The 288,358-nt window shown below is 35.9% G+C and overlaps 1 long non-coding RNA gene across 1 annotated transcript; it reads left to right on the top strand.

Moving 5' to 3' along the window:
- Positions 1–138,271: 138,271 nt before the first annotated feature.
- LOC145664446 (uncharacterized) lies at positions 138,272–260,605 on the top strand. Its single transcript, XR_014127436.1, has 2 exons — positions 138,272–138,928; positions 259,561–260,605. It is a non-coding gene; the product is annotated as an uncharacterized LOC145664446 (long non-coding RNA).
- The last annotated feature ends 27,753 nt before the right edge of the window (positions 260,606–288,358 follow it).

The following is a 288,358-nucleotide window of genomic DNA, read 5'->3' as shown; positions in this document are numbered from 1 at the left end:
ATGACCACTTCTACATTATACAGGATGATCAGGAATTCAGGACCATTATTACTATTGTCATTGACATTTAAAATTGGATTATTTTATTGAAATACATATCTTTAGTGCATATATTTTAGAAACTTTTACACCTTACAGGGTGACCAAGAAATCACGATGTTCGAATCAGAACTTTCCAATATAAATTATCTTTATATAACCGTATTAATTACAACTTTTTTAGTATTCCTAAGTCTTATTATTCTATACATATTACATCGTCGTCTTCGCTCGTTACTAAACAAATCTAGAACGAACCTCATAGAAATTTCAGCTCCTATTCCATTGGAAACATTTAATACCAATAATACAACTAAGGAGCAACAGCTAACACAGACTCCAACCCCATTTACTATAAGTGAATTAGTTTATATTTATTGACGCCAAGCCAAAAACAGCCCTATCTCGAGGGAAATGAAGTATCATGTACCATGTACGGATCCTGCCTGTATATAGGGACCACCTGTTTAGTGCTCTATATTCCGCTACCACATTACTGCTCCGAAAAGTGATTTTCATTTATTTCAGTGCCACAAGTGTTTAGTGCTCAGTGATTTCTTTTGTGTGTGTGTGTGATTCCTCAGTGTTGCCAACTATCACATAAACAAAAATAACCCTTCGGCTTATTTTTAAACAAGCCAGGGGGGTGTAATATCCCATGTGAAATTGTTTGTAAACAAATACAAGCCTCAAGTGTTTATAAACACCACCACGTGTTTCATTAAGAGGAACTTCCACCAGGAGGACCTGCAATCACCTGCAGACGACGTTTAGTCCCTCCCACGGAGCAGAAGACAAAATCGAAGCAGAAGCGCCACCGCCACCTAAGGGACGCTATAAATTGGGCGGAAGAATCCAGCTCAGTACCAGTTTTCTGGTGACCCTCCTACTGTCTGCTTCGGGACTTTAGGAGTAACCTATCCCATGGCCTCTAGTCTGCTACGGGACTACGCCTATCCTTTCTCCTGGCTTTGCCTGCTTCGGGGCTCTGTCTGGGAATCCAAACCTCAGCCACTTTGCCTGCTTCGGGGCTCTGTTGGCCATCTAACCTACCCACTGCTTGCTTCGGAGCTTTGGGAACCTAATTCCACTCCACTTTGCCTGCTTCGGGGCTCTGTTGGAGATCCTGTCTGCGACCTTACGGTCAAAGACTACCTTTTACTTACACTTTAAAATAGAGAACAAATTGTATAGTATTTTGTACAAATACTCTTATATAGTGGATTTTTATAATAAAACTGGTAGTGGGAGTCGATTCCGGACACTCTTTTTATTAACTGCTCTACCTCTTCCTTATATGAAACGAAATTACACAAAGTTTTACAATATACTTGGCTCAGTTTCGCACTCTAACAGTCATTTGTTTTTATGTTATCACTTGGGACACAAATCTGTCATGTTCTAGGTACGCCCTTTAGATACATATTGTTTCACATACCCTAACAACACAATATGTGCTAGGCATTCGCCATTTAGGTGTTCTAAATTCATCTCCCACATTTGATGCATTTATTGCTTCTTTTTCTAAACGATTGTGTACTAGAAGCAATAAAGGCATCAACTTTGTTAGATGGCAACTGTCGCCGATCATTTGAAAGTGAATATGGAAGAAACATGAAATAAAGTAAATACACACTCATCAATTTGTTATAAAATTACATGGCGAGCAGATTTTATCTGATCCCAAACGGTTATAGTCGAGTATATGGGGTTAAAGAAGCACTCTGATTAGCCGAATGCAAAATACCTCAAAATTTATCCCTCTACAAGCGACGTTCCCTTCATCGCCTCTGGGGCCAAGTCTGAAGAGCACGCTTCTGGTAATCCAAAGGTTGGTTGTTCGCGCCCATCCTAGGGTAGCTCTACATTTTTTCACTTGTTTAAAGTGTTGTTTAGACTCACCTTAATGTAAACACATTACGCATATAGGCGATTTAACATATTTTGGGGGAGTAATTTTGTGGTTCATTGACGCTTACGGTATGGGGAACATTCCTAGAACATACTAGGCACGTTCCCCAGGTACATGTCAGGCATGTGCCTAGGGGCGGACATAGACTGTGACTATCACTTGCCATCCATATTATTTCTTTCTCATAAGTATATAAGGCATATACTGGACACATTCCCATGTACCTGAGGGAACATGATATTCATATGCCTGCTATATAATTGTACTGTAGGATTGGTGGAGGTAGAAGGGGTGAATACATAAAAATGATCGAAAATGACCAATATTAGTGTCGAATTCATAGTTTTCTGGGTGGCTGAGATGAACAGTGACATTTTCGTTGAGGTTTAAATCCAAATTCAGCCCACATTAGTTACTCCTAAAAGGGGAAAGTGACATGTAAAAGTAATGGAAAATGACTGGTACTAGTGTTGAATTCAGAGCTTTTGGGGTACCTAAGTTCATTGGTGACAGTTTTTTTCCCTTTATACCTAAAATGAAACGTATTTTCCCCGTGCGAAGAACGGGTATTCAGTTAGTCTTTAATAATAACCAACGGAAATTTTACATGTTAAATTGTTCAATATATTTGTCGCTGCTCAAATTTACGCACTTGTGCGGTATATATGTGTGTATATGTATATAAGATCATCTCTCTTTTTGAGTTGTTCGAAAAATACAATTACAAATAATAAAGATGGATTTTTATTATAAATCAGAAAACTAAAAATAAAATCGAAGACTTTGGGACAAAAACAGATTAAGTCCAAAAAATGAAAATGTAAAGGAGGTAGCTTCACAACGGTTTCCACTCATCTGATTTTCTTCAAACTTGGCACATATATAGTAGACCGAAAACAAATCGACACGTATTTTTTTCTTTCTTTCGGAAAATAGGTTAAGAGGGAAAAGGCCCAATTTTCAAGAATGGACCCTTGATTAAAAGTGCCAATTTAAAGAAACGAAACTCTGCCGATGCAAAGATGAGTTCAAAGTAGGAAATACGGGTTTTGGCGTTTCTGCGAGAAAAGGGTTGCAGGGGCTATGGCCCCCTTCGAAATGACAAAGGACCCCGCAGAATCCTTATGGAAATTGGATTTCGGTGGAATTGCTTAAAACGATGTTATGTTGTAGATATGGTGTTCTTGAGAAAAAGTCTCAATGAGCACAACCACAAATCACTGACCGTTTGGCCACTAGAGGGCCACTTTTTTTAAAAAAAAAAAAAGACAGCCGAAGATAATATTGTGAATCTTTGTAAAAATTACTAAAACTGTTATATGTTGTAGATATTGTGATCCTGATAAAAAGTCTTAATGAGGATAATCACAGATTGTTTGCCCACTACAGGGCCACTTTTTTGAAATCAACCGAAGATAGTGATATTCTGGATTTCAATGAAAATGACCGAAACTGTAATATGTTATAGATGTTCTGATCCTGAGAAAAAGTATCAACAGGCACGACCACCAATCATTGACCGTTTGGCCACTACAGGGCCAACTTTATTCTGGATTTCTGTGGAATTGTTTAAAATCGTTATATGTTGTAGATATTCTGATCCTGAGAAAACGTCTGAAGAATCACAACCACACATCACTGAGAGTTTGGCCACTCTTTTAAACCGAACAAGAGGTAACGTTTTTTTCGACTTCGGTGAAATTGCTTGAAACTGTGATATGTTGTAGATGATGTGATCCTGAGAAAAAATCTCAATGGACACAACCACCAATCAGTGACCATTTGGCAACTACGGGACCACGTTTTTTAAAACAGCAGAAGGTAAGGATACTCCGGAATTTTGGTAAAATTGTATGAAAGCCTGAAAAGTCCGATCCCACAACCGGAAAAATAGATGAGAAGAGTAGCGGCCAACATCATTTAAGTACAGACAACATTCAGATGTTAATCTTGCAGGGCAAAGGAAAACCTTGGAAAGCCCTAGACAACTTTTCTCATGGTCACGACATCTACAACATATCACAGTTTCATTCATTTACACCGAATTCAAAAATATCGTTATACCCGGCTGTTTTAAAACACCTGGACCTGAAGTGACCAAACATTCATACTTCGATGGTTCTGTCTATTAATACTTTTTCTCATGATGAGAAGATCTTCAACATATCTTAGTTTTACTCAATCTTACCGAAATCCAGAACATTGTTCTATAAGGCTGTTATCAAGAAAGTAGCCCTGTAGTGACCAAACGATTAGTGATTTGTGGTTATGTCCATTGAGTCTTTTTCTCAGGATGACAATATCTACAACATATCACGGTTTCAGTCATTTTCATCGAAATCCAGAGCATCACTATCTTCTGTTACTTTCATAAAAGTTGCCTCCTAGTGGCCAAACGGTCAGTGATAGGTGGTTATTCACATTAAGACTTTTTCTCAGGATCACAATATCTACAACGGTTTTAGTCATTTTTACCAACATCCAGAATGTCGTTATCTTCGGCTGTTTTAAAAACATTGGCCCTGTAGTGGCCAAACGGTCAGTGATTTGTGGTTGTGTCTGTTGAGACTTTTCCTCAGGAACAGAACATCTACATCATATCACAGTTTCAGTCATTTTCATCGAAATTCAGAATATCGCTATGTTCGGCTGCTTTCAAAAAAGTGGCCCTGTAGTGGCAAAACGGTCAGTGATTGGTGGCTATCCCCATTAAGACTTTTTCTCATCATCACAATATCTACAACATATAACAGTTTTAGTCATTTTTACCGGAATCCAGAACATCGTTATCTTCGGCTGTTTTCAAAAAAGTGGCCCTGTAGTGGGCAAACGATCAGTGATTGGTGGTTACGTCCATTGAGTCTTTTTCTCAGGATGACAATATCTACTACAACATATCAAGGTTTCAGTCATTTTCACCGAAATCCAGAACATCACTATCTTCGACTGCTTTCAAAAAAGTGACCCTGTAGTGGCCAAACGATCAGTGATTGGTGGTTATCCCCATTAAGACTTTTCCTTCCATCACAATATCTACAACATATAAGAGTTTTAGTCATTTTTACCGGAATCCAGAATATCATTATCTTCGCCTGTTTTCAAAAAAGTGGCCCTGTAGTGGCCAAACGGTCAGTGATTTGTGGTTGTGCTCATTGAGACTTTTTCTCAGGAACACCATATCTACAACATAACATCGTTTTAAGCAATTCCACCGAAATCCAATTTCCATAAGGATTGTGCGGGGTCCTTTGTCATTTCGAAAGGGGCCATAACCCCTGCACCCCTTTTCTCGCAGAAACGCCAAAACCGGTATTTCCTACTTTGAATTTATCTTTACATCGGCAGAGTTTCGTTTCTTTAATGTGGCCCTTTCAATCAAGAGGGTCCATTTTTTAAAATGGGATCTTTGCCCCCTTTACTTTTTTTTCGAAAGAAACAAAAAAAAAAAAATACGTGTCGATTTATTTTCGGTCTACTATATATGTGCCAAGTTTGAAGAAAAGCAGATGAGTGGAAACCGTTGTGAAGCTACCTCCTTTACATTTTCACTTTTTGGACCTAACCTGATTTTGCCCCAAAGTCTTCAATTTGCTTTAAGAATTTTTCTTGCTAGCGAAATACGTTGTATACATACATGCTGGAGACACGTTACAACAAATAAGATTAGTATCAGGCAAAGAAATAGTTTTTAAATTATATTTTCTGGGTTTTGCCAATATTTCCGAACAAGAGATTTTTTTCTAATGGATTCAAAATTTCCGGAAATTTTACACAACACAAGGACAATACACATCTCTATAAAATATATATTTGATTTTAACATACTGGTATTAACTAATATGATTCTGGCCCTGTTATTTAACACTTCCCTGCCATAAAACGGTAACTTTATAATATTACTTAAGATAATTTAAATGCGTTTATATTAATTAATCTAACTAGGATTATATTTTAGTATCTTTTGTAGCCATAACTCCATTCTATCACGGTGCTAACTTTAAAGGAGTGGTACAAATATATTTGTTGCCACAAAATTTCCCTATTCTAATACAAGAAACAAGTAATCAATTATCCTAACTGTAAACTAGTTTTCATTTAAAAAGCATAATGTAGTAAAATATTCGAAAATTTCAATTTTCCCTAATTCTTCCGTTTTTTTTCCAAGCTCGGGAAAAAACGGTAAAATCTGTTTTTTTTTTACCCAAAATTTCCGTTTTTTTTCAGGCCTTAGATAATCATTATTACTTCTGGGCCAAAACTCTAGACCAACTCATTTCAGACATATTTTTGACCAGCGCAGAAGTAACCAACTAATTATACAAAGTTACACGGCGCAAAGTATTCCCATAACTACAATGTTAAAGTGAGATCGCATAGGCTTTTATGACATTTAAAATCATAAAAACTTACATCTAACTAAAACTAAAACTACAACTAAATTATTCTACGCATTTACAAATATAATCATATCCATAATCTTCACATCTACTACATCTTCCAAAGCTACAGAAGTCACTTGTACATTCTTTTTTAGTTTGCGTTGCAATTGATTTACATGTTGTGCAATAATATCGAAAGTAGTCTAATTTTATTATGTTTTGCTTAGGCATTTATTATATAAATGAATTGCATATATTTTATTTCATTTCTATCTTATAATGACCCCATGGTAGGGTATTGATCCCATCCTTTAAAACACATCTCTTATCATCCACACAACTTAAAGCTAACTTATTTACTTCTATACTGTACAAATCGTGCTTATAACTTCTAATCAAATTCATCTTCTTATAATATTCTCTTTGGCTAATCAAACAGTCCTTATATTCGTTAAATGTAAGTTCTTTATACACGACACTCTTCTTAACACCTTTAGCTTTCTTACAACACTTTTCTTTATCGAACTTACCTTTAAAGTCTTTATCTGTTAAATCTATTTGAGATGCTTTTATACTGTACATCTTACTTCTTAAACCCACAAACTCTTCTATGATTGTACCTTTAATTTCATCCATCTTACCAAGTATTTTCTTATTGATTTGTGGTATCTTATATTTGTTATCTTTAGGGTAATCACTCGTGTCGAAGTAATCAATATAATTTTTCATGTCCTCGTACACATCTTCTGTTTGGATATGGTATATATAACTATCGGTATCTGTATAACATACTTCTATTTTGTCTTGATATTTTGGTTTCATCACATTATAATGGAAATCATACATTAAATATTTTGACAAATCTAGAATTGACATACCAACATAAATCGGTTTGTTAAATTGCACTTTAATCTTGTTCATGTGAACTGCTACTAAATTTTCCGTAAAATCTGTAGTACTCTTATAATTCGGTTTTGCTACAAGTTTTTCTTATTTTTTCTCATCACTTACAAGTTTAATATTAACTCTCTTTCTAATATTTTCCATAGTCTTCCCAAATACTGATCATCATTTATTGCTTTCGTTCTCATTTGTGTGTTTAAATCAATATATTTATTTAACCAATCTGATTGTTCGAACTCTATTACTCGATGTATCTTGTTAAGTTTTAATTCAAGTGAAAGACATTGTTTTAGGTTTCGATAGTGAATTACATATTTTTCTCTGTCATATAGGGTTGTCAATAGCTTCGATTGTTTTGAACCAGGCGGACATATATTTTGAGGAGCTAATGGGTAGTCTTTGTGATAGTCATGTAATTCTTTAGGATATTCAAGATCAACTTCTAATAAATAACGAGTATCAGAATTATCAGTTATACTTGTAAAATCTATTTCTCTTATCTCATCTTCGCTTAACCATCTAAATCCCTTATACGGTAAATATTGACTCATTGCCCACCCATACAAGTTATTGGCATCTAGATACATTAAGTAAGAATCTTCTTTATTTTTATCGTAATCTTCCATATACTTATTGTTTGCTTTTACATATCTTTTTGAACATTGACTAATCCCACCTCTTATACCTTTCTCTACCATTAATACCATATCATAATCCCACAACAATTCTAATTTTATATTTACCATCTTTAACATTGCATCCCAAGCTAAACCTGGTGCCGTCATATACCAAGCAGGATCAAGATCATAAGCTTTAAGACATGTTTCTCTAAAGTTCTCAAACACATCTGCTAACAATAATACATCTGTTTTCAAATATAAATCATGGTATTGTCCGAGATTCTTAATGTCAAATGTTTCCCATACTTTCTTTGCATGTTCATAATCTTCATCACTTATATGTGTGTTCATAAGTTTGTTGAAGAATGCTTCCTTTAGCGGTAATTTTCTTTCTCTAAACCTATCCCAATTGTTAACATAATCATATGGGTAAACACCTTTCCTTATTACAAGTTGAAACTGTTCTTGATTAGGATAAAAGTGTTGGGTATGTATCATTTGCTCAGGTTTCAAGTTCGATGATAATTTGTCTAAACTAGAAGCCATAAATCTAAATGAATCTACAAATTTCAATTTAATAGTTCCAACCTTTTTACTGAATATGTATCTTTCTTCATTATTGGGTATTAGATCTATTTCTTCTTTATTACATCCAAGCTCTTTTATAAACAAGTGTGAGTCATATCCTGTCAAGTTATGTATGATCACTGGTACAAACTTTGGTACTTTGACTTTTAAATTGCAGTTATTACATAGAGGTGCTACAAATTTTCCTGTTATATGATCATGATGCTTAACTTTATAATTTTCTTTAGTATATTCTTGCTTACAGTAATAACAACATTTAGATTCATTGAACTCTTTTCTCTGACTTTTTGTTAACGGTAATTCGTTATTTTGTTTGTATATTTTCGATATGTGTTTAGCTTCTTTTGTTAACAGTCTTATAAATTTATTAGCAGCGTTCTCACCTCTATACAAAACAGGATTAGTTTTACTTCCATTGCTCTTTACTACATAATAACAAAATCCAGATGGTTTATGTTGTTATTTTTTCGTATATGGCTCGTTATCCGGATAACATTCTTCACAACCCATAACTTTATGTAAGAAACATTCAAAATCAGCATAAATCACAAATGGCATTTTCATTGTGTATTGATAGTTTTTAAATTCAACACATTTACCTTCTTCAGGCATTATTATTTTTACTGGTTCATTTAACGAACAATCTTGCTCATGTTTATTTAAAGCGTCTTGTGAGTAAAAGTATAACAAACATCTATCACATAAATATTTTCGAGCTCTCTTTTTAGTTAACTGTGTACATACTAGTCTGCTTAAATCCTTAATCCAACAATAGTGTGTTTTAACTTGATCTTCATTTTGTTCTTTTATATATAATAAATTGACATGATTTTCTTGCTTGTTTTGTGTGTGATGTACTATATAGATTGAATAGTCTTTATCGTATGCATTAACATTTATAGAAATATCAAGTAATTTTTCAGCTTTTGGAATATCGCTTAGTTTTACAGGAAAATGAATATTTTTTAATTTAGATTGTAAGTTTAACAAAAGTTCATTATTTTTTGGTACTCGTTCAGGATGTGGATTTGTAGGATATAAGACTCTGTATAATGAATATAAGAAACATTTTTCATCTTCATTCTTTACATTAATTACTGCCTTTTTGTTTTGAATTTGTTTAGGTAATTGTATGTATGTTGATCCTCTATATGGTGTATATTTGACGATTGCTAGTTGTAAAAAGTTAATGTTTATAAGAGCCCAGCCAGAACCTCTAGCTTGGAACTCATCCATTCTTGTTCTTAATCTTTGTTTCATCTTAGTTATTTCTTCTTTTAAATTACTTGATTGATATATTTCTTGGTTTTCAGTGTTAAAATAGAAGTTTTGAGTTTCTTCACCTTTCTTATATGTACAGCTTATATAAAGATTAGCTTTTAATGAACTATGTTTACTTAAGCTAATTTGTAATCTGTTTAATATAGCTTTAGATGTTGCAGTAATATATTGTTCAAGTGGATCTTGTGGTTTGTAATCTGTTGTAAATTTCCATGTTTCTAATCTTGATTTCATTGTCGTTTCTTTGAGTTTTACATCAATTGGTACTGATTCAACTTTGATTTTTGGTTCTTCAATTATTTCTTGTTTAAATGGGAATATATCTCTGTCTTCTGCTTTGTTCATCATCATATTGTTTAAGAAGGTTTATTAGTTCTGCTTTTCTTAATCGGTAATATCTTTTGATTCCCTTTTCTTTACATTGTCGCCTTAACTCTATCACAGTAAATCTATTATAATTACACATCTTATTTACTATATAGAAAATCTTACTATTACTCAATTTTTATCTTCGCCGGATTATTTCTGTTCATTTTTGTACTATTTTTAGTTCCATATATCCTAATACAACACTTAACATTGTATACTCCTGCCATTGTCTACATATTACGCGTTGTATTAGAACACGACTTTGATGAGAATAACCCATCAAAGTTACATATACATATATTAAAATTAAATCATTTTTGTAAACTTACTCATCATCATCATAATCATCACTACCATATTTATATTCATCATCACTACTCAAATCAGATGTTTTTTGTTGCATTATTAATAATTCTTTTTCCTTTAACAGTATTTGTTTCTCTAATAGTGCTGCTAGGAGTTTAAGATCATGATGAATTAGTTTAAGTCTATCATGTAATAATTTAAATTCTTTCTCCATATTTATTATAGAAAACCAACAAAAATGAGATAAATTTAAAAAATCTAGGAATAAAAACGAACAGGTGAATATGACTAGTGCTAAGGAAATATTATCTTACAAACCTATATTTGATTGTGTATGTAAACATTTAGATATTGGAGGTTATAATGATGAAGACAAAATAAATTTTAGCATCTCCATAGGTATGTTAGATCATTTGTTCAAGAAAGCCAATAAAGAAAAGAACTCATTTCTTATACAAAACATTCTCTATACAAACGTTATGAACTTGTCTGATGAGATATTAGATTCACTGACTGATGAACAATGGTTATCTATAGGTTATGATGATTATGAGGAGGAATATAACTATGATCACATTACAGAAGACTTCATACGTAAATATCTGCAGAAAGTTAATTTGAGTGAAATATGTTCATGGAAAAAGTTATCGGGAGAGTTTATAAGAGAATTAGCTGATAAAGTTGATTGGGAGATTATTTCGGAAAGCCAAGACTTATCAGAAGACTTTATAAGAGAATTTGCAGGTAGAGTTCATTGGAGAGAAGTATCGTATAATCAAAACCTATCTGAAGAATTTATTAATGAGTTTATAGACAAAGTTGATTTTGATGCTATATCTTATGGAAGCAAACTCTCTGAAGCCTTTATACGAGAACATGCAGATAAAGTTTCTTGGTGGCGCTTATCTGGAACTCATCAATTATCAGAAATTCTTATGAGAGATTACGCTGACAAAGTAGATTGGGAAATGATTTCAATGTCTCAAAATTTAACAGAAGGATTTATTGCAGAGTTCAAAGACAGAGTTCATTGGCATAACATTTCAATTTATCAAAACCTCTCTGTAGAGTTTATATATTTATTTAGACATTATGTAGATTGGAGAGTTATAATAAGAAAATACCGTAATAATTCTGATTTAGGTAGTATATTGAATTTAGCATTCGATGGTCCAACAGATGGTTTGTTTAATGTTTAACTAATTACCTTTTATGACTATTATATCATAAAAGTTGTAGCCTTAATTATTATATCATAAAAGTCGTAACCTTAATTATCAAATAATAACCTATCATACAAGCAATCTATACCGTTAATCAATTCTTCTTCTGATAGGGGTGTCCAAAACTCATTACCCTTACCTTTACGAATATCTAGTTCTTGCTGCATTAGGTTGAATAACTTAATACTGTTAGGATCTCTAAACTTTTCGTATATTATTACATGATTCGGATATTTTTCTTCTGCTTCATTTAGAGGCTTATCTAGGCTTCTCTTCTGACATCTGATAGCATAATAAGGGAAAGGATCATTAGGTTTGTTCTTCTTATATATGATTAGACAATTATCTTTTGAAACATCATCTGTATATGGTGCTGCAATTTCTTTTAAGCCCTCGGTTTGAATCTTTAATCTCTCCATTGTTTGTTCTATTTCTTCTACTTTTCTTTGCAACTCTTCTTGGTCTTCTTGAATTTGTTTAAAATTAGAAACGAAATAGTCTTCGATAATATCATAGCATTTGTCATAGAAGTCTTGTGATACCCATAAAGCAATAGCGAGAAATATCTTTTTATATATATATGTTCCTGAGATTAGATTGTTAATTTCGTTACCAGCTAGTTTTACTGTGTAAGATGAGTTTCTGAAGTTCCTAGAATCCCTGGAACTTTGAAGTTTGTTGTAGTAATCTAATAACTCTTTTGATTTTTATTTTCTAACCAGTTATCAAACCTCTTACCACCACTCTGACACAACTTAGTAGCATTGAAATATCCTGTACTCTTATCTATAATCAATTTGAAATCACCAAAAATATCATACCAATAATTATCTTTAATCTGTACATAGCAAATATCATTTAAACTAAGAGAACTATCCATAGTACTCATATTTATTATATAGAAAATCTTTATTTTTTAAACTTTATTTTGTTCATTATCCTTATCTCATTCAAACTAGTCTTTTATGATTATTATTCCATAAAAGACAACATTTATATTTACACTACAACATTACTTTTATCTATCCAGCTATTATGTGAATCATCAAATCCTAACCATTTAACGTATACTTTATCACCTTTCTTTCTTAACACCTTTTCCACCAAGTATTCATCCTTATGTTTCGTCTTTAATAGTTCTGGTTCGTAAAATCTGCCTTGTACATCCTCTTCTTCTAAATCTTTAATTCTATATGTTGGCGGATTAGATGGAATAACTTCGCAATTAACAAATACTTCTGTTGACCAATTAGGTGTTTATCCTTTTTCAAATAACCCTTTCGATTTACTTATATGAACATGATCACCTAACTTGTATTTGGGTTTAACACGCTTATATTCTTTCCTATACACTTTCTCCAATATTGCTCGCTCATTCTTCTTATTAACTTCTATAGGCTTTAAACCAATTGTTCTATGTACTCTATTATTATACTCACTAACCAATGTTGGTAATATCTCTATCCATTTATAATTTCCTTGTGTTGAACCTTTTCCACATGTTTTGTTTAAGTGTTCTATTAAATCTCTCAACAACAGAAGCTTTCTTACCACTATAGGTTGAATAATGATTAATCTTATTTTCCTCCATCAACTTCTTAAATTCTTTATTGTAAAACTCTTTACCTTGATCAGTTTGTAAGTTACTAGGTTTTCTCATTCTTAATATGGATTCGAATGCTTCTGTAACATTTTTACCACTCTTATCTTTAACAGGAACAGCAAACGCATATTTCGAAAACACATCTATAATCGTTAGCAGATACTTATAGCCTTTATTTAATTTGGAAACACCTTTTAATACTCCACTATCCATTTCTACAAGATCAGCTTGCCAAAGATCATCAATACCTTTTATAACCACATTTAATCTGTCAAAGTTTTTTCTAGATGGTTTGTGAATTTCTTCTATAATGTCTTCTCTAACACCTTTACCATCATATAGTCAATCATTCTTTTTAACGAATTGAGTTTTAGTAACACCACATACAGAACAAATACCTTTCTTTAGATATCTTCCATTCTTTGTTTGTTCAATTCTAATGGTATCTTTCTCCGTATCTGTCAATTTCTTACACTTAACACAATACATCATCATTATTTATTGTATAGAAAATCAACAAAAAAATTAAAATTTATCACTACCTAATACTATACTTTTAACATTATCATCATCATCGCTTGATTCGTTTTCACCTTCATCTTCTATTTCTATATACATAATAAGCAATAATAATTTACCTACTTTCAATTCAGAATCTTTGGCTGGTCTAATTGTTAACTGATCATTTATATTAAAGTGTAATGGAAAACTTTCAACTAAAGCGTCATTTAAAAATAGATCTATAAGATGTTTATTAAGCCTTGATTCTATATCCATTAACCTACCTCTATAAAGAAATTTGTAGGCAGCAGCTAAATTATAAACAAAAAAGGCTGGTTTTCCAAGATCATCTTCTGCCAATCGACATGGTAATTCAACAATTTCTTTTCTTGTAAGTAAATTAAACTCTTCTTTCACTGATTCAAGCTGTTCTAATGTTACAACATCTTGTTTATCAATAGCATTAGATACATTAACCAATCTTTTATTCTTAAAATCAACCCAGGATGTAAAAACTTCTCTAGATTCTTCTCTTATACTTTTAATGTTACCAAAAATATCCATATTTATTATATAGCAAACGTCCTTAGAAAAGTTCTCTTTCTATGTATTATCTGCCAGGAAAGTAAATGTACACCTATTTTTCGAGTCTGGCATTCCTGCGCTCCATCCGTGGAGAGTATGAGAATTAAATCAATCAAATGTTTACTGAGGGGCAAAAAGAAAAGTTTAATCTGAATAAGACATTGCAGAGGAGCACAAGCTGTGAATACGAATAGTGCATAGTGTAAATAAAGGACGACACCGAAAGAGAAAGCCAGAAACAGCTGTTAAACTTAGAAAAAAGAGTAAAAATTGTCGAAGTGGGAACATAAAACTGAAATACAACAAATACGCCGACAACTAAACGTTCACCACGCCATGATCTTGGTGTAGTGGTTAAGGTGCTGGCTTACAAATGGAAAGAACGCGAGTTCGAATCCCCGTCAAGGGCATTTTAAAAAAAATTTGTTAATAATACATACAGCTCATGAGAGATGGTAAAAGAGGTCGTATTTAGTCTTTCGTAGCAATTATTATTGGTAATGTTTAGTACTGATAATATTTTTTGTCTTTGCGTATTGCTTTTATTCTCTTCTTAATTTTGAAAGAGAAGAATATCCGAACAAATGCCACCGAAATTTCTCATATTTTGAATGTAAACGCCATTTGCAACTAGTAAAGAATAAAAATTGAACGTTCCGATGTAGCTGCAAAAAGTAAAAAGAAAAACATGGAAGTGGAGTGTTCGAATCCATACTCATGGTTATTAAAAATACAATTTCTACATGCTTTACACCTCCCGACCACGTTTCTACGTTAGCAATTAAGAGGTTTGTGTTTAGGTTAGGCTGGTCAATACGTATTGCAAAGGGGCCCGGTTTAGCTCTGATGCACCACAGGTGCGAGCAGGGAGCAAAACACTTATTCTCTCTCCCTCTGTGTGTCTATTTATCTATCTATCTGTATATATATATATATATATATATATATATATATATATATATATATATATATATATATATAACGCTATTTGTGAATGCCATAACCACCCTAATTTTCAGCGGATTGAGACGAAACTTGGCACAAACATTAATTGTTGAAATATCTTGATGAGTTCGTTAACCAGAATAATCAGATGAAAATGGTCAAAATGGCGGCCCTTCAAACTCTTAAAAACTTCCAAGGGAACCAAATTTCGCCCATAAATAGGTATTCAGAAAGTTTGAATAACTTTTCCTCTTTTACTGAGATATTTGTGTGCAGGGACTTATTGAAATATTGGACCCGATTAATCGCATAAAGAAGGTTCACGCCCTTTCGCTACGGTCAGGCTTTTTTTTGCAGGAGGGAGCTATTTTCGTATCGGAACAAAATGATTGTTAGTGATGATATGAAATTACACATTGAAAGTGAAGTAACTTGTGAAACGTGTTATTTGAAAGAATAATATAATAAATGTGCTTTCCCCTAACACAGAGAACTGTAAATCATATATTTCGAGTTCGGGACCGTGAATGGCGAGGAGTGTTATTTGATTTGCTTTTTAGTAACACACTGCATTGCAAATAAAGGTAGGCAACATTAGTGGTAAGTAAAATATTATTATTATTATTATTATTATTATTAATAATAATAATAATAATAATAATAAGTGTTGTTTGTGGCAAGGCAATATCTTCCTCAATTCTTCTTCAAACGTAATAATTGTAACGCCATATCTCCCTTACAAACAAAATATGAGGAATTTATATCGAGCGAACGGGAAATTGTAGAGTGATGGGAGCAACGTTGGGCAGTATGCACTCATAGTAATCAGAAAAATAAGCGATTTCAATGCAAAATGAAAGAATAGTCATTGTCATGAGTAGTCATAAAGCCACGGCAAAGCCCTCTTTAGGCAAAATGTCGATAACTTATATCGAGAGAACAGGAGGTGATAGTGAGATGGGACCGACGTTGGACACTGTGGACCCATAAGGCGCATCGAAAAAAAATTAGTGGGGGTGTTGGCGCCAGCCAGCTTTACTTATTTCCACATAATAATGTAAAATTATATTGTCGAAATACACACACGAGTTAGCTAGTAATATTTGACATCATTATTATTATTATTATTATTATTATTATTATTATTATTATTATTATTATCGGCAGCGTCTTTTCATTAGGTGTGCATGTTTGACATGAAGCCAAAAAGAAGATCCATCATTCGTTTGAAAGAATAAGAATAGTTAGTTACTTTAACTGTGAACGACAGCGAAAAATACGAAAAGAGTGATTAGCTGTAGCGAAAAGAAACAATACTTTTTCTCAAATGGATAAAAAACCAAGACGAGATAGATTCGAACTCGCATGGACGGCGTGAAAAGTCAGTGCTTTGTCCACTTTTTTTAACTGACTCACCGAACATGTTTCAGTAACTTACTTATTGCTAATTTTACTTGCTTCACTCGTTCAACTTGCTTTTTCTAATAACTTATAACAACAGAGACACGATCACAGAAACATAAGGAACAGTTAAAAATCATAGATGCTCTCCCGCCGGGAATTGAACCCGGGACACCAGACACCAAAGTCGCACGTGCTAGCCACTAGACCAGAGGGGAGGGCACTGTTCACTCTCTGTGTCGTTAGGGATTAGGACCACTGTATTGCCAGCTATCACTTCTGTGGGTTGTATACTATGATCACATGTTTCTTCTTTGCTGGAAGAGTTAAACCTTCATCCTATGTAATACATGAGGTATTTAGACCTACATGCTCTTCAAATAATGTAATAAAAGGGTAATGCTGGGAATAAGAAAAAGAACATTCGTTGGACAAAACGGAAACTATTGGCATCAGAAATATTTATCTACGAGACATGCGCAGTAGTATATTTCAGAATAGTTACTGTTTAGTTCAGTAAACGAAGAAAGGGGTGTAAAAAAGCAAATATGTCGCGTCAACGAGATCGACCAGAGTTGACAGAGGCCGAAGCAGATGTGTAGTAATACAACAACTTGGTTAAATTGATAATTGGTTCTTTATTCTGTAGTAGATCGTATCACAACTTTACGGGAGAGCAGAGAAAGACTTACTAACGCTGTCATATAGTAAGCTTTAGTAACACGATCATATAGACACAAATGGATGTAACTGTGAGTACTACAACTTGGATTTAACGAAAGCCGTTTAGATATTCAGTGGTTTGCAGGGTTGTATAAGACACAATACAATTCTTCATACCTCAGCTTCCAGTAACTAGATACATGCATTTTCTGGTTAGATACTGAAACTGCTATCGGATTTTAATACATGACGTATTGCAGGATACAAAATGCTTTGCATTACTTGTTTGTTTGTAGACAGCTACTAGCTTAGTGTTCTGAAAGGTTGTGTATAAACTAGGGATAGCCAATTCCGGAATTATTACTTTCCGGACTCCCGAAGGTAAAACGGGACAAATTCCGGAATTCGGAAAATTCCCATTTTGGAATAATTCCGGAATTCGGAAAAATCCGGAATTTAGAAATTTCTGATTTCGTTAACATTCCGGAATTCAGAGCAATTCAGGAGTTTGCATTAACATTCCGGAGTTTTTTCAATTCCGGAATTTTCTAAATTCCGGATTCTTCCCGAGTTCCGGAATTTTTCTGAATTAGGGAGTTTAACTGAATTCCATAATTTTCCGAAATCCGGAAAGTGAAAGTTCCGCTTCCAAACAATGAATTTATTTGGTTAATATGAATCGTGGCGGAAATAAGTCTTTGAGCAGGTAATGGCGACTGCTTTGAAAGAAATGGGGTGTATGAGAATTCAATCTGTCATATTTGTAGTTTCGTGTGGAGAAAAAACAAACTTGTGAACCAGCGGTTTAAGAAAAACTCAATTTATTAATGTAAACTTTGCCGACATCATAAAAGAAATATGAAAGACATTTTGAATCGAAGAAATATAACATACAAGTTTGCAAGCGGAGACAAAGAAACCTAACGTAACCAGACTAAAGACGAATCGTTTACCGCGTAGCGATCAAGGTCAAGCTGTTTTCGAGGGCAAGTTTCGAGTTGAGTCGAGTGTGATAATGGCTCGCTCGCGCGTTCAGTTCGTTTTAACTCGTTTTGAAATAATGGCCTGATTAGACTGGAAAGCGAAAGCCATGAGAAATGTAAGCAGAAATGTGGAATACTTTTAGTGTTGCTCACGACAGGGGTGCGTCTCGTCTCATAATTTTAGTGCATCTCGTGGTGCAATTTTAGTGTATCTCGTCTCGTCTAGATAACGAGAAGACAAGAGTTTTTTTTTACGAGACAGCCTCAAATGTCGTAATCACCAATATAAGTATATACTGTAGTTCTTAAAATCAAGGCTGAGAACTGCACTGTCGAATTCTTGAGCCCAAGCAGAAGACCAACTCGGGTAGTGATATCAACCGGCTCGGCTCGTATCAACTGAGCGAACAGCTCGAGTCGGCTCGGTTGGGATGAGCCGATGACCCGAGCCGGCTCAGTTAGAACGAGCGATCGTCTCAGCTCAATTGAGCCGATGGCTCGAGCTTTCTCGGTTGGGATGGGTACCCATACTCGGCTCATGTGAACCGGTTCAAGCCAGCTAAGTTATAACTACTCCATCGGCACGTTTCGATTCAGCTGAACTAAGCCGATGGCTCAAATCGGCTTGGTTGGGTGAGCTGTTGGCTCGGCTCACTTCTCGGTTCGGTTCGATAGTGAATGAGCTGTAAGCTGAGCCGCTCGAGCCGTTGAGAAGCCTAAACTAGGTCCCAGCTGTTTTGAACATGTTTGGCTGAAGCCTATAACTTTTAGTGTTGCCACGAGACGAGACATATCTCGTGTCTTGTCTCGTCTCGAGACGAGACAGAACCCTTTTGCACGAGACGGGACAGACTACTTGTCTCGTCTCGTGTCGTGTCTCGAAAATGAAAACGTTGGCTGGAATGGCCAAGATTGAAATTGCCAGTGGTCATATAGATTGCAAAAGGAAAATCCCCTTTGTGAGAAAACATGTTGAAAAGCCTTCATAGAAAAGTGTCCTCTGTCTATTAAATGAAACAATCGTGATATATGAGCCTCCAAGAATATCATCCTTAATGTCTTTTCCCCAATTCCTCTTGCTGTAAACTGAGGAATTCTCATTTTTTTCATTTCTGGCTGGAATGATGCCAAACAAAATCAAAGACAGGGAAGATTTTTACAAGGTCAAGAAACCGAACTACCACCACCATCTATTTAATTTGAAAACTGGGTAAGGTCTACATTCATTACAGGCTGTAGTTGAAAGTTCTGGCTGAGATGGCGGAAGAGAACAGAACAGACTACACTTGTCTTTATTCTCTGGTGGCGGTATTATTTTTGCTATATGAACCGAAAACGGCAATTGAAGTACGTCATTTTGCAACTAAAATTTTGTCTTCTCTCTCTCTCTCTCTCTCTTACACACACACACACATACACATAAAACCACTTTTACCATTTTACCAATCGTTCGCTTATTATACAGCAGTCATGTTGTAAAATTCACCTCTTCGTTTGGAATCCGGGCGAAGGACAAAGAAAGCAAAAATATTGTAGTCAGGTTCACTGTGTCATGATATATAACTTCCCGGGAACTTTGTGGAGAGTCTGAAAAGTGTACATTTCTTGAAAGCTTATAGTATAAGCAATAAGAAAAACAATGTTTCCATTTCCTACGAGTCCTACGTGGACGCCATCTTGGATTTTACAAAATGGCTGACGTAAAAACAATTTTTGTTAATATCTTAGCTTCTAAACAACATAAAAATATAATTTTGACAGATAAACATGCATTTTCCAGGCTAGGGCCAGTGTGGAGATTAACATTTGTAAATCCGATCTAAAACATGTAATTCTTAGTTGTATCAGACAAACTAAAAACGACCGTTCAATCAATCTTGTTTATTTTAATAAGCGTTTTGTAGATTTTAAATTATATTATATTATTGTTATGACAACAATCATATATTGAAGTTGTTTTTATGATTTTAGGGCCTGAACATGAGTGAAGAATCACAAACTGCTGAAGTAATTTGTCAAGGTCAATTATCAGATCTTTTAACAGCTTCTTTTAAAGATTCCCCCAGCGTTGACTGTCCTTACTTGATAAAGCTTCTCATCTTCATCGTTCTGACAAAAGAAACATTTTTCCTTATTCAGTGGGCATGTATGTGACCTGGTGAATGGTGAAGAAGAGTCAGATGTTGATGAACCTGTTTCGTCCGTTTCAAATCTTCCTCTTTTGAATTCCCTTTTCTTGGGCACGTGTCTACCACTTGCTAATGCATGTGCATAACGGTCTCGGGAACGTTGGATTTGGTCGTTGCACGGCACACCCCGAGAACAGAACACTTTGTCATAAGCCAGAATATATCAGGTTCCTACCAACAATCACAATTTGGATGGATTGTTGCTACTGCTATGTCCAGATTGAAGCAAGAGAAAGCATCCAGCATTATTCCCGGGTGGGCAGGATACAACTCAATGTTGTCCGAAAGCAAGCAGCTTACCCACGTCGGAGCCCTACCACTGCTACCAGAGCTGGCACACGAGTGGTCAATGCTGCTGACTGTGATCATGCAAGCGAGTGAACTGAGGAAGTTAACTATTGGTGAAAATCATCCTACTGTCATTTCATTTGACATGGCTCTGTATGAGAAGGTGGTCCAACTGCTAGATGCCAGACCTGACCTGAAACGCACAGTTGTCCCGCGACAGGGAGAGCTACATGCAGTTATGGCTACCCTACGTGCTCTGGGCACCTCTATAGAGAGCTCAGGTATTGATGATGCGTGGATAGAAGCTGATGTGTATGGGTCTGCAACAACAAGGCAAATCTTGAAATGTACCCATTACAAGCGTGCTCTTCGTGCCCATACGTGTACATATATTGCTCTGTATGAAATGTTGCTGGATGAATTCTTCATTGATAATCCGAAGCTAAAGCAGGTGTGTTTGATGGCAACAGAGAGAGTTGAATCTGCCTGTTCTGAGAGGGACAAGAACACAAAAAGTGAGTCCATGAAACAAGCAAACAACACACTACTTGAGGCCATCTTCACTAGTGATTTAAGCACACAGTTCCATACATGGGTGAAAGAGAGATCCAAAAATGCAATGTTTAAGTCAATGATGAACTACCTACAGCGAGTGAAAACAATTCTTATGTTTGTCGCTGCAACTCGGAATGCAGATCTTGAGCTTCATCTTCAAGCTGGAGAGCAGCTCAGCAAGCTCTTCTTTGCATTTGACCGGATCAAATACAAACGACTCTGGCCAAGATACATCACGGACATGCATGACCTTAGAAGCAATCACCCTCAAACATGGGCAGAACAGAAAGCAAGTAACATTTCAGTGACGAAAAATGATATCCCCTTTGTATCCATCGGGGCGGACCATGCATGCGAGCATCTGAACAAGCTCATGAAAATTCATTCTGAAATTGTCGGCATCTCGAACAATGCCAATGCTTGACAGACATTCTTCATGGTTACACCTGAACTCTCACGTGTTGTCAATGAGTTTACTCGTTAGTTTGATGTAGACAGTGATAAAACCAGAGAGCATCATGAGCTTGGGCCAAGTACAGTCAAGAAGCATCATCATGTTATAGGCAAGATAAAGGAAGCAGTTTTGAAACACGGAAACCCATTTGTTGCTGTAGGTGACAAGTTGTACAATATTATCACTCATACCTTCATCCCTGATGTGTATGTAAAAATGATCGTGAATGCAAATGAGAATGGCCAAAAGCTGTACGAAAAATACGTGTCGGAGCGAATCAATGGGGATGTTAGTCTATGAGCACCAGTAAAGAAGGAGAACAACAAGATGTTTGTGTCGGCAAATAAGAAAACCAAAGTACAACTCCGAGACAAGACTGTGGATCTACAGGAGACCAAGAACTTATATGGCAGAATGATGGTCTTGGCAAGGTCCACCAGAGACATTAATCAGAAAGAGGCCATTGGGAACTACGAATTCACTGTGACACCAAGAGCTCTTTTTGCTCCAGATGGTACAATTTGCAGCAAATAACCTGCAACATGAGGATGTAAGTCTATTATGAAACTACGCCTAACAGCACAGGGAATGAGCATAACGTCTAAGTGGAACGAATCGCGCCAGGATAAACCTCGGCCTCCTCCCGTGCACACTTATTTTGGAGCAAAAGACTTCGTCATTTCACAATAAACTTATATGCTCATGTTGCAGGTTTTTTGCCGCGGATTGTACAATCTTGCCATGCCTTGACAAGTCGAAACTGATCAGTCTCCTCAATAATTTGGCAATAGCAGAAACATTAAAGAAAGATGTGCACCCAGAGGATTGGATGGACACAACATCAAATGCTCCAAGTCGTAGGATCGCCCTGGTAGACGGGATGGTTCTTCTTCAGAAGATGGCAAAAAATCCAGCAACGATGGCGACGGTCAAAGATATCGGTGCTTCCTTCAATAGCAGGTTTATGTTTCTCGTGGGAAATTATGATGAAGTCATCCTTGTGTTTGATACACACAGAGAAGATTCTCTCAAAGGTGCTACTAGGGATAGAAGAAGGCAAGGAAAAGCACCAATTCAGTATCAGATCAGAGATGACACAAACATTAAACACATCCCAGTGAACAGGTTTCTTTCACATGACAAGACAAAGACAGACCTGACCAACTATCTTGCTGCTAAGATTCTAGAGTACAATCGTTTCTCACAAAAACTCATCATTACTTCTTCTTCGGGGCGCACCAGGAGCAACAAAGATTTAGTTTTCGACGACAACAATCATGAAGAAGCAGACACACTGTTAATCTACCAAGCTGTCCTGGCAACACAACGAAACTCGCCGGATGCAAAGATGGTTTTCTTTTCCCCAGATACTGATGTCCTGGTGTTAGTTATAGCTACCTATGACCTCATGCTGAAGAATACGTCGATTTCAATGGTCTCTGGAGTAATCGACATAGAGAAAATAAGGAGAGCCCTAGAGCCGGAAAGAGCAAAGGCTTTGCCAGCTTTCCATGCATTCACTGGAGCCGACAACATTGGACGGTTTTCTCGTATAGGTAAAGCAACCTGGCTGCAAGCTTTCATAAAAGCAAACCCAGATGTGATCAGTTCACTGCAGATGCTTTCAACAGAAGCAGAAGTGTCCGATACCATGTTGTCAAGTCTTGCTAGCTTCGTCTGTGTAGCTTATTGCCCCAAAGGCATCTATATCGACAATATCATCGAACTGCGATGGCATCTATTTTGCAAGCATATGGCAGAAAGTGACAAGCTACCTCCCACACTAGGAGCTCTCAAACAGCATGTCCTCAGAGTCCACATTCAAGCCAGGTGTGGGGACAGGCTAACATCGCTATGCAAGATCATCAGCTGGATCCCACGAAGAATGGCTATCACAAAGATTTGGATGGCCAGCTGAAACCAACCATGACAGATATTCTTCCAGCTCCAAAGGCAATAATTGAGATGATTAATTGTCAATGCAAAAAAGACTGTTCTTCTGCAAGGTGTCCTTGCAGAGCAAATAAGCCTACGTTATCATGCACCGATCTTTGCCAGTGCGGCAGTGAGTGTACAAATGATGAGGATACACAAACACAGTATGAAACTGATGATGACAATGACGACGATGAATTGTAAAGACTCTGTAGTTGCTATAAAATTAAAAATATTAAACCCTATGTTGTTGGTGTCAGGAAATTTGTATAAAAAGCCATTTGATATAAATCAACATAGTTTGTCGCTTAATCTAGATCATTTATTTCGATACCATTGGATTCCCTAGTCCGGAAAATGCATGTTTATCTGTCAAAATTATATTTTTATGTTGTTTAGAAGCTCAGATATTAACAAAAATTGTTTTTACGTCAGCCATTTTGTAAAATCCAAGATGGCGTCCACGTAGGAGTCGTAAAAAATGGAAACATTGTTTTTCTTGTTGGTTATACTATAAGCTTTCAGAAAATGTGCACTTTTCATACTCTCCAACAATTTCCGGCGAAATTACATAGTGAACCTGACTATTGTCGACGAACTCTTCAAATTGTTTGCTTTTAGCAAATTTATGGTACTAACAATACCACTGGAGTTGAAGAGGTTTTACAGGGGACCTTCCTTTTGTTACACGGAAATGTTTGATCTGACCAGAGTGCGAAATTGCCCTCTGCTTTCATGTTGAGAGGAGGGGAATACTTCCCTTTCCTAGTGAATAATATTCATTAGAACCTGAATTATCTTCAAAAATGGTTTCTTTCAGGCGCATAAAATCTTTCGAACTTGATAAATGTAAAGAACATTTGGTATAATATTCATGGAACTCCGTTGAAAGCAGAAAATATCATGAGAATGATCAGCAAATATCATGAGAATGATCAAAATTCGAACATTGAAGAACATAATTAACAGAAAAGAAATAGGATACCCAAACCATATTTTTAAACCTGCTATAAAATGTATATCCTATATTTTTATTAATTCCTTACTCCCATGAAAGTATCCTGGGGAGGATATTCTCTCCAATTTTTTCAGACTGAAATCCTTTTATTCCGTACAATTCCCCCCCCCCCTGACACAATACGAAAAAACAGATGCTGTTAAAATCAATACAGATGACCCTTCCGGGACTAACTCGGGGCCTTCAAGACGATGGTCTATCGTGGCAGACCGCTCGGCTTGGTATGAAGATGTACGTTGTATGATTGCGAATAGATCACGACAATATAAGAAACTTTAATCCAAAATGGCCACCCAAAAATCAACTTTTTTTTTAGACCACTAGCTAATCTGGGTGTACTGTCATGAGTTCGTTACATAAACGGGGCAACCACCACATAGTATCACACACCTCGCGGTTATGGGAACAGATTTGAACCATGGAGGTGAAGACTGGCCGCAAGCATTCTTTCGTCCGATGTGTCGTTCAGCTCCCATTACTATGACACTTTAAGTAGAGCTTACTGTGCAGTAACATAAAATTTCAATCAAATACTTTCCATTACTCAATAAAATTATTTGGTTCCGAGCTTTTTTTGTAAAATAATAGTAATAATAATAATAATAGTAATAATAATAATAATAATAATAATAATAATAATAATAATAATAATAATAATAATAATAATAATAATAATAATAATAATAATAATAATAATTGCAACAAATATAACATGCTAAAATGGAAAGTAATTTTTGATTGGTATGGGTTAACACTGTGAAACCTAAAGGCTGGAATATATGAAATCAAAGTGTACACACATATCTATCTCTCTATTTATCTATATATCTTTCCATCTCTCTCTCTCTCTCTCTCTCTCTCTCTCTCTCTCATATATACAGACACTATAAAGCAAGTGGGTTGATAGTATACGGTAGTGTCGGGGATGGTGACACCTTTACATAGAACTTTGCTTGTCGTGTAAACATTATTTGACATTAGTGGCTTCATCTTCGACGTACCTATGAGCAATTTACTGTATATTCGTGTATTAAAACTCGTGAAACAAATTTGAATGTTTCAGAATGCAAAAAAAAAAAAAAAAAAAAGCCAGGGTCGAGAAGCCTCAGACAACTAACAGCAGAGATATATTATCTTGTAAACTATTTGTCCTTGCATTGTCAGCTTATTTGAATTTATTTTTAAGACCGTTAGGCAACTTTGGCCGAATGGATGATGATGGGGAAATTAGTGGAATGAAGAAAGTAGTAGGATAATAGACAACTTCGAGAAAACACACACATTCGAAAAATGAAATGAAATTAAATGAAATCTTTGAGTTTTCCGTCCCACGGTTAGGCTAAAGGAGACAGTGATGATGAGTAATGAATGAAATGGTGGAATGAAGAAAGTGGGAGGAAACGGGAAAACCCCGAGAAAACCCACGCATTCGGTGTTTGTCCACCACAAAGTTCATTTCGCGGGGCTAAGATCGAACCTGAGACCCCAAGTACCAGAGGTCAACGCTCTACCACTGAGCCACCGCGATCTCCACACACATTCAATGTTTGTCCACCGCAAAGCTCACATGGCACTAACCGAGATCGAACCGACTACCACATACACCAGAGATGAAGGCTTCAGAGTGTAGCTACTGTGACATTTCTTGTCTTGTGTGTTCTGGGTAATACTTGTAACTTCGTTGTATCTTGATTAGCATGGTGCAACCGGCTACATTTTACTTTCGTTCCCATGGTATGCTGCTATATTTATTTCGAGACAAGACGAGACAAAACGAGACAAACGAGACGGGACAGAGCCTCTCGAGACGAGACACGAGACGGGACGAGCTCATTTTTTCGAGACGAGACACGAGACGAGACATGCTATGCACGAGACGAGACAGCCTGAAGTCTCGTCTCGTCCTGTCTCGTGGACACTAATAACTTTTAACAATTTTTGGCTCGAGCCCGAATACTTGCCCCTTCGGAGCTCAAACCCATGTCCTTCCCTCCTGAAGACTTCTCGACGACCGAGATCGAAAGTCAATTGGCTTTTACTATTCAGATACAAACCGTATATCTTTTAAAGATTATACACGGTGTTGATATAATAATAATAATAATAATAATAATAATAATAATAATAATAATAATAATAATAATAATAATAATAATAATAACAAAAGTTTTACATTTGCCATTGAAATTTGGCAAAACTTACTTAAAAGTAGAGATTTCGGGGAAAGGGTTCCGTACCTTGAAGACACACCTCTGCAACTACCAACATTTTAAACTACAACGTTCCGTTGAAGATTCATGTAGAAAGTATTCTACTAAATGTTTTAAGGAAAATAACTGTAATAAATATAACTGAATATCACGCAACAGTAAGGCATATAATAAACTAATTTTTAGGATATGCAGAAGTAAATATAAAAGCTTTGCTACAAAATACCTACATAGAGCATAATTCAATGAGCTCTGAAATATAATGTAACGAAATAGCCTATGAGATTCAGTCTACAGAGCAATTGTTACTTAAAGAATGGACATACACTATTTCGAGAATCGACACAAGACGGGAAATGTTTACCATTTTTCGTCTCGATTCTCATCTCCAAAAGAGACAAAAATTTTGAGTTAGCCTTGACCCGTTTCGAATGTAAAATGTTAATTCTCATGTTATTTTGTTTGTTTTAGAAACGAGATGAGAAACTCTTCTTCTCGTGAGCAACATTAAACCAAAACGAAATATTCTTTCCAAATGCCACGTTTCTGCTTGTAATGGTATGATCTGAGCGATAATTAGCTCCTAGCTTTTAATCTTCTACGAGATAATAATAGTTATTATTAGTTTATTATTATTACTATTATTATTCCTGAAGATTTGATAGTTCAAGTATTGAAACATCCGAGTATTCTAATATCTGAATATAATAAAACGTATGTTATCGCCGATCAATCGCCATCAAAAATCCTAAAATAAATAAATAAATAAATAAAAAGTGCATTTGCTCAAGAACCTTGGCCACGGAATTGCGATCGCTACGCGTTAAAAGACTCATTTTTAGTCTGGTTAAGTTAGGTTTCTTTGTCTCCGCTTGCAAACTTGTATGTTATATTTCTTCGATTCATAATGTCTTTCGTATTTCTTTTATGAAGTCGGAAAAGTTTACATTAATAACTTGAATTGTTCTTAAACCGCTGGTTCACAAGTTTGTTTTTTCTCCACGCGAAACTACAAATATGACAGACTGAATTTTCATACACCGCATTTCTTTCAAAGCAGTCGCCATTACCTGCTCAAAGACTTATTTCCGCCACGATTCATATTAACCAAAATAAATTCATTGTTTGGAAGCGGAACTTTCACTTTCCGGATTTCGGAAAATTATGGAATTCAGTTAAACTCCCTAATTCAGAAAAATTCCGGAACTCGGGAAGAATCCGGAATTTAGAAAATTCCGGAATTGAAAAAAACTCCGGAATGTTAATGCAAACTCCTGAATTGCTCTGAATTCCGGAATGTTAACGAAATCAGAAATGTCTAAATTCCGGATTTTTCCGAATTCCGGAATTATTCCAAAATGGGAATTTTCCGAATTCCGGAATTTGTCCCGTTTTACCTTCGGGAGTCCGGAAAGTAATAATTCCGGAATTGGCTATCCCTAGTTTATACACAACCTTTCAGAACACTAAGCTAGTAGCTGTCTACAAACAAACAAGTAATGCAAAGCATTTTGTATCCTGCAATACGTCATGTATTAAAATCCGACAGCAGTTTCAGTATCTAACCAGAAAATGCATGTATCTAGTTACTGGAAGCTGAGGTATGAAGAATTGTATTGTGTCTTATACAACCCTGCAAACCACTGAATATCTAAACGGCTTTCGTTAAATCCAAGTTGTAGTACTCACAGTTACATCCATTTGTTTCTATATGATCGTGTTACTAAAGCTTACTATATGACAGCGTTAGTAAGTCTTTCTCTGCTTTCCCGTAAAGTTGTGATACGATCCACTACAGAATAAAGAACCAATTATCAATTTAACCAAGTTGTTGTATTACTACACATCTGCTTCGGCCTCTGTCAACTTTGGTCGATCTCGTTGACGCGACATATTTGCTTTTTTATACCCCTTTCTTCGTTTACTGAACTAAACAGTAACTATTCTGAAATATACTACTGCGCATGCCTCGTAGATAAATATTTCTGATGCCAATAGTTTCCGTTTTGTCCAACGAATGTTCTTTTTCTTATTCCCAGCATGACCCTTTTATTACATTATATGAAGAGCATGTAGGTCTAAATACTTCATGTATTACATAGAATGTAGGTTTAACTCTTCCAGCAAAGAAGAAACATGTGATCATAGTATACAACCCACAGAAGTGATAGCTGGCAATACAGTGGTCCTAATCCCTAACGACACAGAGAGTGAACAGTGCCAACACCACCTAGATTTGAGAAGGCCAGAGTGCTGGATTCGGAGAAGCCTGTGACGTCAGCACAAGTCGTCCGGTCCAGAAATCTCAAACTTCACTGTCACCCTTGCTGTCATCCCTCTGTTGTGGGAGGTGTTGGTATAGTTATTTATTGCGCGTTTCCCCAAAGGAAATTCCTTTTCCCTCGGACTTGCCAGAGTTTCTTTAGCTGTTAATGAGTGTGTTGTGATTTTTGTTACGTGCATTTGTTTTCCTTATGTGCGTATATGCGTGTTGTTATGTGTTGAAATATTCTATATATTAATTGTGGATATGGTATTCTGTTAAAATTTTACTGTTGTGTTGTGAGGAATGTAATTTGCTAATTAAATATGCCTCATCGATGGCTAATTAAATGTACCTCTCTGAAATGAAAACTACGACAACGGGCCAAAGGTTCACGTTTTTAAGTTTCCAGAAGAAGAAAGCCACAAAACAAAGTGGATAAACGCGATTAAAAGAGAAGGTTTTATGCCTTCAAAGTACTCCAGGGTAAGTAACAGCATATTCTCCGTTTATAGTAGGCCCTACTAAATATTATTAAGACTATTATGTCGCAGTGGCGTCGCCAGAAGTTGAGCATTGGGGACTGGAGAAAGCCTAGGAATATAGGCGCTGTCCATTTAGTTATATGCAATTAATCTTTCCGTTTCTTCTTCTTCTTCTATTATTATTATTATCTGAACATTGTATATATTAAACATTTTCTCTTCTGTCTATTTTAGTTGAAGTTCCCTTCACGTTATGCTGATCTGAGGATAATGTTAAAATTTGCAAGAAAAAACTACAAATTTAGCATACTAATTAAAATCGTACAAGCTGTTAATCAAATTAGAATAGATAAACTTACTTTGACATATTTTACCCATACAAATTAATACTTTTCAGATGACTAAAAGCAAATCGAAAGACTTTTCATTTCGTATGCATAGTTTAATACTTTGGTAAATATCGCTATTAAGTCAGTTTGTTAGAGCTTGTGGCCTTTAAAAGTGTCTGGCGACGCCCTTATTGTTTTGTAATAATACTTAAACCCATCATCTCTGAAGGAACAATAGTTTTGTTTATTTTTCCCCTTTTTACAATATTCACTCTTAAGAAATTGAACTTCGCTTTACAACTATTTGCAGCCTCATTTTAGACCATATTTCATTTTCCTGATCTAAATGGTAATATTAACCTAAAGCATATTTATTTTATATTTCTCACATTAATCTATGAGAAACAGTTAGCTTTGAATATTTGTAAGAACCAAGGTGCTCAAAGAGGCATTGTTTGATTGCGAACTCAAAAATAAGTGATAGTTGAAATATAGTCCTGCATATACAGTAATCTAAATTATTTGAAATTATTTAATATCTATAATAATTTGCATTAATTGCTCCCAAATCCCCATATTTTATATCTTTGAGTGCCAGGAAAGGTGAGATAATTCCTCAATTATTACCACTAAAATAGGAAAACAAAAGAGAGAATTAACATTAATAGTGTTTCCTTGTTGCTTCGTCCAAATCTACTTGATGGTTTATATTCTGTCATTAAAATAATAATAATAATAATAATAATAATAATAATAATAGGGCCCGGTGGCTCAGTGGTAGAGCGTTCACTTCGGTGCTTGGGGTCCCTGGTTCGATCCCAGTTTGCGCCGTATAGACTTTGTGGTGGACAAACATCGCTCGTGGGTTTTCTCGGGGTTCTCCCGTTTCCTCCCACTTTCTTCATTCCACGATTTCATTCATTCCTCATCTTCTCCGCCTCCTTTATCCTAGCCGGCATAACCGTGGGACGTAAAACTTAAAGATTTCATTTCACTTAATAATAATAATAATAATAATAATAATAATAATAATAATAATAATAATAATAATAGCTAGTAGTTGCAAGTAATTTCCTTTTACGTACATTCATGTCCAAAATGATTGTTGCATATCTATAACTGTCTTCTTGTAAGAATATAATTTGATAATGATTTTGCAAGGTGCTTTTAATATTGATACTATGTTTATAATCGGGAAATGTATATTTGTGGTAAATTTCAAAGGAAAAGAATTATAAATATAAAAATTAGAATGAATAAAACATAATGTTGCTAAATGGACAAGAAACTTTTACTTTCGTTTTTTTGTTCTTATTTACTGCCCTTTTGACATGAAATTTAACACATACATGTCTCTGTCGATTATACACATACTAACATTATGAGAAATATCGAGTGAATTTGTTATCAAATTATATTCCTACAGCAACATATTTATAGACATGCGACAATACTTTTGGACATGAGTGTACATACAATAAATATGTAATGTCCACTTACAAGTAGGACATTACATCGTGTCATCGCACAGACCATTGGCCTTCTCTCTGAGTGGTATTGACTAACCACACATTACACAATTAGAATCCATTTATCTGACTGCAGCTCTTATTTGGAAATTAAATCATTATACCTAAATATGATTGGACGAAATGTATTGTAATCATAACGTTAAACATCAAATTATGATATTCAAACATTATAGGGCTTTAAATTTATGAAAAACCTACCAAATTTAGGTTTACCTGGTGCAATAATAACATTCCATATATTTCTTGATATTTATTAAATCGGAATTGATATTAATGGAACTGAAATGAAAAGTAAGCGAGAAATTCCAATTACATAAGACTGATCAAATATATCCAATACTATTTTGATCAATAATAATTGAGCCCTCTTCAATGTGAAATTTCTAGGGTTCTTACCAGGAATATATAGGTCCACCAACTACGTTTCATGCGACAGATCTAGGTTTGGAGCAAACAATTGATGCTTAGTAGATAATTTTCATTTTACTATTAAACTGGCGTTATGTATATTCTAGTTTAGTTTCATGTTTTATTATTATTTTAAAAAATAAAAGATCCACATGCGGATATTCCCATTTTAATGAAATTTGTTGCTGTTTATAATAAGTAATAGTGATTCTCTTCGATAGCATTTTTTCACTTGTTTAGGTTTTTTCAAATAACTTGAAACTAGGAATGGAAGAAAGTTTTAGAGAGATCAAAAACATATAAGAAATAATATTATAATAAGAGAATACAGTCTTGATTTTGGTTTATAAAAAAGTGTTATTAAATTTTCCTATGATCTCAGAAAATGAAGATATTTTTAATCTCGAAAATATTGACTATGTGTTTATTAATGCATGTATTTAAAATTGTATAAGTAAACACTTGAGCAATATTGAATTTTGTTAAAAGTGTAGAATGTGTTAACAACAGACCCTTTCTCCAAAGTGTATGTCGTCTCTTACCGTGATTGGTATTCATAATATTAATTAACAATGTTGAAAATTGCCGTGACTATTAGTGCACAAAATGAACTAGTGCTAGTACAGAATTGTAAAATATTTTATGCTTTTGCATGAAAATTGAAAAGAAAAAGAATGGTTTGAAGCATCTGCTTGATACAAAATTGCAAACCATTCCTCAATAAAACAGTTACAAAATTTAATTTACCTTATTAGGGGTCGTAATGCTTTAATTTCTTCCTTAATTTCAAGTAGCATGTATTTGTTGTGATGTATCTTAAGAAAATAGATGTTTTGATCTTTCTCTTTAATTTTGTAAATCATCCATTTTTACTATATTTGATTATGAATATTGTGATTAAGTCATGAATGTTATTCGAGTAACGTGAAGTCATGATACTTTCGCTTGCACTAACGATACTTTTATGCTTATAACAGAACGATAAACTTTTTTTTTTGGGGGGGGGATGTACAGTAATATTGACTAGAAAACAATAGTAACTTATTTGTCGCAATCTGGGAAAAGTTCTTTACTTCCTCTAATTTATTTCCTTTTAAGTCACAATGTTACTGATGCACCTTCTTATTTGGCATATAGGTAGTTTAAGAAAGAACACGTAAAAGGGCACAAATAGAGCACGAGTGCTACGCAATACTAAATTGTAATTTCCCATTTCTGAAAGCTAAGAAGTTCGTAGCACTCGGGAACTCCTCTACTCAGCTGGTAAGACCACTTGTGTGACGTCACTGTAGCAGCCATCTGGCCTTCTCAAATCTAGGTGGTGTTGACAGTGCCCTTCCCCCTGGTCTAGTGGCTAGCACGTGCGACTTTGGTGTCTGGTGTCCCGGGTTCGATTCCCGGCGGGAGAGCATCTATGATTTTTAACTGTTCCTTATGTTTCTGTGATCGTGTCTCTGTTGTTATAAGTTATTAGAAAAAGCAAGTTGAACGAGTGAAGCAAGTAAAATTAGCAATAAGTAAGTTACTGAAACACGTTCGGTGAGTCAGTTAAGGAAAAAGTGGACAAAGCACTGACTTTTCACGCCGTCCATGCGAGTTCGAATCTATCTCGGCTTGGTTTTTTTATCCATTTGAGAAAAAGTATTGTTTCTTTTCGCTACAGCTAATCACTCTTTTCGTATTTTTCGCTGTCGTTCACAGTTAAAGTAACTGACTATTCTTATTCTTTCTACGAATGATGGATCTTCTTTTTGGCTTCATGTCAAACATGCACACCTAATGAAAAGACGCTGTCGATAATAATAATAATAATAATAATAATAATAATAATAATAATAATAATAATAATAATAATAATGACAAATATTACTAGCTAACTCATGTGTGTATTTCGACAATATAATTTTATATTATTATGTGGAAATAAGTAAGGCTGGCTGGCGCCCCCCCAGTAATTTTTTTCGATGCGCCTTATGGGTCCAAAGTGTCCAACGCTGCCGTGTCGTGACAAAATGCTGTAACTTTGGCGGAGCAGTTTTGCGAAAAAGAGCCGTAAAGTTTTCATCTGACAATGTGATCTGTATCGTGTAGAACCAGTGTATCTTGACTTTGGAAACACGTGGTTACATGGAATGTTACGAAAATGCATGTTGTGTGATTAAATTTGTGAAAATTGATTGGTTGACCATTATTGCCCAGTTACACTTGTTCTACACGATACAGATCACATTTTCGGATGAAAACTTTACGGCTCATTTTCGAAAAACTGCTCTGCCAAAGTTACAGCGTTTTGTGATGACACGGCAGAACGTTGGTCCCATCTCACTATCACCTCCTGTTCTCTCGATATAAGTTATCGACATTTTGCTTAAAGAGGGCTCTGCCGTGGCTCCATGAGTACCCATGACAATGACTCTTCGTTCATTTTGCATTGAAATCGCTTATTTTTTGATTGCTATGAGTGCATACTGTCCAACGTTGCTCCCATCACTCTACAATTTCCCGTTCTCTCGATATAAATTGCTAATATTTTGTTTGTAAGGGAGATATGGCGTTACAATTATTACGTTTGAAGAAGAATTGAGGAAGATAAAGCCTTGCCACAAACAACACTTATTATTATTATTATTATTATTATTATTATTATTATTATTATTTTTATTATTATTATTATTATTATTATTATTTTTATTATTATTATTATTAATAATAATATTTTACTTACCACTAATGTTGCCTACCTTTATTTGCAATGCAATGTGTTACTAAAAAGCAAATCAAATAACACTCCTCGCCATCCACGCTCCCGAACTCGAAATATATGATTTACAGTTCTCTGTGTTAGGGGAAAGCACATTTATTATATTATTCTTTCAAATAACACGTTTCACAAGTTACTTCACTTTCAATGTGTAATTTCATATCACCACTAACAATCATCTTGTTCCGATACGAAAATAAATTCCTCCTGCAAAAAAAAAAGCCTGACCGTAGCGAAAGGGCGTGAACCTTCTTTATGCGATTAATCGGGTCCAATATTTCAATAAGTCCCTGCACACAAATATCTCAGTAAAAGAGGAAAAGTTATTCAAACTTTCTGAATACCTATTTATGGGCGAAATTTGGTTCCCTTGGAAGTTTTTAAGAGTTTGAAGGGCCGCCATTTTGAACATTTTCATCTGATTATTCTGGTTAACGAACTCATCAAGATATTTCAACAATTAATGTTTGTGCCAAGTTTCGTCTTAATCCGCTAAAAATTAGGGTAGTTATGGCATTTACAAATAGAGTTATATATATATATATATATATATATATATATATATATATATATATATATATACAGATAGATAAATAGACACACAGAGGGAGAAAGAATAAGTGTTTTGCTCCCTGCTCGCACCGGTGGTGCGTCAGAGCAAAACCGGGCCCCTTTGCAAAACGTATTGACCAGCGTAACCTAAACACAAACCTCTTAATTGCTAACGTAGAAACGTGGTTGGGAGGTGTAAAGCATGCAAAAATTGTATTCTTAATAACCATGAGTATGGATTCGAACACTCCACTTCCATGTTTTTCTTTTTACTTTTTGCAGCTACATCGGAACGTTCAATTTTTATTCTTTACTAATTGCAAATGGCGTTTACATTCAAAATATGAGGAATTTTGGTGGCATTTGTTCGGATATTCTTCTCTTTCAAAATTAAGAAGAGAATAAAAGCAATACGCAAAGACAAAAAATATTATCAGTACTAAACATTACCAATAATAATTGCTACGAAAGACTAAATACGACCCCTTTTACCATCTCTCATGAGCTGTATGTATTATTAACAAATTCTTTTATAAACGTCCTTGACGGGGATTCGAACTCGCGTTCTTTCCATTTGTAAGCCAGCACCTTAACCACTACACCAAGATCATGGCGTGGTGAACGTTTAGTTGTCGGCGTATTTGTTGTATTTCAGTTTTATGTTCCCACTTCGACAATTTTTACTCTTTTTTCTAAGTTTAACAGCTGTTTCTGGCTTTCTCTTTCGGTGTCGTCCTTTATTTACACTATGCACTATTCGTATTCACAGCTTGTGCTCCTCTGCAATGTCTTATTCAGATTAAACTTTTCTTTTTCCCCCTCAGTAAACATTTGATTGATTTAATTCTCATACTCTCCACGGATGGAGCGCAGGAATGCCAGACTCGAAAAATAGGTGTACATTTACTTTCCTGACAGATAATACATTACAACAAACAATAATTGACCTTTTTCCATAGCTGAATTTTTATTTGGTTTAATTGTAATTATATCATTCTTGTTAAAGTTAAAAGGTATATTTTCGATCAAAGTATCACCTAAATATATCTCTAGAAAGTATTTATCCAAACTTAATTTTATGTGCATTATTTTTCCATTATAGAGAAATTTGTAACCATTAGAAAGATTGAATATTCTAAAGATTGGTTCTTTAACATTCTTAGTTCTCAATCGATATAATAGAGGTATAGTTTCTTTCTGCATAATCATTTTAGTAGTATCCATCCTAACCTTTTGAAAATCTTCTTTCTTTATGTATGTGTCTTGTAACGTTTCTAATGCATCTTCAAATCGTTTTCTATCGTTCTCTAATTGAGCTTCTATTGACCTAAGTTGACTTACTCTAAGAACATCATTTAAATTCTCCAACAATTTTAATATTTCTTCACTAATATCAACATTATCTTTTCTATCTTTAACATTACAAAATATATCCATACTCATTTATTATAAAGAAAATGTCCATCCTAATTTTTCAAAACATTTCTTTAACATCTCTATTTGTTTAGGTGAATGTTTAAAATCAATATCAACATGAACATCATGCTTTTTCAACAGATAGTACAAAACACATTTTAAGTTAATAAACAATACTCTTTTCGGATACAATTCTTTAAAGGTTTCGTATAAGTTTTCGAACTCATTTATAAGTGTTTCCTCCATATGTCGTAAGTTTAATGGTTTTTGATCGGTAAGGTGATAGTGTATTAAATAAACATCATCATAATATTTTGTGTATTTGTTTTTCTTTAGTACTTCTAAAACATCTTTTGTTGATATTAAATGTTTTGGTATATCTCTAAATTCATCATTTAGCACCTTGAACAAATCGTTTTGCAGTATCATACCATGGTTTTTTTACGCAAGCAGCTCTCATTCCTTCATTAGTACTGTAAACAAAACCATTCTCTACAGAACAATAATCACAAATGTAGCTACTCCTACCTTTTGTTAATGACTTACTACCACAATTACTGCATTTTAATGGTCCGGTGTTATAATTTGATAACATATCCTTTAAGGTAATTATTGGATATAACTTTACCAACTCTTCTTCCGTGTACAAAAATTTAGGTATTAACATTTTCCATAACTGAACAACTGTATATGCGTTGTATTTATCTTTTAAGTCTATTTTACTAACATCCCGAAAATACCAATTAAATTTATATTTAACTAGTGCATCTAGTTCATCCTCATGCTTCTCAAAATAATCTAAAAATCTATTGTGTATAGCTTCCATATTTATCTTAAAACAAAACTTTTATGGATATAAACCATAAAAGTACTTAAACTTAATAATATTTAATCATTTTTAATCATATACATAACACCACTAAAAGAATACCCTTGATTTAGAAGATTTAAAACCTTAACACAAAGATGACCACATATAACTGAATTAAAGTCTTGTATTCGCTCGTCATTGTAAAATAAGTTTTTGGTACCAAGATATTGTACAAGTTGTTTAGGAGGAACACCACTATAAGAATCGAACACGTACTTTATGTTGTTATCTTTCCAATAGCATATCCAATGAGTACCAATGTTTGCTGATTTATCGAGGTTAACTACACCGCACTCATTTACATAGGGTTTTTGTGGAAGTTCATCACTCATAAATACACCTCTAAATCGTTTTATCTTTAATTCTTTAACCAACCTCTCTATATCGAAGTTGGTCAATGGTTTTATTTTTTTGACTTCTTTGGTTTACCTGCTCCTTGTTTTTCTTCCATAGCCATATTGTGCCTTTTTTGTTCTTCAAGTTCTTGTTTATTCTTCTTAGCATCAAGTACAGTTTTAGTAATCGCTGCTGCACCACCTGCTAATGAGCCAACTGCTCCTAAAGCTGCTAAAATGGCTGGAATTGTAAAGATAAAACCACCCATATGCTCTTTCTTAATCTTTTTCATTTGTGCAGTAGTTAGAGTTAACTCCATTCCTTTACCTTCTTTAATTTTCTTAGATTTATCACTAAGTTGTTTTTTTGTTAATATATGATCGATATTTAAATCCTTTAGTTCGTTATAAGGAACACTAAACATACAACCTTTAATAGAACACATCTTCCTATTTATTTAAGAGAAAATCTTAGTTTGTAAAATTACAGTTGTTTGAGCACCACCAAAATCAATTAAGGAATCATTTTCATCTGTTATCCTTATCTCAAAATTATCAACCTTGTCTTTAGATATAGGGGAAAATAATGGATAAGGAGGCTCATAAATAATACTATGTTTAAACTCAGCATCTGTTTTAAATGATGCTATAATTCCTGTTTCTCTATGTGTGTATTCTGTATCTTTAACAAACATACCATCTGTTATATTACAGTGAACATTTATAGTATCAAACGGATGAAACTTTGGCAACTTACTTCCAATATGTGTTTTGTTTTTTTCTAAAACTTCAAGAACATTAAACCCGAGGACAGTACCTATACCCCCAATTGTAACATCATTACTATCAGTTTCTATTTTATCTCTATTTCTTAAATGATCTTCTGATAATGTTATGTTGATGGATTGAGATTTTAAATACTCATTAAGTGATTTTAAATTATATTGCCCTTCTGGTATAAAAACTTGTCTATCACTATATGAGAAACTGTTTTTTTCTTTTGTTATGTTTGGAGTTAGATATGTACTGTAAAACCCAACTAGTCCTATACTCAAATAGTTGTTACTGTTGTCTAATTCGTAATGGAGTTTCTTCTTTAAAACAGAAGTATCACTCGTTAACTTAAATGCCTTAGCCATTTATTATATAATAAATGAATGAGTTTGATTTACCTAGAGATATTCCAAGAGAGAAAGTAATCAAGTTAATAGAAGATGTCATTCAAAAGTTAGAATACAGTTTAAAGAAGAAAAAGAGAAAACTACGAATTGTTAAATATGCATATTACACTTTGATCACGTTATCAGTTATACTTTCTGCAACAACTGGATTTATTAATATTTTTATACCTGTAACAATTTACTCAATATTAACAACGTCTCTTGCAACTGGAAGTGCTGTAATAACAGGTTTATCTTCTAAGTTAAACATAAGCAAAAGAAAAGATGAATATAAAACCATTGTTACTTGTATTAACTCATTTAAAGAACAGCTAGAGATGATAATAACATTGAATGGTGAAATGGATAACGAATATATAAAAGATACGTTGCTTAAGATCAGAGAACAACTTAAAGATATAAGATCATAAAAGAGTCGATTTTCTCTATAATAAATGAGTAAGAAAACTATTAATTGGGATGTAAAAGAGATGATAAAAGAAACAACAGTTAAGAAAAGAAATGGAGACCTTATATCTGATGATATTCGATGTCTTATAGTGGGTCCATCTGGGTGTGGTAAAACTTTTTTGTTATTTAATTTTTTATTACAGCCAGGTTGGTTAAACTATAATTACTTCTATATATATTCTAAAAGCATGAATCAGCCAAAGTATGAGCAATTAAAAGATCGATTTGAAAAAGCAGAACTAAAGTTTAAGAAGCAAATAGCATCGTTCTTAAGCGGTAATGATTCTATTGTATCTATTGATGAATGTGAAAAATACTCTATAGTTGTGTTTGATGATTACATTTTAGAGAATCAAGATACTGTTAGAAATTACTTTACAAGAGGTAGACATAGACATTTAGACTGTTTTTATCTTGCACAAACATATTCAAAAGTACCTAAACAGCTTATAAGAGATAACGTTAACTTCCTATGCATATTCAGACAAGATGATACTAATCTTAAACATGGGTATAATGAGTTTGTTGGAGGAGATATGTCTTATGATAAATTTAAAGAGATATGTTCAAAATGTTGGCAAGATGATTATGGTTTTATAGTAATTGATATGACAAGGAAGGTAAACAATGGTAAGTATAGGAACAAGATAAAACATTTCTTAAACGTTTGACTTTTTTCACGTTTATTGGTGTTCTTTGACGTTTATTGACGTTTGTTCGTTTTCTATATAATAAATGGATGAGAAAGATATTAATAAGAATATCAAGTTAAAGGAGTTCTTGATAAAGGGCTTCAAATCTTGGAAGAAAGAAAGAGCAGGTATATACGATAAATTTAAGACGCAAGAACAACCTGTAATTGATGCTATTCAAAACTTGGGAAGTGAGATCAAAGAAGTAGCAGAACAAAATAAAAATCTAATAACTGAACTTGTTCCAGTTGTACATAAGTCGGCTTCAATAGATCCTAGTCTACTAGAAACACCTAAAAAGATAACTTATGATAGTTCTCGAAGTAGTAGTGATACGCCTATAACGGGAGAAATAAAACAAATGAGAAAACAAATTAAAGACAAAGTTGAAGGAGTAGAACCTTTAACAACAGCACAGTCATTTGGTAAGATTGCAACGAAATATTATAGTAAAAGAAATGATAGTGTATTTGGAATAAGAACTGTAGAAGAAGATGGAAAAATAATAAATAAGATAGGAAATTCTGAAGTTAAAGTGAGTGGTGATGATTTGATAATTAATGGTAAAACTTATAAAGGAACAGAAGGTCTATGGGAACTATTAACAATGTATACTAATAAAACCATTGAAGATTATGATGATGAAGATTTTGAACAGTACAAGGAAATAATAATAGAATCACATGCTGCCTTCCAAAAATATAATCGAGATAAAAAGGAACCATCTAATAGAGGTTCTAAGTACATTAATATTATCAAGCCTATTTGGGATAATTATATTAAACCATCTTTACCTCCAACTCCTAAAACGACTGGTGAAGGAATTAAACAATATACAGATACCTAAAGAATATATATGGATGGATGATGTGAGAAATTTAATTGATCGGTTAATAGTTATAGATGGAGAAGAAAAGGCTGGTAATAACTTTTATAATGAGAAAGTAGGTATAGTGAGTATGATTAATAATAAGCTTTCACAATTTATTCCTAATGATCCAAAAGATATAGGTTATTTGATTAAGATCTTAAATACATTACCACCACGATTCTGGAATGATGAGAAGCTTGGAAAAGGATTAGTAAATGATTTGATTAATAAACTCCCATTTGAATTACATATTCCAGGATTTTCGTACTGTGGGCCGGGAACTAAGCTACAAGAAAGATTAGAAAGAGGTGATAAAGGTATTAACACATTAGATGAGGCTTGTAAAGAACACGATATATACTACAGAGACAATAAAGATACAGAGTCAAGACATATTGCAGATAAGGAACTAGAAACTAAAGCATGGAAAAGAGCATTTAGTAGTGATGCGTCAATTGGTGAACGATTAACTGCTTTTGGAGTTGGTACTGCTATGAATGCTAAGGTTAAGTTAGGATGGGGATTATAAGTTTTTAATTGTTATTATGCATGATTCTTTTATGGGTATATCCCATAAAAGCGTTGTTTCAAGATTTTCTTTATAATAAATGGATAGTGTTGAGAGTTACGAGTTACAGAGCTTTAAAGCTAACACAAGAACATTTAATAATTTGAATGAAGCTAACAAAGATATTGACTTTGATTTCGATGTGGGGGATGGGTTCATACATCCACACAAAGCAGATTGTCATATGACTTTTGAAGTTGTTGGTGCATCAGTTGGAGGAACATTTGGTGCAAATGATACTATAAAACTTGTAGATAACTTCTTACCATTCTTCTTTTCTGAAATTGAGGTTAGAAACATGGAGTTGTTATAGATAAGATTGAACTACCTGGAATAACATCTACAGCTATTGGAACATTAAAGATTTCCAAACCAGAAGTTGAATATTTAAAACAAGCAGGATTTGAAACAGATGATAAACTTGGTCTAAGAAAGGACTTTAGTGTTTTGTACCCATTAAGATTAATTCCAGGCTTTTTAAGTGATTATAAAAAGGTTATGTGGAAAGGTGGATTGAGAATAACATTTACAAAAGATAACAACAATAACGATGTCTTGTACAAATGGACTGGATCAGGAGCAGGTGCAGCAACTCCTCATGATGGAAAAATAACAATAAAAAGTATGGAGATAAGAATGCCTATTGTTGAATACGAATCTAATTATGAAAACAAGTTAAAGTTGAATATTCTTAAAGAACCTAAAATCATGTTTTCATTCCATACTTATCAATGTGTTCAGAAGACTGTTGTAGGTTCTTTCTTGGAGTTTGATGTTACTACTCAATTTAATTCTAGACAATTTGATATGCCTGATTTCGTAGTTGTAATGTTCCAAACTGATAGAAGTGGCACACAAACAGCAGATGCAAGTAAGTTTGATCATTGTAAGGTAAAGAATATCTATCTTAAGAATGGGAGGAATGAGGTATTTCCAAAAGAATCAAGAAACTTAGATATTGCTAACAGGGATTATTTTAAAATGTATGAAGATTATACTGCATTTAAGAGAATAACATGTGGCAATACCGAAATGTACTATGACCCTAAAGAGTTTATAGATAATAGACCAGTGTATGTGATTAATTGTAGTAAGAGGAAGAATGTATCGGTAAATGAGAGAACAAACATAAAGATTGTAGTAGACTTTGCAGAAGCTGTGGTTGCTAATACTATATGTTATGCGATTTTAATTGGACAAAAGAACTTCACATATGACCCTAAGAATGAGAAAGTAGTAGAAGAGTTTTAGATAGTTAAATGTATGTTTGTATTGTTTTATGGAAGTTTTTCCATAAACGAAATTGATAAAAAATGATTAAATATTTTTGGTGAAGATAAAAATTGAAGAGTGTTCATTGATTTTCTATATAATAAATACGATGTCGAGTCATATTGAGCTTTTAAATAAACTTGGACGTCTTGAGCAAAAACAAGTTATTGGATTAAGAGAATTAGAATTACATACAGAATATAAGATTGTGAAAATGGAAAAGATTAAAACTAAGTTTGGAAAGAGCATTTTAGTTGAGTGTGAGGAGTTTAAGGTCTTTCTTCCACCTAGATTTACAAAACACTTAACAGATAAAATGATTGATGAGATCGTTAAAGATGGAATAAAAATCAAATACGCTGGTCTAAAAGATAATTATCCAACTGTTGAGTTGTGTATGTAAATTTTATGTAAATTTTCTGTATGTAAATGAGAATCGGTTTTATGAATTTCTCATAAAGCGAACATTTTCCTTATAATAAATAAACTATGGCTACTTATTTGAATAAAAAATGACGTTAAAGCATTGAGATTCCTTCGCATAGATGAGTTAGAAAAAGGTAAAGCGTACGAGATAACATTCTGGAAATTGATTCAAACACAGCGTTATGGTCAAAGAATTTTAGTACATTTAGATTAGAAATATAAGACGTTATTACCACAAAGATATAATGACGAAACTGAGCAAGTATTGAAAGATTTGAAGAAGTATAAGCTGTTTGTTAAGTATGAAGGTTTGAAAGATTTAGATAATGGTTATAAAATATCAGTTTTACTTTAGAAATGAATCCAAAAAATAACAAGAATAAAACTTGTAATTTTAAGTATGTTTTAAGTGTATAAGTGTTTTTATGGTTTCATTATCAATATCCGAACTTGTAATTTTAAGTATGTTTTAAGTGTGTAAGTGTTTTTATAGTATTAAGACTATAAGACAGACTTTTGGATATACAGAACATAATGTCATTTAAATTTTAAAGATACATGTATAAATAAGGGATTTATTTGAGTTTTTTATAATTATATCCTTAGTTTTATGCACCCTGCAAGACATTCGATAGATAGTAAATTTATTTCTCTATTGATTACCGTTTGAATTTTTAAAATCGGTTAATATTTGACGGTTATAACAAATTCGAAATTTCGGGAATTTTTTACGGGTTTATTTTTGAGTTTTCGGGAAAATGTTATTCTCTAAAAAAGTCATAGAATTAAATGTGAATTATGGTGGTATTTTTATTTTTTCGATTTAATGAAATTTTGTAGAGATATTGAAAAAGGGATAAATATCCTGTAGGTTATGCAACCATTTATGCATTTTATAAAATTGGCTATGTTATTAGTATTCATTTGCCATTTGAATTTTTGAAATCGGTTAATTAGGAACTGAGCTATTGAATTTTAACTTTATTTGGGGGTGAGGTTGCAGTGTTGCCAACTCACTTTTAACAATTATCATATTTATTAGTAATGGGGTGAATTCATCCCTATATGTTTTAAAGCGATATCTTGAAAAATTAAAATCCTGGAACGTTCCAAAAAAAATATTGAGTTCGAAACACTGACACTTTTTTCTTTTTTTGTCTTGCAACTTAGGATTTAGTTCTGATATTCTGGTATCGCTGAGTGTTGATGGGAAGGAGAGAGAAAGAAACTCGAGAGATTTCGTCACGAATTCAATGACGTCATGTATTGCGTTGTCTCCCTGGAGGAGACTACGTCATTGGTATATAGCGCCCTCTTACTATTGCTACCTAGAAGCTGTGTTGATGGAAGAGAGTTGCTAATGTATATATGTATGTTGGCGTGAACAGAAGGAAAGAGAATCGGATTGGACGGTCCTGTGCTGGTACTGGAATCGTTCAAATGAATCAGTGACAGATCACCTATTCCAGTAAATGCTATTTTATTATACATTCCTTCTCATCAACTTTTTAAAGTTAATTTTTAACGGATTTTAATGATTCAAGTGTCAAATGAAAGCTTAGAAACTGGAGATTAAGATGCAGTAAATATATTTTGTGTAGGATTCCATTGTAATATTTTAGATGTAAGTTTTTCTGATTTTAAATGTCATAAAAGCCTATGCAATCTCACTTTAACATGTAGTTATGGGAATACTTTGCGCCGTGTAACTTTGTATAATTAGTTGGTTACTTCTGCGCTGGTCAAAAATATGTCTGAAATGAGTTGGTCTAGAGTTTTGGCCCAGAAGTAACCATGATTATCTACTGGCCTTTACAACAGTAGTCGCCTGCTTTACCAATACTCCACAAATTCCTCGTAGAGCTCTGAAAATAAAAAAAATTACATAAGATAAACATAGACCTTTCTATTTCTACACGTGCTAATACAATTTAAAGAATGTGAAATTAATGTCTGCCATTTTCTTTGGAAATTATAAGTTAAGGTAAGGAAGAATTTTAATGTAAATCGGGACCATTGTTAAAAACGATGAAGTAACCACAACTTGAAGAACGTTTCGTGATATTTTCCTGAGGAGGATCTATATAACTTGTTTTTGACTTAAAGAAGGAAATTTCAAGTAAGTCATTGTGACACTCGCATAAAGAACGTCTCCATACACAAGCATTAGTATCTTGTGCAGGGCTGGATTAAACCATCTGGAGACTCGGGGCAAAAGTATATATATATATATATATATATATATATATATATATATATATATATATATATATATATATATATAACCCCTGCTGACCACCTAATGCATTTCTGTGAAAGTGCAGTAGGAAAGCTAAGGGGATATGTTTCATATTTTTCGTCATATTTTATTTCATGATGATGATTGTATCTTCATGATTCCTTTTTAGATAACCAGTTGCAGGGGTGTAGCCACGGGGGGCCTATCGGGGCCAGGCCCCCCAAATGATTTCCTGGCCCCTGCAAATGACGAGGTTTTAGAACATCATCATAAGATATCTCGCTTCAATCGTTTAAAAATGACCAAGTTTACATATGATTAATAATTCACGGTAAAATAGTATGGAAAAATAAAATTTTACCATATCGATCGAAAAATAGTATGGTATCTCTTCCTTATAGCGATCAGAAAATAGCATGGCATGCTTTTTTTGTGACAGCAGATTACACAATTTACTGCGATTTATATTTGACAGTTTGAAGACAAACAAGGTACTATAAATACTACCATAAAACAATGCTACTAGACTAATTTCTAAGTACATTATATTTTTTATATGCTGTAACTAGTGTTTTTTTTTTAAAAAACATTTTTATCATATGGAAATTTTCGTAAAAAACAACGTTCTTATTTAGTTTTTCAGTTTGGATTTCTTTCGCTTTTTTCTACTTGGTGAAAAACAGGAAGTAAGATATAGCTGTTTTTAAAATAATTATTTTTTAAAGTCACGAATAATTAATAAATATTTTTGTCAGAAAATCTTTAAAAAATTAAGTTCAATTTCAAAGAAAATCAATTTTATGTAGATAGGTTATTTGTACAAGGGCTGAAACTGAAATAGTTATGCACAAGGTATAACGTTTGGTCCGGGGCAGTAGTACTTGGTAAACCCTTGAAATGACAAGCATATTTCATAACGAATAAGCTTGCGGTATTTTATGATGACAGGGTGAGGCTATGAGGCTCATATATATTTTCATTTACTACGCACGCGGATACCTATAGGTAAATGTTTCTGTTTTATTATGATTGTGCGTATGTACTTGTTAATAACTCTATTCCTGATTACCACTGTTATAAATAGTGTTTACTCGTTTCTTTGATTAAACTTCACTTTTAATGGTAAATGATAAAAGTTAGCAATAAGCGTCACATAAAATAATGTATAATGTTTTGATAGTATACATGTTTTTGGTATATATAATTTAGAAGAACCTAAGGTTACTCACTAACAGAGAACGGTTCACTTATTTTGACAACATACACGCGAGCTGTTTGCAGACATTTATCTGACTGTTGGATATATCGAATGTTTGTTGTTGCATTGTAGACTATTTTTTGGATCACACACATGACAACTTCTATGCTTCTCTACCTCCACTTGATTGTCACATATCTGGGCACTCGTCTAAATTATTGTAGAGTTCCATAGCCAATTTTGTATCATGTATGCTATCAATTCATCTGTTTTATCAATGCTTCTCCTACTGAAATCAAAAACAGACATCTTTCGGTGGTAGTTACATTCCAGTTTGGGTGGCTGTTAGTCCAAATCACGTATGCTGCCACTCCATAGGCATCCAGAAGATTCATAAAATAAGCAAAATTATATCTATACATTTTCCTCCTGCATGCATAGTTGTGAACCATCTAATCGAAGGAATCAACCAGCCTTTTTGTATCGTTGTAATATACAGGGTGTGTGAAAACAACACCGACAACATTCGGGAGATGATTCCTTCGAATGTTGTGAAACATGCAGAAATGTTGTGACAAAATTTTGTATAGGTGAAATATAACATCGAAAATGTACTTTACCTTTCAGGGATAGACAGTTACAATGTATATACTACTAACTTTTTAAAACACACAAACTATGAGATCAAAATAACACATTAATATAAGAACATGATCTCTAGTTGTTCTTCACATTTGTATTTTAGAGTGCATTTACTTTACACGAAATAATACAATCCTCACTCTTCTACACCTTCCATTATATATATGATTTATACCTTCCCATAATGAGTCTTACAGTATATCACAAGATGCTTCTATTCATTTTTTGGTGTTAGTTTGTGACATTTGTAGCCTGAAAATGAACTGTTAAGATCAATAGATATTACTGGACAATATTTTAGAAAGGAGTAAGTTTAGTATCTATATTTTCTGGTAAATTGAAATTTAACCCTTGAAGGTATTTCCCATAGTTTCAATTGTTTTGTAGTCGGAGTTTCTTGCAATAACATCCGTCAATTTCTTTTCCATAGAGCGCCCGATTTTACTGGGAACTGACTGGAGTTCGTGCCGAACTTCATCTATTAAACATTCACTGAGCAGCATTCCTCGCGTCTTTTGTTTCTGAACTGATGTGGACATGATATTACAACGCCTTTATCATTATCGGATCTCTCTTAACGTCTTAGCAACTGTAAGCTGCAACAACTTCGCATGCACCTTATCATGGATATGCTCCGTAACCCTATCATAACACAATCAAGTATAAATATCAATAGCTCCATATTTACAAGGTTAATAATAACCGACATTACCCTACATAACAACCAGCAAATTCTACCTAGAATAACTGTTGCGGACATTCTTTGATCCATCCTATACTTTTATTTTGATAGGTGCAACACAGCCAATATTAAACATCAACAAGAAAAGCAAAGAATAGCAAGCAAAATCAGTTCCTTTTCTTTTCCAATTCTCGCAATGCATGTGCTTAATTCTTGGCACTTTCAGCCTCTAACCGTACAACATTCTTCTCTCTCTCTTTTTTTTCTTTTTTCTTTCTTTTTTTTTTTTTTTTTAGTATCTAGATACCTGGTATATATTACACAGGCGAATAACGTTCACGCTGCCGTCGTTCTCGCGTAGAATGTCTTAATACCGGTTCTATGTTTCCTTCCTGAGATCCATTTTCTAACTTGTTACTTGGACTGTTTCTGTCGTTGAGAATAATCCGCCAATTATCAGCAGTGTGTCGCTCGTCCGCTAAGGGATTCCTAATTGTCTTTGGTACATTATCAGAAGCTTCCAGTTGGCAATCCATAAATCTTAATTGATGTCTATGAACTCTTCTAATTCTGTTCTGTACTGTTACCTCATACATACATCTTCCCAAACAACGATTAATCGTACCCCGTAAAATTTTAGGAAAGTGGTGTGGTAGATTTAATACCCAGACAGCTTGACCTTCTTGAAATTTGTTATCACAATATTCTGGTAATGAATGTTCGACCGAGTCTCTGTGACAGGATTTGTTACTGATATTATACTTATGTCTTGGCTTGAATGCAAACATTTGACCAGCTAGTGAATTCTTCAATTTGTTTGATCTCGTAAATCGTAAACCATACAATATTTCATCGATCAATTGATTAAGTTGTCGGTTAGTGCATGCCCAGGAACCCTTGGGTTGAGTTCAAACCATTTGCTGGATAGTTGAAGATGGTACTATTAGACAATAAATTATCACACGCTATACTAGGGCGTCCCTGGATAGATGTTTTGTTTTTAGCATGAAGACAAATATTTCAAGGTAATGAATTGTTGGAATGTCGAATTATTAATAGTGTTGAAAAAAATATAAGCGAAGTTTTGAAACAAAAATATTCTAAAGTATTTTCCGATGAAGTTAACAAGTCTATAACAGGATATGTTCCGTAACCCTATCATAACACAATCAAATATAAATATCAATAGCTCCATATTTACAAGGTTAATAATAACCCACATTACCCTACAAAACAGCCAGAAAATTCTAGCTAGAATAATTGTTGCGGACATTATTTGATTCATTCCTATACTTTTATTTTGATAGGTGCAAGACAGCCAATATTAAACATCAACAAGAAAAGCAAAGAATAGCAAACAAAATCAGTTCCTTTTCTTCTTTCAATTCTCGCAATGCATGTGCTTAATTCTTGGCACTTTCAGCCTCTAACCGTACATAAGCGACTTTGCTTTTGTGATCGGTCACTAACAATATTGGTCTTCCATAAACCATATATTCTTTCATTCTCCCATGCAAAACGGAGACATTCTCCCATTCTGTTGCATAGACATGTGAATGTATTAAAAATAGAAACTAAAACTGTGTTTATTCCATGCTATAAACATACATATGAAAAACTTCTAGAGTATGCGAAATATGCTCTTAAGCACTAATAAATGCTCTAACCTTTGAAATATGCATTTACGTGCATTATAAAAGTTCAAATTCGAGCTTTATTATTGTTTTTAGAAAGCCCTACCAAGTTTAACAGAAATGCATATATGCAAACAAAATACGCATTTGCATAAAAATCCGAAGTCCTGTCATTATGAATAAAGATGTGTGAGGCTTTCTGTGTTGCATAAAATATGGTCACAATTCCTTAGGTGAGAAAAAAATATACTGAACAGTAAACTAGTGAGAAATAACTGCACTGAATTTTAAATAACCTGCACATAAAAAAAATACATTCACTGCAATAAGTTCACCTGCCAGTGCTACCATCTAGTGACCACTAAACATTGTAATAATGAAAAACTTAAAAGAAAAGTACTGACCCTTTATTTTAGCTTCAGAGGCTTATGAATGAGGCATATCACAAATGAATATACAGAAGACGCTGTCAGAGTTCATAAAATATTAAAAATCTTCAACTTTCATTAAAGCAGATTCTTAATAAAAATGGTAGTCCTCAGGCTGAAAGACTAACCATGTCATTTCCAAGGTTAAACATAATAAAAACTATCTGAAATATAATTTATGGAGAAAAAGCAAAATAAATAAGTAAATAAATATAATAATAATAATAATAATAATAATAATAATAATAATAATAATAATAATAATAATAATAATAAAAATAAAAGAAGAAGAAGAAGAAGCTAAAAAAGGAAAGGAAACAAAATTTTTCCAGATTTTTCAGACCTCAAAAATACTAGCGGCAACACAATGTTTTTGGCTTTGTACACACAGCAAAAAAAAAAAAAAAAAAAAAAAAAAAAAGCGACAGCTAACGCCGTGCAGATAGGTCACCCAATACCTTCTATGATCTTATCCCATAATCGTGTCTGGTAAAGAGACCCCCTTTCTCTCCTCCTCTGTTCTCTCCCACACTAAAATTAACTAAAAACATGAACGCAATTCTAATTTCAAACTACACATGTATTAGTATCATTAAAATGAAATAACAAAACCGAGACGAAACAAGATTCATAAGTTGATTTAGGGAGAAACTGAAACACACACACTGAAAAATTGAAACCAATGAATGTCTATTACATAGAGGTTCAGAAATGAGGCAATTGAAACCAATGAATGTCTATTACATAGAGGTTCAGAAATGAGGCAAAGAGAGAGAGAGAAGGCGAGAGAAGAAGAAAAGGAAAAGGGAGAACAGATAAAAATGTGGAATTTTAAACTTAGTAAGAAAAGAACCTAACATTATAAAGTTCCGTTACCAGAAATCCAACAGTAATACAGGTACAATGTTTGTTTTTATATATTTTTTCAGGACTGTTCGAATATATAGAGGATGCTTGAAACATTCATTAAGTCAATTTCATAAAGGATAGCATATTCAATTTCCAGTAGAACTGTAGATCTCACAGACACATCTAAGATAATGTCAAAAGTTTAACACACATGCTTTGTTTCCGCGTGATTCGGTTGTAAATTCGGTAGTGTTCATTGGACGTACTGATGCAAACTACATTCTAATAAACCCAGAAGGTAGCGTAGGTAATATCTTCCATTCCAGATTACTAATACAAAGTGAACAAAAGAAAAAGAAAAAAACGAAAAAGAAACGAAAGAAAGATAAAATTGAATGAGTGCTATTTTACTGCTAAATTTTTATCAGAAATATCGTATATTAAAAGTCCAAACCGTATCATAATGAAAAGTTCCAAATGTTCAAATGGAAAATTGGATGTTCCTTATAGATATAGCAGACCTTGCATGTTACAAATTTCAACGTGAATAAATCACATTGAATTATAAGATGGAAACACATTTGTGTCGAACTAGTATAAATAAAATTTTGTTTCTAAATAACCAAAGAGGTTGCCATTTTCTAGTCTTTTCCGAAGATTTATCTGTTTCGAACATCCAGCATCACTTTCATCTCTTGAGAATATAACGTTGTAATTTGCACAGATAGAATGAACACGCCAGAGCTCAAACAGATCATAGTGTCAGTCGGATGATGTTGGTTAGCTTATGGACCACCACTGGGTCCAGGATTCAAACTTGTAGTGACCCGGTAATTCGACTGAGACTCAGTAACCCAGATGATAAAAAATATATTTTGCTTATTCCGTTGCGTTTAAACAGTATTGTGCAGTCGCCTCTTGTCGGTCTGAGAGCTCAGATAATGCGCTTATAGATAGCGTAATAGAGGGTGTCAGAACCGACAAGTTGCGCCTAGGATTTTGTATACATTGAATTTGACTGAACGTAAGGTACGGGATCTGACCTGGGTTCCATGCAAATAAAATCAACATATACACACAAAAAAAAGAGAGACAGATTTTGATGTTAGAGGGGATAAGAGGGGTGAGAAAGGAGCAACTTTAAGGACAGGTTAACCTACTTTGTAGATCTGGATGTTGCCTTCTTGATGATTCTTCCAGTGGGCTGACGTCCGTCTACTTCTCTATCTGGCTGGCTGGCCGTTCAAGCAGTCGAAAGTTAAGGGTCAGCGAGACCCGGACAGGAAAACCAACTTTACGAAGACCGCAAGTTCAATCAAAGTCGAAACTTCTTTTTAGAAAACAATTCATCGTGGTCAACAGCTATGTAACGTTAGCTGAAACAAAAGTGCTCTTTAAGACAGAGCAAGGCTAAATTTGTCGTAAGCTTAAAAATGAAGCTCGCGTTCTACATCTTAACTCGATCGTTTTGTTTAGCGTCCCTTCCGGGTTCATATCCTCGGTCATTAACTATGTTTTCCGTCTTGATGAAAAAGTGCGTGCTCGTAGATTAACCAAGGTAAGGTAATGGTAGAAATGCGGACGGGGAAGCAATCTGTTGTTTTTATTAATTAAGAAATTACAAGTGTAAGAAAGAAATAACAGACAGCAGGAAGACTTCCTAGTAGGAAAGGCAAATGAACTTAGAAAAAAAATAATCGAAAAGTGATTTAACATTAAATGAATGATTATGCTTTTCATGGTAATGAATTTTAAAATGAAATGTCCCATAGTTCAAAGTAAAATATTTTGTTATGTGTCTAAATACACATATCTTCAGATCTCCCCTGAAATCCAAGTCCCGAATGAAAACATTTCGGAGATAAACAAAAAAAATCACTTTTTAGTTTTCCTATTTAAAAAAAAAACATTAGCATCTTTGTAGTTCCATTCAGTCTTCATAATAAAGACACAGCAGCAAATATAGTCTGGAAAGAATCATGTGGTGAGAAATGATGAGTACAGCATAAATTTTCACAAGACTAACACAGTTGACAGCATAACAGTCAATGCCAAATGACGTAAACACAGCAACGTCGATGTTGTAAACACAGCATCACTAAGCACAAAATGTAGGTTTGGAAATCACAGGTACAATGTCCTTACGCATCACATAACTGGAAAGTTCATTCAGTACAAGTAGATCATAGGAGTAGGGTAGACAGGTATATAATAGTAACATCACAAAAATTGGGGGATACAGTCAATGACTGCCTAAAACACGTGAGATATGAGAGTAGGGAAAATAATTGGATAAAATAATGGAATGAATAAAAATCGACGAGAAATCAGGGGGAAAATGCAAAAGTAATAACTAAACCGTAATCCATACGTATATATCTATATATAGTAAATAAAAACTTCCAATAAAATTTTAACTCTATAATCAAAATAATCATTACGCGGTAGAAGAAAAATTAATCTAACTACCCATAGAAAGAACAGATAAAACAACACAAAAGAATGTTGATTTCAGGTTTTAGAAAAACGAATTGTGGAGAATTTAGTTCCACAATGATCGACGTATTGGCAGCATTGGCGTGCCGTGACTTTTCTCACAGGGGACTAGGTTCGAAGAGAATGTGTGCTGTAGAGTGGAGGTCCTGAGTAGTATTGTTGACACCAAATAACACAATTTATATGTTTCTGTAAACCCTTCTTCAACCAAGCCTCTTTCTTTCAAGAAGTGGATAATTTCAGTCACAGTTTTATTTGAAAAATGTAAGAGTCTGTAAACCTATATTAATTCACTCCGCAAATTGTTAAAATTAAAAACAAAAACTCCCGTGAATTGATTTAAGGGTCAAAAACAAGCAATCAGAAAATCGAGGTTTCAAGCACTGAAAATTCTTTAACAGCTCAAGAAATTGTAACTCACTGAGATCTTGAAATCACAGTATCAATAATGTCATTGAAGAGACACACGTATTTAATTTCTGAATCTGTTGAGTCATCTACTTTACGTCTTTTATTATTAATAGAAGGTTCCCGTTGTCATCCAATTCTACTTTTCTATAAGTCTTCAAAATCGTTTCTTGCATTTCTAAGTTGAGATAGCATCTTTTGTACTTTTTGGATGCAATATTTCACATCCAAGGTTTTACTTTAAAGAATGTTGAATAGTATATCCGTGCGCGAAAAGAAAAAAATGACTGAAAACTTTTAGTAAAAATGCAAAATTGAAATCCTTCAATGATAACACACATTTTTTCTTTTTTGTAGTCATGAAAGCTTCGGTGCCGCAATTATTTGAATCTTCTACAATGTTCTCAGAACACGGTAAGAGTTCTATTTGATTTTCATTTACTGCATTCACAATTTTGGAATTGTAATTCCATCTTATAGTGGCAACCGTTGGAAATCGCTTAGTTACTTCTGATTCAGCAAGCGCGTTACAGCGTTTCGATGAATATGAAAAGAAATTTGGAATGCCACTTATTCTAAAAAATATTTTACATTCCTTGATGTGATTAACAGACTGTGGAACAACGAGATTGAGTCTGTAATGATAGCAGTGTATGGTGAGTGCACTCAAACACCTTTTCACAAAAGATCGTAAACCGTTCAAATGTCCAGAAAATGTGGCAGCTCCATCCATAGCCTAGTGCTACAAGCTTTTGCTTACAATTAAAATGAGAGACAATTTGGAAAGCATGCTCACTTAAAGCAGTCCCAGTGCAATCACTAGTAACATCTGCAAAACAAATAAATCTTTCATGAATTGCCGTCTTTCACGTATCGATTGAATGTTGAGAGATCTTTGCAATGTCCGTAGTTTTGTCCAACATTATTGCTGTAAGAAGTGTATTGTTTATTTCTGACTTAATTTTATCCAGAATTACTCACCAACACATTTAATAATATAATTCTGAATTCTGTTTGATGTTTCTTTAAACACTCCCATGCTGTGAATATGACAAGTCAACATGGGCGCCCGAACGAGAGGGCAGGGTGGGGCCCGGATCTTCCTCTGGCTCACGAAAATGTATACGTAATATAGCAAACCACATATATTAAATACCAGAAATACCAGACGCAACATAGCAACCATGGAGATGGGCCCCTCCCTAGAAAATTTTCTTCAGGCGCCCCTGCAAGTCCGTTTAATGTCGTACTTAGAAAGTAACTGGATTACTTCAATATAATTTCCCTAATTGATAGAATCTTCCTGTTTGTCATGACTTCTAAATGATAGCTCTTGTTTAGCCATAAAACAAGAGGAATAAATCAATCGGATCATTAGTTCTCGGTTTGAATCAACTTCTGCATTGCTTGCTCAATTGAAAATCAATTCTGGTTTCCCGAAAGTTTTCAATTTAGTTATTGTAGACAGGTGTGAATAACATTTTTCTTGGAGCAACTTGGGTTTGTGAAAATTGCTCGTGTCACAAAAGCCATCATTATTCCACACGTCCTTTTCTATGTGGAACAGAATACAAGGCCAGCAATACAGTTTGTTTCTTGTCTTACATGCAATTAACTATTTCGAAGAAGCAAAATAATCCGTTTTGATATTATGTATATAATCTTTCATTTTTGTCTAAATGGAAATGCTTGGAGTTGTTCTACCACTGGTTATTATTTGTTGCTTTTCTTGAAAATTAAGGAATCCAAATGATACCATGAATAATTGGTCCAGAATACAACACTGAAACGGCCGATCCCCACCCCTACTGTTTCCTGTACCAATTGAAGTAATATCACTGCTTGTGCCATCGCTTTGCTGCAAGGGACTCGGTTTCTCAAACGAGTCCCCTTCCATACTTTATTCTTTGAGTCATTTTCAAAATATATTGACAATCTAAAAAGTTCACACTTCACTAGATCTCTTAAAGTGTCAAGATTAATACTGTAAATTTAATAGCGTTAAAACAATTAACTGTAAAAAGCAAACGAGTATTAAATTCGCTTACGACAGAACGCCCGTGCTTAGAGCTTAGCCAACATAATATGAGGACTAGCTGGCTGGACCCTGTTCCCTTCCCCGAGAAAAGCCGATCAAAACCCGAACGTTTCCGATCTCCACTTTGTCGCACCCAGCACATGAGCGCTGACTAAAGTTGTGTCAGAACAATTGAAATAGTGTTATTTTACGAAAATAGAGAAATACAAACAATGTTTTCGTTTTCTTTGGTATATATTTATCACAAAATACTTTAATTAAAATGCCAGGGGACTAGCCTAGTCCCCTAGTCCCCTTGACGGCACGCCGCTGATTGGCAGAGTTATAGCCCTCTGCACTGGCTATTAAAACCTTAAAGAAATCAACATGACATACTATCACCAAACATATTCCTACATCCCTAACTAAATATGCGATAAAAGAGAAAAAAATCCTCTTTCTTCTTGTATGAAAGTAAAAGTACGTATACCCACAGGCAAATGTGGAATCAAGCCAATTCTTCAAATATACAGAAATATATATCATATAAGCACAAATCTTCGTCATACTTAAATTACAAGTCATGTTCATGATGAAATATGCAAATTTACTATATACACTGCAGGCAATGAAAAATTGATCATTCAAAAAGATCACTAAAATCACATAACAGGTTATAACAGTGTATATTCCTTTCAAAAGAATACATTGACTGAGTGTGTTCCCAATAACTAATAACAAATCGTAGGATTAATTCAAAAATCCAGGGAAAAAACTTCATTCTTCTTTACATCCACATTTGGGTCATAAAATGCATCTTGAAAAATGCAAAAAAAAAGCGTAGGAATTACTATCATACTTCTTCATTACTATCATAACATAGATAGCATACAAATATCAATTCACAGTTGCGTCTATCTCCATTGTTTTCTTCTGCTAAGCATGGCGTATCATTAAGATATTGATTTGGCGCCTACATATCAATTTATTCAGTTCATAAGCTATTGATAAGATGACCAAGAAAAACAACGTGTTCTACTAAGTTAACCAACAGTTCTAAGTAACTGAAGAAACAATGATGTCTATATGAGTACTCCTTTTTCGGTCTATCGGTGTCATGCTCCGTTTTAACTTTGGAACATGTACACGCCCATGAAGTGCGTCTGTACGTGACAGAGAGGGAGGAGAAGTGAAAGATGCAACAACAGGATAGGGAAACGTCAAGAAAGAGATGGAGAGGAACGAATATAAATATGAAACATACTTATCATTACAGTGTATGATGAAGAACACACACACTATTTATTCGAATTCTCGCGAGTGATGCTTTGTAAGTTTCCAACAGAAGATAAATCTCTGTTTGCAGCCATTATTTTATGCGAGGTAGTTATACTACCTGGCGAGGAATCGAACCGAGATTTTCCGCTTGGAAGTCTGGTACTTAACCACTACACCACCGATTGCTTTATCCAAACTTCGTCCAAGAAGTGCTATTTCTTTCTGAGAACGATAAGACGAAAACTGTTTACTGCAGATCAATGAAGTATTTCGAATGTCCTGGTAAATCCCTTGCCCTGTCCTGGTAAATCGTCTCTATCATGATAAAGGTGTTTGCTTCCACATTTTTAGTATTGCATGTCTATTATGGAAAATCGATTCATCACTATCACTTTGTAAAAAATTGCAACTTTGGCGTCAACAGGATTCGAACCTATGCCGGACAGCTGTATTTGTCGTAACTCCATTACGTTACCGCTACACTATGAGTTTTATTATTTCCGTACAGAAATTACAAGCTGAGCACACAACCACAGGAGCCAAACATGATTAAGTACAAAAGGAGGCTGTAGCCTGTTTACTATATTACATCATAACACATATACTATTCATCACAAAAGAAAAAAAATAAATAATAATAATAATAATAATAATAATAATAATAATAATAATAATAATAATAATAATAATAATAATAATAAAAGAAAAAAGGGGAAAATTGTACTAAAGGAGACGGAAGCCTGTTTACTCCCAGACAGCAATTTAAACTTGCTGCAAGTTGCCACAAACTTGCTGTTGCAAGGTAAATTAGCTTGCCGCAAGCTATACTATACAAAATGAAATGAAATGAAATCTTTAAGTTTTACGTCCCACGGTTATGCCGATTAGGCTAAAGGAGACGGTGATGATGAGAAATGAGTGAAATGGTGGAATGAAGAAAGTGGGAGGAAACGGGAGAACCCCGAGAAAACCCACGAGCACGGTGTTTGTCCACCACAAAGTTCACTTGGCGGGGGCTGGGATCGAGCCCGGAACCCCAAGCACCAGAGGTGAACGCTCTACCACTGAGCCACCGCGCCCCCCGCTATACTATACAAGCCAATTAGCTTGCTTTAAGCTTGTGGCAAGCTAGTTAGTTACATCTGGGCAAGGCTTGGGGCAAGCTTGTCTTCACAAGTTAAACACAAGTCAAATTATCTCAAACACAAGCCAATTTAAGCGTATTCTCATCAATGGCAAGCTTTATTAAGCTTATTGCAAGCGAAACACAATCCAAAGAAGTTATATGGAATCTTGCACTAAGCGAATTTAGATAAAACAGTATGAAATCAGTATAATTTAACCGTCTGACTAAATCTATGCTACAATATATTGTCCCCTCACCTCCCCAATTATTGGAGCACATGCACAACCATGAAAACACACAAGTCTCCGATCCGGTTCTGCAAAACATCAAAATAAGCATAAGTGTTACAGCTTAGTTGTGACAGGCAACACGCCGTTGCTTCTTACAAATATCTAACATGTTGTTATATTAGTGGCGAGTACTTGAAATTTCTACCTTTTTATATAAAAACGCAGAAAAATGTTTATACTTTAAACAGAGCGTTTAGATAAAGTTTATAGTAAACTGTAAGTTAAACTTGAAGTTTATATTAAAATATCTGCAACAGTTCTGTATTCTTTCGCGAAATAAGTAGGCTCAAATCTGCTGCCATCTATGTTCACATTTATGCTTTATACGTAAATACTACAATTCGTTATGCCTCATAGTTACCGAAATATGAGGAAATAAAGAGCGATATTATAGGTACGTGGGACTAGAGTACTAGAGTACTAGACGGAACAATTAAAAAAAAATAATTAAGTTTGTCCTTTATTCAAGCTGAATGCTAACAAGACACTAACAACGCAAACACTACCTTATCGCCGAAAGTAAGGAGGTCAGCGTCACGTGGATTTTGAGAACAACTGAAAATCGAACGCGCGCTGGCTTTTTACTTCAATCTAAAGAAAAGCGTCTCGCAAGCGAAGCGTGGGTTGCCCGCACTACGGCTTGCGCTAAGCAGAAATAAGCTTTTGTGTATAAGCCAAAGCGAAATAAAATCAAATAAAAGCGGCAGGCAAGCTTGCGGCAAGCAAACATGCTGTCTGGGCTGTATTACATAATAATACTTGTACTAAACATTACAATAAAATATCTTATGATATTAAAAAAAAAAACTATTCCGAAATAGAGGGATGTGCGTTATTGCAAAACCTCTTCCAAAAACCGGCTAAAAAGTTGCCGGTCCCAGTCTGGGGTGTACAACTTTCGACGTGTACGTTTCAAAAATTCAAAATACGTGCGTGCATCTAACAAGGTTGTGAAGCGCTGAAAATATAAGAGAGTGCTGGCAACAAGAAACAGCACCGCTCGATGTTTAGTGGGGGGATAAAAATGAAAATCTGGGAATAACATAAATTGCACCGTGAAATATGAAGGCGGGCGACGGGTAATGCGGCCCAACACCTCCTGCATGGTGTGCCAAATCAATGGCGAGCCAACACATTGTGTATATCGATGGGCTAATGTGTCCTCTTGCTGGCAGTGCTCACACAAAGCATCTGGGGCTCGTTGAATCTCATAAAGACGCGCCCGTGTCGGGAAAAGTTGATGTACTACCTGAAACCACAAAACCTGCATGTACTCAGGTATGACAGGGTTTGAGATATTAGACCACATCTGCGGCCAATCTTCGTGTGGATACTTTTGAGGTACGCATAAAGTAGTGTGAGAGAAAGAGTGCGCGTTGAGTGTCCTATATAACGAGCGCGCATTGTGTTGTTGAGGGTGGAGAACCATCCCGGAATAATTCCAATATCGGATAAACGTTTTGATATAGCCCGGGCACTGATCAACGAATTGAATATAAGGAGGGTTTTGCGGTTGACTATAATCCTTCCAGAAACAACTTACCCAATGGTTAGTGATAGAACTGTGTGATGAGAGCGCTGCATAAGTGTCAGCCATAAACAACGTTTGACATTTGATACGAATATTGACTAAGCCCAGCCCACCAGCGGAACGAGGCAGATAAAGGGCTTGACGGGGAATGCGAAAATAAAAACCTCGCCAAATATGCCATAGGAATAAGGATTCAAATCGTTTGGCATAAATTTCTGGGAACGGAAACTCACGCGCTCTGTACCACAGTTTAGACACAACAAAAATATTGATAAAATGAATACGGTGAAGTAAATTAAGCCTACGGAAGCGCTGTGAATAGAACAACTGACGAATTTGCGTTAAAAGGGGAGCCCATACTTCATCATAGTTGGGAGTTGGGTTAGACGTGAAGCGGATGCCTAAAATAGTGAGTGAGGTGACATGCGGTAAGGCAGGAAAAACTGAAGGGTCCTCTGGGAGCTGAAAACCGTTAAAGGACAACACCTGGGTTTTGTTATCGTTATACTGCAAACCCGAGCATCGGGAAAAACGGGTCAGGACAGGAAACACGCCCTGTAGTGAGACAGGATCAACTCCTGTTATGGTCAAATCGTCAGCATACCCAAAAATGTTTTGACTGCGGAACAGGGATGGTCCATTCGAAGACAACATGGCCAAACGATGGAGAAGTGGGTCTAAAACCATAGCAAAAAGAACGGTGCTAAGACAGCACCCTTGGCGTAGTCCGCGTCGTAAAGGGATGGTTGGGGATAGATGTCCATTTATTTGTAAGCGGAACTGAGCTTTAGCATATAGATTATGAATCACCCGGCGAAAAACAGTGGGAAAACCCCAAGATTCAAGCGTCTGATGGAGAAACTGATGGTCTACTGAATCATAAGCTTTGGCTAAATCCACTGCGAGTGCGCCAGCAGGAACATGACGAAGGTGATAATACGCAAATAGGTCCCGCAGGGAGCGGAGCGTGTATTGGATGTTATGCGAGTCATGCAGCGCAGCTTGAAACGGGCTAATGTATTTCCGAATAATGGGACGAAGTCTGGCAGCGAGAACTTTTGTAAATAATTTAAGATCCACTGGTAATAAGGACAGCGGCCTATAATCGGTCACGACTCGCGCGTTGGAGGACTTTGGTAGGAGAACCACAATAGCTACGTTGTGAAAAAAGGGCTCCCCAGATAACCATGCGTTAAACAGGGAAACCAGTGTACGGCTAAGAAAGGACCAGTAACGCTTATAAAAAGCAAATCTCAGACCGTCAATCCCAGGGGAGCTACGGCCTTTGGTTCCCCGTAGAACAGAAAAAATTTCATCCGCAGTGATAGGACGTGTTAAGGCATGAGAATCAGTCTCTGTGAACTTGTGAGGCAGAGCAGACAAGAATTCTGGGGCGGTAGAGAGGTCCGGAGTCTGCACACTTGTAAAAGCTGTATAATGCCTTGTGAATTCTTGAAGTATTTGTAGCGAGTCAGAAACTACTATTCCACCTGCCGTTGTGAGGGAGTCAATGTACGTAGCTTTCCGCTTCCGAAACAGAAGATCAATTTGGTAGATGGAAGCAGTTTCTTCTGGGAAGTAATGATAAAAATCCTCGGAGAAATAGGCTTGTATTGATGCATGTGAATCTAGTTGACGCAACCTACTCTTAAGTTCCTGAATTTGGATCCTGTTGGCCAAGGTTGGGGGGGATGTCCACAACTCGCTGAGAGCACGATGGAAAAATTCTGAAAGCGTACGGTCCTGTTGTTGTGCCAATTTACCGCGCCATTGGAAAAAACTGCGAATTTTAGGTTTACCGTATACTTGCCACCATGTATCAACATTGGGGAAATGTCGTTGCATCTTACACCAATACTCAAAGCGCGTCGTAAATTCATCTATCACGTCCTCACGAGACAAAAGGGTATTGTTAATCTTCCAATACGATGGACCGCGTCCAGCGGGAAGAGAAAAAGGAAGCTTAAAAGCTACTTCAACCGCAGCATGATTTGACAAAGGGGACAAGAGGGTTAAAACGTGAAGCACTGCCTTGCATAAAGGATCTGTGACATATACCCTATCTAGGCGGCTCTGAGTTGACAAACAGCGAAATGTCATCACATGCGGTGAGTTAGAAACAAAAAGAGCATCATGTAGCTTCATGGCACGCACAAGCTCAACTAGTGCTGGGCAGGGAGGTGAGGGGGTGAGGGAGTCCCTGGGATCTATCACCGCATTAAAGTCGCCCAACATTATACATTGATCGACACCAGGAGGAACCATAGATGGTATAGTCGTTGCAAAAAACTCATCCCTCTCTTTAATTTTAAGAAATCCAGAATAAGCATACAATAGGATAATGCATATTCCTGAGATATAACATCTAATTGCTCTACCATCAGGTGATAGCATGACAAGATTATAAACCAAACCTTTTCTTACAAGTATCGCGACTCCTGCGGTGTTATGACAGTTAATTATAGCGTTATAATCAGGGAGAAAATCGAAAGAATGAAAAGTCAATTCAGTGAGACAACATACATCAGGACGGCGACGCTCGATAAACTGCTTTAACGACGTTAGATTCGGTGCAGAGTTAACCCTATTTATATTAAGAGTTAAAAGAGTGAAAGCATTTAACATGGGCATGCTCTGAGGCACTATGAAAACACACACATTACAGTACTTACTTGAAAAATCCGTAGAAATATTGGTAGATAAGACCACAGCAAAACTATTATTCTGGCACACTTGATAACAACAAACGAGGAAAAATAGAGAAAACAAAAAACACGCATAACATGCGAATATGTATCGACACAAAAACACAGCTGTTATCGTATCGTGACAAGAAGGCAAACAAACAACACTCACTATAACTCAGAATCAGACGTGGAACGAAATTGTGGGGGAGGTTCTCGGGAACTTGGCTGTTTGGCTCGTGGTGGAACACACTGGGAAACAGGTTGTTCATTCTTTTTATTTGCTGACCTTGAAACTCGGCGGCGTTTTTGTTGAGAGAGAGAATCAGACTCCTCGGAATTAGCACTCTGGGAAAAAGTAGGAAGAATAAAAGCTTCATTACCACTTGTCATAGACTCTGCTGAAATTGTTGTAATATTCTGATTTGTAAATTGCACTGACATCTTCGAAACTTCCAGTGGCGGATCGGTAGGTTGCTGCGGGGGCGCAGGGAGTGTGGGCTCCACCATCTCGGGCTGCAATGATTTGTATGACGTAGAATCATCTGATCGGCGAGGTAGCTCAGGGAAGTCATCAACATCAAGGATAGGTTTATCCTGCGCGGGGCCGGGCGGGAGGTCTGAGGGGGCCCCCGACACGCGGTCCACAAAATCTGAGGAAGAAGCAGGACGCAGCACTTTCCCTATTTCCGTCATCTGAACTGATACAGCGTTAGGTTTCACACCCTGTGCAACTGGTTTTTTCTTGACTGGGCAGCAGGATACGGTGTGGGAAAAACTCTGGCAAAAAAACAGGTAATGGGTTGTCCCTCATACAAGACACTCACTTTGTAGCCCTGTACGATGACACGGGAAGGGATGTGTTTCGTCAGTTCCATGTGTATGATTCTAACTCCACTGTCAATTCCAGTGGGAAATGGGGCAGTCCAATATTGCGTTTCCACTCGACGCACGGTACCATAGGCCCGAAAATGGTCCTCTAACACTGTGAGGGGCACTTCTAGTGGAAAATCATAAACACGAACCATTTTCACTGGGTCTTCTGCTGGGATGATGCGCACTAGGCTTGTGTTGCCGTCAGAATGCTTAAATGGCACTGTGTCCGGAACTGTCAATTAAAATTGATCATAAGCCGCAATAGATTTAAATTTGATATAAATACTATAAGACTCTTCGTGGAGCTGTAATGCACAAATTTTCTCAAAAATACCTGGAAAATTATCAGTCAACCATTGGTAGACAAGGCTCGAATGGGGTCGAGAACTCCGGTATCGCTTATCAAAAATAAGCTTGTATTGCAATTCCTTCTTATAAGGCATCGCACTAGAATATGAACACAACTTAAACGAACTTCACTGTAGGAAAATAACACCAATCATCCGAAATAGGCCTCAATTATCGTCGATGAACAGTTCACAACAGGTGTGGATAAAGCAAATAGCCACTTCCGGTTCTGCTGCGATCTGCACTGCTCGAAGGCTCGAGGTGTACTATCATGCCACCTGAAACTAGAATCTAAATATTACTTACTTTAACCTTGATCATTCTAACGATCAAGCGTTTTCCTGTAAAGTTATTTTCACCTAAGTGCACAACGAAATTCATTTATTCAACGACCTAGAGAGAAATTAGTGCCCACTAATAAAGGAAACCACATTCAATTCAGGAAAAAATACAGAAATAAAAGCATATTATGCGGTAATTTCGCCCTGCAAGTTCAGAAGTACGCGAATAATAATAATAATAATAATAATAATAATAATAATAATAATAATAATAATAATAATAATAATAATAATAATAACCTATATTATAAAATTGAAAGTGACTGTGACTTATAGTCTCTTGAACCACCGACCGATCTCGATCAAATATTTAACATTGATCATGTTCGGACCTGTGAGTATTTTTATCTATTCGTTTTGATGGTGTTACTTAAGGAGGGAGAGGAATGAAAAATATAAAAAATAAAGAAGACTTAATAAGTCTTGAATCAAACGATCAATCTGGATGAAATTTTCAACATAGATTACGTTTGTGCATGGAATGCTTTTAATCGTTTCTCTTTGATGGTGCAATGTGGGGAAGGGGAAGGACGGGGAGATATACAAAAATCAATGTAAATAAAAATAAAAGTGACTATGTTAATGAGTTAATAAGTCTTGAACCACCGGACAGATCTGATTCAAATTTTCAACATGGATGAAATTCGAGCCTGGAGTGGTTTTCATCATATCACTTTGACGGTACAATTTAGGGGAGTGGAGGCAGGGGCGGATTAAAGGAGGGGGCGAGGGGCGATCGCCTCCCCCAAGAGCCCTCTAAAATATTAAAATTATACACACTGCCGCTTGTAGCTTACCGCCACAAGAACGAAAGTTTGGGATCGTTCTTGCATTATTTCAAAAGAGGGTTAATTCTTTAAATTCTATTTAAAAATAGTCTCTATCCGGCATGACGCGTTTACGCTAACGATAACTCGAGTCATAATATCAGATAAATCTCAGGAAGAAGGACGATGTTACTTGAGGCTAGAACATCTGGAAAACTATCCATGGCTGGTTCTTTTCCATAAGGGGAGGGATCTTTTTTTGTAAATATTGCTCACTTTTTGCAACGGGTTTTTTGGGGCTATTGAAGAAACATGCCCCTCCAAACTCTTGGAACTAAACCTTTGAAGAAATTCGCTAATTTCTACGGTATTTTAGAAACTCACAACAAGGCACAATATCACATTAACGCTCTTGAGGTCGGAAAAGCGTTTCTGAGAAACTACTGAGAACCAGTGAAATCAGTCGAGAATCAAATCAACTCGTCAAGACAAGTCATCCAAAATCGCGACAAACTGAAATTAATGTTGCGGAATGTGATATTGCTTGAAAGGCAAGACATTGTTTTTCAAGGCCACAGGGAAGATGCTTGTGCGGATAATTGGACCTCAGGTGGTGACGGTGCAGAAACTAAGTTCAACGAGGGCAATTTTCGAGAATTGCTCAAATTTAGAATGGTTTGTAGTGACGATCTCTTAAAGAATCACTGGAAGAAAGCATCGAAAAGGACCATTTTTGCCAATAAAACCACACAAAATGCCCTCATTGAGGGTTGTGGATGAGAAATCACGCCTGTAAAATTGTCAATCGAGTGCGAGAGGATCAGTTTTATTCTATTATGTCTGATGAGACTACGGTCGTTTCGCACACATCTCAGCTGTCTTTGATTCTAAGGTACGAACACATGGGTGAAATAAGAGAAGACTGCTTCGGTTTCATTGATCCTCCATCAGCAGAGCTGAAAGGTGAGGACATTGGTTCGAGCTCGGAATCCGAAGACGCCTGAACTCTCACTGACTGGAGGAAAATGGGAGAAATTGTTCTATCTTTGCTACGAGATTTCTCACTCGACCCGAAAAACTGCGCTGGTATTGGTACAGATGGTTGCGCCGTCACGACCTCTCAAAGTCGCCGGGCAGTGCAGGAGAACCAGAAGGAGGCTTGAAACACACTGCACTGTTCATATTGTAGTCACAGCCTCAACTTGTCCATCTTCAGGTCGTTGTCAGTACAGTGCATGAGGAACTGTCTGGGAACAACGAAAGAGATCATTGCGTTTTTCACCGCATCTCAAAACGTAATATTGTCCTTAAGCTTACGGTTAGTGTCCATTTGGAGACATTGTGTGAAACGAGATGGGTTGAACGGAACGACGCGGTATTACAATTTCACGTGAAATTTCAATAAATAAGTGAGGTTCTACAGTGTGTTCCAAGTGGTCCGAGTTAGATACAGCAGCCAAAGCATGGGCACTTTCTTCTGCCTCCACGACAGCGAGTTTATCGTAACTATTACACGTCTTCAGGGTGTTCTATCGATAACCCTCCCTTCAATCGACTTTTGCAGAAGACAAAGTTAGACATGAATGCAATGTCAGATGTCATTCAGGACACTATTGCAGCATTAAACAAGAAGCGTTCAAACAGCAAAGAATTCAAGGCAGCTTTCGAAGCAATATCCAGAATGGCTGCTATTGTCGACGTGCAGATTCAAACCCCTCATCTCACCCAAAGACAAACACATCGTACGAACTTCAGGGCAGATGACACGACATCTTACTACTGAAGAACTGTCTACATTCCGTTGATAGAGTCCGTTGTAGAAGACCTCGAAACTCGTCTTGCGCAGGAAGTTTTCAATGTATACGGACTCAACATTTTATTGCCAACACGCGCAACTGACTAAACTCTGAGCAACAACTTTCGCGTTCTAGCAGAAAGATTTTACAAAACTATCGGAACTCAAGACAAAATACTGTTTTGCCTCTTTAGTTCTGAATTTGCAATCTGCACTTCTAAATGGAAGAGAATTAAAGAAGAAGGTGAAACTCTATCACGGACTGCGTTGGAGGCCTTGCCCACCAGCAACGAAGATCTTCACGTGACTATTCGAAAACAGCTGCGCATACTTATAACCCTGTGGTACGGATTCCACGTAAATCAGTAGGTCTCATATAGCTTCGCTGCTGAAAGGGACGTTTAACTCAACATCAACTCAACTTGTAACCCTGCATTCGAGCGTGGCCAGTGCAGAACGATTTAATCCACATTGCACCGATTGAAAACGTGGTTGCGGTCTCGTTTTGGCGAAATCGGCTGAAGGGACTAGCACTTTTAAATGTCGTAGGGACATTGTTGTAGATCGCGACAATATTATATCGACAGATACGCCTCGGGTGGTATTCGCCGAAAAGCGTGTTTTGAGTGTAACTTCTAAGTTCTTTTGTCCCTTTGTTTAATTCATTTTACTAAAATACAGAAACATTATGAGCGTTCTAAAAAATGTTTAACCTGATATTTTTTCTAGCGAAAAATTTAGTAAACCATAGCCACGACCAGGCCTGTAGACAGGAAATCTTTTCGGGGGAGGGGGCATTGTGGTGAAAATTCCGAAACAATTATATATTTTACCCTCTTTTCCTGAATCCGTTTTACTTTTCTTTTTAAGGGGGGGGGGGAATTTCGGGGAACATATCCCACTCCACAACAAAGAGCCCCCCAAGACGTTTGGTTTAATCCGCCAATGAGTGGAGGGTAGGGGAAAGATATATAAAAATAAATAAAACTTAATAACTCTTGAACCACGCGACCTACCTCGATCAAATGTTTAACATAGATGAGGTTCGGGCCTGATATGGTTTTTATTATTTCACTTTGACGCTAGAACTTAGAGAAGGAAAAAAGAAATGAAATCTTTGAGTTTTACGTCCCACGGTTAAACTTAGAGAAGGAGAATGGGCAAGGGACATATGTCAACATAAATAAAATTTAATAAATCTTGAACCACCGTACCAATCTCGATAAAATTTTCAACCTAGATGAAGTTTGAACCCGAGTTGGTTTTCCTCATATCATTTTGATGGTGTAACTAAAGGAAGGGGGAAGGATAGCAACACTTAAAAGAGAACGAAAAATGACCGATATTAGTATTGAATCTATAATTTTTGGAGTCGCTGAGATGAACAGTGACACATCTGATGCCGTTTAAATCCAAATTCAGCCCGCAACATAGGAGAGGGGGAGACAAAAATGATTTAAAAAACCAATATCATTGTGGAATTCATAGTTTTGCGGGTAGTTGAGATGAACAGTGACACTGAAGATGCCGTGCTCCGCAACATGGGAAGGGGAGGGGATATATAAAACTCATCGAAAATGACCGATATCAAAGAGCGCTTTACTAATAGTAAAAAGTGACTGAATTACGGAGCATATTATTATTTTTTCTCAATTTAGCCCAGAAGAGTGGCCAATTGTTGCTAATAATAATAATAATAATAATAATAATTATTATTATTATTATTATTATTATTATTATTATTATTATTATTATTAGTCGCGTACTTTTGGACTTCCAGGGCGAAATTAGTTCATAGAATGTTTTTATTTCTGTAATTTTTCCTGGATTGTATGTTCTTTGCTTTATTAGTGGGCACTAATTTCTCTCTAGGTCGTCGAATAAATGAATTTCATTGTGCACTTAGATGCAAATAAGCTTACAGGAAGAAGCTTGATCGTTCCAAAGATCAAGGATAAAGTAAGTAATATTTGGTTTTTAGTTTCAGGCGGCATGATAGTGTAGCGGTAACGTAATGGAGTTACGATTAATAAAGCTGTCTAGCATAGGTTCAAGTCCTGTTCACGCCAAAGTTGCATTTTTTACAAAGTGATAGTGATGAATCGATTTCTCATATTCGACATGCAATGCTTAAGAATGTGGAAGCAAACACCTTTATCATGATAGAGACGATTGACGAATGTTGGTTAGGAAAGGGCAAGGGATTTACCAGGACATTCGAAATACTTCATTGATCTGCAGTAAACAGTTTTCGTCTTATCGTTCTCAGAAAGAAATATTACAGCATTTGTTGGACGAAGTTTGGGCAAAGCAATCGGTGGTGTAGTGGTTAAGTACCAGACTTCCAAGCGGAAAATCTCGGTTCGATTCCTCGCCAGGTAGTATAACTACCTCGCATAAAATAATGGCTGCAAACAGAGATTTATCTTCTGTTGGAAACTTACAAAGCATCACTCGCGAGAATTCGAATAAATAGTGTGTGTGTTCTTCATCATACACTGTAATGATAAGTATGTTTCATATTTATATTCGTTCCTCTCCATCTCTTTCTTGACGTTTCCCTATCCTGTCGTTGCATCTTTCACTTCTCCTCCCTCTCTCTCACGTACACACCCACTTCATATGCCTGTGCGTGTTCCAAAGTTAAAATGGAGCATGAGACCGATAGACTTGGTCTGGAAAATGTAATTAACTGGCAACTTCAGCGTCGAGTTTTTCGTGCTCTGGGCATAACATCTCCAGTCCTGGTCATCTCTGAAAGTACTGTTTAAAAGAAACGGAATAAGCAAAATATCTTTTTTATCACCTGGGTAACTGAGTCTCAGTTGAATTACCGGGTCACTACGAGTTTGAATCCTGGACCCAGTGGTGGTCCATAAGCTAACCAACATCATCCGACCAACTTTTCATTATGATACGGTTTGGACTTTTAATATACGATATTTCTGATAAAAATTTAGCAGTAAAATAGCACTCATTCAGTTTTATCTTTCTTTCTTTTCTTTTTCTTTTGTTCACTTTGTATTAGTAATCTGGAATGGAAGATATTACCTACGCTACCTTCTGGGTTTATTAGAATGTAGTTTGCATCAGTACGTCCAATGAACACTACCGAATTTACAACCGAATCACGCGGAAACAAAGCATGTGTGTTAAACTTTTGACATTATCTTAGATGTGTCTGTGAGATCTACAGTTCTACTGGAAATTGAATATGCTATCCTTTATGAAATTGACTTAATGAATGTTTCAAGCATCCTCTATATATTCGAACAGTCCTGAAGAAATATATAAAAACAAATGTTGTTTCTATATCACTGTTGGACTTCTGGTAACGGAACTTTAGGTTCCGTTACCGTTACCGTTCCGTTCTGGTAACGGAACTTAGGTTCTTTTCTTACTAAGTTTAAAATTCCACATTTTTATCTGTTCGCCCTTTTCTTCTTCTTCTTCTCTCACCCTCTCTCTCTCTCTCTCTCTCTCCTTCCCCATTTCTGAACCTCTATGTAATGGACATCCATTGGTTTCAATTTTTCATTGTGTGTGTTTCAGTTTCTCCCTAAATCAACTTATGAATCTTGTTTCGTCTCGCTTTGTTATTTCATTTTATCGATACTAATACATGTGTAGTTTGAAATTAGAATTGCGTTCATGTTTTTAGCTAATTTTAGTATGGGAGAGGAGAAAGGAGGAGAGAAAGGGGGGTCTCTTTGCCAGACACGATTATGGGATAAGAAGGTGTATATTCGGTAGCCTATCTGCACGGCGTTAGCTGTCGCAATTTTTTTTGATGCGAAGTGTACATTGTAGCTCCTCCGTAAAAAATGACGGGCCCCTCCAACCTAAACCTGCTGGCTACACCCCTGACCAGGTGAGATTTTGATCTTGGTGGAGACCCCTGTTTACCTGAAGGCCCGGAGTTATGGTTCCTTTAAGCCCCCTCTTAATCCAGTCCTGATCTTGTGTATGGTCTTACATGAAACGATTTTAATTAGTTAATAGCTTGGATGGAAAGTGAAGTGACAAGTTGGGTAAGTGATTAGTGCATTGAACTTCTATTCGGGTGAATCTAGCTTCAAATGCTCACCAGGGTCAAACTTTTTCAAATGAAATTGAATATTTCAATTTCAATGCATATTCAGTATGATATGCAAGATCTTCTCTCCAGAGAGAAAAAAGTTTTATAATGAAGAGAATTCGTGAAGGTCTGTCAATGAAGGCAATGATGTACAATCTTATTTCCTGTAGTTGTTCTAGATTTGATATTTTCATCTCTTTTCAATCATTTTCTGATTCATGCGTGGTCAGCGTTTTTATTTCTTTGAACATACAGTATATAATGAAACACATTATAAACACAATAATATTGAGATTAATAAATGGTGTTCATTGGACAACACGCTCCGAATCATAGAGATTCATCTCAGAAGGGAAAACTGTTTCGTGCGTCATCCACTAACAATTTTACTTCCATAAAGACCTGACTCAGCGCTATCAACTGCTGTCCTTGTGAGGAAATCTTTCCTGCAAGTTGGGTTGCATCCGTCCATTTGCACACAAAAGTTAATAAGACATTAATTATGTAAGGGAAACATATAATGAATATAATAAGAGGTTATATTATAGTAAGAAACGTTAAACCTTTTCAATTGCCTTTCTCAAGCCATGCAAAAAAAAAAAAAAAAAAAAGCCTGCAGACTACCCATAAAATACACTTCTGGATGGTACAGCCATACGGAGGTTTACGGCTAAAGTGCTCCACCAGTTGAGTCCGAAGCATTTGCCGGGAAGTATTGCAACCGAATTAACTTTAAAAGAAGGCGGGTGGCATAAACGCCAGGCACAAAATTTCCCATAAACTTGGGCGAAATTCCCACTATCGTCTACAACATCATTTCTCCAAATGAAATGAATCTACTTCTTATGGCAAACATATTACTTGATATTTGTTCTATTTGTGGAGATAAATTGAAACAAAAAATTGAAGACCAATCCTGTTGCGGTTGGAATGAACACTCTTTCTGTCGTTTTATCTGAAATGACTTTGCAGAACCTGAATAAATATTCTGTCACTTCAGGAGGGTAAGAAGAGCGGATACCCCCCTCCATCAGTGTGAAAACACATACATTTAATCAAATGCTTAGTGAGAGTGAGCCCATTGGTATAGCACTTTTATGATTTCAATCTTTGCTCCCAAGCCATCTTATGTCATAGCTGATGACCTTGGAAAACGAGAGATGCAAATATGATGAAAGAGAGATACAGTCACATGCGCAAATTTAGAATTTGAGACAAAATGATCGGATAGCATCCATCTTTTGTCGAAAATTTTGATTTGGTAAGTAGACATGTAAAAGCTCACCCAAACCTGAGAGCATCCCACTACCAATTGTTGAATTCAAGTGAAGAACTCAGTTGAGAGCATCAGATGATTACGGAGAGGGAGAAACATCTTCCGATATGGGAAACAAATAATGAAAAAAAGCTTCGACTCCTCTGAACAGGACTCGAACCATGAATCTTATGATTACTAAGCAACGACTCTACTCACTCACCCACGGAGCCACACTGAACGCTAGGCAGTCATACGTCAGACACAGAACGTTTGTTACTTACAAAACGTTTTTGTAAGGGGGAAAGCTAAGGAAGTTCCCCGTCTCTAGTTTTTCTTTCCCTGGCACTAACTTAATTACTGTTGTCCTAGCCTCGGAAGAATATATTTCACCCCTCCATAACTTTCCTAACAATTTTCATACATTTATATATAGCAGCACAAAACATTTATCCATGGCTGTTCTGCACAATTATACATATACAAAACAATTACTTCCAATTCTATTAATTCCAGTACCAAGTAAACAGAAATACTGCATATGAAATTCTATATTTTGGCAATAGTCTTGCAGAAAATATAGAAACAAATCAATTTTTCTATTGGGAACAGGGGGACCATACACGCAAGTTGCGCCCATGATATTTGTTTTGCGGAGGAGGGGACAGAAATTTACATTGAAAATGGCAAAATCGCACGTTTAATTATAACATAATTTTATTTTTAAGAATGCCAAATGCGTAGGAGAACGAATGTACTCTCTTTGGCTTGAAAGAATAAAAACAAAACCAAACTACTTTTTTTAAAGATTAATATTGATTGCACACCTCATGCACAGTTCCAATATGCAAAATCAACTATTATCTTAAGCAGAAATTGCTAAAAACGAGAGAAAAACATCCAAGTAGAAACCTGTGCTGAAGCGATTCTATTATCAATATTATAATACAAGCTCTTGCAAGTTGCGTCTGTGGTCAAGCGGGTTTAGTACTGCTATTGACATTTCTGAAACGAAGGGCGACGGTTCGACCCTCCGTGCGGAAAATTAAAGTTTTTCTTCCTTTTATTTAAATATATGAAAACTTTTTTATAAATATAAATTTCTACTGTGAAGTGGTTGGAAACACATTATCCGACAAACTGTCACTTTTCAAATACCTGTCCCATTTACTAGCTCGCCATGTACATAATTCATATACGAAAACGCTAAAAATGAGAAATGTGAACACAGTTGAATATATAAAACCACACGTCCAAAATGAAAATTATTAATAAATATATTTCGGGGGGCTTTGCTAACTTCATTCTTGGAAATGTGAAAATTCTACAAGATATTTCATTCACTTTACAATATTTTATTTGAATAAGCATAAATTTTGGGGGGATCAAGCCGGGAAGTCCCCTAAAATACACCTATATATATATATATATATATATATATATATATATATATATATATATATATATATGCATGTTTTTTTGCATTACAAAACCTTAGGGTACCTCATAATCTGGATTCTTATAAAGCAATTTGAACAATTATTTAGAAAATATATACTACTTGAAATCGGATTAAATCGCAATGCCAGTAATCTGTAACATCTTACATTTTTATTTATTTACATTGAATGAGTACTTGTTTTATACTGTATAGCATGAATATTAGCTGCTAGATAAGAAACAATTATCTATAATTGAATTTAAGTAGGAAATGGATATAGTTATTATAAGAAGAAGCTTGTGAAAATGAAGTGTATAATAATGGTTGTATCTGAAATAGATGTTGCATAATGGTATAGTTGGTTACCCCGCCAGCTTTGGAATACTGGGCTCTTCAAACTGTCCATCCTTAGGGATGCGCAGAGTCGAGTCGAGACAGAATTTTCCTGGCAAAATTGAAGTCGAGACACAGCTCTTCCAATAGAAAAATATACATTTTTCGAGTCGAGACATCACTTTTACAGCATATTGTCGAGACGAGACGACCTCAAATCTTGTCTCGCGCATCCCTATCCATCCTACCTACATAAAATCCATTTTGGATACGAATATTCAATTTCTTTTAACGATAATTGTAATCTGCGATACAGATTGAAGTAAGATATTGGCTTGAACTGCTTTATTACCCACTTAACCTTCGTATACTGCAATTATATCCAAGTTTCGCATAAACATTTATTATTATTAGAATGTAAACACTGAAGAATATATATTAACACACAATGAGGAAGAACTCAATGCTCGTATTAATTAACAAATTGGTTGCATGTTTATTTAAAATTAACTCTTTTGAAATCTAAATAATCATTATTAGAAAGAAAGAAAGAGAACCGTTTTGTTAATTTGGACATATTATAAGAGATTGAGGAATGTGTATGTAATCGAACAGAATATATGAAACTAAATGAAATGGCATGTGGAACTGAATTTGAAAGAGGATAGGATGTGCAAATGAAAAATTAAAGAAACCAATGGTTAACAGCAGTAGTCACTACTTACAGCAGATGAGTGAAATCTCGCCCCCCCAAAAGTTCAACAATTCTGAAACATAAGGGCGTCACATTTTATTCGTTTCCTGACAAAATTGAAAAATGGATTTTGCATATTGTTCGTCTATACCCCTTCAATATAGTTAGATAACAAACCAAGTACGATCGACTGACTAGACGTCACGTGAGTGAAATTTATGTAGGAAGTTTCGATACAGCGTTCACCGAAGTGACGCAGACGTGGTGTTGAAGCTTCTGGTAGGTCCTATTTCGTAATGGATTTTAGGTCAGTAAGATTTCTTTATACGTATCAGAAAGCTCTTTAACTCCATACTAAAGGCGTGTCGTATGATTGATTGAAACCGTCAGGTATTCGGACAACCATGAGCCCAATTCGTTTTGCTTCACTGGTCACACGTTTAACTTGAAATAAATTCTTACTTTTCCACGGAAACACAAACTGTTTGAATGCTCATTTTGTTATGGGTGAAATGTATAATTCTGCAAGTAATAAAAATGTTCATGTCCTTGTCCGAAATTTGATCCCTCGTCCTTTGGCTCAGCAGTTCGACACGTAAACAACTAGACTAATTGTCGTTGTGTAACAGCTTGGAGGAAAATCGGTTTCAACTGCACGAAGGAAATTGAGGGCATTGGTTATAGCTGGATGGAGGCAAATACCATGTGCTCCCAAGTTCGTAATGCACTTGCTCTTTTTGGAAGATGAAGACAGCCTTAGGAAAATCACGTGTGTTGATTGCAAGCATCTGGAAGATTTTGTCGTAGATTTGGCAGCTCCAAATCAATACATTCAGTGAGTGAACTAGGAGTGCAATGATACCGGTACTCTATTTTACTTTGATTGGTGTTGTTTTTATAAAGATGGAGAACGAAAATATTTTACCGTTCGAACATTTGAAAGAATACTTTTTCTTAAGAGCTGAGGATGATGGTAGACAAAATTTAAAAGTAAACAGTCTGAACTGCCCCGGCGGAAAATATTTATCAACAACTAGGATGCCATAATTAACGATTTATAGTAAGGGGTTAATATGAATAAACTGTTCTGATGAGCAGAACTTTCTACTTTATTACTAGAAAATAGTTTGCTGATGGTAGGTAATATTGGGGTTCTTTCAGATCAGTTTGCTTATCCTAGAGTCCTGTTGATTATAGAGTTTGAAACTAGCTTTAAAAAGCTGTATCGATTTTAGAGTTACTGCCAAGTTTTGATTCTTTCCCAGTTCATGTGTTCTCATTTTATTAGTTGTAGTTTAATGTTTCTCTATATTCTGTATTTTTAATCTTACATAACAACATTGTTATTATTATATAATTAGTCTAGCAGAATAATAATAAGCAACATTTTTTCTAACGCATAGGGATGAGCACGAGTCAAGCTAAAACTCTACTCGACTCGAATTCAAATTGAGTTTCGAGTCAAGTCAAAGGTAATAACCTCGAGTCGAGTTCCGAGCCGATTGAGTTTTTCGCGTCGAGTTGGATAAATGGTTCGTTCGTTTTAACTCGTCTTGAAATCATGGCCTGATTACACTGGAAAATGAAAGCCATTAGAAATGTAAGCTAAACAGTAATATGGAATACTTTTAGTGTTGCTCACGAAAGGGGTCACTGCTCGCATCTCGTCTCATCTCGATAGCGAGACCACAAGAGATTTTTTATAACAAGCTCAGCTCGGCTCGGCACAACTGAGAGGATGCCTCGAGCCGGCTCACTTGGGGTGAACCATCGGCTCCAGCTGGCTTGGTAGGGATGAGCCATCTGCTCGGTTCGTCTCAACTGAGCCGACGGCTCTAGCCGAGTCGTTGGGTGAGCTGTTGGCTCGGTTCACTTCTCGGTTCGGGTCGATAGTGAATGAGCTGTGAGCCGAGCTGCTCGAGTTGTTGACAATTCTAAATCCGGACCGAGCAGTTTTTAAGATATTTCGCCAGTGCCCTATAACTTTTAACAGTGTTTGGCTCGAGCCCGAATACTCAACCTAGACCCTCAACCCAAATTCAGAAGCTAGTGAACAATGTCTTTCACTCCTAGATTTCACGACTACCGAGGTTCTCATTCAACTAGTTTTTTAGTATTCAAATACAAACCGCCTATCTTTCACGTTTACATACAGAGTTGTTACAATTAATAATAATAATAATAATAATAATAATAATAATAATAATAATAATAATAATAATAATAATAATAATAATAATAATAATAATAATAATAAAAGTTGTAGTAGTAGTAGTGTCATTCATAATAATTATACTATCTATGTAATATCAAATTTCACAATAGTAAATTCCAACGTTAAGCGGGTTTCCATATCCAGGCTTCTAACTATGAAAACATTTACGATCACTACCCCAATCATTTCACAGATTCAACCTGTTGCATATAAGTTATTAGGACGTAAAATTGAATATAGTTTATACGAAAAAGACCTTTATGCATTGCAAGACCTGTAACGCCCAAATATTCACCACAAACTTATAGTGGTATCAACATAAACAAAAAAAAAAAAAAAAAAAAGTGTGGAGCAGGAAACTACTTTACACAAAAGTCTAAGGAAACTCAATGAAGACGTACGAACTGGTCGAGCTGTTTTGGTCAATAGTCTATCAATCATAAGTTTATGTGTTCAAATCTTGTAGGAAGTATTCGTTTTGTTTCTTTCCTTCAAAGTGTGTTCCTTATTTTCATCAGAGGACTGAAAACATTTCTTTGAATAAATCTTTGGCAATTACTTTTCTCTCAAATTCGATTAGAAGGGAACATTATATGAATTGCAAATTTAAAATCCAAAACTGAAAACAAAATATTAAGTATGTTCAATATTTCATTATTATCTTTTGATTTGTAATGAAAAACTAGTTATAAGCATTGATGATTTCAGAAGATTCTCTCCGTGTAATGGTCAATATATGAATGAGAGGAAATTCATAGAACATTATTAGTCCACTTTGAGCATGATCGAAGATATATGGCCACGAATTTATGTCGACAGGGTCTCAAATTCTCCCACAGGTTTCAAAGGTTTCCTTAACAAATACCTAGGTAGAATATTACATTTATTTCTCGTTCTACGTTTTGAAATGACAAAATCATAATTTTAAATATAATTATAATACGATAAGCATAAAGGTTTATAGAACTAATGAAGTAAATAGTATTGTGTAAGTTATCGGTTTCTAATCGGATTAAAACTAGAATATTCGTTTGCATCGCATTTTAAAGAAAATCCTCTGTGTATATATAATTCTTACTGGAAATCATGTTTAAGTCCAATTACCTAATCACTATATTTAATAATATATTTTTATTATAATATTTTTAGTATTCAATGTCGTATACACTTCATTCCCCAAAGCAAAACCTCACAAATGTATAGTGGGCTAGTGAATATTATCAAATAAATTATCATTTAGTTTACGTAAATACTGCATCACCTGATTTGAAACTTCGTACTGTAACTACTACTACTACTACTACTACTACTACTACTACTACTAATAATAATAATAATAATAATAATAATAATAATAATAGCCACATCTTATAAGAATTTCAGGCTTACTCAAGAAATGAATTCAACGTGGTCTCTATTCGAAGTTCTATTTATTCGAATCCGATAGAAATACAAAGAGAAACTTCGAGAACAGGTAAAAGAAAAATGTTACTTTTGTGGGACTGGAACTAACCTTTAAGAGTTCCTTTCTAGTTACAAATGCCTTAGACACTTTGTTTCTTGTCTTTAAGTTAACTGATTCACTGAACGTATCTGAGTAAATTGTCTTCTCGGTTACACACGTTTTACAATCATTTCTTTTAAGCTTGAATGTCAGGAACACGAATAGGTCAATTAAAATTCCGCCACCGGGAATCGGACTGGGGACCCCGTACACCAAGCGCACACGTGCTAGCCACTAGATCAGCGATAAGAACGGATGAAATATGTTTTGAAGTGTCTGAAATTTATGCCTATTTCGCCCTGATGTAATATGTCTATTGATGAAATGATGAGGTATATACAGTTTGGGGTTGATATAGTTTTTGCTGCAGAACGTAAAAAAAAATTAATAAGGTGTAGAAAACTTGAGAAAGGCTTCTGAAGAATATGGAATGAAAATAAATGTTAGAAAGACAAAATCCATGGCGATTGAAACGAAGCGATCGGTGTCAAATATAGAATTATGAGCGGGAGAAAAGGACAAATGACTAGTTTTCGATATCTGAGTAGTATTATTAGTGATGATATGATATGCGAACGTGAAATAAAAGCAAGGATAGAAATTGCGAAAGAAACCTTTAAACTAACTAACTCTATGGCCTATGGAACCCGGAGGTTCAATGCCGCGTTCACAAAAGCTCTCCACTGACTTCTATCCTTAGCTAACTGCATCCAGCTTCTACTTTGTATTCTAATCTTTGCGAGATCCATCTTAACATTGTCCTGCCATCTGCGCCTAGGTCTTCCCTATGGTCGTTTTCCGATTGGTCTTCCAGTCAAGACTTTGAAAGCGTTTCTACTTTCTTCCATTCTAGCTACATGACCCGCCCACCTAAGCCTCCTAGACTTGACGACCCTAACACTGTTGGGTAAACTGTATAAATTATGTAATTCCTCGTTATGAAGTTTCCGCCATTCCCCATTCCCGTTCCTCTTTAGCCTTTAGATGAAGAACATACTATTTTGTGGGACCTTGAATAGAGTTGAAAATAGACACATAAAATGCTTCGTGTACTGTATTTTACTGTATTTATAAGGCAGAATCATGGACATTATGCAAAAATGATGAGAAACAATTGATGGCTTTCGAAATATGTGCGTGGAGAAGAATGGAGAGAAATAGCTGGGTCGAGAGGAAAACAAACGAAAAGGTGTTAGTAATGGAAGGAGAAAAATATTATTAAGAAGAGGAAGAAAAATTGGTTGGGATATTGGTTAAGAAGGAACTGTATCATGAGGGATGTGCTAGAGGGTATGGTGGCAGGAAAAAGAGGGAGGGAATTAATTAGACTAATTAGGCTATTGGCGATATCAAAACAGAAAAATCGTGTGTGAAGATGTAAAGGTTAATAGAAGATCGTGGAGCATGGCAGTTTCTCAGCCGCGGTAAGTGACCCGCTGGTAATGGTGGAATACTTCTGATATAATGATGCTGATTATGCACAGTAGAAACAGAAAAATCCACTTTACTGTCATTGCTAATACGAATCAGAATGCAAATTTCTACAGGCTGTCAAAATGCCTTGCTCTAAAGGCTGTAGAGAACTATCTGTTACTATGAGAGGGGAAATCATAGGTCGAGTAACTATGGGACAAACTGCCATTCACATAGCTAGGGGTATGGGCTGTGACAAGAAAACAGTGAAGAAATTGATGTAGTGATATGAAGAAGGTGGTGAATATTTCACATCTTGGCCAAGAAGTGGGAGAGCAATAATAATAATAATAATAATAATAATAATAATAATAATAATAATAATAATAATAATAATAATGTCAGGTATTTATATGTATTTAAAGCAAGTCTTTAGCATACCCTCGTAGTACAGTATTATTTTTTAAACAGTCATTATAAAATTGTCAAGCTAAATTTTAAAGAGTCATTACAAGTGGTACTTTATTTATTTATTTCACAATCCATTTCTGCCAGTAGCTTTCGCCCCCTTACTCCCTCTTCATGCTTAACCAGGAGGAAGCTGCGCGTCCTCAGGTTGGGAACCACTGCTTCCGTTTGACAGCATGTAGAAATTTGCATTGTGATTCGTATTAGTAATGACAGTAAGGTGGATTTTTCTGTTTCTACTGTCCATCATCGGCATCATTACATCAGAAGTATTCCGCCATTACCAGCGGGTCACTTACCGCGACTGAGAAATTGCCATACTCCGCGATCTTCTATTAACCTTTCCATCTTCACATACGATTTTTCTGTTTTGACATCGCCAATAGCCTAATTAGTCAAATTAATCCCCTCCCTCTCTTTCCTGCCACCATACCCTCTAGCACATCCCTCATGATACAGTTCCTTCTTAACCAATATCCCAACCAATTTTTCTTCCTCTTCGTAATAATATTTTTCTCCTTCCATTTCTAACGGCCTCTCATTCGTTTTCCTCTCGACCCAGCTATTTCTCTCCTTTCTTCTCGACGCACATATTTCGAAATGCTTCAATTGTTTCTCATCATTTTTGCATAATGTTCATGATTCTGCCTATATATACAGTAAAATACAGTACACGAAGCATTTTATGTGTCTATTTTCAACTCTATTCAAGGTCCCACAAAATAATATTTTCCTCATCCTAAAAGCTTATTTCGCCATTTCTATCCATGCTTTTATTTCACGTTCGCGTATCATATAATCACTAATAATACTACTCAAATATCGAAAACTAGTCATTTGTTCTTTTCTTCCGCTCCTACTTCTATATTTGACACCGATCGTTTCGTTTCAATCACCATGGATTTTGTCTTTCTAACATTTATTTTCATCCCATATTCTTCAGAAGCCTTTCTCAAGTTTTCTACATCTTATTAATTTTCTTTTTAGATTCTGCAACAACAACTATATCAACCCCAAACCGTATACACCTCATCATTTCATCTCCTACCGAAATGCCATCTTCATTAGGTAGACTCGTTTTCGCTATCTCTTCTATATACCTATTAAATAATGTCGGCGAAATACATAATCTCTGTTGAACTCACCTTCCAATTACACTGTCCGTCTACTGTGCATGCACGAGCGAATTTCCATGAAAGATCATGAATAATTCTGATAATTTATATAGTATTTACCGACGAATACGTAATAGAACCTATTTAAATAACATATATCGTTCCTCAAAGTAACGAATACGGTAAACATAAAAACATCAGTAGACATTACATCAGGGCGAAATAGGCATAAATTTCAGACACTTCAAAACATATTTCATCCGTTCTTATCGCTGATCTAGTGGCTAGCACGTGTGCGCTTGGTGTACGGGGTCCCCAGTCCGATTCCCGGTGGCGGAATTTTAATTGACCTAAATGTTTTTACATTCGTGTTCCTGCCGTTCAAGCTTAAAAGAAATGATTGTAAAACGTGTATAACCGAGAAGACAATTTACTCAGATACGTTCAGTGAATCAGTTAACTTAAAGACAAGAAACAAAGTGTCTAAGGCATTTGTAACTAGAAAGGAACTCTTAAAGGTTAGTTCCAGTCCCACAAAAGTAACATTTTTCTTTTACCTGTTCTCGAAGTTTCTCTTTGTATTTCTATCGGATTCGAATAAATAGAACTTCGAATAGAGACCACGTTGAATTCATTTCTTGAGTAAGCCTGAAATTCTTATAAGATGTGGCTATTATTATTATTATTATTATTATTATTATTATTATTATTATTATTATTATTATTATTATTATTAGTTAAAGTACGAAGTTTCAAATCAGGCGATCCAGTATGTACGTAAACTAAATGATAATTTATTTGATAATATTCACTAGCCCACTATACATTTGTGAGGTTTTGCTTTGGGGAATGAAGTGTATACGACACTGAATACTAAAAATATTATAATAAAAATATATTATTAAATATATTGATTAAGTAATTGGACTTAAACATGCTTTCCAGTAAGAATTATATATACACAGAGGATTTTCTTTAAAACGCGATGCAAACGAATATTCTAGTTTTAATCCGATTAGAAACCGATAACTTACACAATACTATTTACTTCATTAGTTCTATAAAACTTTATGCTTATCGTACTATAATTATATTTAAAATTATGATTTTGTCATTTCAAAACGTAGAACGAGAAATAAATGTAATATTCTACCTAGGTATTTGTTAAGGAAACCTTTGAAACCTGTGGGAGAATTTGAGACCCTGTCGACATAAATTCGTGGCCATATATCTTCGATCATGCTCAAAGTGGACTAATAATGTTCTATGAATTTCCTCTCATTCATATATTGGCCATTACACGGGGAGAATCTTCTGAAATCATCAATGCTTATAACTAGTTTTTCATTACAAATCAAAAGATAATAATGAAATATTGAACATACTTAATATTTTGTTTTCAGTTTTGGATTTTAAATTTGCAATTCATATAACGTTCCCTTCTAATCGAATTTGAGAGAAAAGTAGTTGCCAAAGATTTATTCAAAGAAATGTTTTCAGTCCTCTGATGAAAATAAGGAACACACTTTGAAGGAAAGAAACAAAACGAATACTTCCTACAAGATTTGAACACATAAACTTATGATTGATAGACTATTGACCAAAACAGCTCGACCAGTTCGTACGTCTTCATTGAGTTTCCTTAGACTTTTGTGTAAAGTAGTTTCCTGCTCCACACTTTTTTTTTGTTTATGTAGATACCACTATAAGTTTGTGGTGAATATTTGGGCGTTACAGGTCTTGCAATGCATAAAGGTCTTTTTCGTATAAACTATATTCAATTCTACGTCCTAATAACTTATATGCAACAGGTTGAATCTGTGAAATGATTGGGATAGTGATCGTAAATGTTTTCATAGTTAGAAGCCTGGATATGGAAACCCGCTTAACGTTGGAATTTACTATTGTGAAATTTGATATTACATAGATAGTATAATTATTATGAATGACACTACTACTACTACAACTTTTATTATTATTATTATTATTATTATTATTATTATTATTATTATTATTATTATTATTATTAATTGTAACAACTCTGTATGTAAACGTGAAAGATAGGCGGTTTGTATTTGAATACTAAAAAACTAGTTGAATGAGAACCTCGGTAGTCGTGAAATCTAGGAGTGAAAGACATTGTTCACTAGCTTCTGAATTTGGGTTGAGGGTCTAGGTTGAGTATTCGGGCTCGAGCCAAACACTGTTAAAAGTTATAAGGCACTGGTGAAATATCTTCAAAACTGCTCGGTCCGGATTTAGAATTGTCAACGACTCGAGCAGCTCGGCTCACAGCTCATTCACGATCAACCCGAACCGAGAAGTGAACCGAGCCAACAGCTCACCCAACGACTCGGCTAAAGCCCTCGGCTCAGTTGAGACGAACCGAGCAGATGACTCATCCCTACCAAGCCAGCTGGAGCCGATGGTTCACCCCAAGTGAGCCGGCTCGAGCCATCCTCTCAGTTGAGCCGAGCCGAGCTGAGCTTGTTATAAAAAATCTCTTGTGGTCTCGCTATCGAGATGAGACGAGTTGCGAGCAGTGTCCCCTCTCGTGAGCAACACTAAAAGTATTCCATATTACTGTTTAGCTTACATTTCTAATGGCTTTCGTTTTCCAGTGTAATCAGGCCATAATTTCAAGACGAGTTAAAACGAACGAACCATTTATCCAACTCGACGCGAAAAACTCAATCGGCTCGGAACTCGACTCGAGGTTATTACCTTTGACTTGACTCGAAACTCAATTTGAATTCGAGTCGAGTAGAGTTTTAGCTTGACTCGTGCTCATCCCTATGCATTAGAAAAAAATGTTGCTTATTATTATTCTGCTAAACTAATTATATAATAATAACAATGTTGTTATGTAAGATTAAATATACAGAATATAGAGAAACATTACACTACAACTAATAAAATGAGAACACATGAACTGGGAAGGAATCAAAACTTGGCAGTAACTCTAAAATCGATACAGCTTTTTAAAGCTAGTTTCAAACTCTATAATCAACAGGACTCTAGGATAAGCAAACTGATCTGAAAGAACCCCAATATTACCTACCATCAGCAAACTATTTTCTAGTAATAAAGTAGAAAGTTCTGCTCATCAGAACAGTTTATTCATATTAACCCCTTACTATAAATCGTTAATTATGGCATCCTAGTTGTTGATAAATATTTTCCGCCGGGGCAGTTCAGACTGTTTACTTTTAAATTTTGTCCACCTGTAAAAGTGATGTCTCGACTCGAAAAATGTATATTTTTCTATTGGAAGAGCTGTGTCTCGACTTCAATTTTGCCAGGAAAATTCTGTCTCGACTCGACTCTGCGCATCTTTAAGGATGGACAGTTTGAAGAGCCCAGTATTCCAAAGCTGGCGGGGTAACCAACTATACAATTTTTAACAAACGATTCACCAAAGGTAATCGTTAACCCTGGTTCGGCTAATAATATAAGTAAATTTTTAGTGGTAGTATAATTATTCACACCTTAAAATATCTTTCGTGATTACATTTACTAGTATTCTCACCTTTTATACTGAAATTACAAAACGATGATACGTATTAAACAATTTTATTCGTTGATTCTCTTTGAACGAATATGCCCATAGACTGTCTTGCAATCGTACATGTTTGTTAGGTAACTATCAACAACTACATAGCAACGAATTATATAATAATGTAATGTTTCTTACATATATTAAAAACATTCTTCTTTTGTTATTTTTAAATTAACATTATATCTGGTATAGTGCTTATGTAGAAGCACTTTCTGCCCAAAAATACAAGTAATTATCAATTTATACAAATTATCTCGTTGTATAAAATGTCGCCCGACGATGGGACTGAATATAAAAGTTACAAGGAAGCTTGGCTTTTATATTTAAGAACCACTGGTCCGTTTATAAGAACAATATTCCATAATTACGTCTTTTACATTTTGATCGACTCTCGCATATAGATAACATTATTTATTTTCACTCATATAAATATATTTATAATAAATCTTTCATTTCTTTATCATTTATCCTTTATTACATTAATATATATATTTTATTATTATTAAAACGTCGTCGCTTATTTATATAACTAACGAAGGGTACGAATTCAAAATAGTAAGAAGCAATTACATTTTCAAACATGAGTCACCATGATCAAGGGCGCATTATATAGTAATTACTTAAAATGATATTTTACAGTATGTATTGTATTCATTAGGCGTCAGAATATAGAAGAATCTTATTCACGTAACATATAAGATGGTACATGAAGACAGTTGTCGGATAATTAGGTTAATATAATAAACCTTATACTTAACATAATCTTTGACAATAAAGTTTCCACACAAATTAACATAATGTAAACAATTTTTGTGTTTAATCAATCATGAAGTAAATTATAATCCTTCACATTAATAAGAAAGAGTTAAAATCATTGGAAAATTATCGTTGGTTAATGAAAATCAAAGAAAATTAAATTGAATAAAAATCAAAAATTAAACGCAACCTACATTCGAGTGAACAAAAGGAAGAAAATAAATCTATTTTTACACAAACAGAAGACACCCTTTTATTTTGTTTCTTAGTCTCCTTCATTCATTAACTGCTATTTCCGAATAATTATTTACAGATACGTCATGTAAAAGGTCGTTTTCATCATTAACATGAACATGTAATTTGGAAGATAAATGTTCATAAGAGTCAATAGTTGACGTGAGTTTGACATTATCGCATAAATTTGAAGATAGATGTTTATGAGAATCTATAGCTGATATGGGTTCAACCCCTACCACATCAGCTGCAATTAGTTTAAATTCCTGCTCGTGTATGGTTCTAATAAAGTACATTGTACAGCACAATCATGATTATGCCCCGTATTACTGTTCTGTACAGGAATTGCATCAATATCTGGATTTTGATGCGAAGCGCCATCTCTTGACCTCCAATTACGTCTATCCACGTGGTTTGCTGTATTCCTGGAATTTCGCCATGTATTTCGTCTATTTTTAAACCTATTTTGAGTATATGGTCTTACATAAGGATTGCCACGACTAATTAGGTTAGGCGGATTCCCTACATAGCTTTGCCTATTTTGCTCGTTCTGGTTGCTTGAATTTACTCGATTTATGTTGTGCTCCGTATCGTTCACACTACGGATATTTAGATTCCGAACAGGTACAAAATGATCTGAATTATTTTTACTTTTACCTACTCCTGCTTGTTGATTCAGAGTATGGTATTGAGTTTCATAACATTGAACAAGCATTAATAAGTGGTTGAAACTCATACACTGTGTAGAAAACAGGATCTGTTGTAACTTGAACGGTAACAAATTTCGAATTGATGCTATGATTCTAGATTCTGATTGCAATGGATTTACGACTTTTAATTCATTGTATGTATTTACAACAAACTCGACAACGGATTTGTGCAAACGAGGATTGAAATGTTGGTTTCTAATTGTGGCATCTCTATTTGCAAGCAAAAAGTCATTTTCATAATTTGCGATTAGCGCTGCTTTAAACTCCTCATACGTACTAACGTGATCTCGTACTGCTTTAAACCATAAAGAACATGGTGGGAGTAATAAATGAGGGATTAATTTCATATATTGTGATCTATCTATACACATTATATTGCACTCGTCCTGAAATTTTTCTAGGAAAGAAGTAGCATTCTCATTACACTTACCACTGAACTTACTCATGGCACGTATTTCACTCATCTTTACGCTTAACTTTACCTTCCTTTTATCATTCCGTGTTCTTCTTGAGTGACAATTCCTCCCTATGGCGTGATGTGTAGTTACACCGTCTCTTTTCCGCCCATCTGAACTCCTCGGATGATTTTCTTCCAAAATAATGTCCTCATCAGATACGGGTGAAGGCGAGGTCATCTCTGGCGAACAAGGGAATTCCACAAGATCATTAATCGTGTTGTTGGGGTACGTGTTGTCCTTGATCTGTAGTGTCCTAATTTCCTCTTGTAAGATAGCTATCAACTGCGTGTTCGCACGTATCTGATTGGAGTTATCCGTGACCTGGATCTTTTGTTGACGTACAGAAGATTCTATTACTTCTAAATCCCTTTTTACACCACTGACTTCTTGGATTAGATGGCTGTGACTATCTTGACAATCCTCAGATATTCTTTTTAACTTTTCGTCAAACTGCGAGGTGATGTCATTCATCGCCTGAATAATAAATTGTTTCGTCTCATCTGACTTCTGCTCCATCGTCTGCTTTATTTCTTCCATATCTTCTTTTCGGCTTTGTTCTTGCCGTTGTAAGAGTAGTAAGATTCGGTCTTCTAGTGACATTCCTGGTGTTGCACTTTGTTCACCGTTATCACTATCACTGATTTCTTTCTCCATTGTTTCCCCGTTCATATTTCTTGAGATTATTCTACCACTTCTCAGTCTTGTCAAGTTCGTAGTCATTAACTTTTTTGCAGAAGTAAATTCACCCTTACTTTGCTTCGGGAATTGAATTTACAAGTTCCCGGGTGAGGTAAACCAAAATTTTTAACAAACGATTCACCAAAGGTAATCGTTAACCCTGGTTCGGCTAATAATATAAGTAAATTTTTAGTGGTAGTATAATTATTCACACCTTAAAATATCTTTCGTGATTACATTTACTAGTATTCTCACCTTTTATACTGAAATTACAAAACGATGATACGTATTAAACAATTTTATTCGTTGATTCTCTTTGAACGAATATGCCCATAGACTGTCTTGCAATCGTACATGTTTGTTAGGTAACTATCAACAACTACATAGCAACGAATTATATAATAATGTAATGTTTCTTACATATATTAAAAACATTCTTCTTTTGTTATTTTTAAATTAACATTATATCTGGTATAGTGCTTATGTAGAAGCACTTTCTGCCCAAAAATACAAGTAATTATCAATTTATACAAATTATCTCGTTGTACATTATGCAACATCTATTTCAGATACAACCATTATTATACACTTCATTTTCACAAGCTTCTTCTTATAATAACTATATCCATTTCCTACTTAAATTCAATTATAGATAATTGTTTCTTATCTAGCTGCTAATATTCACGCTATACAGTATAAAACAAGTGCACATTCAATGTAAATAAATAAAAATGTAAAATATTACAGATTACTGGCATTGCGATTTAATCCGATTTTAAGCAGTACATATTTTCTAAATAATTGTTCAAATGATTTATGAGAATCCAGATTATGAGGTACCCTAAGGTTTTGTAATGCAAAAAACATGCATATATATATATATATATATATATATATATATATATATATATATATATATATATATATATATATAGGTGTATTTTAGGGGACTTCCCGGCTTGATCCCCCCAAATTTTATGCTTATTCAAATAAAATATTGTAAAGTGAATGAAATATCTTGTAGAATTTTCACATTTCCAAGAATGAAGTTAGCAAAGCCCCCCGAAATATATATATTAATAATTTTCATTTTGGACGTGTGGTTTTATATATTCAACTGTGTTCACATTTCTCATTTTTAGCGTTTTCGTATATGAATTATGTACATGGCGAGCTAGTAAATGGGACAGGTATTTGAAAAGTGACAGTTTGTCGGATAATGTGTTTCCAACCACTTCACAGTAGAAATTTATATTTATAAAAAATTTTCATATATTTAAATAAAAGGAAGAAAAACTTTAATTTTTCGCGCGGAGGGTCGAACCGTCACCCTTCGTCGTTATAAATATATATATATATATATATATATATATATATATATATATATATATATATATATATATATATATATATATATATGTGTGTGTGTGTGTGTATTTTAGGAGACTTCCCGGCTTGATCCTCCCAAATTTTATGTTTATTCAAATAAAATATTGTAAAGTGAATGAAATATCTTGTAGAATTTTCACATTTCCAAGAATGAAGTTAGCAAAGTCCCCCGAAATATATATATTAATAATTTTTATTTTGGACGTGTGGTTTTATATATTCAACTGTGTTCACATTTCTCATTTTTAGCGTTTTTGTATATGAATTATGTACATGGCGAGGTAGTAAATGGGACAGTTCTCATATATTTAAATAACAGGAAGAAAAACTTTAATTTTCCTTACGGAGGGTCGAACCGTCGACCTTCGTTTCAGAAATGTCAATAGTAGTACTAAACCCGCTTGACCACAGACGCAACTTGCAAGAGCTTGTATTATAATATTGATAATAGAATCGCTCCAGCACAGGTTTCTACTTGGATGTTTAAATATCCATTTTCTCTCGTTTTCAGCAATTTCTGCTTAAGATAATAGTTGATTTTGCATATTGGAACTGTGCATGAGGTGTGCAATCAATATTAATCTTTAAAAAAAGTAGTTTGATTTTGTTTTTATTCTTTTTAATTTTATTCTTTCAAGCCAAAGAGAATACATTCGTTCTCCTTCGCATTTGGCATTCTTAAAAATAAAATTGTTATAATTAAACGTGCGATTTTGCCATTACCAATGTAAATTTCTGTCCCCTGCTCCGCAAAACAAATATCATGGGCGCAACTTGCGTGTATGGTCCCCCTGTTCCAAATAGAAAAATTGATTTTTTTTCTATATTTTCTGCAAGACTATTGCCAAAATATAGAATTTCATATGCAGTATGTCTGTTTACTTGGTACTGGAATTAATAGAATTGGAAGTAATTGTTTTGTATATGTATAATTGTGCAGAACAACCATGGATAAATGTTTTGTACTGCTATATATAAGTGTATGAAAATTGTTAGGAAAGTTTATGGAGGGATGGAAAATATTCTTCCCAGGCTGGGACAACAGTAATTAAGTTAGTGCCAGGGAAAGAAAAACTAGAGACGGGGAATTTCCTTAGCTTTCCCCCTTACAAAAACGTTTTGTAAGTAACAAACGTTCTGTGTGTGACGTATGACTGCCTAGCGTTCAGTGTGGCTCCGTGGGTGAGTGAGTAGAGTCGTTGCTTAGTAATCATAAGATTCATGGTTCAAGTCCTGCTCAGAGCAGTCCAAGGTTTTTTTTCATTATTTGTTTCCCATATTGGAAGATGTTTCTCCCTCTCCGTAATCATCTGATGCTCTCAACTGAGTTCTTCACTTGAATTCAACAATTGGTAGTGAGATGCTCTCAGGTTTGGGTGAGCTTTTACATGTCTACTTACCAAATCAAAATTTTCGACAAAAGATGGATGCTATCCGATCATTTTGTCTCAAATTCTAAATTTGCGCATGTGACTGTATCTCTCTTTCATCATATTTGCATCTCTCGTTTTCCAAGGTCATCAGCTATGACATAAGATGGCTTGGGAGCAAAGATTGAAATCATAAAAGTGCTATACCAATGGGCTCACTCTCACTAAGCATTTGATTAAATGTATGTGTTTTCACAGTGATGGAGGGGGGGTATCCGCTCTTCTTACCCTCCTGAAGTGACAGAATATTTATTCAGGTTCTGCAAAGTCATTTCAGATAAAACGACAGAAAGAGTATTCATTCTAACCGCAACAGGATTGGACTTCAATTTTTTGTTTCAATTTATCTCCACAAATAGAACAAATATCAAGTAATATGTTTGCCATAAGAAGTAGATTCATTTCATTTGGAGAAATGATGCTGTAGACGATAGTGGGAATTTCGCCCAAGTGTACGGGAATTTTTAGTGCCTGGCGTTTATGCCACCCGCCTTCTTTTAAAGTTAATTCGGTTGCAATACTTCCCGGCAAATGCTTCGGACTCAACTGGTGGAGCACTTTAGCCGTAAACCTCCATATGGCTGTACCATCCAGAAGTGTCCCACGCTGTACATACCGTGAAGGAATTTATTTATATGTAGTGAACATGCGAATAAAATGGAGTGAATTATACGTTTATTTTAACAAATCATCTTTGAGTATCAAGAAATTCACATTTCTTGTGTGAAGCTGTAGACATCAAGTACGATTTCAGTACAAACTGTTATTCTAGAAATAGAAACGAAGATGTCACAGTAACACACTTTCCCCAGATTAAAATTAAAAACCTATATGAGTAAACCAGGATGCTTATTCATATATAAGCCCAGAATTAGAAAGTTTACTCGTCCAGTCTTATCCATTTCACACGAGTGAATAGTGTGTCAACGCCGTCGCTCTGCGCGAGGACCCATAGGACCCGGCGCCAGTCTTCAGGGATGTAACTTCAAGAATCAGAGGTCCAGGTAGCTGATCCGGCCAGTCCGAGTGTCCAGAACCGTCTATACTCAGGACGACCTACAGGAAGGACTCCAAGGTTTCAGTCCAGATCCGCTGAAGGTAGACGCCAAAGGACAGCCGCCAGCCGAGTTCGAACCCAGGACTACAAGGTTCCAAGCCGAGCAGCGAGATCAGCGAGTCTGCAAGGCAACGCCAGTGAGGAAAGAAGAAGAGGATCCAATTTCCCCGGCGGGTTTGAACCAAGGACCTCGTCAACCGAAGACAAGTGTTAGTGCGTCGTATAAACGTTCCAAAGAGCAATAACAGATTCACAACCAGTAGCCAGTTCCTTGGACAGCATCAGGCAGTGATATACGTGAGTAGACAAAACCATATTTGAATTGTTTTCTCAAAGAGGTTCATTTGAGGAAAAAGGAAGTCATCACTCTATGACTACACATAGCCTTGCATTGGCATGTTTTAACTTTCCCGTCTCGATCTAGCCTTCAGCTAACGAGACACCCGGTCATAAACCGAGACCCTTCAGGTCAATGCGTAGACCGGTGTAAACAGAAATTTAAATTCTTCCCCTTTGTTTAAGGAACTCCGGATCTTTCCGTTCAATCATCCATTTTACCATCATCATCAGCTATTTTATAATAAAATATAAAAACCAACCATTTAATCTTTTATTAACGTGACAGGCATCCCACTGATGCATAATTAACTTATCATAACGGCTTTCAAAGCATCTAAGTACCGTTATATGGCTCCCCGCATTAATTAATAATAGAGTATTTTGGCTTCTTTTTCCTCAGATTAACACGTAATCCTGATTGTATGCTTCAGTAATCTTGTATTTTACTGTGCTACTGTACTTTTGGGAACTCCTTTTTTTTCTCAACCTTTTTTTTTTGAGTGTGTTGCATAGTTTTTTATTAGAGAGAATTATTAGAGAGAGAAATCTTAGAGATGTCAAGACATAGGCAGACATCCCCACATCCCCCACAAACAACGGCGGTTGTTCTGCCGTCATCGCCCCTTCCCACCTTTTCAGCGTTAGAAACTGAAGATCCCCAAGATTTCATCGATTCATTTAATAGTCTTTCCGAATTGCACAATTGGGATCATCAAAAACTTCTAAGCGTTTTGCAGTAATCTCTCCACGGTCCTAGTAAGTTTTGGTTTTTGGCTCATAAAGAGACCTTTCGCAATAAAACGTGGGATGAAATAAAAACAGATTTTTTGAATGAGTTTGGTGCAACTCGCAATACAATTTCACGTTTCCGTGCCTTCAGGTCACGTATGCAGAAACCAGGAGAACCGTTAACTCTCTTTCTATACGAAAAGAAATATTTAGCAGATCTTTTGAATAGAAATATGCCAGATAAAGAGTTTATTTTAGAAGCTGTTTCTTCTATGTTACCGAGATACACACAGCAGTTCGCGCAGTTGCCTATTAATACATTTGAAAAGCTTATTTCAGAAGCTCGCCTGCGGCAAGCAGCCGACGAATTAGGTGCAAATCAGAAACTGGGACAGGTTTCTTTCCCCTCCCCCCCTGCTGTTTCAACTCAAGACACCAGTGAAACCCTGAAAGAAATAGTTTCTCAAATCCAGCAATTGCAACTACAGTTCAACAAACATATTGAGTCGCAGGAACGGGTTCACTTTGCTTCTAGTACAGCAGACAAGCTCGATAGGAAGTATGAAACTTCCACTACGCATCGAAGCCGTTCTACATCCCCTCAAGCTACAAGAACTTTTCGTAAGCAATCACATTCCCCTATTCCGCGCGCTGTGTCCTCTTGCTGCGATTGTCGTTGCAAGAACAATACTCCTTTTTCTAAGCAGCAAAGTGGGAATTCCAACAGCTCTCAGAAAAAGAAAAACGAGAAACGAAAAAAGAAAGGGAAATTTAACAAAAACAATCAATCTTTCCAGCACGCCATGGCGGTGCAAGCACCTTTCTGGCCTCCACACCCCTGTTTTTTGCCAAATTTCCCAGGTGTCAATACATTTGGTGCAAATTCCCTCCCAGCGCTTCCTTCACAAACTTCTTCAGTTCAGATCACTGATCCAAAAAACTTGTGAAGGGGGGTCTTGGACCCCCTCCCCCACCACCATCAACTATAATGCACTCTGCCCAGAGTCCACCCGCTCCTCCGGCCTCCGTAACAGTTGCTCAGGCAGGTGAGTCGCTCACTTCTCCTCCAGCCAGCGTGCATTTTCCCTCCCCTCTTTTCCATCCACACCCTCCTGTTCATTCTCCAGTGAAAACAACCCTCCCTTCTCGTGACTCTGTTTCCAGCACACAGCACATTCCTGCTTATGTGCCCAATGCTTCCGTTGACACTCCCGTTAGCGAGACGTCTAATAATAATAACAATAACAGTAAAGAACAAATTATCTTACCATTAGTACACAGAGGCGACCTAATGTTTATTCAGGGAGATTTAGCAGGTAAACAAACAATGTTTCTCCTCGATTCAGGCGCTGAGTCGAATATTTTGAGTTACTACAATTTGCCTCCTGGCGCGAAACCTTTTGAGATGCATACTACCTTGTTTGGCATTGCTAATACTCCGATTCAGATTTCTCAAGCGTGTGTCATCCCGATAAAACTTAATAATAGATCTTTTTCAGTTTTGTTTCGGTTAATTCCTATTAGAGATTTTCCGGTTATACTTTCGAATACGTTTCTAAAACAACAATCCGCGAGTATAAATTATGAACGTAATACAATTACGTTGCAGCATCACGGGTTCCGGCCCACTTACCAAAACAGTTCGGTTGCCATGGAAACGAAAGTAACTAATTTGCTTTCTTTTCACGTTACGAATAATTGTGATTTTGTTTTAAGTACTCAACGTACAGTTCTAATTCCACCCCGAACTGCCATGTTAGTTCCTTTGTTTTTACCACTGAACATCACTGCAGAGGATTTGTACATTCACTCTCCAATTGAACGAAATTTGCATAAATGTGTGATTGTGTGTACTGTAGCGAAAACCACGCAGCTTTTTGTACCAGTGGTGAATGCGTCACCAGTGGCTCGTTATTTTTTGAAAAACACGCCCATAGCGCTAGCAAAAGTTTTTGATAAACAAAATGACAAGCGTGTTCAGGTGAATACAATTAAGAAATTGTACACCCCCACCCCAGAACAGGTTCGAAAAGCTACGCGTGAGAGATGGAACAAAATAGCGCATTTAGTGGATCCATCCAAGTTTAACATTGACAGTACCCTACCACTGAACCAACAGGAACAGTTACGTGAGTTGCTAACACGTTATGCAAATGTGTTTAAATGGCACCCAGATGACTTTACATCCATTGCTGCATTTGAGGCGAGTCTAAATCTCAATTCTCGCGAACCATTCCAAACACCTCAATTTTCAATCCCTCACAGGCTTAGGCCCAAGGCTAAAGAACAGATTCTCAAACTCTTACGCCAAGGGGTTATTGAGAAGTCGAACTCTGACGTTCGAAACAACGTTCTGATTGTCCCGAAGCCTAACTCGCAGGATACGAGACTGGTCCTTGATCTTCGCCGCCTTAACCTTCAATGCGATTTAATATCGGACGCAATAACCTCAGTTTCGGACACAATAGAGAAATTAGCAGATGCTAAGCTGTTTGTATCCTTGGATCTCTATCAGTCTTTTTTCCAGTTGAAATTAGCTGAAAAAGATAGGAAATTCACTGCATTTTCGGTGCCGTCTTTAGATCTTGACCATTCACAGTATCAGCTAACCGCTGTACCAATGGGTCACAAAAATTCTGCCATTAATCTACAGCGTGTGATACGTCAAATCTTTGAAGACGTTTGCCCCAAAGTTTTAGCATCCTATATTGATGACCTCTACTTAGGTTCGTCAAATTTCGAACAATTGTTGCAAAATCTTGAAAAAGTGCTACAAGCAGCTCAGCAATATTCAGTTCTTTTTAACCTCGAGAAATCAGTTTTTGGTGCACAAGAAATTAAGTGCCTCGGTTTTAAAATTAAGGATGGTGGCATTCACCCCGATGAGAAAAAGATTGAGGCAATTTTGAACATTCCAAAACCTAAAACAGTCAAACAATTACGTAGTTGGTTGTCTTCAGTCAACTACTTTCGAAACCATTTTCAAGATATGGCCACAAAACTAGCACCATTATATGAGGCTTTGCGTGGAAAACCAAAGTCCTTAGTTTGGAATGAGGCCCGTGAAGCAAGCTTCAATTGGATGAGAAAGGAACTTACTTCCCCTCCTCTCTTACAGATCTATTCAGTGGAAAACACTGAACACGCAGTCGCCGTCGACGGATCCCTGCACGGCGTCGGTGCGTGTCTTTTACAGAGAAAGATAGGAGAAACCGAATATCATCCTGTGATGTATGCATCCAGTCGACACCCTGAGCGAAAAACTCAACCGCCCGTGTATGAACTCGAATATTTTGGCGTTTATTTTTCTTTGAAAAAATTCTATCGCTATTTAGTGGGTAAAAAGTTCACAATTTTCACAGACTCCACAGCTATAACAGCACTAAAATCTTCAAATTACCTCCCCCCCAAACTACAACGTTGGAGAGCGTATGTCCTCAGTTTTGAATTTGATGTTCAACATGTCAAAGGAATTCTAAATACAATACCTGATCAATTGTCGCGTCACCCCCTCCCCCTCACAAGAGAGACAGAACGAGAAGCGAATGAAGAACCTCACGCATTTCAGTTGCTAGCATTAGACAGAAATGTTGATATTGCTGCCCTACAGCGAGAAGACCCGTATTTTTCTGTTATTTGGCAAGTGTTGTCAACAGACGACAGGGACCACCCACAATACAAGAATTATACCAATAATTTTGTGTTATCTAAAGGCATCCTGTACAAAAAAGTCACTGCAATTCCTGAAAACCGGTTGTTGTTATGCATTCCAGCTAAGTTACGAGATGCAGTTTTTGATGAAATTCACGTGCATTCTCTGACACACCCAGGTTTTTGTAAAATGTACAATATCTTGAAGGTTAAATATTTTATACCACAAATGAAAAAATGGCTTTACCATCGGTTAAAGCGGTGCACTGAGTGTGCGATCTTTAAACGACCTCAACCAACTACTGTTGACGCCGTACAAAGACACCCGAATTACGGTCTCTTTGAGGCATGGTCAGTGGATCTATGTGGTAAATTAATACCTTCTGAACCTGAAGGATATCAGTACTATTACGTTGCAGTGGAGCACAGCACAAGTTTTTGTGTCGTTCACCCAATAGTCACCCCAACATCAGATGCTTTCATTTCTTTCCTTATGGAAGAAATAATCATTCCGTACTCATGCCCTAAAGTTTTATTCACCGATAGACAATCTAGCCACACGTCTACGAAAGCAAAGCAGTTTCTAGACGCATTAGGAGTGCAGGCTCGATACACCTTACCAGCAAATCATCAGACATTAGGGTTTTCTGAGAGTCACGTGAAAACTACACAAGACGCGCTCCGTTTCCTGACGAAAGAAGACCATAAGAAATGGCCCACATTTCTTAAAATGGCTGTCGCCAGTGTGAACAAAACTCCGCTTACATCCGTTGCTGTCTCTCCTTTCCAACTCTTGTACGGTGCTCAACCTGTGTTCGCGGTTGATAGGGTACTCCAAGCCCCCGTGAATAACGAGGCTCTACAGGACAGACTCACAACGCTAACCGACCTCCGGGATTATGTCCTCTACAAGAAAGAGAAAGTGTTTCAGCGTCTTCGTGACAAGAAACACGCTAAACAAACTCCGACTGAGTTTGTCCCACAATCCCAGGTGATGGTTCGCAGATTGTACACAAAAAAGAACGAAGCAGGACCTTTAAGAGCTTTATTCCAAGGACCGTATCAAGTTTTGGCTAAACTGGATGAAAACTCGTATTTATTGTCAATTGAAGGCAAACCGACTCCAGTTGCTAAAAATCGGTTAAAGCTCTATCTTCCTGAAGACCGTTCTGACCCCCATTTTGAAACAAAATACAGGCAGTATTTGCACTAAACAAGGCTCGAACTCCATCACAAAACCATAGCTTAGTCAATAGCGTCCAACGTGCGTTTCTTGCTAATTCCTGCTATGGGTTTTTCTCTGGATTTTCTCCTTTGTCATTTACAAATCCTTGCTTGCAAATCGCTCTGTTGTGTTTCAAACCCCTTCTCCTCCCTACCTTCTTAATTCAGTATTAATTTCCTCCTCTCTTTTCATTCCACCATATGTACACGAGAGTTTAATATTGAATTGACTAGGTAAACCTTTTGAGTAGTTGTAAAGCTATCAGCGCATCATTTCAGACCTGGAAAAATCACGAAACAATCAACACAACTTCGCTCATCAAAAAAAAAAAAAAAAAAAAGTTGAGGTACTTACATGTGGTACTCCGTTTACACACCTTCCGCATCTGTCCCTCCTTTTTTTTTCTTTCGTCCCATTGAAAAGTTGTCAGTCTCACAACACACTTGTAACTTAACAACACGTTGTAATGACAAATGATTGCATTTTGTGTAATAACACTTGCTTTCCACGAAAATGAATCACTACTTCACACGCGTTACCTTTTTTTTCGCACGGTAGGAACCACGCTTACTAATTGCAAGTGACTTCCAATGCAAATTACGTGTTTCTCACTCAAACTTTCACTACGAGGTTTGCCAGTGTTTGTGATTACCCAGCATTGTCTTGTGACACTTTTCCACGTCGCCCCACTCAATATGCAATCGTATCACCATTAAAATTTTTTTTGTATCATTACTCGAAATTATATCCTTTTTTTTCTTTTGACACGGATGTTTTGAAATTCTACATGCAGGTTTTTTTTTTCAACTTTGTTTTACCAACAACCTGCAACCCCGTATTCCCTGTTCGTATGCTTGTGACGTATGAGATTCACCAGGAAGTCAAAGTGCACTGACCTCCCTTGGTATGCCAATACGTCAGGATCATTACGAAAATAGAGAACAACACGGTTTTCCGAAGCTGTGGCTGGCCACCACATTACTTCCAGAAAATTGTGCTTTTCTTCTCTCTCTCCCCTCTCTGTAGTGTCACTTCTCAAGAGTAGAACCAAAAAAAAAAAAAAAAAAGAATTCAAGGTAGCTCCTTATCCTGCAGACATCTTCCTTTTGTCTTTTCAGGAGTCATGTTCAATATGCAGTTGTCAGATGTCATAATGGTTACGCTGCTATGTATCGTCGCCGCTGGACTGTTAGCTCTGTTCATCTTTTGTTTTTACTTTTTTACGAAAAACCGCAACTGTTGTTCGCACTTTTACAGACGTAACATCACGTCACAATACAGGGCTACACCACAACACACAAATGACGCTGAACTCGATCATTTGTCTGATACTTTACAACCACTCGAAAGCGATTCAATCAACACCCCACACCCCGAAATTTTACAAACACCAATCTCCAACACATCCCCTCCCATGACCCCTACCCCCCCGGAACTCCCACAGGAGTATCCCGTTGGAGCTTTGGGATACGCTTCCTTCACGTAGGAAAACGATTTTACAAACATTTTATCCTTTTTTTTTGGTTTTGGGTATATTGTATTTCGTTTACGTGTTAGCTCTTTCCCCCACTCCATACCTAACTTAGTAGTAATAGATTACTCTCTCTAAGGTTTACTGGAGTTCACTCAAGACAGTTCCACTATGTGATCCATAGCTATATAATCAGGATTTGACCCTCGAGAGCTCGAATATGGTTTTTCTTGCTCACACCGATTTTGCATGGAACATCTTATAGTGAAGAATTGTGTTTTTTTTCTTTTCAAGTGATGTTTCCCCAGACGAATACAGGACTTTCGTCAGTGCTCATCACCTCCCCTGTGGACATGTGTTCAACATGCAGTGTTTTTTTTCTTCATTTTTTGTGTTTTTTCCCCAAACAAGGCTTCCTGTCACCGGCGATGAGAGGCAAGGACATTGAAGTTGCCAGTCCAGGACTTTCCCTTGATTGTGGACGTTCAGTGCAAAACTTGTGTAAACACTGATTTTTTTAAAATGTTTTTTTTGGTGATGGAATATACATTTTCTTTTTTTTTCACCATATCGCAAGAACCAGCGAGAACTATTTTGCATTTTTTGCAATAAGTCACAAAAAGGCATTCATTTTTTTCTTTTCTTTTTTTTCAATTTTAATTTTTGTATACCTCTATGTATATATCATTCATCCTTCATGTCTTTTTTTTTACATGAAAGATCATACCCTTTCACCTTCCTTTTTTTCTCAAGCCTCATGCTACGTTGAATATGAAATCCATGATTTTGTAAGGTTTTGTTTACTCACCGTTACCTTTAACGTTGACTTCTGCCGTCCAAACAGCGCATGCGTTCCCCGACAAAGTATACAGTCAACTCGGTTCATACAGGTGTTTAACCAGGTCTTCTTGCCTCAGACCCAAATGGGCGAATTATACAAGCCTTAGCGCATACTTCGATGTCGCCCGTATCATATCTTGGTCGGAGGAATGTAGTGAACATGCGAATAAAATGGAGTGAATTATACGTTTATTTTAACAAATCATCTTTGAGTATCAAGAAATTCACATTTCTTGTGTGAAGCTGTAGACATCAAGTACGATTTCAGTACAAACTGTTATTCTAGAAATAGAAACGAAGATGTCACAGTAACACACTTTCCCCAGATTAAAATTAAAAACCTATATGAGTAAACCAGGATGCTTATTCATATATAAGCCCAGAATTAGAAAGTTTACTCGTCCAGTCTTATCCATTTCACACGAGTGAATAGTGTGTCAACGCCGTCGCTCTGCGCGAGGACCCATAGGACCCGGCGCCAGTCTTCAGGGATGTAACTTCAAGAATCAGAGGTCCAGGTAGCTGATCCGGCCAGTCCGAGTGTCCAGAACCGTCTATACTCAGGACGACCTACAGGAAGGACTCCAAGGTTTCAGTCCAGATCCGCTGAAGGTAGACGCCAAAGGACAGCCGCCAGCCGAGTTCGAACCCAGGACTACAAGGTTCCAAGCCGAGCAGCGAGATCAGCGAGTCTGCGAGGCAACGCCAGTGAGGAAAGAAGAAGAGGATCCAATTTCCCCGGCGGGTTTGAACCAAGGACCTCGTCAACCGAAGACAAGTGTTAGTGCGTCGTATAAACGTTCCAAAGAGCAATAACAGATTCACAACCAGTAGCCAGTTCCTTGGACAGCATCAGGCAGTGATATACGTGAGTAGACAAAACCATATTTGAATTGTTTTCTCAAAGAGGTTCATTTGAGGAAAAAGGAAGTCATCACTCTATGACTACACATAGCCTTGCATTGGCATGTTTTAACTTTCCCGTCTCGATCTAGCCTTCAGCTAACGAGACACCCGGTCATAAACCGAGACCCTTCAGGTCAATGCGTAGACCGGTGTAAACAGAAATTTAAATTCTTCCCCTTTGTTTAAGGAACTCCGGATCTTTCCGTTCAATCATCCATTTTACCATCATCATCAGCTATTTTATAATAAAATATAAAAACCAACCATTTAATCTTTTATTAACGTGACAGGCATCCCACTGATGCATAATTAACTTATCATAACGGCTTTCAAAGCATCTAAGTACCGTTATATATATGACATAATATATGTTTTCAAATGATATTGAAACTGGAAGTGGTAGTAGATTTCTAAAACTTCCAGCCTTACTAGAGATATTATTGCCTTTAAGTTATAATATGAGTAGCTACTGTAGTTTGCAAAGGATCTTCGTTTGCGCTTATATTCACCGTCGTTTTGCGCCAACACCTTACAGGTTCAACCCTGCACAGGCCCATAAATTTCGTCCAGCCATGCAGGAGACTATTTATACAATTATTGTACAGTTGCTTCATGTTTTTTACGTTAACATTTTTAAGGCATGTCAGTTTGTAGCCATATTATTGATCTGTACATAGGGTTGCCATATTTCAAAAATGAAGATCCGGGACGGTACTAAAGTACGAGAATTTTTGAAATGCTTAAAATGAAAAGAAGTGTTATATACTAATTTACTTTCTTCCATTAGATAGAATTGTTCAAGTATTACGTAATCACATTTTTAGTCATTTTAGTATACCTTCTCCTCCCTAGTTAAGCAAACGCAAGCAGATGATTTAACCCCCCCACTGGTAACCAAATTTCTTTTTCAAAATTTCTCAGGTTCTGTAATGTTTCAGAGTCCGTTACCCCCCACCTCATAAGCTTCTATTTAAAAAAAAAAAATACTCCAGTATTTTCCCATTGTTGTCTGTTCAGTTTCATTAATTAAAACTTTTTCTTCTTGAATCTCCAGCGGAAAGTTACCAATAATATAATTCAGGGATTATTGATTAGCATATATCATAATGAAGATGCAGATTGAAACAGAGTACTAAAGATAACAATAAAACTAAGCAGTAAAACCTTTAGTCCCTGGTTCAATGAAACGAATGCTTCGTTCAATGACAAAGTAGTTCAATCCATGTTTTAACTTAATTAAATCCATGTTTTATATATTCATTTTTTTCAACTTTTGAATTGCCATACTCAGAAGTCGAAGAGAATTATTATATACTTAATCCTGTGAACAAAGCAAACCATAATTTCCATTCCTTTCTTCTTCGCTAAAATCCAGGACATTTAAGTGTCCCGAGAAATATTTTCGGGACGCTGATCTCGATTCCGGGACGAATGGCACCCCTATCTGTACAATTATTTGGACATGCACCAAGATAATAACACTCTAGAATGAATTAAGGGGTGCTGGTGTAGTTTTGGCGCCCCCATTTGGGAAGATTTACAGGCAAAATTGAATACATTACATGAAAAGACATATTTGTAAGGAACAAATTTCTGCAGGCGACAGAATTAAATACAAAGTAATACAGCTGTACTTTAGGTTTATAGGCAGGGTTAATAGTGTAAATTCATTACTAGTGCTTTGTGAAGGATAAAATAAGTGAGTACATATGAAAGGTGATTCTGTTAGATGCTATTTCACACCGGAGGTGTATTTCTGCATAGTGTACGGAAGTTGTATTTTATGTTTACAAGTGGAGCGTTACTAGTATGAAACCATGACAAGTGCATTGAAACTAGTATCATTGCCAAAACCTACTTTTTTTCACTATCCTCGCTTATGAGTATATCCACCATCGCTGACGCGCGGGCCCTGCTCTGACTCGGTTAGATAGCATTCGTGCTTTTTAGTTCCCACCTAGCACAGGTTGGCTTATGTTTTTGCACTAGTTTGTATGCCATACATTCAGATGCCGTATTCATACGTAAATCGTAAAAGAATTATAATTTTTCAGCAATTACTTTTGGTGGCGGCCTCTAATTTTATCTATGCTAAGTGAGATATTTTCATGTCGCCCACCGTAAATCTTTTAGGGAACAATAAGAAGGAAATTAGTGAAAGATTCATGTTTTTTCTACAATTATTTCGAATGGTGCGCCAAAAGTAAACCTGCACGGATTAAGATATTAACCCGGGAACGGTCGAGTGTTGATTTGTGACGCGAGCGGTCGACAGGTGAGCGCGGCGCTCACTTAAAATATAATACTTTTTATAACTGTTTATGACTCTATGTGAAATTTATTTTGAACACATTCCTATATGGTGACATTTTGTGATATATTATTATTATTATTATTATTATTATTATTATTATTATTATTATTATTATTATTATTATTATTATTAAAATAAAATAGCAAATAAAATTATAATGCGTTTATATAAAACCATTTCTTATTATAAGTTATATCTATTTTTATTATCAAAGATTTTTTGTGAAATCAATTTCCGTTATCCCATAAACAATACAAATAGTTGATTATCATTGTCGAATAAAATTACATTTTTATTACCATTATCACATAAGGATTACCGGTACATTTTCGAAAAAAAAAAACTTAATTAGAGCGTTTTCTGTATATCCTCTTCATATGTTCATAATATTCATATTTTGAGTTGAAAATTCCTAACGAAATTAAAGATATAAATATCTTAGTGTAAACACACTACTTATGTCTCTTGATACATACAGCAGGTATTTCAATAAAACACTGTTCTGCTCCACATCTCATCACTGTCCTGATATCACCCATTACACTTCCAGCAGATGCCGACAGTTTGTTTCCCACAGACTGGCACTTCACAGATGGAACATCATACAGTTCTTTATTCTGTTTTTTTTTCGTAAGCCATAGCTAAACCTTATCCTTTCTGTTTCCCATGATCTCGGAAAAATCACTCACGCCGTCGGTCGACAGGTGAGCGTGGCGCTCACAGATTACGCATAGCCACATTTATAAGGCCACTGTTACTTCAACCGAAGAGAATGAAAAGGTTACACTTGACTCTTATACACAAGACACATCAAGAGACAGCTAGACGCCGCCTCAAGTCTGTGATCCCACTAGGGTGGCTTTAAAACAAAAACATAAAACAGGGTGAGTGCTGCGCTCAGCTGTAGACCGTTCCCGGGCTAAGAAAGGAAAATGAAATTAAAGATCATAAAGTAGTCGACAGCTCATAAAGCTGCACGCCATGCTACTTAAAAAGTACTGATTAAACAAAAATGATACTTTCATGTTATTCTTGAAACTGTAAATAAATAAATAAATACAATTTGAAAATTTGATATCAGTTTCCTACACTTAGGAATACAAATTACATCTTATTCTTCCACAAAAGTACGCCACAATAAATGTTTTCGGTTTTCATAATGCATGAGCTTGCAATTTATGGCAATTAGATTTTAGACACAAATTAACGTTATCTAAATAACAATTATATTCATTTATTTTTCTAAATTTTAAAATATTTCAACTGCACCAACAATCATTCCATCACTTTAAATTTTGAAATGCCAAATATTCTATTATTACCCCTTTCGGGATCCTGTGGTACAATTTGTACCATACGGGTGTTTCATGGTATCCTCGTCGCCAAAAGTGCCTTTACATCGCCGTGACGGGTATGTGACAGCGCAGTACTCTAAAGAAGGGATGGTTGCATAAGAATTTGTGATTAATTTTGAAGAGTTTTTATTTTGATTAGGAAAATAAAGTAGGTATAGGGAGTAAAGGCACAGATTTGAAGCATCAGTGCACTGTCATCTCTGAAAAGATTCGTATTATTGCCTTATATGTTAAGTTAAACACCACAACATCTGTCACTGATAGCGTAGATCATCTTACTTTTTAAAATTGCCTCTGTAGCCTATTTGTCCATACATTAATCTCCAGACATGATGTATAGAGAGGAGAAAGAAAGAGATACAACATCTGTAAGATTTATGTAATTCACTAAGGGACTATAGGAAACGACTAAGCTAATTACTGCTACTAGCGCTTTTTAATCTTCAGGGATTTACTACATGTTCGCAAAACATTATTCTAAGTCCTAAATCTGTGCGTGAATTATTTCATTCGCCTCACTGTAATTATTTTAGAATGGAAACTGATTACGCTGAACGTGAAAATGTTTCTCGTAAAGCAAGGGCCGTAATAAATGTAAATAAGGTTCTCATTATTATATAAAACACATAAGTATTTATTCCGTGTATAGAACAATATAATACAGTAACTAAGCAACATCATAATCACTAACGCCCGCAGGATTTTTTTCAACGGGTGGAGGGGAAGTCCGATATAGAATGTTTCGTTTTATTCCCTATATATATTAACAGTCATAACATTTATCATTGATAGCGTATATCGTCTTTCGCTACTGTAGCCTATTAGTCAGAACATTCATCTTCAGACATGATGTCGAGAGAATAGAAAGAAATAGATATGAACAGTGGTGTAACTAATTTTACTGCGCCCTGGATCGATCGATCATCGATTTACTCATACTCCCCCAGGCCCTCTGCCACAGGTATTTCAGCTGCAGCGTTATATATATGGTTCCATGTCAGAAGGGCCAAACAAAAGGGCAAAGACAGAAAGACCCGAGTCAAAAGGGCCCCGCGTCAAATGGGCCCGCGTCGAGATGGCCCCCTCGCTACAAAAGGGCCCGAGTCAAAAGGTCTCCGCAACAAAAGGGCCCGAGTCAAAAGGCCCCGAATCAAAACGACCCTCATAAAAAAGCCCGAGTCAAAAGGGACTCCGCTACAAAAGAGCCAGAGTCAAACGACCCTGCGTCAAAAGGGACCGAGTCAAAAGTGGCCGAATCAAAACGCCCCTCATAAAAAGAGCCATAGTCAAAAGGAGCCCACGAAAAAAGGATCCGAGTCAAAGACCCTGCGTCAAATGAGCCCGGGTCAAAAGGGGCTCTGCCACAAAAGGGTCCGTGTGAAAACGACCCCACATCAAAAGAGCCCGGGTCAACAGGTCTCCACAACATAAGTCCCGAGTCAAAAGGGCCCGAATCAAAACGCCCGTCATAAAAAGGAGCAGAGTCAAAAAGGGCCCCGCTACGAAAGGGCCCGAGTCAAACGGCCGTAAGTCAAAAGGTCGCGGATTAAAAAGGCCCTAGTCAAAAGGGGCCAAATCAAAATGCACCTCATAAAAAGAGCCCGAGTCAAAAGGGTTCCACGACAAAGTTACCTGAGTCAAAAGACCCTGCGTCAAACGGACCCGGGTCAAATAAAGCCGGAGTCAAACGGCCCCGCGTCTAAAGGGCCCGGGTCGAAAGGTCTCCTCAACAAAAGGGCCCGAGCCAAAAGGCCCGAATCAAAACGCCCCTCATCAAAAGGGCCATAGTCAAAAGAGTCTCACGACAAAAGACCCGAGTCAAAAGGACCTGCATTAAACGCGCCTGCATCGAAATGGGCCCCGCTACAAAAGGGCCCGAGTGAAATCGGCCCCACATCAAAAGGGACCTGTTCAAAAGGTCTCCACAACAAAAGGGCCCGAATCATAATGCCCCTCATAAAAAGGAGCCGAGTCCAAAGGGGTCCCCCTACTAAAGTGCCCGAGTCAAACGGCCGTGCGTCAAAAGGGTGCTGGTTTAAAGGGCTGGAGTCAAAAGGGGCCGACTCAAAACGCCCCTCATAAAAAGAACCCAAGTCAAAAGTGTTCCACGACAAAGGGACCCGAGTCAAAAGGCCCTGCGTCAAATGGACCCGGGTCAAATAAAGCCGGAGTCAAACGGGCCCGGGTCGAAATATTTCCTCAACAAACGGGCTCGAGACCGAAGGCCCGAATCAAAACGCCCCTCATCAAAAGGGCCCGGGTCGGAATGTCTCCGCAACAAAAGGGCCTGAGAATCGTTTGTTAACACAACGCAAAAATTTGAGATTTAGATAGCGATAATAAACATAACAATTATAATGATGTCTACAGAATTTTTGTGTATACTGGTACGGAATGACAACCAACGTCAGTAACAGAGGCAACTCTTGAGGGAAGTGACATTGGTAAAAATTAACATTTTACGAACGCAATCCACAAGAAGTTAACTGCACAAATGTATGATGGAATTTCATTTACGGTGGAAAACATTAACGGTCTCAAAACAAAAAATCAAACAAAACTAGTGATGAGCGCAAGAGTCTTGGTCTTGCAGTTTTTGCAAGAGTCTTGCATGCAAGACCAAGACCAGGAATCCCGATGCAAGACCAAGACCAAGACCAAGGGGTACAAGACCAAGACCAAGACCACACCTGCAAGACCAAGACCAAGACTCTTGCGCACAAAGAGTCTTGCACAAGTACCGTTTCGGTGGTAGAGCAGTCACATGTGGTTATACGGGTCCCTGGTTGGATTCTAGCATGCGCCATGGAAACTTTTTAGTGGGCAAACCCCGTGTGCGTGGGTTTTCTCGGTAGAGACCTGCATGGGCCGGGCCTTGCCCGAGACCCGAAGCCCGGGCCTGCCCGCGGGCCGGGCTTGGGCGGGCCGATTCTATTATTTCTTTGGGTCGAGCCGGACTTGGCGGTCCGACACTGATTTCTTTTCAGGTCGGGCCGGGCTGGGGCCGATTAATTGCAATTCTTTAACCCTCGAGAAGTCGCGCTGAAAAAGTAACGCGAGTAGTCGAGCGCGGTCAAATGGACCGAACGAACATAATGTGTTGCAAAAATCGTTTTAAACAGTTTTCTTGTACTAGAAATGTAATTTTGTTCTGTTCTCACTTCGTCGTCGCTTATTTCATCCCCTCTTGCTCTGACTACATTCGGGGAATCGCTGGTCATTTCTGGGTTTAAGATCTTCAGATTCGCTCGCAGACTTCTCACTTGACCTTTCGTGTTCACTCATATATATATAAATATTTGTTATGATCTTCCTCAGACAAAGCTTCCACGAGATCATGTCGGCTGAATATCCAAATAGTCAATCCCTAACATTTCCCTCCGTTGTTTTAAGCTGTTCAGTTCTAATTTTCTCTTTTCTCATACTTGGTATCAGTTTGTTAACTCTGTCGACCTCTCTTCCGTCCATTAAAATAATATTTATGTTTATAAAGCTTAAAACATCTCCAAAGCAAAGGTCACGTGCAGAGCGAAACACTGAAAAAAAACATTACACGGTTAGTCGCGCGCGGTGGAAAGCACCGCAGAATCACTAAACAATCACTAGTACTTAAACTAAACAACGGATAACGGAGTGATTGAGCAGGAATGTTTGGGAAGGTGAGGGGCAAGATTAGCTAGACGGAGAAGTCTGTCGGACAAACAGAATGGACACACGATCGAAAATAATTTCCCTGTGGTGCTTTTGACCGCGGCGCGACTACTCGAGGGTTAATAATTATTGACATTCGTTAAACGATAATTAGAATAAAGGCAAACGTTGAAGTGTGCCCGTGAAAAATGTTATAAAATGAAACTTCGAAAATTTATCGGGCCCGGGCCGGGCTTGGGCCAAGAATTTTAAAAAACTTATAGGGCCGGGCCGGGCTCGGGCCGAAAATCTCCAAAACGTTTCGGGTCTGGGCTGGGCCGCGCCTACGTACATTCGGGCTGGATTGGGCTCGGGCCGAAAACTTCGGCTCGTGCAGGTCTCTATTTCTCGGTGTTTTGATGTTCCCTCCTACTTTCTTCAATCCACTATTTCATTCATTTCTCATGAATATCGTCTCCCTTACCCCGATGCATAATCGTGGGACGTTAAACTAGATATTTCGTTTCGTTTTAAAACATATTAGTGGTGTTTTTCTTCCAAAACTAAAGTGAAATGTAGTATTGAACATTGGTGATACCGTACACCATAGGTGTCGACTACATGGGTATGGCCTTGGCTCCCATACTCAAGCATCCGTTGGGAATTTTTAATGTGTGCTCATAAAATTAATATCGAAATAACATTTTCATGGCATTGAAAAAACTTAATACATGTAACCGCAAGTTTGATTTCATGGCCGGATGCTTATACGTTGAATAATTGTTTATCAATATAACTTTTTGCATCCTTAGGTATACGACACATCGAGGGTTGAGCGATATAACATTATCCTACAACAATAAATCTATGTCATAAAATTGAAAGTGACTATTTTTGTGACTCCTAATCTCTTGAACCACCCAACCGATCTCGATCAAATTTTCAACACAGATGGAGTTTGAGCCTGGGAGTGTTTTCATCATTTCACTTTGACGGTAAGCTTAGGAGAGGGGAGAAGGGGGAGTTATATAATAATAAATAAAACTTAACAACTTCAACCAAACGAGTAATCTCGATCAAATTTTTAACATAGATGAGGTTCAAGCCTGGAATGTTATATGTCAGTTCACTTTGATGGTAGAACCTAGGGGGAGAAGAGCCACTTAATAACTTAATAACTCTTGAACCACCTGACCGAACTCGATCTTATTTTAAGATAGATGAGGATCGGGCCTGAGATGGTTTCTGTCATATCACTTTGATCTTGAAGTTTAGGGGAGAGGGAGAGGAAAGATATTTAAAAATGATGGAAAATGACCGACATTGAAATGGAATCTATAGTTTTGGGGACCGCTAAGGTAAACAATGATACTTCCGGTGCTGTTTAAATCAAAATTCAGCCCCGTAGCTTGGCGGAGGGGAGGGGAGATATATAAAAATGATCGAAAATGGCGAATATTAGAGTCGAATCCATAGTTTTCGAGGTCGCTGAGTTGAATACTGAGACTTCCTATACCATTTACCACCAAATTCAGCCTCGTAATTTGGGGAAGAGGGAGATGCATAATAATGATTAAAAATGACCAAATATTAGTGCCGAATCCATAGTTTCGTGGTCTCTGACACGAACAGTGACACTTGTGATGCCGTTTAAATCCAAATTCAGCCCGGCAACTTGAGGAGGAGGAAGAGAGGGAAACATAAAAATAATCGAAGATGACCGATATTAGAGAGCGCTTTACTAATAGTAAAAAAGTGATTGACTAACGATATATATTATTATTATTATTTTAGTTTAACCCAACAAAGTAGATACTTGATGCTAGTAATCCATATTCACAAGTGAGACTTCAAATAACTTGGAGTTTGATGCCCTTATTTTGTATTTCTAATACAGGTCAACAGTATTTATATAAATTGAGTCTACACAAAAGACATAGACAGTTGAGTCGTTTTCAGTTTTCCCTCAAATTATTCTAAAATATTAAGAGGTTTGATTATAATAATTATTATTTTAATTTTCTTTCCCTTTTTTTTTTTGTCAATATTGCTAAACATATCATCATCATAATAGCTATTCTGCTATTATTGGCAGGTTATTTGCTTCAACAGACAAGGTTTGACGTTCGGTGGTCCTTAGCTGGTCTCTTCGTCTTGACGTGGCAATTTTATGTTTCAATACCTTCCTTCAACTAGTCTGCTTCGCTCCCTCCCGCATTTTCCTTCCACAATACTCTCTAGCACGTCCCTTGTAATACAGTTCCTCGTCAGCCAATATCCTAAACATTTCCCTTTCCCCCTCTTAACAATATCTAAAATTCTTCTTTTTTTTTCCTACTGCTAATATTTCTAACACCTCATTCGTTTTCGTTCAACACGGCTAATTCTCTCCTTTTTTCTCCATGCCCATGTTTCGAAAGTCTGCAATTTTTTCATCGCTTTTGCGTAATGTGAATGTCTCTGCCCCATAGAGTACATATTGGAATCAGTAAAACAAAAATTCAATATTTAATTGGAAGTTTGTTTAATACAAGAATTAGCTAATCGTGGTTGGAAAGAAAAATCTGACGCCTTTAGAGTGTAAAAATAATTTTGCAATTCATGGTATTTCAATAATCTGTGCCGTCTGATTTTCTTTCATGCGAAACAGGGGTAGCCTCCTCAGTTTGGGAACCAGTGGAATGTTGGATCTGTTAAAAAAAAATATATATATATAAACAGATTACGAAACCCTGTGATTTAGGCATATCTTATAAGTAGTGAAGCATGGGCACCCATTAAAAAAAATAAAGGTCATAACCTGTGTTGTACGCTATCATACTTACACGACGTTAAATTATATTACATTTAGAAACATACATTGCATTTCCGTTACTACTGGTGCTTTGTAGAGTTTATTATCCCTTATATCCATAGTAAAATTTACCTATGAAAAGCTTGAGATTTCTTAAATGCAAGACTTGCAAGACTCTTGCATGCAAGACCAAGACCAAGGGTTCCAGTGCAAGACCAAGACCAAGACTCGATGTGCAAGACCAAGACCAAGCTCGATGTGCAAGACCAAGACCAAGACCTTGCGTTGAGTTGAGTTTATTTTAGTTTAGCGTCCCTTTCAGCAGCGAGGCTATATGAGACGTGGACCTACTGATTAACGTGGAATCCGAACCACATGAGCTCCCGCCGAGAATCGAACCCGGGTCTCCCACGCCAAAGGCGCCTACGCTAACCGCTTGGCCACGGAGGAGCTCAGACCAAGACCTTGCATTTGCTCATCACTAAATAAAACACATCGATCACTTTTTGTTCATTGTTATGCATATTGTGATTTATTATTATTATTATTATTATTATTATTATTATTATTATTATTATTATTATTATTATATTACTTTTATTATTATTACCATTTTTATTAATAATAATATGCAAGGTCAGTGGTAGCCCATGCCTTCAAACCAGTATACGCCACTGTTTGAAACTAAGAACTCTACATTAACATTCTGTAGGTCGTCTCTCGATCATTTTATGTTCGAAGGTGTGCAAGGGTGTCTTACCCCTTCCCCCAAAGCATGAAAAGCAAACACAGCCAGGGGCATCAGAGAGAGAGAGACACACACAGAACACATAGCTCGCTGTGTAGCTGCAAGAGACCTATGGGTAACTATAGTTGCCCTCTTGTTACAAGGTGTTGAGTCCAGTAGTAGGTATCAAGGTCAGTTCCTGCAGTTGAACACGAAGTTGACTGTTAGAAAACAGAAGCATATAACTAGTCTCTTCTGTTTACTTTTCATGAATATTTTTCACCTTCATGTGTACAGGTCACGTCTGGCGTACATTTAAAAGGCATGCTGTGTCAAGTATATATTCCCAAAAAGATATGAGTACTCAAAAGGCAAAAACCTGTAGCTACTTTAGTTTTCCTTTTTCTATGAGCCACTGGAAGCGTTGTTTCAACATCCTTCTTGTAGCTTGCTTAGCATTCGGCTTTTTAGTTGAGCTTTCGGCTATGAATACTAGGGATGGCCACATTTTTTCGAAAAATACTTTTTCGAAAAATGAATTTTTCAAAAACGAAATTTTTTTCGAAAATACGAAATTTTTTTCGAGAAACGAAAAACGATTTTTTTCGAAAAAACGAAAACGAAATTTTTCCGAAAACCGTAAAACGAAAACTACCGAGAAAAGGAAAACGGATGATTTTTGTAAAACAAACTGAGTTTATTTCATTTGTTAGTACTTCCAAACTATAGTATACTATGCATACGTATAGGAAGTCTTATAGAAGGGCTATGTTCATCTGTCTGCCTATCCATCCGTTCGTCTGTCAGCTGGTATCAGAGCAAGAGCGGCAAGAAATAGCGAGAAGCATACATGTAGGTTTGCAACACGAATAGATTCATCTAATGCATTTGACTTTTATTTAATAATCCAGAAGTGGTAGAGATCTATCGCTTTCTGCTACATTGTTGATCAACACAGAACACAAACGGTAACATAGAAAGACGCGATTTTCCAGAACCAATTCAGTGTCCCAAGAATATATTCAATGTTCGCCCTTATTACACTTGCAGCTTAAGCTATGCATAAGTGTCGAAAGTCTTGAGAATGGCTTTGTCCGTCTGTCTGTCGAGAGGTGTCAGAGCAAAACAGTAACAAATATTGAGAAGTCGTTTCTTGCGGTCGATTTAGAGCCCCTAAAATAGGTTCGATCTAAATTAACCTTCCATTTAAAACCGTAAGTGGTTCTAATACCATTTTTGGTTTCAATTTGTATCGCTATAGAACGAAAATCGTAATAGATAGCGAGAAGCGATTTGTTGCAAACAATTTAGCGTCTTAGACAACATACAACTATCCACAACATTTAATCAAAACCAGAAATTGTTTATATTTACTAGTATTTCCGGTTTTAATACTGAATTACGAGATATCGAGATGTAGATTTTGGCAATCGATTCAACTACCTAGAAATAGCTGTATCTTTTCCATTAATCCTCTATTCAGATCGGAAGTTGTTTAAAATAATCATTTTCGGTTTAACATTGATCGATATAGAACAAAAATAGTAATAGATAGCCACAACTGTTAAAAAAAAAAAAAAAAAAAAACAAATCTATACAGCGTCTCAAGAGTATATAAGCTATATATCATCTCAACGCACAATACTATCGAAATTGAAAGTGGCTGAATTTACTAGTATATTCAATAGGGATTCAATACGGATTTTTATAAAGCAAAAGATTGAAGAAATAGTGATGCGATTTTTTGCGATCGACTAAGCGTTCTAAGAATAGGCTCTACCTTCTCCCTTGATCTCTATTCACACCAGAAGTGGTTCAAATTAACGATTACAAGTTTCAACATTAATCGCCACAGAACAAAATTGGTAATATATAGCGACAAGTAGTTCATCTACAATCGATTCAGGTTCTCAAGAGGAAATACAATTACAATCCACAACACTCCACAAAGGCAGAAATGGTTGAAGGTTATTACTATTTTTGATTTTATAGGTAATACTAATTTCCATAGAGCAAAATCGGTCAGAGATATCGAGATGCATTTTCTATAAAAAATTAATCCAGCATCCCAAGAATAGATTCCACCTTCTTCGTTAACACTTTATTTGAACCGAAAGTGTTCAAATTAACCATTTTCGGTGTTGCGCTTGTCGCGATAAAACAAAATTGTAATAGATAGCGACAAGCAATTTTCTGGAATCAATTCAGGGTTTTAAGAGAAGATATCTTCATAACCTGCACCACTCTTCTGAAACGGAAATGCTTGATATTTACTACTACTTTCGGTTCCAATACTTATATGCATAGAACAATAACTATAAAAGATATCGAGAAGTTTTCTGAAATCGATTCAGCGTCCTAAAAATAGATTCCGTCTCCTCCCTTAACCCTCTATTCAAGCCGGAAGTGGTTCAAATTAGCCATTCCTGCTTGTTCAAATTAGCCATTCCTGCTTTCAATCTTTATCGCCATAGAACAAAAACGATAAGTGATAGCTAATAATGGCTTTTTGATATGGATTCAGCATCCGAGGAACAGATTCTATCTTTGATTTTATTAATCTATTCCAACCAAGAGTTTTAGTTGTGCTACTTGTTGTACTGAAGTTTTGAATATTCAATTCGCATGGATTGCAAGTCTGCCTCAGTTTTACACTGTGAAACGAAACTCATTTGTTTCTCTACAAAAACAGGAAAAATGTATCACAATCAGGGGGGATCCAGGGGTTGATCGCCCCCCCCCCCCAGAAAAGAACACTCCTATTTTATATATAAATAAAACCCATCCCAGAGTTGGAGCTCGTAAAAATAGCTCTAAGTAGCAGTAGCCTATTACAACCCCCACCCAGAAGTCCGTCCTGGATTCGCCCCTGATCACAACTCCCGGTTTCAGTATTGATCACCATAGAGCAAGCGAGAAGCATGAATTCAGTACCTTCGCAATAGACTATGTCCAAGTTTTATCCTGTGGTAGAAATTTACTACCACTTCTAATTTCAATAGTAATCACCATAGAGCAAAACTAATAAGAGATAATGAGATATGTTTATATATATAAATCCAGGATTCGAAGATTGTCATATCGATCACTATCCCTCTATGTAAACCGGAAATAGTGAGAAACTACCATTTCCGATTTCATAGTAAAGAAAAGGCGATAAACGGAAGCAGTTTTTGATATGGATTCTGTGCCACAATGGTAGTTTCCATCTCTAAGTTTAATGCAACCGAAAGTGATAAATACTTACTATATCTCTGGTTACAATCTTTCTTTCTCATAGAACGAGAGAAGTACTAGGAAGCGACAAACGTTTATTTTCAATATATAATTTTATAATTCCAAGAAAAGATTTCAAGCCCTGCAACTGGTCTAGTGGCTAGCGCGTATTCCTTTGATGCACAGGGTCCCGAGTGGGAAAACATTGAACGTGTTATGGTGGTTCGGATTCCACTTTATAATGTAGGTCCACGTCTTGTATAGTCTTGCTCGATTCTGAAAAGGGACGCTGAACTTCAACAAACAATCAAATAAAAAATATTTCATCTTACTGTTAGTAGTATTCTTCTACTGAAGTTAGTAGCAGTAAAAGCTAATACGAAAACGAAGACCCACCTATTTAAAATTTGAATTCTCGTTTGATGAGATTATTATAGTCAGATACTTGGTTCTTTGTCTTACCGTATATAAAACATCTTTAGAACAAATAAACCATTCAATAGTATTTTGTTAGTATTAAATTGCCTATTTTTGAAAGCAATCAAATTGTTTTTGATACTGACTTAATTAGTTATAGAAAATAAGAGAAATGAATGGGGGATCTTAGTGAGAAGTCTTTAGTATCAGTACATATAATCACTTCATGTTTCATATTTTGTTAAAATCAATTGTTAAAAGTCAGTTTATTACAGAGTTGCCTGATACTATCACGATCAGTTTATACAGCATCCTTCTATTTGGTAATTTGTTAGTCTTTTTTTACATTATAAAATATAATGTCGGGCTAATTGCTATATCACCGGACTAATTTTAGGAAATTTACCGGGTCAATTGGAGAATTTATTTAAGTTTATGAGGAAGAGTGATTGAAAGTCAGGTAAGGGGAATAGTAAAACCTCAGATAGTGATTGTATTTGATGGTTGTTTTTGGTGTTGTAAGCGGCACTGTATGTGGAGACGGATGGACTATTTCGCGGAGAGGTACACTTGTTTTACTATACGGATCCATAGATTGTAAAATCTATAGATAAATTTGAGCAAATCTTTAATTTGCCCATTTCATGTCGAGAACAGAAACCAACAAACCCCTGTGGTGCTTCTAATCCGTTCCTACTACTATCACTACCCCTACTTCTACTCCTCCTCCTACTACTACTGCTACTCATACTTATACTATGGATCCGTATAGTAAAACTGCGCACCTAATAACATAATCTAACGTAACTTAATGTAATCCAACCAAATATAACCGAATGCAGTATATTTTGCTCCATTTTTTCGATTTTCAAATTGATCCGGCGATTCAGCAGTAATGCCATATTGTCGATAACACATTAATAATCACTAGTAAATAATTATTTTTTAATATTCTGTAAAATATAAATTTTACACTGTTTACCTTTGTGAATTATTATTTCTAATTTATATCCCTCAAGAACCGAGAACCAAGGGTCTGTGGATCACAATATTTCATGCTGAGCTCGCACGCGTACTAGACTTGTTAAAGTCTATGACCATATCAACTTTGGCCAATATCGGATGAGATTAACGCGTTTTCATGAAATTTATTCATTTAACTAAGTTCAAGTCCAAATTTTCTGAACAGTATTTTGAGAAAAAAATACTGCTACAGGCTAGTCAGAGCATCAATGCAACTCTGTACTGTCAGCAGTTGAGCCGTGTTCAAAAAAAAAAAAAAAAAAAAAAAAAAAACTCAAGACTCTGGAGCCAGCACTTCTGAATCGCAAAGGGGTCCTCCTCTTACAGGACAAAGCTAAGCCCCACGTGGCTAGGATAATCCGGGACACCATTCTACACTTTGGATGGGAAACACTATTGCATCCGCCATACTCCCCGGACATTGCACCGTCCGATTACCACTTGTTCCATTCCTTGGACAATCAGCTTAGAGGACACCAGTTGAAATCCCTAGTAGAGGTGCAAAATGCACTTGATACCTTTTTCGATTCACGGCCCACCAAGTTCTACCGCGATGGAATACATGGCCTTCCAAAACGTTGGCAGAAGGAGACTATTTTTGATCTTCCAGGTATGTCTTAGGTTAAATATCGATGTTTGAAGGTGTTGGGTGAAAAAGCGACAGATCTTTCTTGGTTACCTTTATAGTTACTAAGCTCGTCAAGATCTACCACCTTACCAAGTTTGGTAAAAATTGGATGAGTTCCATCTTTCGCGCTTTAATGAAATTTCTTGATTTCACTGATTCCAAACCTAACATTGATAGCTAATAACTCAGGAACAAAAAGTCTGCACATCATAATATTTTATATGAGCTTCCATGCATACCAAGCTTGTCAATATTTACGATCCTACCAACTTTCGTCAAGATCATTTGAGTTTAATCAAATGCGACTTAGTGAAATTTCTTGATATCACTAACTTAAAACACAAATTTGATTAGCAATAACTCTGGAACCAAAGTCCCAAACACCATAATATTTAACATGTGTACTAAATACATTGCAGTCCATAACCATACTAATTTTGGTCGTGATTGGATGAGTTTCGTCAATAGTAGCACTACACACTATCCTTTCATTAGATCGAGCTCCTCCGTGGCTTAGCTGTTAGCGTACGCGCCTTTGGCGTGTTAGACCCGCGTTCGATTCCCGGCGGGAGCTCATGTGGTTCGGATTCCACGTTAATCAATGAAATGAAATGAAATGAAATCTTTGAGTTTTACGTCCCACGGTTATGCCGGTGAGGCTAAAGGAGACGGTGATGATGAGAGATGAATGAAAATGGTGGAATGAAGAAAGTGGGAGGAAACGGGAGAACCCCGAGAAAACCCACGTCCAGCACAAAGTTCACTTGGCGGGGGCTGGGATCGAACCCGGGACCTCAAGCACCAGAGGTGAACGTCCACGTTAATCAGTAGGTCCACGTCTCATATAGCCTCGCTGCTGAACGGGACGTTAAACTCAAAATCAATTCAACCTTTCATTAGATCCAAATCCAAGGAGCACTGTAGCTCAGTGTTAGAACGCTTACCTCTTGTGCACTTGATCCCAGACCAAGTAAGTTCGTGGCAGACAACATCGTGTCCGTGTATTTTCCCGGGGTACTCCCATTTCCTCCCACATTATCATTCCACGAATTCCGAAAACTTTTCGAGAAACGAAAAATCATCAAAAAAGGTAAAACGAATTTTTCGAAAAAAGATCTTTTCGAAAAAACGAAAAACGATTTTTTTCGAAAAACGAAAAATCTTTCGAAAAAACGGTAAACATTTTTTTTTCGAAAAATGAAAGACGAAAAAATTTCCGAAAAACGAAAAACATTTTTTTTCGAAAAACGAACGAAAAAACGAGAAATGAAATTTCCGAAAATCGAAAAACAGATTTTTTAAAAAGGTCATCCCTAATGAATACCACCGCGACAAGTCGTGGTTCTTATGATAGTGGCGTATTTTCGTCCGGAGAAATTATGGAAATAATAAATAATGTAGACTCCGATGCTTTTGAAACGGACGATGAATGTAGTTTTTACGAAGATTCTAGCATCAATTTATGTGGCACACATACCTCTTTTCATATAACATCGCTGTTGAACGGGACGTTAAACTCTAAATCAAAACTCAACACATACCTCTTTCTATTTAAATATATTGTGTGGTATACAATATTCGGAATTCAAGATGGCTGCCATGATGTGCACTAAATCATTTAACGCAGTTTATACACCAATGCCAAATTGTAACATTTGCTTTTACTCCGTCTATGTGTCTCTTTGTTACAGCCCTGTCATAATACTTTCTCTATTTGATACATATGTAAAACAGATGAAGTGTCTCAAACAGATGAAGTGTCAAAAATGAATTCACATTCTCATTTGTGGGAATATTCAAGTCTAAGTTGAAGTGTAAAATCATAACCTTTTACATTTAAAACAATATTGTGTGATATGCAATATGGCGGAATTCAAGATGCCTTCCATGGTGACCACACTCCAAATCAATGCAATTGACATGTCGTTATTATTGTTCTGTCCCAATACTTTTCAGTAACCCTGTATACAGATCCACATGTCTTCTCACAGCAAAATTAAACTAATGTTTTCCACAGAATATTTTTCATACTAATATGTATTTTTATACTTTGATCCAGGAGTAGAAATGGAATTCTAGAAGTAAGGGAAAAGTCAGCAATAGATAAAGTTTGATTGAGCTATGTCACGAGAATACAAACTCAGAAAGACGGTAGTTAGGGGCGGACTGGCCAGGGCCCTTAGGTCGCAATCGCGGCCTAGGCCCTCTAAGAAAACAATGATGAAAGAATAAAGAAAGAAAGAGAAAGAAAAGCTAAAACAAAAGAGAGCTAAATAATTCGGTAGCTCAGTGTTATTATGCTACCAACACACACTCCTCTTCCACCCTTCCATCAATCAGTAAGTTATCTTTTTTAATAGGGTCCTTTCGTTATTATATTTGTGGCTAGGTCCATCTTTCACTATGGTCTTTTATTATCAGAAACTGTGATTTAGTTTGTACCTGGGGCCTTGGGCCCTTCTTTCAATATATTGGACAGTTGGGCCCTACTTTCATTACATTGAGAAGTTGGGGCCTTGGGCCCTTTATTCATTATATTGGGCAGTTGGGGCCCTTCTTTCATTTCACTGAGCAGTTGCGGTCCTAGGCATGTTTTTTCATCATGTTGAGCGGTTGGGACCTGGGACCTTTCTTCATAATGTAGGGTTGCATCCCTTTTAAGGTTGAAGACTGGTGCCTGGTTTGTAGCTGGGTTCATATTTAACCACAGGCTGATTGGATCTTTATGGATGTTAATACACCTTGTAGGTCTATATTTGATAATTCAAAAATGGGAAAACAACGCATTTTTAAAAATTTATTTTCTATCAAAAAGTTTACAAAATAACAGGAGAAAACAGTGGAAGACGCCAAGAAAGCGGGCATTTCAACATAATGGTTGATTCTATCCAAGATGTTTCAGGGCTTAATCAGCTGGCTATAGTAATTCTCTGCGTTATAAACGGTCAAGTATTTGAGCGGCTGTTAGTAGTTGTCGTAAACAGCTTGGGCGTCTCTGGCGGGGGGACGATGGGGACGCGTCCCTCCAATATTTTGAAGTACAAAATATTCAATATTTTGTTCTAATTTAATTTATTTACTAACGGCAGAATAACATATAAATGATAATAATTATATTTATTTGTCATATAATATTCAGGCTGTATAACAGAGTTCTTGATATGCCTCACGTGGTCCGTGAAGGTAAGCAGAAATGTAACAAATGGAATTAAAGATAATAAACAGGTTGGGCTAGATAGTAGCATTTAAATAACTTTCTTTGATGTCCTCCCCCAAATTGTATATGCCAGAGACGCCAGTGGTAAACAATGACACTACAAGACAAGTAACTTATAATGAAATCAAAAGAGTACTTTGTGACAAAAATGTTTTGATGCTTGTGATGATATTGTAAGTTGCTTTTTTGATGGAGCTGCTAACTTCAGTGGATGCTATTAAAGAGTTAAAGCATTACTGGAGAAGGATAATCCTGAAATCATTTACACCCAATGCATGGCTTATGCTCTTAATTTCGTTATGACAAATTCGACTGAGTAGATACCTGAAGCTGCAAATTTATTTGAAACCAGTGCCATGTTCTGTCTGAATACTACAAAAGAAAGGATGTTTGTAAGAAAATGATTGATGCAAGCCACGAGGGACATGACAGACTACGAAAAGTTCAACAAGTTGGTACAACACGATGATGGAGCAGAAACAAGGCACTGAATGCAGTAGTGGACACTAATGAGTTTCGCTACGAAACATGAAACCAAGACGAGGATGACTGTCTATCATCAAGATTTCTTTCATTTTTATTGTTCCTCAGTGATGATGTACAGAACAGGGGTTTTAATGCGAAATGAAAATTTTAAGCTAAACTTTGCTGAATAAATGGACAGAATTTAACACTGTAATGAGGACTTCTATGTTTCAGGACTTATTTACGGAAACGGAGCCTGTTTCAAAATACCTGCAGTCTCACGGATTGGACTATCTTACTACCTGGAGATTTCTAGACAATTTGCAGCAGCAGCTTCAGAAGAAAATAGAGGCAAAAGATGTCTGTTTAATGCTTTACGAAAACACAAAAATATTTTGTGTGAAAATAAATCAACAGCTTGCGCAATCTGGTGTAGAGATAGCAATGGAAAAAACTTTTTGCACAGAAGAATCTTAAAGAAGAAGAAAATGCCAGGAGAGCAGATGAACTGGAAAAGAACTTAAATATAAGTGAAAATGATTTATTCAGAATAAAAAAAAACTGCAACGAAAATTCTGAATACAGCTGTTACATGTGTCAGTGATAGATTTCAGCAGCCGAAAGAACTCCAAATACTGGAACCTAAGGACTTTTCAGAAATCAAGAAGAATGGTGTATCTGTAAGAGCTTTCAGAGTTCTTCCGAAAAAAAAAAACTAAATATAAAACAGAAGAAAATATACAAAGAGCTCCAGCAGTTCTCTGTCGTGTATTTCACTGTCACAAAACGTTCTCGTTTTTGATGATCCTGAAGAGAATGATGCCCCTGAATCCGTAGAAGATGATGATGATTATGCATCTGAGCATGCTATGGAAGATGGAACATCTTTGGATGGGATTCACGGTAAGAGTGATAATGATGCTGCAAACACCTTGTATAAAAATTGTTTGTCATGTGCAGGGAAAATTTTGCACCAATTTCCGTCAGTCTAGTTGCTTTAATAATTTATACATTGTATACAAACATGCGTTGTCTCTACCATGCACACAAGTGACATGTGGAAGGTGCTTCTCAAAGTTAAAGTTAGAGTAAACAAATCTCAGAGCTAGTTTGTGTGAAGACATTTGGACACATTTATGCTAATGAATATGGAAAGAGACATGTTAAATTTAGTGTCTGTGAACGAAGTTATTCAGAAACTCCGCGATTCATGAGCTGAACTGCAAAGAATCTTAACTTTTTAAAATTATTAGTTGTTTCGTGGTTCAGCAGTGTTTATCATTTTCAGTAAAACTGTCGTATTCATTCCACAGTCAAAAGTTATTATTAGTTGTTTAGTGTTACAATTTTTAGTAAGCTGCCCTGTTCATTCCATAGTAAAAGTTATTCGCTATTATTTTTTTAGTGTTTCAGCTACTATACAGAGTGTCTCAAAAGTCCCGTGACATACGGTAACTCTCTTATTATCAGAGTTACAACAAAATATAGGCGGGAAAACGGTCTCCAAATATGATGTTTTCAATCTAAAGTGAAAGAATTTTTCAAATCGGACAAGCCGTTTGGGCTGTACACTCTATATGCGCCCAATGTTACATGAAAATGCAACGTTACCATTTACCCGGACCCACAACATAAATGAATGAAGTTACTGTCTATTAAAAACATTATATTTGTAGGCGGTTTCCCCTCTTACATTTTGTTGTAACTCTGATAACAACAGAGTTATCCATGTCAGGGGACTTTTTAGACACCCCGTGTGGCAATGCAATAATAATTATAAAATATTCTCTTGAAAGTTTGTTTCTGGAAATTCTGTGCTTGCTGTGACATCAAATTTTCAACGACCAATGATAAATTATAGCTTGCAAAAACTATCAAGTAACAACGAATTTACAACTGCACAACGCGATGGCTCATCGCAGATGTTCATTGTACGCAGTGGCGCAACCAGGATTTTATTTCGGGAGGGGCCAAGAATATCCAGTACAGTAGTCTGCAAACGACGTGCTGCACCATTTGATGTGGACAAAGTTGAAATTTTGAATTCTTCTCATTACAAGCAATTTAGTTATCCTTATTATTAACATGCTAAAAAACCTTAAAATGAAAATTCCAATTCACAAATTCCCTATTATTAACGGTTACAAGCTTTAAAATTTGCGCTATAATAAATATTTTGAACATCTTTATTTTTGCATAAAATGACGCACTCTTTACTAACATTTATTACTCTAAGAAATTAATGTAGGGGTTTTCACTGGGTATTTCTCCTTTCGTACAGTGCTTTGACTTAATTCAATATTCATTTATGCTTTGATCTATTTTGAAATTTCACCAAAATTTGTCTGCAACGCAGCTGTATAAGATAGATCAGGTTTGCTTCGGAGAGGGCATGGGCCCCCGAGTTCATAGCTCGTTGCGCCACTGATTGTACGTTATTTTAGAAATTGGTGTTATAGTCTGAGCTCCCTCCATAGTAACCGCGGCCTAGGCCCTAATACACCCAGTCCGCCTATGACGGGAGTGCAAGCAAACTTTCATGGAGAACGACTTAAGCGATAGCGATTGTTCCAAAAGAATCAACAAGCAAACAAAACTAATATTATCATTCAAATTTCCTATTTGTTATTAATAACCACAGATATATTTCCTTCATTTGCATAAACACTTCAACTTACTAAGGGGACACAATCCTCTTTTGCATGATTGATCTACACACTTGCTTTGATCTCAAGCTTTTTACACGTGGAACCGTATTTACCGGGCCCTTTGGACGCGGGGTCTTTCTGACTTGTGCCTTTTTGACGCAGGGCCCTTTTTACTCGCACCCAGTTGACGCCTGGCCGTTTTGGCCCGTGCCCTATTGTAATGGTGCTCCTTTTGATCAGGGCCCGTTTGACGAAGTTTCTTGTTGACTCTGGCCCTTTTGTCGCAGAACCCTTTGGACCCGAACCCTTTTGCCGCAGCGTCCTTATAACACGGTTCCTTTTGTTGCAGATCCTTTTTGACCCGGGCCCTTTTAACGCAGAGCCATTTTGTCGCGAAGACCTTTTTACCTAGGCCCTTTCGACGCGGGGCTGTTTTGACTCGGGCATTTTGTAGCGGGCCCCCTTTTGACTCGGATCCGTTTGACGCAGGGCCCTTTTGACTCGGATCCTTTTGTCGTGGTACTCTTCTGACCCAGGCCCTTTTCATGAGGAGCGTTTTGATTCGGCCCCTTTTGACTCGGGTCCTTTTGTTGCGTAGACCTTTTGACCCAGGCCCTTTTGATAGGGGGCCATTTGACTCGGGTCTTTTTGTAGCGGGGCTTTTTTCACTCGGGCCCGTTCGATGCAGAGCCCTTGCGACTCGAGCCCCTTTGTACTGGGAACCTTTGACTCGGGCACTATTGATGAGGGGTGTTTTGATTCGGGCCCGTTTGACGCGGGGCATTCTGACTCGGGTCATTTTGTCGTGGGACCCTTTTGACAGGGGCTCTTTAAATGAAGGGCGTTTTGATTCGGGTCTTTTTGACTCAAACCCTTTTATTGCGGAGAGGTTTTGACCCGGGCAATTTTGACTAGGGCCATTTTGACTCGGGTCCTCTTGTAGCGCGGCACCTTTTGACACGGGTTCATTTCAGGCAGGTCTCTTTTGACTCGGGCTCTTTTGTCGTGGGACCGTTTTGACGCGGCCCTTTGGATTCTTGCCCTTTTGACTCCTACCCTTTTCTTGCGGAGAAGTTTGACCCAAGCCCTTTTTTCGCGGGTCCGTTTTGACTCGTGCCCTTTGTAGAGGGGCCACTTTTGACTTCTGCTCTTGGTAGAGACCTTTTGACCCGGGCCCATTTGACGTGGGAAAGTTTTGACTCGGGCTCTTTTGTAGCAGGACTCTTTTGATCCTGGCCATTTTCATGAGGGGCGTTTCGTTTCGGCCCTTTTTGACTCGGGCCCTTTTGTTGCGGAGACCTTTTGAACCGGGCCCGTTTGACGCAGGTCGCTTGGGACTCAAGCTTTTTTGTCGTGGGACCCTTTTGACTCGGGTCCTTTTAATGAAAGGCGTTTTGACTCGTGCCCATTTTTGCGGAGACCTTTTGAACCGGGCCCTTTTGACGCCGAGCCGTTTGACTCGGGCCATTTTGCAGCGATGCCCCTTTTTGACCCGGGGCTTTTTGACTCGGGTTATTTTGTCGTGGGTCTCTTTTGACCCGGGCTCTTTTTATTAGGGCCGTTTTGATTCGGCCCCTTTTGACTCGGGCTCTTTTGTTGCGGAGGCCTTTTAGCCCGGGCCGTTTGACTCGGGTTCTTTTGTAGCAGGGCTCTTTTTCAGCCGGGCTCGTTTGAGGCAAGTCCCTTTTTACTCGGGCCCTTTCGTCATGGACCCTTTTGATGAGGGTCGTTTTGATTCGGGCAATTTTGACTCCTGCCCTTTTGTTGCGGAAACCTTTTGACTCGAGCACTTTTGTTGCGGGGTCATTGTGGTCTGGCTCTTTTGTAACATGGTCCATTTTGACTCGGGCCCTTTTGACTTGGGCCCTTTTGTTGCGGAGACGTTTCGACCTGGGTCCTTTTCACATGGGCCATTTTGACTCGGGCTCCTTTGTAGCGGGGCCTCTTTCAACCCGGGTCCGTTTGAAGCAGGGCCGTTTTGACTCGGGTCCTTTTGTTGAGGGCCATATTGACTCTGGCCTTTCGGTCTTTCCCCTTTTGTCAGGCCCTTTTGACATGGAACCGTATATATAACGCAGCAGCTGAAATACCTGGGGCAGGGGGCCTGGGGGAGTATGAGTAAATCGAAGGTAGATCGATCCAGGGCGCAGTAAAATTAATCACATCACTGTTCATATCAATTTATTTTTTCTTTCGACATATCTGGAGATCAGTGTTCTGCCTAATAGCCTACAGCGGCGAAAGACGATATACGTTATTAGTGTTATGACTGTTAATTTAATATATATAGGGAATAAAACGAAAAACTCTATATCGGTCTCCCCCCCCCGTTAGAAAAAATCCTGCGGGCGTTAGTGATTATGATGTTGCTTAGTTACTGTATTATATTATTCTATACACGGAATAAATACTTATGTGTTATATATAATAATAAGAACCTGATCTACATTTATTACGGCCCTTGCTTTACGACAACGAAACATATTCATGTTCAGTGTAATCAGTTTCCATTCACAAATAATTACAGTGAGGCGAATGAAATAATTCAAGCCCGAACATGTCGTAGTAAATTCCTGAAGAGTGAAAAGCGCTAGTAGCAGTTGTTAGCAGTTTTTAACTTAACATATAAGACAATAATTTGAAAAACTGAGAATACAAATTTTTTCAGAGATGACAGTGCACTGATGCTTTAAATCTATGCCCTTACTCCCTATATCTACGTTATTTCCCTAGTCAAAATAAAAACTCTTCAAAATTAATCAAAATTTCTTATGCAACCATCCCTTCCTTAGAGTACTGCGGTGTCACATACCCGTCACGGCGATGTAAAGGCACTTTTGGCGACGAGGATACATTGCGCTATAACTCTCCTATTTGAGCTTTTTTGTCCGTTTTTTTCAAGTCCGGAGACATTGTAGAACACGTTACGTATGGTTTCACACCTTCCTGCGTCCAGACATAGGAGGTGATGACGTCATAATTTTAAAATATATATTTTCTCTTATGAAGCCTATGTTCATTATTTTTTGGCGGGCTTATTTTTGCATGTAGAAGATTGAAATTTTGCACAAATATTCAGTCCACCGAGTAGTAGTTACCAGATTTTTTTAGATTTCTGCGTTAAAACAGGGGGGTCCAGAGGGGCAAAATGGCGAAAAAGGGGATATTTTTACCCAAAAATCCCTTTTTCCGGGATTTTCCTGCCTTAGATACATGATAAAGACACGTGAGTCATACCGTCTGAAAGGCAGTTCTATTCTGAAGAGAATGATGGGCAAAGCATGACTTTAGGGTAATTAGGGATGTCTCAGGGAATTTTTACAAAATATCCTTCTGTATACGGGAATATGGTACATTGTCGGTATATATATATTTTTGGTGGGCTTACTTTTGCACCTAGAAGATTGAAATTGTGCATAAACATTCAGCCCACCTAGTAGTATTTATCAGATTTTTTGAGATCTCTACGTTAAAACAGAGGGGGTTCAGAGGGGCTAAAAGTTGAAAAAAGGGATATTTAGACCAAAAACTACCTTTTTTCGGGATTTTCCCGCCTTAGATACATGATGGAGACATGTAAATGGTACCGCTTGAAAGGCAGTTCTATTCTGAAGAGAATGATTGGCGGATTATAGTCCTAGGGTAAATAGAGATGTCTCAGGAAATTTTTTACCTGAGATCATGGTGTTTTGCGGTAATGTGGGGTATTGTGGCGATTCTTGATAAAATTTCTCCCGCCCTTAGTATTCAAGATAGAAACTTGAAATTTGGCACACACATTTAGTCTACCAAGTACTATTTATCAGATTCTTTTTAGATCTCTACGTTCACACAGGGCCGTTCCAAAGGGGCCCAAAGTGTGAAAAACATTTCCCTCCGAAAGTTTCCCTTTCACATCATTTTTCCCTCTCCTGATACACGGTATGAGCATGCAAGTGGTACCATTTGAAAGCCAGCTCCATTTTGAAGAGAATGACGTATGAACCATGATCCTAGGATAAATAGTGACGATGCAGTAGCTGCTGAACTGAAAGTCTAAAAAATACCCCAAAAACGCTGGATGCCGAAAGGTTTACATAAAGTATGTTTAAATTATCTTTCGAAAGTATTATTTTTTTCTTTGCTGGCTGAGAATAAAATAATTTATGTACCGTACTTTGTTTGCCAAAGACAGTTATGAATAAAGAAAGATGGGTAGTTGTATGGATTGTACTCGCATAGAATATAGTGTAACAGCATCGTAAATTGCAGTTGGCTTAATAGGGCCGCGGTGGCTCAGTGGTAGAGCGTTCACCTCTGGTGCTTGGGGTCCCGGGTTCGATCCCAGTCCCCGCCAAGTGAACTTTGTGGTGGACAAACACCGTGTGTTCTCGGGGTTGTCCCGTTTGCTCCCACTTTCTTCATTCCACCATTTCATTCATTACTCATCATCACCGTCTCTTTTAGAAAAATCAACACCTGAAGCGTGACAGAGTAACCTCAGCAAACTGTGATAAACTGCATTTAGTGGATTTTCAACGTAAGATGCATCGAGTGAAGTAATGCTTGTGGGAATAATTTCTATGATTCTGAACTGTTTTATGAATTGTAAATATTAATTACAAACTTTAACAAATTACACCGTTAATTTCAGAAAAAAAAAAAAAAATAGGCGAGCGTGCTAAGTCATGTTTCCTTAACACTTATTCTATAAATTTCAGATATCATTTTTATCTGGTTCAAATCCCACTGTGTTTTACGTTTTATTTTTTACTCTTGCGATCTAATTGTATAATTAATGCATTCATTTTCAATAATTATATTATGTAATTATGCCTATTTAGAAGAAATATTAAAAATTTATGTATAGGACTATATTTTGAGATCTCACTGAGACTGTGGTGAGACATTATAAAAAACATCTAAGCAACGAAGCAGAATTTATTAATTGAATCTAGCAAGTCTTTTGATCTGAGTCATTCTCTATTTTAAAACAATTTATTATTTGGGGTTCATTAAAAAATAAAATTACACTCATTTAGCTAGAATACGTATTACTATAGAAATTATTTGGCTTAACTTGGTAAATATTTCATCTATTAGCAAGTGAATTGTTTTATTTTGTACCGACGCTAATAGATGGTGCTAGTATCAACGCCTATAGTCTTAACTGCCATCTGGAAAGAATCGATGTAACTATTTGATGGTAGGTTAACTGTATGCTCCTTTATCTGCAATGCGATGTTGCCACATAGTGCAAATCGCGTGTTCAGACGACCATCCGAAAGGTATAATATTATATATTTTTTTGCTTTATTTTGACATGCAGAATAGTGGTCTGTGGTCCGTGGGCGCCATTTTTAGAACACCTGATATATATTGTAGAGATATATGGTTTTGGGTCATATTATTTTGGTGATAGCAAATCACAGTTATTAAAAGTTGTATTAAAATACTGAATTATAGTAATGAAATGTTGTTATGTTGTATAAACACGTGCTTGTGTTTATTTGTTTACGTATGTCAATAATTTGTAAATGTGTTAAATGTAATTGTTGTGTTATGGCTAGACGCTAAGTCGTCAGTTTACATGTTTATTATGATTTGCAATGTTATGTTTGAAAATAATGAAATGTCATCAATGTGAAACTCTGTACGTAACAGTGACACACTTTGACTGTGGCATAACCGTCAGACTTGCAGAAAATTATTGATCTGGGAATTTGGTCACGATGTAATTCGGGTGAAACCAATGTTTTACCAATAGCTGAGATAAACAAAAGATCAACGAAGGGAATTCGAGAATGACTGGAAAGGAGAATAAAAACCTCTGGTCAGAGAGGATTAGGATCAGAAGTGGAGGATCGTTAGAGAGAACCACTTTAGAGCTCATCGCAGTTGAGTAGTCAGCTGCAAGTCCAATTCAGCGGAATAGATCTAGGAAGATCTATTATTTCCCATTTCAACCAGTAACTTGGAGTATGGTTGGGTTATAGTCGGACTCTACAGTTCGCCGACTATCTGCAGTAAGAGAGGTCATGTATCATAGAAACATCAACATCCAGTCCAGGCAGTCATCAATCAGCAAGGTATGTGTATCTCAGCTATATACGAATTATTCGTGACGGAATTCTTTGATGCTATCGATATGTGATCTGACGTGTTATACTCACTCAACATTAACATACATTCACACTTGATATTTTGAATAATACAGTTATTTAAATGAAAGCTCAATTTGTGTGGTTTTCTCTGCTCCCACTTCGAACCTACTCATTTCAGATGGTGAGTAGTAGCGATCTCCAAGCGTCAATAATAACGTCATCCCCATGCAATTTACGCACGACGTGAGGAGGTTGTTAATATATATATATATATATATATATATATATATATATATATATATATATATATATATATATATATATATATATATATATATATATATATATATATATATACACCGTGTATATATATGAGTAAAACCATTTTTGGAATTTAAGGTTAGCTTTTATTAGCTTCTCAGAAACCCACCCCATTCCTAAATCTGTCTGTGTCCGGTTCTTAGAAATTATGATAAGCTGCCCCGGGGAACTTTGAATATACGGAGGATGAAAGTAGTACTGCGAAGTACTGGTAACTTACGGTGAGCACGATCAAAATATGCCCCAGGGAAATATCCCTCCTGGACCAGTCCCTGAAAGCACCACTGATTTCATTACATTTATTTTACTGAAAGGTGAAATGTGGGGTGTTGCGCCTAAATCACCACTACGTGTGGTTGCGGCTACATGTGAACTAGTGGTCACTGAGAGATAGAAAACACGACAGAAGATAACACATTTTATTTAAAAATAAGATTTTGCTACAATATTTTAGCAACACTGTACATGATCCATACGGTTAAGATGTCGGACAGTATATCATACGAAAATAACAAATTACCCTATTTGTACGTTCAAGACCGTATGTCTGGCAATACTGATACAACAAATGGTCTTCAAATAATAAACAAGAGCTAGAAATCAAGAAGAAATGAAACTTTCTGTATGTGTGTGTCCAAAAAGCAATCTCTTTCTGCACGCTTTCCTTTGACTAGTTTTGCTGCAGGAAGGATCATATTAGAGTTGAGTAGAGTTGAGTTTAACGTCCCTTTCATCAGCGAGGCTATATAAGACGGGATCTACTGATTAACGTGGAATCCGAACCACATGAACCCATGCCGGGAATCGAACCGGGGTCTCCCACGCCAGAGGCGCGTACGCTAACCGCTTAGCCATGAAAGAGTTCAGGGATCACATTGGAGAAGCGTATAAGAACTTGGATTTATTCAATTCATCGGAACCAAAGGATTCGATCTAGAGGAAGGATCGAATCCATGTTTAGGGATCGAATTGGAAAACCAAGACACTCGGAATCATACAAAGGAACTAAATGATTCGATCCGAAGGAACGAATCTTTCATTGGAATGGATTGAAAGGAATCAATTTCGGAAAAAGAAAAAAACGAAATAAAACCTGCAGGCTTTACGTCCCACGTTTATGCCCGCTAGGCTAAAGGAGACGGGGTGATGAGAAATAAATGAAATGAAGAAAGTGGGAGGAAACGGGAGAGCCCCAAGAAAACCCACACACACGGATGTAAAAACATATGTACATTTTTACAGTCAAGCAAATTAGAGGCTTATGCATTACATCTGTACGGGGATGGCAAATATATCACTTTTAAAAAAATCTGATTTTTGCTCCGGTAGTTGGTCACACTGAGATCTATATGCTAGAGAATGTTGATAATAGCTTAATTAAAAATTTACTGTTTAGTAGTACACACATGCAGGTATATCGTTTAAGTACTGAACTGAAAGTTCGATTATTTTAAATTTAACTCAAAACGTCGTAAGTTGCTCTCCAGTGAAATTGTATTATATTTGCCATCCTCGTACAGGAATATCTTCCCTCTCCCTCCCTTAGGACATGCATTTTATTCAAAATGAATTATGAAAACCCAGTTCAAGGTAAGTATTTACTATGCTCAAAAAATACTTTTAAAAGATTCAGCCGTTTTTTTCCTTATGATGTAACAGACAACGTCAATTTCGTCTTTCATGGATTTTTCCTGAAAAATCAAGACCACTATGTATACGAGGATGGAAAAAAAAAACAGTATATATATTTTTACTGAAGAGCAAATATAATCTTTTAAATTAAATTCAGGGATGTAATGGAGGGTATACGCGGGTATACGGCGTATATCCACCTCTAATTTTTGGAAACTATCGTATAGTCACCTAAAATTTCGGAAGTACGTGGGTATATGCTTCATTCGATCAATAGTATACTCAATTCATTGGAACAAACATCAACTGCTTTTCATGTACTTTATTAAAAAAAAAAAAAAAAAAAAAACCCTCACTACAGCTGGTCGTCAGGCTGTTGCCGCGAATGATGTCTAAATTATTTTAAAATATTTGCGTTTTCGGGGTGTGGGAATCAAATTTTCTGAGAATCTCTTCTATAATGGAAAACAGCACTCTGAACATGCAGTGATTTTTCCTCAAGATGTCTCATGCGTTGTCCCTACCTTCCAAATTCCAAATTCAATTCAAAGTCTGTCGATTGGATACAATTTGAGCAAGGCAATATGAGACGGAACCAGTTCCTTTCTAATCGCGGAAGGATGTTTCGAAAAAAAATGTGGTCTTTACTTTAGAGTTAAGAGGAAATTAAATCAATATATTTGCGCCAAGAAATCGTTGGCCTCTACAAAAACAACAAAACATATGACCTGTCGTCGGTCTAGTTTGAAGCATTCACCGTCGTTCCCAATACCACCAAATACGACAGAGAACCTAGGATTAGTACTGCTCATTTGTAGCAGCAATTGACATCAAAGAAAGGAGCGATTGTCCAGATAGCAAAAATGACTTGCAACAAACTTGCAGCAGATTTGCAATTCAAGTCTGGCAAACTTGCAGCAGACATGTGATGCAAGTCTGCAAGTTTGATGCAAGTTTAATGCAAACTTCTTAGTAGTTGACGCTCTTCGAACTTGCAGCACACCTGTAGTGCAAGTGTATGATAAGTTTGCAAAGCAAGTTTCTGCAAGGGGTTTACTTGCACAGCAAGCCTACTGCAAGTTTCTACTTGCAGTGCAAGTGCACAGCAAGTTGACATGAAGTAAGTGCAGGTTTGACGCAAGTCTCTGCAAGGATACCACTTGCACTGCAAGTCTACGGCAAGTTTCTAGTAAGCCTGCAAGTATATAGTTGCATTGCAAGTCTCCAGCAGGTCTTCAGCAAGTGAGTGTAGTAAGTCTTCTGCAGGTATATACTTGCATTGCATTGCATGCCTATTACAAGCGACATTTACTGTATACGTACAATCACACAGTATATTTTTCTCAACAACTTTGTCAAACAATACACGTTTAAAATATAAATTATCTCTATATACTGGATACTTACGTAATTATCTTAATTATCCACTTGTTTTAATGCTTCACACACTTCGCACCTACTACAAATGGCGGCCTGGCGAGAAGATTTCTACGATTAGACTTTTGTGCTACCTGTTGGTAGAAACTAGAACTGACACACTTGCTACAAAGTTGCAGCTAGCCTCCGAGGCAAGTAAAATCTAGAAAGTGAAAATCAAATTACGACATTTGTGGGTAACTCTTTCAAAACACCTGCTGCAGGTGTACAGTGCACGGAAAGACTAGCAAGTTAAAATCAAACATAGTGAAAGACTTGCTGCAAACCAACATGCTATTAGGGTGATTTCGATAAATACTCAGCAGCTAATACTAGTAGTAGTTTTTCCTCAACCTACTGAACAAAAAAAGGGAAGGGGTAAAAATAAACATTCTTCTTCGTTGTTTCATTTTCTTTTATATAAAAAAGAAAATTGAAGAAAATTTGTTAACAGGAAGGAGTAGAAAACAAAAGTCAAGAAAGGCTTGTAGCGTGTGAGCATGTCACAGCACTCTTTGATCATTTCGATATAGCCGTCACTTCGAAAACATTTGCTTACAAGGAAAGCTATCCAACTCCTCGACGAGTATCGCATTGAAATTTGCACAAGTGGAAGAACATATTGAAAGATGGAAATATGCTTGCTCTTACGATTCGCAACGTCGTTGAACCGGTAGTAGAATGCTTGTTCTCCCATAGCCCCTGAAAGTTATGTACTCTGGTCATACATGCCAGAATGTGATACACTGGAACCTGTTTTCTCACGAAGACAAATATTGCAAATTCAAGATAACAGTCGGTGATGATTGGGGTCTGTAGTACCTCATTGATGCGAACGTATGTCAAATGGAGCACGATACGATACACCCGCTGGAGAAAAGGGACAGGTTGAAAACACAACGCAAAAATGGCTTTCTTTATTATTATTATTATTATTATTATTATTATTATTATTATTATTAGTAGTAGTAGTAGTAGTAGTAGTAGTAGTAGTAGTAGTAGTAGTAGTAGTAGTAGTAGTAGTAGTAATAGTAGTAGTAGTAGTAGTATGATTAGTATTAGTAATATGAGCAGTATGATGAGTAAAGATAATAATAATAATAATAAGCCAATAAATGTATTGTTTGGCGCGTTCAGTAACGAAGAACTTCGGTCCGTCTTGAGTATCCTCTAGCATTGCTATAAAAGTTTCAGAATCCAGAGACAACCATACCGCAGCCGAGATTCGAAGTCAGGACCCTTGAGTCGCTGGCTCGATGCCTCAATCCTCACGAACACGAGGTCTGCAAGAAGAACTAGCATAGGACAGACTTTATCAACCTGGGAGCAGCGAAGATAAGCGAAAGAGATATACCTAAATATAATTAGAATCTAATACCGGAAAATATTTTTAAATAATTATTATTTTGAATTTTGTTCTGATAGACAATTTTTATTTGTATACATACTGTCAAGAACAACAAAAAATTGGTCTACTAAACATTTTCAACAGATGCAGAGTTGGTTAAAATTTAACAAATGAAAGAGGTACGATATGAAACTAATGAGAACAGCATATTGAAATACCAGAAGAATGTAATTGCATTTTTTTTATTATATGACCCAAAATTGAGGGAGTTATGAAGTTTTTACATTTTCAAACAGCCTCCATTTTGAAATAGTATGAAGATCGGATTCGATTTTTGTAAAATGAATGGACGGACCAAATTTGGTTTTAATCCATTCACTTTTAAGGAAATTACTTTATCCACTGTATACAAGAAATAGATTCTACTATTATGAAATAGATGCATTATTGTGAGATCTCTGCAATAGGTGTATTAAAAATTCGACACAAGCTTATTACGAAAAACAAATTGTAAGGTGGTCGCCGGCAAGAGGATGTGATAATATGGGGGTCGTGATCGGAATTAGGTTAAGAATACTGGTATAGGATTATTATTATTATTATTATTATTATTATTATTATTATTATTATTATTATTATTATTATTATTATTATTATTATTATTATTATTATTATTATTATTTCTTTGTCGTCTTTTTATTATTATTGCCGACCTCATGTTCGTGTTGGTTGAGGAGTCAAGGCAGCGTTCAAGGGTCCATACTTCGAATTACGGCTGGGTTATGATTGTTTGTGAATTTAAAAACTTTATAGCAATGCTAGAGGATACTCAAGAAGGGCTGAAGTCTTTCGTTACTGAATGGGCCAAACAATATATTTGTCTTCTTCTCCTTCTCATTATTATTATCTTTATTCATCATACTGCTCATATGACTAATACTAATCATACTACTACTACTACTACTACTACTACTACTACTACTACTACTAATAATAATAATAATAATAATAATAATAATAATAATAATAGTCATACTAATAACAATAATAATAATCATGGAAATATATTTTTGCGTTGTGGTTTCAGCGTGTCCCTTTTCTCCACTGGGCAAATGTGTTCATTTAGAACTTACGATCGGTGTATCGTATCGTGTTCCATTTGACATCGGTTCACATCAAAGGCGTACCAGAGATCCCAATCACCACCGACTGTTATCATCTTGAGTTTGCAAAATTTGTCCTCGTGAGAAAACAGGTTTCAGTGTATCACTTTCTGGCATGTATGACCAGTGTATATAACTTTCAGGGGCTATGGGGGAACGATCATTCTACTTCCGGTTCGACGACGTTGCAAATCGTAAGAGTAAGCATATTTCCATCTTTCAGAATGTTCTTCCACTTGTGCAAGTTTCAATGCGATACTCGTCAAGGAGTTGGATAGCTTTCCTTGTTAGTAGTGTTTAACCCTTTGGGGATTTATGGTACAAATCGGTACCATGGAATAATATTGTGTTGAAACGCTTATTAAGGTCATATAATACGTATTGAACCCTTATTTTTTTATTGGTTAAGTCAAGCATGGACCAAAGAGTACCCCAGATGCGTTTTGGAATCGGATGGTAAAATTGGCGGTGCCAAGTGAGGGCGGAGGGGTGTGACTTTTTTTACTTAAGGGAAATTAAAAAAAAACTTAGTTTTCAAGATATCAATATTGAAATTTTACATACGGATTGTGTGCACCTTTGAGTAATTTTTATATACCTACCAAAACCCGGTTCTTTTACGAAATACTTTAGGAGGAGAGCATTTTTTGTCTTTATCTATTTTTCCTTATTTCCAGGGTGCGTATTTATTTTATTAACAATCATCAGATGCAGCTCAAAGACCATTTTATACTGCATATCTAACAACGACAATAATAATAGAAAGGATTTGGGAAGGTATCAGCCTGGGCCTGTTTAGTAGGTACTATCCCGGCATTGCCTGATAGGACTGAGGAAAACCACAGTCAGGATGGTTGGCAGCGGGAATCGAACGCGAATCGAACCTACTGAATGCGAAGCCACGCTCTAGCAATTGAGCTACTTCTCTCGGTAAGATTGTCGTTTGTGATTTTTAAAAAACGCTCCTGATGGGAAACCTAAACCTCGAATCGAAAGAAAGTATAGACCCGATGTGACTTCCCTCAAGAGCTGCCCCTTTATACGAATTTGTTGAAGTTTAGAATCAGTTTTCAACACAGTGACTGTATGAAATATTGTCCTACATTTTAAGGTGGAATCCCGGAACCATCATAATGCATTAAAAGCAGCAAAAGATAGCTTCGTATCTGAAGATTGCAGCAAAGATTAGATTTGAACTTATGACAGCGCTATAACCTAAGTTTATTTCTGCTTTTCCGAAACATCTAAAATTCTAAGTTCTAGGTGTGATAGTTCATGAAAACAGCTTGTCTTAGTATTGTATTGTTTATTTGTCTATTCTTTATACTTAGTTATTAACGCTTCATTAAGTATTTGCTCATTGAGACATAGCTGTCATTGCGTTAATTGAATAGTTGAGTGACACAGTAGCACCAACAGCAATAAGGCCGATATTAGTATTAATACGGATACTAATTTACTTACGGATTTTAAATTACTCCGGATACGGATCTTAAATTACTCCAAATGTACTCAATATTTTAACTCAAACGAGATATGTGTATTTCTGTGTACATTAAATACATCCTTTGAAAGTGTCATAGATAGGACCAAACGAATGAGCAAGGTGGCAGAAACAACATTGGTCCAAGTCATTTTTTTCTTCTTATAGTTATCAGTCATACAGTACAACCTCTTCTACAGCCTGACCTACTTAACGTAGAGAGCTAAATAAGGTCTTAAATTAATCTAAAGCGTTATAGGTAATCTGTTTCTTAGTCTCTGGTTGATAGGTTAAGTGGTTCGGTAACTGTTCTCCAAAACATAGTTCTCCATTCAGACTTCTCTTGTTACTTCATATACATATCCTGCTTGTAATGCAACTGATACGCGCGGAGAGCCAGTGTGAGTTGCCTATAAGCAAGGATATTTCATAACTTTCTTATGAACTTTGAACTTTAAATCTTAAATGCATACTGCTAAATAGGAAGTTTTTATTAAGGCATTATCAACTTCTTCCAGCATATAGATCTGTGTGACCAATTACCGGTGCGAGAAATTAGAAAATGGCTAAAAATGGCATATCTGGCTCTATTCAAAGTTGTTTTAAGCCTCGAATGACTAACGTATGATGCTAACTTTCGTATTTAGAAACGTATTAGTGAAGTTAGTAACGATTTATATCGAAACAGGCCAGCCATGACTTTCTCACGGAGTTGTCCAAACACATTAGGGGAAATCAAGGTAAGAAAGAGAATCGTAGTTTAATTTCTCTTAATGTACTCGGACAACCCTTTCGAAAAATCCTGACTGGCCTTATTCCATATAAATCGTAGTTTAGTTCACTAACGTGTTAGTAAATAGAGAAGTTCGCACAACGCATTAGTCATACTTTTGCCCATCATGTTTTGCCATCTTCGTATAGATTTAATTCATAAGGTTGTAATTTGCAAAAATTTAGATAGTTTTACCGTCGTCGTGTAGATTTATATGAATAAAACCAATTCTATAGTTGGTTTCTGTGAATGGTCGTTAAAATCGAACCAGACTTTTCTGTGCCTATTCTATAGCTATTCCTGTTTTTGCAATATCTTTCTATCCACACAAATATGCAGAGCTTTAAAAATCCAGATCAGCCACAAGAATTAGAAAATTAGGTAGGGTTTCTTCCCTTAACTTAAAGCGATAAAATATTATTATTCAACAAATGTGACTTCCCTCAAGAGCCGTCACTGATACAGACGAACAGGACCAAAAACAATAAAAAATAATAAAAAAGTAAAGTAAATAAATATAGCTAAATATTAAAGTAAGATCTAGCTTTGATGAAAGTGGAAACAAAATAAACGAATGCATTCTTGTTTATAGATAGCTTCTACAACGACCTAGTAACCTACAATATGTGAACTATAAATTAAGACGAAAGTTATATGCACACTGCTTATTGAGTCAGGTTTCTAAGTTATTAATTTTTCATTCAGAAAAAAAAAGAAAAAAAACTTGTTGAACAGGATAGGCCTACCGGCCGTAACGAACAAAAAGTTCTAAATCAACAAGAAAAGTGAGTAGTAATGTGAGTAAAGGAAGATTAAGAGATACTTAGTAAACGACTGTTCAAACTGGCAACATCGTAATGCGGTCAATGTACGACTTTCTTGTTTCTCTCCTTTTCTTGTAACAGTAAGGAAGAGCACTAGGTATCGTTCCAGAGTTTGCTTTTAGGTGCTACTTAGTGTATGACCACGCACCAGTGAACAAGGTGAAACAAAACACTATCTAGAAGAAACATAAGTTAGAAATACCTTATTTTGAGTTTATATTCATGAATATTCACAGTGAATATTAATTTTTTTTGAGCAATTCTGTGATATTTTGGTGACTTGTTACCTTTACAATTTTGTATGTTATTGTGGACTTCATAAATGGAAGTGCTACAGCATGTTCTTGTGGTAATCAGTGTGTCGTAGTGTTTGCTGTTATACTTTGTTATGAACACCAGTAACATATTTATGAAGTTCATTTTTTTAAAATCTTGATATAAGTAATCGCAAACAAATAATCAACATTTTTAATTAACTTCGACCAGCTAACAAATGGAATGAATGTGCATAAAGTGAGTATATTTTAACTAATTAAGGAATAGGGTAACTTACATTATTTCTTACAATAACTTTTCTATTTTTCTTCATATAAATACGAGCTTCACATTATTATTATTATTCCTATTATTAAGATAATAATAATAATAATATAACATCAAGATCCATTGAAAAGTCTCAAAGAATTATCCATGAGAATGTGATAAGTCCGAGGTGCCCATCCAGTTTTAGTCCATGACACTTCCATAAATTCTAACATATCTCCCGAAAAAATCTTTTAATTTACTCTGGGTCGTGGGTGTTTCTGGTGTGTTAAAACTGAGAAGAACGACTAGAATGCTGATAGACGCCAACTAAATTGGTATTTGTGCCGCAGTGTGTATGCATTTTTTTTTTTCAGACTTAAAAACGTTAAGATTTTGTTATTTATCAGGAAACTTTACTGTCACTACCTTAGAAAGAGTTTTAAAGAAATCCTCGGAGCATATTCACTTGAAGAGGACTACTGTTTTGCGTATAAATACTTCATCCGGAATTACAACATAAAAACTAGTGTAAAAAGCACAAACCAACCTCTGATAGGTAGCCACTAACGCCTACCCCTCACTGGCAACAAAACAGTTGCTCAACTATCTCGTCGCTGCCCCCTACAGCCAGCAACTTCACGGAGACAAAACATTTTTGTTGCCACACTCTCGCTTACTGGCGACGACGGCGACAAAAGTTTGCCGGGCATTTGATATCACATTCAGTGTAACCACCGCTAGTACTTCCGTACCAGACCTAGTACCTTGTATAATATTTTAGTGATCTAGTACGTTCACCAACAAATCTAATACTTTTCTCCTCCTCTTCTTTAATCATAAATATATTTGGGAGAGAAAAAGAAATCTCATGAAAATTTGACAATGTACGAAATTTCACTGTTCCTGGTAACTTTTTTCTGCCTTTTTTTTTCTAACGGTGGTGTTTACAAGAACGGAAATTGGACATAGGTCCTGTCTGATCTCATCCTCTAACGAGAAGAAATTCTGGCATGGTTAGGGATTCCGCCAGGATTTTTAGTTTGGATATGTTCTAAATTGGGAGGGTGTCAGTGGTTTGCACGGTTTGTATCGAATTTTGACTGTAAACAAATTAAAGTTGGGGGTCCTTTGAAGAATGTTGAGGTCACTCTCCTACCCATAGGAGGGGCTGCCGGAAACCTTCTAATAAGATATAATTATCGTAAAATGTCATAAACAGTGTGAAACGGGAACAAATAAAATTTTAGTACTTTTTCCCCATATCTAGTACTTTCTTTTCTGCATAGGTTAGTACGAAATATTTTTGCTGGGCGGTTACACTGATTACAGTTTGGTGGGATTGGACGCAGAACGATGGACTTCTGTTCTATTGCTTGTGTGCTAATACTCAATTTAAGAAGGAAAAAATGAAGAAAAAAGAAATGCTGGGTGCATCCTATATACAGTGAGAGATTGCTAAAGGGAAAATTTTACATTCTATATAGTGACTTACGCAATTATCGACGGAACTCAATAATTTGAAGAGAATGACAATGAGGGCGAGGAGAGGGGCTCAGATGACATGTATAACGATGTTTTCTAAAACGTTCTTGCAATTTTCAGAAGTAAAAGGTCATGGGTTCCCAGCAAATTATCCTAATTACGTCAATGCTATCAAACGTTTCAAGGTAGGTAGCATGAATGAGTGATAAAAAGTAACAGCATTGTAAATTACTATAATACGAACGGGAACAATTATTCGAATCAAAAGTTAACAGTAAGAATGAAAATATAAAACGACCGGAAGTAACTAACTAAAGGAAACTTAGCGGCAATCTGACAACATTATACCATGACTGTATTCTCAAGATGTTCTGCGTATAGTCGTAAAATAAAAATTGGTTTACCTCCTTCTTCCCGCGTACTCTTCACGTTTTAAAATTACCCATTTTTATACTGTACAATTGATTTCTTTTTTCATACTTGAAATGGAAAGGAAATAGAGAATCATAATTTTATCTGTATTTTTTCTAGTTACAGGAAATCAATGAAAATAGTAGTGTGTAGTATGACAGCGAAATGTAATATCGAATAATGTACACTCATGTCCAAAATGATTGTCGCATATCTATAACTATCTTCTTGTAACAATGTAATTTGATAATGATTTTGCAGGATACTTTCAATACCGATACTATGTGTATAATCTGGAAATGTATGTTTGTGGTAAATTTCATAGGCAAATACTTATAAATAAGAAAGTTAGAAATGGACAAGAATGTTTTATTTTCGTTTTATTGCTCCTTTTAATTGCTCTTTGGACATGAAACTTGCCACATACATGTGTCTGCCGATTATACATATACTAACATTATAAGAAATACCGGGCGAATTCATTATCACATCATATTCCTACAACAACATATTTATAGACATGATATAATAATTTTGGACATGAGTGTACATACCTGTGTTATTTTTTCTTGGCTGGAAAGCTCATTCCAGGTTCCCATAACAGTGAAACATTCTTACTCCCACAATTTCTTCTTTAAATTTATATCTGAATATTCTTTCAAACTTTATATATATACCAGTGGCGCATTTAAGGGGGCTTCCGGGCTTAAGCCCCACCCGAAATTGTATTTACTATATGAAAGTAAATGAAATATCTTGCAGAATTTTCACATTTCAAGGAATAAAGTTAGCGAAGCCCTCCCCTCCCCCGAAGCAAAATCGTAAATTCACCACTGATACATATATATATTGGGTGTTTCTATATTTCCTCAATTAATTTTTCATTGTCTTCATCGCTAGTTAAAGACATATTAGCTTCTTTTGCAAACATTTTTTTTTCACGTGCTGCACACGAAATGAACTGTTGTGCAGAGGAACTTGTAGAAAAAATATATATATTTTTTTATGTCCCTGTTTAGAGGCATCTCGACAACTTTTCTGTCGCCGTCGCCGCAGTGAGCGGACTCCCATAAGAAAAAGGAAAGGAAAGGAAATTTTGAGTTTTACGTCCCACGGTTATGCCGGTTAGGCTAAAGGAGACGGTGATAATGAGTAATGAATGAAATGGTGGAATGAATAAAGTGGGAGGAAACGGGAGAACCCCGAGAAAACCCACGCACACGGTGTTTGTCCACCGCAAAGTTCACTTGGCGGGAGCAGGGTTTGAACCCGAGAACCCTAGCACCAGAGGTGAACGCTCTACCACTGAGCCACCGCGGCCCCCCGGACTCCCATAAGAGTCAATGCATTTAGCCAGAGCAACAAAATAGTTGTCCGACAAAATGTTGCCAGTGAGAGTGGTAGGCCTCAAAGGCGCGAATGCTGTCCAACCGATCAGGACAGAAAAAGCAACACGTTTTAATCAAAACTATATCCAGAATTGAGAGGAAGGTATTGAGGTTCAGTTAGTACCAAAAGTATCTCTTCCCCTTCCTAGGGAGGTACCAATACCACTTTTTCATCGATACCAATACCGATACTGAAGAGGCCGATACCGATACTTTTGGACACATTTCTTATATAATATCAGAAATTTTCAGAATAATGAAATGACCAACATTGTAATAATTAGGGTATATTAGATATAAGGCCAAAATTTGACATACAGAGACAAAAAGCAAAATTTCATATTAGGTTCCACACAAAAAAATATATTTCCTCTAAATTTAATCCAGCTCACATGAAATGAACCAAAAAGCAGCAAATACTTATATAGTGTAAGCTTAATTCTAACAAGGAACGGCAATGAACGTGTCATCCGGACATCCGAATCTAATCTAGTCCGTTCGATAAATATAACAAAGATATGTTCATGTACAAAAAATTAGGTGCCATAGACAACGGAGTAAGGCCCTGGGGCCCACTAACCCTGTTAGTATAAGGAAAATTGTAGACTCGCAGTGAAATAGTTATTGCATCAACACTGTTCATTGGAAAGTCATGAATTATAGTTCAATCTCTTCAGCATAGAAGAAACTTTCCAGGGGCGCTATGTATTGGGTCCCAAAATGTACTTGAACAGAGAAAATTGAGGGGATGTCGAAAAAATTCCCTCCAAAAATCCCTTCCATCAAATTTGGCTCCCTCTGGAGTGTCCCTGGATAAAAGCACACAATCCAGATGTATGTCCCAAAATACTATAGGGGATGAGAAATGAATATATCGAGTTTTGTTTTGATAAAACGGAATAGATATAAGGAGAAAAGTTGTGTACCAATACGCTCTGTACATACAAAAGTAGCAGAGTAAGAAGAGAGTAGCGAAGCGAAGCTGAAGTGGTAGAGCGTTGGCTTCGCATTCGGGAGGTCGTGGGTTCGATTCCCGCTGCCTACCATCCTGACTGGGGTTTTCCAGGGATTTCCTCAGTCCTACCAGGCAAATGCCGGGATAGTACGGTACCTACTAAACAAACCCTGGCCGATACCTTCCCAAATCCTTTCCATTGTTATTGTTGTTGTTAGATACTCAGTATAAAATGGCCTCTGAGCTGTATCTGGTGATTGTTAAATAAATGAATGAAAACCGAACTTATGACCTGAGCTATAAAGAGAGCATAATATTAAAAATATATATAAATGCAGTACTATTTATCCTGATATCAGGAACTGTACCACATTCTCTGTAAAATGAAGCAAGCGTTTCAATGGTTGTCACGCATATTGTTCCGTGACATATGGAGAGGGAAATTGGGGACAAGTCGCAAAAATGTCTTCCAAATGAGCTCTATTGTGAAGTTGTGCATCCTCTGAAGTGACACTGGAGCCAGTGTGCGAATTAAAAGAAATTTTAAGGTGGGATAAAGTGCACATCCAAGAAATTTAACATGGGGAAGTTCCAAACTTATGGAAGACATCAAATTCTTTAAAAGGGGGATTTCCCTCCCTAATCCTCCCTGGTAAGTCGCACTTAGGTAGGAGTGCACAATTAAAATACACCTTGAAAAATACTATGAGGTATACTGGTAGGAGGTATATCCTTAAACAAGGGAGAAGATGCAATATGACAGTAGGAACGGAATAGAGAACAAAAGGGCATGGGTGAGGGTGTAGGTGGATAACGTGGTTTTATCCCAATACAACTGTGGCGCAGTTGCTGTTTAAAACGCTTGCTTCATTCTACTGAGAATGTGGTACAAATCTTGATGTCAGAAGAGTAGTATTGTGTTCTCTTTATAGCTCAGGTCATAGGTTCGGTTTTGTATGTACAAAGCAAGGACGTTATAAAATAAAGGATCTGCCCATATCTATCTTCATCATATGAACTCAGTGAAGCCAAAAAACAACCGAGCATCGTCCGAGCCGGCACGTCTGATTGGCTACTCTCGTTCCCGCCATGATTGTTGGCTCGAAACATTGCAATCTTAGTGGCGCGGAGCGGGCAGAGTAGGTGTAGCGAAGCTGTGACGCATGACTTCACTATTTTGTTGTATGGGCAGATCCTCTATTTTATAACATCCTTGGTACAGAGCGTATTGGTATACAACCTTTCCCCTCATATCTATTCCGTCTATCAAAGCAAAACTTGGTACACGCATTTCTTATTTCCTGTAGTATTTTTGGAGATACATTTGGATTGTGCACTTTTACCCGGGGACACTCCAGAGGGGGCCATATTTGATGAAAGGTATTTTTGGAGGGAATTTTCTCGACATTATCCCAATTTTCCCTGTTCAAGTACATTATAGGCCCCAATACGTAGCACCTCTTGTTTCATGCTGAAGAGAATGAATTACAAACCATGACTTTCCAATGAACAGTGTTGATATAATAGCTATTTCACTGCGAGTCTACAATTTTCTTTATATAAGAAGGTTAATGGGCCCTAAGGCCTTACTCCGTTGTCCATGGCACCTAATTTTTTGTGCATGAACAAATCTTTGTTATGTTTATCAAAGGAACTAGGTTTGATTCGGATGTCCGGATGACACGTTCATGTCCGTTCCTTGTAAGAATCAGTGATTGATATTTAGAGTGATAATGTTTTTTGATAGTTACAGTGTATTTACTAGTCTCTATTATATACATATAATGCAAACGAATACTACCGTTACAAATTTTTTATTGTTTACAAAATTATGCGTGCTGAACCAGGTGCTGCTGTGTATACCATAAAAATATAAGAGTTATTTAAGCGAAGTCGAAAACGATAAATCTATTTATTAACTTTAGAACTAATTGTTTTTATCCATTAAGCAGGAGAAAATAATGACAGAGTGAACATCTTGTGCTTTTTTCTTTCCCATAGCATTTACTTCTGAATCGAAACCTCTGTCTCGTTTGGGATTCAAATTACGTTTCTGCTATCCTGACCATGGGTGTCCGAAGGAGGAGGGCACGGTGGGACTGCCTTGGCTCACGAAAATGTATACGTAATATAGTAAACCACGTATATTAAACACCAGACGTAATATAGCAACCATGGAATGCCCCCCACTAGAATATTTTATTCGGGCGACCATGATCCTGACTGAAGACCTTTGGCTTTTCTTCATCACTATTTTGGCATCGATAGACTAAAAATATCAGTTGAATACGAGTAGTGCAAATCAAAGGCGTACACATGCATTGAGAAATCAATTGTACAATTGATAATAATTTAGATCAACTTTACAATTGATAATAATTTACATCAACTTTAAGTCTAAAAGAAACCGATGAAATATGTGTCACTGTTAATATTAAACAAATTGAAAATAGTTCCGAAAATGTACCGGTAAATGTCGGTCTCTATTTGCAGATACCGATACCGATACTCCGAAAAGTGGCCGATATCACTGATACAAATATATCGGTACATCCTTATCCCCTCCCCCGTTACAATTTACACCTAACATTCCAACCAGCAGACGGCAGTTGGCCTGTAGAGTACTGAAACTGGCTTTGCTGTGGATTTGATAGAAGAAGAAATTTCTCCATTCTCAAATTAATCTCTATTGTTTGAAGCGTGATGTTCAATGAGTGCTATATATAAATAATCATCATTAGTTAATTCATTCTATACATGTAATCTTATTATTTAGGTAATTATTGTTGTAATTCTTAATAATCATTCCAATTTCATAATTCTACAGATTCAATCTGTTTTACATCAGTTTTTGTGACGTAAAAGAAAGTGTTTAACTTGTACGAAGAATATATTTATACGCTGCAAGAAACGTAAGTTTTAATTATTAGCCCAAAACAAAGTCGAATTTGATTATAAACAAATCTTAGTATGGTATAGAAACCCAGTTTACACTAAACGTATTTTAAGTAGTGTATGAAATAGTCGAGCTGTTTGGGTGAGTATTTTGTTGTTTGTGTGTTCAAATCTTGGAGAATGTTTTTTTTTTCTCCTAATCTATCCGGGGATTGAGAAAATTCCTTTGAATAACTTAAATAACAATTAGGTATTTACCTTTTCTTTTCATATCATAGTCGAAAAAGGTATTAAGTATCTTCATTGTTATCATTATCCCATCGAGCGTGACACACCAGGGTTAAGTTCTCGATAGGAGCTCAGTAGTTCGGATTTCACATTTCTAAATTCCACATTCGGATTTCGGATTTTAATAAGATGGTCATGTCTCCGAATTCCTTAAGGTTAGAGACTTAAAATTTGGTATCTGGATTTCTCATTTAAAATAATTTGACACGCATTGCAACGGTTTCTAATACAGTAGAGCGTCGATTATCCGAACGTCGGTCAACTGAACGACGGCTTAACCGAATTGTGTACTCGCTCGCACCTGTTACTCTCCCACCCTACCGTCCATCATCCCCCTCACTCCCAAACCAAGTTTCCCACAGTAGTCGCCGCACTGAGCCACCGCTGGCGGAACATTACTTCTAATGGGGCCTTCATAAGGCGCTGCTGACCGGCCAAGCCGCCAGTCGCTGTGTTTCAACAATCAGCACACTTCTTTTTATGAATAAATTTACTGTACAGTACTTCTTTTTGGCAAATAAACATGTACAGTTCGACTATCCGAACAAACCAGTTTTCCGAACACCCGTGTCCCCCAATTACTTCGGATAATCGACGCTCTACTGTACTTTAGTAAAATGAAAAAAAAAAAGAGATGGAAAGAGAAAGGGGCAGGCATTCCAATTATTATAATAAGATATAAATTTAATATAATTCAATACTAGTGCTCTCAACGGGTCGCTTGAAGACCGACCCGACCCGACCCGTGACCCGAATTGACTGACCCGAACCGTGATCCGACCTGATTGACCTGACCCGATCCGAGCAGCTTAATGATTATTTGGCACTTTTGAGGTTTGGTTATTTATTTTTATAACTGATACCAATGTCCGACGTGGGAGAATTTTTTTTCTTGCTTTAGTTCTATGTGACGAAATTTTTCTTCAAGGTCAGTGTTTTCACCTGCTCGGACGGCAGGGGGTCTTCTCGGAAGGCAGTAGCAAGAGTCTCTTGGCGGAGACAAAAGGAAATCGTTTAACTACAATGATAACAGGAAACAGGAGAACACCTGTGATTTTTTTTCAACCCTTCAACTTTCATTCCAAAATAGGTTCTTATGATTCCGGGATCCGTGCCACTTTGGTTTTTCTTTCTCGGTAATTAAAACGTATTTTACAGTATATATAGTTGCACGTAAGAAGATACATAATATGAATTTTGTAATTTAAAATTTAAAAATACAGTATGATATTTAATTATAAAGTACTAATTTTATTTCATCACTTTCAGCCCAACAAATGAAATTCAAACAATTCGCTCCCTGGGTCTTGGCCGTCAATACTGCGTCTTATTCTTTGTCTTGCAGTCAAGTCTTGGTCCTGCATTTCGTAGTCGTGGTGGTCTTTCATGCTATACAAGAGCCAAGAATGCTCGCCTCATTGGTACAAATGAAGATCAAGTGTGATTTTGATTATGGTCTTTCATACTATACGGAAAGCAAGAAAATACGCTCATCGCTACTTGGTGATAACCAAAACAAGGCCAAGAGCAAGATTACTATGCAATTCGTCTTGCATATCCACTCTTTATCTTGTTCTTGTATCGATGTCCTTGGGCTTGGTGAAGTAAAATGAAATATTCAGTTTAAGGTCCCTCAATTCTGCACCGAGGCTAAGGGATATGGTGACCCTGAGAAATGAATGAAATGGTGGAATGAAGAAAGTGAGAGGAAGCAGGAGAACCCCGAGAAAACTCACTACACGGCGTTTCTCCACCACAAAGCCTACTTAGCAGAAGCTGGGATCGAACCATGGACACCATGCACCAGAGATGAATTCTCTACCACTGAGCCACCGCAGCCCTGCTTGGGCTTGGTCGTCCATATCCAATCTTTCATTTGGCCTTACTTAAACAACTTCTAGTTTTGTTCTAAATCCAGACTCCATATTGGCGTAGATATTAATATTACAGTCGATTGGTAAAATCAATCTTTCACATTTAAAAATTAAAGTACACACAATTACAAAAATAAGCATTTACCATAAAAGCACTAGCTGCAAGTGTTCAAAATAGATTTATGGTTTCTTTAAAATCAATTGAAAATTGCTATTTTTAATTAGGCAGCTAGTGAAAAACAGCAGTTTTCGACTCCAGCTGAGTTTAAGCTCAACCTAAACTCAGTTGACCAAAGTGAACTGACCCGACCCGTTTGAGAGCACTAATCAATACGTATTTAAGCATTTTTGATATTTTACCTAGAAGAGAAAAAAAGGGTGGGTATTATTATTATAAGATACCAATATATTGGGATCCCTTACGGTTAAAGATATGAAAGTTGGTGGTTTAATTTTTCATTTATAGACTCAAACAATTAAACATGTTTTTTAAGCGTTTTTTTTTCGTCACTTAACGTAGAAGGGAAGGAAAAGAGGTGGGGATGGTTCACTACAATGACTTACGAGATGTTTGAATTTCGTGACAGAGTTTTAGCTCAATCCAATTCTGTATGAAAGACAGAAGGAAGAAGGCGAATATTGTGGCACAGTAGCACGTAGAAGCATCTGCTAAATTGTGCGAGACCTTAAGCTCAAGCAACAAACCAAAATACACAATGCATACACTTTTGTAACAGTGTGCTATATTTGTCTTCTCGCTCTCTCCTGTTTAGGTGAGAAGTTGAATTCCTGATACATTCATCTTTAAATGCATCAATTGAGTACACTTGGGAGCTTTTCTTGACAAATAAACACATAACGTCAAGACTTATTACGATTTTTGGAGCCGCAATCCGAATGCACATTTAAGAAAATGCCAACAATGTTGGTACACTGAAGTCATGGTGAAATATTTCGTTTTGCAAAACGAAACGTAACGGAAGTCCAATAACATTTTGCCCTCAGGAAATGTTCTTCGCATAGCGCCATAGATAAAAGATTATGTCGCTCTCAGGAAGGAACCTGAAAAAAATATCATGGATAGGGGTCGACGGCCGAAACATAGAATCGCATTCTATTGGATAGTGAAACCGATAGATTTAGGTCAAGCTTCATGTTTTCCTGCGATCACTTTAGTGCAACAAAGGGAAGCATCTACACAAAGGAGAAATGGGAGGTTGTTATTGGCAGATAACAAATGACAAGATAACTTTTAACCGTGTAACCCTACTCAGTTACTCTGTTATATTGACGGCGATATTTTTTTTGCAAGGATTGCAGTTTTGACATATTTCAAATTCAGACTATTATATATTATTTTCGGTGGTTCTGTTAGTCTGTGTGTTGAAGATGAGTAAAAAATTAAACTAGACTCGTCATTTTTGGTGAAGCGACCAAGACTCATAGGGATGGGCACGAGCGAGTATTCATTGAAACTCGACTCGACTCGAAACAGACATCTTTGAACTCGACTCGAGAACTCGGCTCGAAAAATTTCCTCCAACTCGACTCGAAACTCGAGTCGAGTCGAGCCAGAACGAGCCAAATCGAACCAAATGCTGTGTGTAGTTTCAAGTACTTTCTTCAAGTATCCTACATAGACAATATAATTATTATCAATGATAATACTACTACTATAACATTATTATTATTATTATTATTATTATTATTATTATTATTATTATTATTATTATTATTATTATTATTACAACAATACCGTGTATTAACATGAAAGATATGTCGTTTGTATCTGAATACTGAAAACTAGTTGACTGCTGACCTCGCTAGTCGTGAAGACTAGGAGGCAAGGACATCGTTCACCTTAAAAGTTAGAGGGCGCCGGCCACATATGTTCAAAACTGCTTGGTCCGGGTTTAGGGTCCAAAACGGCTCGAGCGGCTCGGCTCACAAGTCATTCCCTATCGAGCCGAGCCAACAGCTCACCAACCCAAACCGACACGAGCCGAAACAAACCAAGCTGATGGCTCACCCCAACCGAGCCGGCTCGAGACGATGGCTCACCGAGACGGTGCCTCATCTCAACCAAGCCGGCTCGAGCTGTTCGCTCAGTTGAACCGAGCTAAGGCGGTTAACACACCTACATGGGTTGGGTTTCTGCTTTGGCTCAAAACTTTCACCGTGCAGGTCTCATAAGTAAAGGGTCCAAATGGATGAATCGAGTTGCGGGATAAGACATAGTGCGCCTGATAGGGGATGTAAAAATATGTATATGTGCAAAGTTATAGCAGCTGAGCGCCATAACAAACGGAGGGGTAGGGGGTTAAAGTTGGTAGGAGAAGGGCTATGCCATGTTATAGAAATACATCAAATAAACTGTTGAATCATAAAAGTAGTGAAAGATAGACAATGAAAACGGTGGTAGTTTCACATATTGTCAAAAGAGGAATGGGCAGAGTAGATCACGAACCTCCGCAGCCATCTTAAAATCCTCCATTTTGAAATCAGTGATATTTTACGAAATGGAAAGGTAGTCGTGTGACATATCAATTAGGGTCAGCATGTTCTCAGAAAGTCAATTATGAACTTCGGTGCTCGTTATCTGTATTTATTTGGAAGATCTAGGATCATTTTTATAATTATTTACGAAAATCTAAGAGACTGATACTCGTATGTTGAAAGTTTGGATTATTAAGAAAACAAATTAATGTAAGTTAAACATATCGACAAGCCAAGAAAAGTAGCAGTGAAATTTGGTATCCAAGTTGTATATTAGTACATTAGAATTTATTACATTACTTCCAATTTGCTTCATATTGTGCCGAAGAGAAATGTTCCGGTCGGGAAGAACCGCTTCCGCTCCCCCTCCTTTTGGTTGAAAACAACGAGGAGTGTATATAGCTACCTTTTGTTAAATGACATAATTACTAATATTGGCCGTAACATAATAAAATCTGATAGATTGGAATGCAGTTATTACGTACTGTAGGTAAACCACTATTTTTTTCACCACTTGCTATATTTTTCACTCAACTTTCATTGTCTACCTTCGTAAGCAATAGCAACTTGGGACGAGTGTAGCATGTGATATCTGAATGAAAAGTGGACTACTGCAGTCAAGTGTGTTTTCGTGGTAATCCAAGCTTTCAACATACGGGTATCAGTCACCTAGATTTTCGTAAATCACTATAAAAATTATCCTAGATCTTCCAAATAAGTACAGATAACGAGCACTAAAGTTCATAATTGACTTTCTGAGAACATGCTGACCCTAATTGATATATCACATGACTACCTTTCAATTTCAGAAAATATCACTGATTTCAAAATGGCGGATTTTAAGATGGCGGCGGAGGTTCATGATCTACTCTGCCCATTCTTCTTTTGCCAATATGTGAAATTACCATCGTTTTCATTGTCTATCTTTCACTATTTTTATGATTCAACAGTTTATTTTACCCTTCGTTTGTTATGGCGCTCAGCCGCTATAACTTTGCACATACACATACTTTTACATCATCTATCAGACGCACTGTGTTTTATCCCACAACTCAATTCATCCATTTGGACCCTTTACTTGTCAGCTTTGGTGGTGAGAACTACGGTATATACTTATGTTAGTGCTCACGACGTTTGAGGCTGTCTTGTTATAAAAATCCATTGTCGTCTTGTTAATCGAAACGAGGCGAGATGCGAGCAGTGTCTCACCTCGTGAACAACACTAAAAATATTTCACATTACAGCTTGCATTTCTCATAGCTTTTGCTTTCCAGTCTAATCAGGCAATGATCTCAAAACGAGTTAAAACTAGCTAAACAAGCGAGCCATTTTTCAAACTCGACCTCAAAACAGTGACTTGGCTTGGAACTCGACTCGAGAAAACTACCTTTTGACTCGAATCGAATTCGCTTCGAGTTTCGAGTCGAGTCGAGCTAAAACTCGACTCGAGCCCATCCCTAAAGACTGAGGAGGCAGTACAAACCAGTGGCGGCTTTAGCGAGTAAGCCGAGTAGGCACGGACCTACCCAAAAATTTGAAAAATACATAAACGCTAAAAGATACAATAGAGTAAATATACACTCCTTATAGTAATATTGGTAGATAATTATTTAAGAAATGACATCAACCATTACTGTTAGAGTAATTTCCTGCTGTCATTAATCAATCAAATGTGTATATGTATCCATAACCGAGGGAGCAGGTCTACCCAATATTACAATCCTACAGCCACCCCTGGTACACTCCGCATCAAAAAATTGCGACAGCTAACGCCGTGCAGCTAGGCCACCCAATATGCATCTTCTTATCCCATAATCGTGTCTGGTAAAAACACCCTCTCTCTCTCCTCCTTTCCTCTCTCCCATACTAAAATCAGCAAAAAAGATGAGTGCAATTCTTATTTCAAAATATACATATATTAGTATACACAAAATGAAACAATCAAACCGAGACGAAACAAGGTTCATAAGGTAATGTAGGGAGAGACTTAAACACACAGAAAATGAACAGTTGAAAGCGATGTATGCCTGATAGACAGACATACAGAAGTGAGATAGAGAGAGGAAAGGGAAGAGAAGAAGAAGAAGGAGAAAACTGAACACAGATAAAAATAAGGAATTTAAAAGCATTTAAAAAAACAAACCTAACATTATAAAGTTCCGTTTCCAGAAATTAAACAGGAATATAGAAGTAAGTTTGGATTATATATTTCTTCAGGACTATTCGAATACATAGAAGATACAGGAAACAATCATTAAGTCACTTTCAAAACGAATACCAAACGTACTGATACGAAATACATTATAATAAACCAAGTAATACCTCCATTCCGGACTACTAATACAAACTGAACAAAAATGAAAAAGGAAAGAAGAAGGAAACAAAGAAAAGGATAAATGAATTGGTGCTATTTTACTGCTAAATTTCTATTAGAAAGAATCAATATTAGAAGTCCGAACTGTATCATAATAAAAAGTTACAAATGTTCAAAATAAAAATGGGATGTTCTTTATAAACGTAACAGACCTTGCATGTTACACATTAAAAACGTGAATAAAATACTTATATAGGATGGAAGCGAACTTTCTGTCAAACTAATATAAATAAAATCTTCTCTTGAATCAGCAGAAAAGGGACCATTTTCTAATCATATCTGAAGATTTATCTGTTCTGAACATCCACTCTCGATTTTACCTATTGTGAATATAACTTTCTAATTCGAACAGATAGAATGAACGCACCAGAGCTTAAGTGGGCCATTGCATCAGTTGGGTGATGTGGATTGGTTATGGACCGACACTGCGTCGAAGATTCGAACCCGTACTGACCCAGTGATTCGATTGAGACACGGTAACCTGGATGACAAAGAACAGATTTACGAGAGAGAGAAGCAATAAGAGAGTGTGAGAGAGAAGTAATAAATAGGAGACGAAGATAAGGATGACTAGACACAGAGACAAAGACGAATTTATAAATGAACACTACTTATCATTATACTGTATGACAAAGAACGCATACACTCTTTACTCATACTCTCACAAGTGATGCTTTGAAAGTTCTCCAACGGCAGATGAATCTCTGTTTGTAGCCATTATTTTATGAGAAAAATAATTTGCTTGATGGGGAATCGAACCGAGGTCTTCCAGTTGCAGATCCAGCACGCTACCGCTACTCCACAGATTACTGTACCCGAAACGTGTTTAACAAATGGTGTAGTGTTTCTTTCTAAGACCAATAATATGAAAAGTGGATACTTCAGATCATTGAATAGGTTCGATCCGTCATAGTAATTCCTGTAAATGTTGTTTGCTCATCCCCAACCAGCATTCGTAAATTGTCTCCATCGTGATATAGGTGTGTGCTTCCTCCTTCTTAAGGATTCCTCATTTAGTATGGAAAGTCAATCTTCGATTCCTTACGATCGCTTTGTGAAAAAACAAAGGTTGACCTGAAGAACTAGTTTCTTTCCGTAATGCTATTTACACCACAGCACACGCCGAAATTCATGTATTCGATGACCTGGAGACAAGATAGTGCCCACTAATAAACTAAATAACATACAATCCAGGAAAAATTTCAGAAATAATAACAAGTTATGCAGTAATTTCCCAATACTCATTCAAAAGTCCGCCCATAATAATAATAATAATAATAATAATAATAATAATAACAAGACATTTTAACCTTCATTGCATAAGATGTCACCTCAAGGAACAATAATATTAATATCCTACTATATTTTTGTCGCCACGCACAAGCAAGTCACACAGCGTCCATCTCGCGGACGATCCTTTTGGGATTAGGCTCCTGTCTCATTTCCTTTTCCGTTTCTATAAAAACCACACACATGGTGTTTATCCACCATGAAGTTATATGGCACGAGGAGGGATGTATCTTACGCATACATAGAAGTCGGGAACAGTACTACAAGTATTATTGTCGAATAAGCTTGCGTACAGCGTTACACAAAATATTTATTTACGTCTTGCTGCACGTGGACACGGGTTTGAGTCCGTTGAGGACTATTGACCGCAGTAGTTCTTAACCCACTTTAGCCCAAATTGCAAGCCCCGTCGTTAGGAGTCTAGATGTTCGTTTTAGTCTTTCGTAGCAATTCTTTAGTACAGGTAATAGTGTTTGTTTTGGTGTATTGTTTTCACTGTTTTCTTCGTTTTAAAAATATATCCAAATAAATGTCATCATAATTCCTCTTATTTGGAATGTAAAGATGAAAATTTGAACGTTCCGACATAGCTGCAAAAAATAAAAAAAGTGGCAGCGTTGGGCTTCGAACCCATACTCATGGACACCAAAAGTACAACAAGCAAGTGCCTGAAACCCCGTGACCAGGATGGTTAGTCTTAGGAAGACTTAATTTATTCAAGTTCTGTACCGCCTCATTATAGCAAGCTTGTGCGGATTATTTTCGTTCCTTATTCTAGAGAAGTGGTAAATGTGGAGATAAGTTTGATGCTAGGGGACTTCAGTCAGTAAGCTTGTTCTTCAGAAAATATAGAAGGTACACTTTCGCGGAAAAGAGACATATGAGGGCAAATCCAATCCTAAAGTACTTTTTTGAGTAGGAATCAATTCAATGCGCCTGCGTTGTTTTCACAACGTCACAAGCGACTGCATATTATCGTTAGCTGATGATATGCATTGTGATGTGCTGGGACTCTGGGAGCATGGCGCGTCATTACGACAGTGCTGTTAAACAGGGTGTTATAACTCCCATTCAACATGCAAACGTGAGTGTTACTGATGTAGGTCTGGAATATGGCGTCGATCGTGCTACTGCGTACAGATGATGGAAACGTCATCAAGAAAGTGGAAATGTAGCCCGAAAACCTGGATCTGGCCGGCCCCGAGTTTCTTCTGCGGTTCTAGATCGTTCTCTAACTGAATATTGCCGTCGGCATCCTTTCATGTCTGCCCGACAACTAAAAGAGGCATCGGGGTTTCCAGGTGATGTAAACACCGTCGGCGCCGCCTCAGAAATGCAAATCTGAGGTCGTTCCGGGCTGCAAGGAAAGAACAACTGTCAGATAGCCACATGGTCACTCGATGGGCGTTTGCAGAAGAAAATATCGGTCGTATGTGGGACAGTGTTGTCTTTACAGACGAGAAAATTTTTTCTATGGCAAACGATGGTCCTCGTCGTGTCTATCGTCCACCTGGAACACGATATGAACCACGATACATGACCCGTTCACGTCGAATAGGACATGTTACCATTCATTGTTGGGGTTGGATATGTAAAGATGCCGGTGGTGGTGGTATCTACCGCATTAATGGTCGACTTAATGGTCAGAAATATTTGGAACTATTGGAGGATGCGCTTCCTGAGATACGAACTCGTTCAGCTGACGAAATCGTACACTTACAACTGGATCATAGCTCTGTACACGATTCAAGTCTTGTTCAGGCATATCTACAACGGGAACCACATATCGAACTAGTCGATTGGGTACCTCGCGCAGCGGATTTGAATCAAATAGCAAACGTTTGGAGTACCGTTGTAACAGAACTTCAAGAAAATTGGCCGCAGAATCCACCACGCACTGGAGATGAATTATGGGAGCTGGTTCAACATACATGGACGGACTGTACACTAGGGTGGGCCGAAAAAATTTTTTTTCAGATATTCAGGATTGAGTAGTTATCAAAAGTTGTGCATTGGTACGAAATGAAGCCATGTCAAATATGTTGATTTTAAAACAATATTTAACCGGGCCCACGTGGCCCTAAAGTTCCCAATTTTTTGTTCAAATAAAATGGTTTTAGGTAATAATAACATTTTACCAGACAATACTATTAATACATAAAACATGAAATACATGGTTTCAATATACGCAAATAACTATTAAGAGCTTAACTAACTTTCATAACTACCATATTAACACACGAAGAACTCTCAAACTTTAAGAGAATATCACTTTTTCGCATCTGGATGCAAAATACATAACACTGGCTTTCCGAAGGCGGCGCTTACATTGCTGAATTCAAATAAACTAGAAACAATATGGCTGCGAGCCTCTCTTCCTGTATTGTCTTGACTTCGAATTAAGCATATGATTTTGAATTACAACTCAAAATGCAAAACGATCATTAACCCCATTAAGAAATGAGATATACCGCATTAAGAGCCAACTTAAAGAAATTTAAGAACGGTGCTCAGAAGTTATGTGATATTTTCTCTTGCAAATGCTGCGATAGATTAACCTGTAAGTGTGGTAAATCAAATTATATACCGCTTTTGGACTGGGAGCTCATATTAGATCAGAGAAATCAGAGACAAATGACGAGTTGCAATGTAGATGAAGCAGAAACCCATAGGCTCAAAAGAAAGCATGACACACAGATCGATTATGATGCTGCGGTACCAAATACAAGAGGGTTACAATCGTCAGCCTCAATCCCGCTCTTGAAACATACATTAAGCGCTTCCACCCCGAATTCAGACGATGAAGAGTTCGCATGGAGCAATCATTTAGAGAATAAAATCTAAAGTAAACCTAAATAAACAATAGTGAGCCCTAAACAAATGAGTACCGCAAAAGATTTAACAGGTATATCGAATAGGTCGGCTGCTAAAATTGTATCCGCTGTTTTAGAAGATATGAATTTACTGAACAAAACTAACTAAGACAAGGTAGTAGATAAAAACAAAATCCGTACGAAACTAGCAAAAACGAAAAACAAGAAGAAAAAAGAAACCGTCTACAGTGTAAAGCTACTAATTTTAACGGTCTCTATTTTGATGGCCGAAAATACCAAACTATAGTTCTAATTGACAATTGCAATAGGCAAAGCACTGAAGAATATGCGGATTATATCGATTTGACCGATTGGTCAGAAGTAAAAGTAACGAAACCTCCAATTTCGGCTAACGTATCAATAGATGAACCAACCGAAATGATTGTGGAAAAGAGGAGGTTTCAGTTTGTCACGTTCCCCTTCCACACACAGGCTTTGGAGAGGTGTGTAAAGGTAGTAACAGAATCTTCTTCAGAAGTATGCGGGAGTGTTGCACGAGACGGTTATATTCGAGCAAAACTGGAAGCACGAAAGTATCTACCAAGCTTCGAACATAAATCTCAATATTTTGTTCCAAGGTTCAACTAAGGAGCTTTAAGTAAGAGGAGGGTGGGTGGGAGGAACTCGCTGTGTAGCCACCTCCACGTGGTGAGTTCTGCGCTGGTTTGGTATTTTTTGGTCAATTTTTCAACCTTACCTTATGTATTTGTGTCCGTACTATTATATGTACTAAACACCAATCAGGCGAAGAGCTGCACATCAGATCAGAACATTTAAAATCCTGGGGTGAAGTTAAAGTATTAGGAATCTTAACCAATTTTCTATACATACTTAAAATAATGGTATTTATATTTTAAAAAAATAATAATAACACTTTTCGGACCCGCAGGGCCTGCTGAAATATTTTTTTCTGCCTCTGTTTTGGGGAAGAAACATAGCATTATACAACTTTTGCACGGTACTCAAACTTAATTTTCTGAAAACAAATATTTCAATATTTTGACTAGTCACAACCATATTTTTTCAGCATTAACGTTCTTTTGGGCTCCCGGGGCCCGGTTAAATATCTTTTTATCCGGCTCTGTTTTGGTGAGGAAACATGACATTATAAATTTTGCACGGTACTCAAACTTAACTTTCTAAAAAAAATATATTTCAATAATATTTTCACTATTCACAACTTTTTTTTTCAAAATTAACGTTCTTTGGGGCCCCCGAGGCCCGGTTAAATATCTTTTAATCTGGCTGTTTTGGTGAGGAAACATAATATAACATTATACAACTTTTGCACGGTACTGAAACTTAACTTTCTAAAAAATATATTTTAATAATATTTTCATTGCTGGCTACTTTTTTTTTTTAAATTAACGTTCTTTGAGGCCCTCGGGGCCCGGTTAAATATCTTCTAATCCGGCTCTGTTTTGGTGAGGAAACATAATATATAATTATACAACTTTTGCACGGTACTCAATATTAATTTTCTAAAAAAAATTTTTCGGCCATTTTCGGCCCACCCTACTGTACACGGCGAAACTATATTACTCGCCTGGTTGATTCCATCCCAAACCTACTGTAAGCAGTTATACAAGTGAATGGCGATTACACTCGCTATTAAATAAACATACCTCTCAACAATTCACCTATAACAGCTACCTAATTCCTCATATTTGAATATTGTATTTTGGCAAAACATGGCCTGTAATGTATCTAACTCCATGTATATTGATACTAAAGACTTATTTCAATGTTCTCTTTCGTCGAGTGAAAAAACAAAAATAACAAATAAAAATATAAAAATAGAAAGCAAAAGTAAAAATAATTAAAACAAAAAATAATAAAAATAAAAAAAAACATTGCATTATATAGGTTCTGGGGAACTTTCTTTATGGTTGTATGATTAAAGTTCCTGCAAATGATGATTTGTCATGATTACAATACAAATTTTCAAACGTTACAATTTGTGTTGCGTTCAATTTATTCTAATGCACAAAGTATATTATAAATTGTATTTGTGGTTTAACTTTTCTATTTGTTATTGATCTCGTTTCGTTCAGGCTGGTTTACGTTAATATAAAAGACAATGAATGATCTCACCTCAATGTGAAAATAATACCGCTAAATTGGATTTGGTAATACAAGAGCAAAAATATATTCATTGCATAATTCGACATGAAAAAAGTACACCTTGTTCATAAAGCTTGGCCGCACTCTGTATTGCTTTCAACTTCAGGTATCTTCGGAAAAAACTAAACCAGGTTCGAACCTCCAAGCCAACCTTTGCAATCGGAAAAAATTTTGCAGATGTTTTTTTTTTTCTTTCAAAAATATAAGACTTGTTACCAAGTGTAGATAAAAATAACATTGATTGAAATACTTAACGATACAATATTTCGAAACCTTGTATTAATATCAGCACATGCTTGTTTGTCATTTAGCTCTTCATACGTAATGGAGTATTGAGATACTTAAAGAAATCTCTCCATATGTAAAAGAATGCTCAAAGTTAAGACATATAATTCTCCCCTGAGTACTAAAATAAAAGTCAAAGTAGAACAAAAACAGCGTTTGCAGTGAATATGAAAGGCATAATTATCTTGAAACCCTTTATACATCGCTAAAAGCATGTTCCGAGAAGTGCTTGTGTTAGCTAAGTGTTAAGCCGTTGGGATTCAAATCGTAATGTTGTGAGTTCGATTCTTATCTGGGCCAATGCTTTTTTTTATAAAACTCTATTTTCCGCAATGAATGAAAAATTATATAAAATAATTACATAAAATAATTATATAAAATAATTACGTTATTCTTGTACAGAGGCGAGAATTATGTTCTATGTCTTAACTTTGAGCACTCTTTTACATATGGCCCACTTTCCTCATTCCACCATTTCATTCATCACTCATCATCACCGTCTCCTTTAGCCTAACCGGCATAACCGTGGGACGTAAAACTGAAAGATTTCATTTCATTTTTTTTCTTTTACATATGGAAAATTGAGGTGACATCTTATGCAATGAAGGTTAAAATGTCTTGTTATTATTATTATTATTATTATTATGGGCGTACTTTTGAATGTGCACCGGGAAATTACTGCATAACTTGTTATTATTTCTGAAATTTTCCTGGATTGTATGTTATTTAGTTTATTAGTGGGCACTATCTTGTCTCCAGGTCATCGAATACATGAATTTAGATGTGTACTGTGGTGTAAATAGCATTACAGAAAGAAACTAGTTCGTTCCGAACATCACTGCTGAACTTAGTAATATTTGGTTTATGTTTTGAACTGCCAAGATAGTGTAGGGGTAACGTGTGGGACTCATGAGTAGTGCACCCAGGCAACATAGGTTCAATTCTTCTTCAGGTCAACCTTTGTTTTTTCACAAAGCGATCGTAAGGAATCGAAGATTGACTTTCCATACTAAATGAGGAATCCTTAAGAAGGAGGAAGCCCACACCTATATCACGATGGAGACAATTTACGAATGCTGGTTGGGGATGAGCAAACAACATTTACAGGAATTACTATGACGGATCGAACCTATTCAATGATCTGAAGTATCCACTTTTCATATTATTGGTCTTAGAAAGAAACACTACACCATTTGTTAAACACGTTTCGGGTACAGTAATCTGTGGAGTAGCGGTAGCGTGCTGGATCTGCAACTGGAAGACCTCGGTTCGATTCCCCATCAAGCAAATTATTTTTCTCATAAAATAATGGCTACAAACAGAGATTCATCTGCCGTTGGAGAACTTTCAAAGCATCACTTGTGAGAGTATGAGTAAAGAGTGTATGCGTTCTTTGTCATACAGTATAATGATAAGTAGTGTTCATTTATAAATTCGTCTTTGTCTCTGTGTCTAGTCATCTTTATCTTCGTCTCCTATTTATTACTTCTCTCTCACACTCTCTTATTGCTTCTCTCTCTCGTAAATCTGTTCTTTGTCATCCAGGTTACCGTGTCTCAATCGAATCACTGGGTCAGTACGGGTTCGAATCTTCGACGCAGTGTCGGTCCATAACCAATCCACATCACCCAACTGATGCAATGGCCCACTTAAGCTCTGGTGCGTTCATTCTATCTGTTCGAATTAGAAAGTTATATTCACAATAGGTAAAATCGAGATTGGATGTTCAGAACAGATAAATTTTCAGAGATGACTAGAAAACGGCCCCTTTTCTGCTGATTCAAGAGAAGATTTTATTTATATTAGTTTGACATTAGTAGTATTACTTGGTTTATATTAGTAGTTTATATTAGTATTAGTAGTTTATATTAGTAGTATTACTTGATTTATTATAATGTATTTCGTATCAGTACGTTCAATGAACACCACCGAATTTGCTACCGAAACACGTGAAACAAATCACGTGTGTTAAACTACTGACATTATTCTATATGTGTTTCAGAGCTCTATAATTTCACAGGAAATTGAGTATTTAATTTGACCTCCAAGTTTGGTATTCGTTTTGAAAGTGACTTAATGATTGTTTCCTGTATCTTCTATGTATTCGAATAGTCCAGAAGAAATATATAATCCAAACTTACTTCTATATTCCTGTTTAATTTCTGGAAACGGAACTTTATAATGTTAGGTTTGTTTTTTTTAAATGCTTTTAAATTCCTTATTTTTATCTGTGTTCAGTTTTCTTCTTCTTCTTCTTCTCTTCCCTTTCCTCTCTCTATCTCACTTCTGTATGTCTGTCTATCAGGCATATAACGCTTTCAACTGTTCATTCTGTGTGTGTTTAAGTCTCTCCCTACATTACCTTATGAATCTTGTTCCGTCTCGGTTTGATTGTTTCATTTTGTGTATACTAATATATGTATATTTTGAAATAAGAATTGCACTCTTCTTTTTTGCTGATTTTAGTATGGGAGAGGGGAAAGGAGGAGAGAGAGAGGGTGTTTTTACCAGACACGATTATGGGATAAGAAGGTGCATATTGGGTGGCCTAGTTGCACGGCGTCAGCTGTCGCAATTTTTTGATGCGGAGTGTACAAACATGTGAAAATCTAGTGATGAGAAATTCATACAATTCGGAGAATATTAACCCATGAAAACAGGAAATATGTATGCCTTTCTATTCTTTGTAGATACATGTTTTGCTTGTCATACTTTGGCTAAAGAAAATGGACTCGAATCAAATCGAAAGAAGTGAGCGCTTTATAGGTTTGTACCAGTGACCCACCATGACACCCTGGCCATAAATATCAACAAAATATGAAGAAAACTTGTCCCTTTTAGCACCGGTGCTATAAGAGACATGCATATACAGTTTTAGGTGGACTTCGAATCACTGTAATGCACTCAGAGAACAAACGATAATACGACTAGTAAAAAGTGCCTACACTTAAATAAATCTCTAATTACTCTTTTTATACTAATTTGAGAACCCTGAATCCAATTGAACTATTTTAAAGCGTATCCGTCCATGGAGTCATGATAACCAATACCTCAGAGTTTGAATATAAATAAATATTTCAACTTTGAGATCATTTTTTTTTTCATTGCCTCATGCACCGATATGTTTAAACATCATTCCGTTGGCCTCATCGTCCTCAGATTAGTATAAGAAAAGGGCAATTTGAAACATATTCAGCCATCGAACTTTTACCGTTGGCATAAATGGAAATTAAAAAATTCCAGTTTCGAGGTTATTTTGCTAATGACCCCATGGATGGATTTGTTTAAAAATAAATGCATTGGATTTAGCGCTCAAAAAATCAGAAATTTGTCCAAGCGAGGGCATTATTTGCCAGTGCTATTGGCGTTAGTTAGTTCTTTCAAGGCTGTATCATATGAATTGAACCCAGGACCCGTTAACGACGAAAGCATTGTAAGTTATACGCGTTATTATGTTTTCTTATACCTTGTAAGAGGCACGTACGTAGGACTGTATTTCGGGAGGGGGTTAAAAGTTTTGGGGGTCTAAATTTAAAATGAGAATAAATTATATTAAAATTTGTAAAATCACCACCAAAATTAGACTAAATTTACAGAAAAGTCGAGAGTCTGGGAAAGGAGTCCGGACCACCTGGATCCACCCCTGCGTATGTCCCTGCTTTGTGATGTGATACTTCAACATCTCTTTCTGCAATTTTTGTAAAAGAATATTTACGATATGCGAGGAAAAAAGACGCTTTATCAGTGGCGTCGGAAGTATTTTTCAGCTGGGGGGCAAACTGCTGTCTTGAAAATACACTGAAATGTAACATAGGTAAGATAATACGAATATATGTTTGTAATGTAACAATAATTTGATTTGATTGGATGATGTACAAAAAGGAACTGGGACTACAATTCAGTATGTGGTGAAACCATTCGGCAGCACATCCATCAACTTGTGAAGCACTACAAGTTGGGTCGATGGGTCTGTAATATTTTGACTCCGGGCCAGAAGGCAACGCAGCAGTCGCCTGTGTTTATTTACTGTTTCGGAGCCATTTCTGGACAGGGCGTTGACATGTGATAAAAAGTGGGTCCTATACGAAGCTGTGCACTGTCAGCAGTTGAGCTGTGCTCAGCAAAAACTCAAAACTCTGGAGCCATCACTTCTGAATTGCAAATGGGTCCTCGTTTACGGGACAACGCTAAGTCCCACGTGGCTAGGATGACTCAGGATACCATTTTTCGCCTTGGATGGGAAACAATATTGCAACCACTATATTCCCCGGGTATTGCACCGTGCGATTATCACCTGTTCCATTCTTTGGACAATCACCTTAGAGGACGCCAGTTCAAATCCCTAGTAAAAGTCCAAAATGCACCTGATACTTTCTTCTTTTCACGGCCCACCAAGTTCTACCGCGATGGATTGCATGGCCTTCCAGAACGTTTTCAGAAGGTCGTCGATGCTGATGAGGACTATTTTTGATCTTCCAGGTTAGGTGACATATCGATGTTCGAAGGTGGTGGGTGAAAAAGCAACAACTTCTGGGTTACCTTTATATTTAAATTTAAGACCTTGTATAGAGAACCTATCTACACAAGATTGATTTTCTTTGAAATTTCACTTAATTTCTTTCCTAACAAAAATATTTATTTTATTCGTAACTAAAAAAAAAAGCATAATTATTTTATTACACTGAGTAGAAATAAAAGAGAGCGAATGAAATCCAAATTGAATAAAAGCATTGTTTCTCACAAAATTTTCCATCCTCTATGTCTTTTAAAACACTTGTTAAAGCATATAAAAATATACTGTACTTACAAATCAGTTTAGTACATTTGTTTTATTGCTGTATTTGTAGTACCTTGTTAAAACGTTTGTCTTCAAACTGTCAAATATAAATCGCAGTAAATTGTGTAATCTGCTGTCACAAAAAAGTATCCTATTTTTCGATCGGTATAAGGAAGAGATACTATACTATTTTTCGATCGGTATGGAAAAACAATATTTCTCCATACTATTTTACCATAAATTATTAATTGTCAATAAACTTTGGGTGCCTTCCATTTCAACTCAGGCAAAAAAATATAAAATTGTACCATCACCATCTCAGATATTGTTGAAACTTTTTTTATAGCAACTAGACATGTTTTTAAGAGACCCAAGTTTTTTGTTTTGTTGAAAAAAATTTTCCCGCCAAGTAATGGGCCATCAAAGACGGGGAGTACAATTTATGAATTGTAGAAGACATGGAAAATGGTCAACTTCGGAGCCTCACCATTCGGCTATGGAGACAGGAAGAGTTATAATTCTTGTTGTGGTATGTACATAGGGATATAAATAAACTATATTTTATTATAGTTTGGTTTGCGCATGCGTATCTTTTTGTACATAAATTAACAAATAAACGTCAATTTATCTGAAAAATCGAAGTTTGCGAATGTTTTTCGAGCACTTCCGCTTCGAATTTTAAAATTCTGTTTTCACGGTTAGTAAGACCTAGCTACCCGCTTTCCGAAAAAAAAATTGTATCGCTTCTGTGTGCAACCGTTTTGTCGCAAAAAATTCGATAAATTGAAAAAATTTTCAAAAATTGCCATTTTGGGGCGCCATTTTCTCGAAAACACCATCTTTTAAAATTCTGAAATTTTGTCAGATGGTTCAACTTTACATGAATAATAAACAAACCAAATACCATTCTCGACCAATGCTTCATGAATTAACTGCAGCCTTTTAAAGTTAGCGAAGTTTCGTTAACTTTGATGTCACAGTTAGCAACACTGGGAACAATAAAAGTGCAATGATTTGTTGATGTTTGTGGTTCACATTCATTAAATGAAGAATAAAAGGTTTTCTTGACTGTTTTTTTTTATTTTGATAAAGAAGGCTCTCTTAAATAGTAAAATTAGCCTCCCCTTACTCCTCCGTTTTCTTAAACCGTAATAATCTGAGGTGGAAATTACGATTACGAAACGCACAAATTTCAAGTTCACTTACTTAAAATGGTCTTCGGATACAAAATTTCACTTTTTTTTTTTTTTTTTTTTTTTTTTTTTTTACATGGACCAATCATTTGCTTGGTTGGTGTCTTCTTCGCTAATAGCATGTAACTGTGCAGGTGCTCCAATAGGTGTTGGCTCACTCACAACTCGTCCAGGAGTGGATCTACGGGGAAGAAACTTATTATTTTATACATAAATAAAACCGACCTCAAAGTTTGGAGCTCTTAAAAGTAGCTCTAAGTAGCAGTATAACCCTCCCTTCCTTCCAGAAGTCGTCCCGGATCCGCTCATGCGTAGCACATTGTCGACAGTCACAAATGCTGAAGGTCCATGTGGAAGCATAAACAGCACTACAACTTCACATAATTCATGATTTATTCATAATATTTCTGCTACGCCCCCCTGATTATCGTACATATATGTATGTAACAAAAGTTCCTTTTTGCAAATTTCTTAAATCTACACTTTAAATTGCAGAAGTTTGATTTTGGGGGAAGCATGAAGTTAGTTCATGGTGACCCTTTACTGTCATAAAAACTTCGCCATTTTCCGAAAGCCAAAGATGACTTCGTTGAATACCAGTTACCGGTCGCATGCTTTCCCTTTTTTTCTTCCGGAGGTCGTCGAATTCAGTTCCAGGCAACAAAACGAGAGTAATACCCGGAGTTTGTACTTGCACTATACTCACGAATTCTTCTGCGGTTTTAGTGGGGGCGCGCTGCTCAGTGGTAGAGCGTTCACATCCGGTGCTTGGGGTCTCTGGTTCGATCCCAGCTCGCGCAGTGTGGGCTTTGTGGTGGACAAACACCGTGCTCGTGGGTTTCCTCGGGGTTATCCCGTTTCCTCCCACTTTCTGCATTCCACCATTTCATTCATTTCTCAAAATCGCCGTCTTCTTTAGCCTAACCGGCATAAGCGTGGGACGTAAAACTTAAAGATTTCATTTCATTTTTTTATTCTGTGGTTTTAGTACTGTGTATCTGTTTTTTCTTAAGGTTATGCCGCGTTGCCACATTCTTTACACCCGCCCCCTCTGTACCGTCGCAGAGACCCTTGCATGGCCGGTTTCATTGCAAAACCACTGCTTTATCGGACCTGTCTGCATCTCGAACATCTGAAAGCGATTTTTAAAGTGGGATGCAGCACCATCAGAAATCACTGACAGGGTTTGGGAAATTGTAGGCACTTATTTTCTCGTATTAAAACCTTTTTCTATAAAATATATTTTCGCTTTTCTTCGAGTATTTTTAGAATCTTGTCTATGGCTATGAGTACATGAACCGAATCGTGTGTTTTATCGTGGTTTATTACAACAAAACTGTCAGTTGTTTCATATTCCGGTGATAACTCTGAAGTTCACTTTGCAGAATAATAGTCCAGTTTTCAGCAAAGTCCACATGAAGTAAAGTAGAATTTGTATCTTGAAATTTTATACGGTGCTTTCTGGTAGCAATAATTATCTTTGGATTTTCTTGATGTAGTCATGAATTATAATTCTTACAGTTAAACCAGCAATGTACGATACGAAAACAGAATGTGGCACAGTTTTTTAACGAGATTATTGTTTTATTATTCCTTATTCCTTCCACTCCAGGACATTCACCACATTCTTGAAGAAGACAGTAGTAATTTTCTACGGATCATACTACTAAAGGAAATAGGTTACTCATGACAGCTTCAATACAGGCTGCACCTTTGATTTGTAGCAACGCAGTAGCAGCTAACTTAAAATTTGAACAATATATATATATATATATATATATATATATATATATATATATATATATATATATATATATATATATATATATATATATATATCGGGTGTTGCAAAATAAGTGTTACAACGCTTGGGAGGTGACTCCTGCCACTGAGACAAGAAAAAAAGTTATCTTGAACTTTCCGTTATCGGACATAGTTTCGGATCTACAACGTGCCGAAAGCGTGGGAAAATGCCTTTCGGACGCCAATAGTTCGGAAACTATCCAACGTAAAGAGAGCGGGTAAAAAATTCACTGAAGAAGTCATACCTGCTGTATTGAATTTTGCATGTTTCACAATCCTATCATGCACGCGCAAGGGATTCCCCAAAGTAACATAGGGATTCCCGGATAATCCGCCAAATGAAAATTGGTCTAAATTGATATGAATTGATAGGGTTTCTACCAGGTAACAATAATTCGTTTGTATTAAGTCGATATCTGGAACAAATACAAAATCGCGGACACCTTCTTGCCCGTTGTGTATGGTTGCATAATCGCCAGGTACGGATGCTGGCCAACAGTGACGTTCTGAGTATTAAGTGTATCGAATTTGTACTCAAATGCTCTAGAAAGACATCTGGAGTGTAGGTAAAGCACAACAGATGAAGCAGGGTGATCACATGTGTGGAAATACTTAACGAAAAATGCCCAGAAAAAATGCAATCATACTAAGTAAACGTGAGTTCAAAGCGTCGGAAATGTAAGGATTAGCGTAAAGAACATGAAAGCCATTGCCAATTCACCAATAATATTCCCTTAAACCGATGCAATATGATCTGCACGGTTGCATACCAATAAGGATGCAACAACTGAGGCCAAGATGAAATTGTGCAAGGGAGCTCACAAAGAAACTGGGTAAACTAAAGGAATGTCACTAGTGGGATCGCATGGTCGATATTGAAATGTGGCCAATGTGTGTGTTGATATCGACATGTAGCTAATGGACAAATGTCAACATGTCCCACTACTGCTGGGACACCGTCTCACGTGGAAAAACTAGGAAAATAACGTTGTACATTTTGCTATTACATCTGGTGCACTTTTTGGTAGAACGTAACTAGAACACGATTGTATCAATGACTCTCTTTGTTTGGGACATTGTCCCACAGTCGACACATATGAAAATAAATCTCTTAATCCATGGTTCAAATTCTGATAGAGCATAAAAATAACAAACTTGTATAATGTCCCACGTCTTCTGGGACATATGACGTACTCAAAATTTAGGAAAATACTTCCAGAAATTCGTGTCTTATACACAGTACACATGCCAATACAAAGATGAAAATGAACCAATTTAGCACACATAACACTACAGCTGGAACACCATACATATGGAAAATAAAACGACATGAGAAATAGAAAGAAACGTCTTAAAACTCTGATTGTTTACAACTGTGCAGTAGGAGTAATAACATGAAACACACAAGCATGTCGGGAGGCTGTACAAGAGCGCTTGCCAAACAAAGTGGGTACTCCTCAAAGAAATGAATACAGAGAAAGTGAGGCTTCCTCGAGCCTCAGGGCTAGAGCGCTCGCTTTCGATCGCGTGGTCGCAGTTTCCAATCCTACTGGGAGCCCACGGCCTCAGATTCAAGACCCGAGTAGTTATTTTCCTATTTTTCGCACGTGGGACGGTGTCCCCGCAGTAGTGGGACATGTTGACATTTGTCCACTAACTACATGTCGATATCAACACACACATTGGCCACATTTCAATATCGACCATGCGATCCCACTAGTGACATTCCTTTAGTTTACCCAGTTTCTTTGCGAGTCCCCTTGCACAATTTCAACTTGGCCTCAGTTGTTGCATCCTTATTGGTATGCAACCGTGCAGATCATATTGCATCGGTTTAAGGGAATATTATTGGTGAATTGGTAATGGCTTTCATGTTCTTTACGCTAATCCTTACATTTCCGACGCTTTGAACTCACGTTTACTTAGTATGAGTGCATTTTTTTCTGGGCATTTTTCGTTAAGTATTTCCACACATGTGATCACCCTGCTTCATTTGATGTGCTTTACCGACACTCCAGATGTCTTTCTAGAGCATTTGAGTACAAATTCGATACACTTAATACTCAGAACGTCACTGTTGGCCAGCATCCGTACCTGGCGATTATGCAACCATACACAACGGGCAAGAAGGTGTCCGCGATTTTGTATTTGTTCCAGATATCGACTTAATACAAACGAATTATTGTTACCTGGTAGAAACCCTATCAATTCATATCAATTTAGACCAATTTTCATTTGGCGGATTATCCGGGAATCCCTACGTTACTTTGGGGAATCCCTTGCGCGTGCATGATAGGATTGTGAAACATGCAAAATTCAATACAGCAGATATGACTTCTTTAGTGAATTTTTTACCCGCCCTCTTTACATTGGATAGTTTCCGAACTATTGGCGTCCGAAAGTCATTTTCCCACGCTTTCGGCACGTTGTAGATCCGAAACTATGTCCGACAGCGGAAAGTTCAAGATAACTTTTTTTCTTGTCTCAGTGGCAGGAGTCACCTCCCAAGCGTTGTAACACTTATTTTGCAACACCCGATATATATATAATATACACGCTCACTCACTCACTCACTCACTCTTCCCTCGCAGGTTGCGGACTGACCCACTTTAGTCGATTACTGTAAAATTCCGAGTGACCCTGTTAAAAAGTCAGTGAATTTGTTTGGAACGCGTAAGAAAACGTTAATTTTTTTAAAAAACTTTTTGTCCTTTTTCGATCACTCTAATGACATCGCACTTAATTGAGACTTTGTCTAAAGCATTCCAAATCATCACTGAGGTAATAGTTCAGGCTTTTTGTAGATCATCAGAATTGATTGGATGGCAATTTCAAGTAAACCTAAAATTTGTGTGTTTCGTAATCGTAATTTCCACCTCAGATTATTTCGGTTTAAGAAAACGGAGGAGTAGTGGGAGCCTCATTTTACTATTTCAGAGAGCCTTCTTTATCAAAATAAAAAAAACAGTCAAGAAAACCTTTTATTCTTCATTTAATGAATGTGAACCACAAACATCAACAAATCATTGCACTTTTGTTGTTCCCAGTGTTGCTAACTGTGACATCAAAGTTAACGAAACTTCACTAACTTTAAAAGGCTGCAGTTAATTCATGAAGCATTGGTCGAGAATGGTATTTGGTTTGTTTATTATTCATGTAAAGTTGAACCATCCGACAAAATTTCAGAATTTTAAAAGATGGTGTTTTCGAGAAAATGGCGATTTTTGAAAATTTTACAATTTCTCGATTTTTTTTTTTTTTTTGCGACAAAACGGTTGCACACAGAAGCGATACATTTTTTTTTTTCGGAAAGCGGGTAGCTAGGTCTTACCAACCGCGAAAACAGAATTTTAAAATTCGAAGCGGAAGTGCTCGAAAAAAATTCGCAAACTTCGACTTTTCAGATAAATTGACGTTTATTTGTTAATTTATGTACAAAAAGATACGCATGCGCAAACCAAACTATAATAAAATATAGTTTATTTATATCCCTATGTACATACCACAACAAGAATTATAACTCTTCCTGTCTCCATAGCCGAATGGTGAGGCTCCGAAGTTGACCATTTTCCATGTCTTCTACAATTCATAAATTGTACTCCCCGTCTTTGATGACCATTACTTAGCGGTTCTCTTAAAAACATGTCTAGTTGCTATAAAAAAAAGTTTCAACAATATCTGAGATGGTGATGGTACATGCTTTGCCTGCATTGAAATGGAAGGCACCTTTGTTACTTTTAAATGAATGAAGCAAGATAATTTTGCTATGATGTTTTAAAAGCTGGGCATTTAGGGGGGGGCAGGAAACCATTTGGGGGGCCTGGCCACGATGGCCCCCCTTTGGCTACACCCCTGACTCCACGACATGCTTTTCTGAGACTTTGGTCGGAAACGCTTAATTACGGAGAGCTATTTAAAAGTAATTACTGAAATTGGTCATTCTCTTTACCTTTCTATTATCTCTATCTCCGGAATTAAGTGTTTGCAATGAAAGTTGCAGATTTTTCTTGTATTGAGGTTCTGAACACATACGCGAAATTTGTCGGCTTTTCCCGGAACATCCTGTATATGAATACGTAATAACGATATACACGCAAGTTTGTAAATGATGTGTTTGCAATGTTTAGTATCACCTATATGTATTTATATTAGAATTTATCTTCATAATCTCCTTTTATTTTATATCTCAAATCACATTTACTCCTGTCAGCAGTTAATAATCATGATTATCATATTATCATTATCATCAGAAAGTTTGAGGGTGATATGAAAAAACTGACTGCATTATCGTTTTCAGGACGTTTGATTTAGTAAGGATTGCGTTATTTTATCTCAGCACAGTTTTGAAAGCTGAAATTTGTAGATATGTGTTATCAGTGCTACAAAGTTTATTACTGAAGCTATATGTAAAAATAAATAAGAAGATAAATATATAAATAAATTTAATCCGTGGCTGCTATTACTTATGGATAGTTTTAAATTAAGGTGGAATAGATTTCGTCCTTCATTTCTTGCTTCGTCATTAACTTTACTTACCAACAAAAATAATCGAAAGAGTGTAACACCTACGTGCGGAAGAATACTGAAGTGCACCCGTCGTGTTGACAGATTTAAAAGTTTGTTTCAGAGAATAAAAGAGGGTGTGACTCGTGTGTATTTTCGCGCTGTGAATACAGTTGATTGGGATTTACGATTATATCATTGAAGTATACATAGGTGATCAATATATAAACAATGTATCTCAAATATGAAGTCACTGATTTATGAAAGAATAGTATAAAGAGCAGTAGGAAATGTCAATAAAATATCAGGTAAAAGATTATCGTATATCATTGCAGTCTTGAGAAGTAACGTAACGCAAGTAACGCGTTACTTTTTAAGTAACGTTTCCTAGTAACGCGTTACATTTTTTCCAAAGTAACTGTAACGGTAACGCGTTACAAAATTTTAAGTAACGTACCTAGTTTGCGTTACTTTTTCGCGTTACATTTCGGATGAGTAACAACAATATATGCACGACAAATGTTTCTTTCCTGTAAGTGAATTTCTCAGAATGGAACAATGGAGCATGAACGATGTCAGTGACTGACAATTCCTGCACTGTTCGCCTTTTCCCGTTTCGCCTTATGACCTCTAGCAATGAAATTTTAATGTAAAACCTGTTATCACTTTTCATCTTAATGCAAGGCGGAACGGGAAATCTCGATGTGCATTTTCCCGTTTCGCCGTACGAACTTTACGTTGGTAGGCTTGCAAATAAATTGATAGATACAATTTGATTTGTTTATTTACATAACAAAATATAGTGCCACTTGCTGCTTTTGGAAGATGAGGACAGCCTCAGGGAAGTCACGTGTACTGATTGCAAGCACCTGGAAGATTTTGTCTTAGATTTTGACAGCTCCAAATCAATACATTCAGTGAGTGAACTACGAGTGCAATGGTACTAGTAGTCTATTTTACTTTGAATAGTGTTGTTTTTATAAAGATGGAGAACGAAAATATTTTATCGTTCGAACATTTGAAAGAATAGTTTTTCTTAAAAACTGAAGATGATGGTGAACAGCAGTGGCTTATTTAGGGGTGGGACTTCCGGGCTTAAGACCCTTCCCCCGAAATCTTACTTACTAAAGTAAAGTATATAAAATATCTTGTAGAATTTTCAAATTTTCAGGCAAAGCCCCACCGAAACAAAATCGTAAGTACGCCACTGCTGAACAGAATTTAAAAGTAAAGTGGTGCCCCGGCGGGAAATATTTATCAACAATTAGGGTGCCATAATGAACGACATTCAGTAAGGGTTTAATATGAATAAACGGTGTTCTGATGAGCAGGCCTACTTTATTGATGTAATGTTGATGGTATGTAATATTAGGGTTCTTTTAGATCAGTTTGCATATCCTAAAGTCCCGTTGATTATAGAGTTTGGAACAACTAGCTTTAAAAAGCATATATCGATTTTAGAATTATTGGTAATTTTGATTCACCCCCAGTTCATGTGTTCTCATTTCGTTAGATGTAGTGTAATGTTTCTCTATATTCTGTATTTTTAATTTTTAACTTTTAACAACGTTTGGCTCGAGCCCGAATACTCAACCTAGACCCTCAACCCAAATTCAGAAGCTAGTGAACAATGTCCTTTACTCCTAGACTTCACGACTACCGAGGTTGGCAATCAACTACTTTTTTAGTATTCATATATGAACCGCCTATCTTTCATGTTTATACACAGTGTTGTTATAATAATAATAATAATAATAATAATAATAATACTAATAATACTAATAATAATAATAATAATACTAATAATAATAATAATAATAATAGAAGAAGAAGAAAATAAGTTGTAGTAGTAGTAGTACCATTGATGATAATTAAGTCTATATAAGATACTTGAAGAAAGTACTCGAAACTATACACCAGATTTGACTCGACTCGGCTCGAAACTCGACCCGAATTCGAGTCGAGTTGGAGGAAATTTTTCAAGCCGAGTTCTCGGGTCGAGCTCAAAGATGTCTGTTTCTAGTCGAATCGAGTTTCAAAGAAAACTTGCTCGAATTCACTCGTGCCCATCCCTACGAGTAACGCAGTATGGCATTTTAGTAAATGTTACATTACATTAAAATGTTGATATAGTTGTCAAGTAAAAATTTGTCCTTGCATTTACACAAATCGATTCAGAACGTGCAATAATAATAATAATAATAATAATAATAATAATAATAATAATAATAATAATAATAATAATAATAATAATAATAATAATATAATAATAATAATAATAATAATAATAATAATAATAATAATAGCGGTAGTAATAGCAGTACGGAAAACTGAAGTAATAAGATTTTTTCCACATATTCAAAGTTTCGGACCTAAAGGTAACGCGTTAGTAACGCGTTACTTTCGAAGTAAAGTAACAGTTACTTTTTTCAGGCAAGTAACGCGTTACTAACACGTTACATTTTAAGAGAAAGTAAAGTAACTTGTAACGCGTTACAGTTTTACAAGTAACTTACCCAAATCTACCTATTTAAGGAATGATTTCTCTTTCTATCCTTCAAAGGAAGCCGCGTTTTCCATAATCCTGTTATTTGTAATGTATTTCATCATGTTTCACAATCAAGAGAAAGTTTCTTAATGTATAGAAAGTGTGTCATGATTTCTAAAAGTTTTTTTTTTTTTCCGGGAAAATGGTAAATGACAGTTTGTGACCTTTGCATATGTCCACGTATATTTAGAAGCAAAATAATATTGACCGTGTTTAGAAACAAATTTCGTACCGTATATTTTAAGGTAATTTACCGTAAAATTTAGGGATCCTTTTTTTTTTTTAAAAAAAAAAAGCACAGGTGTGTTATTACCGTACATGATTTACGGTAATTATCACACCGATTCCCTATCTAGAGGTCCTTGCCGGTCCAGCGTGCCCTCTTGCTAGATTCAGTAAGAATTCTTGCTGGGCAATATATATTGACCCAAGTTTTATCGAATTGCTGGAAACTGTATCAGTACACACACTGGCTAGCAATATGTTTTCCTGGATAGATGCAACTAGAGTGCACGCTGGTCCACTGGTGTTAAGACTACTTAACTAAAGAAAACACAAAAGTGAACGAAAGAAGCGTTGCACTTACGAGGTGTATAATATTCATAAGAATAAAATTGAAATTAATTCTTAGTTTATAATATCGAACCCTTGTTCTGATATCATCTTGAACATACATTGCTTTTTCTTTTCAAAATTACCAATTTTGTCATGTATTGAACGAAACCCCAGAAGAGGATTCGATATTACATACGAAAAAAGACTACTTCTTGAATTTTATAGCTGTTTTCGCACGCTTTGAAAATGTAGTTGGAACAAACATCCATGTCCTTTTAAGATATTCATAAATCGATATTCTGTTGCAGTGTTAAGACTAGCTTTATCGCATGTATTTTCGCTATGAGTACCAGTAGACTAATAGACCTCAAATATTCTAACCAGTGATTCATTCGATTAGTCGCATTATTACGGTTTCAGATAACCAAGCAGGCACCCTGACAACATAGCTTAGAATGACCAGAACTACGACTAAACAAGTGTAAAACCATATGACTTCTCACAACACTGCCTACAGTATCCAGTATCCGCTATCCCAAATTAATAAATACGTGTTTGCATAATTATGTAACAGTGGCATCAATGCTCCAAAAAAAAAAAAAAAAATCAAACTTCCAGAGTATCGAACTTTTGCATATTTATTAAACGCTCAAATGTATTAACAAAACACCAGAACAGAGTATAGGTACTCAGAACAAAATTAAAAATAAAAACATTTAGAGAAATATTTTTCAAATCTAACAATTCATTTATCCAGAAAAAATACTGACAGCATAGGCGCCCGATGAAAATTTTCTAGGGGAGTCATCTCCCTGGTTACTATATACCCTATTACATTTGATTTTTTTTATTTGTATTAAGAAATTGAATACATTTTCATTAACTAGGGGAGCGACGCTCTGCCTCTCCTTCGGGGACACATGAGTGACAGTATACTTTTATTTCTGTAACATGAAAAATTCCAGTTGATGCAACACAATTTATGTAATGATCTACTAAGTACTGTAAACTACGAAACACTTTTCCTATTTTTTTAAAAATATTTCAACATTGTGATTCTAATTCTAGCTTCACCACCACTCGTACTTAGCTACATTATCATAAGACGTTAGTTTATACATCCAGCAGCTTCTTGGTTTCGAATCGTTGCACTTTGGAGCGATCTCTTGCCACGATAGCCAACTAAAGTTTTGTTTGTCACCGAACAAAGTTCTAATATTAACATGGTGTTTTTCCATACATTACCTTGATTAATGTTGAATTTCCAGGATATCTTCAAAAATAGTACTGCATATATCACACCGGAAAACCACACACTAAATACACAAGCAAACAAAAGAAAGTAACAAAACAAAACAAAGCACAACACATCCGAACCTACGCGCCATCAATCCTCGCTTCGAACATGTGCTTTTTCTCTCCAATGCGCATGCCCGACACAAGCATGTGACAGGAAAACAGTCTCCTACCATAATTTTAGAAAGACGGTAAACCGTATATTTTTCATGGTAGGAGGCACTTATTTTAACGGTTATTGGTTACAGTGCACCTATAAAGATAAAAAGTTCTGAAAATTGTTAAAATATGGTCTCCGGGACCTCCTATAGCCCCTGAAAAGCGCTTCCTGCTTTTGATATTATTACGGCACTGGTTTATGCATATGTAGTGGTCCCCGTCCTCCTTGGTCTCCCAGGGACCACAACCTATACAGATAAAAAGTTCCGAAACATTTAAAAGTTCGTTGTTAAAATATGTGTAAACCGAAAATATTAAAATTCCACCATAATAATAATTTATTCGAATAAGGGAGACTCGGACAGAGGATTTGAACCCTGGATCCCTAATGATTACTCGAACATTATGTGAGCATATTATTTGTTCTTTCGTATTATTTATAATAATACTTGTTATAAATGGGAGGGAATAAACTTCATTCATGCGGGACATTTTTTATTCATTCATTTGTTTCCTTTGGAAACTCGTTGTTAAGAACTTGTAAGAGGATACGGTGCAGTTTTCAGAGAGGCCCTTCTTGGTCGTGGTCTGGAGAGTAACTGAGGTTTTCGCGCGCTTTGGGAACCCGGATGAGGTGACAGTTGCTGGTGTAAGGTGTTGACAGTAGTGCTACGTACCATTAGAGAAAGCTGTTGACACATTACCAATCAAGTTTGGCGCCACGGTGAGTAGCCATCAAAGAAAGCCTCCAACGCATTACTAAACAAGTTTGGTCCTGCATAATGAGAACACGTCTTTACCTTGAGGGTATGAAAATACTTTAAATACAGGTTATAAGAGACAAAATATATAAAGATATATCATGCAGTCGTATGAGAAAAAGGATCATTGCAATAGTAATATTGAAGCATCATCATCATCATCTGATGCTGAAACAATTATACGAATCATCTTCAGATAAAGAATTTGATATTGACACAATAGATTCACTAACCCTCACAGTTTCAGAAACCCCACCCTCATCACCACCGGTATTATCAAGAACGTCAAGATTTTGGAGTTTAGACTGTTGTTGTAATAGTCAAAAAGTGGACCGAAAATGTATAAAGAACGCTATTGAAAAATGGGATTTCAACGATACATTAATATGCGATGGATGTAGAGAAAGATCCTATCATGATTATGCTCATGATTCTATTGATGTAACCCAAAATAATTGGAAATGCGTGAATGGAGTGTTATAGCAAGCCTTATTGATGAAGAAGATGTGTTTTACCTGTATGCCAAGACAAGTATTATTGGAATATTAACAAGGGAAAAAAATTATGAAACATATTTGGAATTATTAAACAATGCAGACTTTCACCCGGAGTTACTAGAGGTTCTACTAAGAAAAGACAGACGTAAATCGGACATTCCAAAGTGAAAAAATGTATCCGAATAGTGCTAGTGTTTCATGTGTATTATGAAATGTTGACAATATTAATGTGAATTGTGTATTAAAAACAATAAAAGTATACTTACGTGAGAATAATGCGATTGAATGCTTGGAATGCAAATTAAATATTCTTCGTGACTGCACTCGTCTTCATAATACTGGAACATTCGCAGCGAAGTACTTATCTCTTGAGAAAATTCTTGGTGAATTTTTTGAAGTGTATCAACAAGAACACAGTGAAATCTCATTTATATGCTTTACGCGTAAAACTTGTGATCTTTAAAAAAATACAGAATTTGTTGGTCAAACTATACCATTTTTCATTCAGCGCGCAAATGAAATTTTACCATGTGTACATCAATATATTATTGATATTCAAGGTTTTAAAATGTCTGATAACGAGTTTATTATTCGTGAGTTTTGAATAAGCGCATGAGATGATACAGCGAATTTCCTTTGTTTGGTAAAATCGCCAATAGAATATAATTTATTGTCATTAGGTTGCCAAAAACAAATTGATTGGCTGAAATTAAATTTACACGGTTTGAACTAAGCTAGTAAAACTGGATATACTGTATCATTCATACGCAACTTTGTATATCAATTATGTGCAAAGAAGTCAACCTTTTATTGTAAAGGTTTAGAGAAATCTCTTTGGATTAAGAGAATATTTGCATTAGATAATGTTATTGAATTAGAAACAAAACATTATCCTTCATTAAATGAATTGTGTGGAAATACAGTTAATGAATATTGTTCTTTTCACACAAATATTGTAAAGAAATCAGGATGTGCATATCGTAACGCACAACAGTTGAATTATTGGTGGAAATATGAAAGATCAATAGCATTAACTAATGCATTATCAAGATTGTCAAGACCTCAGCAAAAGAAAATGGACATGAGATTTGGAACATGGAATATTAGGAGTCTTTATAGGGCAGGCGCGTTAAAATCCGTAACGAGTGAGTTAGAGAAATACAGGATGGACGTAGTAGGAGCTCAGGAAGTTAGGTGGGAAGGAAATGGATCCGAGAATTCCGGAAATTTTACGTTCTTTTACGGGGAAGGAAATAAAATCACCAGTTAGGAACAGGGTTTTTCGTTCATAAACGTATATTACCAGCAATTAAACGGGTTGAATTTGTTACTGACAGACTTTCTTTTATTACTGTTAAGGGATGGTGGTGTGATATTATTGTTTTAAATGTACATGCCCCAACTGAAGACAACGATGACGATATAAAAGACAGTTTTTACGAAGAAGTGGAACGGATATTTGACTAACTCCCGCGATACCATATGAAAATGCTACTAGGGGATTTCAAAGCGAAGGTAGGACGAGCGGATATTTTCAAACCGATTATAGGGAACGAAAGTCTGCATAAGGAAAGTAATGACAACGGTGTTAGACTCGTGAATTTTGCAACATCCAAAAACCTAATCGTGAAAAGTACAAAATTCCCACATCGCGACATTCATAAATACACTTGGACATCACCAGACGGGAAAACACATAATCAAATTGATCAGGTTTTAGTAGATAGAAGAAGGCAATCTAGCATAATTGATGTCCGGTCGTTTAGAGGGGCTGATTATGACACTGACCACTACCTGCTAGCAGGGATAATACGAGAGAGGTTATCGTTGAATAAAGGTAATATTCATTGTCCGAAAACGGAGAGATTCAATTTAAAGAAATTAGAAGAGAGCCAGGTAAGAGAGAAATACCAGATTGAAGTTTCGAATAGATACTCGGCCTTAGAAGATTCGGGGTGCACTATTGTTGAGGATACCTGGATTGAAATCAGAGATAGCATTAAAATTTCAGCAAAAGAAAAATCGGGACACGCGGAAATACGTAGGAACAAACCGTGGTTCGACCAGGAATGCATAAAACTAGCAGAGAAGAGAAAACAGGCAAAATTACGGTGGCTACAAACTCCGAATGACATAACTACACAAAATTTCGCAGATATCAGGCGGGAAACATCCAAAACTTTTAGAACAAAGAAACGGGATTTTCTGAAAGCTAAAATTAAGGAACTTGAAGATAATAGTAAAAATAAAAACATCCCCGACATGTATAAGGGAATCAACGAATTTAAGAAAGGCTATCAACCTCGTGCTTATATATTAAAGAAATCTGAGGGTAGAGTTCTCACTGACACGGATAGCGTCTTAAATAGATGGAAAGATTTCTTTGACGATTTGCTTAACACGCAACCGGAAACTAGTGTGCGTGGAGAAAAGGAGATACACACCGCAGGACCGTATATTCCAGAACCCAACCGAATAGAAGTAGAAACTGCTATAAAGAAATTAAAGAAACACAAATCTCCGGGTGTAGATGAAATACCGGCTGAGTTAATTTTAGCTGGAGGCGAAAAATTGTGGAACAAGATACACAAACTCATTTTCCTCATCTGGAACAAGGAAGAATTGCCACAAGAGTGGAAAGAATCAATCATCGTTCCAATTCACAAGAAAGGCGACAAAACTGACTAGGGATGGTACCGATCGGTCTCGTCTCGAATTACCGAGACGAGACGGGAGACCGAGACGGACTTTTATATACCGAGACGAGACCGAGACGGACTTTTTCATACCGAGACGAGACCGAGACCGAGACAGACCTCTATAAATCGAGACAAGACCGAGACGCGACCATGGTCAGTCTCGAAAGTCTCAGTCTCGTCTCGAATATTGATAGTTATTTTGCCTTTACTCAAAATTTGTTTCGTTGCTGTATGAGATATTATGGGAACGGTTGACTGATGTACAGTGGCGTGTTTAGGAGGTAGGTATCGGGCTCAAGCCCCTCCCGTAATAAATTTGTAATAATTTTTTCGCATTGCACGTACAACACAAATGTTTGTTACCCATTCCTCAAGCCTCTCCCGAAACAAAATCCACTGCTGTTGTATATAATCTTCTCTCTCTCTCTCCCTCTATCTATCTATCTATCTATCTATCTATCTATCTATCTATCTATCTATCTAAATATAACATAAATGAACATAAATGAACTGAACAAAAACTAAAATAAGAAATACCATGAGGCAGGTCGAATGGCGATGTCATGGTGCCCCCAGGGGGTCTTGTGTCCAATTTTAAAATCTTAAAAGGAAACATGGGTCGAGTGACACCTCGTTCGATAAATTTTAAAAACTAAAAAGCGATGTGGCAAAAGATTTTTCATATCGGTCACCGTATTCAAAATAGCCCCCAAGATATGTTACCTGCATCAGATGGACGTCCAGTAGCATTAATATGAAAACGGTTGAACATAAATGAACCAAACAAAAACTGAAATATTAAATCCACGCAGCAAATCGAATGCTGTTGTCGCGGTGCCCCTCAGGGCCGGCTTTCATGGGGGCCCAGGCCCAACTTAGAAATTTTAAATTAAAATATGGGTCAAGTGATACCTCGTTCGATAGATCTTCATACACTAACCAGCGTTTTGGCAAAAGATTGTTCATATGGGTCACAGTTTTCAAAATGGCCGCCAAGACATGGTGCCTGTATCAGAATATTGACCTATGTTTTTTCCATTGACACTTTTGAAGTTGGGCCCCCATGAAAGGCGGCCCTGGGGGTCACCACGACATCATCCGACGTGCTTTATGTCATTTTCCTGTTTCACTTTTTGTTCTGTTCATTGTCACAACTCTGTTTAGTGTTTGAAGGTCTATCGAACGAGGTATCACTTGCCCCATGTTTCCATTTAAAATTTTAAAGTTGGTCCCTGGGCCCCCATGATGGGCGGCCCTTGGGGACACCGCGACAACACCACTCGATGTGCCCCCATGGCTTTCCTATTTGAACTTTTGTTTAGTTCATTTATGTTCAACCGTTTTCATATGAGTGCTACTGGACAATTAACTGATACAGGTAACATAATTATCTTGGCTGCCATTTTGGAAACGGTGACCGATATAAAAGAAATCTTTTGTCACATTTCTTTTCAGTTTTTAAAGATCTATCGAACGAGGTGTCACACGCCTCATGTTTCCATTTAAAATTTTAAAGTTGGACCCCGGGTGCCCTTGAAGAGCGGCCCTGGAGGACACCATGACATAACCATTCGATTTGCCCCATAGTATTTCCTATTTGAGTTTTTGTTCAGTTTATTTATGTTCAACCGTTTTCGAGATATTTCCGTGGAAAGATTAAAATGGGCCACCCTATATATATATATATATATAGGCCCGGATTCAGGATATGATCAAGGGAGGGGCTAAACCATAGTTTGCCTCTTTATTCAGTGTAAAGCAGGATTGAAGCTCATTTTATTCAGTGTAGCTATACCGGAGCGTTGAGGGGTATTATCCCCTATAGCCGTTCCCTTGGATCCGCGCCTATATATAAACAAGCAGTGTTACGAACGCAAAATAAAGTTATATTTTCTCAAATTGCACTATGTAAGGTATTACCTATTTCTAATTTAGATATTAAATAAAACCACAATACCACATACATTATCCAGTGTAACAAAGGACAATACAGTATCACTAACATCAACATTTTGGAGATCTCTAGTAACTCAAATAGCATAGACGGTGCAATGCGCATCATTTGTATCTTAGCGTCAAATACTATGATCATGGTATAATGTATTTCGAATGAATGAAGACAAAGTTACAGGAAATGAAAAATTTAACTTTTTCTAAAGACTTTACTTCGAAAACGTGCTGATATATCATGTCTCATCATGTAGATGCTTCCAAAAGACTTAAATGATCATAATGTCATTTACAACAATTGTTATTTCAAACCGTTTCAGAGATATCAAACACATGGATAGTGTTTGTTCTATTGCTTAAAATAACGCATTTGTGTTAAGTTTTTATAATGATTGTTGTTTTAGTTCGCTTCTACAGGGTGCGGCACGTAAAACCGGTCCGTAAAGTGAACACATAAAATGAAATGTAATGTATTGAATATGACTACTCACCTTCACAGCAGCCTTCACAACAGGTGCTGAAAATGTCCTCCGCCCACTTCAACACACATGTGAGCACGATTGAGGAGATTCATATATACCCTTGTCAGTTCTTGTGTTGTAATGCTATTGGTGACATCCTGGATCCTGGTCTTGAGTTCTTCAATTGTGTGTGGATTTGTTTCGTATACTCTTCCCTTTAACAGTTCCTATAAGTAAAAGTCACACGTGGACAAGTCTGGTGACCGAGGAGGCCACAAGCCTTTGCTGATTGTCCTCTCTGGTGTAAAAATCTCATGCACAAGGGACAATGATGCAGCTGATGTGTGGCATGTTGTACCGTCCTGCTGAAAGTAACATAACTGACGCTCCTCTTTGGTCAAGTGTGTATAAAACTCCTCCAGGATTCCCATATACACGTCACTGTTCACTGTCGTCTCAAAGAATATGGGCCCAATAACGCGTGTGGCGGAAATGGCACACCAAACATCAAACTTCTCATCATGCAAGGGTACCTGGTGGATTGCGTGTGGATTTTCTGTCGGCCAATACCGGTTGTTTTGGGAATTTACGTACCCAGACAGGTGGAACCACGCCTCGTCACTCATGATGAGCATTAGTGGATCCAAAAAAACACTGGCAACATTGCTCAACAGCCATGAACAGAAATGCACCCTCTTCTGCAGGTCAGGCTCCTTCAGTTCTTGCACAACACTTATCCGGTACGGTTTTAACTTCAGTCCCCTTAAAACACGTCTGCAACTTCTCTCACTCGCATGAACCTGTTGACTCAATCTCCTGGTTGACTTTCGAGGACTTCTTGTCATTATCTCCTCTACCTGCATCTTTAATTCAGGTGTGCAGACAGATGGTCGTCTGTTCCTGGGAGCATTTTAAACCGATCCTGTACGCCGCCATTTTTCAATCAATTCCTGAATGGTGCTTTTTGCTGGCACAGAACGTCCTGGAAATTTCTCCCGAAACAAATTCTTTGCTTTCACAAAAGATCCAGTGAGAATGAACCCTTCAACAATGGCAACACGCTCGGGTATCAAATACGGCATTATCACACACTGACACTCACCCGGCTTAACACAACGAGGCCTTTTTCTCAACTGGTTTCGACAAGTATCACTGGCTGCGGCTGCACGTGACTGCTGCAGGTCACGTAAGTCGACCCGACCTCGACACGCCATCTCTTGGTAGGAAGGTAGATTATTTAAGTGTTGCCAAAAACACAATATACCAGAATATTACGACGGGCCGGTTTTACGTGCCGCACCCTGTATAACATTACAACAATAGTTTTTGGTTGTTTTAATTAAAACAAGTTGCAGTTGCATTATTTTAAGCAGTGTTGCCAACTTAAATAAATTGCTAAATATTATTCTAAATAAGTGCAAATAACGTAAGCTGCAAAATATTTTAATAGCTCGTAATTTGCTTTATGGTGCAAGAATGGTTTCAAAAGATGACGTTTTTCATAGTCTTTGGGCTATTTATACTGTTAATGTCAAAGTTTTCGTTCCGGCAATACATGTAAATGCAAATTGTAACTGAAATTAAATGTAACTGATAACTTTTCAGTAACACTAGTCGTTCCCCTAAGCCTTAGTCCTGATGTACACAAAACCATACTTAATTAAAAGTTCTAAATACACCTTAGTTACATTTCACTTGTTTTAGTTTGACAACCGACCACCTCAAACTCCATCCATACCATATAGCTATATGCAATTATTCAAGGACTTACAATTAGTAATACACATTGTGTTGATTTTTAGTTTGGTTTGTTTTAGTTTAACGTCCCATGATTATACTAGGGCGCCTAAAGGAGACGTGGTGCTAATGATTATAATGGAAACCGAACCACTTCGGTCGTTCAACTGTACCCCCACTGGAAATCGAATTCGGGACCACGCGAACCGAAGTCAAGCGTGCTAACCGCTAGACCAAATGGAGGTCCTCACATTGTGTTGATTTAATTCATTGAGTCAGTGTTGCCAGATTCGAAGATCAAAAAGTAGTGTCTCTGTGCTCCAAAAGTAGCGGGTTTGAACTATTTGTAGGCCAAATATATGCAGTAGAAATGAATTATTTGGTAACTAATGACTGGTACTAATTGAATAATTTTAATATGGGCTGGAAAGTGTGCTGGACATATTGCAAGAAATTATGATCGATGAACAAAAACAATTCTAGACAGGATACCACGAGATAAAAACAGCCTAGGAAGCGTCCTAATACAAGAAGGTTTGACGAAATCAGGAACAACTGGGGAGTAACCTGAAAAAGAATTGCTCAAGATAGATAGTTGTGGAGAAGACTTGGAAAGACCTTCATCCAGCAGTGGATTGACAATAGTTGATTATGATTATGGCTATGATTTTATTATATCTGGACCTCAGAGGTAAACTAAACCAAGTCATAATTTCGTACTTTTACAAGAGAAGCGAAAACCCAGTTCCTTAAGTAAGACCTATAGTACTGTTTTCAAACTATACTAATAAGTTACAAAGTAATAGGATGCTTTTAGACTTATATTGTTACATCACTAGAAAGAACATGGTCTATTAAAAAAGTATTCTTAACTCAATTTCGACCAAAAAATGACTTAGCATAGTCTACCTCTAAAGTTCATGTATATCTATCTATCTATCTATCTATATATATATATATATATATATTTGGTCTAGGAATTAATTCGTGCGGTTGGTACGCACACATTGAAGCTGTAGTACAAACACAAAATACATAAATACCTTAAGAAAAATATTGTCCATCGCTAGCTACCACTTTCGCCCATCTGTCAGGCAATGTACGGATTCCGTGGCGAAAGAAGTCCTCATCCTTGGAAGCGATCCAGTCAGAGACCCATGTTTCGATATCTTCTGAAGAAGTAAACCGCTGTCCAATCAAATCGTTGTTCATGCAATCGAACAAGTAGTAGTCCGAAGGAGCAACGTCTGGTGAATACGGCGGGTGGGGTAAAACTTCCCATCCGACATTTTCTAAATAGGTTTTGACCGGTTTTGCGACATGTGGGCGAGCGTTATCATGTTGAACAATAAGTTTATCATGTCTGTTCTCCCATTCTGGTCGTGTTCTGGCCAGAGCTTGCTTCAAACGCATTAATTGTCGTCGATAACGTTCTCCATTCAAAGTTTCACCCGGTTGCAGCAGCTCATAGTACACCACACTTTTCATATCCCACCATATGCACAGCATAACCTTTGCACAGTGAATATCTCGTTTTGGTTGTGATGGACCTGGTTCACCTGGTTTCACCCAGGCCTTTTTTCGTTTAGGGTTCTCGTAATGGATCCACTTCTCATCACCCGTAATAATTCGATGCAGAAACCCCTTTCTGCTCTGTCGTTGAAGCAGCAATTCGCAAATGGTTTTTCGTCTTTCAACGTCTCTGTCTTTCAATTCATGTGGAACCCAATGTGACATCTTTTGAATCATTCCCATGGCTTTCAAGCGTTTGGAGACTGTTGTTTGATCAACGCCTAATGCTGCTGCAAGTTGTTCCTGCGTTTGACACGAATCCTGCTCGAGCAATGCTGTCAATTCTTTGTCTTGAAATTTTTTTGGCTGTCCAGCTCGCTCTTGGTCTGCCAAGCCGAAATCACCACTTCTAAACCGTGCAAACCACTTCTGACACGTTCGCTCAGCTAGAGCATGGTCACCATACACTTCCACCAAAATACGATGACTTTCAGTCGCACTTTTCTGCATGTTAAAGTAATGCAGCAGGACACCCCGCAAAAACACTTTATCAGGCACAAATTGCGCCATGTTCACTTAACTACAAACTGGTGTTGTTGACGCTTTAATCCACTGCCCTATACTACGAACGATACGTAATGACAGGGGTTTGCAACACATGTGTGGATACACGGAACTGTGGGACGTTCCGTTCGTTGCGCCATCTCTTGTCCAACCGCACGAATTAATTCCTAGACCAAATATATATATATATATATATATATATATATATATATATATATATATATATATATATATATATATATATATAACAAGTATATATATATATATATATAAGTATATATATATAAGTATATATATATATATAAGTATATATATATAACTTTTACCAGGTAAGGTAGGGTAAAATCAGATCCAAAATTTAACGAAATTCATACCGCGAAAAACAAATTTGATCCTTCATATGCAGCAGAACTACGAAAATTAATACAAAAAAAAAAAAAACTAGAAAGTTAAAAATAACTTGTTTTGCCGGGACAGAGAAAATAGATACATATAGCTCGAATTACCTTTATACTTACATAATATGTATGTCCAAGTTTCGCAAGTAATTTTCAAGGAATATAAAATTTCAGCGTAATGAACGCATAATTAGTTTTCTCGAATAAAGATCACATGCACCGCTGAGAAAAAAATTAAATAAAATCTTTGAGTTTTACGTCCCACAATTATGCCGGTTAGCGGCCATTCCATGCAAAAGTAAACCTTGTAGTGAAATTTTCATGTTGGTATTTAACTGAAAATATGCCTTAAGTTAGCGAAGAATGTGTATCATTGAGTGAAAAATAAATAAACGCTTGCAACTAAAATTTATTTTGTCCAATTTTGGCAGTTTGAATTTACTGAACTGCCTGTGCATTGCCGGGAAATATTTCAGACGTTTGTTGGTAACACTTATTTATCCATGTTATTGACTTCGAGAAAGAAACGCTTGGAGGGAAAAAGTCATTGTCTGTTGTGTGTGTGATGCAGTGTTCGGCAGTGGATTATCACTTCTGATTCTCCTAGAAATAGCTCAGCACTTAAAAGTGTTTTGGATGTCCCGTCCGTAAGAAAAATGGTAAAGAAGTTCTTTTTATGTTCTGTAGAATAATAATAACGTTCTGAAAATACATATGTGGAGGAAGAAATGTAATTTCAATTTAATTTCAAAGTGTGATCAACCAGTGATTCATATTTAACAAATTAACGAATTAAGAAAACTTGTCCCGTCCGTAAGAAGTACTCGATACAGTTACTATTTGTTGTCATCACTGAAAAGGGGGCTACAATCCTCAGCAATGAAACTATACAAAAGGTTCAAGATTTCTACAGCCGTGACGACATAAGTAGGCAAGCTCCTGGAAAGCGCGATTTCAAGAGCGTTAAAACTGATAATGGAAAAATTAAAAAACAAAAGAGACACCTTTTAATGACAGTAAAAGAAACATTTGCTTTGTTTCGTACAGAGTATCCTGAAATTAAAGTAAAGAAAAGTAAGTTCTACGAATTGAGACCAACACATATTATGCTTAGTTCTAATATGCCACATAATGTTTGTGTCTGTAAGCTTCACGTGAACTTCAATTTCATTGTGAGTGAACTGGTCACGGCAATACATGGTTTTCCTAAAACCGCCAAAGATTTTAAAGGCCTTTGCTGTGATGTGACCAACGAAAATTGCATGACTGGAAACTGCCAGCTTTGTACAACAGATCTTTCAGCTTTCGTTGGTAGTGATTGTGATTTAAGTGGAGAAATTTTTTTGGAAGCAGTGGGTTGATGTGAACGGACACCCAACTCGTTGTACTGTCCATGGGACTGTTGAAGATGCAGTAAATGTGATACGAGAAAGCTTGTTAAAATTTAAGACTCACTGCTTTGTTAAGATGACCCAAGAATCTTACTTTCAAATGAAAAAAGAGAACTTGAAGTGTGGTGAAGTTGTTCTGCAAGTAAATTTTGCAGAAAATTATTCCTGTGTGGCACAAGACGAAATACAGAGTGCACACTGAAACCAAACTCAAGTCACTATTTTTCCTGGTGTGGCCTGGATGAAGAATTCAAAGCAGTGCTATGCGATTATTAGCAACATACGAGCCACGGCAAGTCCTGTGTGTGGGTCTTCTTGAAAACTTTAATTACTGACTTAAAGGCAAAACACAAAATTGAGCATATGAATGTTTTCTCAGATGGCTGTGCTAAGGAGTTCAAAAATAAATTTACCCTGGCAAACATGTGTATGATAAAAAATGACTTTGGGGTGACTGGTGAGAGGAACTTTTTTACAACTTCTCACGGGAAAGGAGCCGTGGGCGGTGTAGGAGGCACACTCAAGAGAATGGTGTAGGAAAGGGTTAAGTCTCGACAAATGGAGGTTTCTAGAGCAAGGGAATTTTTTAAATACTGCACTGAGCTTTGTAAGCCCGACGAAATTCAGTTATTCTTCGTTGGTGAAGAAATTGTGAGTGAACACAGGGATATTCTCGAGAAAAGGTGGACCCGCGTTTGTTCTATGCCGCAAGTTCAGTCTCGACATTATTTTCTCTCTGTTGATGAGCGTCAGATTGAAGCCGGAAGAACTGTTCTATCTGAGACAAGTTGTTACGAAGTGTGGAAGCACACTGAGCTATACTCTTCAGATTTAGATCCAAGTGAAGAAATTGAAGACCGTCCGAAAAAAGTGCGAGTGAAATTCAGTGATATTTACTCGGATTCCGGATAATAATGTGATAACCCCCAATAAGTTAAGCAGAGTGGCATTAAAAATAGCCAAATTGGTTAAAGTGTTCGAAGAAATTGAACACACAACAAACAATTGTTGTTACTTAAGGTGGTGTTGAGAAGAATGATTTTATTGAATTTTTGTGCGTGATAATATTTTAAAATGTGAATTGAACTGTTTATATCCAAGTGAAAAACATTTGTGAAGTTACAAGTCTCGTCCAATCTCCTTGTCTTAATATCGTAGGCCAGACGGAATATTTGTAGTTTTCTAATAATATTGCAAATTTAAAAAAGTAATATGCTATGTACTTGTTACACGTAGCTGTGTTAATTTTTAAAAGAGTTCAAGTGCATAATTCCTTTCTGTTTCTCGAATCTGTAAACATTATGTCTAGTTTTAGTTCTTTTGTGGATAATAACTCAGTTCAGACAGTAAAGTGTGTTCCAAGAAGCCCTTTTTAGCAATTATTTTTTTGTCCCGTCCGTAAGATAATTCTTGGTCTCGTCCGTAAGATTACTGACTCTTTTTTTATTGAGTGAAATATAAATTTTCTCAGATGAAATGTGAGGTAACATGTAGGTAAATAGTTTAAACCTAACAGAAAAAAATAAGCTTGCTAAAATTTTGCAATTCGCAGAAAATGACGCTCAAGTTGACGTCTCTAACAATATGTGTCCAAGAAATGTCCCGTCCGTAAGTTTAGTTACTGATCATCATAAAGACGGTAAAATCGATTTCTGTTATTAAAAAATAAGGTTAGATAAAAAGGGCCCAGCTACCAATCTTAAGATATATAAAAAATCCTGTATATTTTTTAGAATTTTGTTTCTTTGTTACAATCGTGAGCTAAAATGTACCGTCCGTAAGAATGGAATGGCCGTTAGGCTAAAGGAGACGGTGATGAGTAATGAATGAAATGGTGGAATGAAGAAAGTTGGAGGAAACGGGAGAACCCCGAGGAAACCCACGCACACGGTGCTTGTCCAAAACAAAGTTCACCTGGCGGGAATCGGGATCGAACCTGGGACCCCAAGCACCAAAGGTGAACGCTGTACCACTGAGCCACCGCGGCCCCATGCACCGTTGAGAACTCAGTAATAAGCTTAATCTATGTTACAGCACTGGATATATGTTTATATAATACATTACGACATTATAAACTTGTATAAGAAACAGAATGTACTTAAAGTGAGACGCGAACTATACGAAACATAAGACTTTGAATCTAACTTGTTTGGTGATCCAACCCGAGTGCACAGATAGCAAAGATGAGTGCCGTAGCTCCCACCATAAGGTTAAGGAAGTGCTTGTTTTAAAGTGTCAATTAAACACTGAGATATGAAACGGTAATAAAGCAATTGATCAATTTGAAACAAAATATATGGTAGTAATAATTTACTCTATTTGTTAAGATAATGAACGTTATATTCTGTTTTTAAAATCACAATCAAAACAGAGTGTTTTGGATAATAACTGAGAAATTGTAAAATTTCAATTTCGGTACGATTAAATACATTTGTGCTGCTATGTGTTGCGTTACCCGTTAGGAGGTATTGAACAATTCTGATTCAAAGGAAGTAAATAAACTACTGTATAGTACTGGAGTTAATTTAATAGAGTTTAATTGTATATGCAGTACTGAGGCTATTTGAGACAAAGTCTATTGCTGAAAGTGAAACATGGGTTACTATTAGGGCTTTATCCCAGGTATGTTATACCCACTGATGATTGAACCCGGAACACACGCATGGAAAGCATTAGCGCTAGCAAATTAGCTACGAAGAAATACATCATACCATAATTCTGTCAAGAATGAAGGCAGAAAGTAAGAACCGCAAACGACCGACTGTACGTAATAATACTTTCACAATTTTAATTTCATTCTATTTATTTCGAGACTTTCGAGACGAGACCGAGACTTGGCCTTCGAGACCGAGATCGAGACAAGCATCTATTGACCGAGACGAGACCGAGACGGCGATTTTTGACTCGAGACGAGATCGAGACCGAGACCGCTACTTATCAACCGAGACGAGACCGAGACTGTACAAAGTCTCGTCTCGTCTCGCCCTGATACCATCCCTAAAACTGACTGTAATAATTATCGAGGCATTTCTCTTCTGTCAACATCCTATAAAATCCTTTCAAATATTCTATTAGCAAGACTGACCCCATACGCAGATGAAATTATTGGAGATTATCAATGCGGATTTAAACGGAATCGATCAACTATCGACCAAATATTTACCATTCGCCAAATACTCGAAAAAAAAGTGGGAATACAATACCACGGTACATCAACTATTTCTTGATTTTAGAAAGGCGTACGACTCGGTTAGGAGAGAAACATTATACAACGTTCTTACAGAACTTGGAATACCGAGAAAGCTAATTAGATTAATTAAGATGTATTTAAATGAATCCCAAAGTAAAGTCCGGGTAGGAAAATTTTTGTCCACGAGCTTTCACGTCGAAAATGGCCTGAAACAAGGAGATGCATTGTCGCCATTATTATTTAACTTCGTTCTGGAATACGCTATAAGGAAAATCAAAGATAGCAACCAGGGCCTAGAGTTGAACGGTATTCACCAAGTTATGGCATATGCTGATGATGTAAATTTAATAGGTGATGATAGGAGAACAATAGAAAGAAATGCAGAGATCTTATTAAACGCTTGCAGGGACATGGGTTTAGAAGTAAATGCAGATAAAACTAAATACATGGAAGTGCGTCGGGACCGGAATACAGCAAATTATGGATGCGTTAAAATATTAAATAATACTTTTGATAAGGTGGATAGTTTCAAATATCTAAGATCAATATTAACAGAGGAAAATCATATTCACGAATAAATTAAATGTCGACTAAAAGCAGGGAATTTGTGTTACTATTGGGTTCAAAACCTCTTGTCGTCGCGAATTCTATCGAGGAATTTGAAGCTTAAAATATACAAAACGGTAATCATGCCTGTTGTTTTGTATGGCTGCGAAACATGGTCGCTTACTCTGAGGGAAGAACATAGACTGAAAGTATTTGAGAACAAGATCCTAAGACGAATATTCGGATCCAAGAGGAACGGGAATGGGGAATGGCGGAAACTTCATAACGAGGAACTACATAATTTATATGGTTTACCCAACATTGTTAGGGTCGTGAAGTCTAGGAGGCTTAGGTGGGCAGATCATGTAGCTAGAATGGAAGAAAGTAGAAACGCTTTCAAAGTCTTGACTGGAAGACCAATCGGAAAACGACCATTAGGAAGACCTAGGCGCAGATGGGAGGACAAAATTAAGATGGATCTCACAGAGATTGGAATACAAAGTAGAAACTGGATGCAGTTAGCTAAGGATGGAAGTCAGTGGAGAGCTTTTGTGAACGCGGCATTGAACCTCCGGGTTCAATAGGCCATAGAGTTAGTTAGTTAGTTATTATCAAGATTGTAATGAGGATTTGTAAATCAAATGCAGGAATATGATTTTTAAAAAAATATTGTAAAATTTAAAAAATGTATGTACTCCCATGCGCAAAAAAAATTGCGCGTATACTGTAACTATGACTTTTCTCAATTATTTCATTTTCCTTATGTTTATGGGTAAAATTCAGTTATTAGTATGTGGAGATAATAGAAAGCAATCCATCTAAGGAGATATTTCCAACAAATATAATAAAATAATAAAAATATAAGAAAAAAAGAAAATTATGTTCGGTTTTGTGTATACTGGCAATAATGTTTTCGAGGGAATTTTTGGAGTAGCACAGCACGATTGTAATGGGAATTACAGAATTGGTAACAGAACAGGGGGACAGTTGAATCAAGGAACAGGAAAGTGGAGTAAAATATTGCATTTATTGGCTTAAATCTAGGGTGTAAATTGTCTGCCAAATATAAATTAGCTTCTGTAACCAAGATGTTGTACGGAAATATATAAACAAAGAGAAAAACTGTTGTCTTAAGTTTGGAAGTGACATGCTCTATAGCCATGAGCATTTATTTCTTAAGAAAAAGATAGGCAATAAAAGAAAGTCTGTGTGGTCAAGTGGGTAGAGTGACGGATTAGTAATTCTTATACTGTTTTGACCCCAGATCGAATCCCATCCGATCCTGTTCAATTTTTTTTTACAAAACATTGTAGAAAGTGTATAATTTTTATGTTAATAAGAACCGAAACAATACAATAATGAAATAACTTTTTGTTTTTCTGATGACGTATTTATTCAGAATTAGCATACTATTTATTACTAATAGCGATTGTTTTTAGTTTATGGTATGGTATGCTTAATCATTGCCTCTCCGTTTTTTTAACACAGCAGAAGTAACTTCAAACTTCAACTCACTGCGAGTGTGTCTGTAAAAAACAAAACAAGCACGACCTGCAGCTTTACACACAGCGTGACGAACACAATCACAGCCATAGGTCGTTGTCTGCTCTAGTGTTTCTGTGTGTGTGTGTTCCTTTTTAGAGTATTGACTCTCTCTCTCTCTCTCTCTCCTTTTGTTTCATATCAATAAGTGCAACAAATGCAAGTCTGTGTAAAAAAAATCAAGAATGCTTTCTTTAAACAAAACTAAATTTTACAGCTCTCTTTGTGAATAACACGAATCCTTCCAACGAATTATACAGTAGCGTGAAAAACTGATAATAAAATGATCTAACATGCATAAGCTTCTTTTTCTAGCGTGACAACACATTAAACATAACAAATTAAATTTTTGGGATTACAAATTATCACATTACGTGTCGGTGTAGGCCTATTCGTTTTCACATTCGAGCGACGAAAGAAGAAAGTGTGGTTATAGTTATAAAAACCGAATACCAGATTTCAATGAATTCAAGTTACATGGCTCCTACATACCGAAAAAATGATTTTTCGATGTCTGTCCATCTATTCGTCTCTCGGTTCGTCACGCTTTTACACGCACTCAAATAGAGGCCATACTGTTCAACGTATCTGGACCGAATTCTAGACATAACGTTTTAATAACATACTATCTTTCGAATTTTATGTCCTTCGACATCTAAAAGTAAGGGTAATTTACTGAAGGATTAAAATTTAAAACAATTCAATTTTCTCAAGTAAAAAAGCTGTGACGATTTTATTTACTTTTTATAAATATATATTTTATTAACGAATCTCCACCGCATATGAATAATTTTTCTGAAAAAATATATATGGTGTAATTTACTGTATGGTATGCGTTCTTTTTGCAGAATTTTCTCAACTACATTTCATAAATAAACGTATCATTAATAACCTAACAAACAACTCGTTCGAAGGAGTACCTTAATCTTAGGGTGAGCTTTACCCCGATAGTTTTCCCATTAACGCCTCAGGCAATTTTGTTCATATTTCGTAAAGAAATGTTTCATTAATAAACTAACATACAGCATAAATCGTTTATTCCGATAACATACAGAGGAAGTGGTTTTCTCAAGGGTTGAATTTTTTTGGACAATTTTCTCAGTAATAACTAATACAAATTTGTTTTAATTTCAGTAAAATATTTTCTGTAATAATCTTACAATATGGTATAACTCGCTTGTTCCGAAAAGAAAAATCCAAAAGAGATACTTTGACAGTGAATTTTTTCCCGACGATTTGCTTAAAAATTACTCGATATACTGTCAAAATTACATATAGAAGAGTTTACCTTTGGGGGTAAGCTTTTCCCGATGACCTTCCTAAAAACACTCAGGAGATTTTGTTGTTCATTTTTTATAAATACATGTGACATAAATAACCTAGCTATATGGTATAATTCCCTCATCCGGAAAAACTAGAAATGGTATATTACTTTTGACAGTAAGTTTTACCCTGCGATTTTCTCAAGAACGACTCAGGCGATTGTGTTCGTATTTCATAAATAAATGTTTTACGAAAACACTAACAATATAGCATAGCTCGTTTGTCCTGAAAAGATCCACAAGGGATAATTTATTCTTGGGGGTGACTTTTTTCATGATTTTCTCAGAAATTACTCAGACGCTTTTGCTTATAGTTAATGGATCAAATTATTTCTAACGAAAATATGACCAATGGGTACTTTACTTTTGGGCCTGAAGTTTCTTCTAGCAAAGTTTTCCAAAACATTATTTTATTCGCAATTTCCCAAATAAATGTTTCAATAATAGTTACAGCCTAACATAAGTCAGTGTAAAAAATTCGAGCGAGAAAGTACAGTGCGTTTGCTCCGTATCCTTTCTTAAATATATTTTTTAATGTTACACCTAATCACAATTTTCCGAACAAAATCGAAACTTCTTTTTAAATATGCCTTGTTGTGGTCAAATGGTTCAAGTGCATTCGTTCTGGATTTGATTTCCAGTGAGAGCTAGTGTATTTTCATCCAAGAGATGTGACACGTCGGTGCAAAGAAAAAAGTGTTTAAATAAGCCTAGCCAAGCTAATCAACAAAAGAAATAATACAATGTTACGAAATTATCGTAGAAATGTTGTTAATATTAGGTAGGTGCGACTGAAATGTCCAAACGATTATTGTCAATTCCAAAGGCCTTTGTTTTCGTCCGGCGGGAGCTCATGTGGTTCGGATTCTACGTTAATCAGTAGGTCCACGTCTCATATAGCCTCGCTGCTGAAAGGGACGTTAAACTCAAAATCACATCACACATCTTTGTTTACGCCTTTGTTTTAAATGTCTCTCTTCATGAGCTCATTAGTGGCTAAGCGGTTAGCGTACGCGCCTTTGGCATGGAAGACCCGGCTTCGATTCCCGGCGAGAGCTCACGTGCTTCGGAGTCCACTTTAATCAGTAGGCCGACGTCTCATATAGCTTCGTTGCTGAGCGAGACGTTAAACTCAAACTCAATGTCTTTGTTCATAAATGTCTTTGTGTATGGTTTTGCATATACGTGACATGGACATTAAATTTTGATTTCTACGCCATATGTATCTAATTACATACACAGCTATAGAACGAACACAACAAACTTGGAATATCTATATTGTTTGCGTACGGAAAATAATCACGCTCTACTGCACAGGAGAGCCGTGTGTATGGAATTCCATACATATGGCAATCAACATAATAAGAAATGTATAATAATAAGAATTAATAATAATAATAATAATAATAATAATAATAATAATAATAAACAGAAAACGATACGATCACTTACATAATTTATAAATATAAGTTAACATTTAATAAGCATATAACTGCAATGGAATTAAGTTGTTTCTCTCTCTCCCTGAACGCAACAGCCCTTATTGTGCTAAGGCGTAGAAGGGAACTTGTGGCACTCACGATTTGGAGCGGTGTGTGGTCACAACTTCGGATCCCTTTGTTGTTAAGTTAACATTTAATAAGCATATAACTGCAATGGAATTAAGTTGTTTCTCTCTCTCCCTGAACGCAACAGCCCTTATTGTGCTAAGGCGTAGAAGGGAACTTGTGGCACTCACGATTTGGGGCGGTGTGTGGTCACAACTTCGGATCCCTTTGTTGTTAGTTCTAGCTTTCTAGACGGATGCAGTTATTCCCGGTAGGATATACAAGCAAATAGATTTTGTATTACTATTAAAGTAAATAATTATACTCATTCCCTCAATGTGATACTTGTGGTTGCTTACAGACAGCTGATCCATGGAAGAATCGTTGATAATAATAATAATAATAATAATAATAATAATAATAATAATAATAATAATAATAATAATAATAATAATAAATAACAGAAGCTCGACAAATATTCTTGCAAATAATAGGAAAAAGTTTGCGTCACACAGTTCACTTTGCTGGACACACCAGTGTGCCGCGTTATACCGATTGTGGCACACTGGAATATAGGGTATGTTTTTTTTTTTTTTCAACTATTCCAATTTCTTCAATTGAAATGGATCTATAATAATAAGAGAGTGAATTTAGTCTTCTTACCCTTCGATTTAGAAATAAGGTTCGCGAGAATTTCATAAAAGAATAATATACTCAGAATTGTATATAGTAGTTTGTTTTATTCGAAATTACATACTTCCTGCAACTGTTTTTTGATTGAAATGATTTGAAATGAAATCTTTAAGTTTTACGTCCCACGATTATGCCGGATAGGCTAAAGGAGACAGTGATGATAAGAAATGAATGAAATGATCGAGTGAAGAAAGTGGGATAAAACGGGAGAACCTGGAGAAAACCCACGCACAGTGTTTGTCCAGCACAAGGTTCACTTGGCGCGAGCATAGATCGAACCAAGGACTCCATGCACCAGAGGTGAACGCTCTACCACTGAAACACCGTGGGCTCTGAAATTACTTAAAGGAGAAAGGGACTACTTTATGAAAACTTGATGACGAACACATTTGTTAAAAAAATACCAGCTTTTCGTGAAATATTGCTTATAGACAGGGGTGGATGGAGGCTTTTGGGGACCTAGAACCGACTGTTTTAAGGGGGCCCTATGTTAAGAATAGTTCCAGTGCATAAATTTTCTTTTCTGCCTTCCACAGCCTCATAGGCATATGGAACTACCGAGAACTATGCTGTAATATTTGAATGTGCTCCAAGTTTAGAATAATTAGTTTAGTTAAATTCATTATTAACAATTAAATAATTGCATTCATTATTAACAGGTAAATGCTGCTGATAGAAATAAATCTAGCGATACCGCGAGCGTAACGAGCGGGGAAAAAAATAGCATCGGTCTGAAGCCTATAATATAATAAGTTGATTACTATATTTTAGTATTAAACAGAGGGATTTTAAAGGGCCCCCTGAGCTTGGGGCCCGAAGCCTGGGCTCCTTGGCTCCGCCCTTAATCCGCTAATGCCTATAGATTATAAATTAAAGGGGACGGGCCGGGTCCGTTCTAAAAATTCCGGCCCGTGGAGACCTCTAGCCCCTGTGTATATGCTATCTTTGAAAATACAGTAGAGTTTCGCTTATCCGACATGAAACAGGCAGGCAGAACGCCGGATAATATGGATGTATTAAGGAAAGCCCTATTAAAAGTCAAACTATGATATAATTTTACATATTACGCATCTAATTATCATGTTTTGCAAGAAACAAATACAATGCATTGACTCAGTGACGTATCCAGCGTGAGGTCCTGGAAGCTGTACTTACCAAACATCAAGCACATTTTAATAAACCTACTTTTTCCCTTTTGAGGTTCTTTTATGTCAGATTACTTTGAGTGAGTGTCCAAACTGTGGACAATGCGTTGTTGTTATAATTCTAACAAGTAACACTTCCCAAGTGTAACACTCCGATTTTGATAAAATTTGGCACGTAGATACTACACATAAAATAAACAAATAAGTGCTTCTTTATTTTTTTGCTGAAAAACGGTTTTAGGGGGCAAAAGCCCTCACCCAAAATTTTGAAAGTTGACGCCCGAAAGGCAAAAACAAGTGGACCAAAGTGAACGAAATTGTAAACAGATATTGCGGACATAAAATTAGGAAATACGTGTTTTGTATTTTCCTGGAAAAAAAACGGTTACGTGGAGCACAGACCCCTCCAAACCTTTGATCATGAAATATCAAAAGTGCTAATAACAGTATGCCAGAAGTGCCTAAATTTACACGAAGAATTGGAACAAAACTTTGTGTTAGTACAATAAGCAAAAAATAAACAAATACGGCTTTTTTATTTCCTGCGAAAAAACGGTTTTAGGGGACAAAAGGTCCCACCCAGAATTTTGAAATTGGACGCAAGAAAGACAAGAAGAAATGGACCGAACTGAATGAAATTGTTCACAAATGTTGTAGAGGTAAGATGAGGGAATACGTGCTTCGTATTTTCCTGAAAAGAAAAAAAAAACTGCTGAGGGGACCGAGGCGTTGAGTGTCGGAAGGAGAGGACCGAAGCGAATGAAATTGTCTGTAGATATTGGATATGAAAAATAAAGCCTCTCGTGTTTCACAAGCGTCTCCATCAGATTTCTTCAAATTTGGCAGATCAACAACAAGCACAAACAGTTAGCGTATTTTGTAGTATATCACGAGGCAACTTTAACCCTTATAATGTTTTTCCGCATAAACAAAAACACGTGCCGATTAATTTCCTGTTTGTTGTTGATGTGCCAAAATTGATAGGGACATCTTAAAAGCACGAAAGTCCTTATTTTACATACAGTCTATTCAATATCTACACGCAATTTCATTTGCTTCGGGGGCCGCGGTGGCTCAGTGGTAGAGCGTTCACCTCTGGTGCTTGGGGTCCCGGGTTCGATCCCAGCCCCCGCCAAGTGAACTTTGTGGTGGACAATCACCGTGTGCGTGGGTTTTCTCGGGGTTCTCCCGTTTCCTCCCACTTTCTTCATTCCACCATTTCATTCATTTCTCATAATCACCGTCTCCTTTAGCCTAACCGGCATAACCGTGGGACGTAAAACTCAAAGATTTCATTTCATTTTTTTTTTTTCATTTGCTTCGGTCCATTCCTTCCTGCACTTTTACGGTAATATTTACTTTTTTTCTTTTGGAGGGGCTCTAGGCCCCAACACTGTTTTGTCGTACATATTAAAACGCATTTCATTTATTGTTTTGCAAATTGTTCCTATACGAAGTTTCGTTGCAATTCTCCATACTCTTTAGGAACTTCTGACGTATACTTATTTGCACTTTTAATATTTCGTAATCAACAGCTTAGAAGGTCCGTTCCCCACTCAACCGCTTTTTTTCCAGGAAAATACGAAACACAATTACCTCAATTTACGTCTAGAATATCTATGCACGATTTGAAAATTTTGGGTGGGGAATTCTGCCCCCTAAAACCATTTTTCCGCAGAAAATAAACCCGTATTCGTTTGTTTTTTGCGTATTGTCCCTACACAATGTGTCGTTCAAATTCTTCATGTCCTTTAAGCACTTCTTAGCACTTTTGATATTTCACGATCAAAGTTTTGGAGGGGTCTGTGTACCACCCAAACGTTTTTCTTTTTTCTTTTTTTTTTTCAGGAAAATACGGAACCCGTATTCCCTCATTTTTCGTCTGCAATATCTTTGCACAATTTCATTCATTTCGGTTCACTTCTTCTTGCCTTTCGGGCGTCAACTTTCAAAATTTTGGATGGGGGCTTTTGTCCCCTAAAACCATTTTTCCGCAGAAAATAAAAGAACAGGTATTCGTTTAGTTTTTGCGTGTTGTCCATACACAAAGTGTCGTTGGAATTCTTCGTCCTTTAAACACATCAGACATATTGTTACTAGCACTTTTGATATTTCATGATCAAAGGTTTGGAGGGGTCTGTGCCCCACCTAACCGTTTTTCCAGGAAAATACAAAACACGTATTCCTTCATTTTACGTCTGCCATATCTGTGCACAATTTCGTTCACTTTGGTCCACTTTTTTTGTCTTTCGGGCGTTAACTTTCAAAATTTTGGGTGAGGGCTTTTGCCCCCTAAAACCGTTTTTCCGCAGAAAATAAAAAAAACATGTATTCGTTTATTTTATGTGTAGTATCTGCCTGTCAAATTTTATCAAAATCGGAGTGTTACACTTGGGAAGTGTTACTTGTAAGAATATACCGTAATGCCATTGATACCAGGTGGAATTAAAGAACACTTTTAAATGGGATTACAATTTCGTTTCCGTTCTGTTTATAACATTACTGTATTAGAACGATACACTCATTGCCATTTGCTATTTTTGTTATGTGATATACGTAGCAGACAGTTTTCCTTACATGTCTCTAGAAAATATTTTTTTGATTTCGTTTCTGTTAGAATGCAGTTTGACCGGTTCATAAATGAAAAGTAAGAAATGTTTAAGAGAAATACAGAACTGTTGCATTATTATTATTATTATTATTATTATTATTATTATTATTATTATTATTATTATTATTGATATTTTTGAAACATTAGAATTACGTGCTTACGAGCTTTCGTGTCGGGCCCCCTCCGAAAAGTAAAGATGGATATGTTCCTGCACTGAATGATAGACGTATGAGTCAAGGTATAGACGGGCGTGCTAGGCGATCGAGTCCGGAGCATCAAAAACAGACTAAGACCACAACTTGCAGTTTTTCTTGCCGATTGATGCTGCTTTTTACCTGCTATGATATGTCGGATAATAATGTGAAATAAACGAAGGTCAAGACCATGGCGTATTGGTGTTTCATGCAGGTAGACCTGTAAAATATTTGTGCCGAAAACATCTTTCACCCACTAGCTAAATTTGTGGGTATGATCGCACATCTTGCCTTATAAAGAATATATATAGCATGCTAAAAACCTAAAAACCAAATTCAATGATTTTCTATAGTTTTCTTTTTTAAACGGGAAACTTGTTTATTTCATTACGATAAATCACGTTTGATACTAAGATGTCTGTTTCTGTCTATATATATTTTTCATACTTTATTGGAGACAAATTTGTTTTTTTTGTTTTTTTTTTCAAGAAAAGAGGATGATAAAAGAAGCTATATAACAGCATAAACTGAAACCAATGGCTATTACTAATAGTACACTAATTCTAAATAAATACGTCATCAGAGGAAACAAAAAGTTATTTCTTTATTGTATTGTTTCAGTTTTTATTAACATACAAATTATACACTTCTATAATGTTTCGTAAAAAAAAAAAAAAAAAAAACTTGAACAGGATCGGATGAGATTCGATCTGGGGTCAAAACAGTATAAGAATTACTAGTTTGTCACTCTACTCACTCGACCACACAGACTTTCTTTTGTTGCTTATCTTTTTCTTAAGAAATAAATGCTCATGGCTATAGAGCATGTCACTTCCAAACTTAAGGCAACAGTTTTTCTCTTTGTTTATATATTTCCGTAAAACATCTTGGTCACAGAAACTAATTTATATTTGGCAGACAATTTACACCCTAGATTTAAGCCAATAAATGCAATATTTTACACCACTTTCCTGTTCCTTGATTCAACTGTTCCCCTGTTCTGTTACCAATTCTGTAATTCCCTCTACAATCGTGCTGTGCTACTCCAAAAATTCCCTCGAAAACATTATTGCCCGTATACACAAAACCGAACATAATTTTGTTTTTTTCTTATATTTTTATTATTTTATTATAGTTTTTGGAAATATATCCTTAGATGGCTTGCTTTCTATTATCTCCACATACTAATAACTGAATTTTACCCATAAACATAAGGAAAATGAAATAATTGAGAAAAATCGTGAGTTACAGTATACGCGCAATTTTTTTTGCGCATGGGAGTACATAATAAAAAAATAAAAAATTGTATGTATATAATAAAAAATTTTAAAAAATGTCTATATATATATATATATATATATATATATATATATATATATATATATATATATATATATATATATATATTTGTGTTTTCTTTTTAAAATTTTGTTACATGGTTATAAACAATATCATCATTCTTTTTCAAATTTTTCTTGTTAAACTATTTAAACACTTTTGAAATGTTTGAGTGTGAATAATATGATGCAAAAAGAATAAAACAAAATATCCACACAACACAGAATCATCCTCCAGATATTTTTGACTATTTGTAAAATATATTTTAGTATTTTTTGATAAAAAGTTTTTTATTTCATTGGGAATGTCCATAGGAAGACTATCAAAATAGAAACCATGTTTTTCCTCAACGATGTACACTGCGATGTACAGTGCGAACCATTTGAATAGGATGTATCAAGTTTAATTACAAGTGCAGCAGGTGGTTTTACCATTACAGGAAGTTTGTCCATAGGGTAAATTCCAGTAACACTTGCACCAGTCACTTTATCAATTACCAACGCTTTTAACAATTCGTCACTATACATGTTGATGATTATTTTTTCTTAGTTGTAGTAGTTTAGAGACATGTAATTATCACTTATTCACATGTAAAACATAATCATACACTTTTACATATTCACTATGTAGTAATGCTTCATGAACACCACTTGTATTGTATATTTGTTATGCGCACAGTTGTGAACGTGAAAACTTAATGCAGTATACTTTGGAAAGTATTTCTTCTAAATTTGTAACATTTCTTTGAAGAATTTCTTGAAGAAAACTCTTCCTAGTTATTCCATATGTGTAAATACTGGTAGTAATTGAACAATATGATTGAAGTATCTCCTTAAGATGTGAATACTCTACATTACCTTCGTGCCAGGTAATGCCATACACATTCTCACTTAGATGTTTGTACTTATGATTGGCTCAGACAACTTATTTAATGGATAGGGTGGTTTAAATATCCAATTTTGAAAAAGGGAACGTCAGGATTTACAATTGTTAGTTTCTATACAATAAATTCATCATCATTATCGTGGAAAGCGGAGAAGTGTACAACCACCCTCATTGTACTCAACTGAATAAATTAGAAGGTGTTATCAGTATAAATATTTATATCTTTGTCTACTTGTGCTAATGAATCAAATTGTGCATACGCAATACATGTAACCGGTTCAGTTAAAGTTTCTGAAAATGATACTTCTAAATTTACAGGGGAATCAGCAACTACATCCCATGTGTTATCATCTAAAGTTCCTGTTGAAGATAGAATAAAAGCATACAGAGCATATCCATTAGGATATTTTTCAAGAGTAACAGTATGTGAATAATTTTGATAATATATACCAGTACCTGATATCAGAGTACAGCAACTTACAAGGTATAAATCATTATTAAAATCAGGAGTGAGGGGTTTGGGAGAAAACGATTTTGAGCCGACATGTAATCGCAGTTTGTTAACGTTAAAGTTTCGGAACTCATATGGATTAAGATGTGATTTCCCATTGAAGGGTGTGTTGGAAATGAAACCAATAACCAGGCCTTTAGAGACATTGCCCAGAAAGAGATTATCAAGGATGTAAGACTTGACTTGTGCAGGAATAGTATAAGATCTTGTTTCTACTCTTGTGAGAGGTAGCTTGGCCGTTTCTGAAGCCATTCGCGTATTTAATCGCACAGCTAAATCTGCAGCTACATCAATACGTCGCACATGAAGAATAACTTCCTCAAGTGCAACTTTATAACTTGTATTTTCAGGAGGCATTAAGCAAAAGTTATCTTTACGTATAATTTTACACGTAAACTTACTTTATTGGGAAGCATATGATCTAAACTTACAATATCAGTATGAAGACGTCCGTACACTTCAAAAGATTTGCTAATCTTCACCTTATTAGCACGTTTTTCAAAACCAGCATTTGTATTATCCAATTTATTAAATTGTTTTCCAGTATCTTTATGCCACATGGCACATGCTAAATGAGTTTGAGAAGCATCATAAGAATAATTTTATAATGTTTCAATGTATGCACGATAAGGATAAGATCCTGATGAAGAACTAATTAATTTATCATTTAACGAAATATCAATTTGGCTAAATAATGAAGGTAGGAAATTATTTACTGGTGCAACAGTATTATCTTCAGTTAAATTTGTACCATCAGCTTTTGTAATTTTAGAACGTACATAATAAATTCTCTTGTTTCTCCAGGAATAACAAATTCAATAGGTCAATGTAGAAATAGGCCTATATTCAGCGTTTGTAGTTACTTCAATAGCTGTTTGTGTCATCGGTATAGAAAAGAAATCAAATTCATTGGTACAGCATTCAGAACTATCGGAATTTAGGAGCGTCATCATGAAATATATCATTTATATGTTTATGTTTTGTCGGTGGTCCAAAATTTAAAATTGTAGGAGCCTTCTTTTTGCGTGATCGTCCCTTAGCGCTACCAGTTAGCAACTGTCCAACTTAAATAATGGCTTTTGTCTTTAAACTATTACCAGCTTCTTTTACACGCGCACGAACAGATTCATTAAATGGTCGATTTTCCAATACATCACCCGCAACTCCTAAACCGGTTTGTAACGCCTGACGTCCTACAGTTTTTGCACCTTATTTAAGAAACGGTAAAGCAAAACGAAATAACCCTTTAAAGAAGTTACCTATACCATGTCCCCTTTGATATACAGGTCCTGAAAAATATGGTATTTCACGTTCGCGATGAAAAGTAACTCGTCTAGATTTTATCTTTATTATTATTATTATTATTATTATTATTATTATTATTATTTAACAGATGCAGGAGAGCGTTTGAAATGTAGTATTCAATGGTTTGAAATGGCAAATTTCGCTCTGCGTGATCTCTTAATAGTATTTCAATTGTGTTAACACAAAATTTTGCAAGTGGCATATAATGAATATCTTTAAATGTAATTGAACTTTTCCGTATTTAATATCAGAGATTGTTGCTATACGTAATAATGGTGATTTGTATTACCTAAAAATTGATATTGTATAATATTAGTATAAATAAAAATTTGATGTGGATATCCAATATCTACGTATAGTTGTTTGAATCCGCGACTTTCTTTTACAAGATCTGATTTTTCAGAAAAACCTAATTGTAAAGCTAATGTAGGTGACAACATAACAAATTTTACACATTCATCACATTCAACATGTACAACATTTGAAAAACTAAATCTTACACATCTTGGTACTGTGTTTAATTCATCTATTAAATGGTGAATGGATGGATAATATCCAACAACTTTGCTTTTTATAGACTCTGCGTTCTTAAATTTGTACCATACATTTTCACCTTCGGTAACATTATAACATGTTAATGGAATATGCACTACTATGAGCAAAATAAATGACGCTTCTCTTTATTTTGAAGTTGTTTGAAAATATCTCAATTTTCTTTATGTGTTCGAAATTTCGGAAGGTTTCCCCAGCAGGACAGGTTAATAACAAACCCGTTTTTTTTATTTGTGTTAGATATTAGCTTAAAATAAATAAATTAGAAGCAAAAAACATTAAATCCACAGAAATCTCGAGAATTACCAACTCTGCTAAAGTGGGAAATTTTCAAGAACGCGAGGGAATTCTGCAGTTCAACACGAAGCAGCGACATCTATGTTATTGAGAGAAGCGTGAATTAGATCTACAAACGAAAATTTTAACGAAATATTTCTAATATGTCTTATTACATGCATTATCAGCGAACTCCAAATACATAAATCTATGGTAAGTATTAACGTACAGATAGAGCAAATAGTAGAAATTACCTATGGAAAAAGACGAATTGTTAGCCCAATCGTAATGAAAAATCGTCTTTACGGTAGAAGAGGTTCAGTTTGCGTAAGAAAGCGTCAGTTTGCGTAAGTCATTTTTATCACTAAGGTAATTTTATTTATTTTTAATTTGGAAATGAAACGAAATGAAATTTTGATTTTTACGTCCCACGGTTATGCCGGTTATGCTAAAGGAGACGGTGATAATAAGTAATGAATGAAATGGTGGAATGAAGAAAGTGGGAGGAAACGGGAGAACCCCGAGAAAACCCACGCACACGGTGTTTGTCCACCACAAAGTTCACTTGGCGGGAGCAGGGTTTGAACCCGAGACCCCTAGCACCCGAGGTGAACGCTCTACCACTGAGCCACTGCGGCCCCTATTTTTTATTTTGGAAAGAATCAAATTGTAACATATGTGTAAAACTCATGAGGATACCAAAAGAAGACAAAATGTCGTCGTATTTGCATTAGTGTCTCTAAATTTTGTTTGAAAACAATTTTGTAATTATTTCCCCTGTGCTCACTGCTCACTACATGCTCACTGATGCATACCGAATGTTTTCCAGTAAATGTTAATTCTAATTTGGAGAATTTGATAGTTTCACAATGTTTTTCACTACATAGTCTTCTATCTACGTGTTTGAATATGTTGATAACAGATTTCCCTATTAAATGTTTAATTTTCCCTATAAATATTTGTCTTAAATTGAAATTGTTTTTAATTTACTACATAAGGAAAGTTGCCCGAAGGAGGAGAACTCAAGTAATTGATATTCTACGTAAAAGCAACCTAAGGTGTATTGTAGAATGATGATGCCTCTTACCTTCAACACATAATCTTAACGTTAGAGAGGCAGAGAGAGAAAAATCCTGTTTTCTCCTCCCCTATGACCACTCATCTTAAAGCTCTACATATAATGATTCGTGTCACGTAATTTCGGCTCTCCAAAGACATTCATATGTATTATTATTATTATTATTATTATTATTATTATTATTATTATTATTATTATTATTCCTGAATATGCCACACTTACATAATGTAGCAACTTTAGACATCTTAGTTTAAAGTGCTTTCTTTAGTAATAATTTGAACAACCACGTTACAAAATTTAAAATGTATGAGGGGGCACGACGTTTTATTTCCTCCCTCTCTTTTCAGCACCCTCCAACAGAAAGTATATAATTTCTGAGAAGCAGGGCAGACAAAATGAATAAATATATTTAGAGCATCCTTTCCTCCTTCATGAATGGAATATCACGTAGCATTTTTTATTCTACTGAAGACGGCCCTAGGCCGTTATGGTTAGGTAACAAAAGAAATACCTAATATATTTATAGAGCCCCTTAACTTTAATATTACCTCTTCTTTATTTGTTCGAGGCTGCCCTACACAACCAAGGGTGACAAAAAGAATAGGAAAAGTGTCTAAAGATTACAAAGCACTTTATATTTTGTCAGAAACAAGGCAGTATATACACACAGCATTGCTTTCGTTAACAAGTGTTTCACCCTTGAGTCGCTTATAAAATTAGGCAGAATAAACTTTTGCCGATCATTGTTCTAGAGGGATTTGTCCATGATGGTTTGGTATCGGGCTAATAACGATGAATATGTTTAGTTACCTCACCGTTAAAGAAATTGCAAACTTTCTGAAAGGAACTTACTTAGGAAACAGATCTTCCTTCTACTTAGCCAGAGCCCACTCTGAAAAATTGCATCTGGCGTTCTGAGTGAAAGTTATGGGACTATTAGAAAAATATATATTCCCGTTTCCACGCTGATGGTGGAATTTCTTAAGCAGTTATTGAATTACGTTCGAGGTATAGGCGTAAATAGCGCCCCCGCAACCCTGTGGCGTGGGGACCGCACAAGCTGCAAGGCCAAAAAATATACAGAAAATACGCAAGGGCGGAGCAGGCTAAATTTTCACACGGACAAAGTGACTTTTTGGCGCCCTCCCCCTAGTACTAGCCTATATTTTACATTTTATCATAGGGTTTTTAATATTTTAAACCCATTTTTCAAAAAGAAATCCATTACCTAGGAAAACTTCACAAAGAATATGGCCCGCTATAAACAATACAAACTCCGGCCCCCTTGGTCTAGTGGCTAGTACGCCTGCCTTCTGTGGTACTGGGTCCAATTCCCGGTGGATTACTGTTGAACGATAAAAGAGGTTCGGATTCCACTATAATTAGTATCCACATCTCCCTTGGGCATTAAAACATAACCGTGGAACGCTAAACTCAAGCAAACAAACAAACAATACTTACTTCTCGGCACTCTTTATTCTACATGCCATCTCTCCATTTTTCGATACAGCCCCCTTAGTACTATGAAATTCTCTTCTTCCATAGTGAAATGGAAAAAGATCATGTAATTGCCACTACTTTACAAGAATATAAACCAAAAACGTCAGTAGAAAACACATTATAAAATTTTTTGAGGCTCGTTTTGGCGCTCCTCTTTCTCTGGCGCCCCGGGCAATCGCCCGGCCCTTGGTCCGCTCCTGAAAGTGCGGACGCATAACTAAGGACTGCGGAGGAGAGGTTAACCTTCATGTTATGCCACTGGTTTGACGTGTTTGAAATGTTCAGTAAGTGATCGGTTAGTAAAATAATTTCGACGGTTACTGATGTTTAAAGTTTAGCTAGGACAAAGCTACCTAACCAAATACATTTGATATCGCGATGTCACAATTTGATTTTTCCTCACATAAAAAGATAAAAACAATAGTAATAAAAACCCTTACTCGTACTGAGCTCGAACTAACAACCTAATTCGTACACACTAGTTGCTCTGACCAACTGAGTTTTGGTTTCTTACGCGAAAGAAGTCTGTTATATTAAGAGGCATGATTTTCATTATCAAAACTGTTCGAAGTAATACGAACATGGCTTAAGAACAGAGACGGAACTGAATTACCACTCGATTGACCTTGAGGGCAAATCACCAAAGGGTAGCTATAAACGTAAGTTCAGCATGCATTTCTGTGGAGTTCTGTTCAGTATTCCTATCTGCCAGTCATGCTTGTTCGTAGGAGTAATATTTTACAAATCTAACCTTTCAATAGAGCACAATGGCAGAGAACCAATGGAAAGGAATTCTTGCCCTTGTGAACGTGGGATACCACCATGTGCAATAAAACTGACGCGTCTCCTTGAAGTGATATTTCATCGAAAATAACTCGTTTTCCTTTATATAGTCTATCCGAAGTTTTTGAGTGTTTCAAAATGAGGAAACGTTACTGACAAACAAGGACGCATTTAGCGGTGGGTCCAGGAGGTCCGGACCCCCTCTGAAATCCCAACTTTTCTGTAAATTTAGCCTAATTTTGGGGATTATCTTTTAAAATTTTATTATAATTTATCCTAATATTGAAGTCGGACGCCTCCCGAAATAAATTACTGCATACGTGTCTGCTGACAATTTTCAATATATTCGTTAAATAATAAAGTAAAATAACTAAATTAGGAGCAAAAAGCTTCAACACGAGCTAACTTTTGTCCACTGCCAATATTGTTAGAAGGGATATTAATGGCAAAAACTGCTACTCAATGTTGAACCTTGGAACGTCATTCCGAACAACAAGCCTATTATTGAGAACTACATATGAAACATGTTATCAAAACTTATCCAGCTTTTATCTGGCATAAAATTATTATATACACCAAAATGCACTCTCCTAAAATGTGTATCTAAACATTGCTCTACGTATCTACGAAGCAATGAATTTTTTATCGAAATATGTGAGAAGGAATCTCTAACAGCCAGCCATTTTATTTAAATCGTAATAAACCCTGTAACCGTGCGTTAACGTGAAGACGAAGCTTGGTCCATTGGTAAGGTGTTGTAAGAATAAAAACTCAATGTTCGTAGGTTCGAATCTATCCACTCACCACAACATTTTATTCGTATGTGTAACGATGAAACAAGAAAAAAATGTATAACCGTTAAGACAAACTTCAACCAGGTCTGAAGAGAACAATACTAAAATAGTAACACAATGACGTCAACCAGGAATTATTTCATGTAGCGTTTGGACGAAATTACAGCTGTCAACAATTGCAGAAGTAGAAACAGGCTGATAGGTGTAATGCAGTCTAAACTTCTGAATGCATTTACTCCCTGAAAACTTCCGTCTCGTCATTGGTATGCCGTTAGTCATTGTAAAACCTTTCAATTGGAATTGAAATTACACAAACCAAAACATATTTAAATCAATAAATGTCTATGTGTAAAAGTAGGTGTCTCTGAGTTTCTTTTACTTTGAAGTGACAAATGAGAGAAGAAAGTATGGTGTTCGAAAAAAAAATCAAATTTGAGATTTCAACGAATTTGCACGTATTATAGCCCCTAACACCGAAAAAGTTATTTTTCGATACATGTCCATCTGTTCGTCCGTCCGTTCGCAACACTTTTCTGTGCACTCGCCTAGAGGCCATACCGTTCAACTTATCTGCACCAAATTTTAGCTTAAGATTTTTATAGTATTTCCTATAGTTTTTTTAAAATTTCCCTCCTACTCCCAAAACAAAGGTAGTTTCCTGTACGATGAAAATAGAAAAAATATATTTTCTCATAACTGGCTCTAACGATCTTGTTTTCTTTCTTTTTTTATAAATCAATATTTAATTAGCAACCCTATTTTGTGGTATAAGGCATTTGTCTGAGAAAAATCTACAAGGGGTAGTTTATACTAAGGGGGTGAGTTTTTCTCAGTGATTTTCTCAAAATGGACTCAAGTGTTTTTGTTCATATTTCATAAATAAAGATTTCATTAATAACTTAACAATATGGCATAACTCGTTTGTCCTAAAAAAAAATGCGAGTAGTTTATTTTTGGTGGAGTGTGTTGTCTGGGCGATTTTCTCAAAAACGACTCAAAAGAGTTTATTCATATTTCAAAAATAAATATTTCGTTAATAACCGAACAATATGGCAAAACTCGTTTGTTCTGAAAAATATGCGAGGGTACTTTACTCTTGGGGTGTTTTTCCTCCACGGTTTTCTCAAAAATGAGTCAAGCAATTTTGTTCGTACTCAAAAATAAATATTTCATTAAAAACCTAATAATATGGAATAACTCGCTTCCCTGAAAGAATCCTCAAGAGAGTTTATTCGGGGAGTTATTTTTCCCTCACGATTTTCTGAAAAATTACTCGGACAATTTTATTGATAATTCATAAATAAGTATTTCATTAATAACCCTCCTATATTTAAGAATAAGTCATTTCTATGAAAAACAATTACAACGGATAGTTTATTTTGGGGGTCAAGGTTATTTACCCGACAATTTTCTCGAACGACAGGCGATTTTGTTCAAATTTCGCAAATAAATATTTCATTAAAGTATATCTTAACTCATTGTTCGTAACAATTCACAAGAGGTAGGTTACTCCTGACGTGTTCTTTTTGAACGACTTTCTCAAAAATGACTCATTTGATTTTTTCATATTTCATAAACAATAATTGCATTAATTGGTCTATTATATGTCTAATGAAAATGTGCTCAAAGTGTGAGTTAGTTTTGTAGTGTGGATTTTCTTCAATCGAAGTTTTTTATTCGATAATCTGACATTCGATGTATTTGAATAATACGATAATTTTATTCGTATTATCCAAATACACACTTCAGTAACAACTGCGGCCTAACACAGTTAAGAAATTGAATTGAAAAAGTTTAGTGCGGTGGCCCTGTAATTGAATATTTTTTGAGAAACTCCCTAGCTTTTTGTGGTAAACTCAGGCTTTTCTTTTTCGATCGACAAAAGAGAGAAGAAAATATAGTGATTGTGAAAATAATATATCAAATTCAGATTTCAACGGATTTACATGTTTCATGGCGTCTACATACCGAAAATGTGATTTTTCGACGCCCGTCCTTCCGGTCCGTCCGTTCGGTGCACTTTTCTATGCACTCGCCTAGAGGCCATACCGTTCAACTTATCTAACCAAATTTTAAACTTAGGGTTTATATTGTATTCCTACAGGAGCTTTTCCAATTGTTTCCTACCACCTAAAATAAGTGCGGTTTACCAACAGCCGAAAATCGAAAAAAGCTATTTTCTCCAAAATGGTTTTAACAATTTTGTTTATTTTTTATTAATCAATATTTAATTAACAACCCTATATTGCAGTATCAGATATTTCCCTTAGAAAAATTTACGAGGGGTAGTTTATTCTTGGAGGTGACTTTTTCTCGACGATTTTCTCAGAAAAGAGACTGGCGAATTTTGTACACACTTCATAAATAAATATTTAACCTTACAACATGGTATAAGTCAATTGACCTGAAAAATATATGAGTAGTAGTTTATTCTTGGAGTTGAATTTATTCCCAGTGGGTTTCTCAAACACGACCAGTTGGCAACCCTGTATCTCGACAACGAAGCTGAATTCCAAAACTGCAAGAGGACCATTTGTCTCCTTTTGATATCAGGAATCATCTCCGAAGTTTGTGGACATCTTTCAGGTTCACCCTTAATGAAGCTTCTTTTCGAAAAGTTAACTATTAACTTTAGGCATTGTTTATCTTTTCTAAATCACAAATGGCGTTATCAATTTTAAGGCAGAGAACTACTTCTGAGAGAATAGATCTTGAAAAATAATTTTAAAACTTAGACTTTTGTTTTCGAGACATTCCTGACAAGACGAGACATTTTACAAGCTATGTCGTGTCCAAAACATTTGCCTCGCCTTATCTTGGATGTCACAAGGCGCGTCTCGTCTCTTTCTCGAGACATGTCTTACCTCGTGCGCATTCACTAACACTTGGAAAGGATTGTCTTTCTACTCAAAGCATTGTTTTTATAATGGTTGCATATTTATGATAATTGCTATCATAATTGAAATTAAAAGCAATATCTAGTTTAACGTTGGACGATTATGCACCTACGCTAAAGCAGAATAATGATGAATGAAATGGTGAAATGAAGAAAGTGGGAGAAAAATGGAAAATCTCAAGAAAACCCATATCCATGCACGCGGTATTTGTCTACCTCAAATTTCACTTGGCGCGAAGTGGAATCGAGCCACGGACCCCTGCACCAAGGGTGAATGCTTTATTATTATTATTATTATTATTATTAATTGAAGCGAGCTTAACGAGTTTCAACCGTATGACTCAACCAACGTTTGGATGACTGTTCGTTCGTCTGCTCCATGACAACTTCTCATAAAAGACAATACATTTTAATGAAACTAGTAAGTGCCTTCTTTTATCTTTGCGAAGTAACTATTGCTTGGAATTTGAATCTGCAAAATATAAGAGATAAAATTATCCAAATAGTGCAAGTTTCCACTCATGTATACAAAACAATTTTGTAATATCAACTACGTGAATCTTGTCCCATAAGGAAGCCGAAACCCCTAAGGGCCCTCCGAGATTTGATCATTGCTCACACGAACTGAAATTGTCATTTGAAGCCAAGACTTTAATATGAAGACAATAATTTCTTTAAAACAGACGAAAAATTCGAAAGTTATAAGCAATTTCATATTTTTGCCTTCTCCCATAAGGGAGCCGTAGCCCCCTATACTGAAGAGCCCCCCCCCGAGATTTGATCATTGTCCACTCGGACTGAAATTGTCATTTGGAATCAACACTTTAATACGAAGCAAAAATAATTCTTTAAAATAGACGAAAAATTCGAAAGTTATAAACATGTTAATATTTTTGCCTTTTCTCATAAGGGGTCCGTATTACCCTACACTGAAGAGCCCCACGAGATTTGATCATTGACCACTTGGACTGAAATTCTTATTTGAAACCAAACCTTGATATGAAGCCAAAAATTAAACTTTTACATCAATTTAAACTGACTGGCTCCGGTTCACCCCACTATTGTTTAGTTTAGTTAAGTGGTAATTTGTGACAGCTTCACATGATCAAAAGAATGTTTCACTTCCCCGCCCGACCCCAGGAGTTCCCTTGATTGTGTAGGGGCTCCCTCGTACAAATAAAGAAGCGGTAATATTACAATCAAGGGGTGCTATATATTAGGTATTTCTTTAGTTACGTACCCGTAACTGCAGAGAGCCATCTTTGGTAGAATAAAAAATGTTACGTGATATTCCAATCATGAAAGGGGAGAGGATGCTGTAAATATATTTCTTATTCATTTTGTCTGCCCTGCTTATCAGAAATTACTTTCTGTTGGAATTGTACTGAAATGAGAGGGGCAAAATAAAACGTCGTACCCCCTCCTACATGGTTGCTCAAATAATTACTAAGAAAGCATTTTAAACTAAGATATTTAAGATTTAAACTAAGATATCCTTACATCCTTACGTAAGGATGGCATATTCAGGATTATTATTATTATTATTATTATTATTATTATTATTATTATTATTGTTATTGTTATTATTATTATTATTATATGAATGTTTTTGGAGCACCGAAATTTTGTGAGACGAACAATGGTATGTAGAGGTTTAAGATGGGTGGTCATAGGGGAGGAAAAACCAGGATTTTTCTCTGTCTGACTCTCTAACGTAAAGATTATGTGCTGAAGGTAAGAAGCATTATGATTCTATTAAATACAATAGCTTGTTTTTACGGAGAATATCAATTACTTGAGTTCTCCTCCTTCGGGCTACTTGCCTTATGTAGGAAATTCAAAACAATTTCAATTCAATACAAATACATTGAAAAACTTTTCCGTATTTGTATTAGGAAAATTAAACATTTAATAGGGACATCTGTTATCAACTTCACTTAATTCTTCTGATAATCGTATATTTTTAACTGATTAATAAAATATGTTGGACTATTTGTAGGATATACATTTGTACAAGGTGTACAACTTTCCTTCCGCCGTTTTTCTATAAGTGGCTACAACGGTAAGTAGCGGTCGAAATAAACAGATCGCAGACGTCAGGCAGTTAGCTTGGACCTCTGTCAACATAACCCCATTCAAGCATTAGTCGATTTGTGTGTGCATCGTAAAGTTGTTCTCGATTGAAAATGTCAGGTTACGAGCCAAATTCTCGCCATTTGCGAGAGGTTCTACTTTTTTGTTTTAATATGAAGAAAACTGCGGCTGAGTCTCATCGAATGCTCTCAAGTACTTATGGTGAGGACGCTATTAGTGAGAGAACGGTGACTTTAACGTCGAAGACCGGCATAGTGGTGGAAGACAGAAAGTTTTCGAAGATGCGGAATTGTAAACATTGCTGGGTGAAGACTCGCGTCAAACTCAAGAAGATCATTGGGGAGACACAGCAAGCCATTTCAAAACGGCTCAAAGCCATGGGTATGACCCAGGAAGAAGGGACTTGGGTCCCGGATGAGTTGAAACCAAGAGACGTTGAACGGCGTTTGTGTGTTTGTGAACAGTTGCTTCAGAGGCCAAAATGGCAGGGATTTCTGCATCGCATTGTAACCGAGGACGAAAATGGGTTTATTACGATAACTCTAAACGCAAAAAATCATGGGGATATCCCGGCCATGCTTCCACGTCGACGGCCAAACCGAATATTCATGGCTCCAAGATCATGCTCTGCATTTGGTGGGACCAGCTCGGCGTCGTGTACTATGAACTGTTAAAACCAAGTGAAACAATCACAGGTGATCATTATCGAACGCAATTAATGCGTTTGAGCCGAGCATTAAAGGACAAACGGCCGCAATACAGCGAGAGGCACGACAAAGAGATTGTGCAGCCCGACAACGCTCGACCCCACGTTACAAAAGTGGTCAAAACGTACTTGGAAACGTTAAGATAGGAAGTCCTACCCCACCCGCCGTACTCTCCAGACATCACTTCCCAGATTATCACTTGTTTCGATCAGTAGCACATGACCTGGCTGACCAACACTTCCAATCTTATGAAGAATTCAAAAAGTGGATCGATTCGTGGATCGCCTACAAAGATGAAACATTATTTAGACGCGGCATTCGTACGCTGCCCGAAAGATAGGAGAAAGTAGTGACCAGCGATGGACAATACTTTGAATAATGCCTGGGTAAGCCATTTGTTTCATTAAAGCGTCATATTTCGGAGAAAAAACGGCGGAAGCAAAGTTGTACACCTTATACTAGCGTTTGAAACTAATGTAATGTAAAAACTATCATCAATACTTTCAGAAATCATTTTCGTTTGAAGTGAAGTGTCAAGTTTGAAGCCCCGAAACGAAATGGTAATTTTAAACTGGGTTCATCTTTTAAGTTTACTTGTATCAAAATATTTCTTTTCAACTTTAACATAAGCGGCGTATGAAACAAAAATTTTACATGACCGTGTTGCACATTATTTACACTAAGTTTTCGAACTATCGGGCCAATATTTTGTTGTTTTACAATATCAACACATACATTAAATTTATTGGGAATATTATAATCTAAATTACATGGAAACTTTCCACGTGTTAATATTAAATGAACATTCTAACTTTTGTGTATACTACATTTTTATATCATGTGTGTTTTCATTAATAAATCCAAAAATATGTTGTAATCCCGGTGTAATACCAATCATACATTGATCTTCTAATTTTAAAGGATGTTTAATAACAATCTGATTTTTATTTTGTAAATGTAACATACGAACATTTTCAGGAATCAACTGAAGACTAGATTCAATAGAAGAATAACAACCTGGTGTTATTGGAACATGATGACGTTCAACTTTATCATCGATAACACTAATAATTAATATTTCTTCATTTTCGCCAACATTATAAAAACTCCACGGAATATTAATTTGTGTTAATGCAACACCCGATTCTCCATCACTTAAATCAATAGGTTGTGGTAATTTAACGCGAAATGAAGCTGTAGTATTATTATCGAAAATATACTACTGGCATTTGAAGGAAGAGCAACGTAAAAGTCGTGTGTAAAGTTTGAATTCATCTTGCAGATTCAATAGTATCTGATCTAATCCACGAATTCATACTTCACGGATATCCCAGCCATTTTACATCCATCCATCCATTTTTACGTTTTAATACTTTTTCAATTAGATAAGTTTTCTTTGAATTTATATTTTTTTTTGTAATTCTTGTGCATAAGATATTCCTTTAATTTCTCCCCCATTTCATCCTTTTAATTTATAAGTGACAGGATTTGATTTAATACATTTATCTACAATAAATATTTCTTGCGACCATGTAGGTAAATATCTTTTTTCCAATATATGTTTATACTTACTAACACGAACATAATCACCCTGACTACATTTACAACTTGTATTCTTTTTATTTACTGTATTTCCGTATAATGTTTCCTACACTTGATTCACATTAGAATCATTTACTTGTGCAGGTGTCATTTTAATACTTGAATGATATGAATGATTATAATTATTTACAGTTTGATATAAGATATTAATATATTGATAAGTATTCTTTGCAGTAAAGTAACGATACAAATTTTCTTTTAATGTTCTTATAAATCTTTCCGCTAATGCACATTTAAGAATGAACACTATAATGATTAATTTCATATTGTTTTAACAATTGTTTTACATGACGATTAGAAAATTCTGTACCTAAATTTGTTTGTACATTAAACATGGGTAATTTGAAATTTTTTAAAAACATTTTATTGCTTTTGCCATTTCAGGACCTTTCTTTATTTTTAAGGGAACACAATATACATAACGTGAAAAATATCAATACAACATATATATATTTATAATTATTATTATACCTTGCAATATTTGGATACCTGTTAAATCCATTTGTAATGATTGATTTGGTGCACTAACATAATACTTTTTTCGTTGAAAGACTTTGCGAGCTGGTGCATGCAATCTATAAGCATCTTGAGAAGCTAACCAATTTTTAATTTTGTTTTTAGACAACTTTGTTCTACGATGTAATGTTTCTATACTCGATAAAGAATCCGGATTTAAATAATTATAATATATTTTTGATAATTTTGTCATTTTTACATACTAAATTCTTTCAGATGTTTAAATAAATTAGATACTGGTGTAGGACTAGATGATTTTCTTATTTTACGACTACGTTGTCTTCCACTATTACTACTACTACTAATAGTAATAATATTCAGTTTGAATGCTGGTGTTCCAATAAATTCTTTAGGAACATTAAGATCTTCTAATAAATTTTTAAATTCATGAATACCTATAAGATTTCTTGAATATTTTCTTGTACGAATATCATTTACTAAATCTAATATTTGAACGGGTATTGTTTTTTCTTATATACGTACTATACCAGACTTATCCCAATGAATTGTGTCAGAATTTGTCAACTGCTTTAATAATAGATCTATTTTCCTACGTGGTGTTTTGGTACTGATTGTAAAATGTCTGATACAAATGGTAAAATAGAAGTATTGTTATCATGTTGGAAAGTTTTCTTTTTCTTCTTCTTCCTGAATAACATGGAATGTAATAGGCTTATGTGAAGAAGATGTATATTGTAAATAACGATGCAAATATTGCCGATATAATTTCCACTTTAGTTGTACACTAAGGTCGTGACCTTTTAAAATATTATTCATTTTTTCATCTAAACGTGATTGATGTGAATCTAAGTGATTTAGAATTGGATCGAATTTTATATACTGCATTTTCAGGAACTAAAATCATTTTACGTAATTCTGACATAGTTATCGACTAAAAATACTACTGCCTACTGCTGCAAGTAGTTGTCCCAAGATTAATGGTAGAAGCGCACCACCATTTTGTATTAACAATTCCTTCTTGTTTATTGCCGTACGTTGCTGAGGTAAGGCGCGTGAGATATTTTTATGTCTACGTAATCGTTGCTTCTGACGTGGATTTTAAGGGATGTTTCCTTTTATTGTGCTTTTAGCTACCTAAAAAATTGTTCTTATTAAATCCCCTGAAGCATTTTGTAAAATTTGTTTTCATTTTGGAGTCTTGCATTTGCACAGAGCACGGAGCGTGTTGTAGTGTTGTTTCACCTTCAACATCTTGATTTAGACTAAACAAAAATTTGTGTATGCAAGTCTTTTACGTTAGCGTACACATGCATAATTTCAGTAGGAAAAATATTTGTATGTATTCGCAATGCATTGTTTGTTTTTTGGGTTAAGTCAAATAATACATAAGTGTGAGGCTCACGCGTTACTTCTTCGAACACATTCACGATTTCTTTACTATATCGAGGCATTACTTGCCTTGCTAAGTACTGTATTTGTAATTTATCACGAGGATTTTTAAATACTATAATATAATGTGTATTTAAATAATATCAAGTGCATGTTTTCCTTTTGGAAATAAATTTTGAATAATAAATATTACAGTCACCTTTTTATGATGTGCATACTTTGTAAATAAGTTAGCAAAATCACCATTGGTTTTGACATCAAATCATCAAGTATGAATAATGAATTTTCTTTAATTTCAAAATTATTCGTGTTGGGTATCTCCTCTACAAAAGGTATTTTTGCATGTGCATCCAAGTTTGGTATTACTGCAGCATAACACGAAACAATATCATTAAATTTTATACTAAACATTTGATCACGTTCATTAACTAATCGATTTACAAAACTTGTCTTCCTTGCCCTTGACGGACCGGCGATTAAAATAGTAGAGTATGTTGAAACTTTAACATCGTGTACTCAAATGGATGCATACAATAGAGATTTTGCTTTATATACACCCTAATTCACACAAAATAAGTAAATAATTAACAATGACTTTGTAGAAGAAAGGTGAATATAAAAGATAGGAAGCGATCCATGAAGAAAAATTAAAGCTTCTAATGACTAGATTTAACAATTTTCTATAAGAATTTGAATATGATCACAGGATAGCTGTTCTGAGTATGCTATTCATACGATCCAGTAAGTAATTAACAATAACTAGATTTAACGACTTTCTATATGAAAGAAATATTTCTTGGCTCACACTATAAGTGTTCGGAGTTTGTGGAACAAACGAAATTTTTGAAAGTTCACAATAATACAATTACCAACGAGTTTGCACAACAAACGATATAATAAATGAGTATGCATCGCATACAATATAACAAAAGAAAAAGAAATAAATTAGGAACAATTTAAAGAGACATTCATTCAGTGTATATTTACTCGTTCGTGGTCCTATAACCGTAAAGTACGCTTGCACGTTTTCGTCGTCAGGATCGGATGTGGGCAACATGGTGCATTTCATTACACCATGAATACTTTCCACATCTGGAAAGTCCGGCCCCGTATGTATCTTAGGTGATTTATCAGGCATAGGTTTACGAGACATTGTGAATGGGTATAACGATGTAATATCCGCGCAACATACCGCCTCATTACTCGTACAATCGACGTAAAATCGGAACACTTCAATGCGTCCCCCACTGTAACAATTCTTGCGAAGAAGGAAGTCAGGCAGGTTAGTATAACATTCTTTAATTAACCTTCGTACGTCCTTATCCGTCTTTACCTTCTCATCCCAAGAACATTCCCAGATTTTGTATAGGTTTATAAGTGAACTTTTCACATGCTTCCGGCGGAGCATTGTTTGTTCGTAGCTTTTTCCATCGTATTGTATGAGTATTTAGCGTCATGCAATATGGCATCAAGGTTAAACGGGTAACAATGGGAGCATGAGTGCCAGTAACAACACATGAACTCGAAGGCAGCGTTGGTTGAGTCCCTCGTGCCATCCACCGACTTGGTACCTACCAATATACTTTTCCCCACCTCTCCTAGCGTGCTGGATTTCTATCCCTAATTGTTCTTCCAAATACATAAGCCATTGCATAGCTTTAGGACTGTACTTTGTCTTATGATGGAAACCCAACGCGAGAATTACGGGAATAGTATTTTCAGGTAAGTACAAAGTACGATATGTACGCATCGCAAGACTTGCAGTGGTGGATGATGTGATGAAACATTGCAAACCATTCCTTTTCTCCTCGGGGGGGCGCGGTGGCTCAGTGGTAGAGCGTTCACCTCTGGTGCTTGGGGTCCCGGGTTCGATCCCAGCCCCCGCCATGTGAACTTTGTGGTGGACAAACACCGTGCTCGTGGGTTTTCTCGGGGTTCTCCCGTTTCCTCCCACTTTCTTCATTCCACCATTTTCACTCATCTCTCATAATCACCGTCTCCTTTAGCCTAACCGGCATAACCGTGGGACGTAAAACTTAAAGATTTCATTTCATTTTTTTCCTTTTCTCCTCGATAATGTCACTAAATTTGATGATCGCTTCTGCTGGAATTCTAATATCGTTCTCACAATAAGCCAGCATTTCCTTTTCGAGGTTAAACTCCTCGCCACTTAGCGCACGTTCTTGGTTCCAGGCTGTTAATTATACTTTTTCTCTGTGCTTCGCCCCTCTGGGTCATAGAATTCAAGTGGGGGAAAGTGACCAACATAATTTTGATTTTCTTCTGTCTGAAATAAATATGGGAAATCTCCCTTCTTTCAATTTAACTAAGGCCTAAAGTTTTGGGAAGCTTGGATAATATGCAACCGATAAAAAAATCTGAAAAAGTACCATTTCCAATATTAATAATAAAAATTTTCTGACCCTGAATAAGCACATTAGGAATAATATGCTGCTTTTCTATTAGATTTGTAAGAGAGCAGAGACTATCATAGCGACTACTGTTATGGGCGATGCAAATTATACGTTTAAAGACAGGACGGTTACGTGATTAATAAAACCCATCATTGTCTTGAAAGAAAACGAAAGTTTTCCATTGTTGTCACCACATGTCTTACAGGGATCATCGATGCCTTTACTTATGCAGTTGTGACAAATATGCTTACAGCATACAAGCACTACCTTTAACGAGCATTTGGTGCCTTTAACGTCGTTATCACATCATCTATTAGTAGTACAGGCTTTTGTTGTACAAAACATGTATGGGTTATATCAACATGCATGCGACATACTGAACAGAAATGTTTACCACATACATGATCTGATTTTCGACGCCTGTTATGACACCACAGTCAATGCAGAGATTAACATTATCAGATACAGATCTAGCTGCTTTATTACGCCTCACATGATTCTCAGAACACGCAACCTCAGGTAACTCTCTATTGCACGCAATACATTTAATTTTATTACTGCTATAATTTCGTTCGTGTTTGCATTCGCAGAGAGAACACCGAGTTTCACACTTGTGTTTATATGATAACCCATTATACGCTTGCAAACAATAATAGCAATATTTCTGTTTATCAATAAAACTTTTAACATTGCGAATTGGTTCAAAATGACCAGCATTGTCACCTCTCTTAAATAAATATCTTATTTTCCGCATAATCTCCTGGGTAACGAACTATATATTCCCGGTCATTTCTTCATGTTCCTCATAAAGTACAATTTGATATTCCCCATTCAAATATGATTCAAAAATATCGAGGTCTTTAAAATCACAACCTCCTTTACTTTGAACTTTAACTCCTGCCATCTCGCAGAGAACTTCTTCTTTAAGAAGCTATGTATCATGGTCTCTTGTTCTTAACTTATACAAGTTTGGCTACTTGCTGTATCCACCACACAATCCACCACACAATCGGCATGGGAAGACAATACATATTTTTGTTTTCTATGCGTACTAAACGCTTTTCCAAATAATCTTGGTGTTTTGAATACTTTTCAACAGCACTTGCTACATTGTACCCTGGCCATGCATACTCTCGGCCAAGTGGAACCGAAAGAGTACTTCATGCCCCAAAAGGAAATCCTCATTTGAATTTAAAACTCCTTCAATTGAAGAAAGGATAGTTCTAGCAGAAAAATCGTGCTTTCTTCTCCATGGAACATACATAGACTTGTTATTTCTACTATTATTACTATCCATGTATAGTCCAATATAATCTGCGGGGCGAGCGCTAGATACCACATGTTCTAACGCAAAATTAAATAAACTTTCAATATAGGCCTCTGGATTATCAATACGTCTATCATTATCACAGGCCTAACCACGACTTCATGGCCCGTAAGATGAAACTTACGAAACCATTTTTGCTTTCTCTAAGTTGTAAGTTATTATTGCTCTGATTTTCCCGCATTATTACTATTATTACTACCACTACTACTAGTACTACGACTAGTACTACTTGTACTATTATCATTATTGCTCCCATATCCAACCTATAATGGATCAGATGCTATGACGGGCCAGGATGAGGATCAGGTTGGTTGCCATAACAATGATTATTCTGTACACAATATTTAGGCGGGGAATTGTATACAGGATTTTGTTCCTGGACGTTTTGCGTGGGTATAACCACAGCATCATCCCTATTTTCAACCAATCTCCTCATTTCTTCTTCAACGGAATTTAAATCAATCCCATCAAAAAATGCCAAGTCTTCATTAGATACATAATTTAAATTATTAGTACTCAAGTTACAATTTTCTTGAGGAGTCACGGCTATGGGTGTTTCAAACGGGATTACAAATTGGTTCGAAACAAACCGTGTCTCAAAATCAAAAAATTGGAAAACTGAATCTTTTATTCTATCTACCTGACCCCCACAAGGTAATAAATAAATCAGTTTATGCTGAGCCTGTACATAGCCATTACGTGTACAAAAATCGTAAACAAACAAGTCCAATATGTCGGCCCTGCTTACACAGTGCTGTAATAATAAAATGTCATTACCTTCAAAGACACGAAGCGCGCGTAGTAGTGCGTCGCACCTTTCGGAGCCCCGATGTCCAAATTGCTGGAGTTCGATTATAGCTTTCCATATGTTGAAAACTCTCGGGTACTCGTTGCGACCACGAACCACTTCTTGAAGGTAGATCTCATCAACCATCTTCTTCAGTGGGGCGGAACAAATCCATCTGAAATAAACAAAAGAGAAAAATGCTTTTAAGTTATCAAGCACGCTTTAGTAATAATGTTAAAACTAATCACTTATTTTCAAGTACCAGTTAAATATTTAGCGTAAGGACAAACCCAACCAAAAATTTTGAAAGAGCAGTTGGATACTATATAAACAGAGTATTAATTACTTATTTTCAAGCTTTAGTTATATAATAATAGTATAAATAATCCAGCAATCACAATACTTAATGCAGAAAATTGCGTATAGTTAAAAATTCTTTCTTACAGTCCAACAATACTGAATAAAATTGAATCTGACAAGAAAACCGATAAGTTATTTTCAAACTATTGTTAAATAATATATAAAGGAATAGTGAATTAGTTATTTTCAAGCATTAGTTATATAATAATCAAATAAGTAAAACAGCAATCACAATAGTTAATGGAGAAGATTCACTACAGTTTAAAAAAGTCTTTCTTACTTATCAATAATACTTGATAAAATTGAATCTGACCAGAAAACCAACAGCTTATTTTCAAACTATTGTTAAATAATGTATAAACAGAGTATTAACTAGTTATTTTGAAGCATTAGTTATATAATAATAATATAAATAATCCAGCAATCACATTAGTTAATGCAAAAAGCTGACTAAAATTTAAAAAAGTCTTTCTTACTGTTCAACAATACTGAATAAAATTGAATCTAAGAAGAAAACCGATAAGATATTTTGAAACTGTGCTTAAGTATTACCTAAAGAAGGGTTCAATAAATTACTTTCAATCTACAAATATATAATAGTCAAACAACTACAAGAGAAACACGGGAAACACACTAGTTATTGCAGAAACTTGAGTGCGGTTAAGAAGTTTCTTACTGACTGATAAAGCTGGATAATACTGAATCTGACAACAGTAATAGGATATTTTGATTGACGAGTTAGATTTTGTATAAAGAAATGTTCATAGAGTCATTTTGAAGCATTAGTTATATGATAATCAAATATGTAAAGCAAAAAGACATAAGTTAATTTGCTTTACGTCTGCAGAAGATTGAATACAGTTAAAAAAGTCTTACTGACTGATAATTTTTTGATTAGAAACAACACATGGACACGAGTAAAATGTCTAATTTCTTTTCTAAAATATTCAATATGTATAATAATTATAAAGTACAAACCTCTTAATCCCTAGTTGTTCAATAATTACTCTCTAAAACAAGCAATTGACGTGTCCACGTCCGTACTTTTGCAATTCAACAAACGCTGACTTCTCCTTAAAACAGTTTCTCCCCCTTTTTCTTCTACTGCAGGCTTTTTAGTAAACTCCAGAAGAATTACTCCACTGCAATATAGTAATAATAATAATATTAGATTTTAATAAACTGTACTAATAGTACTTTTATTATATTTTAAAATAACTGTAAATCGTAGGTTCAAAGGTATACGAAACTCCTGTTCGATGTTTTACGTCTGACAGCGTAAAATAAAATATCAAATCAGATAAATTGTTATTTTATACCATTGCATCATAATTGCCGACAAGTTCTTACATGTTTTGTCGAAAACAGTTGGTAAGTGGCGCGACGTACCGGTGAAATTTTGAACTCAGTTGAGTGTGAATTCTTATGTTAGATGGGTATGAGAGAAAGTTAAATTGGTCCGCCTTTGTAAAAATACCAAAGTTAAAATTTTTAATTATGTACCAAGTAAAGGGGGTGCAACGAAACTACAAAAAACATTACCGTTTCCTTTTGTCTAACAGGCATAACCGCGGGACGTTAAATCTAATTATTCAATTTCATTTCATTTTATATACACCAACTAAACATTAACCAAAGACAATAACCATATGTTAAGCTAATTTTCACCATGTTAGGCTTTTACTGTCTCCGTGGGTTTTCTCAGGGTTCTCCCGTTATCTTCTGGATTCTCATTGCACTATTTTTCAACAATAGAGCCTTATTACTGCATATACATGTTAAATGCATTTTCAACATGTTAGGCTTCTACTGTGCCGTGGGTTTACTTGGGGTTCTCCCTTTCTTCTCTACATTCTCATTCCATTATTTCTCAAGAATAGTGCGTTATTACTGCATATACATGTGTTAAGCTAATTTTCAACATGTTCGGCTTTTACTGTGTCGATGGGTTTTCTCGGGGTTCTCCCGTTTCCTCCCCCATTCAAGTATGTTTTCAACAATAGTACATTATTACTGCATGTACATGTGGTAAGTTAATTTTCAACATGTTAGGCATCTACTGTGTCCGTGTGTTTTCTCGGGGTTCTCCCCTTTCCTCTACCATTTTCCAACGTTCTAAATACAGTAAAATAGCAAATAATTAATTGGTTGATCAAGCAAAAAGTAATTTACGTATTTATCTTCAAAGCACACACAGCATATAAAAACCAAACAACTCGTAAAAGACACACACACAATATATAATCTCCACACTTTAATTTTCAAAATAATATTAAATAAAACACTATTGGGGCAATTTATATACATTTTATTTAGAACAGTGGGTGGGATTATTTTTTCTACATATACAATTTTAACTTCTAACAAGAATTAACACATCGTGCTTTTAACTATGGTTAAGAATGCATATATAATTTTAGCTTTTGCAATATGTGAAAATATATTTTATTTCGTATATTAAAAGCACATCCTTGTTTTAACTGTGGTTAAGAAATTGCAATTTGTTTTTGCAACATTGGGACTACGTATTTTTCTGAAATATTTCATGTAATGTGACAATATTATCAAATTAATAATAGGTTCTCTAGGTAAACCAAGCATACAATGGAATTTCCAACTTATCCAGAGAAAATGCAAAAGTATATTCTACATATTTTTCTAGATTATTTCCTTGTATTGTTGTTAAAATTGTGACGATAATATCTTATTGGAATCTCTACGTTGCACATTCGTGAATTCCAACCTGTTGGAATCTATATTGTTTCTGAGTAATGCACCGATAAAATTTATAGTTAGTGTTTTCCATCTCTCTCTCTCTCTCTCTCTGTGGCAAAAAGGCAAGATGTTCTCGTTAATCGTGACATGTAGAGGGGGAAGGGAAAGTACCCGATAAGGGAAAGCATGCTTATTTCAACATTTTTCCACATTCTTTGTAGCATGACATTCAATCATTTCGTGTTCTGGGGAAATACGCAATAAGTAAAAATATATCAATACATGGTTACTTCCTTATCTTTTCACGTTTGCAACCATCATATTTCATACTTCATTCACATGAATATTCGCTTTTTTCCTAATTACTCAACCCAATCGCATACCATGGAAAGAGCACCACCAATGCAGGGGAGAGCAATAGAGTTCATTCCACATATGACGTCAAACCAGAAATTTAAATCAACAGTGCCAAGCAGACGTTTCTGTTAACCATCAGTTGACTTACTTCGTTCGAGGAAGAAGGACCTATCTGAAAACTGCCCCGTATCCTGCTACAAGTTCTTAACAACGAGTTTTTAAAGGAAACAAATGAATGAATGAAAAATGTTTCGCATGAATAAAATTTATCCCCTTCCATTTATAACAACGAGCTTTTCTATGCTCACATAATGTTCGAGTAATCATTACGGATCTCGGGTTCAATTCCTGTGTCCGAGCCTCCCTTATTCGAGTAAATTATTATTATGACGGAATTTTAATATTTTCGGTTCACACATATTTTAACAACGAACTTTTAAATGTTTCCGAACTTTTTATCTGTATAGGCAGTAGTCCCTGGGAGACCAAGGAGAACGGGGACTATTACATATGCATAAACCAGTGGCGTAATAATATCAAAAGCAGGGGGCGCTCTTCAGGGGGTATAGGAGGTCTCGGAGACCATATTTTAACAATTTTCAGAGGTTCTGCAATCTGCATAGGTGGTCCATGGGAAACCAAGGAGCACGTGGAACCATTACATATACATAAAGTATTGCCGTAATAATATCAAAAGCAGGGGGCCCTGCAAGTACAGGGACCATGCCGTGTGTCCCTGTGGGTCATTTTCGAACGACGGACCATGGTCCTCTGTGAGCCATAGTCCTACGTGGACATATGCAAAGATCACAAAATATCATTTATCCTTTTCCAGAAAAAAACTTAGAAATCATGACACACTTTCTATACATTAAGAAACACTGTATACATGACACACTTTCTCTTGATTGTGAAACATGATGAAATACATTACAAATAACAGGATTATGGAAGAGGCGGCTTGCTTTGAAGGATAGAAAGCGAAATCATCCCTACTATATATATATATATATATATATATATATATATATATATATATATATATATATATATATATATATATAAGTTCTACAGAGCTGTGTGCAACTTAATTGTAAACCTTGGGCCCCGCACCACCGGGCCCTGTTCATAGTTATTTGCCACTATAGCAATATTCAGTAAAGAGTACAACTAAAATTTACTGATAACATTTGTTATATTTAAATATGGTGGCCGTACAAATAACATGCACTAAGAATTTGAACTTAGTACATGTTATTTGTACGGCGACCATAAAATTCTTAACTCTTTCATTATCTTTAATTTGACCCAAGAATGAGGTTTCTAGGGTAGTTCTGTGAAGAGATATTATTAATTAAAAGGCTGTGCCTTCGCGTGGACACCATATTGATTTTCCTTCATAGCTTAAAATGTTTCCCATGGCTTACTTTACAAGTGTGCCAAGTTTCATAATTTTTTCACTAAATGCAGTTTTTATGACTAAGCCGCGCTACTAAAATATTTAATATAAATAAAACCTAAACGTTGCGTAATGTATCGGTTTGTGTTTCGATTAAACGATAAAATGTCTTTTAATACCTCGCACTTTGTAACTTTTGGGTAGGCTTCGTAATTGGTTTGAAGATCGTATGTCTACATAAATTTCGGTAAAAATTATAAAAGGGTGAAAGATGGCAAATATTTTAAACTTTAAAATATATACTTTAACCTAACATTTGTTCCAATTCCTAACAAAGTATTTATACTTGGGAGGAAGGGGGCGCCAGAAAAAGTTCCTTGTCCCGGGCGCAATATTTCCTAGACCCGGCTCTTATGACAGGGTTGGGTCTAACGCGATATTTGGCTCAAGGGATACACTCCAAGAAGTGCCAAAATACAGAATTTTTATCATTTCTTGTACTTTCTTTGTAATTAATCCTGTCTTTGCCACACAGTAACCAATTCGTGATTTGAAACATATACACTGAGAAAAAACTGTAGGTGGCATACTTAAAAAAGATAGGTTACATGCATAATTCCTGTAGTTTTTGGACTTAACGTACAGCAGACGTATAACTGAAAACGCATGTTTTATAATAGTTTCTGTATAAGTGTTCCATCTATACGTACTTTCCGTATAAAACAAGGTAGGCGGTCAGGATTTCACATAGAAATGGACGTATATAACATATAGCTGATAAAGGTAACATAAGTATATGCATGTGATATACGGAAAACTGTTAGATATCAGACATCCTGCAACGGCATGATATAACATCTAAGGGCAGTGCTATGTAGCATACGGATAACGTATGCTCCGTACTGATTTCTATAGTAAGCAAGAGGATACCGTATATTTGTACAATATACCGCTGTCCGGAGAACGGATTTTCCTCTGTGTATTTCGTGTACTTATACTATCCCAGTTTTAGAATTCCAAACTATGCTAGAACGAAAAAATCTCGATTTTTTAAAAATTTATTTTCAATATTTATTTGCACTACAAAAACCTACATTCTACTTGTTGTGTCTTTTTTATTGATGAAACAAACATTTTTTTGGTGGGGAAGAGGAGGAGGAGTTTTAATTTATAATGAGGTTAAAAAAATAAATCATAAGCCAAAAATATGCAAAAATCGACATTTAAACGAAAACTTACTGTATACTAAGATAGAATTATTACTTTGTACTTTGTTATTCCTTTCTCCCTCCAAAAAATGTTTCTTCAGTGAACATAAAATAAATGAATACAATCAATGTTTACATAGTGTGAATAAAAGAAGAAATGTCTGTATAACTCAATATAACAAGAAATGTCAAATTTATGAAACTTCACCATACACGCGCCATCTCAAGAAAGCTCTAGTTGTTACCATAAAATTGAATTTTTGTGTTTTTCACATCAAAAAGCAACTTTTAATCACTATTAGAAATAAGTAAAACAAATGAGTGTTTTCTTTTTTTTTTAAGTTTGTCACTATAAGAATCAGAACAAACAATAAAATACAGAGAAAGAATTTCTCGGAATCAATTCAACATAGCAATAATGGGTTCCCTTTCATAAATTAACTCCTCTTTTCAAACCAAACGTATAGAAATCAACTATTTCCAGTTGCATCGTTGATCGCTAGAGGACAAGAAGGGTAACAGATAGCAACAAGCATTTTTTCTTTTTTTTTAATCAAATTGAGTCAGAATGTCGAGAATATATACCATCTTGACCTGCACCTTTCTACTAAAACCAGAAGTGGCAAAAATTTGCTACTTTGACCTTCTTCCCTAACAGCACAATTACATAGCAGGCATACGCCTATTATGTTCCTTCAGGTACATGGGAATGTGCCCAATATGTTCCTTTATGTACCTATGAGAGAGAAATAACATGGATGGCAAGTGATAGTCACAGTCTATGTCCGCCCCTAGGCACATGCCTGACATGTGCCTGGGGAACTTACCTAGTATGTTCTTCCCCATACCGTAAGCGAAAATTACTCCCCAAAATATGTTAAATCTCTTTTATATGTAATTTGTTTACATTAAGGTGAGTCTAAAAACACTTAAAAAATGTAAAAAAAAATACCCGAGGGTGGGCGCGAATCATCAACCCTTTGATTATTAGGCGCGTGCTTTTCCGACTTGGCCACGGAGGCGATAAAGAAGCTGTCGCTTGTAGAAGGATAAATCCTTGGGGTCATTTTTAATTTGGCTAATCAAAGTGCTGTTGTAACCCTGTATATTCGATGATAACTGTTTGTGATCAGATAAAATCCGGTCGACATGTAATTTTATAACGAAATGACGCGCCTCTCTTTACTTTATTTCATGGTTCTTCCATAATAAAAATAAAATGCCAGGGTTGTTTTGAGGGTTTGCCCCCCCCAGACCTGCCACCCAGCAGGCAATTCCTAACTCCGCTTATGGTTGGCATCTAAAAAGTACAATTATTTATCCCTACTACGTAAATAATTAACTGTTCACGTACGTATGAAAGACTCATCTTAATTTTTTTTATCAGTTATGTCGTTTCTTTCCTCTAAATTCATCTCCCAAATTTGATTCATTTGTTGCTTCTTTTTCCTAAGCGATTGTGTATTAGAAGGACAGAAAATGGAGCAGAAAGCGCGCGAAACCGTTGCATGTTACTACGTATGACCAAATGCAAACAGCTGTCATTCGTGCGTCGCTGCAGATATCAATTATATGTCATAAGTATCTGAAAAAGTATGCACCTAAAGGAAGTACCTCGGACATGAAAGATATATGTCCCAAGTGATGACATAAAAACAAATGACTTTCACAGTGCGAAACTGAGCCAGGTATATAAATATTACATTTGTGGTACATACAGGCCCGTATTTAGGTAACTGCTGTTCTGTACTCTAGCACAGGGTGGCAGAAATTAGGGGGCGGCAAAATTTTGGGTTTTTAAAAATAGATTCACAATAAAGTAATATTTAAAAGTAGTAACCCGCAGAGTCCCGCGCAAACGCGACCTAGCTTATCTGAGAATTTTTAGAAAGTCATCCAATCCCCATCCCACCCCAAGGGAAGAGAAAGAACTCAAACATCATGGAAACTAATACCGCTAAACTCAGTGACCTCTAAAACTATGAATTCAACACTAATATCTGTCGTTTCGATTACTTTTAAAATTTCGCCCCCTCCCTGGGGAATGGAGTATCACCTTGAATTGGATTAAACCTATTACTATTCATCTAAGCCACCCCAAAACTATGAATTCAACTCTAATATTGCTCGTTTTCGATTATTTTGCTCGTGAACACTTACTCGCTGTAAAAACTGACTTGAGAATGTAGATGAAACGAAAGGGCAACAGCCTTCTGCATGAGTTGACAGTTAAAACAAGAATAAACATGATTGAATATCATTGATATAGCAAGCAGCAAAAGCAAGGAGTACTTACGGACTTTTTTTTGTCAAGTGTGCATTTTGACTTTCCTTGACTTCTGCTGATAGCGGCATTCTTCACCAGTACTGCTGTGGGTGTGATAAGACAGTGTTACAACCAGAGGAAAGAAACGAGCTTGAGAGCCTTGACTAGCCTAGCCATTCATCCTACTTTATTTTACTTCACAACAACAAATTTCCAGTTGAATTTATGATCAGTACACCTCCTAGAGTATAACGTCATTACTTAATACTTTGACCCCCTTCTATTCAAAACACAAAACGCGCTTTGTTGTATGTTGTTGTATACTAAAGGACTAACTATTCCCAAAATTTCAGACTTTTTCATTCAGGCCCATTCGAGATATTCGACAGTGAAATATGCCAAATTGGCATAATTGCCTAACTTTACCATTTTTTCAGGCTTTTGGAACCAGCTACAAGTCTGTAAATTTTTGTGTACAAACTTATGACCCCGGACTACATGCATACACAAATATAGACTTCTACGTCATTTGTTTCCTCTTCCCAAACATGTCTCTATTGTCTAAAAATGTTGCTACTGTAGACTCTGATTTAACCTGCTTCAAGTGGTTTTAGGGGAAAATGTTAAAAGATCAAAGGTTTAGCTCTGCACGAGTTGGAGACGTCCAGCAATTTTCAATTTGGAAGGACAAATACATGCTGAGATATTCAAAACAACGTAAGCGCCTAAATCGAAAAAACGCAAAATGGCGACAGCTGTGTCGCAATGGGATGTTGTAAAAAATAATTAATTGTGGTTTTGAAGTACCCTGATATAGGTTAAACATTCATGAAAAAATTAGATTTTTTAAAAAAAAGGTCGAGCGGCAATTTTTCTATTTTCTCGATTACTTTCCATGTATTGACCCATTATGGTTCCCGAGTTGAAAAGCGCTACAGACAGAGAGCTTAAGAATTAATAGAACGTATTTTCTACGGATAGTAAATTGAAACCTACATGAATAAATTACATGTCAGCGTTGAGAGAATATGTCCCCAACGGATGAGTGCTAATCTCGTTGCCTTGTAATCAAGTGGTCCCGGGTTCGATTACTGATACGGACACAACCCTAACAGCACGAGATGTGCTAGGCATGTACCATTTACGTATCCCAGGTACTTTTTAAGTACCCGACACTTGGTAAATAAGATAGTCATGTGCTATGTATGTATTTCAGCTACCTACAGTTTTAGATACTTGTTACACCTAATTGATATTTGTAACAATGTACCAAAAATATAACATTTATATATCTGGCTCAGTTTCGCACTCTAACAGTTATTTGTTTTTATGTCGTAACTTGGAACATATATCTGTGATGTTCTAGGTACGTCCTTTAGGTACATACTCTTTCAGATACTCTAACAGTACAAGATGTGCTAGGAATGCGCCATTTAGATGTTCTAAATTCATCTTCCACATTTGATGCATTTATTGCTTCTTTTTCTAAGCGATTATGTACTAGAAGCAAGAAACGCATCAACTTTATTAGATGGCAACTGTCGCCCATCATTTGAAAGGGAATATGGAAGAAACATGAAATAAAGTAAATAGACACTCGTCATTTTGTAATAAAAATACATGGCGAGCAGATATTATCTGCTCTCAAACGGTTATCATCGAATATACGCAGTTAAAGGTGCACTCTGATTCGCTGAATTCAAAAGACCTCAGCGATTTATCCCTCTACAAACGACGTTCTCTTCGCCTCCGTGACCAAGTCGGAAGAGCACGCGGCTAGTAATCAATAGGTTGGTGGTTCGCGCCCACCCTGGGGTACATTTTTTACTTGTTTAAAGTGTCTCTTAGACTCGTCTTAATGTAAACACATTACGCATATATGGGATTTAACATATTTTGGGGGAGTAATTTTGTGGTTCATTGACGGTTACGGCCTTGGGAACAAACCTAGAACCCACTAGGCACGTTCCCGAGCTACATATCAGGCATATGCCTAGGGGCGGTCATAGAGTGTGACTATCACTTGCCATCCATGTAATTTCTTTCTCAGAGGTACACAAGGCACATTCTGGACACATTCCCATGTACCTGAGGGAACATGATAGGCATATGCCTGCTATGTAATTGTGCTGTTAGGGAACTGGTTCGGATCCCAAATTAAGCTGTAGGTCCCGTTCTTAGTACATCCTCATCATCCCATGGACGGCAATGGCAAACTTCCATGGATTGTCTTTGCCCAGGGACTTTCGGGTCAAACACCTACCTTCGGGCAGAACACATCATAATAATCATTGAGAGAAACTAGTCATTTAAAATTACGTTGTAACTTTTACAACTTGTCATACACAAACTGCTACTCAATAAGAGCTCGTATGTTTGTAGAATCACGGCTTGTTTCCTTGTTTGAAACATAATTTTGTGCGGGGGGAGGGGGAATTATTTAGAGCACAGGGGCACACAATATATAAATACGGGCCTGGGTACATAGTCGCAAATATCAATTAGGTGTAACAAGCACCTAAAACTTTAGGTAGCTGAAGTACATACTTAGCACATGAATACCATGTGTACCAAGTGTTAGGTACCTAAAAAAGTTGCTCCAACAACTAAATGACACATGCCTAGCATATCTTGTGCTTTAGGGTTGGAGCAAAAATGGTAAGAGATGACACAAAGAGGTATCTTGAAATTGATTCAGCGCCCCAACAATAAGTTCCGTATTATCCGGTTATCCTGCTATTCAAACTGGAAGTATCAGAAATTTACAAATTACAGTTTCAACATAAGTTACCATAGAATACAAACATTAACAGGTAGAAAAAAGTTTTTTTTTTTTTTAAATCGAATCAGCGTCAAGGAAAGATACTATGTTTAGCCACGTCTTTTCACTAAAACCAAGTTTGGTAGAAATTTAATACTACTTCCGGTTACAGCACTTATTTCCATCGGGCGAAAATGTTACCAGGAAAAAAGAGTTTTTTGAAATCGATTCAGTATCGCAACAGTAGTTACTATCTCCCTATTTAACCCTATATTCAAACTGAGAGTGAGAGCTCCTTCGTGGCTAAGCGGCTAGCGTACGTGCTTTTGGCGTGGGAGACTCGGGTTCGATTCCCGGAGGAACTCATTTGGTTCGGATTCCACGTTAATCAGTAGGTAGGTTCTCGTCTCGTATAGTCTCGCTGCTGAACAGGACGTTAAACTCAAAATCAACTCGACTCAACTCAACCTGAAAGTGGTAGAAATTAACCATTTCGAGCTTAACGTTGATCGTCATAGCACAAAAACTGTACAGATAGTGACAAGCTTAGAGTGAAAACAGTAAAAGGTGGCGACAAACTGTTTTTGGCATGGATTGCGAATCCCAAGAATAGATTTCATCTCAGTATTATTTCTTCTACTAAAGCCGGCAGTAGTAAGAATTAATACAACTTTCGGCTTCAATGTTGATTCCTACATAGTAATAATTGTACCGAGTATATTTTTTAATATTTTGTATTCTTTTTAAATCGTATTTTGGAGAATAAATCTGATGTAAATGAATATTATGTTGAAGTTAAATGCACATAAAAATAAACAGTTATATTCACTAAATGCTGAAGGAACTCCACGTTTTCAGTTCGGAATTGCTTTAATAATTAAACATAAGGTTCGCGCGATTCTGAGTCATCATGCGAAACACATAAATTTTATATATGTGCAGGAGATTAATTTATTATATATATACATACTAGTATATATACATACTACTTGATATGACCATCAACATCTTACGCTTATGTAGCAACTGCGATAAAGCTCGTTTTAGTTAATGATCATTGTTCTATTTAAAAAGTATAACATATAGGCTGTTTCGGTTCACTAATATAGCAGTGTTTCACTTGTGCTAACCGAGTGAGCGGTTCACTTAGTGTCCGTCACCTGTGAAGCTTAGTTATACGTGTAAGACATAACGCTTCAACAGAAGTGTACTTTTCTGTGTGCTGTTTTGACTTGCACAAGGTCCAGGTATGTATTTCTTTAATTTTATATAGGATTTTTAAATACACCAAAATTATCCATCGATCTGCCCCGTTGCACATAATTTACAAAATCTGGTAACTTAAATATAGGCCACACCAGAAGCCGTTTAGTATTCTGAATAGAACAAGGTCTGAAGCACGTTTTAAACTACATCTGCTAATAAAAAAATCTACAAATCTCCTAATTTAGCTCTATCTTAACTCAGTAATTTTAAGAATTATAGTATCCCTGATAATCATGATAATCATTCTATTATCAACAGTCTTTTAAAAATGTTATGCCAATCGGAGAGAAGTCCTAGATAAATATATTTTTGTTTGAATGCCTAGGTTACTGGATTTAAAAAAATATATATTTGGTTGAGGAGCTATTTGAAACCAAGAATCAGCCAGTATTTTATGTATTTAAATGAAAAACAACGTAATCGTAGCGGGTGCATACCCAGAAATTTTTGTTGGGAGAAGTTCAATACAGGAAGGGGTTCAAAGATGGGAGGGGGTGCAATATTACAAGACTATACGACTATATAGTATTGAACCGGTGTTATTATGCACTGAAAGATAATAAGTAATTATGTACTGCCACTTGTAGTTTCAGGGGAAAAAATAATAGATTGTTTTTGTAAGAAAAGAAATCGGATATATCAATAATGTCTCTCCTAAACAAGTATAGATTTATTAAGAATGTGTATAGATGTATATAGGCCTAGAGTTACGAAGTTTTGAAAGGGGTCGGGATCCGGTGAATCCCAAGTGAGTGCGCCCATGAATCATGAGTAACTAAAATTTGAGGGATGAATAATCCGAGATAACCTGTTGCAAAAAAAAAAAAGAAAAAAAAAGAAAGAAAGAAAGAAAAAAAAAAGAAAAGGATAACTAAACTAGATAATAGTTCATTAATAATACTGGAGAAGAGAGAAGTATCTCAAGTTTGTAATGAAATACATAAAACAAGAGTGTTACTCAGATTTCTTACAGACAGTTAAAGCTTTGCTAAGAAACCCAATACAAACTGTTGTGAACTGTACAAAACAGTTAGTCTCACATCGCATGAAGAAAAACGCTGCTTTGAGTATAAAAAATAATAAATGATGATCAGTTCTGATTTAGAATAGAAAAAGCATTTAGCTTCCATAGAATAATAAACGAAAGGTTTTTAGTTAAAAGAAAGGAAGTACAGTGTATGTAGTACAGGCTAGGCGGCGATCGCCGGCCAGATAAGGACAAAATCAAAATGAGGTCAAGTGAAAATTTTAATAAAGAGATTAGGTCAGTAGGAAGAGAAAAAATGTGGAAAACATGTGCGACAACTAATATTCTTGTGAACAGTCACTATGGCAATCTGCATACATCAAGCTCTTTGAGCGTTACATAACATGTACCATGATTTTATATTATGATCTTTATGGTATAATGTACGGTGTGGCTACTAAAGAATAGTGTGCTTTATCTAAGATAATAGTGTGTTTTTATTGTGGGAAAACAATGGACAGATGGGGTAATGGTGGGTGTGTGTGTGTGAGAGAGAATTCGGGGCCAATACTCAGCCGCCGGAGCAAACTAGTAGCAAGTCCGGCCTTTGATGTAGTGTTGTTATTTTAGGCAAAGATTCGTTAGAAAGGACTTTAACAGCGCGAACTGGTTAATTCTGATGGAGGTGCTACAGTCTGAGATGGAACGAAAATGCTTAAAACTCAGTAGACACTTGAATATAAACCAATGATTAAGAGTTAGAGAATAAGGAATGACAGATTATACTTCAACTTGAAAAGGTGTTCAACAAGGATAATGCCTTCCATCAATATTATTTAATAACATTGCTAGAACATTAGTTTAAGAGCAACTGGTGTACTGTTGTACACTCATGTCTAAATTTATTGTCGCATATCTATAAATATGTTGTTCTAGGAATACAATTTGATAACGAATTCACCCGGTATTTCTTATGATGTTAGTATGTGTATAATCGGCAAAGACATGTATATGGCAAATTTTATGGCAAAAGAGCAGTAAATAAGAACAATAAAATGAAAATAAAATTTTCTTGTCCTTTTAGCAACATTTTATTTTGCTCATTATAATTTTCGTGTTTATAATTCTTTTCTATGAAATTTACCACAAATATAAATTCCCCGATTATACACATAGAATCAGTATTAAAAGTACACTGCAAAATCATTATCAAATTATATTCTTACAAGAAGACAGTTATAGATATGCGACAATAATTTTGGACATGAGTGTACATTGTCCGACTCGAATAAAATTTGTACTACAGAATTCTAGTGAGCATATTGATCTTAACTTGAAGGTCTTAACACAAAAGGCACTTTACAGTGGAAGGATCATCGTAATGTTTGAGGAGGGCTTGCTGTTAGTTGAAGGTTGTCGGTGAACACGACGAATATATTTTACGTACAAATCAGTTGTGTCTGAACAAAGTGTGTCTGCAATGGGCATAACGGAGTTTCGAGAAATCTGGTAGTCATTCCACCGCCCGGTGTCATGACTGTGGTGGCCAGTGGGAATATTCCCGATGGGAATAATATAAAAAATGGGAATATTCCCGTTTTTTCCCTGGCATATAAATTCCCGGGAAGGAATTTATTTTCATTTCTTTACTTTATTTTCCAAATTATAAAGAACCAAATGACAAATTACTTTATTTTCATTTATTCTCATTTACTTTTAGGTTTTGACTAATTTGGAGGTTTAAAAAATTGAAATTCGTTGACAGTACTTTATATGACTAGTTAATAATATGAGTTTTTAAGTTCCATTTCCATTTGCATTAGAAAGTAGCAAGGTACTAATTTATGAATAACCAAAAGGAAGCAGTTTGTAAAGTAATCTAGAAATTCTGTATATATAGAGGTGAAGTATTATCAATACACCCCGAACCACCGTCAGTAGTAGATGTCGGTCTGGCTGCTGTCTCTGACTCGAATTTCACTCTCTGAGAAAGAATCATAAATTGAATAAAGAAATCTCTGTGCTCGTAAATACATATACTTTTAAAATGTAATGTTTACATATCAATATTAGGGTTGGTTCTCAGGATGTTTCATTAGTACCGGTATTTCCCGACCTGTGTTAATTAAAATCTGTTTCTTCATTTTACGTGCGTATTCATGTGCGAATTTTGTAACACTGTTTATATTGTGCGAAAGAGCGTATCTTCTAAAATTAGTGATTTAATAGTACACAGTAACAAATCACGGTGTACCTAAAATCAACATTCTGTATATATACCATCCCATATACTGGCAACCTTACGAATTTTTCGAGGGGGTACGAATTTTTTCTGGCAGTTACTAATCTAATTGTTTATAACATTTAAAAATTTAATATGAATATAATATTAGTAGTAGGGTCAAGTTTAGAAAATACACTTACATCTAAATTTAAACTGTTTAGCGGTGTAAAGGTATGTGGACTTTCTATACCAAATGTTTTTCCTACACATTTACTCGCATAAAATATAATGCAAATAAACATACATTTATGCGAAGGCTATACATAGCATGAAATAATAATAAAACAACATGAAACCGTTCAGAATGTATATTTTAAAGAATCCTCTGGAGACAACAGTAATAAGTATACTGTGATAAAAGCGAATTTTATTTTGAAATCATAATATAATAATAGAATGCAAGTTTCTTTGCGTTTGCACATAAAGTCCCGAAATATTCCTATTTTTGGGAATCTTCCCGGTAATATTCCCGGGGAATATTCCCGAAAAATATCTCCCCGGGAATTTACCCATCACTAGTCATGACGTGCCAGTGGTAGAGCAGCGGTAAATATGATGGGTTGGGTAGGATTGATTGATTTAAATCAAACTTATTTTGCTTAAAACATATATAAAATACAGTATTTCTTACCATTCTTGGGCACTAATCGAATGCCAGTCTGAAACTAGCAACTTCATTCGTATTATGTGATGGTAGGATATTATTAATGCAAGTTGAAACAACATGTCTAAGTTTTTCAATTTTTTTACAGTGTACTTAATCTTTTCATGTTGTTCAGGATACTTGAGGAGAAAGTTTGAATCCGTTTAACATACAATACTCACTAAGTGTTTAGTCCAGAATATCACATAGTGTGATAATACATATCATAGGCGTTTTACCGTAAATGAAACGTATATATATGTAACAGCCAGGTTGACTTGTTATCATATCAGTTTGACTGAAATGGGTATCCTAATGGAAGGAGGATTTAAAATTTATGCCAAAAATAGAGGGTCTCAGGAGCCTTTTAAGTTACGAAGATTAAACTTTGTATATAAGATCAACATAAAAACATTGGTATATAGTATCCTACCGAGTTTCATGGGTGCTGTTTGCCTATAGAAGAAATATAGAACGTGAACTACAAAAAGGCCCAAGATTCTGGTCTTTATAAGAATTGGTATTGGTATACACATTTAGCGCATTAGACTTAGGCGTAATAGTAGAAGAAGTTGAAGGCTTTCAAGTGTCTATTGTTTCAACCTGCACCACGTGGTTGTCAGAAGTCGCTGCCATGTTTGCCAGCGAAAGTACGGAAAAATAAATGCAGAAATCATGCAAGAGGCACTGTATGAAGAGAAAAAGAACAATAGAAAAACACTATACAGTCAATCGATTTTAAGTGATCAAGCATGTGCCGCTCAACCACCTCCAAAAAATCTAATTTTTTCATGAATGTTTATACTATATCAGAGTACTTCAAAACCACGATCATTGAATTTTTAAAACATCTGGTAGCGACGCAGCGGCTGCCGCCATTTTGCGTTTTCTCGATTTCAGGCGTTTAGATCGTTTTGAATATCTCAGCATATATTTGTCTTAGCACGAGCTGACAGTTAAAACAAGAACAAACAGAATTGAATATCATTGATATAGCAAGGAACAAGAGAAAGGAGTACTTACGGACTTTTTGCCAAGTGTGCATTTTGGTTTTTCTCGCATCCTGCTGATAGCGGCATTACTGTGGGTGTGATAAGACAGTGAATCACAACTAGAGGAAAGAAACGAGCTTGAGAGCCTTGACTGGACTAACCATTCATCCTACTTTATTTTACTTGACAACAACGAGTTTCCAGTTGAATTTGTGAACAAAACACCTCCTAGAGTATGACGTCATTCCCTAATACTTTGACCGCCTTCTGCTCAAAAATACAAAACGCGCTGTTGTGTGTGTTATGGATACTAAAGGACTAACTATTCCCAAAGTTTCAGATTTTTTTTTTATCCAGGCCTATTGGAGATATTGGAGTGAAATATGTCGAATTGGCATAATTCCCCAATTTCACGACTTTTTCCAGGCCTTTGGGAGCAGAGTAGATTCGTGGACAAAGCTAGAGAATATGGGCGGCGATTAGAGGGGCAAGAGGGGGCAGTTACCCCCACTTTTTTGAAGTGACGACCAATTAATATAGTTTGATTTGGAAATGTAAACAGGGTGTTCACACAATTTGGAGAAAAGATCTCTGACTTTTCCCTGACTTTCCATGACGAAAGTTCCATATTTCCCTGACTTTCCATGACGAAAGCTCCATATTTCCCTGACCCCTGAATAACTTAAAAATATAGAAGAAAAAGAAACCCCAGCCTCCACACTCCCCATAGTTGGCCTTGTTCTCTTCCGCTTCTGTTTCTTTCTTTTTTCAATTTTCTTTCCAAAGGAATGTAAATTTACAAACATGTGCATTAGGCCAATATTGATTAGGCCTACATATTTCACAAAATGTAAAGTTACAAACGAAAGTGTCTAGTATACAGAGAGACACATTATATGCTTACACATTATAATACCAATTACACAGTATTGCCTATAGTAATAAACAGTTCATACATGATTTTACTGATTATTAAAAAAAAAACACGCACACACATTATGTAATACACACACATTACTTTTGCTGGTGCAGTTGTTAAATGCAACTCATTTAGAAATTTGTTTTCATCCTTTCTCGCATAGTTTCCTTCTCATTGATCTGAATATCCTTCTTGTTGTCTCCGCAGTTTAATTTTCTTCCCTTCTTCCTCCAGCTCCTTTAGTTGTTGCTGAATCTTCCGTTTCTCTCTCCTCTTCTCGTCTCCAGCATTTATTTCTCTTTTCTTTTCCAAATACACCTGATATTGTCTCATTGAACTTCTCACTGAATTTATAATACCTCTTGTAATTATTAACCCTGATGACCCACCTATTCTCATCACAGAACCATATATGATCCGTTGAGCCACCAGAGATTCTTCTTGTAAGTTCTCAACAATGAGAATTTTATTTATTGTGAGATCACTTTCAAAAAATGCGTTTCCGTGAAAGAAGATAAAACACAGTTTCATAACTGACCATAAGTCAACAAAGTTCTTCCCATTTCCTAAGACCGAGTAAAAAAACTCATCAGTCCAATACCATCTCTGTCATTGGCTATGAATTCATTCTAATGTTTCTTAAATTCTTCAGTCTGAGCCTTCACTTGTGAGCTAGAGATGCTGCTTCTTCGCGTCCTCAGCCACTTGTCCAGATATGATCTCGGCACCATACAATTCTTCTAGAACAGCGTCTACCCTTTTGAGAAAATATGCCAGGATGCAGTTAGATGTGTTTCTCGCAGAAAATTAGTTTCAACAACTATATCAGAGAACACTGACTCAGTCAATATCATCATTGAGAACACCACATTTTGCATCCAGTAATAGTAAAGAAATAAATCCTATTTCATAAATTCAGTAATTGAACAATGGACCTAAATCGATTTCTTTCTGACTTTCCCTGACCAATCTGCCATTTCCCTGACTTCACCTGATACATTTTTACTTTCCTGACTTTCACTTATTTTCCAGAATGTGGACACCCTGGTAAAGGTTTTGTATGTACTACTGTTTCATAGAAAAAAAATGGTGTCATATGATATTTACCGTTGCGTGAGTACGTATTGGTTATTTGTCTTCCCTAGAGTTAAGAAAGCTACAGGAATTGCGTTTTAATTGCAGTTCAAAGTAATTAATATTGGAATTGCATATTTCTTTAAATGTCATAGTATATGCTTGCAGTACTTACTGTATTTCGTTTTCTAAGAAAAAACATTCATTTAATGGCATGTGTGGAATTAAAAGTATAAGTTGTTTATTAATTCCCAGTTTCAATATAACTTCTGCAAAACAAGCGTCATTATTCATTACTATGATTAATATTATCCCTTCTATTTAGCCTATTTGTTTTGCAAATTTACTAAATAATCTGATCACACAATTTTCCAGACAGAATTTTAAGAAGTTCATGAGCAAGAACTCAAACCTCTTCTTACACTTTCGTTGTTTAAGAGTATAAAGGGCTAGTACCTACCTGTATTACTCCTATGAATTTACTTAATAAAATAGAAATACGATATGCGGTATTTTAAGTGAAAAAAGATAATATCCTAGTAGTTATGCAACCTTTCATCAAACAATGTTATTTAAATAGAAACAACCAGGAAATCTAACATTGATATACAATTGCTCAGATCATGTCTTGCCCCCCCCCCACTTTTAACGTCCAACCGCCGCCACTGGTAAAGAATATATAATGAGGCAGTTTGACGATAATCTCTACAATGATTAATAGCTTTTAATTACATATTCTGTGGAGATTCTTTACATTTGACAGTTCTTAATGATATATTTTTAATATGTTGTAGTTACATTCCTGGGCGGTCTTTTTATAGCATGACAATTTGAATGAAACACAATTTTTCGCGGATATGTAATGAAGCATGTTGTTCATTTAAATCAATGTGATATGTAAATGACAGAAGAAATATGATAATATATGCAACTATGAATTACGGAGCGTACGGACGTTTTATATGGAAAGAGAATGTGACGCATAATGAATGATTTCCGCTTTTTAGAATGTTTAAGAAATGCTAATTTGACAAACAGAATATAAATTGCCTTTAGAAATGAAATATGCAGATCACACACGCATAAGAAGGTAATATATTTGTGGAGATCCGGTTGATGTAGAATGGGATATCACGTGATGGACTAAGCATATTAAATACCCGGTATTTTTAGTGAAAAAGAGTTAATAAATTGGTTTTAAAACATAGATTTACCGAAATCTTTGAATCTTACACGGAATGTACTTTAACCTGAACCCACAAATTGGGGGTGATATATATATATATATATATATATATATATATATATATATATATATATATATATATATATATATATATATATATATATATATATATATATATATATATATCTTGAAAGCTTGGGCCAAGGTAAGATCAAAACCGGTTACCAAAATTGGGGAGGTCTCAAGCATTCTACTTGAGGGCAGCACGTTACTAATTTTTATTAACACCTTTAAGCGTGTCTTAAAGTCCATTGGAACCCCGAAAAATCTGAAACGTTGGGACAAATTTTAAAACAGAAAAAACATGTCTTTCATCATTTCAAAAGTATAACGTATCAGCAAAATAAATTGTCCCAGGGTCCCCCACAGGGTCCCAGATGGGGTCCAACTCAAAATGTTTAAATGGAAAGGAGAGTCAACTTGCATATTGTATGAAAGTTGGTGTTAAATAAAAGAAGAAAAATCAAGTCGCGACTCTCTACGATAAGCCTGTGCAAACTGGCGGTGGGTCAAAATATCAACACAATCTTCGTTGCAAAGTCTATGGCCACTCGTATAAATCTGAAACGGTGGAATAGGTGTAGAAACAAAAACACGGATGTCATTATTTCAAAAGTATAATGATTCAAAGTAAAAAAAAAAAAATGTTCCAGGGTCCCTCGCAGGGTCCCAGACGGGGTCCAACTCAAAATGTTGAAATTGAAAGGGCTTCAAGTTTAGTATCGTATGAAAGCTTATGTTAAGTGAAAGAAGAGAAAACAAGTCTCGATTCTTGAAGAAAAAGTTTATTGCCACTCCTATTAATCTGAAATTATTTTATGTGGCATTTCTCTGAAAAGAGAACAAAATTGCTATTAATATGCTGTATTTTGGTTAGAAAATTTCACACATCTTTCACAGTAAATATATACTTACAATCTAAACGGGCAAAAACGGGCACAATTGATTCACTGTTCCAAAAACATAAATAATTCAAGTACCACATTAGCAAAATACCTCGTGTTGTATCCGCTTTTCCCGGATTAAAAACCTACGAAACTGTAAAAATGTGTTTTTCTATCTGATTTACAACCTACTTCTCCATAAGAATCCATAGAATTGATAAATTACATATAACATCAAAAATAGATGTATATCATTGAATTATGATATATACAGATGAAATAAAAAAATAGGTACCCACTCGTAGGTATGACGCTAATATCCAGAAAAATATCGCAAACTTAACCTTCTCTAACAAAGAAAATTAATATGAATACAGAACATTTACAAAGTTCAGTTTTGGCTTTCTCTCCTGACCAATCCAGTGAATATATGTCAGTAACACTGATATCTGTATGCGATTGGAACCTTCCTTGATCATATGCGTTAGGTGATAGACCCTCCCATGAACTTTTATTTTTGGGGTTTTGGCCAGGTTTTCGGTGTTCCTGGCCCACTGTGCATTGGAATAGTTAACAAACCAAGTTCACTTGTACACCATTCAGGACTACTTCCAGTGAATAAAGCCATGATTAACTAAATATATCACCGGAATATTTTCGATTACGTTTGACCGGAGGACCGAATTGTACAATGGCAGGACCCTTACGTTTTCGTGGACGTCTCTTACCACTACCGGTTAACAACTGACTAAGTTTATTTGCAGCTTTCGTTTCTAATGTTTCTCCAGCTTCTTGTACGCGAGCATGAACGGATTCTTAAAACGGACGGTCTTCCAATACATCACCTGCAACTTGTATTCCCGTTTGTAACGCCTGCCGGCCTACAGCTTCGGCACCTTGCTTTAACAAAGGTAATACGAAACGAAATAAACCTTTAAAGCAGTGGCGTCGGAAGTATTTTTCAGCTGGGGGGGGGGTCAAACTGTGTCTTGAAAATAGACATGGGAATGTAACATAGGTAAGATAATACGAATATATGTTTGTAATGTAACAATAATTTGATTTGATTGGTTAATAATAATAATAATAATAATAATAATAATAATAATATAATGCAGTTGCAAACAGTTTCGTGAGAGTGAAATTTCCATCTATAAGAAGCATGTTAATTTACATCTTTAGATTTATTAATCCCGTATCAGTTTTGTGCTGGATTTTGGTCTAGTGCAGAAATTTTCAACCACTGAGATCAGAATTAAATGCATAAAATTGTAAAATTTGTACTGCTCACAATGACTATTTGTAAGTACAACTTTTACCATTTCATATACTGGTATAATATTTTTAACTGTATTGGACGTGGTCACTCGAACACTATTAAAGAATCTTAAAGCTACTTTTAAATCACTTGAAAACGAGGAAATTAAAGTTATATTTTTAAAAATCCAGTTCTAGTGTTGCAGTACGCTGTAATATTAGAAATTGCTACTTAGAACTACAAACTTTGTAGCACTTTGTAGTAGAAAGTAACTTGAACATTATAAAACAGGCTACATACAAGGGCGCCGATTTCTCTGTAAATGGGGGGGGGGGGCATTCAGATGCAGAAGATATATATATAATGAGAATTTTAAGACAAAGTACATTCAAATTATGCCAAATATTGTATATTCAAAAATACAATAGGGAGCCCAAATTAGCTTTGGGGGGCGCGGGTCCCCCACCCCCCAGGATCGGCGTCCTTGGCTACAAAATCAAGTAAAAAGATAAGAAAATATATTTTTTCTACCTAGTTGACTTCGTGCCAGAAATGGAAAAATGGAATTTTCACTAAAGACTTCATAAAATTTATATAGAAAATTCAATTACACTAATTATCCAAAGTTATTTGTATTTTTTACTACACTTACTTCAGTATATCCAGTTTATTATTACATTCACCTCTCTTCCTAATCTCATTATATTCACTTCACTTCACTAATAAAGTACGACATAATTAATAAGGAATAACTCAAGTTTATATTGAATTTTAAGTGGTATTTTGTAATTTAAATAATTGGTTATATAACGCATAACATTTTCACTTACGTAATTCTACATTTATTTCTTTTCAAAATTGACCAAAAGTATCTTTTCTTTCGCTTGTCTTTTCAGTTGGGTTCTGGAATATACGGTTCTGCGGTGTATATTTTCTTTCCTCCACGCACACTAGTTTTTGGTTGCGTGTTAAGCAAATCGTCAAAGAAATCTTTCCATCTATTTAAGATGCTATCCATATCAGTGAGAACTGTACCGTCAGATTTCTTTAATATATAAGCACGAGGTTGATAGCCATTCTTAAATTCGCTGATCCCCTTATACATGTCCCGGATGTTTTTATTTTTACTATTATCTTCAAGTTCCTTAATTTTAGCTTTCAAAAAATTGCGTTTCTTTATTCTAGATGTTTTGGAAGTTTCCCCGCCTGATATCTGCGAAATTTTGTGTAGTTATGTCGTTCGGATTTTGTAGCCAGTGTAATTTTGCCTGTTTTCTCTTTTCTGTTAGTTTAATGCACTCCTGGTCAAACCATGGTTTGTTCCTACGTATTTCCACGTGTCCCAATTATTCTTTTGCTGAAATTTTAATGCTATTTCTAATTTCAATCCAGGTATCCTCAACACTAGTGCACACCGAATCTTCTTCTGTAAAGCCGAGAATCTATTCGAAACTTCAATCTGGTATTCCTCACTTACCCGGCTCTCTTCTAATATTTTTAAAATTGAATTTCTCCGTTTTCGGACAATGAATATTACCTTTATTCAACGATAATCTCTCTCGTATTATCGCTGCTACCAGGTAGTGATCAGTGTCACAACCAGCCCCTCTAAACGACCGGACATCAATTATCCTAGATTGTCGCCTTCTATCTACTAAAACGTGATCAATTTGATTATGTGTTTTTCCGTTTGATGATGTCCAAGTGTATTTATGAACGCCGCGATGTGGGAATTTTGTACTCTTCACGATTAGGTTTTTGGATGTTGCAAAGTTCACGAGTTCAACACCGTTGTTATTACTTTCCTTATGCAGACTTTCGTTCCCTATAATCGGTTTGAAAATATTCTCTCGTCCTACCTTCGAATTGAAATCCCCTAATAGAATTTTCATATGGTATCGCGGGAGTTGGTCAAATATCCGTTCCACATAAAGTAGAAACTGGATGCAGTTGGTTAAGGATAGAAGTCAGTGGAGAGCTTTTGTGAACGCGGCATTGAACCTCTGGGTTACATAGGCCATAGAGTTAGTTAGTTAGTTAGTTAGTATAACTCACTTGTGCTGCAAAAATCTAAGAGTAGCAGCTTATCTTGTTTGTTTTTTGAACGGTTTTCTGAGAAACGTCTCAAGTGATTTTGTTCATGTTTCAGAAATAAATACTTAATTAATAACCTGACAATATGGCATGAGTCATTTACCTCAAAAGATCTATGAGTAGTAGTTTATTGCTGGTTGTGAGTTTTTTCGGACGATTTTCTCAAAAACGATTCAGGCGATTTTGTTCATATTTCTTAAACAAATATTTCGTTAATGACTCTATAATATTGTGTAAATTATTCCTTACGAAGAAGTTCACAGCGAGTAGTTCACTCTCGGGGATGAATTTCTTTTCAGACTACTTTCTCAAAAACGACTCAGGTAATTTTGGTCCTATTCCGTAATATTTCATTATTATATTTATAATGTTCTGTAAATCACTTCCACGAGAATATCCACAAGGGGTATTCTTTGCGGTGAGCTTTCATTTTTCTTTTGTTTTCTTTTCTTTTTTTCTTTTTTTGGCAGTTATGTAAAATAGTACTCAAGTGATTTTTTTAAAAATATTTTATAAACAAATGTCATTAATAGCCCTAACATATGGCATAATTTACTTCTAATGAAAAAGCTGCTACAAGTAGTGCACTTTGGGGGATGAGTTTTCTTTCGGTGAACTTTTTCCGACAGTGCCTTATAATTTTGTTCGTAAATATTCCATTAACAAGTGCAGACTATATGATTAGTTTTAGCAATTGAATCAAGAAAGAAAATTTAAAACGTTGGCCTTACCTTTTACAGGTTATGCATTTTGGGACACGTTATGTTAATACCCACTAGCAGCAGCTTAGAGTGCTATGAGACTTTGAAACGCTGTGTACTCTTTCAAATTAAAAGAACATAATTTTAGAATGTCCTTATTAATAAGAATCAATATACATTTCATATGTAGAAAAACATAGAAATAATAGGGTCGACGATAGCCTAGTTGATAGCAATAGTGGTAGAATGTAATTTATAAATATTATTATTTTTCAAAACTGGAGAAGAAAGGTTCTATCTCAACAGGCTTCAGAGAGACACAAGAAATATGTCTCAACGCAACTGAAACAAATTGATGGAGCTCCCACTTAGTGCAGTCAACATATGGTTTGATCCCAACAAATTGCAACAAAAGCTTTTTCAGTTTTTTTGGTAGAAAAAAAAACATTCTGAACAACATATCAAAAAGTAGCAAAAAAAAAAAAATAGATGCCCATTTGGGCGTCATTTTGGTTATTGTTACTAAACACCTTTTTTCATAAAAAGAAATTATATCTTCTCACAGAATTAAGATAGAAACTTTGTTCTTGTGTCAAATTGATGGTAATAAATAATATAAATGAGGAAAGATAGTACAGTCTTGTGATGAGGCCGCCATATTTAAATATTGCGGCCATTCTTTAAAAAAATCGTTACATTCGGTTCATTATCTATCTTAATTGGCACATAACTATGAAACCGTTAAAGTTTCCATAAAATTATCCGAATGACCGTTATACAGTAGAATGTTCGATTTCCATTGACAGCAAAATCATTTCTGTATCTTAAAAACTAAGCGAGCTACACCATTTTATGTGACGAGAGTGTTGTATTTTATAACACTGAACTCCGCAATGTAAGGCAACATGTCTTTTCTTTAAATAATGTAATACTTTAATTTTATAAAGAGGAGTATCTGAAGTGTTCTTATAAATTAAAGACAATAATAATAATAATAATAATAATAATAATAATAATAATAATAATAATAATAATAATAATAATAATAATAATCGTAATGCATATCACAGGAGCGTTACAAAGGATATAATTATAATACAATAAAAATTTTGCCAATTTTATAAAAATGTTTCATTACCAACTGTCATATTTACAATATGATGGTCACAAACAATGTTATAGAATAAATAAAAATAATAGGCATGCGTAACACTGGCATGTTTTTTTAAACATTAAAACACAACATGTAGTTTACAAGTTACGTAATGTTATTCATTAACAATCAGGAATTCTCTGCAACCAAATTCCTTTTATTTGTTCTTATTAGGTTAATATATATATACGAGGGTTGGGGCAAAAGTCATGGCAACTATTTTTTTTTCTTGAAGATACCAGTCCGGTTGGAAAATCTGACATATACATACGAAAGGACAAGGTGTTACCTACATGTGTGGACAATGAATACCACTGAAATATCGTAACACACTAATTTATTATGGTAGTATACAGGGCTATATGGCCTTCACGGTGCAAAAGAATGACAACACAGTACGCATACAGTTGACATGACAAACCTGAGCATAGAGACCCTCAAAGTAGTCCCCTGCTACTTGCACCACGCGCTGCCAACTATGTGGGAGGCGTTGAATACCATCCGCCTCAGCATTTGCCACACCATGTGTGAATCGGGTCACCTGTTCGCGCACAGCATTAACAATGTCCTCGCGTGTTGTAAACCGCCTACCACATAGTGGTTCCTTAATCTTTCGAATGAGATCAAAGTCACGGGACGATATGTCAGGAGAGTACGGTGGGTGGATGACGACACGTGCCACGTCGGTCCGCACACTGACAGGTCGTCCCGAACGTTGCTCATCACTGATTGACACACGTCCTTGCTGAAACTTTCCTACCCACTGTGCTACTGTCCGGTATGGTAGGGCATTATTACCAAGCGCTTCCACTAATTCACTGTGACATTCCATCGCATTTCACCCTCGGAGAACGGCTATTTTGATGTAAGCGCGATGCTCAACACGGGTTACTTCCATCTCGCACGACACTCACCAACTGACTGATTTCACAGGCCTCGCTGTGCTACTACCAGCTATCACAGAGCCATCTGTTGTTCTGCATACACACTATGCCTGCAGAACTTCCACACGACACATAGAAGTTTGTGATCCGCTCACATATCTGCAAGAAAAAAAATAGTTGCCATGACTTTTGCCCCAACCCTCGTATATATAACAAAAAACCTAAAATTCTTCATCATTCACAAAGGGTTTATTTGTGATGTTTTCACAATGGCCATTATAATAAGAGCAACACGTTGCTGTGCAATCAAGACCATATTTCTTACACATATACTCATGTCCAAAATGATTGTCGCGTATCTATAACTGTCTTGTAAGAATATAATTTGATAATGATTTTTTCGGGTAATTTTAATACTGATACTATGTGTATAACCGGGAAATGAATTTTTGTGGTAAATTTCATAGGAAAAGAATTATAAATACGAAAATTAGAATGAGTAAAACAAAATGTTGCTAAATAGACAAGAAAGTTTTATTTTTGTTTTATTGTTCTTATTTACTGCTCTTTTGACATGAAAGTTGCCACATACATGTCCTTGCCGATTATACAATACTAACATTTATAAGAAATACCGAGCGAATTCGTTATCAAATTATATTCCTACAACAACATATTTATAGACATGCGACAATAATTTTGGACATGAGTGTACATTTACGTGCGATACATCCACATGAACACTGCAGTGAATCATTTTTAGAAGGCTGTCAGGAGCAGCTTTATTATCCATCATTATGGTATCAGTTTGTCCCCTTCATTAATCCAGCCCCACTTAGTAGGATCCATGTCTTGACTAACTAGGGAAGAGAGGGAGATTATATATCGAAGTGGAAGTTGGTTTATACACCAATCGAAAGCACTAATGACACCTATTACGAAACTGAAATAACAATTTTCGGAATGCATATACTGTGCGAGTTATATGGATATACAGGGTGTCCAAATATCCGCTTCCACCACTAGAAATCGCAAACGGTGAGACAGATGCCAAAACAGGAAACCACGTGTCTGATCATTTTAAAAGTACAATGCGTCAAAGCAAAAAGTGTTGTCCCAGGGTCACTCATAGGGGCCTAGGAGGAGTCCAAGTCAAAACTTGCAAATAGTAAGGGGATCAAGTAGTATATCGTTGGAAACCTGTTAGAAAATGAAAGAAGATAGAGAACAAGTCTCGACTCTTTGAAATTACCCTGTGCAAAATGGCGGCCAAAGGGTCACTGTAAAGTCTATGACCACCCCCATAAATTTGAAACGGTAAGGCAGATGTCAAAATAGGAAAACACTGTGTCATAATTTCAAAAGTGCATTCATTGAAATTGAAAATATTTGTTCCAGGGTCCTTCACAGGGTCCCAGACGGGGTTCTACTCAAAATTTTCAAATGGCAAGGGAGACCAAATAGCATGTAATTGGAAAGCTGTTATTAAATGAAAGTAGATGGGGTAAGTCTGGACGCTCTACGATAACACTGCAAACATCTTGCGTTTTAGTTTTTCTTTCTGTCGTTGGGTTTCAGTTTTTTCATTTTAATTCTTGTATTCAACGGAAAGAAAGGAAATATTCCTTCTGTGATATTCTGCTCTTTGGGCTCAGTAATGTCTAAATAAGTAAATATAATAAAATATAAGCAAATTAAGAAATAAAGAGAAGAAAAGAAATAACATTTACAATCTTGAGTATAGAATTGACTAGTTAACATATACTGTAGAATAGTGGTACTTATGCTCGTTGTCTGGATTATCAAGTATAAAATGATTCAAACAAAATATTTTCTTGCACCAGAAAAGCGAATACGCGCAAGTGTCTTACAATGACAAGTACCGATTGCAAAATGGAAAGCGAATGCGCTTGGAGAATCGAAATGAGGATGTACATTTTGACCGGCCGCCACTTTGCATAAGGTAATTTTAGAGGGTCGAGATTTGTTCCGTCTTCTTTCATTTAACATCTTTCCAACGATGTACTACTTGGCCTCCCTTGCCATTTGAAAATTTTGAGTAGGACCCCGTCTGGGACCCTGTGACAAATATTTTCACTTTTAATCAATGCACTTTTGAAATGATGACACAGTGTTTTCCTATTTCGACAACTGTCTCACAGTTTCAGATTTATGGGATGGTTATATAATTTACAATGACATGTCGCGCCCACGAACGGTCTCAAGGGGAACTAGACCTTCGTGGTAGACTGGTAGGATTTTCAGTGTTAGGAAATTGTAAGAACACCGCAATGTATCATTTGCATTCAAAGAACAACGAATAGTTTGTTCACGCTCCCAAGTAAGCTCTGGTAGAATCCAAAAATATTGATTTAATATACACGAGCGCTGAACTAATTTATGGGCGTACTAACAGGGCGTGATGCCACCGACAGAGAACGATAGCCAAGAGCAACAAGTATTTGTATACCGCCAGATCATAAATATCGCACAACAAGAACAATTCACATCAGGGCCACCATTTTATGGTTGGCCAGGGTTCGTATCTCACCAAGCTGAGTGTGACGCGGGGTATCGCATGTCACCGGCTGCCACCAAAATATGTCTTGGTGGTGGGGGATTTTGTCAACACAATAATAATACGAAAGAACAAGAGGTAGCCTTGAAAAAGGCTGTTTATATTGGAACTTTAAATTAGTCCGTATCAAAGACGAGCTATGCAGCTCGGGTGGTAGATGATTTATTAGCATACAATTTCAATAGCAATCGAATCAGGGCGCAAAGGCGCGGATGTCCATCTCAAGCAAATAGGCTATCGAATGACCACTCATCAAGGGGACAGCGTTAGGGTCCCGCAGCAATACAGATAACTAGAGTGAGGCGATTTCGTTAGAATGAGGACGAGTGTAGTTAGTACGCAAGACAATGAATGATTATGAGTAGTATAATTTAACGTTTAAACAATAAGTTCAATTAGATCTCAAAACACTGTTAATATTAGTGTGTGGGTTTCAGCGAGTTGGAGTACCACTGCTATCAGCCAGTTTAGAATACTTAACAAATTATCATATCAAAGCACATTATATCGTTACAATTAAACAAAATGTTACTGCTCGGATTAAAAGAGATATTGGAAAACAATTGTAATTAACAATTCGCCAAAAGAGAGGAGCGATTAGGATTCGCTCTGTCGACATTCACGGAAGCGATATTAAAGCAGTTAAAAAGTTTCAAAGTAATTTTGAAACTACTTGGGAGGTGATCCCCTTTACAGTTAAGCGACTTGATGGAAACAGAAATGCAAATGATAGGTACATGAAAATATTAAAGAAACAGTGGTAACCCACCTGAGGTCCGTGGTCCTATCTCCAGGCACTCCAAGTCGAGATGGGAAGACTATGGGTTACTTCGACGTTGCTGTAGCCATTTCGTACACACCAGGTAGCACAATCACTTAAAAACACTCAAGAATACTATTGTTATAATTTACTCACTTGTACTTCGAGTGGCTGAAAATATAAGAGCAGGATAGACGGACGATGGTCAGGACTTCGTGTAAGACGATGTCACTGAGCTTCGTACAGGATTAGAAGTCTTCGGAAAATTGGAACTTCGCACAGGTTGGTCTTCTCCTGGATCGGTGATGGAATAAAGGTGAGACGAATGGTAGAACGCAGCTCCCAAATTAGAATTATATCCAACGGGATTTCATTCCACAGGTCGTCTGCTTTCTCCAGTAGACTACAACATTGACACGTCGATATATGAGGCGTAATAGAGATCTCAAAAATGATGAAATGTTCGCAAAAGGAAGTATTGAGAATTTTAAATGACGTAAACGACGCAAGTTCGAGTTAGAAAGAGTTTTATTTGTTGGCTCGAGAAAGTCCGTGGACTTGATACAACCCAAGTGACTTCCTACATGAGGTCTTCTAGAGTTAAGTAAATCAGTATTAGCGCAGGCTAACTATTATTGCACTAGGAAGCGTTCAGGAACACAAACAGTTAGAGTTAATGAGGGATCTTGAAGAGATCCGTGCAGAGCCAGTTCTCAGATTTGATAGACAGAATCTGATTAGTAGTAATTAAGATTTAGACTAACTGCATACTCACAATTAGACAATTGGTGCTGTCCAGTTGAAGTGAGCAATTATGAATGGATTGGCGATAACACACACACTGCTCGTTAAGGTTTAAGATGGTAAGTCTTAATGAAGCGACCATGGTGGAAGAGTACTGTTCATACGCCGTATGATGGAATTAACAGTCACTACCGACACAACGAAGTAGCAGAGGTCGGTGAAGGATGTAAGTAACGGGAGATTCACGATATACTACGGAGTAGGAATTCGACGACTCTCTGGGAGAAGTCGGCGCTGTGACGGACAATGAGTCCCAGTCAACAACTTAAAGTTTCTCCCGACCAAAGAACGGACTTGAAGTCGGTGTGTCAACGTTCCGGCGTAAGTTCTAAGTTAGACTGTAGTTTTACCCCCAAGGAGGCAACGAGCACGGAGCTCGTGCCTCTTCGAAAACTAGATGGTAATCCCCCTTCTTCTTCGTAATTCTCCCCTAAAAAGAGAGGTGTACTCGCTTTTTGTTCGCCCTTCTCATTTTCACACGGCACTAGGGTAGGAACGTGTGAATACAGGGGTAAGCCAGGGTGTTACCTGATTGGATTTTTAATTATCTGTAAAACGAATTTGAGTTTCTGCGGCTGCGCAAGCGAGCGGAGGGCGTATCCTAAAAGCTTCGTTTACATGGAAAAATTTCTTTATACAAAACCCTGATAACTTCAATTATACCATGACTCGCTAGACACATTATATTTCCAATAAAATTTAGAGAGTTTAAAAGTTTAAACTTTACAAGAGCACTGTAAAAATAATAACTTAAGGACTATGACAATTTGTATTACGAAAATGTCCAAAAACCGAGTGAGTAATCAAATTTATAATAGAACACTTGTGGTTGTGTTGCGAGGAAATGGGACTTTGTGTCAGAGTTATAGAATATATTGCTGGCTAGTAAAAATAACCTTTTTAACCTTTGAGTAAACATAATTAAATTCAGAATACTCCTGTCGTTTCTATTTATATAAAGCAAGCTGTGAGAACCAAAATAAGAATCTGTTACTTTTCTTCTAAAAAGAAAATATTATTTTCTCAGTCGAGAAAGGTTATAGTTTAACTGCCTTTCGAAGCAGACAGTCAGCTGGCTGAAAGAGGATGCAGTAGACACAATATTTCATCCTAAAAAAATAAACACAGCTGGAAGGAACTGAATCAGCGCGAGGAAAATGCCTAACATTTTTATATTCTATTGCTTTTCCCTGTTTTAAGATTTTTAAGAAAAATAAGATTGTATACGTAATTAGCAAAGATAATTGTCGTTAATTGTTTAACTAATTATGGACTGTGGCAAAAATTTTGGCGCCAATTGACATGGCGCTTACGGCACACTACAGACATTTTTCCTGGCATTTTGACCTGCCGCCATTTTGCACAGGGTAATTTTAGAGTGTCGAGACTTGCTCTCCATCTTTTTTTATTTTCTAACAGGTTTCCAATGATATGCTAGTTGACCCCCTTACCATTAGCAATTTTTGACTTGGACCCCTCCTGGGGCCCTGTGAGTGTGCTTTGCTTTGATGCATTGTACTTTTAAAATGATGAAACACGTGTTTTCCTGTTTTGGCATCTCTCACCGTTTGCGATTTGTAGTGATAGAAACAGATTTTTGGACACCCTGTATATTCATATAACTCTCACAATATATGCATTCGGAAAATTGTTATTTCAGTTTCGTAATAGGTGTCATTAGTGCTTTCTATTGGTGTATAAACCAACTTCCACTTCGATATATAATCTCCCTCTCTTCCCTTGTAAGAACTATCCATGTCATGACCTGAAAGTAAGTTCGTTCTGAGTGATATTTTGTAGCATAAGTTGTGGGTGGAAAGCGGTCGGATGTTACAAATGAATTAGCATCCGCTACTTTCTTGCAATGGTAAGTATACCGCAATGATCCTAATGTGTCGGTTCTATCCCATTAAACAAAGGCAGCATTGCCTTACACCTGGTAGTTTCCAGAGTTTTTCAATCTGTGTTTGAAGAACAAAAAATCTGTTCACATTCACGCAACTCTTCAGTGTGTATTATGTCACTCTTGTCACATAAAATGGTCTAGCTTACTTAGTTGTTAAGATACAGAAATTATTTTACTGTCAATGGAAAGAGGACATTTTACTATATAACGGCCATTTCAGATTTTTTTTTGAAACTTTAAAAGGTTTCATAGTTATGTGCCAATTAAGATAGATAACGAACCGAATGTAACGATTTTTTTTCGGAAGAACTGCCGTCATATTTAAATATGGCTTCCTCATCACAAGATTGTACCATCTTTCCTCGTTTGTATTATTTATTACCATCAATTTGACAGAAGAACGAAGTTTCTGTCTTAACTCTGTGTGAAGATATAATTGTTTTTTCTGAGAAATGTGTTTAGTAACAAAATCCAAAATGTCGGTCAAATGGACGTCTAATTTTTGCAACTTTTTTGATATGCTGTTCAGAATGCTTTTTTCTACCAGAAAAACTAACAATAGCTTTTGTTGCAATTTGTTGGAGATAGAGCCCTAATTTTCTTTATATTTACTGGACTAACTTGAAAGCAACGGTTGTGGGCTTTTCGGTCGCTGAAACAACCTTGCAAAGAGAGACTTCAAAAATGTTTCAGCGGCACTGGATCATACTTAGCGCAATGATACTATTTTGTATCCAGCATACTTTTCACTTTTCGTTTTAGATATTCAATCACATTTCGAGGAAAATTTCAAGAAATAGAAGGAAACAAAAAGCTAAATTAATAACTACAGTAGCAATTGGTGAAAGTTCTATGGACACCAGTAATTCATGATTCTTCCGCGATCCAGCATCGTCTTCTATTTAATCGCAATATCAGAGTGGCAACACTGCGAAAGGCAAATGCGAGCGCAAGAAGTTTTATAGTCTGCTGTTTTGCTGTCGCTTTTAAAATCGTTAGCTAAACTTATGTGAATTTGGATGTGTGTGTGTTAATTATCTTTTATGTGTAAACTAACTGATTAGATTGATTTATTGCACGAGTTGTTATTAAATGGTATGTTAACCTGTCGTATGAAAATTATCATCAAGTTTTTAAAAATAGCCAATTTCTAAATTTATTTTTTGAATCAGAGTAAATGATTAATTCAATTTAATATATTCAGTGTATATACTGAGATTCGTCGTAGTGAATTAATATCGATACTGGTTTGATTTAATCGTTAAGGGCTTTGTTGATTAAAACTTGTTTTCCACATGTTATGTCCAGTAGTGCAACCTCGCAAAAATCAGTTTGTAACGAAATTTCATTAGTCAAGATTGCTTTCCAACACCGAGACTGTATGAGACATGAACCTACAGCTTAATGTTGGTTCCGAACTCTAATAATTAAATTTTATAACAAAATAAAAATAATACTGTCTACTAAACACGCACTCAGATTGTTTTGTTACAAGGGCTCCAAGGTTTGGAGGGTGTTCAATACTACAAGCCACTATGACTATGTAGTGTTGAACGGGCATTATTCTGCACCCGAAAAGACGATAAGCAATTATAAAGTACTTTCATCTATATTTGCAGGAAAAATGACAGAACTAAGTTGTTTTTAAAAGAAGAGAAATAGTACAGGCGAAGTGTAAGGTCAAATCTTTATGCTACATCAATCATTTCTCTGCTAAACAAGTATAGTTTTATGAAGAAAGTGAATAAATGTATATTAACTTAGGAATTTTTTGGGGGGTATTCGGACCCGGTGGGTCTCTCCCTGTGGGTGCACCCATGTTGTCTACCCGTTGCAAAACTTAATGCTACTAGAGCACAACGTAATATGACGTAATCAAAGTAACGTGATTGAATTTAGTTCGAGGTTGCTGATAAATATATTCAAAAATTCATTTTAAACGGTTCAGCCATTTTCCTTTGATGCAATACAAGAGTACTTTCATTTTCATAGGTTAGATAAATGAATGCTCATATACATTCATGTATTTTTTAAAAATATTTTAGTGTTCATTTCTTTAGGAAACAATATCCTAATATTTAATTTTCGTATTTTCAGATGGACTATTCACCATGGTTTCAAATGCTCGAGTGCCTCTGATTGGAATTGGAGTTACTTTTATTCTTCTATCATTATATGTTTCAATGCTTCAAAAGTGTATCAGCAAATATAGTTTCATACATGTGGAAGCTACATTGGATAATATACCAAAGGAAAGAAGACAAGACAATATCTTTCTAAGTGACAACAGTTTTTCGATGTTTGCTACATCAGAACTGTTTAAACCTGGAGTGCAAAATACAGAATACGAAGATCGAGTAATCAGAAAACGTGAAGCAAGTCCAAAATTATTTATTGTTCCACCATTATTATTTTCTCCAATTGGACCATTGGCATTGGCAGTGTTACTACCCATAAAACTAGTTTATTTGTTTTTCTATCTTTTGCCAAACATGTACTTTGATGTTATGAGATATACAGACACTATGAATATGTCTAGGCAGTTGTACGAGTTAAGTGATATTCTCGCTGTGATACTTGCCCCATTTCTGCTCAGCTATAATCAATAAATAGAAATAAGTATTAATTTTGTGTTAATACTTTGTATAACTCTTATTCAAAACTGTATATAAATGAGTGTATGCATAAATTTAAATTTAGAAAAGTAACCTAAGTAACTAATTATGTCTATTGGTTAAAAGTTCTAATAGTTAGCGCAGCAAAAACAAAACATCTAGAACGAGTGGCAATGCTAAAGTGAGTCAGAATGCTAGAACGAACCTAATTGAAAACGTTCTCTGCAAAAGAGCCTAGCTCAAACAGTGTTGTGTTAGAAGATTCTACTCTAAATATTTCGGTAATAAGAGACCACAACTAGCAAAAGATCAAAAATATCTACTATTTGACTGATTTTTGTCATACAATTTGTAATGGAATACAAAAATAGTCATCAGTTGTTGATAGCGTAACATATTTGTTGTGAAGTAAAGACAATTTAGAAATAATGTTTAGAAAAAAATAATTTATTAATATCTTATACCCCAAAAATGTTAGTTTATTTACATTGTTATTCCATACAATAAATTGGCGCAATACAATTCAACGTAACGCAATTGCATTTCAGCATTTAATTACAAGTCTTACCTTTTCTATTCCAAAATGAACTCTATTTCCTTCAGATTTAGAAGGAAATAATGTTAGTAGAGAGCTTCTGGCTTTGCCCAAAAATAGTGGAGCTAGAGGGATGAAATTACATGTTCATTCAGCATATTCTCCCTCGAGACTGATTCACTTGGTACAGCGATGTTGCAGGTTTTCCAGTCCTTGCAAATAAAATTCGTTTCACTGAGCTTGAAACCTAGTCTTCGCAGCATTTTGGGTGTCAGAATGTCGTCAAAAAAGTTCTCTTGAGTTTCTTCTTCAAGTTCGGTAACAAATGATTATCTAAGAGAACCATGTCCGGTGAAAAAATTGAAGTTCCACGATGTTCATTTGGCAGAAACAACGTAAAACGTGTCAGCTCGGCAATCGTCGAACAAAATGAGAATCCCTTTGAACAACTCATTTCGTTGGTGTTCCGTCTTAATCGCTTCGCACAGTTAGTCCAATAGGTGATATTCGCGCGGCAAACCGTCCTCAAGCGACCTCAAAGGAAGCGGAATACAGTTGAAGAAAATCACATAGTTCTTTGTTACATGAGAGGGATATTTGAACAATTCATTCCAGTTAAGAGTAGTCTTCCGGTTAACCAGCTGAAAAGGAAACCGATGTTGCAATTTTCATCCTCTTGCTTACTGATTCTTAAGTGTAGTGTAGGGGAAAAGACAATGCATGTTTTTTTTATTTTTTTTATTTTCTAGTTGCTATAATTAGTTTTTCGTTACATTTGTTTTCGTTTTTTGCGTTATTTTGTTGATAGTTGCAGTTCAACGATGGCAATAACGTATTATCTCGACACCACACAGATGCCGTTTATGGCTTGTTTGAAATGTTATTTATGAAAGCGGCTAGGGTAAAATTTCTGCTTGAGAACAAAGAAAGCTGGTTGGGGACCAATTGAACACAACAAGTTATACTACAGGTATTTTTTTCCTAGGAAAGTAGTCTACCAAAAGAATATCATCTTTGTTCCAGAAAATTGAAAACATCCATATCTATGCTAAGTTCTGGATGCAGAACTTATTTTGCCGCGGATATCTGAAATGGCGTCACTCCACTGGTTAATGATTGGTCTCAGGATAATAGATATGGATCGAAGTTTCTTCCTTAGTCATTAATCGGGACTGCCTTTGGATGCTTCAACTCATTCTTTCTTCTGATCGCTGTTTAGACATTTTGTTCTTCATGAATGACGCATACTACACTTTGATTACTGAAAGATGAGCTACAACTACTCATTGGAAAAGAAAAGAATGTACTCTACGCAGGGAAAAAGGAAAAGTCATTGAACGTATTTTTTCGACTGTGTAATACATTTTAAAACATAAATCGAGATATACGATAGATGCTATAGGTATTGCTTGGAACAGATCAGACACAATTCTTGGAACTTCCGATTTCTTCTACCGCAAGGCGCTGCTATCAGTTGTCAAAGATGGTCGGAGTGCTCAGGATGCATACACCACACGAGCGGCGAAATGTTATTAGTTTTTAATGGTGCATGGAACATAGACACAAACATCCACAGGAATATGCAGCCAGTGTGTGGAGACAAGTGTTTAGCAGTGCGAAGTGCGTAATGGTTGTGCAAGGAGTTTGAAATGAACATCAGGATATTTGGAATGCTGAGGATGTGGTTTCCTCCATGACAACACAAAACTGCACAAAGAAAACATTCGGCAAACTTCACTCTTGGGGGTGGGATATTATGGAGGATTTCCTTTAAAATACAGACATTGTCCCCAGCGATTACCATCTTTATGATCTCCTGAAGAATTTCCTGGTACGACAGAGGTTCATGAACGACACCGAAGTGCAGGAAGTTGTTTGTCGTTGGTTCCGTGATCAGCCGCCGGCTTGCGTCTTCTACGCAGGGAGTTTCAAGAAACTTGTAGTGAGTAGTATTGGCCACACCTGAGGACACTTTTGGCCCCTGGGTCCCTGCCTCAGGACCCATGGTCCCTGGAACGGGGTCAATGACCTAGGGGTACATAGGACCACCCCCTCTAAATTTTGGCAGGGGTACTATGGCCCACCCCTAAAATTTTGGCAGGGGTACATAGGACCATCCCCCTTTAATTTTGGAAATTGCCAAATTTAAAAATTTGCTATGGTAGCCTAGGACCATAGTATGTACCTCTATCAGTATTGGGGGTCTATGTCGTTCCCTTTTATGGATAAAACTTGCCAAACATTCAAATTTCGGGGATTTTTGACCTAATTTATCCCCTTTGATGAGGTGTTATCATCCTATATAGTTATATGGGCGTATACAGGGGTACATTCCCTTTCATAAGATATGGGTATATTTGTGCACCCCTTTAAAAATTTGGGATGGGTACCTTGACCCACCCCTTAAATTTTGGAAATTGCCCAATTTAAACATTTGGTATTATAGTACTAGACCCTAACATGTATTATGATAAATTTGGGTGGTCCACCTCGTTCCCTTTTAGGGGTACAATATTGCCAAAATATAAACGTAAGCAATACGTAGTACCACTTGTTTGGTTTTTTGGCCCAATTTATCCTCTTGGATGAGGTCCTATTACCTTATATGATTATATGGTTATGTATAGGGGTCTATTCCCTATCATAAGACATAGGTACATTTGTGCACCCCTTTAAATTTTTGGGAGGGGTAACTTGGCCCATCCCTTTAATTTTGGAAATTGCCCATTATATATATTTGGTATTATAGTATATGACCCTAATATAGATTACTATAAATTTGGGTTTTTCACCTCGTTCCCTTTCATGGGTACGAAATTGCCAAATTTTAGTACAACCACGTGTTTCGTTTTTGACCTAATTTATTCCCTGGGATGAGGTCCTATTACCTTATATGGTTATATGCTCATGTATATGGGTTCATTTCCTATCATAAGACATGGGTACATTGATGCACCCTTTAAAAATTTGGGAGGGGTATCTTGGCTCATCCACTCGGTTTTAGAAATTGTTTAATATAAGCATTTGGTATCATAGTACAGGGCTTCACTATGTATCACTATAAATTTGGATGCTCCATCTCGTTCCCTTTCATGGGTAAAGAACTACCAAAAATCAAATTTCGGAGGTTATTGACCCCGTTTGATAAGGATTTAACACGTTATATGGGTATTTACAGAGATTTATTACCTTCATATGTTTATGTTCCCTTTTAAATTTGGGAATTATCAAATAACAAAATTCGGTAAACGTTTTCTAGAACCCATTGTAGATGTTGGTGTTCCTCTTATGGCCAAATATTCAAAATTTAAAGGTTATTGACCTATTTTTTGATACGGCTTTATTATTGAATTAGTACAGGATTTATTACTTTTTCATAAGACACAGGTGTATTTGTGTACCAATCTTAAATTTTGTGAGGGGTATATTTCTTACTGTCATATCAATAATTGCTAATTGTTCTTAAAATTTAATAGTATCTCATTCATTGGGTAAATCGTTGTCAAATATTAGTATGATCACGTGATCAGTTATTGACCTATGATGGGATTAGGAGTCCAGGACACGGTACGTGACGTTTGGGCGCGGACGTTTGGGCCCCGCTGTTTGGGCACTGGACGTTTGGGCGCGAAACCATTTGGGCGCCAGACATTTGGACGCGAGTTAAATTAAAAAGTCTTTATGTTAGGCGCTGCGTACTAAGCTCGAATCAAGATAACACAAAGTGTCTACTGTAGTGGAAGTCCTTAAATTATACTGGATTTTGTTTTACATACTAGAAATACTGGAATTTCAAAATTCTAAAAACTGAATTAACAATTAAATTTTGTAAATTTAAGTTTCAGCCAAAGTGTGCTTTTTATTTGATAACTTTTCAAGCTAAGGTAAGTAGACCAGACTAGATATGATTGCCTGCATTACGTACATAGTGAGCCTATTCCATTAAAAAACTTAAAGCAGGCCTTCTACTGTAGTTATGCAATAAGTGTACATGTCAAACACATTTCTAGTGGCTAAATGACCAATATATGTACACTTAACTATTATTTTTCACTTTGAAATCGTTCGTTTATTTCCTTTCGCTACTTTCTTCAATGCAGATTAAATGCTTACAATGGGACGAAAAAAAGTGTGTTAAGTTTTGATTTTTATATTGGAATGTTAAAAAAAAGTTATACCCGAAATACGGCATACTCCAGTTCCTGAACTGAATATCTTAGACACCCTGTATTAACATCTTTCCCTCAACTCGATTAGGATTTAGGATTTCTAGATTTCTGGGCTTTCGGCATCTAAGGCCATTTAGCCTGTCATGTTTGAGGGAGCACAATATCCGGGGAAAGGGAAGGAATGAAGCGACCTGGACCTATAAATTAGGTACCACCTGGTGTGAATGAGGAAAACCCAGGAAAACTTCATTCAGGGTGGCTGGCCTGAAAGAGCATGTTATAAATTTTCGACAGAATGCCCCCACCGGGAATAGAACCCGAGACCGCTCGCACCGAAGGCGAGAGCGTTAGCGATTACGCTACGCGGGGCCACTTCCCTCAACTCGAGTGCGCGGAAATCTTTTATTGGTAGTTCTTAATTGGACTTAAGGAAGAGAAGAGTTTGGCAAACGTAATACGAAAGAAAACAAATTTTAATATTCATAAGTATGTAATTATTAACTTTAAAAAAATACAAAAAATAAATCAATATGTTTTAATTAACATTAAGAAAATTATTAACAGTTCGTCTGATTCCTTCATTTCCTAGCTTTCTTATATAATACAAAAATGAGGTCATTAGCTCAGAAGTACAAGAATCGTAAACAAGCGAAAAATCAATCCATTTGACGAGATTAGGCAACAAATGCCACAAATGCATTAAACTATTTAATTTAGATGAATAAATAAGATAGAGATAAAAAATATACAGATAAATGAGGTGAGATAAAGATAGAAGTGTAGGAAATGTATATATCTTGATTCGCGCTTAATTTTCAGTGCCTAGCTTACTTTATATGTCGTAAATTGTGATTTTTATTATGTACCTCGCGCCCAGTCGTCTGGCGCCTAAACGGCTTTGCGCCCAAACGTCCGGCGCCCAAACGGCAGCGCCGAAACGTCCGCGCCCAAATGGTGGCGCTCAAACGTCCTGTCCCGCCAGGACATTGGTACATTGAAACTTTGTAGGATAAGTTGAGAATTGTCAAATGAAATTGCGTCATTGGTTTTGATTATTCCAGCCTATGGACCAAATATAAACGTAAGCAATACGATGTACCACGTGATTGACCTTGATGAGGTAGTGTACAGGCATTCATTTCCTTTGTTGTTGTACTTCTTAAGTTTGAATACACACTTGCAGAAAACAGTTGGTTCTACTCAGATAAATAGTTGACGGACATTACTGACCTTATTGAACATATAATGACATGATTAACTCTAGGATTTAGGTATGTCGAGAGAACTATTCTTAAAATTTGGAAATTGTGATAAACAGAACTTTAACATAAGGCGCGAAATTTGAAACAATACTTGGAACTTTAGTCACAGCTCATAGTCTAAGATCATTTGTGGTGATTGATTTGACCTTGAGCTTTAGAAATCTGATAGCTAACCTTATTGAATCTTACGACACATAGTCCTAAGGGAATACATGCTACAACACTGAAATTTAGTCACTAGGTGATGTAATCTGACACTGGCAAAGTTATTGTTGATGCAATTTGATTGGTTGATCCATATCTTTCGTGCAATCTGATTGGCTGATCACTATCTTTCGTGCAATTTGATTGGTTGATGATTTTCAAATCTTTGCTTCATTCAGTTTTGTTTTCTTTAACATTTAAAAAGTTTTTGAAATTTTTGTTTGAAAATTTTTATTTTGAAACTTTGGTTTGAAAGTTTTCGTTTGAAAATTTTTGTTTCGAAATTTTTGTTTGAAATTTTTTTGTTTGAAAAACGTTTGTTTCAAACTTTTTTGTTTGAGAAACGTTTGTTGGAAATTTTTTGTTTGTAATATTTTTTGTTTTAAAATTTTTGTTTCAAAATTTTGTTTGAAATTTTGTTAAATTTTTTCGTTTCAAAACAAAAATTTTTTGTTTGAAATTTTAGTTTTAAAAATTGTTCGATTTTCTTTCTGTTTAAACATTTTTTGTTTGTACATTTTTGTTTTGAAATTTTTGTTTGGAAAAATTTTGGTTTCAAATTTTTAAGTTTGTGCACGCAATATTGAAGAACCGGAACTGCTTAGAAGAAAATTTGGTTTGAAATTTTTCATTTTTTTTTGTTTGAAAATTTTTGTTTGAAAAATTTTTGTTTGAAATTTTTGTTTCAAAGTTTGGTTTGACATTTTTAAAAGTTTGTGCACTCATTAGTAAAGAACCGGAACTGTTTACAACAAAAACCTCTGGCAACATTGTTTATCATGGTGCAATATTACACGTCAGAACACGGGGGTTGTACTTGAAATGAAAAAACACAAATCATTGAAATGGATCATTTTATTACACTGCACTGGTTAATCACATACATCCATACTAGATAAAGGATCTGGATATTGTCGATACTATGTATTTTGAACTTCTTGCACTAGTTTGTCTTTAGCGTATAATTTTAATTCCAGTTGAAGTATTTTAAGGTCTATTGCAATATCAATTGGTGGAAACTCAATGTCCACTTGATCACAAATAAACTGTTTATCAATACAGGTATGCACCCACGAACGATGGTGACAACCATCACAACATCTAGATACATGTTGTACAATACGCATGACATTTCTCAAAATAGTACTTTTTCAGGAATATACTTGTTTTCTTGCAGACGTCCACTGCATGTTTTACACACTGGAATACATTGATGAATTTGTTCCATTTCGTTTGCGTTAGATACACCATGTTGTTGAATTCATACGTCAGCACATTCGACGTCAGACGTAGCTGTATGCTGAATGCGATCTATGAAGTTGGTTGGTCAGCATGGCGTCCATAAATGTGATGAAATCATGAATTCAAACGTCATCACATTTCTTTCCATTTACGTCAGCAATAACTCTATGAAATCAGCAAATACAGTGTCATCCCATGAAATCATTTGAACAAGTGCGTTTCAGCAGGAAAGATGAATACTTCTAACGATAAAGAATTCGTCTTCGCAAGCTATTATCCAATAAATATGTTTCAAAAAACATGTGATGATTGGTATCAGTGCTACAACATTTGAACCTGTGATTCGATTGGGCAAAGCAGAACAATTAGGTGTACAACTGACCTATGAAGAATGCCAAATATTATATTCACGAATCGACCAAATGAATGATTATATTCATGATGAGCTAAATGTGACCATAGTCATATCGTTAGGCTCAAATCATGAAGTGGTGCTTCGTACACTCCTCGAAGAGAAGATGGTGCTGTTACGTAAAAAGAGTACATTGCATGTCCCTCGCAACATGGTGTATCTAACGCAAACGAAATGGAACAAATTCATCAATGTATTCCAGTGTGTAAAACATGCAGTGGAAGTGTGCAACAAAAGAAGTATATTCCTGAAAAAGTACTATTTTGAGAAATGTGTCATGCATATTGTACATGTATCTAGATGTTGTGATGGTTGTCAACATCGTTCGTGGGTGCATACCTGTATTGATAAACAGTTCATTTGTGATCAAGTGGACATTGAGTTTCCACCAATTGATATTGCAATAGACCTTTAAATACTTCAACTGGAATTAAAATTATACGCTAAAGACAAACTAGTGCAAGAAGTTCAAAATACATAGTATCGACAATATCCAGATCCTTTATCTGGTATGGATGTATGTGATTAACCAGTGCAGTGTAATAAGATGATCGATTTCAATGATTTGTGTTTTTTCATTTCAAGTACAACCCCCATGTTCTGACGTGTAATATTGCACCATGATAAACAATGTTGCCAGAGGTTTTTGTTGTAAACAGTTCCGGTTCTTTACTAATGAGTGCACAAACTTTTAAAAATGTCAAACCAAACTTTGAAACAGAAATTTCAAACAAAAATTTTTTAAAAACAAAAATTTCGAAACAAAAAATTTTCAAACAAAAAATATTCAAATCAAAAATTTCAAACCAAATTTTCTTCTAAGCAGTTCCGGTTCTTCACTAATGAGCGCACAAACTTAAAAATTTGAAACCAAAATTTTCCAAACATAAATTTCGAAACAAAAATGTTCAAACAAAAAAATGTTAAACAAAGAAAATCGAACATTCTTTTGAAACTAAAATTTCAAACAAAAAAATTCAGTTTTGAAACGAAAAAAAATAAAATTTCAAACAAAATTTTGAAACAAATTTCAAAACAGAAATATTACAAACAAAAAATTTCAAACAAATGTTTTTCAAACAAAATTTTGAAAAAAAATCACAAATGTTTTTTAAAAAAAAATTCGAAAAAATTTTCAAAGTAAAAATTTCAAACGAAAAAGTTTCAAACCAAAGTGTCAAACAAAAAATTTTGAAACAAAAATTTAAAGAAATTTTCAAACAAAAATTTCGAAACAAAAATTTTCAAACTAAAAATATCAAACGAAAAAATGTCAAAGCAAAGTTTCAAACAAAAAATTTTCAAACAAAAATTTCAAAAACTTTCTAAATGTTAAAACAAAACTGAATGCAGCAAAGATTTGAAAATCAACAATCTATCAAATTGCATGAAAGATAGTGATCAGCCAATCAGATTGCACGAAAGATAGTGATCAACCAATCAAATTGCATCAACAATAACTTTGCCGGTGTCAGATTACATCACCTTGTGACTAAATTTCAGTGTTGTAGCATGTATTCCCTTAGGACTATGAGTCGTAAGATTCAATAAGGTTAGCTATCAGATTTCTAAAGCTCAAGGTCAAATCAATGACCACAAATGATCTTAGACTATGAGCTGTGACTAAAGTTCCAAGTATTGTTTCAAATTTCGCGCCTTATGTTAAAGTTCTGTTTATCACAATTCCCAAATTTTAAGAATAGTTCTCTCGACATACCTAAATCCTAGAATTAATCATATTATATGTTCGATGAGGTCAATAATGTCCGTCAATTGTTTACCTGAGTAGAACCAACTGTTTTCTGCAAGTGTGTATTCAAACTTACGAAGTACCACAACAAAGGAAATGAATACCTGTACACTACCTCATCAAGGTGAATCTCGTGGTACATCGTATTGCTTACGTTTATATTTGGTCCACAGGCTGCAATAATCAAAACCAATGACGCAATTTCATTTGACAATTCTCAAATTATCCTACAAAGTTTCAATGTACCAATGTCCTGGACTCCTAATCCCATCATAGGTCAATAACTGATCACGTGATCATACTAATATTTGACAACGATTTACCCAATGAATGAGATACTATCCAATTTTAAGAACAATTAGCAATTATTGATATGACAATAAGAAATGTACCCCTCCCAAAATTTAAGATTGGTACAGAAATACACCTGTGTCTTATGAAAAAGTAATAAATCCTGTACTAATTCAATAATAAAGCCGAATCAAAAAATAGGTCAATAACCTTTAAATTTTAAATATTTGACCATAAGAGGAACACCAACATCTACAATGGGTGTTAGAAAACGTTTACCGAATTTTGTTATTTGATAATTCCCAAATTTAAAAGGGAACATAAACATATGAAGGTAATAAATCTCTGTAAATACCCATATAACGTGTTAAATCCTTATCAAACGGGGTCAATAACATCCGAAATTTGATTTTTGGTAGTTCTTTACCCATGAAAGGGAACGAGATGGAGCATCCAAATTTATAGTGATACATAGTGAAGCCCTGTACTATGATACCAAATGCTTATATTAAACAATTTCTAAAACCGAGTGGATGAGCCAAGATACCCCTCCCAAATTTTTAAAGGGTGCATCAATGTACCCATGTCTTATGATAGGAAATGAACCCATATACATGACCATATAAACATATAAGGTAATAGAACCTCATCAAAGGGGAGAAATTGGGCCAAAAACCAAACACGTGGTACAACATATTCCTTATGTTTATATTTTAGCAATTTTTACCCATGAAAGGGAACAAGGTGGACCACCCAAATTTATCATGATACATGTGGAGGTAATGTACTATGATATCGAATGTTTAAATTGGAAAATTTCCAAAATTTAAGGGGTTGGCCATGGTACCCCTTCCAAATTTTTAAAGGGGTGCACAAATGTACCTATGTCTTATGATAGGGAATAGACCCCTATACATAACCATATAACCATATAAGGTAATAGGACCTCATCCAAGAGGATAAATTGGGTTAAAAAACCAAACACGTGGTACAACGTATTGCTTACGTTTATATTTTGGCAATATTGTACCCCTAAAAGGGAACGAGGTGGACCATGCAAATTTATTATAATACATGTTAGGGTCTAGTACTATAATACCAAATGTTTAAATTGGGCAATTTCCAAAATTTAAGAGGTGGGTCAAGGTACCCCTCCCAAATTTTTAAATGGGTGCAAAAATATTCCCATATCTTATGAAAGGGAATGGACCCCTGTATACGCCCATATAACTATATAGGATAATAACACCTCATCAATGGGGATAAATTAGGTTAAATATCCCCGAAATTTGAATGTTTGGCAAGTTTTACCCATAAAAGGGAACGACATAGACCCCCAATACTATGGTCCTAGGCTACCATACCAAATTTTTAGATTTGGTAATTTCCAAAATTTAAGGGGGTGGTCCTAGGTACCCCTGCCAAAATTTTAGGGGTGGGCCATGGTACCCCTGCCAAAATTTAGAGGGGGTGGTCCTACGTACCCCTAGGTCATTGACCCCGTTCCAGGGACCATGGGTCCTGAGGCAGGGACCCAGGGGCCAAAAGTGTCCTCAGGTGAGGCCAATACTACTTAGTGCGGTAGTAGAAGTGTTTTAATGGATATGTCGATTATGTGGAAGAATAGACAAAAGTGCGTAGATTATTGTGTATATCTTGTTTTTCGTTATGGCTTGTGGCCTGGCAATCAATAGGTGAAAACTTTTCGGTTTTCTCTCATAAACTAAATGCATGTGTTAAAAGTTTCTAAGATACTTCACAACTAAAATTTAGAAGGAAAACAACTTACCTATACCCATAACCTACCATCCACAAATGTATAATACTTACCAGTATCGAAATCGACTATCTACCTGTTGAATGCTGGAAGGTTACGAATTTCGAAAACCATCTCCTGGGAAATACAAACCTGAAAGAAAGAGGAGAATCGTTAGTATATGTATCACATTTACAATTAGTGGATTTTGTTAATTATATAAACTATACCTACTTTTTAGTTAATAATATTAACTTCTGTAATATAATTAGTGTGGTTATTTGCAATATTAACTTTATTAGAAATTTCTGTCGAAACTTACAGTAATCTGTGTTATTGTTGAAACTGTGGTTTCACAACACCTGACTGATGGATAACGACGCCTTCTTCAATAGATTTGGGACGTTTGTTATTTACTACTAGCTTAGTTTTACATGATGTTAATTTATAACAGCAATCAGAACTGCCGAGTCTGTGTCGCTTCGACGATTCTCGTAGTGTTCCATACGCTATCATCGTGGAGTATTACATAATGTTCGATCAACGTTGCGCAAAACAGACACGTATCTCATGACTAGTAGAGATCTCACTCCGATGGACTGCTGACATCATCAGACTCTGCCTGGGCCACATCGCGTGCCAAGAGAACGAAGCAGGACAAGATGCGTGGAATTATTCTCTCATATCGACGCATTTCTGCTAAAGAGATAGTAGTGGATCTAGGCATCTCCCATGAACGCGTTAGTGTCATTGTTTATGATGATCTTGACATGAGCAATCTTTCTGACAAGTGGGGTGCCCAGACGTTCTCATGCAGACCAGAAGCATGGAAGGGTGCTTGCTTTCAGAGATATTTTGAGCAAAATACGACAAACTTTTTTGCACGTTTGGTCACAGAAGATAAAACATGGGTTTATTTATATGATCCAGAGACAAAAGGTATGAATGATTTTAAAACATAATGACACAACACACATAGAAACAGATTTAATTGCAATATTAAGAACAAATGCAGAATTTAGAGATCCCGTCATGTATGAGCCTAGAGAAGAGACACTTTTTTCAATACATCACAATAAATTTAACGAGAATGGTGATTTGATTGATTTTTATGGAGCTCATATCATTCTTCTTTTTGTTAGATAATTCGAATCTTTATATAATAAATATGAATATCTTTGGTAATATTAAAAGTAGGAAAAGTAATGCTTCAAACATTAGTGAAGAGCAATTAGAATTTTTAAAGAATTTAAGTACGAAAGTAGAGTTTAAAAACTATAAGAGATTTAGGTTAAATTTTAACAAGAAATAATACAACATGGGCGGATTTTAAAAATAAAAGACTTGTTAATGTGGCTAATGCAATTAATCAACAACTCGTGTCAATAAATAGTAATCTTAATAACCAATTAGAAAGTGATAGAAACAAATTTGAAGATATATTAAAAAAACTACAAGATACATTCATAATGAAAGATGGATTAGATATACAAGATAAGAATTATCAACTAAATTAAATTTTATGGTAAGAGATGAATATATAAACATCAAAAATAGACGAATAAGTTTTTTACGTGATGCAATTGCAAGTGATGATGCTGTAACATTAGGTCAACTTGGGTCAGCGTTAGAAAAATTTGTAACAAAAGATTTCCAAACATCAAACAAAGAAGCTAATATGTTCATTATGAGGAAAGAAACAGTAAATTTATTATGTCGATTGAGAACGAACGGTTTTAAAGATTCAATTTTCAGAATATTTAATTTATCTAATGGCTGTAACTTTCTCTATAATGGAAAAATAATGCATATGGAATTAAAGCTAGATATATGTTTTCTAAAGATATTTTTTAAAAATTCTCTAGTAGAAACTTTTCCTTTAGACATTAAAAAGAACGACATAATTACGTTTTAAGCAGATACAAACTCAGGCATGGAAGGTCAATTATTACCTGTTATTATGTATATAGAAAGAGAATTATAATAGATTTTTATTAAATAAATAGTAATGATGTGTTAAGCGTAAGAAATCAACAGATACGAAGAAAGATACCATTAGAGTACAACAAAGAATTGGAGATATATAAAGAAAAGTGTATGTGCTGTATGTGGTATTACTTAATCTCAATTCGTAAAAAATAACCATTGATTAAAAGAAGGTAAAGGTATTAGAGAAGATATAGAAGAAATTCACAAGCCTGCAAGAAAAAAATTACGAGATTAAATGTTGTTACAAAGGTACTGATGATTTATGGCAAGCTGATCTTGTGGAAATGAGAGTGGTGTACTAAAAGGTACTTCTAAATTAAATAAAGGCTATAATTACTTATTAACGATAATTTATGTTTATTCTAAATATGCGTTTGCTATTCCATTTAAAGACAAGAGAATGTTTCAGAAGAGTTTAAATCAGTATTAAAAATTAAAAAATCTTAATAATTTACAAAGTGGTCAAGACAAAGAATTTATAACAAAGATTTCAGAGAGTTGATGAAAAATTACAATATCAATCATTACTCAACTTATAGTCGAAGAAAGGCTTTTTATCGTAGAACACTTCAACAGAACTCTTAAGCAAAACATGTGGGAAAAAATAGTACACAAGGAAATTATAAATGGATCGATATCTTACAAGAATTGGTTAATGAGTTTAATAATAACGTATTATCTCTCAGGAAAACAAATGTACACCTGTTTTTTGAGTCTGGCATTCCTGCACTCCATCCATGGAGAGTATGAGAATTAAATCAATCAAACGTTTACTGAGGAACAAGAAGAAAAGTATAATCTGAATAAGACATTGCAGAGGGGCACAAGCTGTGAACACGAATAGTGCATAGTGTAAATAAAGGGCGACACCGAAAGAGAAAGCCAGAAACAGCTGGTAAACGGAGAAAAAATAGTAAAAATTGTCGAAGTGGGAACATAAAATACAAATACAACAAATATGCCAACAACTAAACACTAGCCAAGCAACGATCGTGGTGTAGGGGTTAAGGCGCTAGATTTCAAATCCAAAGAACGCTGTTCGAATCTGCTCCAAGTAGTATATATATTTTTAAATAATGCATACAGCACATGAAAGGTGGTAAAAGAGAGCGTATTGCCTCTTTAATATGTTAAGTGAAAACGAGTTAAAAATTTCGGTGAAATTTATTAGAGAAGTGAGACAATGAAAATGAGGAAGCAGGTATATTTAATCAGGGGTTGTATCAGAGGGTGGTGACCGGAAAAACTGGAAATTTTCCCGAATTTCGCCCATGTGAGTCTCTACGATAAGCAAATTTCTTCAGAAATGTGCATATTGCAGGGAGAGAGAGAGAGATGCTCCCGGAATTGAGAGTGTGGTGCTTCCATTCAAATCAACGAGATGACAAATAGATGCTTACATAATAAGAATGCCGAATACAAACAGCCATAAAACAGCAAAGTAATAATTGCAAGCATTATCACCTAAGGTTCCAAGATCCGAACAACATATCACTAATATCCTGAATGCCAAAATATTGTGACTTACACAACTCCCCCTCTTCCCAAATGTGTCTTGTGAAAACAATCACAAGTTTCGGGATGAGGGACTATATTGAGGCTACAATATTAAACTATATAAGTAGACTTTTAGCAGATTCGTACTCAGTTATTATTTTCCACAACCAGTTTTATTGATATTCAAGACAGCAAAAGCATTATTTGTTAACGACAATGTGAAATTGCAACACTGCGTTACACAGTGAATCATGCATATTACACTCGTGAGTTTTGCTATACAGAGGCTAGCCACTGAGGCACGCTGAATAACGCCTGTAGGAAGCAGCGAGGACGGAAGAAGCAATGCATTACAGACATTTCCAGAGAAAAAAGAAAGATCCCTCTTTCCACATTTCATGCTGTAGTTCTAACTTCCATTTCCCCATCAAAGTTACATGCCTAGACTATTATACAGTTCCATTACACTTAATCCAGAGCCTTCAAACAACTTTGTTCTACGAAGGGAAACGTAGAACACTACACTTATGGATATACCATACATAGTCAGTTAAGTAGTAATTGATGAATGCAATTAACCCCATATAATATCGATTGTCTAAATATACACTGGTTTCAAACAATTAGACACATATCAAACATTCACAACACCATTATAACCTATCATATGTTAATTCCAGTTCACAAGTGGTAGAATGCAAACCGTAGACTGACCGTGGAATGAAAACCGTAGAAAATAAAATATTTTTTAAGAAATTACGATTATGAACACAAGTTAGTGAAGGGAAAAATGACGGTCAATGAAAAGAAGATAATTCGAGGTCGGATTTCGAGAAATAACTTGATAATGAGATGAAAACAGAATTTTATGAAAGGAATGGTTATAATGCGCTAGACACAACATGGTTGCCTGTTTCGTCTCGTGATGTGAAAATGTCTCGTTTTAGAGAGGCGAGAAAAAGCCTGTGTTTCGTCTTGTGCAGTGGCGGATCTAGCGCGGGGGCGGGGACCTAGGCCCCCACTTTCAGATTGATGAAAATAATTTAAGCTATTATTTATACAGTTTCGAAAATTTATCGTAAGGTCATGATATACTTATCATAGTCTAAATTCAGGCAGCTCCCCCAGTTTTTACCTTCTAGATCCGCCACTGGTCTCGTGGCTATCTTGGTGTCATCTCGTGTTTCCGAAACGAGACATTGTTTTCTAGTCTCCTTTCGTCTAATTTTCTTTCGTAAACCTCATAATAATAGAAGTAAAATTGGAAGCCATGCGGCTTCGAAATGCAACGAAGTTTACAAGTTAGAATCGGACAAGAGAGGGCTATGAAATGCTTTCGAGACATTTAAAACGCGACGAGTCCAGACAAGGACCTCTCACGTCTTGTCTAGGAAAACGAGACGAGACAGACGCTTTGTCTTGTCTCGTCTCGGATTTAACACAGTCAATATTGTCTCGCCCATGCTAAATTGAAAGCCTCTCACCAGAGATGAAGTAGATCGTGGGCCGTGGGTCAACAGGACGTGACCCACTGCAACCCAGCATCCGCCGTGCCCCACCATAATCCAGCGACCCACCATAACCTACATACCCACTACGACCCACCGACACACTCTGCTTAGTGCATTGTATATAGCACCCTCTGAAGAGTGGTGAATTTGTCTACATTTTACTTTTAGGATCTCCATTTTCTTCTTCTCCTCCTCCTTTTGCATTTGTTTCTATTTACTTACGTGAGATGAGTATATCTAACAAGGACAAGGCAGACTTTGTTAAATGAACGTAGGGGCCATCTTTCGCGAGGTAGTAGTGCACATTTAAACTGGGAGAGCGCAATAGCCAGAAATAGCCTAGAAAAAGCGTATTAAAGTTTCGACTCGCCGTATATATGGTGAGACTTCTAAATTATCAAGTGGCGGTTTGGCAGAGTGTGGAGCATTCACGACTCCGTGTAAAGGGTCCAGCGTTCGATTCCCGCTCGAGTCAACTTGTTTTCGCTTTTTACCAATAAAGTAGTCATTTATAACTACAAGTAAAATACTAATTCACTATATGTTAATATATTTTTAATGATAGGAATTTTCAAATCGGTTTTAAAACTTTTCAATGTTTTATGTGAACTAGATACAAAATATAACCTATTTCATAAATATATTGATATCACTAGCTGTATTACGGTTACCACAGTCGTTGTGTCCGAAGTTTCGTGTCTATATCTATGGACAATGTGCGAATTGCAAGGGGGACGAGGGGGAAATCCGCTAGGGAATACTGGATGGATGCTATAGCCAAATGGAATTTCCGAATTATTCCCTTTGCAATTCGCACTCTGTCCACAGATATAGACACGAATCGTCAAGAATATTTTTCATTTAAGGACTTTACGAAATAGGTTATATTTGTACCTATTTCACATGAAACATTGAAAAGTTTTAAAACTGATTTAAAAATTCCTATTTTTCATGCATTATAAACATATGGTGAATTAACATTTTACTTGTAGTTATAAATGACTACTTTATTGGTAAAAGCAAAAACAAGTTGACTCGAACAGGAATCGAACTTGCGATCCTTTACGCGTGAATAGTGAATGCTCCACACTCTGCCACACCGTCACTTGGTAATTTTGGAGTCGTATCATATATACGGCGAGTCGAAACTTTAAAACGCATTTTCTAGGCTATTTCTGGTTATTGCGCTTTGCCAGTTTGTAATATTAACACTTTAAACATGCACTACTACTTCGAGAAAGTTCACTTAACAAAGTCTGTTTTTTTCTTGTAAGATATAGTCATCTCAGGTAAGTAAATAGAAACAAATGCCAAAAAAGAAAAAAGAAAATAGAGACCCTAAAAGTAAAATGTAGAAAAATTCACAACTTTTCAGAGGATGCTATATACAATGCACTAAGGAGAGTGTGTCGGTGCGTCGTAGTGAGTCTGTAGGATATGGTGGATCGCTGGTTTATGGTGGGTCACGGTGGGTGGTGGATTGCAGTGCGTTACATCATGTTGGCCCACGACCCACTAACCGACTTACACATCTTGACCCACATGTCTCACTTGACACAAGACCCACTTCAAATCTGGTGAGAGGTTTCCAATTCAACATGGGCGAGACAATGTAGGTTTTGTTAAATCCGAGACGAGATGAGACAAAGCGTGACATGTCCTTGTCTGAACTCATCGCGTTTTAAATGTCTCGAAAGCATTCTATAGCCCTCTCTTGTCCGATTATCAATTCTAACTTGTAAACTTCGTTACATTTCGAAGTCGCATGGCTTCCAATTTTACTTCTATTATTATTATGTTTACGAAAGAAAATTAGACGAAAGGAGACTAGATAACAATTTGTCTCGTTTCGGAAACACGAGATGACACTGGGATAGCCACGAGACGAAACACAGGCTTCGTCTCGCATCGCTGAAATAAGACAATTTAACATCAGGAGAAGAAACAGGCAATCATGTTGTGTCTAATGCATCATAATAATTGCTTTTCTAAAGTTCTGTTTACATTTCGTTATCAAATTATTTCTCATCGGATCATGTTTCATTGACTGTCAGGGTTCCGGAACCTTAGGTGATAATGCTTGCAGTTATCACTTTGATATTTTATAGTTGTTTGTATTCCGCATTCTCATTATGTAAGCGTCTATTTGCCAACTCGTTGATTTGAATGGAAGCACCTCACTCTCAGTTCCGGGAACATCTCTCTCTTTCTCTCTCTCTCTCTTTCCGTTTCAGAGGTGATGACAGACAAAAGGGCAAAATTGCATAGAAATTTTACGGCATTTCTGGCAAGATGGTCTGAAGAAATTTGCCTATCGTAGAGACTTACTTGTGCGAAATTCGGGAAAATTTGCAGTTTTTGAGATTACCACCCTTTGATACATACCCCTGATTAAATATACCTGCTTCCTCATTTTCATTGTTTCACTTCTCTAATAAATTTTACCGAAATTTTTAATCTTTTTCACTTAACGTATTGAACGGATAATACGCTCTCTTTCACCCTCTCATGTGCTCTATGCATTATTTTTTTTAAAAAACTAAAAAAAATACTCCTTGGATTAATTCGAACCGCCGTCCTTTGTATTTGTAATCTAGCGCCTAAACCATTACACGAAGATCGTTGCTTGGTAAACGTTTAGTTGTTGGAATATATGTTCGCATTTGTATTTTATGTTTCACTTCGACAATTTCTACTTTGTTTTTCTCTGCTTTCTCTGCATTGATTTAATTCTCATATTCTAGAAGGTTAGAGCGCAGTAATGTAGTGGCTAAGACGCTAGATTGAAAATACATGGACGTAAGTTCAAATGCACTACGAGTAGAATGATTTTTAATAATGCATACAGCACGTGAGAGGTGGTAAAAGATAGCGTACTACCCGTTTGATATGTTTAGTGAAAACTTGGTAAAAATCCCATTGACATTTATTAGTGAAGTGATACAATGAAATGAGGAAGCAAGTATATCTAATCAGGGGTATGAAACAGAGGGCGGTGATCGGAAAAACGAAATTTTACTAAATTTCAGACATGTCAGTCTCTACAATAGGCAAACTAATAGATAATCAACCTAACTACGAGCGCATTTCCCTTCCACCCCCTAACTACCAAAAAATTATGAAGCCACCACTGACCATTACACTTTAACACAGAAGGTTAGCGCAAAGTATTCCCATAACTACAATGTTAAAGTGAGATCGTATATGCTTTTATGACATTTAAAATCATAAAAACTTACATCTAAAAAACTTACAATTTAAAAATCTTACATCTAAAACTACAACTCTTCTAACTTATAATGACCCCATGGTAGGGTATTGATCCCATCCTTTAAAACACATCTCTTATCATCCACACAACTTAAAGCTAAATTATTTACTTCTATACTGTACAAATCGTGCTTATAACTTCTAATCAAATTCATCTTTTTATAATATTCTTTTTGGTTGAACAAGCAGTCTTTATAATCGTTAAATGACAGTTCTTTACTTACAACATTTTTCTTAACTCCTTTTGCTTTTTTACAACATTTATCTTTTTCGAACCTGATTGAATACATTTTTGATCTTAAACCAACAAATTCTTCTATGATTGTTCCTTTAAGTTCATCTTTCATCTTACCAAGTATTTTCTTATTGACCTGTGGTATCTTATATCTGTTATCTTTAGAGTAATCACTCGTGTCGAAGTAATCAATATAATTTTTCATGTCCTCGTACACATCTTCTGTTTGAATATGGTATATATAGCTATCAGTATCTGTATAACACACTTCTATTTTGTCTTGGTATTTTGGCTTCATCACATTATAATGGAAGTCGTACATTAAATATTTTGACAAATCTAGAATTGACATACCAACATAAATCGGTTTGTTAAATTGCACTTTAACCTTGTTCATGTGAACTGCTACTAAATTTTCCGTAAAAACTGTAGTACTCTTATAATTCGGTTTTGCTACAAGCTTCTCGTATTTTTTCTCATCACTTACAAGTTTGATATTAACTCTCTTTCTAATATTTTCCATAGTCTTTCCAAAAACTGAATTGTTCATGAGCTTATAGAAGTCTTTTTCAAAGTCATTTGTTGCTCTAGTTCTCATCTGCGTGTTTAAATCAATATATTTCTTTAACCAATCTGATTGTTTGAACTGTATTACTCGATGTATCTTGTTAAGTTTTAATCCAAGTGAAAGACATTGTTTTAGGTTTCGATAGTGAATTACATATTTTTCTTTATCATATAGGGTTGTTAATAGCTTTGATTGTTTTGAACCAGGCGGACATATATTTTGAGGAGCTAATGGATAGTCTTAGTGATAGTCATGTAATTCTTTAGGATATTCAAGATCAACTTCTAATATATAACCAGTATCAGAATCATCAGTTATACTTGTAAAATCTATTTCTTCAATCTCATCTTCACTTAACCATCTAAATCCCTTATACGGTAAATATTGACTCATTGCCCACCCATACAAGTTATTGGCATCTAGATACATTAAGTAAGAATCTTCTTTATTCTTATCATAATCTTCCATATACTTATTGTTTGCTTTTACATATCTTTTTGAGCATTGACTAATCCCACCTCTTATACCTTTCTCTACCATTAATACCATATCATAATCCCACAACAATTCTAATTTTATATTTGTCATCTTTAACATTGCATCCCAAGCTAAACCTGGTGCCGTCATATACCAAGCTGGATCAAGATCATAAGCTTTAAGACATGTTTCTCTAAAGTTCTCAAACACATCTGCTAACAATAATACATCTGTTTTCAAATATAAATCATGGTATTGTCCGAGATTCTTAATGTCAAATGTTTTCCATACTTTCTTTGCGTGTTCATAATCTTCATCACTTATATGTGTGTTCATAAGCTTGTTGAAGAATGCTTCCTTTAGTGGTAATTTTCTTTCTCTAAACCTATCCCAATTGTTAACATAATCATATGGGTAAACACCTTTTCTTATTACAAGTTGAAACTGTTCTTGATTAGGATAAAAGTGTTGTGTATGTATCATTTGCTCAGGTTTCAAGTTCGATGACAATTTGTCTAGACTAGAAGCCATAAATCTAAATGAATCTACAAATTTCAATTTAATAGTTCCAACCTTTTTACTGAATGATATGTATCTTTCTTCATTATTGGGTATTAGATCTATTTCCTCTTTATTACATCCAAGCTCTTTTATAAACAAGTGTGAGTCATATCCTGTCAAGTTATGTATGATCACTGGTACAAACTTTGGTACTTTGACTTTTAAATTGCAGTTATTACATAGAGGTGCTACAAATTTTCCTGTTATATGATCGTGATGCTTAACTTTATGATTTTCTTTAGTATACTCCTGCTTACAGTAATAACAACATTTAGATTCATTGAATTCTTTTCTCTGACTTTTTGTTAATGGTAATTCGTTATTTTGTTCGTATATGTTCGATATGTGTTTGGCTTCTTTTGTTAACAGTCTTATAAATTTATTAGCAGCGTTCTTACCTCTATACAAAACAGGATTAGTTTTACTTCCATCGCTCTTTACTACATAATAACAAAATCCAGATGGTTTATGTTGTTATTTTTTCGTATATGGCTCGTTATTCGGATAACATTCTTCACAACCCATAACTTTATGTAACAAACATTCAAAATCAGCATAAATCACAAATGGCATTTTCATTGTGTATTGGTAGTTTTTAAATTCAACACATTTACCGTTTTCAGGCATTATTATTTTTACTGGATCATTTAACGAACAATCTTGCTCATGTTTATTTAAAGCGTCTTGTGAGTAAAAGTATAACAAACATCTATCACATAAATATTTTCGAGCTCTCCATTTAGTTAACTGTGCACATACTAGTCTGCTTAAATCCTTAATCCAACAATAATGTGTTTTAACTTGGTCTTCATTTTGTTCTTTTATATATAATAAATTGACATGATTTTCTTGCTTGTTTTGTGTGTGATGCAGTATATAGATTGAATAGTCTTTATCATATGCATAAACATTTATAGAAATATTAAGTAATTTTTCAGCTCTTGGAATATCACATAGTTTTACAGGGAAATGAATATTTTTTAATTTTTCTTGTAAGTATTTAACAGCTTGCTTGTATTTGGAAGGTCGTTGTGGATCTTTATTAACTGGGTATAGTGCAGAACAAATTGAATATAAGAAACATTTTTCATCTTCGTTCTTTACATTTATGATTGCTTGTTTATTTTTAATTTTATCAGGTAAATCTATGTATGTTGATCCTCTATATGGTGTATATTTGACGATTGCTAGTTGTAAAAAGTTAATGTTTATAAGAGCCCAGCCAGAACCTCTAGCTTGGAACTCATCCATTCTTGTTCTTAATCTTTGTTTCATCTTAGTTATTTCTTCTTTTAAATTACTTGATTGATATATTTCTTGGTTTTCAGTGTTAAAATAAAAGTTTTGAGTTTCTTTACCTTTCTTATATGTACAACTTATATAAAGATTAGCTTTTAATGAACTGTGTTTACTTAAGCTAATTTGTAATCTGTTTAATATAGCTTTAGATGTTGCAGTAATATATTGTTCAAGTGGATCTTGTGGTTTGTAATCTGTTGTAAATTCCCATGTTTCTAATCTTGATTTCATTGTCGTTTCTTTAAGTTTTACATCAATTGGTACTGATTCAACTTTGATTTTTGGTCTTTCAAATACTTCTTCTTTAAATGGGAATATATCTCTAATCTGCCTTCTGCTTTGTTCATCATCATATTGTTTAAGAAGGTTTATTAGTTCTGCTTTTCTTAATCGGGAATATTTTTTGATTCCCTTTTCTTTACATTGTTGCCTTAACTCTACTACAGTAAATCTATTATAATTACTCATCTTATTTATTATATAGAAAATTCTACTACTCAATTTTTATCTACACCAAAATTTTTTACTTCATTTTCGTCCATTTTTTTAACACATCGTTCAAACATCTGCATGTGCCTACATATGTTTAAACTGCGTGTTAGTCTAGAACTTTGATGAGAATACCCCATCAAAGTCACATATACACATATTAAAATTAAATCATTTTTGTAAACTTACTCATCATCATCATCATAATCATCACTGCCATATTTATATTCATCATCACTACTCAAATCAGATGTTTTTTGTTGCATTACTAATAACTCTTTTTCCTTTAACATTATTTGCTTCTCTAGTAGTGCTGCTAAGAGTTTAAGATCATGATGAATAAGTTTAAGTCCATCATGTAATAAATCAAATTCTTTCTCCATATTTGTTATATAGAAAACCAACAAAAATGAAATAAATTTAAAAATCTAAGAATAAAAAACAAACATGACTAGTGCTAAGGAAATATTATCTTACAAACCTATATTTGATTGTGTATGTAAATATTTAGATATTGGTGGTTATAATGATGAAGACAAAATAAATTTTAGCGTATCCATAGGTATGTTAGATCATTTGTTCAAGAAAGCCACTAAAGAAAACAACTCATTTCTTATACAAAACATTCTCTATGCAAACGTTATGGATTTGTCAGATGAGATATTAGATTCACTGACTAATGAACAATGGTTATCTATAGGCTATGATGATTATGAGGAGGAATATAACTATGATCACATTACAGAAGACTTCATACGCAAATATCTGCAGAAAGTTAATTTGAACGAAATATGTTTATGAAAAAAGTTATCGGAAGAGTTTATAAGAGAATTAGCTGATAAAGTTGATTGGGAGATTATTTCAGGAAGCCAAGACTTATCAGAAGACTTTATAAGAGAATTTGCAGATAGAGTTGATTGGAAGGAAGTATCGTATAACCAAAAGCTATCTGAAGAATTTATTAATGAGTTTATAGATAAAGTTGATTTTGATGCTATATCTTATGGAAGCAAACTCTCTGAAGCCTTTATACGAAAACACGCAGGTAAAGTTTCTTGGGGACGCTTATCTGGAACTCAACAATTATCAGAAAACCTTATAAGAGATTACGCTGACAAAGTAGATTGGGAAATAATTTCATTGTTTCAAAATTTAACAGAAGGATTTATTGCAGAGTTTAAAGACAGAGTTCATTGGCATAACATTTCAATTTTTCAACACCTCTCTGTAGAGTTTATATATTTATTTAGACATTATGTAGATTGGAGAGTTATAATAAGAAAATACCGTAATAATCCTGATTTAGGTGGTATATTGAATTTAGCATTCAATGTTACAACAGATGGTTTGTTTAATGCTTAACTAATTATCTTTTATGATTATTATATCATAAAAGTTGTAACTTTAATTATCTAATATTAACCTTAATTATCTTTTATGATTATTATATCATAAAAGTTTTAACTTTAATTATCTAATATTAACCTTAATTATCAGATAATAACCTATCATATAAACAATCAATTTCTTTAATCAATTCTTCTTCTGATAGTGGCGTCCAAAACTCATTACCTTTATCTTTACGAATATCTAGTTCTTGCTGCATTAGATTGAATAACTTAATACTGTTAGGATCTCTAAACTTTTCATATATTATTACATGATTCGGATATTTTTCTTCTGCTTCATTAAGAGGTTTATATAGGCTTCTCTTCTGGCAACGAATAGCATAATAAGGGAAAGGATCATTAGGTTTGTTCTTCTTATATATGATTAGACAATTATCTTTTGAATTATCGTTTGTATATGGTGCTGCGATTTCTTTTAAGCCCTCGTTTTGAATCTTTAATCTCTCCATTGTTTGTTCTATCTCTTCTACTCTTCTTTGCAACTCTTCTTGGTCTTCTTGAATTTGTTTAAAATTAGAAACGAAATAGTCTTCGATAATATCATAGTATTTGTCATAGAAGTCTTGTGATATCCATAAAGCAATAGCGAGAAATATCTTTTTATACATATATGTTCCTGATATTAGATTATTTATTTCGTTACCAGCTAGTTTTACTGTGTAAGATGAGTTTTTGAATTGGCCGGATTCCTGGGAACTTCGAATTTTGTTGTAGTAATCTAATAACTTTTTTGATCCTCTATTTTCTAACCAGTGATCAAACCTTTTTCCACCATCTTGACATAACTTAGTAGCATTGAAGTATCCTGTACTCTTATCTATAATCAATTTAAAATCACCGAAGATACCATACCAATAGTTATCTTTGATCTGTTCATAGCAAATATCATTTAAACTAAGAGAATTATCCATAGTATCCATATTTATTATATAGAAAATTTTTATTTTTAACTTCATTTTCGGAGTTTTTACCCACACAAATGAGCGGTTGGTAGAATCGCCCTCCATCGCCTGTTCAATGTATTCTTAAACTATCCTTTTATGGAATAATAACCATAAAAGACAAACATTTATATTTACACTACAACATTACTCTTATCTATCCAGCTATTGTGCGAATCATCAAAACCTAACCATTTAACATATACTTTATCACCTTTCCTTCTTAACACCTTTTCCACCAAGTATTCATCTTTATGTTTCGTCTTTAATAGTTCTGGTTCATAAAATCTACCTTGTACATCCTCTTCTTCTAAATCTTTAATTCTATAGGTAGGTGGATTAAATGGAATAACTTCACTAATAACAAATACTTCTGTTGACCAATTAGGTGTATATCCTTTCTCAAATAACCCTTTCGACTTACTTATACGAACATGATCACCTAATTTGTATTTGGGCTTAACACGCTTATATTCTTTTTTATACACTTTTTCCAATATTGTTCGCTCATTCTTCTTATTAACTTCTATAGGCTTTAAACCAATTGTTCTATGAATTTGATGATTATACTCACTAACCAGTGTTGGTAATATCTCTGTCCATTTATAATTTCCTTGTGTTGTGAACCTTTTCCACATGTTCTGCTTAAGTGTTCTATTAAATCTCTCAACAACAGAAGCTTTCTTACCACTATAGGTTGAGTAATGATTAATCTTATTTTCATCCATTAACTTCTTAAACTCTTTATTGTAAAACTCTTTACCTTGATCAGTTTGTAAGTTACTAGGTTTTCTCATTCTTAATATGGATTCGAATGCTTCTGTAACATTCTTACCACTTTTATCTTTAACAGGAACAGCAAACGCATATTTCGAGAACGCATCTATAATCGTTAACATACTTATAACCTTTATTTAATTTAGAAACACCTTTTAATACTCCACTATCCATTTCAACAAGATCAGCTTGCCAAAGATCATCAATACCTTTTATAACTACACTTAATCTGTCAAAGTTTTTTCTAGATGGTTTGTGAATTTCTTCTATAATGTCTTCTCTAATACCTTTACCTTCTTCTAGTCAATCGGGCTTTTTAACGAATTGAGTTTTAGTAACACCACATACAGAACAAATACCTTTCTTTAGATATCTTCCATTCTTTGTTTGTTCAATTCTAATAGTATCTTTCTCCGTATCTGTTAACTTCTTACACTTAACACAATACATCATCATTATTTATTGTATAGAAAATCAACAAAAAAAATTAAAATTTATCATTACCTAATACTATACTTTTAACATTATCATCATCATCATCACTTGATTCGTTTTCATCTTCTATTTCTACATACATAATAATCAATAATAACTTACCTTCTTTCAATTCAGAATCTTTAGAAGGTCTAATTGCTAACTGATCATTTATATTAAAGTGTAATGGAAAACTTTCAACTAAAACGTCATTTAAAAATAAGTCTATAAGATGTTTATTAAAACTCGATTCTATATGCATTAACCTACCTCTATAAAGAAATTTGTAGGCAGCAGCTAAATTATGTACAAAAAAGACTGGTTTCCCAAGATCATCTTCTGCCAATCGACATGGAACTTCAAAAATTTCTTTTCTTGTAAGTAAATTAAACTCTTTTTTCACTGATTCAAGCTGTTCTAATGTTACAACATCTTGTTTATCAATAGCATTAGATACATTACCAAAAATATCCATATTTATTATATAGCAAACGTCCTTAGGAAAGTTCTCTTTCTATGTACATCACAACAAACAATAATTGACCTTCTTCCATAGCCGAATTTTTAGTTGGTTTAATCGTTATTATATCATTCTTCTTAAAACCAAAAGGTATATTTTTAATCAAAGTATCACCTAAATATATGTCTAAAAAGTATTTATCCAAACTTAAGTCCATGTGCATTATTTTCCCATTATAGAGAAATTTGTAACCGTTAGAGAGATTAAATATTCTAAAGATTGGCTCCTTAACGTTTTTAGCTCTTAATCGATATAGTAGAGGTAGAGTTTCTTTCTGCATAACCAATTTAGTAGTATCCATCCTAATCTTTTGAAAATCTTCTTTCTTTATGTATGTGTCTTGTAACGTTTCTAATGCATCTTCAAATCGTTTTCTATCGTTCTCTAATTGGGTTTCTATTGATCTAAGTTGACTTACGCTAACAACATCATCTAAATTCTCCAACAATTTTAATTTTTCTTCACTAATATCAACATTATCTTTTCTATCTTTAACATTACCAAATATATCCATACTCATTTATTATACAGAAAATGTCCATCCTAATTTTTCAAAACATTTCTTTAACATCTCTATTTGTTTAGATGAATGTTTAAAATCAATATCAACATGAACATCGTGCTTTTTCAACACATAGTATA

Source organism: Thermobia domestica, chromosome 11 (genome assembly GCF_964235325.1).
Source record: "Thermobia domestica chromosome 11, izTheDome1.hap1.1, whole genome shotgun sequence".
Taxonomy (NCBI): Eukaryota; Metazoa; Arthropoda; class Insecta; order Zygentoma; family Lepismatidae; genus Thermobia; species Thermobia domestica.
Note: the sequence above shows the minus strand (reverse complement) of the source record. Positions and strands in the feature narration are given on the sequence as shown.